Source organism: Aptenodytes patagonicus, chromosome 20 (assembly GCF_965638725.1).
Source record: "Aptenodytes patagonicus chromosome 20, bAptPat1.pri.cur, whole genome shotgun sequence".
In the NCBI taxonomy this organism is placed as follows: Eukaryota; Metazoa; Chordata; class Aves; order Sphenisciformes; family Spheniscidae; genus Aptenodytes; species Aptenodytes patagonicus.
Window position 1 is genome coordinate 5,251,549 of NC_134968.1, and position 285,563 is coordinate 5,537,111.

The 285,563-nt window shown below is 48.5% G+C and overlaps 6 protein-coding genes and 1 long non-coding RNA gene across 12 annotated transcripts in view; 4 read left to right on the forward strand and 3 right to left on the reverse strand.

Moving 5' to 3' along the window:
• Window positions 1-6,840: 6,840 nt before the first annotated feature.
• Window positions 6,841-8,997, forward strand: FZD2 (frizzled class receptor 2). Its single transcript, XM_076356813.1, has one exon. The coding sequence runs from the start codon at window positions 7,213-7,215 to the stop codon at window positions 8,884-8,886; it is 1,674 nt and encodes a 557-aa protein (XP_076212928.1). The 5' UTR covers window positions 6,841-7,212; the 3' UTR covers window positions 8,887-8,997.
• A 12,320-nt stretch (window positions 8,998-21,317) lies between these two features.
• PSMD11 (proteasome 26S subunit, non-ATPase 11) lies at window positions 21,318-43,034 on the forward strand. Its single transcript, XM_076356579.1, has 14 exons — window positions 21,318-21,441; window positions 23,568-23,669; window positions 28,865-28,989; window positions 32,645-32,716; window positions 33,079-33,136; window positions 35,041-35,235; window positions 35,722-35,866; window positions 36,125-36,185; window positions 37,842-37,904; window positions 38,530-38,655; window positions 39,216-39,251; window positions 40,435-40,486; window positions 41,303-41,445; window positions 41,578-43,034. Exons 1-13 carry the CDS (start codon window positions 21,351-21,353, stop codon window positions 41,443-41,445), a joined length of 1,269 nt encoding a protein of 422 aa, XP_076212694.1. The 5' UTR covers window positions 21,318-21,350; the 3' UTR covers window positions 41,578-43,034.
• A 3,298-nt stretch (window positions 43,035-46,332) lies between these two features.
• Window positions 46,333-47,268, forward strand: CDK5R1 (cyclin dependent kinase 5 regulatory subunit 1). Its single transcript, XM_076356695.1, has one exon. It carries the CDS (start codon window positions 46,361-46,363, stop codon window positions 47,252-47,254), a length of 894 nt encoding a protein of 297 aa, XP_076212810.1. The 5' UTR covers window positions 46,333-46,360; the 3' UTR covers window positions 47,255-47,268.
• A 1,286-nt stretch (window positions 47,269-48,554) lies between these two features.
• On the reverse strand, window positions 48,555-214,245 carry MYO1D (myosin ID). Its single transcript, XM_076356932.1, has 22 exons — window positions 214,120-214,245; window positions 174,664-174,872; window positions 173,718-173,811; window positions 172,795-172,960; window positions 171,179-171,232; window positions 170,144-170,239; window positions 168,948-169,064; window positions 167,497-167,700; window positions 166,271-166,416; window positions 166,074-166,188; window positions 165,189-165,359; window positions 160,293-160,363; window positions 158,256-158,330; window positions 156,546-156,678; window positions 146,440-146,606; window positions 141,750-141,957; window positions 125,933-126,156; window positions 124,641-124,785; window positions 123,941-124,045; window positions 114,562-114,675; window positions 109,268-109,422; window positions 48,555-51,971 (listed from the first exon to the last, which is right to left on the reverse strand). Exons 1-22 carry the CDS (start codon window positions 214,212-214,214, stop codon window positions 51,815-51,817), a joined length of 3,021 nt encoding a protein of 1,006 aa, XP_076213047.1. The 5' UTR covers window positions 214,215-214,245; the 3' UTR covers window positions 48,555-51,814.
• LOC143169516 (uncharacterized) lies at window positions 185,109-187,922 on the reverse strand. The gene is made up of 2 exons (XR_012996898.1): window positions 187,828-187,922; window positions 185,109-185,579 (listed from the first exon to the last, which is right to left on the reverse strand). It is a non-coding gene; the product is annotated as an uncharacterized LOC143169516 (long non-coding RNA).
• A 30,446-nt stretch (window positions 214,246-244,691) lies between the features above and the next one.
• Window positions 244,692-271,068, forward strand: MAP3K14 (mitogen-activated protein kinase kinase kinase 14). Of its 3 annotated transcripts, none has more exons than XM_076356683.1 (17): window positions 244,692-244,746; window positions 245,167-245,269; window positions 252,302-252,574; window positions 253,155-253,224; window positions 255,091-255,301; window positions 255,424-256,032; window positions 257,097-257,234; window positions 259,431-259,560; window positions 260,267-260,398; window positions 260,841-260,945; window positions 261,650-261,813; window positions 262,196-262,346; window positions 262,980-263,330; window positions 264,505-264,611; window positions 265,985-266,129; window positions 266,703-266,803; window positions 267,691-271,068. In XM_076356683.1, the coding sequence occupies exons 3-17, from the start codon at window positions 252,322-252,324 to the stop codon at window positions 267,853-267,855; spliced, it is 2,832 nt and encodes a 943-aa protein (XP_076212798.1). In that variant the 5' UTR covers window positions 244,692-244,746; window positions 245,167-245,269; window positions 252,302-252,321; the 3' UTR covers window positions 267,856-271,068. The 3 variants fall into 3 exon arrangements, with proteins under 3 accessions (XP_076212798.1, XP_076212800.1, XP_076212799.1); XM_076356684.1 differs by having other exon boundaries at window positions 244,722-244,750; XM_076356685.1 differs by lacking the exon at window positions 245,167-245,269 and having other exon boundaries at window positions 244,697-244,746.
• Window positions 271,069-272,333: 1,265 nt separating this feature from the next.
• Window positions 272,334-285,563, reverse strand: part of FMNL1 (formin like 1) — an 18,602-nt gene continuing 5,372 nt past the window's right edge. Inside the window, exons 2-27 of one of the 4 annotated variants that reach the window (XM_076356774.1) lie at window positions 284,456-284,539; window positions 284,118-284,201; window positions 283,969-284,042; window positions 283,231-283,314; window positions 282,834-282,974; window positions 281,847-281,972; window positions 281,503-281,611; window positions 281,188-281,264; window positions 281,009-281,102; window positions 280,591-280,665; window positions 280,096-280,206; window positions 279,840-279,989; window positions 279,646-279,747; window positions 279,295-279,532; window positions 278,764-279,072; window positions 278,525-278,646; window positions 277,820-278,022; window positions 277,260-277,494; window positions 277,090-277,158; window positions 276,860-276,940; window positions 276,019-276,148; window positions 275,748-275,911; window positions 275,384-275,485; window positions 275,031-275,129; window positions 274,725-274,848; window positions 272,334-273,950 (exon numbers count right to left, since the gene is read on the reverse strand). In XM_076356774.1, coding sequence (XP_076212889.1) covers window positions 273,847-273,950; window positions 274,725-274,848; window positions 275,031-275,129; window positions 275,384-275,485; window positions 275,748-275,911; window positions 276,019-276,148; window positions 276,860-276,940; window positions 277,090-277,158; window positions 277,260-277,494; window positions 277,820-278,022; window positions 278,525-278,646; window positions 278,764-279,072; window positions 279,295-279,532; window positions 279,646-279,747; window positions 279,840-279,989; window positions 280,096-280,206; window positions 280,591-280,665; window positions 281,009-281,102; window positions 281,188-281,264; window positions 281,503-281,611; window positions 281,847-281,972; window positions 282,834-282,974; window positions 283,231-283,314; window positions 283,969-284,042; window positions 284,118-284,201; window positions 284,456-284,533 — 3,285 coding nt within the window. In that variant the 5' untranslated portion in view covers window positions 284,534-284,539 and the 3' untranslated portion in view covers window positions 272,334-273,846. Of the gene's footprint in view, window positions 273,951-274,344; window positions 274,437-274,724; window positions 274,849-275,030; window positions 275,130-275,383; window positions 275,486-275,747; window positions 275,912-276,018; window positions 276,149-276,859; window positions 276,941-277,089; window positions 277,159-277,259; window positions 277,495-277,819; window positions 278,023-278,524; window positions 278,647-278,763; window positions 279,073-279,294; window positions 279,533-279,645; window positions 279,748-279,839; window positions 279,990-280,095; window positions 280,207-280,590; window positions 280,666-281,008; window positions 281,103-281,187; window positions 281,265-281,502; window positions 281,612-281,846; window positions 281,973-282,833; window positions 282,975-283,230; window positions 283,315-283,968; window positions 284,043-284,117; window positions 284,202-284,455; window positions 284,540-285,563 lie in introns of all 4 variants that reach the window. The other 3 variants (XM_076356773.1, XM_076356772.1, XM_076356771.1) reach the window with 3 other exon arrangements.

Here is a 285,563-nt window from a genome sequence, read left to right on the forward strand (position 1 = left end):
GTCTCTCTCCCTCTGACACCCCTGCGGCTCTTTGTGCCCCGAGGACTGCCCTGCGGCTTAGCCCCGTGGAGGGCGGGGGAGTGACAGCATGGAGTTTTAAAACTCCCTTCCAGGAGTCACCGCTGCGTTTTCAGAGGGGACTGTCCCCGGCTTGTCCTCCCGAAGCACCCAGACGGATCCAGGCGGGCAGGGTGGAGCCGGGATCCCACTGCGTGGAGCGGCCCCGTGGGCGGCTCGGTCGAAGGGACATGCGTGTCCTGCAGCCGCCCCACCCGTGGGTCCCGGGTGGGCACCCTGGGCCCTGCTCAGCGCCAGGGCCGTGCCCACGAGAGGGAGCTCCTGCTCCAACCAGGCGGGCAGTGGGACCCCCACCCACACGGTGGGACCCCCACCCACCATGGGGGCTCTGAGCCAGACGTGTCCCCACAGGGAGATGGAGCAGTTTCGAGCCGGGTGGGATAAGCCCCGGGGCAGGGCGCGTGGGTGCCTGGCACCCCCCTGGGGAGGGTGGCAGCTCCCCCAGCAGGACCCAGGCGTGCTGGTGGCTTACGCCCCTTCTCCACATGCCCCCCGCCACCCCGCTGGGTGCACAAAGCTGGTGCTCATCATCACCGATGGGTGGGGGGCACCCAGCCCTGCCTGCTTGGACTTTGGGGCGAGGGGGTGCTGAGCCGGGGAGGAGGGGTGCCCCCCACACACACCCTGGGGCTGGGTGCCCTCCTCGGTGCTGCCCGAGGCCCTTCACCCCCTGCCTCAGTTTCCCTCGGTGCTACAGGGGTGAGCGGAGCCCAGCTGTGGCAGCGGGGAGCTGGGACAGGCACTGAGCCCGCTTTGGGGGGTCAGCCCTGGGAGGGCTCAGGCTTCTCTGCCCGAGGGGAATGGTGTCCCCCAGGCCAGGGGACCCCTGACCCCGAGTGCGTACGTGTGCGGCGTGCACCTACGGGTGTGCGTGTGAGTGCGTGTGCGAGCAGGGGGAGGCCGGGAACCGGGAGTGAAGGAGGCCCCTTTCTGCGGGCCGGGAGGCGGAGGCCGGCGCTGTGGCCGCCTGGGCCCCTCTTCTCATGTAAAGCAGCTTTGTGCGGGGGCTGCGGCCCCCCGGCCCCCGCCGCTTGCTGCGGAGGCGGGAGCCGGTGGGGGCCCAGAGGGAACAGTCCCCCCTCGGCTTCTCCCCACACCGAGGGCCCATGCCTGCCGGGGACGTGTGCCCGACGGGGACCTGTGCCTGCTGGGGGACAAACCTGCCCCGCTCTGCACCCACGGTATCCCGTAGCCTGGAGGGGCTGGGCATGGGGACAGCTCAGTGTCCCCGGCAGGCATGGGGACAGTTCAGTGTCCCCATCGGGGACAGCTCTGTGTCCCCACTGGGCACGGGGACAGCTCAACATCCCTATCGGGCATGGGCTGTGCCCACTTTGGGCACAGGGGTGGCTCAGTGTCCCCGGAGGGCTGGGGACAGTGGGAGTGGCCATGAGACACCCTGGAGGCAGGAACAGGCCTCATGGTCCTGCTGCAGCCCCCCCACCCTACAGGGGGGATTTGGGTGGTGCTGAGGGACAGGCGGGCACCCAGGGGACCCTGAGGGCCACCCTGGGCCTGTGGCACGGACTCGCCTGTGTCCCCACACCCAGCGCTGACAAGGGCCGGGTATAAATAGCAGCCAGCTCTGTCACCTCCTGTCACATGCCCGGTGCTGGCAGGGTCCCCCTGCCATCAGCTGGGGGCACAGCTGTTCCCGGCACGGGGAGGGACGGCCACAGGGGCACCCCATCCCTTCCCGCCAGGCGTGCAGCAGGGCACACACACCCCCCCCCAGGGGCCACCAGGGCCATCAACCCCCACCCCATACACCGGGGACGGTCCCGGGGGCGGGGGGGACACCCAAGGGTCCAGGCTGCCCACGCGGGGCATCGCTGTCACCGCCTCAGGAGCGCAGACCCCGACCCAGCATGGGGCCCTGGGACAGAGCCGAGGTGGCCGGACCCGCCCCAGCCCATGGGGACCCATCGCCGGCGCCGGGGGCTACAAGCGGGACATTTCCGACCCCAAATCAGAGCAAAAGGGGAAACTCCCGGGCGGCTGGTGGGGTCGCAAAGCCTCCCGCCACCCCCGCCTCGCACCGCCCGCTTCCATGGGCAAAAATTGTCACCGCTCGACCTGCCGGTCCCCGGGCAGCTCTAAAAATACCGCGTCCTCCTGACAGCGACAGCTGACGCCCGAGCGGTGGATGCCTTGGGGACCCGCGGGGGGGCCGGGGCCCTGCGGAGGAGCGGGGCTGCCAGCCCTGGGTGCCCCAGCCCCCTGCCCGCCCGGGCCTCTCCGAGCCGGGACAGTCCCTCTGGCTTCCCATGCTCCGTTTCGGGGAGCCCCCAGCGTCCTGCCCAGCCAGGCCTGGCTCGCTGCCCCCTTCTCCCACCCGGATGCAGTGAGTCAGTAGCCGGCGGCACCGTGCCCGGCTGTGCCCGCTCTTGCCCAGCGGCCGCCGGCACAGAGCCTGGCCCCGGCACGCCGCGGCGGCTGTGCCTCTCGCTGTCCCCCTGGCCCTCCCCAAAGCCCCTAATCCATCTCTCGCAGCAGGAGATGCCTAAGCTGCCTTTTCATGCCGGCTCCTCCGCGCGCGAGCTCTCCGCGCTTTCAATACCGGGCGCTGGCAGGAGATGTGTCGGACAAGCTGAAGGGATCCCTCCCCTGCCAGGAAGGTCAAGGTGTGCTTAAGCCAGCTTCCCCCCCCGTGTGCCGCCCCAGCCGGCACGGGCCAGCGTCCTGCCAGCCCGGCTCGGGGTGGATTTTGTCCCCCACCGGCACTGGGTGGAGGTTGGGGAGGCACCGTGGCATCGGGGTTTCACCACCCCCGGGGGTGTCCGGGCAGTTGGACCCTCATCTCGGTGGGGGCTTGTCCCCCCGGGCTCCTCACAGCCGCTCTCGGGGTCACCCGTCGGCCCTCTCGTCCCGTCCCGGGGACCCTCCAGGTGCCGGGGTTTGGCTAACACCCTGTGCCCGGTGCCTGCTGGCGCCTCGTGGGTGCCTGCTGCAGCCACGCCGGCAGCAAGGGCTGCCCCTGGTACCCCACAGGTACCCCAGGGCTTGGCTCGCCCCCCAGCCCACCTGGCCAGTGCTTCTCATGGACCCCTCCCACCCCATGGAGCCACTGCAGACCACTAGACCAGTTTAGACCAGTACAAACCAGGCCTGAGAACAGCAGGCACTGGTTCCTGCCCTCCCTAACCCACAGGGTAGCGTGCGTGCAAACACGCGCGTGTGCCAGCAGACCTTTCACGCAAGCACCCCCCCTCCCAACACTGAGCCCCCAGCCCCGCTCCCACGTCCCCACGCTCGCCTCTCTCTCTCGCTGTGTGTGCATGTGCACACATGTGTGTGTGCACACGTGTGCCCGCTCATGCACAGGGGGGTGGGGGGGCCCCGCGGTGCCTGTGCCGGGGGCCCCGCATCCCTCTCTGTTCCCTTGGTGATGGACCCCCGTCCTCTGCTGGCACCTTGAGCCTGCCACCAGCCAGGGCTTTTGTGGCTGGTTTTAATTAGAGGCTCTTAAGTGTGAAACAAAGCCAAGGGCAGGGGCCGGGGGGGGCCCTTCCTCTGAGCTCCTGGGGGACCCCTGAGGTCCCCATCCTGCCTGGCATCGCCTGGCGCAGCCACTCCGTCCCCCGATTTCTGCTTCACCCTTCTCCGTGCCCATCCCCAAGGGATGGGGGTGGTGGGAGCTGGTGCTGCCAGAGCCCCCCCACCCCCCAAAATATTGCCCTCCCGAGCGGTGCTGGCCACCAGCCCAAGAGCAAGGCAGCGTGCGGGGCCAGTGCCAGCTATCGTGCCAGCCCCAACGTCACCCATGGGTGTACGCTGGGGCTCCTGTCCCCGGGGAGGAGGCTCAGAGAGGGGCCAGAGCTGCCTTTTCTGCCCGTGGCTGGGCTGGGAGTGCTGGGCACCGCTCGGGGTGCTGCCAGGGGTCCAAGGCCAGGACCTGGGGGCTTTCCAGCTATGTCCCCCATCCCTGGCCCTCCTGGGCGCAGGGAGGACCCCACAAGCACCCTGGCACCCCACGGCTCTGGAGGAGTCCCGGGGAGAGGGGCTTCATGGGGACCATGCCCTGCTCCAACAGGGACGCCGGAGCCACCAGCCCCTCCGGAGGTGGTGGCACCCATGGGCATCCCCTGGCAGATCCGGTGACCCCCGGACCCCGGGGTGCTGGGGGCAGGGGACTGGCAGCTCTGGGTGCCCACCAGCATCCCCCAGTGCTGTACTGGGATGAAGTGAGAGCAGCACAGTGGGTGACAGGGACGAAGGGGACCAAAGGGATTCCCTGGCCACCCTGCATGTCCCTGCGAGGGGACACCCCTGAGCAGGCAGGACCCCACCAGCTGCCTCCCTGGGGTGTCCCCTGACACCCCAGCCCACCCAGAGGTCCCTCCCGGGGCTGGCTGGCAGGTCTGCTCCAGGTTCCCCCTCCCCAGGAGGACTCGGCACCCACTCCAGATGGGACCATGTCCCTGTGTGTCCCCGGTGCCCAGAGGTCCTGGGGACCCCCTGTCGTGAGCCACCAGCACCCTGCAGCACCCAGGAGGATGGGGAGCGTGGGGACAGCCCCTGCCACCCCCTCTGGAAGTGACATCCCCCCCCCCCGGAAAGAAGCCAAAATCCAAAGCTTTTAGGAAGCCAAAATCCACGTGGCTGCGCAGACACCCCCACACCCCCTCTGTCCCCTGGCCCCAGCCCTGGACCTGGCTGGCGGGGCTGGGGCGAAGGCCACCGGGATGGGGGACACCGGGGGGGGTCACACAAGCCAGACCCTGCACCCACGGGGCCGAGGGGAGCAGCGGCCGGAGGGGCCACCCCACATCACGCCTGCAAACGGGGAGCAGGGAACGGGCCTGCAGGCAGCCGCTCGCCAGGATCCGGCCTCGGCTCCGGCCCCCGCAGCCCGGCGCCCTGCCAGGCCCTTCACCAGCAGCCTCCCTGGCCGGGGACTCGCTGGGCGGCCGCCAAGCGCCAGCCGTGCCGAGCCGCCCTCCCCGGCGCATGGCGGCCGTGGGCTTGGCACAGTCCCCAAAGGCAGCACCCCTGGGTGCCCCAACAGGGGGACGGGTGGGTGCCTGGCCGCTGGCACCCATCCCACCCCGGTTCACTCCCCGGGACCACCATCCCGGCCTCGTCCGGGGCCATGGGGACCCCTCCCTTCCATCCCCGACCCCTTTGCAAGAGCGGGGAGCTCCCAGCATCCCGCCAAACGCCGCGGTGACAACCGGCACGTCCGGGCCGGGAAAGCTGACGGGGGGGTGGGAGGGGTGGGGGGGGTGCCGGGAGCGGGTGCGCATCGTGTGTCCCGTTCCCCCCCCCACCCCCCCCGGGGCTTTGATTTCTGGAGCCCCCCCTGCCCTTCCCCCTCGGCCAGGAGCCGCGCAATGGTTTCAATTACGCTCTGAAAGGCGGTGGGGCCCTCTTTTCACGGCAGCCCGGGTTTCTCCTGCTCACAACAAAAGCTTAAGTTACAGGAAAGGGAGAGAAAGGGAGGGAGGACGGCGGAGGGGAAGGAGGCAGCCGGCAGAAAGCCCCTCGCTCCCCCAGAAAGGAGCGGGACGGGGGCGATGGGCTGCCCGCCGGGTCCCCCCTGTCTGCCCCTTCCTTGGGATGCTGCTTCGGGAAGGGCAGCCCACCCCCATCCCGCTGCCAAAATTTGAGGTGATTGCCCGCAGTTTCTTTCCCTGATGAGGGTCTCCGGTGTGTCCCAGTTCCCCCCCCGGTGTGTCCCGGTCCCCCCATAGTGTGTCCCGGATCCCTCCGGCATGTCCTGGATCCTCCCAGTGTGTCCTGGTCCCCCCCCGATGTGTCCCAGTCCCCTGGCTCCGTCCCACTGCCCCGGTTTTGGGGACAGAGGTGCCCTTTGCCACGGTTGGGGTGGGAAGTGTGGGGCCACGGTGGGGAACAGGATGCGGGATGCCCCCTGCCAGCCCCAGCTGATTTGGGGACGTCGGGGACACCCCCAGCTGTGCAGTGGCCTTGTGGGACCGCGGGGTGCCGGCTCCGGCAGCATCCCAGGGTGGCCGTGGGCACCCCACAGGGCGGTGGCACCGCCTGGGTGATACCCGGGGACTGAGGGGTGTCGGGGCTGAGGCATCCCTGTTCCCAGGAGGGGCGGCCGGGACCCGCGTGGGGTCTAATCCTGCCCTGGTGCACCCTAAAAGGGGACCTGGGGACGGCGGGGGACCCGCTGCAGCATGTCGGCGGGGGCCGTGGGTCCTAGGCTGGGGGGGTGTGGGGGGAGCAGCCCCACGGGTGGGGGGATACGGAGGGGGGGGGCAGGGGGCACGAGGTGGCGCAAGGGACACCAGCGGGGCGCAGGGGAAACCGGGGGGGTGCAGGGGACACGGCGGGGGGGGGGCGGGGACACGGGGGGCGCCGGGGACACGGGACGGGACTTTTCACCGTGGCCCCGTCCCGACCCCACGCCGCGGGGGGAGTTTTCACGGCGCGGAAAAAGTTTGCGGCGGGGGGGCCCCCCGCTCCCCGGCCCGGTGACCCCCGGGGGCGGCGGGGGGGGGGGGGGGGCGCGGGGGGGGCGGGGCCCGGGGCGGCGGGGGGCGGGGCGGCCGCGCCGTTTGAATGTGATTGGCGGGGCGGGGGGGGCGGGGCCCGGCGGGGGCGGGGCGCGGGGGGGCCGCTCCGCCCGGCGGGGACGCGGCGCTGCCCCGCACAAAGGCGGCGGGAGCGTCCGGTGCGGCCGCTCCGCTCCCCCGGCACCCCCGGGCACCCTTCCCCGGCGTTTCCCCCCACCCACCCCCCGGCCTTCCACACACACCCCCGCCCCGGCACCCCGCCAGCGCTACCGCCCGCCCGGGGCTCCGGGACCGGGAGCTGCGCCGCGGAGCACCGGGTCGGGGCGGCGGGAGCACCGGGACCGCCAAGTCCGGGCAGCGGGAGCGGCGCTGCGGAGCAACGGGAGCCGTCCCGCCGCGCACGGTAGACCGGGACACCGGGAGCCGTCCAGCCGGACACCGGGCACGCACTCTCCGGGCACCGGGAGCCTTCCAGACGGGACCTGAGCGTATCCAGTCACCGGGAGCCATCCAGGCAGCACCGGGCACGGCAGATCCGGTCACCGGGAGCCATCCAGGCAGCACCGGGCACGGCAGATCCAGACAGGAGGACCGGCCGGCCAGCTGGGCACCGGGCACGGTAAATCCGGGCGCAGCAGCTCGGGGCACCATGGGCCCCCCCAGCGTGCTGCCCGCCCTGGCCTGGCTGCTGGTGTGGCTGAGCGTGCCGGCGCCGTGCCGGAGCCAGCTGCACGGCGAGAAGGGCATCTCCATCCCCGACCACGGCTTCTGCCAACCCATCTCCATCCCGCTCTGCACCGACATCGCCTACAACCAGACCATCATGCCCAACCTGCTGGGTCACACCAACCAGGAGGACGCGGGGTTGGAGGTCCACCAGTTCTACCCCTTGGTGAAGGTCCAATGCTCGTTGGAGCTCAAGTTCTTCCTCTGTTCCATGTACGCGCCGGTCTGCACGGTGCTGGAGCAGGCCATCCCGCCGTGCCGCTCCATCTGCGAGCGGGCGCGCCAGGGCTGCGAAGCCCTCATGAATAAATTCGGTTTCCAATGGCCGGAGCGATTACGTTGCGAGAATTTCCCCCGGCACGGCGCCGAGCAGATCTGCGTGGGGCAGAACCATTCAGAAGACGGTGGTTCGCCGGCATTGCTCACCAGCGCCACGCCGTTGGCCGGCCAGGGCACCCCGGGCGCACCTCGTTACGCCACCCTCGACCACCCCTTCCACTGCCCGCGGGCGCTGAAGGTGCCCAGCTACCTCAACTACAAGTTCTTGGGCGAGAAGGACTGCGCGGCGCCCTGCGAGCCCACCCGTCCCGATGGCCACATGTTCTTCAACGAGGACGAGATCCGTTTCGCCCGTATCTGGATCCTCATCTGGTCCGTCTTGTGTTGCGCCTCCACCTTCTTCACCGTCACCACCTACCTGGTGGACATGCAGCGTTTCCGCTACCCCGAGCGACCCATCATCTTCCTCTCGGGGTGCTACACCATGGTGTCGGTGGCCTACATTGCTGGCTTCGTGCTGGAGGAGAGGGTGGTCTGCAACGAGCGTTTCCAGGAGGACGGCTACCGCACGGTGGTACAGGGCACCAAGAAGGAAGGTTGCACCATCCTCTTCATGATGCTCTACTTCTTCAGCATGGCCAGCTCGATCTGGTGGGTCATTCTTTCCCTCACCTGGTTCCTGGCCGCCGGCATGAAGTGGGGCCACGAGGCCATCGAGGCCAACTCCCAGTACTTCCACTTGGCCGCCTGGGCCGTGCCGGCCGTCAAGACCATCACCATCCTGGCCATGGGGCAGATCGACGGGGACCTGCTGAGCGGCGTCTGCTTCGTGGGCCTCAACAACATCGACCCTCTCCGGGGCTTCGTGTTGGCCCCGCTCTTCGTCTACCTCTTCATCGGTACCTCCTTCCTTCTGGCCGGCTTCGTCTCCCTCTTCCGCATCCGCACCATCATGAAACACGGAGGGACCAAAACGGAGAAGCTGGAGCGGTTGATGGTTCGCATCGGGGTCTTCAGCGTCCTCTACACCGTCCCGGCCACCATCGTCATCGCTTGCTATTTCTACGAGCAGGCTTTCCGCGAGCACTGGGAGCGCAGCTGGATCAGCCAGAACTGCAAGAGCTTGGCCATCCCCTGCCCGCTCCACTTCACCCCCCGCATGACCCCCGATTTCACCGTCTACATGATCAAGTATCTCATGACTCTCATCGTGGGCATCACCTCCGGCTTTTGGATATGGTCGGGTAAAACCCTGCACTCGTGGAGGAAGTTCTACACGCGACTCACCAACAGCAAGCAGGGCGAAACGACGGTGTGACCCCCCCCGAGCCCAGCCGCCGCCGCCCTTCAGCTTGAATTTTTTTGGGGGGTTTTATTATATATATTTTTATTTTTAGATTTATTAACGTCTAAGGGGTGTCTCTCTTTCTCTTTGATTTTTTTTTTTTGTAATTAAACCTGTAAATAGCATTTGTAAATTTAATTATATATTTCTATTTAAAACACGAAAAAGAGGAAAAAAAGGAGAAAAGGGAGGGGGGAAAAAGGATAAAAAGGAGAGGGAAAAAAGGATAAAAAGGAGAGGGAAAAAAGGAGAAAAAGGAGAGGAAAAAAAGGAGAAAAAAGAGAGGGGAAAAAGGAGAGGAAAAAACCAAAAAGGAGACAGAAAAAGGAGAAAAAGGAGGGAGAAGAAGGAGGAAAAAAGGAGGGGGGAAAGGAGAAAAAAGAGGAGGGAAAAAAAGAAAAAAGGAGAAAAAGGAGGAGAAGAAGGGAAAAGCCCTGCCGAGCCTGGGAGAGGGCTCTCGCCCTCCCTCTCCCTCTCTCCGCTCCCCGGGTTGGGTTTCCCCCTCCCCGCGGAGCCGCCGGGGCTGTTGGCCGTGGGGCCCCGGCCGGGCACGGCCGCTCCGGGCCGGGCCCTGGAAAAGGGGGGGGGGAAGAAAAAAAACCCGATAAAAATCCCAGTTTTCTCCCTCTCTTTTTGGCAACTCCCCGAGAAAGTTGATTTTTTTTTTTATTAAACCCCCCCCCCCTTTGCTCGTTCCCAAAAGATGCTGTGACGGGGCTGTCCCCCCCCCAGCCGGGGCTGGGGTCTCTGCCTGCCCCTGCCCGCGCTGCCCTGCCTGTACCTCCCCCCCGCTTGCCTGCAGATCTTTCCTCCCAAATTACGTTTTAAACAGTCCTTTGCAAATACAAACGAGTAAAGCAAAACGCTAACTTATTCCTGAGGGCTTTTTTTCCCCCAAAAAAAATCAAGAATTAAATGGGGGGCAGGGGAGGTCCCCATGGGTGCTGCTGGAGGGGCCAGGAGCAGGACCCCCCGCTTCCATCGCGCCGTGGGGATGAGCCAGCATCTCCCTCCAGCTGGAACAAAGCTCTTAGCAGGGGGAAAAAAATATCTATTTAACCCAAAAAATAAGGATTTTTCGATTTGCAGTGGGAGGGGGGCGCCTCTCCTGTGCCCCCCCGGAGGAAATAGCTCACATTTTCTATAGGATTAGGGTTTTTTGGCTGTGCGTGGCCCCCCCGATCCCGAGTCTCCGGAGAGAAGCGGGGTCCCGGCTCCGGTTCAGCTTGTCGGGATTTGGGTGATGCTGGAGATGGGATATGGGGAGTTTCAGCTGGAGGGGGGCTGGCGCGGAGCTCGGCAAGGGGAAGGGTGGATTTAATCAGCTGGATTTAATTGAAATTAAAAAAAAAAAAATAACTCTTCCCAAAATGGAGAGGGAGACCTGGCCCGGGAAGCGCTGACCCCACGGGCGCCCCAAAACCGGCTCCGGGAAGCCTCAGCGCTTCTCGTCTCCATCATCTGGGGGGATTTTTGGATCCTCTGAGTGCAAAGGAGATTTGCGGGGGGACTGAGCCATTCCCCCTGTCCCAGCAAAGCCCCGGGACGATCCCAAAACCCCCTTAAAAATCCCAATTCTCCGGCGAAGGGAAAAGCAGGAGCCGAAAGGGTTAAGGCAGCGCCTCTCCAGCACATTTTGGAAAGGAAAAACTCTTTGGATCCGGTTTAATTTTCCAGCGATGACTTGGAAGGGGGGCGAGAAGAGGGGGAAACGTATCCAGGGGTTTTTTTTTCCTCCCCTCCGTGGTTTGGAGAAGCAGTTTGGGGGACGGGCTGGGCTGGCCGGGACCCCCCCCCCGGCACCCCCCGCCTTCGGTGGCTCTCGAAATGGGAATTAAAATGGGGTTGATTTTATTGCTGCCGATGTCTTTGCCTCCCTCCCGGGGGAAAACCGCGCTGGTGATGACATTGGCAGGACGAGTCTCGGCCAAGGGGACGGGGGGACCCCCTCCCCCCCCCGGCACCCCTCAACTCCGTGCACCCAAAGGTGCCATCGCACGGGTGGGTTCACCCTTCCCATAGGGGATCCCCGGGCCGTATCCAGCCCTGGCACTGGGTCCTTTGGCCTGGGGGTGCTGCCCATCGGCTGGTTCTCGTTACCCGGGTGGAGGGTCCCTCTCCCCAAAAGGCAGATCCCACCCAAGGCCGCTTTTTTTTCCAGAGGCGAAGCGTGGATCGCCAGGGGATGGGGGGAATGTAAACTCTCCACCCAGGAATGCAGGAGCTGGGAGATGATTTTTTTTTTAAAGGCTTCAGTGTCCCGGCTTTGGAAAACAGAGCTGGGATTACAGAGGCTGCGCCCGGCGGCTGAGCTCTGTGGGTGCTGAGCACCCCATGGGTGCTGCTGGGACCCACCTGGGGGTCTGTGTCCATCCTCCCCACCCTGGCCCTGTGGGCTCCTGCGATGTCCGGAGAGGTTTGGAGCTGCAATTGGAGGAGCTGGGCCGGATCCTGCCCCGGCAGCGGCCGTACGGCTCAGCCCAGGGCCTTTCAGAGGTCTTTTGGGGGGATTTTGGAGGTTTTTGGCTCTCGGGGCCATTTGCAGCCTGAGTGGGGAAGGAGCTGGAGGGTGTCTGCAAGCAACAGTCAGTGTCTCCCCCCTCCGTCCCCTGGTCTGTCACCCCTGGGATGGGTCACCCCGGGTCAGGCTAACCCTGGGGACAGGTCACCCCAAGGATGGATCTCTGTGGGGATGGGTCACCCGGGGTCCAGCTAACGTTGGTGACAGGTCCAGGTCACCCCAGGGATGGGTCACCCCAAGGACAGGTCACCCTGGGGACAGATCACCCCAAATCCAACTAACCCCAGGGATGGGTCACCCCATGTCCAGGTAAACCTGGGGGACAGGTCACTCCCAGTCTGGCTAACCCAGAGAATGGGTCCCCCCGGATCCAGCTAACCCCAGGGGACAGGGGACAGGGGACAGGGGACAGGGACCTCCTCCCTGCACACGGCTGAGCCCCAGCCCTCCCAGGCTGCTGACTCCCATCCTCCTCTTCCTCTTTTAAGCCAAGCGAAGAGGGAGCAAACGCCGGTGGTGGGTCCCACTGTGTCCCCCCGCCTGGCCGTGGTGGGGGTCCTTTGATGTCCCCTAATGAGCCCCGCTCTGTTTTCACAGCTGCCCAACGCAGCAGAAGTCAATTAAAGTGCACCCCGGCCCCTCCCGCCCCGGCAAATGCCCGTCCTGCCCGGCCCCAGAGCACCCACAACTCATCACACCAGTGACCAGGGAGGCTCACAGGGCTTGCAGTGGTGGGGACGGGGACGGGGGTGTCCCCGGGAGGAGCAGCCATGGTCAGGTCAGCCATAGGGTGGTGGCGCTGGACTCTGTCCCAGCAAGGAGACAGCCCTGGGGGCGAAACCAGCGGAGGGAAGGGGGTGCTGGAGGAAGGAACTGGTCTCACTGGGAGAAGGACAGGTCACGGCATGTCCCCAGCACTGCCTGTCCCAGTGCTCCTGTCCCCCCAGGCCACGGTCACTCCTGCCCCCTGGCTGTCCTGTCCCCTGGACCATAGGCTCCCCATCCCCTGGCCACAAGCTCTCCTGTCCCCTGTCCCCCGGGGACCATGTCCCATGGGCAGTCCTGTCCCCATGGCCTTCAGGCTCCCCTGTCCCCCGGGCTGTCCCATCCCCTGTCCCCCAGGGGCTCCCCCCCTTTGCCCCGTGGGGACCCATCCCACCAGCTCAGCCCCGGGTGACAATTCCCTCGGGGCAGTGGGGTCCCCAGCAGTGACGTGGGGGGGTGGCAGAGGGCCGGGGAGGTGACAGGGAGCAGGGAGGTGATGAGGGACAGTTCGTGGTGACACGTCACGTGTCCCCACCGATCATTTCTGTTAGCCCTTAACGGCATGACAGGTCCCAGGGCCTCGGTGGGGACATCGCTGGCTGTCCCCAACTCGCAGGCAGCTGCCCGCTCACAGCTTGATGTGCCTTAACCTCCACGAGGACGAAGCCAGCAAGGACCCGAGGCCACAGGGACCAGCACCCTCGGGTGACATGGGCAGAGCGGGCCCCCTGGGTGCTCCCAGCCCCGTTGTCCCCCCTGGCCGCGGGCGCTGGAGTGGGATCTCGCCGAGGCCGGCAGAGCCCTGGCCAGACGCCAGCGAGGACAGGCGGCCACGCCGGCTAAATTCGGCTCCTCGCCGCGCCGCTCTTAAAGGAGACGAAGCTGCCAGAAAGCAGGATGTGCCCCCCCCTCCCCCCCCCCCCCCGGCAATTAGGGATGTCCCTAACGAGGGTTGGGTTTCCCAAGGCAGATGGAGGATCCTGTCTCCATCCCACCGCCCTGCCCTGATGATGAGGGATGGGTGGATGTGGGACCCGTCTCCAGCCCACCACCCCACCTGAACGACGTGGGACCCCGTCTCTGTGCAGGGGTCACGCCTGAAGGGTGCGGGAGTGGAGGACGTGGGGCCACCTCTCCATCCCAGCGTACTCCTGGAGAACTTGGGGTGGGTAGATGTGATGCCCTGTCTCATTCCCAGCGTCCTTCCTCGAGAACATGGGACGTGCAGATGTGGTACCCCGTCTCCATCCCAGCATCCCTCCTGGAGAACTGGGGAAGGATGGAAGTGGGATGGGTGGGCATGGTAGCCCTCTCCATCCTAGTGTACCTCCTGGAGAACATGGGATGGATGCACACGGTACCCCACCTCCCTCCCAGCGCCCCATCCGGAGAACATGGGATGGATGGACGCCATGGGACCCCTCTCCATCCTGGTGTACCTCCTGGAGAACATCCCAGCATCCCTCCTGGATGATGGGGGACGGATGGAAGTGGGATGGGTGGGCATGGTACCCCATCCCCATCCTGGCGTACCTCCTGGAGAGCTCGGGACGGGCGGCCGCGGTACCCCGGCTCCACCCCAGTATCCCTTCTGGAGGACATGGGATGGAGGGAGGCGGTTCCCCCCCCCCCCCAGCCCACAGCAGCCCCGCTCCCTGCGCCCCCTCCCTGCCCCGCCCCGCCCCCGCGGGGGCCCTGCCGTGGGGCTGCCCCACGGCCACGCGGTTCCGGCGCAGCTGGCCCGGGCGGGGGGGGGGGGGGGGGGGGGGGGGCTGGGGGGGAGGAATCCGGCCTGGCCCGGGCCGGGGGGGCGGCTCCGGAGGCGGCGTCGCCTCTGAATGCGGGGAATGTTTTTGCAGCTGGAGTCGATTAGGGGCGGGCTGCGCCGCCTGATTCATCCCAGCCCCGGGGCGCGGGGGGCGGGGGGTGCAAGGGGGGGGAGTGCGCAAGGGGGGGGGGGGAGTGCGTGTGCAAGGGGGGGTGCAAGGAGGGGAGTGTGTGTGCAAGGGGGTGGGGGAGGAGTGTGCGTGCAAGGGGGGGTGCAAGGAGGAGGGGGTGTGTGCGAGGGGGGGTGCAAGGAGGGGGTGTGTGCAAGGGGGTGGGAGGGGGGGACTGTGTGTGCAAGGGGGGGTGCAAGGAGGGTGTGTGTGTGCGAGGGGGGGTGCAAGGAGGGGGTGTGTGCGCAAGGGGGGGTGCAAGGAGGGGGTGTGTGCGCCAGGAGGGGTGCAGGGGGGATGTGCGTGGGGTGTGTGGAAGGCGAAGAGTGTGTGCAAAGGGGAGGTGTGCAAGGAGGGTGCGTGCACAAGGGAGCATGATCTGTGTGCAAAGGGGTGTGAGTGGGTGTGTGCCCACGGGAGGTGTGCAAAGGGGAGTGGGGGTGCATGGGGGTGTGCAAAGGGGGTGCGTGCTTGGGGGGGTGCAAGGGAGAGAGTGTGCAAGGAGGGTGTGGAAGAGGAGTATGTGCATGTGCACAGATGGGGTGTGCAAAGGAGAATGCATGCAAGGGGAATGTGTGTGTGCAAGGGGGGGTGTCTGCAACAGGAGTGATGCAAGGGGGAGGCACTTGAGTGTGCAAGGAGGGGTAAATAAAAGGGTGAGTGTGCGCAAAGGGAGTGCAAAGGGCAGTGTGTGTGTGCGAAGGGGACCACGTGTGTGTAAGGGGAGCTGCATGCAACGAAGAGCAAGTATGTGTGAAGGGAACACGTCAGTGCACGTGTGTGCACACAAGGGAGCATGTGTGAGCATGCAGCGGGGCAGGTGTGCAAGGAGTGTGTGTGCATGGGGTGTGTGAGTGTGCATAGGTGCGTGAGGGGAGCGTATGCCCTCGAGAAATGTGCGGGGTTGTGCACACGTGTGCAAGGAGGGGACGCACACGCCATGGGCATGTGGTTGTGAGCGGGTGTGCAAATGGGTGTGTGCAGCAGGGAAGACACGGGGGGCATGGGGAGGTTCAGCACATATAACATGGGCTGCACACGGGACGGCCACATGTGTGCAAGGCCACGTGGGGGTGCCTGGAGGTCACTGTGCCCCCTGAGCTCCCCCGCGGGGACCCACACACGTGTGCACACGCGTGTGTTGGTCAGCGTCACCGCCCGCCAGCCCCCGGGCAGTGTAACGAGCTGGCCCGTCCTCAGCCCCCCCCCACCCCCCCCGGGCGGCAGCACCCTTGTGGGCCCCCGGCTCTGACGCGGCCCAGCTGCTGCCGGCCGTGCCGCACGGCGCTGCCGAACCATTTATAGCAAATTCGGGGCCGCTGCCGAGCCGGGGGAGGGCCAGGGGGGCCCCGAGCCGTGTGCCGGGGCAGCGGTGGCACGGTGTGCCGGGGCCACGGGGACAGGGGACACCTGGCAAGCAGGGGCCCGGGGGGGGTAGTGTGGTGTGTGTGAACGGAGCAGCCGGGCACACATGCGTGTGCACACAGGGGCGTGCAGACGCACACGTGTGTGGGCACCATGCTGCATGCAGACGCCTGCCTGTCGGCGTGCACCCACGCGCCTGAACGCGTCTGGGCACACAGGGACGGGCACACGCACAGGCACGTGCATGTGCAAGCACGGACACACGCGTGCATGCACGTATGCACATGTAAGCACACACACCCCCACACTGGAGGTTCCCCCTGCGATGGAGGTTCCCCACAATGGAGGTTTCCCCCCCGTGACGTGCCCGTGGGGGACCACCAAGGAGCTCAGCTGGTGCGTCACTGGCTGGGGAGGGAACCACGGGGTGGGCGAGGGCCTGGAGATGGAGGGTGGCCTGGGACAGCGTTGGGTGGCAGAAAACCCCGGCCAGGAGGGGGGACGCGTGGGAACGGGGCTGGCAGTCACCCCGGGGCGACTGTCACTGTCACTGCACGGCCCCCGGGGTATCACCATGTCACCATTTGGGCATCCCCCCCCGCCCGTCTGAGGGTCCCCAGACACCCACGGGTGCACACGTGTGTCGTGTACGCACACGAGCATGCCCAGGCACCGTGCGCAGGTGGGGACACACATGCACACGTGTGCACACACGCATCATGCACACCACACGGCACATCCCGTGCACACACGGTACAGGTACACACCACACACCACACGTGCGTGTGCACCCAGCGCGCACACCCCCCCCATGCGTACACTTAAAAACACACACGTGTGCACACATGCCAGTTTTGGGTACACACGCGCACCCCGCGCGTTTGCACCCCCCCAGACGCATAGGAGCCCCGTCTGTGTGCACACGCAGCACGCAGAGCTGTGCACACCCAGAGCACACAGGCATGCACACCCCCCCTGCACACCACCCCCACCCACACGCAAAGCGCACGCACGTGCATGCACATGCCACACACGTGTGCACGCACATGCACGAATCCATGCATGCACACCATACCCACGCCCACACATGCACGTACGCTGCACAGGTGCGCACCTGTGCACACATGCAAATCTCACACATGTGCATGCATGCACCACACGCATGCACACACCCATGCACACACCCATGCACATGCAATACGGTGTGTGTGCATGTTGCATGCACCATGCACACGCGGATGCACACACCATGTTGCCTGTGTGCACACACCCCACACATGCACACCCCCAGCCCCACCTGTGAGCGCGCACACACCACGCACCCTCATGCGTATGTACCATGCACACTCACACAAACGCACCATGTTGCATGCGTGCGCAGGCCCTGCGCTTGTGCATGTTCCCCAGACACGCATGCAAACCCCACGCGTGTGCATGCACACCCCCCACGTATGCACACTCCCATGTTGCATGCGCACCCCCCCGTACACGCACCAACACCCCAGGCCCACATGCAACCCCCCTCTGTGCATGCACACACCACACACGCCATGCACACACCATGCACACGCCATGCACACGCCATGCACACACGTGCACCCACACCAGCACCCCTGGGCACACCCCACCTCCCTGCCCGGGGCTCCCACCCAGTGCTGCTCCTCTCGAGGCCGAATCCAGCCGTGGGCCGGGCTGCGCCGTTCCCTGCCCCACTGCTGGCAGCCAGGCCCGGAGGCAGCTCGGCCGCAGGGTCCTGCACCGGCCCGCGGCCCTGTGGGGTCGGGGACACCCCCCAGGCCTGCGCCCGCGGGGTGCCAGGGTGGGACCCCCCTCCCTGTGCTGCAGTGGGTTCTGGGGACTCCTGCTCCACCCAAACAGCTTTTCGGGTGCTCTCTGGGTGCGTGTGAGGCTGCCGGGTGCTGCCCAACCTCCTGTGCTGGTGGGTGGCTCTGCACCCCCACGGGCACCCCCCGCCCTGCCCGGCACCCCTGCAGGATTGCAGCTGTAGTGTCCGACTGTGCTGCACGAGGGTGCTGCACAGCCACGCTGCACCCCTGCGCTGCACCCGCACTGCACCCTCACACTGCACCCGCTCTGCACCCCTACAACGCACCCCGCACACTCACACCGCACCCCTGCACTGCACAGCCACGCTGCGCCCCTGCACTGCACCCACACTGCACCCTCACACTGCACCCGCTCTGCGCCCCTACAATGCACCCCGCACACTCACACCGCACCCCTGCACTGCACCCTCACACCGCACCCTTGCACTGCACCCCCGCTGCACCCCTGCACCTCACAGCCACGCTGCAGCCCCGTAAGGTGCACCCACGCTGCACACACTCACGCTGCCTTGCAGCCCTGCACCGGGCACGCGTGCTCCCCTGCACCCCCCCACGCATGCACACCCACACTGCATTCAAACGCTGCACGCGCACACATGCACATGCAAATGCGCGCACACGTGCAAGCACACAGGCATGCACGCGTGCACGCACACGTACACGCACACTCACACTCAGGCTGTGGGTGCCCCACAGGCGCCGTGGGGCTCCCTCCCTCCACGCTGGGGTGAGGCCCTGGGGGGAGAGGGAGGGAGGGAGGAAGGAGGGAGGGATGGAGGGATGGAGAAGGGAGGGATGGAGGAGAAAGGTGGGAGGGAGGGATGGAAGGAGGGATGGAGAAGGGAGGGAGGAGAGGAGGAAGGAGGGATGGAGGAGGTAGGGATGGAGGGATGGAGGAGGAAGGAGGGAGGGATGAAAGGAGAGAGGGATGGAAGGATGGAGGGGGGCATGGAAGGAGGGAGAAGGGAGGGAAGGAGGAGAGAGGGAGGGAGGCGGGGACGCAGGAGGGATGGCGGATGGACGTCAGTCAGGCTGCCCAGAGGAAGGACGGACATCGGTAGCTGAGACCCGGCGCTGTCTCTGGGACACTCTTCCCTGCTCTCCGCTGGGCAGCCGCCATGCTGGGGCAGGGACATGTGCCATCCCTGCTGGCAGGGTCCCCAGGCCAGCCCCAGCCTCATCCCTGCTCAGGGAGCACTGGCCCTTATGTTCACTCTGGTCCCTACTGACATGCAGGCAGAATGCTCTCAGTCAGCGAAGCCACACTTGGGGCAGGGGGGCGGTTAAAGGCCGTCAGGGCTGTCCCTGCCCTGTCTGGGAACCAGAGGAGCCACCACCAAGGGGACCCCCGGGGTCACCCCTCCTCGCTGCCCAGCCCGGCCCCCCAAATCTGGCTCCAATTATCCAGCCCGAGCCCGAGCAAGAGGAAACCCGGGGCTGGGGCAGCAAGGGGACAGCACCCTCAAAAAGGAGAATTGGGAGTGACTCCCCCTCTCCTGGCACCCTGTCCCCCCATCCCCGGGGGCCACCCATCAGAGGGCATCCTGAAACCCAGCGTCACCCTGAGCGGGGTTCAACCCCTGCGCTGCCGGGGCCGCCAGCTCACCGGCGCTACCTGAATTTCCCTCTGTTTCCACCCCTTTCACCCCAAGAATAGCTGATTCAGGTTGAACAAAATATTCCCTTGGCCCAAACCACCACTTTTCATTTATTATTATTATTATTATTATTATTATTATTATTATTATTATTATTATTATTATTATTGAGGCAGGGAAAGAAATCACCCTCCAGCACAGCCAAGCGCCCCGCTGGCCTTGGCCTGCCTCCTCCGGGGGTGCAGGCGGATGCACCCCGTCCCTGTCCCATGGGAGCCGGGGCAAGGGAAGGGATGGGTGGGTGGGTGGATGGATGGATGGACGGACGGATGGATGGATGGATGGACGGATGGATGGATGGATGGATGGATCGCAGGCAGCGCGGCGGCACCGTGCCTTTGCCTGCACCACCCTCTGCTGCCTGCCACCACGCACGCCTGCGCCCGCTGGGGTTCGGGGGCGAATGTGGGTTGGGGTTTTTTTGCAAACCGTGGTTCAAAACCCATTTCATGCTGTTTTTTTTTGGGGGGTGGATTAATTAAATCCGGTGTCAGGTTTAAGAGCCAGAGCGGGTTGGCTCGCCAGCTGGCTGGGATGCTGCCTGGCACACGTGGGGTTCCCCGGCCACCAACCCTGATGCTTCACCCACAGCACCCCGAGCCGGCGGCTCCACCACAGCCCCCGGCCTTTCATCCACCGAAAATCCCCGCTCCATTCCCCCTCTGAAGCCGCTGGGGCTTTTTTCCCCGAACTGCATCATCCCTCTATTTTTGAGGGTTTTTTTAAGTGGCGGTTGCGGGGACACGGGGCTGGATCCGTCCCAGAGCTGCGGGATCCGGCTGCCATCAGTGTGATAAGCTGTGCAGTGGGCCAGGTCTCAGCGCCAGCCCCGTGGTTGCGGTCCCCGCCGTCTGCTCGCCGGGCTTTCCCCACCGCAGGGAGACAGAGCCGAGGGTTGAACGGCCATGCAGACACCCACCGACCCCCCCCCCCCGAGGGGGGAACGTGGGGCCGGGTGACCCCCCACGCCGTCCCCCGGCACAGCCTGGAACCAACGGTGGCTCCGGCTCTGTCCCCTACCAAAATCCCAGACCCGTTTCCACCGATTTCATCCCTCCCCCGGCCTTTCCCAGCTTGTATTTTCATGGAAAAAAAAATAATCCCCACCTCTGCTCACTGCCGACCGGCCTCGGGCAGGGTTTGCTCCTTTCAACCCATCGAGGTGTCTCAGCCGCAGTCCCCGGTGCCTCCTAATGTCCCCGTCCCCCCCGATTGCCGTCTGGCGGGCATGAAGCCGGTGCAAAGCTCGGCTCACAAGGCAGTGGGTAAGTCACTGCTTTCGGTGCCACCTCCCCATGCCAAACCACAGCCTGTCCCCGGGGCCGTCACCTCCCGGGTAGCTCCACCGTGCTGGGATTTCCCCGGGCGCGATGGCACGCCGGGGGCCGGAGCCTCCCCGCCAGCCTGGGGGCTGGTTTTATTCCCCGTTTGATATAAAATTGAACCTTCAAGGCATTAAATCTGCTTTTCCGGTGGCGGAAAGGTGGCCGGCCTGGGGGGATGCTCGTCCCAGCTCGTTCGGGACCAAGGTGGGGACAGAAGCAGGGAGGGGGGCGGCCATGGGTGGGTGTCGGGGAGCTCGGCGGCGATTCGGGGGGGTCTGCTTTCTGCCGAGTCGAGGGCGTGAGCCCGGGTGCCCCCGCAGCCCAGCCCAACTGCACCCCGTCTGCTGGCAGCGCTCCCGGGAAGGGGAAGGGGCGGGAAGGGGAGGTGTGAACAGGGGGGAACACGCCGTCAAGGGCCTCTCCCGCCGTGTGCTGCCCGCGAGGGCCGGATCCGGCGGCGGGAGGGGGACAGCATCCTCCTCGGGCCGTGCCCGTTAGCGGTGACGTGTCCCTGCCGAGGTCTTCCTCCGTCCCCGAGGCCAGCTGGGGCGCTGGGGGGGCCGCGGGGAGGGGGATCCCCTGGGACCTGCCGGGAGGACATGGCCGTCGATGGGGTCACGCTCCAGCCCCCCTCCAGCGCTGGCCGTGGGGGGGGGCTTGGATCCACGGGTGTGGGGGGGGTCTCGGGTGGGCCAGCACCCCACGCCAGCCCCCCCCCCCCCCGCCCCCGCAGCAGGACCCTCGGGTGCCCCCCGCTCCTCCCCGCCTCCCCGCCTTTCCCGGACCACGCCCCCTTTTCCCGGGCCACGCCCCCTTCAGCAGACCACGCCCTCCTTCCCCAGCTCCCGCCCCCGTTCCTCGGGCCGCGCCCCCTTCCCCAGCCCCGCCCCGCCCCGCCCCGCCCCGCCCCCTCCCCGCGCCGGGACTACGACTCCCTTCATGCCGCGGGGCCGGAAGGGGCGTGGCCTCCGCCGGCCGCTTCCGGGCTGGCGGTGAGGAGGGAGTGAGGGAGCGGTAAGATGGCGGCGGCGGCGGTGCTGGAGTTCCAGCGCGCGCAGTCCCTGCTCTCCACCGACCGCGAGGCCTCCATCGGCATCCTCCACTCCATAGGTGAGGCGCCGCCGCCCGCCCCCGCCCCGCCGCCCGCCGCCGCCCGCCCGCCGCCGCCTCCCGCCCGCCACCGCCGCCGGCTGCTGACTCACCGTGCGAGCCGGACGGGAGCGAGGCCTGGGCCCGCTCCTCCGGCCCCGGCCCGGCCCGCTCCACCGACGCGGGTCCTCCGCCCGCACCGCGGGCCGGCGGGCCGTGCCGTGCCGCTGCCCGCCGCCGGTGAGGGCCCCGCGAGCCCGAGCGGCGGGGAGCTGCCGGGGTGAAGCGGGCGGCCGCGGCGGAGCCCCGCTCGGGGAGCCTGTCAGCGGAGCCCCGCGGCTCGGGCCGGCTTCTCCTCCCCGTTCGACGCGGAGTTCCCCCGGGTGCAGGCAGAGGTGGCGGCGTGTGAACTTGCCCGCCCTGAAGCCCGCGGAGCGGCGTGTGCCGGGGGGCTGTGGCGGGCGGCGGGGAGTCCGCCTGTACCGGCTGTTTGCTTCTGGGGTTTTTCGGTTGTGGTGTTACAGCGTCTGGGTGTTGCGCCGGTGGCGGTGGCCTGCGGCGGGTGCTCGGCGTGCCGGAGGATGAGAAAACTCTGCTGGAAGCGGTATTTCCTCTTACAACACTAAAAGACACCCGCTATTTAAATTACCTTCAAAGCGCTGCCCAGAAAGTTCTGAGGAGTCTTTGCGTGCGCTGTGTCTGGAGTTTTAACTTCTGCTTGTTTCAAGACAGATGCTGTTTGCAGTGGTTACCTTGTCGGGCCGTCCCGGACGTTTAGCAGCGCCAAGGGGATGTTGGTGCTGTACAGTGGTTCGTAGGCATGATGTGGACATCCCTCTTTATCTGGGGGTCGGGGCGTACAGGGCAGGGAGCGGGGGAGCCTTAGAAACAGGTGTATAAAAGAGTAATTCTCGATTCTCCTAACGTATGGTGATCTTTTTGAAAAGATGCTGTGACCTGCTGTCACCCCGCTGTGTCGGGCAAATAAACGTTTCCTAGTGTCCGTGTTAGACCTTGAAATTGGAATTGCTGTACGGTCTTTAAAAGTCGCTTGCCCCTCTCGGTGTTTCTCTGGTTAATTAGTAGTTGGTGTTCTCAAGCCTGTCAGCACACCTACAACTTTCAGTCCGGTCAGGCTCAGTCAGGAGTAACAGCTCACGTTGCCGGTTGGTATAAGCAGGAGCAGTCCAGAGAGTGTTGCCGTGATACTTTTCTGCTTCGGAGCAAAGTTACTTTGCTTTTGACACTGCACGTATTAAATTCTGGGGGCTGAAAGCCGCAGTCTGTGCGCAGGGGCAGCGTGGAGGATTTCGGTTCCCTCTGTAGAGCTGGGCAGTGGATTTTGGCTTTGTGTAGAAGTTGGATGAACTCACCTGTGCAGGGGATGGTGGAGATGAATATTTACGTGGCAGCAGGTGGTGGGGAAGAAAGTGTATTGTTTTGTGGATAACTTACATGAAATTGATGTTGTGTAAACACAGGTTGGGTGCTGCTGTATGTCATTTGGCCCTCCTACGTACTTCAGAGCCAGAGTTACTCACGTTGGTACACAGAGTGACGATTAGATTGTCAGACTTCAGTGTGGGAAGGAGCACTGACTCCTGCAGCAGTTGTAACACCTGATCTGCTCCTGAGCGAAGAGGGCAGACGTACCCAGCTCACCGAGCCGATGTTGTTCTTGTGCTACGTTTTGACCACGGGATCACAACTTAATACACAAAGCGGCAACATCAGAAATCCCAATACCAGAATACCTGACCCTGGAAATCCCATTAAATTTCTTTTATTTGGTTTTGTGGCTTCAGTGGGAGAAGATCTGTTGGGTGGTGGAGTGTTTTAAATAAAACCTGAACAGCTGGACAAGCTTAATAAGATTACTTCAAAACTTAAAGTATAGTCAAGTTGGAGCATGCAGTTGTATCTATCAGCTGGATTAAAGCCTTCATGAAGTATAGATGATGCGCTCTCTATAAGCTGTGTGTTTAAACTTTCTACATAATCTGCTTTCCAGATCTCACAGGCCAGGCTGAATTCACTATTGCCTGTTATAGCAGTTAACTTCTTTTGGTGCCTTTCCAGGAGCTGACTAGTAATGATTATCTTCTAACTGAAATAGCATTAAAGGTAACTTTTCCACTCTTTTCTAGTGAAACGCGATGTCCAGGAAAATGATGAAGAAGCGGTGCAAGTCAAAGAGCAGAGCATCCTGGAACTGGGGTCGCTCTTGGCCAAGACTGGGCAGGCAGAAGGTGAGCCTGAAATAAGTAACTGAGGTATCGGGTAAGGTACACTCAAATGAATCTAGCCTCCTTATTTAATGGAATAGGAGTAAAAGCAGATTTTGGCAGGAAATGTTCTCTCAGAGACAGGACAGAAACTAAAAAAACTAGATAACATAAAATATTAATCTCGTGTTATTTAGCCCAATATTCCAAAAGATTGCTGATGCATTGGATGGTTTAGTTTATGACCCTTTGACCTGTAGCCATTTTAGTACGAGTGACTAAAGTTTTGTTAAGTTGTCATGTTTGAGATGAGAAGTTCCTCTTGTTTCGTTTTTAATAATCTCAGAGCCTTGTTTCAAATTGGAAAGCTTGTCCCAAAAAGTCCTTCCTCACCAGCAGCTTCTTTCTCAATTAATTGATTTATCTGCTGAAACGTCGCATCAGAAAGTCCTTGCCCAGCTCCTCACAAGAGCAAGACTTGACAGTCCTTCTATTGTGAACGTGTGAAAGGACAGAAGTGGAGTAAAGTTCTCTATTCAATGATTTTTGAGCTGAATCTGTTCACGTCTTCTGTTTCCTGGAAAGCTCAAGGCAGTGTGTTTGTTAAGTTTGTGCTCAGCAGTTTAGTTTTGTTTCTTTCGCTGAAGAATGCTTTTGCCTTTTCTGGAGCACCTTTCACCTCAAGCATTTTAGGAGCTGATACACCACGTCCGTACAAAGAGCGTTCTGTCTGTGGCAGACAGTTGGCCATGGTATAGCCCTGATGTTTTCTAAGTGTGCACAACAATAATTCAGAATGTGAAGTGAAGCATGTGTGCTTTTAACAGTCTGAAACTGGTTGGGGAAAACAGGCCAGCAGAAGGTTTAATCAAACTGAAATTCGACTGACCTAATGTTAGAGTAGTTCATGGAAAGCGGTATGAGGTCTCGGATAGCAGCTGATCAAGGTCACAGCTTTATATTTATTCTGAAACGCACGCTTGGTGTCCTACTGTCCTGTCTTTGTCAACATCTATTTTGACTTGGCCGTTTAAGTGATCTGCCCGTGTCGATGTGTTTGAGCATTCTGGACACTGATCCCACTGTGATTTGCAATTGAACAGGGCTTGTGACAAAGTAGATTACTTGCACTTAGAGCAGTGCTAGAAACAAAGGTGCTATTCATCTCACCTAACTATAGATGTCCATGTCCGATTTCCTAGTGTGGACTGCTTTTATAGTTAGTGGAGAAAAATAAGTCCTTCCAGCACACGATTCATCTCTTCCTGCAGTAAGAATTTGGAGCAGGACAAATGAAGCCTGCTGTACAAGTGCCCGTTTCTCTAATTGAATATTAAAGGACCTCAAGTCAATTTACTCAGGTATAGGTGTCTGTGCTGTACGGGTGCCCTTTGCACTCTGATGTTTGCTTCTGTAGAGATAACTAAACGTGGCTTTGCTCCTGCACCAAGGAAGATGTGTGTGTTTGGGCTAAAAAAAGGGGAAATCGTCAGAAGAGTCTCTTCCAAGTAAATGTGTGGATGTGCTGCTGGTGTGCCCTAAGCCTGAGAGAAGAGTTGTTAGGTGCATGATGGCCTCCTTACCGCTGCAGAACTTGGAGTAGTTTTGAGTTTAAGCTGAAGTCTTACACGAGTATAAAGAACTTCAGTGTATTCTCAGAAGGGTGGCTAGCTAATAGATTCTTTTAAGGGGAGGGCTAAGTAATTGAAAATGGCAATGTTAACTCATCAAAACCAGGTTTATGAAGGAGCAAATGTGCAATGTATTTGAAATGTATTAAAGGGAACACTAAACTGCAGAGCAGCTATATTCTGAATAGCAGAAAATAAATTCGGCAACATTAAGAAGCCAGTTGTGGATGTGTAGATTGGAGTGAGATCACCAGGTTGTGCTGTCTGGAGATTTGTGATGAAGCTGGGGGATGAAAAAGGGGATACCGCAGCTTAGAGATGTGCTAGTCCTGTGGGAAAGACACTGTCGCCTTCCCTTTCTGTCTGCTTTCTAGGGTGAAGTAGGCTAGTAGGAGTGACAAGCAGTCAGGGTCAGCAGCATCTTCACCAGGTGCAACTGTTCACAAAGGTGCTAGCACCAGGCAGACACGCAGATCTTCACATCCAAGGGGAGTGAATCCAGCGCTGCTAAACCTAACGAGGAAATTACTGAGACCGTGCGGTTTCTGGCCCAAATGAAATGGATCTCGCCATTGTAGCTTTTGCTGCATGCATTTTCGTTTTAGCTAGCGGAAGTTCTTTGTCAGGTTCTAGGTGTTGCAGTGGCTCGTTGGCTACTTTCAGGTGATAACTTCCCAGAGATGAAAAGGTCTGTGAGCTGCGGCCTAGGGAAGAAATCAGCTGCAGCTTGGTGGGATTTGAAAGTTACAACTGCTGTGCTGCTGACTGGCTGAGAGTGTAAAATGAATCTGTAGTTTATTTAGAGGACTAACCTCTAGTGAGCTATGGCCTTTGTTTAAAAAATTAACTATACAAATGGCCCTCTTTATCTGCATGATAGAGATTAAGGATTGAACTGGTAAATTAATTTTTTTTTAGGGCAGTTCTAGATTATTATAGTTGGAATAACTTGGATCAGGTATTTGGGTACATGGCATGTTAGCTTGTGGAAGTACGTTCTCTGAGGATGAGCAGCAGACTTCATTTTCCAGAGCTGCCGCTCATCACTTCTCTAGAGCTGTCAATCACACCATTACCAAGCATTGCATTTACTTAAAAAAAAAAATGCTAAAAATAGTTGACAGTTACATTGGTAAGAAAGAGATATTTCTATGGGAACTTTGAGCTTGCATGTCTAAATGCGTAGTTTGCAAAATGTAGGGATATTCTAGCTGTTAACTTTGAATCTGCTTTCTAGTGAATTCTTGAGCAGCTGTTGAGCAAGTCAATGGAAGCTAAGTACTGCAGTATGTTTCATGTGATTTTTTTCCTTTCTTGTCTTCTAAAGTTCCTTTTCCATGTGGAAGAGTGTGTTGTGCACTAAAAACGTGATTCAGTTGGTCCTGAGAAGCAGCGATGCACAGTATGAAGCACCTTGTACTTCAGAGTTGATGGATCTCAGAGAGAGTCTCGCTGCCTTGATAAGACAGACTGAAAGACTGGCAAATTCTTAGTTACAGAGCTCAAAGCTAAGGATACGGTGCTGTGACCTGATGAGAAGCAGGCTTGTTCCCTGTGTTAAGTGCGGTGTTTTCAAGTGCTTGTGTTAGTTGCATCAGGGAAGAGCACAAGAACCAGTTTCTGGGCAACCCCAGCTTTAGTGCTGCTTCTCTTCCGAGCCCAACAGGGTGATCGGGAGCCCGCCTTTCTCGGCTCGCATCGAGAGGAGGGATGCTTGAGAGTAGCTCTGCGCAAAACTTGATGTGTTGGAAGCAGCTGTCTGCTGCTGTCATGGTAGTTTGTTTACTGTATGTGAAACCAAAGTGTTTGACTTTGATTAGAATGATTGGGATTTGCATCTGTGAGTGGTGTTGCAGATTGAGTGGTCCTCAGAACAAAGGCAGTGTGGGTAAAGTCATCGTCTGCCACGGGGCAGTAGGTAACAGTTTGAGTAGAAGCTGAGCGCTGATTGAAACTGTCAGTCAGCGGGGCTCAATCTTAGATATTGAAGTGGCTGTACCTCAATTCCAGAAAAACCTGCCCATTTATTCTCAGGCAGAGAGAAGGTAAAACTTTTACGAAACCTTAAGCACGCCAGTCATAGCATCTTGTGTTGCTCCCCGTACAAAGTCCGAGTGGTTCATTGTAGAAGGCGTCACGATTTGTTGCACTGCTGTTTGGAAAATAAGGCTTCTCTAAGGACTCTGAGATAAGTTTCATTTGTTCTAAAACTGTGCTTTCAGATGTGTGTCAGTACATCACCATGAGCAATTGGATTGGAACACACTGAGTTCTACTTCTTAACAGTGTAAGAAACGAGTTGTATCAGGCTTGATTATTTAAAATAAATACGTTGAAAAAGTAAAAAATATAAGGAATAATTTTTAGATATTATTAAGATGTTCTTATAACAATTCTTTTGCATTACTGCTAAATGAAATATGAAAGAAACATTGTTTTCAACTGTTTTTATTGGAATCCTCCCAAACTGAAGTGCTGCTGATGCTCCTCCGTATACTAATTGAAATAAAATTAGATTAGTCTCTTATTTTAGTTTTGATTTCGGTACCAGTTTGGTGTAGAGTATATTGAAGATTTCTGAAATACTCATTACAGGTCTTGTTTTGGTTTTTTTACTATCAAATCTTGTAAACATGGTGGTGCAAGATCTAGCTGATGTTTGGGTAAGACTTAAATTTCTGGGGCGAATAAGCTGTGATTTCAGTGTACCCACTACTTCGAGTCAGCACTGAACCCTGCGCTGGCGTGGTGCTAGTCTGCTGGAAGTATCATCTTCCCCCGACTGTAAACAGACATCACTGCGACCTGGCCCGACGGCCGTGTGCTGTTTATCGCCGGAGGAGACTTCTAACTTGTGCTGTGCAATTCCAACACCTAACTCCCTTCTGCTTCTGCAGACGCCGAGTCCTGAAATTGCTGACGTTGACTGCTGCATTCCTCTGCTCTGTAGGAATGACGTTTTTAATGTATTTCTTCATAAAGAAAGACTTTTCCTTTATGAGCTTGAGACTAGCTTTATAACTGTAAACTAGTAAGGAGACTAGTAGAAACAGAAATCTGGTTAAGTAAGGTAAGATCTAATTAGGTAATGTGGGTAGTCATGTTAAGAAATGTAATTTTTTCATCACTGGAGCGCGGGGTGTATCTGACTTTCTAGGGCTGGCTAGGTATGGCAGATTAAGACGTCAAACTGTGAGTTAATAAAAACATACTTAAACTATGAACTCCATTGCCCATTTTATAGAAAAATCTCAAAGCATTTAGCAGATGCTTACATTTTTAAAACGTGCCTGAGGCAAGTGTAGTTACAAATGGTGTTATAATTGGGCGAAGTGAAGTAACGGGAAACGTATGCTGTGCGGGTAAGACTGGAGCCCAACGGTCACCTCTGCCAGTCCCCGTGTTTACTGCGAGGCGTTCCTTCAGGTGACATTTATCGCTCTTTTCCTGTAAATGATGTTGAGAGACTGCTTATAAAATGTTTGGTGTAATAAATACTGCCGTGTATAGATGTGTCAGGTACTCCAGCTGCGGTGTAACTTTTGGCTGTGTGGTTGTATTTCATGATTTGTTTTTTCTTGTATGCAGAGCTGGGAGGACTTCTGAAGTATGTTCGACCCTTCTTGAACTCCATCAGCAAAGCAAAGGCAGCCCGCTTAGTCCGATCTCTGCTCGATCTGTTCCTTGATATGGAGGCAGCAACAGGACAGGAGGTAAGATTTGCATTTCAGCGCTAGTGCGTTCCTCAAAGGCCTGTAACACCATTATCTGACCTACTTTGCTTCACGCTGAAGAATTATTCATGTCAGGAAACATTAATTTAATGCATTTGGAGATATTCTATTAATAAAACATTAGATAACTTAATTCACTCATAACCATGCTTTCCTGCAAGCCTCATCCTGCTGCAGGTTAGGAGTAACTCTCACCCTAGGCATTTTTCTTAGATTTGCGTTGCTTGCTGTTAGATACACGGCATTAGTAGTATTTTGTAGTGCCATTAGTGTTTGCGATACGAGAGGTGAGAGGTGCTACACCTGTTCCAGGGAGCTCGGTCTAGGGGAAAGGTGGGGGCAGTGTGTGATGGCACAGAGCTAGAGGAGGGAGTGTTCAAGGTCTGTTCAGGAGTTGGTGGGATTAGATGGTGAGTATTACTTAGCATCTTTCAACTGGAGACATGAAGGTGCATTGCCTGGGGACACAGTGCGGTGGGCGTCTTACTCTACAGAGGGCTTCTGAGGTGTGAAAGTTACTCCTGAAGTGGGAGTGGAAAAAGTTTTGCAGCTACCAAGTGTAAACTACTTCCAGTGGATGAAATTCTCCACTAGAAAACCCATTTGGTCTAAGGTAGTCCCCAGTTAGGATTTAATCCATTCTCATTAGCTCCCTAGATGACAGTTTTTTCATTTTTTGTTTTTTTTTTTTCTTTTGTCCATGTGACTTGTTGGTTATTTGGGAATGGGAGAAGGTCAGGAGCAACTTGTAAGTGGCTCCTCATCACTTACATTTACAAGCGGCACTGACCTGCAGTAGTACAGGTTGTCCTGGCACACCAAAGCAGTTAGATGGAGAGGGGAGAAAGGGAGGGTCTGAGCAACAGGTTAAGGACAAAGCCCACGTAACACCGTATGCACAGCAACTGGCAAATTACAGCCTAGAAGAGGTTCTGCCATGTTGAGAGGCCAGTGGCATTCTCGTTAGCCAAATTAGCGCAGAAGTATCATCCTTTAGTCCAGGTGACCTAGCAAATGTTCTTCGTTTGCTGTTCAGTTCTTGTGGCTCACATGTCATGTTACTGTAAACAGTGATGGAAGGAATCTTTTGCCCCTCTTCTTTAACAGAAGAGATTAAGGGAAGCGGGGTGAGATGTGCAGGTGAGAAGGGAACCCCTGAAGGGTTCAGGAGAAAATGAGCGGCTTGACTTTTTCTAAAGGTAACTTGATGTAAATGATGGTATTTGGATGCAATCCCAAAAGGTGGCATTTTACGGCAGGGGAAGAACTTGGAGTAACAGCAATGGAAATATGGCCCGGTTTGTAAAAACACTCACTTTCAAGCATATTCAGAAGCCAAACCCAAAACCTTAAGGAATTATAACACCTAACCTGTGAGGTTCTTGATGCAGTAATCCTGAATACTTTCAGTGCCTCAGAAATGTTGAGAGGGACATTTGCTTCCTCGGTGTAACGTATATTAAGACAACTCCCAGGAGTCCAGTAAAGCAGTGAAATTAGAGATTTCTCCAGCTCATAATGCTCCAGCTATCGCTGTGCAATAAATTGCGACTTCATAATGGCTTTTCATAAAATGTCCCCGTTTAATAAGCAGTGACAAGGAGCCGACAAGTCCTGCAGCGTAGTACAGCTACAGAGCTGCTCCCAAAAGAGCTGTGATCCAGAGATTTTGGGAAAAGGCGTTCCTGAGCCTAGCACCTCAGGATGACTTACTGTATATTATTGGTCAGTACTAAATCTAAATCGACACCCTCTTCTAATTGGGGTGGAACATGACTGCTTTATTCATCAAAGGAATCTCAGCAGTCTTGAAAATATGAGAAGCCATTGGGTTCCTTTACTCCGCTTTGAAGCGATAGATAAAACATCCAGTGTCACTTACTGACTGGCTCCTGGCACCTAACCCTGTTGTAAATAGTGGAGGGAATCATCTCTGTTGCTTTATACTACTAAAGGACACATGTGGCTGGAAAGCTGCCCGGCGGAAAAGGACCTGGGGGTGTTGGTCGACAGCCGGCTGACCATGAGCCGGCAGTGTGCCCAGGCGGCCAAGAAGGCCAATGGCATCCTGGCCTGTATCAGAAAGAGTGTGGCCAGCAGGAGTAGGGAAGTGATCGTGCCCCTGTACTCGGCCCTGGTGAGGCCGCACCTCGAATACTGTGTTCAGTTTTGGGCCCCTCACTACAAGAAGGACGTTGAGGTGCTGGAGCGTGTCCAGAGAAGGGCAGTGAGGCTGGTGAGGGGTCTGGAGAACAAGTCTGATGAGGAGCGGCTGAGGGAACTGGGACTGTTTAGCCTGGAGAAAAGGAGGCTGAGGGGAGACCTCATCGCTCTCTACAACTCCCTGAAAGGAGGTTGTAGAGAGGGGGGTGTCGGTCTCTTCTCCCAAGTAACTGCGATAGGACCAGAGGAAACGGCCTCAAGTTGCGCCAGGGGAGGTTTAGATTGGATATTAGGAAAAATTTCTTCACCAAAAGGCTTCTCAAGCACTGGAGCAGGCTGCCCAGGGAAGTGGTGGGGTCACCGTGCCTGGAGGTATTGAAAAGATTTATAGACTTGGTGCTTAGGGACATGGTGTAGTGGTGGACTTGGCAGTGCTAGATCAACGGTTGGACTTGGTGATCTTAGAGGTCTTTTCCAACCTAAATGATTCTATGACTCTATATTTAGGCCCTAAAACACATGCACTTCATTTTCCTTTCTTTCTAGAGCAATTGAAAATACATTTTTCTCTATGGCCGAATGAAATGGTGCAAAACACGCTGGAAAGGACCTCAGAGTCTTTTAGTTCATCCCTTGCCCTAAGGCAGAATCAGTTCTCATGTACCCAGATGTTTTTATTTCAGACAAAGTCACAGCTGTTCAAGAAACGCTATTAGGATTTCAGCAGTAATTTTTACTGGTGAAACTTTGGAAACCGAATCTTTATTTTCATATTCCAGTGTGGGAGGATTGTCCCTGGTGGTCAGAAAAAGTTATTGGAAACCAAATGCATTAGAAAAGCAATCAAAGAAGGTGGTCTGTTGGGGATTTTTGGTGACGGCTAAAGCTTAAACTAAACCTTAGTTTGCCTTCTGAACTTTACTTCCTCTTGCAATACATATAATGCTGTACTATAATACTGTGAACGTTGTTACAAAGTGCAGGAAGTTAATCTAGCAAATAGAATATGAAAATATGTAGCATAATTTAGCTGTTCCATATCATTTTGTGGGACGCTTCTGTGAGTGTAAACTCTGGTGTCAACATGATGCAGCCTGAGGCTAAAGTGTGTGGTTACCAGTGAGTCCTTGTTGAAGAGAAGTCGCTTAACCTTCCACTGTTGAGCTGCAGTTCTCATCAATGGTGACCTACGCTTTACCCTGGTAATGTTAAAGGTGTCGTTCAGACAGATTTGGGGTAGGCACTAATGATGAAGGCTGCTAGCTAATCTCCAGGCTCATTTTAAAGTAAAGCTAAGTTGATGTTTAGCAATGCTGCTGTTCAGACAGGAATGACTTATGTTCTTAAACGACATCGTGGAGATTCAGGCTTTGTTGTATTTTTGTTGCTTTGTAGGAAATGATTGAACCATACTGCTGTTTTAAAGAGGGGCAGCAGAAGGCTTTACAAATTTCTTTCTGCTCCCTTTAAGGTTGACCTGTGTTTAGAGTGTATTGAATGGGCCAAATCAGAGAAGAGGACTTTCCTACGCCAGGCTCTGGAGGTACGTTACATTGCGGATCCCAAACCTGTGTAATAGCATCTTCCCTTTATCAGATTTAATAGCTTTAAAAGTAGAGTGTTGTAGTGTGTTGTCCAGACTTTTGTCCACGTGTAATGGACGGGTGATAACAATTACACTAAAGTTAGTGTCTCTCCTCGAATAGGCAGGATTTTACCCGTTGTGTTTAGATCTAGCCAATCTTTCAAATGGTAGATCTTGCAGAATTGGACCGTATGGTGTAATGAATGCAAACTAATTTAGTGAAGTCTGTGCAGATAAGAATATAAAGTTTCATTTTACAAAATAAATCCGTACTACCTTTCTCTGGCTTTCCTCACAGCAGTTCCTTTTCTGTTCTCCAGGCGAGGCTGGTCTCTCTGTACTTCGATACCAAGAGGTACCAAGAAGCACTGCAGCTAGGTAAGTCTCCCACTAGGTGGTGGTAGTAGTTCTCTGCTTTGAAATTAGTCTTGAGGCTGACAAGGGAAATGATCAACTACGTCATGTTCTTTGATAAGTTTTGTAGGACTTGGGCATTAATTTCTAGGTGCTGTACCACATCTGCCATCTTTTACTATAGCTTGGTGATAAAAGCTTTAAGGGATCTCTTTGTCCTCACCATTTGTTCATTTCAAATAATTTTGGAGGCAAAGAGGAGCTGTATCCAGTTGAAGGCCATCAGGTTTGGCTCCTGCTGGAACATACGTAGTATACTGCTGTGGTCAGAGAGGTTCAAGGGGAAAAAATGGCTTTCTTCAGTTTGCTCAAATACAGCCTCAATAAAAGCAGTATCAATACCAGAAAGCGGCAAACCTCTAAGGATGTAATTAGACAAGCTCTTGTGAAGTAGTGTAAAGGCTTTAAGAACTTGCGTCTGCACCACCTGAGATATGGTAATTAACCATGTGAACTCTCCCACTCTGCTACAAAGCAGAGTAAAGCAGGTCATCTTACACGGCCCAGCTCCCTTCGGTGCTTTACAAATGCTCGTTTTGCAAATGACTGCAGTAATGTAAGATGAGGTTTAAGCTGGCTAAAGGGTATTTGTACAGGCTGCTCTGCCAGCTCAGCGCGTGGGTATGAGCCGGGCTGAGGGATGACTGCGCTGACACGGACAGAAGTGCTCACCCGGGCAGTGGTGATGCCTCACCAGGGACCCATAACTTCTCAAACAGTGTGGTGGCAAGAGCATGTGTCATGTCCAGAGTCGCCTGGGTGACTTGTATCTGATCAGAATATCAAGTTATGTTAAGTGCTCTGATACATGGAATTCAGTATCAAGTTAAAATTAGTTTGCATACGGATATGTAATGAACTGATCAGTTTAAACCTGAGAGTCCACACTCCAAAGCTTTGCTTAATTAAGTTAATTAACGATGGTGGTACAGCTTAGGGAGTTGTGAAGGCCTGTACCTATAGGACAGCCTCTCTGAAAGCTCTATTCAGATGTCAGCGTTGTGCGCTAGCATTTCTGTGTGGCTGGCCAAGACATGGTTATGTCTGTGGCTGTGGGGAGTAGGTGCAAGCAGAGAGTCTCTACGGGATGTTTCTAGGGAGAGGCCGTTCTCTTCCACCTAGTTATGCAGTTTCAGCTGTGGTTTTCAGCTTCTAAGCACATCAAGTGAGGATGAGGTTCTCGTCTCTGCTTGCCCTAAGTTAGCTCTTTAGTTGGTAGCGGGGGGGAAAGAAGGGGAAGAGTTTCCTCTAAGGCTGGCTCTTTCTGTCCTCACAAGGCTTTAATGTGACAGTTTATCTAGGCATTTCTTAGGCTGTCCGTTCCTACCTCCTAAATTTGATCTGTAGATGTCTTGTGCTTAAAAAATTCCTTCCTCATCCCATATTCTCAGGAGTTGCTTGAAAATCCTCAGGTCTCACCCTAGGGGAACGATGCAGGAATGGGCAGTACGTCAGGTTTGCTTGGAGCTCTGAATGCGACTGGTAAATCATGCTGTCATCTGGGGAAGGGGCACCAGAGTGACCATCTGAACTGCACAACCCATCCTTGACTTTCTGCTGAGTGTCTGCTGCCCATGATGAGGTGGCAGAGATGCAGTCCACGTACCCAAGTATTCTCACTGCCCTCTTCCACCTCTAATATAGAACTGGTTCATTCTTCTCCAACTGTGGACCGACACTGACCTACTATTATTTCCTTTCCTTTCTTCCTTCTTGGAAGAACAGGTTGTGTAAGCCTAGCCTCCCTTCCTCAAAGCCAGTACTGCTGTGGGGGAAGAAGGGTGTCATCTGGAAAGGCTTGGTTTGTGAAGTCGTTGACAGCAGATGCAGAGCAGGTTACAAAGGTTCTTGTTCTTCCCCGCTGCTAGGCTCCCAGCTTCTTCGGGAATTGAAAAAGATGGACGACAAGGCATTGCTGGTGGAAGTGCAGCTGTTAGAAAGTAAGACTTACCATGCCCTGAGCAATCTGCCAAAAGCAAGAGCAGCCTTAACCTCTGCACGGACTACAGCCAACGCAATCTACTGTCCACCTAAGCTGCAAGCAGCGTTAGACATGCAGTCAGGTAAAGCTCTTCAGGAGAGGGGAAGGTCTAGGACTCATCATGATGCATCAGTTGACTGATATTTGTTCTTTCCTGAGTGAATCATAGAAAATGATGCTAGGTGGGACCTCAAGATACCTACCAGTCTGCCCAGCTGCCTCAAGGCAGGATCAGCTATAATTACATTGTTCCTGACACATGTTTTTTTCAGCCTATTTTTGAAAACCTCCAGTGGTGGAGGGTCCGTAACCTCCCTAGGCACTACAGCATTACACCATGTTAGTGTAACTGTAACGTTCCTGACCTAATTTGCAGGCACTTACCTGAAGTGCCCCGAACTTGTGTTTCTTAACATGTCCCCTTCAGAGAGGGCATGGATGTTCTTCTGCTAGAAAGAAAGGATTCCCTTTACTGAAGTACCATGTGAAGGGCAACCAAATTGTTCTGTCCTCTTCCAGTCACATTCACAATTAACTCTGATGCTTGCCTGTTTATTCCTCTCAACAGGTATTATCCATGCAGCAGAAGAGAAGGACTGGAAAACAGCCTATTCATATTTTTACGAGGCGTTTGAGGGATACGATTCAATTGACAACCCAAAAGCCATCACTGCACTGAAATACATGTTGCTGTGCAAAATCATGCTGAACATGTACGTGACAAATGGTTCTGCGAAGACCACTTCCTACATTTAAATGGGAAAGGCTCTTCCTTTATAAGACTCTAATGAAAGAACTCAAGCAGACAAGCTTTGCTGTTTGTCTTTATTTATGACTTAATCAATGCTTCTGATACAATGTTGTTTGAATTGTAGTAATTTGCTATCAATTGGGAATTTTTGAGGCACACTTAGATTTAAGTTGACGATGTTGTTCAATAAGTGCTCTCTTCCCTTCCCTCCCCTCTCTAGCCCAGAAGATGTGCAAGCATTAGTGAGTGGAAAGCTTGCTCTGCGGTATGCAGGAAGACAGGTATAGAAACTTAATCCTTTCTATCTTCCTATTACCTCTGAGAATATTGTGGTGTTGTTCTTATCAAATACTTTGGTCTTTTCATCCCAAAATACTCTTCACTTTTGAGTGTCCTGAATGAGATCCAGAACTGATTAAATTACCATAAGTAATTACCGTAAGTCAGTCAAAGGGAATACAGCAATTTTGACCACCTGAGAACCTGGCCTGCTCGCTTCATTTTCTCTGTTTTTCTCCTCCCTGCTCTCTTCATGATCTACTAAATGCCTAATGCCATAAGGTACTCATGTCTCAACCCTCGTCAACTGCTCGGCAGCCACAGATCTGATGTATTTAAATCCGAGTTATTCGTTGTTTTTACTGGTGGTGTAGCAAGTCCTGAAAATCCATTCATGGCAGTGTAGCTGAGCAGCTTGAGACCTAGATGACTGCAAGGTGGGAGCCAAGCAGCTGGGGAGTTGTTAAATCAACTGTTTATTCTAACATATTAAGCTGCCAGTCTGTGAATGCCACCCCCGTATTAAATCCAGGGATGCTTATACAAAGTACAGGGCCAAAAGCCAAGCGTGCCAGGGTCTGAGCCAGGCTTACACGCTGATGTCCTCGGTGGCTTTGGTCAGCCAGCTATTTACTTTGACGCAGCAGCTAATACTCGCCCACCTCACAGAGGACTGGGGAAGCTATTTAGTAGAGGAGGTCAGTGAGGATATGTGCGTAGAAAAGAGTCTCAAGTGGGAATTTCCCTGCATTATCCCTGCTGGATCACGAAGGGCAGCCCTGGTCCTGCTTCATCCCCTTCCCCTGAGTGACAGCTGGGTTGGAGGCTCCTTTTCAGAGCAAGAGGGCAGTCTACCATGGAGGATCCTCTCAGCTGTTCCCTGCACTGTCCTCCTGAGACAGCAGTGATCACAGGTTCCTGCAGCAGCTGTGGAATCTGAGCTTAGGGAGCAGAGAGAAAGTGGGCAGCCTCGGGGACAGCTCGGTGGGAGAGATGGTGGCAGAAGCCTGAGCCTTGTGCACCACAGCTGCCGGGCTGTCCTGCTTGTCTCGTGCACTTGTGCCTCTCACCACGTGGAAACTGTTCTTCTAGTGGTGTTACTATTCTGTTTGGTGTAAATATGGTAGTTTGGTTGTGGCTGAGTCTCCTGCTTTGTTTCAGCAGCTGCGGGGTAGACAAGAAACGTTTTCTGATGCTGTCCGTGATAGGGTATCTGTAGGACTTCTGCCGTGCTTCTGTTGCTCAGCAGAGGCAGTGTGGCATGCCGAAGGGCAGAAATACAGCTTAAGGGCTGAAAATGGCCACGTTCATTAAGCAAGTACCAAAATGTGCACTTTCCTTAAAAATTGTATCAAACTTGCTCCCAACCTGCAACCTGATAGGAACTGCAGCTGGTATTCTCAAACCTCGCAAAACTTGAGTTCTTTGTTTCTATGAAGCTGATTTCATGCTGTGTCCTGCAGCTGTTCTGCGTGTTCTCCTTACTAGCAGCTGTTCTTACTCTGCCTGTGTGGAAGTAACACTGACGTGGCTTTGTGGCAAAAGGAACATTCCCGCTTTGCTGCTTAAGCATGTTTTCAGTATACTGCACAGTTGGCATAAAAGCACTGAGAGGAGAATCCAGAAAAATAACCTACTCTCGTTTCCTTTCTCTGCAGACAGAAGCACTAAAATGTGTGGCACAGGCCAGTAAGAACCGATCGCTGGCTGATTTTGAAAAGGTGAGTCAGGAGACAGATTAAAAAATGGGGCCTGGCTGGACAAAACATTTGGAAATGCCAGTTTTGGAAAGTTGTAGGAGCTGCTACATCCCACAGCAGGAAACCATAAACACATTCATAGGAAGCAACAGTGCATCAAGCAAATACCCCACAGTAGTCAACTGGTTTGGTTTTTGGAGCGTGGGGAGTAATAGCTTGCTTGAAACTAGTTTTTTTCCCTTTTTTTGGAGAGCGAACTCAGAAGCAGTTTCCTGTACTTTTGGCGCTGTTCACTGGGATGTATATCTTCCTAACGTTTTTCCTGGCTTCAGCAAGAGCACCACAGAGATAACAGAGAGGGCTCTTGTGTCACGGAACAATCCTGTCATGCTGTCTCCTGAGTGTAAGCCAGAGATTCTGGCTTGCTAAGCTCCAGCAGTGTAAAGATGAAAGATGCTTGCTGCACGGTGCTTGAAAGGCTGTAGGCTGTCATGACCTCCCCTGGCCTTTTCGCTGAGTTACGGGATTGGATTACCCACTGATACTTTGCTGGGCAGGGAGGGAAGACTACTTCATACTCAGAGGGCCTTGAGGACAGGAGACCTGTTGCCACCTGAATTATTTGTTCCCACCGTGTCTTCCACAGGCTCTGACAGACTATAAGGTGGAGCTCAGGGACGACCCCATCATAAACACTCACTTGGCTAAGCTCTATGATAACTTATTGGAACAGAATCTGATCAGAGTCATCGAACCCTTCTCCAGAGTACAGGTAAATGTTTCCAGCAAGCACACCGACATGCTGGTACCTCTGTCCCCTGCTGTTGGTGGGCGAGGGACTTGTTCCCATACAGAGTACTCCCTACTTGGAGCCGCTCAGCACTTCCAGAGCTCAGGGTTCATCGTGTTCAGCTGAAAAATGATAAGGAGGGGGCTGAGGGGAACTTTGGAAAACCACGTTCCAGAGTCATTGCCCTTTCCACCTGTTTCACTTACGCACACTGAAAGGTGGACGTGCTTTTAACGCTGAAGGTAACAGTGTTTGGCTTTTAAGGGCTCTGACAGGGTGTGGGTAAAGCTGCAATAATCTTGGAGAAGAAATGTTACTTCATGTTTCAGAGTGAAATGGCTTTAGGTGTCTAGTCCATCTTCAGTTAAAATTGGATATGAAATCTCAAGGACATGAAGCTGCAAAGCAGAGAAAGCCATTGGAGGTTTTTAGGCCAGAGCATTTACAGGCCCTTGAGCTCTTCCTTGGAAGAGCCCCACACCTCCATGTTGCGTGTCAGAAGTACAGCTAAAGATTTACTTAACTCTTGGTCTCTCTTATAGATTGAACACATATCCAGCCTCATCAAGCTCTCAAAGGTAAGAACATCACTAGAAATCAGTGGCACGTCTTAAGAGGGCAAAGGAATTGAGGTCAAATGGCATTTGCCACTGGGAAATAAATGTAGGCTATTAAACCTGACAGGTCAGCTCCACAGCATTTACAGGCAAATGTCGCTCTTGGGATCTTAACTTTAACACAGACAGTTTCCAGGAGTCATCGGACAGGCTTCCTCTGCACTAAGACTTTGCTGTAACATCGCCTTCCTTCCCATGGGTTTTACTCCCTGTGTTAGCACTTGCTTTTTATTGGAAACAGATTTTCCTCTGCTGTAGTAGCAGCTCACGTTGTGACCAGCTCAGTCTTCCCCGTTGACCTGCATTTAATCCTTGTGAGCGTGCCCAGAGGAATCTTTCTTAGACCCGTAAGATACAGGATCTAGCTAATCACTTTGACTGAAGTTTCGTTAGGGATGCACGTGTCACGCTGACTACTGCAATAACTGCTTTACAGATAATCCCAACCAGATTAAGTTTTAGGAGAATCCACTGTAGTCCCAGCCAGTTGCATCCTGAAGTGCTTTTGTCCTGTATTGCTATTAAGGCCGGAGGTTTGGAAGTGTCCTGAGCTCGGCCTTCGTGGTCGTTGCATCATCTATCCTCCTTTCCTATCCGTGCAGTCTTTTTCTAGTCTAGCCCTTGGTGTTTAACACATACTTACTAGTTTGAGTAAAAGCTGGACTGCAGTTGTTTCTTAACTGCAGCTGTGTGTCCTCTGTCCAAAGAGCAGAAGAGGAGCTGACTCCTGCGGGGCCCTGCCTGGCACTGGGCAGGAGGTCAGCTCCCTGCTGAGTGGCTTAAATGAAGCTTGGCCAACACTTGATTAAATATTTGCTGAACCAAGCTAGAGTGCTCCAGATCCCCTAATGAGTAATGCCTGTATGGAATGACAGGTACACCGCCTTCTGTGGAACGAGAGGGCAAGGCATCCTGGTACTCTCCTCATTAAAAGCTACTGCTTAATTTCCGATGTCATCTAAAGCGTATGGTAGTATCAAAGCAGCGTGCAAGGAGAGATCTGTCCTGACATCGTGTTCAGTGATAAAATAGCTGCCGTTAAGCAGTGCTTATATCCCGCCAGGGCTGTCGAGTGTGGAGTAGTAAAATTCACATTTCTTTATATAGTTCCGGGAGACTTTTAATTTTTCTGCTTCAATTTCAGGCTGAGGTAGAAAGGAAACTGTCACAGATGATCTTGGACAAGAAATTTCATGGTGAGTCTCTGCATCCTTCAGTCTTGACCGCTTTGCTGCCCAAGGCCAGGTCGTGTGTCGGCAAGCTGTGGGTAGACTCCTCTTTATCACTGCACCTTCGAGCCTCGAGCGTCCTCCTTAGACATCCTGCTTCAGGTGGCAGACGCGCAGGTTAACAGGCACTGTGGGGGGAGCAGTGAGCAGTGGGTTTATTTGTTACTCTGTTGTCATGAAGCCTGTTCCTATTGCTCCCTCCATCTGCTTTCATTAAGCTCAAGGCTTAATTTCTCACAAATCAGAAACCACATTTAAGCCCTTACTCGCTGCGGCTGCATCCGAGGACAGTTGCGAGACCCTACTGCCAATTTAGAAAGCCCTCTTGAGCTAGCTGAGCAAGATGAATGGCTGAGACATACTGGTTAGAGAATAGCTCAGAAATTACAGAACCCAGCTGCAGTGCCCATCTGGCACCTGGAAATAGTTTAATTATGAAATGGCTTTTTTTTTTTTTTTTTGCCTTGCTCCAGTGTTGTGCTGAGCCATCCTGCTGGGCACAGGGGCCTGGAGGAGGAAGGTAGCCGTTAGGGAATGTGCATAAGCATCTCCTGGATGTCTTCTCGGGCCCCTCCCCAGGACGTGTTTTTTTTTTTTTCTGGGTAAGCTACTGCTAATGCAGTCCAGACAAAAATCAGCCAGCCAGTCCAGTACAACACACGAGCCCCTTCCAAACCCAGCGCAGCTGACCGGCCGTTTGCTGGGTAGATCCCTAAATTCCTGCTGTCTGGAAGATGTGATCTGTCGAGCGTTACACTGGTAACCGCAGCTTTGTGTCCGCAGGCATCCTTGACCAAGGCGAGGGAGTCCTGATCATCTTCGACGAACCCCCCGTAGACAAAACTTACGAAGCTGCCCTCGAGACTATTCAGAATATGAGTAAAGTAGTGGATTCGCTCTACAACAAAGCCAAGAAGCTAACATAGGTGAGTGGAGGCAGGAGCCGGAGGTCGCAGCTGCTCCGGACCTATCGCTCCTCCCAGGCCAAGGTGCAGTTTGTGTCCTTGAGGCTTGTTTTCTCTCCTCTCGATTGACGTGGCTCTGTTTTCTTTTTGCAGAGTTGAATTTGCTAGCTGTCATTTGGAGAGTGTGTGTGACAGGAGAGTGAAACCTTTGGGAAAATGTTAGGAGACTTTTTTTTTCTTTGTTCTACTTTTCGCTCGGAAAGTTTTTAAACTTCCTCATCCAGTGCATCTTGTATTCCATACGATGCGTGTTCCAGTTTCCATGTAATCTTTACTGGCCGAACTTTGTATCTGGGGGGGGAATATTGTTTAAACAAAGAGGGTATTCTAAATAAAAGGAAAAAGGCTTACACTACCTAAACATGTGCTTTCCACTTCCTGAGGGATGGCAGAGAGTTAAGCAGGGACAAAGTTTTGTTACCAATAGGTGCCCAAAACAAGTTTGTTTCATCCCTCCCTCTGCTCTGAAATCTGAGACTTACTGACGGTGTATAAGCAGCCGAGTTTATTCCATTTGTACTGAACCAAAAAAAAAAAACCCAAAATGTACAGACTGCTGGTTTATTTTCAAATCTTAAAGGCCTCGGATCCCCTCGAAAGCAGCTCCACAATGATTTTCCTGAAGGCTTTCGCACCCGAGGAACCTGCTTCAGAATTGTCATTGTGCTGCGCTAGCCCGGACCCGCCCTGCGCAGCCAAAAACCTCGAGAGGGCTGCAGCCACTGTCTAGACCATTAGGCCAGTTTCTAATAAAGGGAACAGCGCAGGTTTCCCCTGGAGGCCTGTATTGCATGCTATTGTTTTAAAATAGACTAGATTTTAAATGTTTTATCCCTCCCCCCCACCTGCATTGGTAGGAAGAACAGGTGAGCAGGCGTTCCCCCAGTCCTCGCCTCCCTGCGGGAGCCAAACCTCATCCGGCGGGGAGGCGAGCCGCTGCCCCGGGCGCCGATCAGACTGTCGTTATTTACCTCTGCTGCTTTAGTGTTTCCTTTTTTTTCTTTTTCTTTTTTCAACATCCGATGTGAGACAGCTTGGCCCTTCTGGAATAACCTAGTGCAGCGCTCGCTGGGGAGCTTCCTCGTTACTGTTCCAAAGTCATATGTGTGGGGGGTGGAGCACGGTGTATTCCAGCATGTTTCATTTTATGGTGAGGTTACTAGCTAGGTTTTAATGCCATTTGGGCAGTGTAAGCTTCTGCATCTCTGTCCTGCTAATCTTTATTTTTCCTTTCCCCTCTGCCTCTCTTTCCCTCTCCACGTTTTTCTTACGAAATTTATATTTTGTAAAAGGATTCTGTTTTATCAGGAAATATTTTGCCTTCACACTGAATCTTAGACTGGCTGATTTTTTTCTGCTTTCTGTTCGCATTTTAACCTCTCCGACATTTTATTTTATTTTTATTTTATTTTTAACTTTCCATCTCATCCAGTCAGTCGCTGTTTGGGTTTTGGCACCATCAATATCAAATGTACAAACGGTTCTTGCTAACCAACACCAGGTATATCTGATGTTCAGATGAGTTCCAATAAAATAATTTTTTTTTCAAAGATCTGTCTCCTGTCTTCAGCTGCCGAGGCAGATAACGGGCACGCTTGGTGCAGTTTCTCTCTTCGCTTAGGGAAGGGTGGATTGCAACGCAAGCTGCACGCCTGGCCGGAGCTCACGAAAGCATCGTTGGTGATGACATTTCCGAGACACGGAGTGTGAGGGACCGTGTTTTAAGTGGCATCACTACAGATTTATGGATTGTGACCTGCTCCTGGCACAGCAAGTTTGAGTTGTACCCAATGAAGTTGTTATTACCGTTGCTGTTGTTATTATGATGAAAAACGAATTACATCTGGCCTCTTGCACCTCTAGCCTTTCTTGAAAATACTCTGATCCTGTATTGGAGGGTCTCACGTTGTGTACAGCAACACCGGGCATAGCTTCCTCTTGAGGCTGGAGGGGGTTTTTAGGGTGTAATTGAACTGATACAACATCTGTGATTTCCATGGCTGAAATCCACGCACCTCGGACGCCACCTGGTCGAGGTGGTGCAGGTCTTTTGGAAAGAAGCCTGGCCTCAGGCAGAAAAATGTGAAGGGCTTAACTCCTGCTCTTACGCATGGCTTGGACTGCAGGGGAAGTGCATTTCTAGTTTTCTTAATAGGTTTTTTTTGAACTATAAATAGCTCGTAAGATCTTTCCCAAAAGCAGCTCTGGCCAGTTCGCCATAATGCCACTTAAGCAGCATTTTCCCCGGGGATGCTTGGCCGTGGACATGATTTGCTGATTTAAGTTGCTACTCGTAGGTGAACGAGGGGAAACTCAGTCACGGGAGCAGAGCTGCAGCCCGGGTGTGCAGCGGTCACGGTCGCACGCAAGGCGCTGAGGTGGGGATGGCCGCGAAGCCCTGCGTGTCCTCGTCGAGAATGGTGTCCAGCTCTGGCTGTCGTCCCTCAAAGGGGACAGAATCGGTCCTGACCCAGCAGGTGACGATGGGGGGGAGCAGACAAACCCCTGTGCCGGAGGCTGAGGAGACCCGATTGGGAGCGAGGACGATGTAGCAGGGCCGCAGTGCTGCTGGCTCGGAGGTGGCTGGGCTGCCTTGCGCGGGGCCAAGGAGGTTTAATTGCACGTTAGTCATTCAAACCGCCTGTGGAAAGCCGGGATTTTCCGAGGCGTCTGAGCGCCTGCCTTCCACCTCCAAGAGTATTAAAATTGAGGCCAAAAAAGCTCAAATGGTAGGGCTTGGTGTTAAACCTTTTTGGCTTAAACTTCAAAAGGCTTAACTTAAAAAACAGGCTTTCGCACAAAGGCGAGTTTCATGCTGCTTGGGTCCGTGTAATATTTTTAATGGACCGAGGGATTTCTCAGCAGCAGCAGGGCCAGTGGGGCTGGATGCGCACGGTCCCTTTCGGATCATTACGCAGAAAAGCCTCTAAAAGCTGTTTGTAAAGAGGATGTACGAAGAGGAGACCTTTCGACCACCCTTAAAAAAACCCGCTCCCCCACTGGGTTGGACGCACTTCGAAGGACACGCGGGTTTTTGGGTGCTTTGGGACAGGTCTGTCCTCGCAGCGTCGGTAGCACGGGGTCGGTCTGGAGCTGCCTCCGAGAGCTGCCCTTGAACCCGGATCAGGGCACGTGGGCACAGGCGGGTTTTTCAAGCCCTGCTCCGTGTTTCAAACTGCTGCGTCCCGCTGCTGAGCATCGGCTTCACAGCGCAAGCTGCTGAGAAACCCCCTGCCCTAGCGTGGGAGGGGGGAAAAAGATGGATCAGAGAATCTCCCCCTGGTTTTTACTGCACATCTGCAGCCTGAACCTGCGCGGCCGCGAGCACCCGGCCGTGCGCGGCACCAGCCCTGTTGGAAGCAGCAGCTTCAGCAGAGCTTTGCCCCAGAGTGAGATTTTCTTTACCTGCCGTGTGCTTTAAACCCCAAGTGCGGGGCGGGCTCGTCCCAGGCCACCCTGCCAAAGCGCCCGCGTGGCCCTGCCTCGGGACAGCAGTTTTGGGGACAGCCTTTTCCAGTGTCCCCCCCCCCTTGCGGGGCAGTTCTCGGTCCCCAGGCGCTGGGAGGGTGCGGTTGTGTCTGGGTGAAACGGGAGACCTTTGGGGGTTTTGAAGACTTCGGTGTCGTGGGAAGGGGACGGGGCAGCCGCGGGTCCGGGGCAGCCGCGGGTCCGGGGCAGCGGTGGCTTTCGCGCACGGAGGAGTACGAATGAGCTCGGTTTAAGTCGTTGGCCAAAGTCGTCGGAGACTTTTCCCTGTTTTATCGCCAGCAGCATCCCCTGGGGGAGGGGGCGACACCCGGGGACCGCTCCGGCCACCGTGGATGGAGCCCAGCCGCCGCCGCCGCCGCCGCCGCGCTCGGCCGGCTCCGCTACGGCCTGTGCCGCGGCGGAGCGGCCTTTGAGCGTCGCTACAGGTTGTGCGAGGCGCGGCGGGGCTCCGGCGGCCTCGCGTGGGCTTCCCCGGCTGGAGCTGCCGCCGCCGCTCCCCGGCCCCGCGGGAAAGGGGTGCCCCTACTTCAGGCGGGGGGGGGGTTGGGGGGGTGTCCGAGCAGCGTGGTCCCCCGCGGGGCCGTGGCAGCCGCTGGGCGCGGGTGCCGTCCCTCGGCCTCCCGCGGGCACGGGGGGCCGGGCGGCGTCGTGCTTAAAGCCCCTCCTGGCCTTTAAAATTCCGCAGCGGGCGGTTCCGCACGCCGGTGCCTTCGGTGCGAGCGGGACGGGACGCCCCGCGGGGCGGCGGAGGGAAGCCGGGGGCTGGCCGGGTCCGGGGTGTCGGGTCCGGCGGAGCGGGCGGAGGCGGCTTTTGGCGATTGTTTTGGTTTTTTTTTTAATTTTCCTTTGGTTTTTTTAACTTCTTCCCCGTCGGGCTGCCCGGCCCCCGGCCGAGGGCTCGGTGCGTCCACCCCGGGCCGTGCCCGAGCCGGCGGCACCGCGGGCGCCTCCTCCCGCCCTCCGCCCGGGGACCCCGGCCGGGGCCGCTCCCCGGGGCCGCGCGTGGGGCGGGGCCGGCGGGGCGGGGGCGGGGCGGCCGGCGAGGGGGCGGGGCCCGGGCAGCTAGGGGCGGGGCCGACGCCGTGCGAGGCAGCGCGGGGGGCGTCCTCCTGGGCGGCGGGGGAGGGGGGGCGGTCCCGCCCCGCCCCTTTCCCGCCGGCGCGGCGGGCGCACGTGGCGGGGCGGGGCGGGGCGGCGGGGGCGGCGGGCGCGCGCACTGCGCCGCCGGGAGCGCGCGCGGCGGCGGGGCGGGGCGGGGCGGGGCCCGGCGCTGAGCGGCGGCGGCGGCGGCGGCGGCGGAGCGGGCAGCGAGCGCGGGGCCGCGCCGGGGGCCGGGGCCGGGGCCGGGGCCGGGGCGGGCGGCGGGGCCCGCCGGTCGGCCGGCGCCATGGGCACGGTGCTGTCGCTGTCGCCGAGCTACCGGAAGGCCCCGCTGTTCGAGGAGGGGGCGGCCACGGTGGGGCACTACACGGCGGTGCAGAACAGCAAGAACGCGAAGGAGAAGGGCCTGAAGCGGCACTCGCTGATCTCGGTGCTGCCCTGGAAGCGCATCGCCGCCGTCTCCGCCAAGAAGAAGAGCTCCAAGAAGGTGCAGCCCAACGGCGGCTACCAGAGCAACGTGACCCACCTCAACAACGAGAACCTGAAGAAGTCGCTCTCCTGCGCCAACCTCGCCACCTTCGCCCCCCCGCCGCCCCCCGCCGCCGCCGCCGCCGCCCTCGCCTCGGCGCAGAAGGCGCCGCCGGCCGCGCCCGCCGCCGCCGCCGCTACCCCGCGCCGGGTCGTGGTGCAGGCGTCCACCAGCGAGCTGCTGCGCTGCCTGGGCGAGTTCCTCTGCCGCCGCTGCTACCGGCTGAAGCACCTCTCGCCCACCGACCCCGTCCTCTGGCTGCGCTCCGTGGACCGCTCGCTGCTGCTGCAGGGCTGGCAGGACCAGGGCTTCATCACGCCGGCCAACGTGGTCTTCCTCTACATGCTCTGCCGGGACGTCATCTCGGCCGAGGTGGCCAGCGACCACGAACTGCAGGCAGTGCTGCTCACCTGCCTGTACCTCTCCTACTCCTACATGGGCAACGAGATCTCCTACCCGCTCAAGCCCTTCCTGGTGGAGAGCTGTAAGGAGGCCTTCTGGGACCGCTGCCTCTCCATCATCGACCTCATGAGCCCCAAGATGCTGCAGGTCAACGCCGACCCGCACTACTTCACCCAGGTCTTCGCCGACCTCAAGAAGGAAAGCGGCGCCGAGGAGAAGGGCCGGCTGCTCATCGGCCTCGACCGGTGAGCGCCCGCCGCCCGCCCGCCCGCCCGCCCGGCCCCGCCGCCCGCCGGGGATGCTCCCGGCCCCGCCCGGACGCGCTTCGCTCGCCCCGGCCCGGCTCGGAGCCGCTTCCCGGGGGCTTTTCCAGGCGGGGAAAGGCGGGAGCTGCCGCCGCTCCGGCCCCGGGGACGGGGGGGACGGGGGGGGGGGACGGGGGGGGTGGTCCGCCGCCGGACCGGAGCGCAGACCCTCGGTCCCCCCCCCCCCCACCCCGGCCCCGGGCCGCCGCTCTCCGCCCGCCGCCCCCTCCCCGTCCTGCGGGCCCGGCGACGCTGCGGCCCCGCCGCCGGATCGATTTCAGCAAATCGTGGAGGGTGGTGGTGGTGGTGGGGGGGAACCCCCCAACCGAGCCCCCCCCCCCCCCCCCCTCCGCGGCTGGGGGAGCGGAGCGGAGCGGGGCTCCGCGGGCTGGCGGCGGGGGCGGCCCCGGCTCTTGCGGCCGCAGCCCCGGGTGCGGGGCCGGTCACCGCATCGCCGAGACAAAGACCAGGCAGGGGGGAAAGAAGGAAAGGGGAAAAAAAAAAAAGACAAAAAAGGAAAAATTGCTCTGAAGGCTTCACCGGAGGCGGCTGAACGGGGCCGATCGTGACTTACCGGCGCCGGAGCAGCCGGTAACGGGACAGAGACGCGGGCACGGCCCGGGACCCCCGGCCCTCGCCCCCCCGCCTCCTCCCTCCCCTTTATTTATTTTCTTTGAAGAGACTCGAATTTCCCGAGCGGGTCTGGGTTAAGGGAAATAACCGCTACTGTATCATGACATCAATGTGAAATGTCTTGTTCCCATCGTGCACTGATCATGAGTATTGTGTAAAGGATCTACTTGAGTGTGCAAGCAAGGAAAGAATCTACATGCTGCTATACGAATACTTTTAGAACAACAACAACAACAAAAAAACCTACTAACCTACGGGGGGGGAAAAAGGAAAACCCTTCTTTATTCTTTCATTGTTGCTTTTACAGTGGTATTGCGCATGCAAACAGGAGCAGTCTGTGTCTTCAAAAAAAAAAAAAAAAGGAAAAAAAACACATAAAAAAATAATCAAAAGAAAAACCTTAACGAGAGATGGCTGTAAAAATTACACCCATGCACAAAGACCCGACACCACCCCGATACCGCAGGCTGAGCTGGTATTCCCTTATCAGGCCTGGGGACTGATAAGTTTTTTTGGTTTGTATTTTTTTTTTTCTCCGTGTGCACAGTTCTAGTTTAGTTCTGGTCCATCGGGCGTTAAACTTGCAAACGAGAGGGGGAAATAACGTGCCATTTATTTTTTATTTTTCACTTGAAGCTCTTCATCGCTGTACATTGGACCCTGCTAACGATACATGTGTACGTACGTTTTTTTAGTGCAATCTCTTCTGTAGATCTTTGTTGACCAAATTGGTGGGTATTGTTACTTATTAATTTATATTTGTCTCATTTTGTATGTATGTGTATAGTGTGTTTGTAAGTATGTGTGGTTTATAACCTGACCGACTGTGTCATGGGGCTCAGTGTGCCTGTAATTTAATCCCCTCCCCTTATTTTTATTTATTTTTGTACTGTGCTGATTAAATAAAAATGCACTGACCATCCATTACACGGCAGCGGTTCGTGGTGGAGTCTTTTCTGCGATCCCCCGCCTCCGACGCCCCCTTCGCGGCGCTGGGAAATTGGATTTGCCCTGACAAAAGGGGGGTTTAACGCAGCCGCGGGTTTAATCGCGTTACCGGCGCCGGAGTCACCCCTTCGCCGGGGGCTGGCGGAGGCGCTGGGAGGGCGTCGCGGGGCGAGGAGGAGCACCGCACCCAGCACGTGAGAGGTGAAAAATCGGGTTATTGGGACGCCAAAACTCCACTTTCCATCTGGGCATCATGAGCATCATCTTCCCCCAGCCGCCGCGCCCGTCAGAAACTGGCACTGCCATAGTGGGATGCAACTAATTGGTTTTTTAAAATTTATTACAGTGAATTATGTAAACAAAAACCCAGGACCGTTATAGTAGGTTGTTTTTTTTTTTTTCCTGCTCTTTTACACATTAAAATATCAGCGATTAAAAAAAAAAAAAAAAGGGTTCATTGCATTATCGCCCAGGCTGAAAATCAAAATTCAATTTAGAAATAGTTAATTTATGGGAAAAACCAGGAATATATATATTTTATATATTTATATATATATATATAAAACCAGAGCAGGAACAGATAATATATTTTATAAAGACACATTTCATCACATACAATATTGCCATCTTGTAGTATTAGAAATTTCCTAAACCTGCGATTTATTGCCGTCCATCATGATTCGATACAACCATTTCGTTGGAGGGATAGTGTATAAAAGTGCTGATTAAATCTCCTGCCACTACCTTGCCTACGGGTTAGTGTTACTGGGGGGGGGGACGTTCGGACTAGTAGATACAAAAAGCGAGAAGTGCAAATAGAAAGGCACAGCAACGACAAGGCTTTTCCTTCTGGTGCTTCCCCGGGAGGACGCAAACAGGAGCTGGGGTGTCCCATGGCTTCAGCGTTGGCATTGCTCCTCCTGAGGAGCAGATGCTGGGGTTAAACGAGGAGGTGGGGGGGTCTTCGGTGGCCCCGAGCCGCCCGTGTGCGTGTGCTTGGCAAGGTCGGGAGCTGTCGCGTGGGTGGGACGTCGCCTCCAGGCTCCTGATGGCCCCAGCGGTGGTGGGTGGCTTGTGTTTGCCAGCATCTGGAAGAGCTTCTTCCCGAGGACTCGGGGCAGACCCGATGCGCAGAGCCCTCCGGCGCAGGAGCCCGCTTGTGCATCCCAGAGCGGCTTACCGGGAGCAAGCGCCGGTGGCCGGGATGCGGCGCTGGGATGCTGGCGGGGGCTGGTCCAAGGCTGGGGACCACATGAACGGGAGGGCTCCCGCATGGGGCCTCCCTGGCAAAAAGCACAGGAGGGATTAAGCTTGTCCCACTTATGTGCAGAGCTAGAGCTTCTCTACACTGGAGGTACCCCTTAACCTCGAGTCTGGGTGGCGGTGGTGGGGTACAAACGCTGCAGTGACCTGTCCCTACTCCCCGTGTCCATTGGGAAGCCTTTCATTAACAGGTCATTAGGTGAAGAGCCTCTGCCAGGCTTTCCGATTCCTAAAACGCTCAATTAAACACGTGCTCCCTGTTCGCCGGCTGGGCTGGAGACGGACGGTCCCCAAGGTGGGGTCACCACGCAGACACCCCCCCCCCCATCTAACGGGCTGGAAATCCTGACCTGACCAGCAGTGCCAGGACTCAGTACGTATAATCCCAACAGCCCCGCAACGTCACGGGGCCTCCTCCGCTCAAAAACCACAGCAGCAGCAGCAGCCTGATACACAGTGGAAATAAAAAGCTTGTTAGTATATATGGCCCTCCCGTAAACACCAAGCTCAAGGTTATCTGAGCTGGGCAGACGCGGGCGCCGCACATCGGGGAAAACGTGATGCCACCAGACAAGGCAAGGTGATGCACAACGCCCCAACATCCAACACCCGCAGCCGGGGAGACCCAGGAAAACTCTTTGAAGGGAACAGCCTGGACATTTGCAGTCGGGTTTGTGCTGCTGCCCCTCGCCTGGCGCGGATGGACGTGCCCGGAGTTAGTGTTAAATAGTGCAAAGCGAGGGAGCCGCGGCCTCAGCCCCCAGGCTCCACGTGTTTCTAGAATAACCCACCGGCAGCGGGTCCTTTTAGCCCTCCCTGAACCTCGTCGCTAGGACTAACGTGAAGCCACGTGGATTATCTAAAAAATTGAGCAAGGCCACTTGGTCCAAATGGGCACCCACTGGATTTTTAGGTGACCAGAGAGGGTAATTAAGGCAAAAGCAATGCAGGATTAAAAAAAATAAAACCTCTGCGCTGTGAATCCCACTCTCCTTTCTGCTGGTGGACCTCTCTCCAACCAAGGTGCCTCGATGGGTTAATGAACTCCAGGCAGTAAAGCAGCAAGTCTAGAGGTGCGTGTCCATGTACCATCCCAACTCCGTGCGTGCCGGCAGGGCTGGAAGAGTGTGGAGTGTCTCCCCGGCGTGGGAAGCCAGCCCTCCTTTCCAAACCTGGCTCCGGTTCCATCGGGATTTGGTCTTACAGGACCAGACTCCCTGAGCCGGGTATCTTTGGTTCCTCCGGTGGAGGCCGCATAATATTGCAAAAATGACACACAAAAAAGAAGGGAACAGTGGAGAGGGTTTAAGCAATCAATGTGGGAAAGGGAGGAAAGGGTGTAAGTACCTATAAATGCTTTTTTTGGACTAATTCAGAAGCACTTTCCTGATATTCTGGCCTGTTTTTGTAAGATGGATACAGGTCACTGGCTATTTTAAGCCTTCGTTGCATGTGGTAGTAAAACCCTCTCCTGAATTTGGGTTTGCTAAACCTCTAGCTTTAGAGATCTTTTTAGGCGCATGACGAAGTCACAGCTGAGCATCTCTAAATCAATCCCCTTGAAAAGTCCAAGGCACGGGGAGGGCGATCAAAGACCCAGTCCGCCTTTCCTCCGCTCTCTCGCTCTCTCCTGGCTCGCTGCGCCAAGCGGAGGGGGATGCTAATTCCCCGGCACGCAGAGGATGAAACCGGAACGATGCTTGGTGAAATCCGGTTGGGACTGGTTAATCTTGGTTTCCACGGAGACGGTGCATTTCCGCCCGTGCAGGCTGCACTGGACCGGGTTGGTGACGCTGACTTGCAGAGCGCGTTTCTCACTGCAAAGGCAAGAGGGAAAAGAAGAGTCAGGCAGGAGGGATGGGATGCGCCTGGCGCCGTTGCTCAGACCTCGGTGCAAGGCGGGGAGCGGTATTTTCGGGTCAGGACGCATCCTGCATCAAAGCCAAGCCTCAGCTCTAAGCCCAGCTTTCAGGCTCGGTCAAGCCCTGCTCCCGCACGTGAGGGTCTCCCACGCGGGGAGACGTGCACCCAGGGACTTCGGCATCGGGATCAGCGCCGATGGCGGAATATCGCTTCACAGGCAAAGCAAAGGCCAGGTTGCAAAAGGCCTGGGGTCTGCGCCCAGCTCGGCCACCCGCTCGCCGAATGACCTTGCGAGCGATCGCTCCCGTCTCTATATTTAGCATAATGATGATGACATCCTTTGTTCTGAGCTCAGAGATTAAAAGTACAGCATGAAATAGATAAAAGAATCACAGGTAGGGTTTGTTGGGGTTTTTTTAATTCCCTCTCCAGGCAGGCCGACCGACCGACCGACCACCCGTGCAGCCTCCTGGGGTTGGAGCGCCCTGAACGGAGGCAGCGGCTGGCTGGGCGCAGGCGCTGGGACAAAACTGTCACTGCAAACCATTCCCCAGCTTTTTAACCCTTTAACCCAGCCTTGGTGCTAAAAATGATTCTCACGAGTGAAATCAGGAGTTTCTGCCACCCAAATTAGTTTTGCCTTGGCTGTTTGGGTCACTGCCAGCGGGGGACATCAGGACAGCACGGCCAGATTGCCGTCCATCTCTGCTCCGGCCGAGACAGGGATGGCCAGCAAGGACGTCCCCCTTTGCTAAAGGCCATAAAAGCCACTATTTTATATCACAATTAACTTTCCTTGTACTGCAAGCAGAGAAATGCCCGGCTGCTCCCTTGGGCTGGGGATGGAGACAAGGTGCAGCCGCGCTGATGCACGAGCTCCAGCCACGAGGCCTTTGCACCAGCGAAGAGCGGGTGTCATGAAGCAGGAGAGTGAATTTGCAGGAGAAACGCCTGCAGCAGATCCGTCCCCCCGAGCCACCGCCAGCCTGGGGAAGCGGGAATAGATCCAGGGACGTGGCCTTTGGGAAATCCCTCCTGCGACCTCGCCCGCACTTCAAATTCCAGAATTTCCAGAATTGCTTAGTATAATATTGAGTGGTTTAAAGACTCAGTAGCATCAACTCCACCGCCCCCCTCGATGCTCTAAATACACTGAGGTCTTGCCTTGCTTTAGCCATGACAGTATTTTCACTGACACACAGCGCAAGTCCTTCCTGCAGCACTGGCTTTGTTTTTACTTCGTTAAGACTGTTCAAGGTGTGTCACATCCCATAAGCCACATTTTTAAACTGCTTCCAAATAATTAAGATGTTCGTTGCTGCCATAAAAATGAACGGGTGTTTGGTTGGAGGGGTACTGGCAGGGCGGCAGCACACAAAGCCCTCACGTTGCCCCGGGTATTTAACACTTATTTACTCTTGCCTCAGTGAGTTGAGGCTAAAATCCCTCCTTAGTTTGCTATTTTTACCGTGTCTTAGCAGAACGAGCCACATAACGCAGAGGAGCCTCTCAGAGATTCCTGCCATCATGTGCTTGGAGAGCAGGTTTAGCATCAAGTGTCTGTAACAAGGATAGAAGTGCTAACGACTTCCCTTCTCCTCTCCCACAGCCCTCATCAAATATAGACAAGAAGACAGAGGATTAATAGTCAAACTCTGTTGACCCTTTTGCACAGCAATAAGCAGCCCAAACCAGGGGAGAGGAATGTCAATAACCTGAATTTTGACCACAAGCAGGACCCATGCCTGGAAATCAGAAGGTCCTTGATGTATTTTGAGCCCCGTGGCAGTGGGACCTTCAGCAGGAAGCTAAATCTCTCTAGGTCCCAGCTCCTGCTGGAACGAGGAGAATCAACTAAACATATGTCTACGTGAGGCTACCATTGCCCTGGGATAGTGGGCTCTGGAGAAGATGCTCTGATCTTCGCTCCATGTAACATTTCCATTGAATAAGGGCTTCACTTCCCTCACCATGTTCTCCAGATCCCACCGTGACAGTACTCATTCACTCTTGATCATATGTTGCTTTTCTTCATGTGAGAAGAGGTTTCAGCCTCAAAACCTTTTGCTGAGGGAGCAGGACAGCTCTTGAATGGCATCTAAAGAGCAATCCACATAGGGATCTGCAAGTCCACACAGGCATTACAAACCCTGTCCTTGGTCTTCCTTGCTAGGCAATGCAACGCTGAACCCTGCCACCAGCTCCACGAGCAGCTCGATGTGCTGGGACCTTGAGTCTCTTGGATGCTGCTCCTGATTGTTGGTCAATCGCCAACAAGGAAGAGGTCGGAGGAAATGTCCGTTTGGTTTCCAGTCCATCAGTCAGTTTGGTTTCCAGTCCACCAGTCACATCAGCATCACACCTGTTGGTGCAGCGGCGAAAAGGGGAGATGACAGCTGCTGGCTGCTCTGGAGTAAGATCGTTTATTTATTGACTGAAAGGGAGAAAACAGCTGCCTGCATCGGCCAATAAACCGGGCTAAAAGACCTTCCAAATCTCACTGCTACAACGAGATTTTACCGACGAGCACAGCTGGGGAGATGCTTCCCCAAGTTGCTGCAGAATTTAGATCCCAAAGGAGGAGTCTGAGATGGAGACGGTCCAGCGTGATCCTGGAAGACCAACAAAGTCTTTCGTAGACAAGGGCAACACACAGTGAAAATACCCTTTGGGGATCACTGGTGCTCTGCACGACCCCGAGCAAGACACCGATGGCAGCGAAGGTGGAGACAAGTCCCACTTCCACTCAAACTTGGGCTAAAAACTGAGTTTTCACTGCATAATCCTGTCCCACCACGGTACTTTATTCTTCCACCTCTCCATCTCGATACGATGATTCAGTCAGGAAAAGGTCGTTAAGGTGAAATTAAGGTGGAAGAAAGTCTGCGCTATTAAATTTCAAGCTTGGAAACACACACCTGTTCACCATCCATGCCTTAATTCCTTAAGTATTTCAACGATTGCTACTATTTAAGGAACGTTTACGAATTTACTCATTACTTACGAATAATCTTCTGGCCTTCTGACAATTTAAAGGACCAACTGGGTTTCATATTAGAGGTGGGAGATCTTGTCATTTAAAGACTTAAGGGCAGAACTGAATGTATTTATGACTATTCCGCGGCTGAAGACACAGTCACAGCACAGAGAGCTAAGTGACATGCCCAAGGTCACAGAAAACAGTATCAGAATTAAGAGATAAACCCAAATTCTCCAACTTTCAAGATCTGTCTTTTAACCGCGGATGAGCAACCCTCCACGGCAGTCCAAATGCCAGTCTCTTCTTTCATCCTGTAGATCTACTTGATTCAAGGATCCTGCGTTGGTTCAGACCCGGTTTCTTATCAAGAGCAACGTCCAAGCTCACCCCTCCGTTCAACAGCCAACGACTGCCTGCACGTTGCGTCCTCAAAAGACAGTTGGAAAGTTTTTGCTGCCTGGAGAAGACCCTTGCCCTCGTCCTTTTGCTTTCATCCCCCTCGTACTTACTGCATCCCAGCACCCCACGGAGGTGCCGTGTCTGCCGGCGGAGAGCCCTCCTCTGCAGGTCCGACAGCGGGATGGCCGGGAGCCTCCGGAGCTGTCACTACACTGACCCTTACTACAGGCAGCGTAGGAATTTGTTCCAGCCATCAGCCTCTATTTTAGTAATTTTAGTAAACCCTTAACAGGCTTCTGAGACACTTCTGCCGTCTCTCTTGTACAGACACACGTTTGGGAGACCATCTACAAGACGTCAGAGCTCATGTAGGTACCAAGCACAGCTCTGCCCGAGACCAGCCCCGTCCGATGGCAGGTTTGGCTCTTCACCAAGCCCCGACCCAACCTGCACACCGACGGAAGTCAAGTCAATTAGGACAAAATGACGGATGCTGCCGCCGCCGGGTATCTTCTGGGAAATAAAATGACTTATTTTTAACAACGATTCCATTAGAAGAGACAGCGAGATGCAAGCGCTGGCTGAGAGTCTGCCAGCTCCCGGCATCCAGCCATGAAACTGCCTGGAAAAGCGTAAAGGCGAAAAAGGGAGCTTTCATGGGAAGGTCAGGATCAACCCCAGCGCTGCTCCAGTCCTGCCAGGGAACCACACGGTAATTTCTGTATATAATAAACACCAAGGTGTTGGTGTTTTCTGAAAACACAGATCTTTTTACATAACTGCAAACAATATTTTTGGGTGAAAACAGCCCCTCTCGACATCCTGGCGGTACAAGCCACGGCCACTGATCTCAGCTGGTTGTGCGGGCTGGGGCTTCTCTTTGCTCTTTGGATTTCACGGCTCAGTGAACTCTGCAGGACTGGGTGACTCCTCTTCCTTCATGTGCTCCAAACCACCATAGCATGCAAACTGCCTCTACCAGCTCACTTCGCTCATTTATCGACTCGCGCTCATTAGAGGAGTTAATGGCGAATAGTCGAGGCGATGGCTCTGGGTGTGAGCATGCGCGTGTGCGAAGCACCGCGAGCATCGCATGAACAGTGTCTGCGTATGCGGGAGAACCACATCACGGAGCGAGAGCATCATTAGAAATACAGCGCGAGCTGATTAGACACCCGGGTAAACGCTGGCAAAAGGGAAACCAGCAGAGAAGAGATGACTCCAAGTGAAAGCAGACTACTGGCCCATGAAATATTCGAGTTTTGACTGAGCTTTTAATCTAGGACCTCAGGGAAAACACAAGCCAAGTAGCGCATAAATGGCCACAGACATCTGTCAGCACCGTTGATAATACAGAAGCATCTATGTCGCCAATAAGCGGTGGGAAGCAAAACGGTGAAGCGAAAGAGTGGAGAAAGATCAGAGGGAGCTTCTGCAAAGACAGCGGCGTAAGACTAGAAAGTTAAATAAATGTGTTGTTAAATAAATGTTAAACGTACGAGATGCTTAAGAGCAAACACAGATGACCTGGGATGCCTTGCAAGGAGCTGTAATAGGCATGAAAATACAGCAAAGCACTCGTCGATGAGAGGTTCTTCGCCGTGAGCTCCGTCAGGAAGCACAGCGGGCTGCAGAGGCCGGGGAACACGCCATGCCCAGAGACAGCGGTACCCGACTGCGGCCTGGGGTGCTCCGGAGATGCAGCCCCATCACTCGCAGGGCTGGGAAGATGGGAGGAACAGGCAGTTTATGCAGATTTTCCAGGGTCTTTAAATGAGGTGCTGCCTGCCTATGGACGGAGCTAATGCAGTCACGGAGCCGGAAATAAGTTCTTTTTAGGAAGCAAAATTTGGGTAGAAGATGGCAAAGCTGAGTACAGTAAGTGCCTGATTTTCATGACAACAAACCAGGGGGATTTAAATGAGGCTAAGCATGCGATGCAGTGCGAAACCAGGACCCGGCAGTAATAAACCGAGATGTATTCCGGAGGGGATTTTTTTAAATGATCAAATCTTTCTAGAGTTTAGATCAAGGCCTCTTTCTGGAAAGGCAGGCATCACTGTGGACTACTTGGTTAAGGCTTCAAGAGAGCATGCAGCTGCAAACAAGATGTTAGGAAGCATTAGAGCAGGCTGGAGAATCCTGAAAAAATTGTAACACCTTATATAAGTCAGTGCTGCAGTCTCATCTGGATACCGGCTGCAGCCTTTGAGGGGGTTCAGCGATGAAAAAAAAATAAAAAGGCTCACAGATGAAGGGAGGCTGTAAAAAAGAAACCAAAAAAGCAGCAGCTATATTCTGCATGAAGAAAATACGTAAGAAGGGGAGAGAGAAACTAGAGAGGTCTAAAAAAAGGCAGCTTTCAAGGCTTTGCTTCCTAACAACAGCCAGAGAGACAAACAGTAATGTTGAGAATTTCAAGGTGGGTTAAAATAGCTTTCCAGGCAAGGCGTACTCTCGCTGCTGTGGATCGCTCCAGGCTGTGGCGCTCACTGCTACTGGGTGGCAGAGAGGTGAGAAAAAATGAGCAGGGTCTGAAATGACATTGCATGTAACATAGGTAATAAACATTTACATATCTGAGTTACAACAAGTGTCTTTTTTGGAAAAGATAAGTGTCCTCTGCATGAGGGTTTAAAGCACGCTGGCTGTGCAGGCTGCATATTTGGCAGGGGAGGGCTGGGGGGAGATATATCTCGTCTGACCACTCGTGGTTTTCTGCAACTTGCAGGACAATGATACTGGGGATATTTGGGCTCAAAGGGAAGGTTATAGTTCTCACTGTGAAAATTAACCCCACAATAGCTTAAACGGAGACAAAAATAGGAACATCGAGTTTCTCAACATGTACAAGCGCAAAATCTGCACCGAAACCCCGTGTGCATTTTCTATCACCCCGGCTGTAACCTCTCAGCTTTGCACGAGGAGCAAAGCACCGCGTCGGGCGAGCCGCTCCGTGCGCAGGACCGGCGTGGTCCACGCCGTCGTCAGCCGGCTACGGACACAAGCATCCCCTGCTTTGGGGAGCTGGGGCAAGCGCTGTCCCTGGGCAGCCACGGCATGAAGGGCATCACATGTAAATAATCCTGGGTGGATATTTCATTCCGGGGAGGGAGACGTCCTGTTGCACGTATTCAGAGCCCGTGGGCTGCCAGAGCTCTGGCACGCTTCACCTTCTCTGTTCTCCCGCTGCCTCTCGGGGGGCAGTAACATTTGAAGTGTGTGCAGCTTCAAAGCACTGTGTCCCACTTCCAGAAGAGATTTACACACTTGGAGCATAAATTTCCCTAAGACTTGGATGATTTTGGCAGCATCACCCCTGTGACTCCTCGGCACACTTCATCCTTCTTTGCTCTGCTCAGATCCCCTGCCATCAGAGGGAGAAAACACCTTTTCCCATCCAGCTCTTATTAAAACACTCTGGCTCATGTAGCTACAGGTCAAAAGCAATGATTTACTATCCTGTGTACTCGAGAAAATAATTTAACGTCCTCTTTGCCTCCTCGCACTGGCTGCTGGATTGTATTAGCACCGCCAAAGGAAATCCCCCTCCATCCAGCGGTCCCTTTTTAGTGCAGCCCTGAAGCTGCAGCTGGCAGCACTCTTCATCCCCCCTGGGTTTGGTTACCAACACCGAGAAGCTCAGGGTGAGGAGATTAACCGGGAGGCATTTTCGGGTGCAGATCACTCCTCTCTGCTCATAACTCAAGAGCAGCTGGATCAGCAGGGGATGAACACGCGTGGTAGGTAGCGTGCCGCTCGTTCAGCACGTGCTGCATTACTCACACGTGCACCGAAGGGACACGACAACATCCTAAACCACAACGAGTTTTCAACATCTGCCTTGTGAAACCCTCTCTGAGGTCTCGCACAGCGAAAGCATGAGACAAACAGGATGTTTTCTCAAACCGTTACTTGCTTTTTAGAGACACAGGGTTGTTGGTGTTGTAGACCTCTTCTGTATCAGGTGGTCTTGGCTGAGATGAGACATTAAGACGGATCAAAGCTATGGAAAAGAGAGACTATCAAGAAGTCAGACACGAATAAAGGAGATCTCAAGTCAGGATCAAAAGGCAAATTTCCATAGTCAAAGGTCAGAACAAGTCCTCCAGGCATTTTAATGCCAAGAAAGGTCAGCCGAGTTAAACGTGGCTCTGGCAGGTCCTGTATGATTTTTCAAAATTATCTGCAGTCAAGTGACACTCGATACCGTGAATTTTTTTCAGCCTTCAAAACCAGCAAATGTTTACAGCATATTTCTAATACAGTTTTGTACCTTGTGGTCTATGTTCAGGCAAATCACCTCAGAAGCTGGAAGAAGTGGCTTTTCAAAAGCAAATTTAATCTGCAAGAGAACGACCAGGCTACAAACTGCAATCCCACGTCGTTCCACTGAAAACTCAACCATGCCACTTAAAAAGTGGCTTTCACTCTTTCCTGGCTCAGACTTGCCCATGTGTCATTCTTCTCTGCAGCTCACACTGACATCTATTTACCAGCGCAAACCACAGAGCCGCTCGCCTTCGGTTTTGGGAACCGTACAGTACCACACATTACAACATCACCCTAGCGAGTTGCGTCAGCAACTCTATTTTTGCCCTTTTAATGAGAAACAACATTAGTTAATATCTGTATATTCCCGGTGAAAAGCGTTACATATGTCCAATGGCACATAGCAAGGCAAAAGCAAAGTCAGTTATTAATACTCTGGTCTGCTGGCGTCCAGCCGGTGCACCGAGATGGTTCCTTTTATTCATGTCTGAACCATAAAAGCCATTTTCCTAAGAAGACAGCAGCTGCCACAACACTGATGTGCTTCTTTCATAATGTGTCTGCGGCAGATCCAGGTATATTCCTTCCCCTCTAGCTGGGGTGTAAACCTAGTTCATTAAATGTTTGGCGCTCTCATTCTTAAAATGCATTTATTCCTACTTGAACCCAAGGTCAGGCGGTCCCAGAGCAGCGCCGGTGAGCTGCGGTTCGTTCTTCATTTATTTAGTAACTGGGGCATTTGTGCATCCATCCTCGCTAGCCAGAGAGTGCTTTCCGGAAAGCCAGCGAGCTGTAAAATATTTCTGTCTCTTCCAGCAAAACCATTTGGTTCACGTGCTCCTGGGCAAAGGAGGATCCCCAGGGTGATGGGGCAAGGGCTGCTCCTCCCCTCCCCTCTCCAGGGCTGTTCGCCTTCGTCGGGAACTTGGGGTAACAGCCAGGTTTCAAAGAAAGACCTAAGCAGCTAAAAAGCAGGTTACAAGGGGTCAGGTCCCAGCCAGCCAGCCTCACTACCCATGGGGACTGCACCCCAAAGCTCTTATTTTATGGTGGGAAAGCCCCCCAAAAGTGGTTTTGAGACACCACTTTGCAAGCACGCTGCATGGTGTACCCCGACATCCCCTTTCCTCCATCCCTGGGAAATCTGACTGGAATAAAAACTGAACATCGTTATCCCATATCACATGAAGTTCAAGAAAGGGATCAAAAACTAATCGAAGCTCCATCCTCCAGCTGAACCGGGGCAAACGCTCATCCACCCAACTCCCAAACCCCAGCCCTAACACGACCGCCGTCTCCAAGCTGAGGGCGTTGGACTTTGGGGTGGGAGAGATGCACTGTAGGCACCGAAGCTCAGCTATAAACTGTACCCCGATCTCGTTACCACACTTGGGCTATTAATCCCCTCCCTGCCCACCCCAGCACAGGCACGCCGGCTGCGAACAGCAAGGCTTGGGCAGCACCGTCCCCCTGCCCGCAGCAGGCAGGAGGCATCAGGCTCCTGTAGCCGTTGCTGATGCTCCTTGAGTTCTGCTCCTATTGAAGCTGAGAATTCATCTACACACTTCAAACAGAGAAGTCTCGGTCTTTTTTTCTCTCCTCGTGTAATCAGCATTCAATGCCTGATGTAATTTATCCCTGACGAAGCACTTGCTAAAGCTGGTCAACGGTTTTCTGGATGAAAAACGCGTGTTCACTTAAATAGGGTATTTCCCGGGAAATCTCATCAACAAAGCAGCTTTCAAAAAAAAAAAAAAAAGGCACACACAGCGCGTTAAATATTTTATTTCCTCCAGCAGGCAAAATGAAAAATTTCCAAACCCCTGAGTGGGGGCGGAGAAGGCAGCTCCCAGCCACCATGGGAGTGCCACGACAGCACCCACCTACCGGGGCTGTGCCTAAACAGATGGGTTATTGATCTAACACCCTAACAGGAGGCACCCCAACATGCCGCATGCCCAGCTCGAGTGCTCGGGACCGCAGGGAACTCTAAAATCCACATACTGCTCTTTTCCCCTCCCCTGGTTGCCATATGCAGTTTGATACCGTAGGAATTAAATCCCCTGCAAAATTCAGGGTATTTTGCATTCTCTCTACAGCTAAAATGGTAAGTTTTGCATCGTCTTCAGCACGCTGAAGATTTACAGACTGGTGATAAGCAACTGTGTGGAGGAGAGTGAAAGGATGGGGAGAGCTGGGAATGAGACACGTGGGGTTCGCGGTACCCGCTGACGTGGGAGCGCGGTGGCAGGAGGGAAGGTGCTCGCGTCGTTCCCGTCCTCTCAAACACCCGTTGAGGTTTCAGCAACTAACACGAGAAGAAACATGTCATCCGGGGCGACCCCAGCAGCACCCGCCTCTGCAAGGAGCGGAAACCAGTTCTGGCGCAGAATTATGAAACGAGCGATCTTGTTAGGTAAGAAACGATTTCTACGGCTGCGTAACATCCTCACCAACGTGGTCGGCCCTGCCTACACGCGTGGTTCCGGCGTGCTTTGCGGCTCAGTTTACATCCTACTTATTTTTGGATAAACAGAGGAATTTAGTTTCTGAGGAGGATGGTTACACAGACTATTGTCCGGCGCCGCGTGCCGCTTGCCTTCATCTACTCAAACTGACCCAGTTCTCAACATCAACAGCTTTCCCGGGGTGCAGCACCAATATATAAACTACAGCTTCTTCTGAGGTCTCCAATTAGTCATATATTCTCAGCTATTCTGAGTCCTGGCAAAGCTTTTGAGGGTCAGATCTCATCCGGCTTTCTGCTTTAGTAGGAGCATACATGGCCGCAAGACGCTGGAGCCTTACATATTTTATAAAAACCACTACGCCAAAAATATGATTCAAAGTCCCTGGCTGGAGACAGAGTAAAAGCAGAACATCGGCTCATTCACGGGATTATGCCAAGAATCCTGCATTATAAATGCACCAGCACATAAATAAAATAAGACCACTTAGGAAGATGAGTGCAGACTTGCTTGCCGTTTAGGACATCACGGACCTTGACTCCCAGGCAGGCTGAGAAGCAGCGAAAGTCTTTCCTTACAATTTGTTTTCGGCTCCAGTCCTCACCCTCACCCAGCCAGTGGGCTGAATTCACCGGACCCACGTTTGTTGGGGCGTACGCAGCCTACATTTCCAATGTCCCTCCTGAAAGGATGCTCTTGGCCTGGTGAGCAGATGCTGATAAAATTCTGCTGGCTGAATTTTTGAAGTTTTAAGGAAGGAAGAAATTCAGAAAAAAAAATACTTCAAAGGGAATCCAGCACGTTTCAGTCATCTGGGATATATTTATTCAACTACTGCAAGAATGTGAGGTACAGGGAGCTGATGGTGAGGACAATAAGTATGGTATTATTCAACTGTTTACCACTCAAATTTACAAGGGAGCAACAATTTTCCAGTATCAAACAGCGGTCGAAACAGCTGACGGGTGCATTACGTTGGAAAACGATGCCACAGTGAAGCGCTGCTGTTGCCCTATCGTTTCCCTTCGATACAGGCATAACCTATAGTCATCCCGATGGATGAGCAACTCTACCTTCCCCACTGGGGCATGCAGAGCTGTGAATTAAACAAGTGTTTTTAGAGTCTGGCAGAGGTAACAAAACGTGGGAAGCTGCCACTGAGCTTCACAGAGATCTCCTAAAATTATTATTAAAAAAATCAAAAAGTGTGCATGCTTTTGAAGTTCTCTCCTCCTTTTGTTTTTTTTTTAATCATTCTTTGGGATCGACCTGTGCGAGTGAAACCGCCAGGAAGCCAGCACAGTTAAGTGGGAGGGCAATTTGCTAAGGCGAAGCCACAAGCTTGGCTTCTGCCGGCGCCGACGGCTGCGATGCCGCCGGAGCTGCGGGAAACGAGCGGATCCGGGGGCTCGCAGCCACAAGGACGACGGTGCGAGGGCTCTTCCCACGCGCAGGGGCCGGGAAGAGAGGTTGCGTCGTCGCATCCCAACTCACGGCTCCGAAAGCTTGGGTTCAGTAACGCCTCCGCAGGGCGGCCGTGCCGAGGACCTGACTGTCATTGTCCCCAGCCGTCCTGGCTGCGCTCCCGCCCTGCAGCCCGTGAAACACTGAGCTGCTGCGCAGGCAAAGAGCTCAGCTCCATTATATTCTGCACACATCGCCGCTGAGCTCATTAAAGCCGGAGCCGGGAATTTAATGGGAGGGCTCTGACATCCCCCGGAACATCCACCGCCAGGTGCACCCGCTCGGCACCGCACCGCGGCTTCAGCACGGGCATAATTCACCCGGCTCCCTTTGAACAGCGTGTGACAGCTCGTGTGCGCGTGCAGGGAGGGGGTGATGGAGAACGACTGCTTTTAGCACTACGGCTCTCAGTCACTATAGCAACCTGGATATTCATCATCCCATCTGATGCTTCATTTCTGCCAGCCAACCAGGGGCTGATGCAGAGCAACGAGAGACGGGTTCATTTACTGCCTATGATTGCTGCTCGGTGCACCCCGGATAACCCCTGCCTAAGCTAATTCTGCATGAATTCCCCTTTCTGAGGGTTTTTTTTTTTAAAGTTGACCGGGGATGGTCCTGCTCGCCACCGCTGCAACAGCAGAAGCACTGGCGCAGAGGACTTTTCGGCAGGGTGTCACCGTGACCTACTTAGTGCAGGACGAGGTGACATCACATTAAAATGCCAGTGGCTTCCCGGTCCTCTGGACCACTCTGTCCGGTAGCAACGCTGAACTAATCTGACCCCGAAGACAGATTTCCGACAAGGAGGCGCGTACCCCTGGCTGTCGGTATAACCTTGCTCTGCCAGCATGAGAGCCGTCTCCCCTCCTCGGCTCCTCTGACCTGGAACAGCTGCGCTTAATCCTGCCTCTCCATTTCCAGATCTGATCTGAAAACCTAGATTTTTCCCCTTTCCTAATAGAAAAGAGAGAAATTAGCTAAAGCTTCAGGGGATAGAAAAATGCCGTAAAAAAAAGAGGTGTTATTGTGCTGTATTCTCCTGCAGCTTTTCCCCCAGAGAGAAGCAATGTTCCTGTTCGCCCTCCCCGTGCGAAGCAAGATTTTTATCACACAGTGCCTGATAAAAGGTCACACTTTCACGGGCGACCGGTGACAACACTAGCATTTTCCCCAATGATTCAGGCAGGCAGTATCAGGGCTCTCCAGCCCGCAACCACCAGCTCGTTCCTGAAAGCCAAACCATGAATTTTTATCAAAGGGGAGCGCAGAGGGGTGGGATGTGCTCAGGTTATCACGGCGTTATGCCAGCGAGGAAGTCGGCTCCTCCTCTCCCAGCATCCACACTGTGACATTTTAGCTGAGGAAGCTGAATCATCCTTCAATTAACGACAGGCTTTTAACCTGATGTTGAGGAGTCTCGCGGAGGTCTCCCTCCTGTTAAAAACGCCTCTCGCTGTGGCCAAAAGAAGAATCACTCGAACACAGTGATTTTTCCACCCCTCGGGTTTACGCTGTCCTCCCGCCCTGGGAGCCATTTGATGGGGAAGGACATGGCAGCAGGACGGTGTTTCCTGCGAACACATCGCCCTGCCAGGTGCCTCCCAAACCAAAGGCAGTTTAAAACACGTACCGGACCCTGCGGAACAAGGCAGGGAAGAATCATCAGGCAGAGGATGACGGACAGGAAGGGGAAGGGTAAGCAACAAGTCAAGGTGACTCAGGGCACAGACCTCTCGATTGCTCCATCATCGCATTCAGGTTTTAGCTTTTTAACCAACTGCTACTTCCCACTTATTTCCTGGGGCAAGAGCACACCCAGGGCCTTTCGGAGGAGCCCGAAGAGACAAAGCAAGTATGCAGGGCTTACAAAGGGATTTTAAATACGAGGGATGCTCAGAAGGTCAGAGGGAAGCTTAGGAGCAGATCGTACCAAGGTTGGCGCTACTGAAAACAACCACTGAGAAGAGGCTGGGGTCTCAGGAACGAGAACCCCGATCACAGAGTGACTCGGTGCAGTTGGTTTCGGCTGCCAACATCCCCATGGGCTATCAGCAGAGTCCCAGAGGCAGACGGTATTTTAGGGATGATGTTTGAACAGGTTTACAACCGTTCTCAGGACGTCAGGGGCTGACGCACCTCGTCTACACCAAACCTCCCCAGCAACGCTATTTTTTTTGAAGTCTTGAGAAAATTTGGCCTCTGTTTCCCAGCACAGGATGGCCAAAAGATAGGGGTGGTTGGTCATTAACCCAGAGGAGAGTTTGGATTACAGAAAAGAGAAGACAAGAGCGATAACTGCCGCAGGCAATCATGAGGTGGACAAATTAAGGAGGAAGCGGGGGGTTTCAGAAACGTCCGGAAGGAAGAAAGAGGATGGTTGGACTGTGCAGGGTTGTGAGCAGCCTCCGTTCCCATAACGTAGGGAAAAGTTGCTTCTACTGCCTCAAAAACTTCGTCGCATAAAATTGTCCATGCGGGAAAGCCCAGCTAGAACCAGTACTGACATCACCTCTGTATCAGCGTTACAGCATCCCAATGAAACACTTTGGGTCTAATAAAATTTCAGGCATGACGAAAGTCATTACTGTTCCCGTCGAAAGCATCGGAGTGAATGAGGTTTGAAGACATTAAGCCTGGGGAGAACAAACGATGAGGCAGATTTTGTAAGATTTTCCTTCCATCACAAAACTTAAAAGTCATGAAACAAAGTCCCTCCAGTAGCGCACAGCACCACGCAGGTATTTAAAAAGAGGAATTTAATTCTGGACCTCTAATGTCCACTCCAAGGACCAAGAGCAGCCAGATTAGCCTAAAACAATGTGACAGCCGACCTGCCAGGAGCTCGGTGTCAGCCACAGGCACTCCCTGGAAAAAAGAACCGAGCTGAAAAATCTCACCCTATGACTAATGATTATGGGCAGCCTATTTCTCTGCATTTCAAGCCAGATGATTCCTAAGAGCACCAAACTTTCGCTATGTTTCCTTAACATTATGGATTCATGATGCCCTGCAAGGCATCAAGGATGCTTCTTAGAACCGGGACTTAGGCTATACTGGGAAATCAATTTTTTATGTGATAGCAAAACGACGGGCAGGATTTTAAGTGGGTCTTGTGTATTCAGAGCGGTTGGGCAGCCAATTTGGTTTTTATTATTTCAGGAGCATTTGCTGAGATGTTCCAGAGTGGTCTCGGTATCACTTCTGCAAAGTAAAGGGCTCTGAAGCTGCAATCGCAGAATAAAAATGCTGGCACTTCTGCTTCCCTTTGTTCTCTCGTCTTTATTCACTGATACATTAGCACAACTCACATAGGCAGGAAAAAAGGCAACGTGCTGTGAAGAGAGACAACTATGTCTTATTTAAATACCTGACCTATTTCTGCTTTTCCTTTGCCTAACTTATTCAACAAGAAGTTTGGATTTGCAGAAATAGCTGAAATAACTGTGTCGGATCATGTGAAAAATGCTCTTCCTTGTGGCAAAGCCAACATGAAAAACAGGTGCATAAACAAAAAGATTTTTGCTTATAGAAATTAAAAGTTTGGAGGGGAAATGCACATTGCCAGGCTGATTCCCACTGTATTCAGCATTTGCATTGTCATTGCAACAACATATAATTTTCATTTCAGGGTATTACGTGACTCCACTGGAGGACACCACCTATGTAAACACAACGTGGCCGTATACATTCAAACGTTTATCATCAGCTACCCAACCTGGAAACACAGCAAATCCCTACTGCCTGAAATTCAACTTCTTGCTCAGTAGGCAGGGTGACCTCATTTTGGGAATCAAGAGTCTATATCAATATCCCTGCCCTATTAGACGGGCTTTTAAATGATCTCAGGAGCACATCACCCAGCTTTCGGCAAGGCGAGGCCCAGGGAAGGTGCAAGAGATGATTCAGACCGAACGGAGAGGAACGCCGGGGAGGGACGGCGGAGGGCTGAGTGACTGCTCGTGACCCGCCAGCGAGGCCGTCGGTGCCCTCCATCTCCATGGAATAAAAACGGGTCTGTTCCCGAGCAGGCTTAGGATGCAAGCTTTAGAGCGCAGCCACGTTACTAGGCACAGTAAAATGCTTTTAATTACTGTCTGGCACGGTTTGCATTCTCAGCTGCAGAAGAATCGATCCTTCTTCCTATCTTTCCTTGCAGCGGAGGATACAGTTTTTACTTAAATGCTATTTCTGTTGATGAGCCTCTTTCCTTCCCACCCCCGACCTGCCGCTTCACGTAGATGGGAAGTAACGCCAAAGGCTGTAATTACTGGCAGTCACAGGCAGCACCACTGCAGCGGCTCCAACAACGTTGCCATTATACCAAACAACTCGTGAGCCTCCGTGCCTTCGGATTCATCCCTCTCCTTCGCAAACACCCCACAGGGATTCCGCGATGCACTGCCACGGTTGCAGGAAAACGGACCTGGTGACCTACAGGGTCTTATGCTCCTACAGAAATTTCTCCAAATACAGGCAAGTCTGGCAAAACGGAGTTATTCTAAGAATGAGACACGGCATCATATATCCTCAGGTTTCCAGTCTAACAGGGATACTAATCACTTCACAGGGCTGTGGCAAGGATGAATAACTACAATCCCCGAGCCATGTCGAATGCTATTTGGAGGTATCAAACGGTGGTAGGCTTACCATTATCATATCCATCTTTTAGTGGGCAGAATTATCAATATTTTATGCTTCTATATTTCAGAGTCTGTGCTAGGAGAAATCAGCAGATTTACACATGGCACTGAGAAATTTGCTACATCAACCAAATGCCTGCAAAGCTAAAGCCATTAACAAATCAAATATCTACGGCTCAAGCATTCAGTATTAATTTATTTTGCTGCAGTCATTCCAGCTGAGCAAAATATCTTCCCCCACCCCAGTTTCTAATCAGCTTCCATCCTCCTCTGGGTTTACCAGAGTTAAATCTTTCACATTGCTCTCAGTGATAAATCGAAAAATTGAGCTGCGAATGGGGAAAAATGAGTTGCAAAGCAAATGCTTCCACTAGTAATAGATTAACTCTTTGTTCCAAGGCTATCGCATCACTTCAAGAGGCTTCCTATATGTTTTCTGAAGAGCCACTGCAGTGACAAGATAAGATGCCACCACTGTGAAATAATCTCTGGGAAAAGAATCATTCCTGGAGTCTCGAAGGGTATGTCCGCAGGTGCACTGAGCTGTAGAGCTCAATGGTAGCGCTACCAAAATGGCACATTAATCCCTCATCTCAAGACATAACTTGCAAGAGGCCTATCTCACGCTCATCTTAACACTTTCAAATACTTTCCGCTAACATCACAAACAAGGAATATTCTTCAATCTAATTTAAAAACTGCACCTGAGGATCTTGGGTTTTTTGCAACGTAATTTTTTGTTTGCGAGTGACAGAGGTAGCTGATGAGGGGTTTCAGTAAATAAGATAAAACCAATCTTTTTGCAAAACAGATCTGTTCTGAGTCTCACGATTCTCCCTTCCTGTCTGCAGTGGAGTGAACTGGTCTTCTTCCCCTTCACACTCCCAGAGCTTCTCTTTTCTAGCTCCAACAGCTCTAGACGCAGAACATACCAATAGGAAAACAGTTGACAACATCCAGGACATCCGTTAATACAACAGCTAGAAATAAGGAGACGACGGCAGAATGATACGGCAGTCAGATCTCTTAATACACGAGCACGCGGTCACTGGACCACAGAGCTTGGAAACGTGTTCTACACAAAACTAAAAACCCCACATGAAAAGCCAGAGGATCAAAAGGAGTGAGCGTAGGTGCGACCCCTCGGGAGAAAAGTGCTAATGCTCTCCCTGATCTCGCCTGTCCTGGCGCAGATCCTGCTCTTATCAAGGCGATGCACTGAACTATGTCCGTATTACGCCAAGAGTTCTGTATTAAGCAATGTTCTGTACTGCTGGGTGAACTTCCAGAGCTTTTGCAGTGCAAGAGATTAGGTTAGACGATTAGGAGAGTCTGCCTGACCTTGAGATCAATGAAAGCACTCCTTAAGTCATGCAAGTTTCTCTGGGGCTAAAATCCTGCCACGGACACCGAGAGCCAACAGGCTTATTCAGATCACTGAGAAACAGAGGTCACAGCAAGCTGTGGCAGCTACTGCTGCCAAGTTCGGTGCAGCATCGCATGACAGCCAGCACGAGCTACTTAGTGAGCCAGTCCGCAAAAAAACCTACCTGAAAATAACCTGGCAGCTTACAAATCTACTTCTGTGCTTTCGTGAGGCACTGCCTCGGCAGCCCTGCTTATACGCGGTGAGGTCAAGCTTGTGGCGTACTATTAGCATGCCCCGGTCCTGATGCTGAAAGGAGATAAAGACTCTTTTTAGACCAGCATTTCCCAAAGGTGATGATTGACTCTCTTCTGGGTGTATGCATCTTCACATGACACTTACATTCAGGGAAGAGCTAGCTACCTTTAAATTGCTGCACATAATTATCTCTGAATTCCTGCAGCACAAGCGGAGAACAGCTGGAATTACTGGCTCCATGTGTAAACACTTGTGACCAGGAGAAAGCAAGCTGCTGACAGGTAATTAAGTGCTCCTTAGCTAGTGTAAACACTTAGGTCACTAACTGGAGCGGCTTTTTACTCTTTTGCTCTCTCGGTCCCTCTGACAAGGAACTGAGCTGCTGCCAGCAAAAAGTCAGCACAATTAAAGTTTATTAATCTGCAGTTCTGTACTCAAAAATAAAACCTTTGCGATGATTTTTCATACCTTCCTTGACCTCTGAGCTCTCTGAAACCGTGACCCACATGTGCTGTTGCAAGGATGAGAGGCGAGGTTCAGTCCTTGGAGAAGACACGGTGATACAGGAGCAGGACCAAAGCCTCAGGACCCCAGCGAGCGTTACCTGGGAATGATTTGGTTCCTGTCGAGCGAGGCTGCAGCCAGCACTTGTCAGCCCGCAAGTATCGCCACAACTTTCAAAGCTGCATTTTTTGATACGTTACTTAAATTAAAACCAAGTTCTGATTTTGACTTTATAAAGACGGTCTTCCCTGTGCACTCAGGCAAAAGCTCCCCAGACTGAAGAGTCCTGCAAATACGATGCAATCCAGCGCCCTCACTTTTCTGAAGATACTTCTATTAAACCCAAGCAGGGGGCATATTAACTCGCCCGACAAGCACAATGTCCCGTGACACCAAATCAATCCAACTGTAACGAGTACTTCAATACTCTCGTGCCGAGCAGACAAGTCATACATCCAAACGCTTACAATTATTAGGATCAAGCGCTTGAAAACAGAGGTGTGAAGTGAGAGGAAGGAAAGGCTTACCCTGCGGATTTTGCTCTGCTCCTTGGGTAACCACTGGCTAATTATCACATTTTCCCTCACACAGACAAACTGTATGACTGAACCCTAAACACTCTCGATCTGCTCAGAGATAACTTCCACTTGAGATAAAGGAGCAAGTGGTAACAGGAGATGATTAACAGCCTAACATGGAAAGTTAACTGGCGACAGCATGGCCAACGACTTACAAACCATTCTCCGGAGTCCGCTGGAGTAGGAGCCCAGCAGTCCAACGCTAGTCAGAACAGCTGTTAACAACAGCGTAACAAAGGACATTGAAGAGGCGTATTAAATTTCAAAGGCATTCTGGATGAAACTGGGCTGGGCAGCACGAGCGGCAGGGCTCCTGTCCCCATCTCTGCCAAAGCCCCCTTCTGCAATCTCCTTAGATATAAGCACGCTAGCCGCTTGCCTGCGTGATAAAAGATATAAGGCATTCAAAGAAATGATCAGAGGAAAGAGAAGTTAACTTACTGGTTGACTTACACCCTTTCTACTCCCCAAAGACAAGTTTGACAACCAGGCACATAGCTTCCTCCCAGCCCTCCGTAAAAATATACACCAACAGAAGGCAGGACTAGAAAACAATTTGTTCAAAGCCATGAACAAACAAACAAAAAAACCCCTTTGCATACACTATAAATTTAAAAGGAGCCAGTTGCTTTTTGGAACTGAAAAAATCCTGAAGCAGATAGGATATTACTGTGGAACGGCTGTCTTTAATTTGCAGCCCGGGACAGGAGAGCACCCGAAGCTGTCGCACAGCACTTGGTTTTATACAGACCACAAATTTCGCTTTAGTTCCCACTGTTGTTTAACAGAATCTCAGAGGTATAGTAAGGAGGCAATTAGTTTGTGTTGGCCTATTAGTTGTTATTTGCACTGCCGAAAGCATCCATGTGCTCTTGCTATTACAGTGAGAGCCATCTTTAAATGCTCTCTCTTGGTCTGCTGCAAAACCCGCAACCTGCCCGACTGATCCAGCGTTCCCAGCTGAGTTTGAGAGGAGAACTGGAGCCTCCCGTGCTGCAGGCGTTTACCTGGGGGGGAGCTGGACAAGCTGCAGAGCAGCTTGCGTCCCCTCTCCGCCGGCACCCAGCTGCTCTGCATCCTCTTTCGCAGAGGAAACCGCAACCCAAACCCAGCCTCACTACAGACTCGCGCGGCCACAGGCTCGGAGCTGGCTCACATCTTTGAAGAATTACACGATTTGGGAATGTTTCTCTACAGGGGGAGCACTATAGATGTGTGACATTAACACCTGCTACCGCTGCTGACTGTATCTGTTTTTTTCTTTCCAGGTTTATTTGACAAGGAAAAGCCAAAAGGCAAGTGTTGGGCTGCAGTTTGGCCATGAGCAGAATGACAACTTCGAAAGGGATTTTCCAAAAATTCCACTTCAGCTTCTATATGCAAAGGTCAGAGCAGGAAGGAAAAACCCTACGGTGATCCAGGACTTGTGATGAATCTGAAACCCTCAACAGCACAATCCTGCTAGTATCTGTCTGTGCTACCCTGCTCTCTCAGGGCAGCAAGAAAGCCCGAGATGTCTCTCCAGCTTTTTTCATGCATTTTTCATTCACTGGCTACAGGTTATTTTTCCAGCTCTGGAGGATGAGCGGTTCCTGCAGCCCGTCAACACTGTTCAGCTGTCCAGAAGAGCCATTATCGACAAGACTGAGCCAGTCACCCGAGGCTGAATGTGCACATTTACCCCCCTGCGCTCCCAGCTTCTGGCTGACCCAGAAAGCGAGAGGTGCTCCAGCTAGGTCTGCTCCCAGCGGACCCCAGCTCAGCCCCGCACCGTCTGCTCTTCCAGCGCTGGCCCCCGAAAAACAGGCTCGCAGAATAATTCAGGCTGGAGGGGATCGCTGAAGGTCACCTGCTCCAAGCCCCCATCCCAACTGGGGTCAACTTGAAAATTAGATCCAATTTCGGACCAGGCAGCAAGCAAATCCTATTATAGCCCATGGCTCGAGGATGCTGCTCCGGGCCAGCTGCCCCTTGAACTGCTATGGCCAGCCCTGGCTGAAGGCATCAGAAGAGGACAACTTGTGAAAAGCCATTGTTGTCTACTAGCTGCCACGTCACCACCTTTAAGGACAAGGAGATGTTGATCCTAATACAGATGAATTTAAGATTTTCCTAGAGGCTTCCAGACGCAGGACTGCTAGACATGGACAGCCTGCAAGCTCCACAAATGTTGGAGCCAGGATGGGACAGAAAATCTTTAGGAGGAATTCCCCACATCACCTGGGATGGAGGCACAGCCAGCTGCGAAGGGGCGCACGTCCCGTATCCCCAGACCTGTGACAAAATAAAAAGCAGCAGACCGGGAAAATGGAAATGGTTGATGGATTTACTGCTGTGACAAGGCAGCCGCCGCGTTGCTCTCCAGAGGCTCATGTGCCAGTGCTCATCCCTGATGCCCTGAGCATCTTCTGAACCAAGAACGTCACCGAAGGAGGCAGGGGCAGGGTACGGCCATGAGGGACATCCAACTGGTGTCAAACCTGAGGGCAGAGCCTTCAGCTCCAGGAGGACTGGAGGATTGCCGGCATCTCCTCCCTGTGAAACTCTAGCCTTGGGGCTGATGGCTACAGTGGAGATTCCTTCCTTTACTTCATGCCTTTATCTCTTCTCCTCATCTGCAGGATCCAAAGGAGATGAAAAACAAAGAGGATGAGCTGTCTGCTGCCTGGTTGCACAAGGACACAGACAAAAGGGAGAAGAGGGTGCTGTGCTATTTAAAGCTGCCTCCTCCTCGATTCCTAGGGGTGGAATTTTACCTCTGGAGTGTTGATTGCTTTGTAGGAGGGATTTAAAGACTACTTATACAAAAATGATCATTAAAACCTAAATTAAACCTATGCCTAGTCAATACTTTCCATTTCAATTGTTCTCAAAATCCAGAATAATGCATCCAATTTGCCATAGAGATTTACTGCTGTTTTTCTACCGTTTTACTAAAACAAAATCAAAGTGCTGTTTTTTAAAATTGTATGTAGAAAGCCCCTTTGACAAGCTTACAGCACGATTCCTTAACTCCACAGAATCTAAAGTGACTTCAGATTAAAAGAATTTTGAAGTACTGTGATTAGTTTGATTACTAAATCAACACCTTGCTTTAGTAAAATCACTGGCAGCTCGCAAAGTATTAACCCGAACAATTAACAAGTGTTGGCAGTTTTCAAGTTATATTTACAAACTGAGCTCAGACTAGAACAAATACAGCTGAAATCCTACCTTCTCTAATTCTTTTAACCTTTCTGGTTTTACTTTGGAAAAATAGAAAATGCTCAAAATAAGCAGCATACACTCTCAAGGTTAATGCTAATTACCTGGGCCAAAATGCCTTTGGTAAATCAAGAGTCCAGAAAAAACATCTTCCAACAAACTTCCATTTTTTTACGGCAAAGATGGCTTTTAAAACCCCAAAACAGACTATTCCAGCCCATCTGCCCTTGTGCCACTACACATGAGAAATTAAATGAACACTTGGATGCCGCGATTTGAAAACTGGGGGCATAAGCCACAGCAGGGGAAACAGCACGCTGGAAATTAAGAAGGCTTTAGCAAAGCACGTGCTGGTTCAGCGCTTGCTCTGGTTAAATTTGATGAGTTGCTGGGTTTTGATAATGTGAAGGCAATACAGCAATACAGCTCCTTATATAATCTTAAGCATAAACAGATTTCGTGAATAAGCGTTTTCAAGTCATAAATGGGCTTCTTGTTAATAAAATGTCAAGTAATAAGTTGCTGTAGCGATGGTGATTGATGGCCAATGCTGCCTCTGGCTACAGCAAGAGAGCGTGTGTGTGCAGCTACGCAGCGCTTGCTGTGTGTCAGCTTTTTTCTTTGCACAGTTTCTACCCACCTGGTTTGCAAGGAAACCACAGAATTAAGGGGGATGCTTTGCACTTGGATCTAGGAGAGCTTCACCCAGCCACGGGCGCTCACCACAAACCCCCACCTGAGATACCAGGAGGGATGCTGCAACCCTCTGCCTCGCCGGTGCTCCCAAGGATGCGTCCCTGTGGCTTCCCGGGCGGCTGTAAAATTTAACTGCTCCACTTGTTTCCTCCTGAATTGCTGGAAAACTCATCCGTGCTGCCAGGCAGCCGGGGGAGCTGCGGGAGGGCTGTCAGCACGCCGGCGGCTCTGCTGTGTGAGCGAAGCAAGGAGGCTGTTGGCTTGCACTGCCGCTCGGTTCAGCTGCGCCCTCTGATCAAAAGTGTGCAAACCGAAGGGGGCTGGCAAAGGGGCAACACCTAGAAGCCAAATGAACCTTCCCCGGGTGACAAAAGCCTTGGCCAGACAGCCGCTGCAGGCAGGTGAGAGCAGGCAGGCTCACACTCGGCACTGTTGCCTTTGACGGCTGCCGGAGTTGTTTAACCCAAGCGCCAAGCTACGCTCGTAACCAAAATCTGTTTTGAAAAGCGATAAAGCGGAGCCGGCTATGTGGTTTAACAGCAGCTTGATTTAGCTCAAGTAGCTTCTTTACCAAGCAAAAATGAAACCAGGCACAAAGCCAAGCAAGTGCCTCTGCACGGCTCTGAGGCTGCTCAGGTGCATCTGTTTTCACGCCCGTTCAAGGTGAGTGCAGCACCACGCTCACGTAAAGATGTTTTTTAAATAAAAAAAGAGCGAACGTGGTTCGTGGACAGCATGAGAAAGGAGCAGTGGATAGCAAAAAGCTAGGAGTGCGGTGGGAAGGTGGGGAGGAGGGCGAGGGCGGACAGGGTGCAGGGAGAGGAGCGACGGGGCGGGGGTCAGGCACACCATGGGGCTACTGCCCCATGTTCTCCACCCCTGCCATTCTGATGAGTGTTGGTCAGCCGATGGACGCCAGCACGGAGTAACTTGCCCTCTGCTCATGCTCAGATCATTTGAAACCACTCACATAGCACCAGAGAATAAACAAAGAACAATTTTCTCCCTGTCCTCCAAAGACGACCTGAAGCTCCATCAACCTCCTGCTTCCACCCTGTGCTCCTGCCTCTCCTTCTGCAGTGACAGCTCTTCTCCGCCGGCTCCATTTTTAAAGGCAAACCAGAGGGCTTTTGTAACGCAGCATCGTTGGGTTTTATCCCAGACAAATAGTGCTCTTCTCTTTCTTGCAGGCCAAAGCTACCTCCTGACGCCATCCCACCCGGCACTGCCAAGAGCGTGAACTTGCACCCGAGCGCTGCAGCCAAGTCGTCAGTGCCTTTGCACGCTGGTTGTGTGCCCGGTTTTCTTGCCAGCCCTGACCAAGTGACAAAAGGCATTCGAGACAGAGCGCCAATACCGTACAGGCATTTTGAAAGCTACAGATCTGCTAAAGAGCAGATTAATAAGACAAATATTTGAAAATAAGGATAGTACAGTTTAAGGACAAGTGGAGATTTTTGGTACCCAAATGCTGGTAAATTCTCTTTTCATAGGAGATTTGCTGTCCCTGGCAATGTGCACCAGCCAGTTTATTGTCATCATCTGGGCCAGGACTCCTCTTTGTGCGCAGCAGCGGCTGGCACAAAAACCCCATTGTTGGTGACTACAGCACTCATGTAAGTAACACCAGTACTGCTTTGCTCACCCTGCCTAGGCCTTCCAGCTTTTTCCCCACAATATTCCTTCCCATCAAGATTGCAGATCATCAGAGAATTGATAGGGCCAAATTTGGACGCCAGTCCAAATTCAGATGAATAAACCTTTCCTAGATCTCCATCAAGGGTGTTGGACATTTGATATTTCTGGAGGAAATTCCATGTTTCTGACTGATCTCTTGAAAAGCTTTTCCACTTCTGTGCGGCACTTGCCAGCTAGGAAGGCAGTGAGCACAGCCCGGCCCAGCACAATGGGAGTTTTTTTTGCTGGTTTTATATCTCCATGCCAAGATCGTTGCAGAGAGCTGGTGGTGGAGCAAGCAGAAGAAGGTGGCTCCTCCTAAGACCCTTGTAAATGCTCCGTAGCTTCACCAACGGCAGCAGTTAATTGCTGTCAAAGGAAGAAGGGTCTTCAGCTGAAAGGAGAGCACGGATTGCCAAGGTTATCACAGCAGATTATCACGACGGAGAGCAAGGGAGCCACAAACATGACAAAATATGCAAACATGACAAATATGCATACTGCTGGAGGCCCGATAGCGGTGGTCTCCTGGGACCTACAGGACTGGAGGCTTCCCAGTGCCCAGCCTCCCCTCTCCTGCCCCTTGGTCTGTTCCAGAGTCAGGCCACCTCAAAGACCTTTCCTTTGTCACCATCTCTCGACATGCTAGTAGGTAGATCTTATCTGAATGACCTGAAAAGATCCTTCTGAGTTTTTGCCCCAAGGTTCAGCAGGGAGATTATCACCACCTCAGGGCTGGCTGGCATCCCCGTCCCCTTCTCCGGGGGAACATCAGCAGCACAGCACCTGGGTCAGACTGTGATACCGGACCGTTTTGAGGCCAGAAGACTGAGAAGTGAAACAAGAATGTCTCATTTCAGACATGACCAAGGCTGCTCCTCTGATTTCAAGACTTTGTGTCAAAGGCCCTAAAGAAACTGCGCCAAATATAAATATATGATATGACAGACACGGGGAGAAATGTTTTTGTCTAGTATTCATAGATAACAATCAACCCAAGTCTGAAACTGATCTTCTACAAACTGATAGATTGACCTTATCAAGTGCTAACCGTAGTCTGGTTTTCTGCATTTTAAATCATTCTTGTAGCTCTTTTGTGAAAACATTACCAGCATGTCATTTTCTACATTTAACTATGGACAGGAGAAGCGAGTACCACCACAATGTCTCATTACTGTGAGTAAATACTCTGCTTTAGCAATCATCCCTCTCATAAATATACAGAATTTCCTTGGTCATATTGTCAGGGGACCTTTTTTTGCATCCTTAAGTTACCGGAGCACAATGCTATGAAGGTGGATTGCTGGTTTGAGAGATCACAGATCTAAATGACGTGCCACCGTTTTTCTTTGAAGATTATCAGGGACTTCCCAAATCACGCATCTTCACAGAATTATCTCTCTCTAAAGGTATCAGAGTGGATACTGCGTTTAACTTCTTCCAGTTTTCTTGGCAGCATCACTCTGGTTTTATCCTTGTGCGCAGCACAATGTTTCAAGGAGACGGGGTGCAAGTTCTACTCGTTATCCTTCTGCCGTCCTGGAGAGGACTTCAGGATTGCCTCCAGAGAGCCCCGAGAGATTCCCTCTTGACTTCACAAGCTCTGACTTGAGCAGGTTTAGAGTTTCCAAAGAAATCAGCCTTGGAATGAGTCAGGAACTGTTGCGCTGGTTTCTAAAGGCATTATCTGTGCTTTAGCTTTTGAAGAAGCAAAAGCTTCAGCAGAGGACATTCACTGAGGCCAGCTAAGCTGAAAGTGTTTTGCTTGAAAGACGGGAAGTTCTTGTTTCCCAGTCCGTGACCTTGGTGCCCGCACTCTCTGAATCACCTCACCCACCTTCCTCAATACCCAAACCTCAACGCCAGCCCGAGCTGCGAGACGCGAGTAGCGTGCTTGAACCCGATGGCTGCAGCGAGCAACGCGCGCCAGGGTACCATAACCTGGGGGAAGGACCTCCAGCGGTCTTCACCGTCTCAGCATGGGTCTTTTCCATGCAGACTGGGAGCAGATTTTCCCTGCAGATACCACCTGAAAGACAGCTGTAAAACGCTTCCGATGATGGGGCAGCCGCAACTTCTCTGTGCCTGGGACCCTGCGATGGGGAGAGGCATTCAGCTGCTTTCTCCTGCCGCTGATTCACAGCTTTGCTGGCTATGGGGCCGCCTCCGTATTTGCTTCTGATAAAAAGAAGTCGATGCCTCCAAAGAAAAGAATTTAGCTGAAAATTGAAATTGTGAAAGCTCCGTCCTGAAGCAGCCCAGGAGTCCATGGTTGTAACTCTGGGGGCAAAGGGCTCTGGAGAGGTTTTTCCAACACATGGCTTCACAGCCAAGTCTGCAGCAAAAACTTCTCCAACCCCAGCCATTTCTCAAGTGGCCCTAACACATTTCTGTTTTCAGGGTCGGGATGCTGAAGGAATAACTCACAGTGGAAACACCAGAAGTCTAATATCAGAGTATTAACATTTGTTTGAAAAGAGCAGCAGCGACAGGAACAAAAAGCCCCCAAACCTCATGCCATTCACGGCCAGCTGGGTTTTTTTTTTTTCTTTTCACTCCTAATTTGCTGGGAAGTTTCTGTACCACAAAAGCTGCACTGATTGCGCTGTCAGGAACAGCTCGCCGAGCTCACGGCTCTACCTGGAAGTCTTGCTGTATTTCAATTTATATTACCCCAAAGATACCACTTAGCTACCTAAGAATGTACGAATCATAGAATCATAGAATCATTGAGGTTGGAAAAGACCTCTAAGATCATCGAGTCCAACCGTCAACCCAACACCACCATGTCCACTAAACCATGTCCCTAAGACACTGGAGAGAAGAAACCATTTCCTCGACACGCCTTTCCTAATGCTGGGGGATTATAAAGGGGGACTCTACGTTATCCCATCTTTTTGTTCGATGCTGCCAATTAATATTTATCATATTAATGCAGAGAACCTATATGCCATATTATGCCTCAGTTCAAACAACCGGCTCAAATTCCAGGAGCCAAGGTTGTTCTATCAGTGTCGACCACGTCGGCCGCAGCTCCCTGTGGGATTACCCTGAGGATATCGGTGATCATCCACGTGGGTTTACATTTCACAAGGGAAGAGGAAAAGAAAACATCAGACCTTGATCCATGCCACGTGGCAAAGCCAACACTGCCAAATCAAACTCAACGGGGGTATCCTGCACGTACTTTTGTGTACACATGAAACAGCCTATTTTTTTTTCCAGCAGAAATTTAAAAACAACAATATGAAATAAATTTTCAGTCTTTTCTTACCTGTCTAACTGGTATCGGCTCTGAGCACCGCACCTCCCCAACTCCTACATGTAGTGTTTTGGGGAAGGGGGGAGTGTGAACAGACTTCCTCTGGGAAGTTCAGGATCCTGTTTTGACCAGCTGACCTTCGGTTTGCATCAACAAATGGACATTCAGTCATTTTTACACATTCATGCAAGATACTGCTAAGCAAATGCCTAAATACCCAAGGTAAAATAATCTACTGCGTGTTCTTAAGCTCTACTCTACTTAAAACAGACCCTGGCAGGCAACCAAACAGATTTTGGCCACTGATCTCTCAAAACCTTCATTTTGGGGGTTTACTCAAAGGGGTCATTTTGCTCTGAAACGTGACGGGATGACTCCTGGAGCTCTTCATGCACAGGCTCATCCCACGCTGAACGTCTCGGGAAAGTCATGGGCAGTACTGCTGTAACGTGGGTCGACGGGGCAGAGCTGGGAGGCAGACAAAGCCCAGAGCCACGCCAGGAAGGATGCTCCAAACCAGCCGGAGCACACAGGTGCAGTCCTACCAAAAGCCTCTTCTGAAAAAAAATAATAATAATAAAAAAATAATTCCAAAGCCGGGCACGACAACACCGCAAAGAGATCACAGTGATGGGGGATAACTCGAGCACTGTCCGAAAGAGGAGGAAAAAAATAAAAAAAGAGAATTTGGCATAACCTCAGGCAGCACAAGAAACTGCTGGCGAAGTACCTTCCACCAAGAGATGTTCCCTGGCACTGGCCTACCCGAAAGGCTACCGGGGCTCTTTATTCAGGCAGCCCAGTCCGACCAGCACTACCTGTACTGTGCCTCACCACACCGACACGTGACGTGCTCAGACTTGCAACTGCAAGTGTTTCGGAGAGGAATTATGATGCATCCGAAGTGCACCACTTCACTTCTGACAAACACGCCACCTGCTTTCATCTCAGCACGTAGTTTTACTCGCAGGTCAAATCAAACACGCTAAGTTAATTGCAGGGACAGAGAAAATCACCTAGGAAAAACATAATATTTTGCCAGGTCTGAAAAGCATAGGCGCATCTGGCATCAGATGGGAAAATAATGCAGGCAGACGTGGTAACACGAACAGGAGGAAAAAAAATGACAGGACAATAAAAACGTAATATGGACTGTTTAAAAATAGATTTCAATTTATATCTGAGCAGCAATTTCCCCTTAGTAGACTAAGAAATGTTAGCTGAACGCAAACGGGGACACAGAGCTCGCATTTATTTCTTGAGTGAAACCTTCAATGAAGACGTAATATGAGGCCAGGCAGAGAACGCTCTGCCTTTCCACAACAAGAATATTACACAGAACGAGACGCAACGGAAGCAACCGGGAAGTAAAACATTTCCACCTCAAAGCTTATAATACAAGAGGAAAAGAGAAATACTCTTATACTGCAACCTGCTGGTCCCACTGCTGTTAGATGCCGCAACTCTGCCGGGTACGAGCCCACCCCACGGGGACCCGTTCCTAAAGCTCCCCGACGCTCAAGAAGCGGGCACACGCAAACACGCCGAGGGGAAAAGTTGTGAATTAAATTCTTTTTAGTCTTAGGCCCCAGATCGAAATCTGAAGTGAAATAAGTCAATTAAATAGACCTCAAAGTATTTACCCTGTCTTAGACTAAATCAGTGTTTTAATAAAGGGTTTGTATGCCAAGAGTTTAATAGCTGCAGCAAAAAATATCTAAAATGTACAAGATGATATATGTTCTTGTAGGAGCCTTACAAAATCCAACCCACCTTCTAATAATAAACTGTTTCAGGCTTTCATTTTCTAAATGGTATGTGTACTTTGGAGAGAGGTTTTCTTGAACCTGCCGCATAATGAAAGATTTCAATAAATCTTGTCAAACCAGACAAACAGAACTAAATTTTAATTTTGCTTTTAAATTGTAGCTGAGTGCTCCAGCAAATGTATTTTTTCTGTAATTGCCACATAACTAAGGCGGAGGAGTTTGCTTATTTTTAACAAGATAGTGTTATTGTCTCCATGTGTTAAAACATTTAGTTGTCTACAAGAATTTAGCCTTTATATATGCAGAAATAGATTTGTCTCCCCTGCTCTAGCTCTGGCCAGTAAGGGAGAGAAAATAGTGCAGGAGGAAGGGAGAGAAATATTACAATAATTGGAAAGGACACTTTAACCCTACAGTAAGGCTCAGTGTGGAAAATTACTCCATACTTTATCATATCATATGGCGCTGCACAGACTTACAGCCATGGCTAAAGCTTGGCTGCAGTCTGAGAAGCAAGACGACTTTTGTTTTTAAATCACACACTGCAAAAGAAACAACTGAATTCGTGGTACTTGTGAGAAATAGGCTTTTTGGTGCTATTTCCCCATTTCTGTACGGTCTGAAGAGCCTCCATCAACTCACCGCAGCCGCATACGATGAGGGGGAGTTTTCAGAGCGCTGAGTAATTTTCATGTTAAGGGTTTCTATCCAGCACGTCGTACTGAAGCACACAGTGCTAAAAATGAGAGAAAATGCCCTCCCTTCCAGCCCACGAGGACGCAGGCGGGTTACCTCCACCGCCCTCCTCCTCCTCCCCATCCCCGCTCCGGGACGCCCGAGTGTGGCTTCTGCGCGGAGAAAGGGGCAGCGGCGACCCCACGGCCCCTCCGCCGCCGACCAGGGGCTTCGTGAGCCCCGCCGCCGCCGAGCCGTTTTCATATAATTATTATTATTTTTGAGGATTTGGTGATGAACTCATTAAATCACCAACACGGTATGACAGCGAGTGGCTGAGATGCTGCTGCTGTAGCCATGGTAACCGTCCCTCGCTCAGGGGACCTCGCTGGCCCCATAATTACCGTCACCCCCAATCAAGCGCGGGCAGCCCGTGCCGCCGTGTGCTGTCCGGCGGTCGGCGTACAAAGGATCGCCATTTTCCCCCTCCTCTTCGCCGGGGGAGCCCCTGCGCACATCTGTACTGCCAGCCCCGGCTTTCCCCCGGTCCCGTCCCCCTTCCCATCCCTTCCTCGCTGGCTCTGCTCCAGCCGTTTCCTAGAAAGGCTGAAACAAAAGATGCTCTGGCTGCGTCGCAAAGAGATCCTTGCAAGGCATCGCTTTCCCTCGGCCTTGCCCCCGCGGCGCTGTGTGGGTGATGCCGGGGGGCTGCTCCCCTCCTGGGGTGGGCCAAGGCGATGGGGATCGCTCCCAAGGCAGGCAGCAGCCGTCCGATCCACTACTTGGAGAAAAATATTCCTTGCCAAGGTTTAACCGGCAGGGAGAGAAGTCCTGTGTTTGCAGAGTTAATAAAGCTGATCAAAATATTCTACAATATTGAGTTTTTAAAAAAAACCACAAACAAACCACAGCTTGAATTTGTATTTACACTTAAGGGCACCTTAATTCACACTCATCTAAATTAAACTGAGCACAGCGAGGACTGCAGCGGAATGCATTGGACATACCAACACTTCCCTGCAGACAGGTAGAAAGGACAAATGCCGTAATGCTTATGCTAAAGAGGAGATGGAGTCAGGCAGACTGCAGGCAGGACAGGCAGACTGCAGGCAGGACAGGCAGACTGCAGGCAGGACAGGCAGCAGCTCCTTACCCAGCGTCTGCACAGCCCAGCTTCTGTCTCTATGCTGAGCCGAGTCAAGGCTGCAAAAGATGATTCAATCCAAAATATTAAGAGCAAATCCCATATGTACGTTCTGATAACCGGTCCATTACAAGTACAAGATATAACTAATATTATGCCATTTTACAGATAAAGATCCTTGCCAGTTAAGATTATTAATAGCGTTCAAGTAAATGCTAGCACCTTGTTGACTGGATCAGAAGAGTTTATGATAGTATCCTCTCCAGTGTTGGGATCAGTTAAGTTACTGCTGCCATATGAGGAGGAAGCAAAACATTTGCATAAAGCTAAAAATTTTATACTTTAATGTGCAAGGATATGAAACTGCAGCACGCCCCCACCGTCACCTTCCTTACCAAGGAAACGTCCTCTCTCTGCTGTATCGTTTCTATTTGTGCTCTAAATCACCATGCCTGAGTCATGGGAGAACAGAACAGCCCCTCTTTGCAAAAATATATTTTCTCAACACATGCAGTTACAGGATGTGCTCGACTCCAGCTCCCTGAACATTTTTAATGATGCTAAAAAAGAATAATTAAGTCAGGAGTCGCAATTAAGATGCCCTCAATCATAATTCTTACTTTCAGTCAGACTTTGACCTCTAATTCCTACTCTCTCGAGCTCAACTGACAACACGCAGCAAAACCAAATACAGGATGTGGACGCTGTCAGCAGCTCGAAATGAAAACACCCCACCAGAAGTTCATCATACGTTTCTCTTTAGAAGTGAATTTTAAAATTTGACATGGCACAGCTTTAACGTGCTACTTTCCGCATGCTGGTGAAAGCCCTTTCCAAGCCAAACACGGGAGCTGAAAGGCAGCCTGTCAGCAAGGGCAGCGTGTCTCACGCTGACAAGCAGCCTCGGCTCCCTGGCTTTTTCTGCATACAGCATTTTTGGCACTCCTTCGCTAAACACTCCCGGGGCCAACCCTGCAGCACAGCACTGCTTACAGCCTGTGCACAAACGCTGCAGGGCAGTTTGCTGGAGGATGCTGCCGCTTGCTGCTGTCCTGAAACTCCCCGATATATTTGCGCCTCTCTCCCCGTTCCTGGCAGAGGACGCTCTTCAAATGAGTATTTATACACCTTGAAAGCAAATGATTGATTCTTGGGTCAGGTCTGTACTATCGCGCATGTTATTCCAGCAACAGATGGAGAGAGCGTCCCTTTTCTGTTCCAAAGGCCTATGGCCATCATCCGCACGATGCGATAGCAGCAGTCGAGAGCAGCTCCTTTTTCTAGCCTTATTTGTCCACCAGCAGGGCTCCGATGCCGCTTCCCTGATCCTGTTCTTCCAGACAAAAGCAGCATCTTGTGTGAGCCCCAGTTCAGGATCTCGCTCAGTGGCGTGAAAGCCGAAGCTGTCAATTACAATCACTTCTGATTTAGCTGTCCTACCGAGCAGCTTTCCCGAGCCGCTGCTCCTCTGTCGACTCTGCTGCTGACTCTTTTCCAGGCCTGCTGAAGCACCCAAGGATTTTAGGACATTACAGCCTCTCTCCATATCCATGTTGTTTCCCCAGACAAAGGGTTTTCCACTAATTTTGGGTCTCCTCCCTCCCCCACCTCCTCGTTCTCATACAGTTTCTAGCCTCATCTGAAGACACGTTATACGAAAGAAAAAGACTAAATTTAGCTTGTAAGGCCACCATAGTTTTTTTCTACGTTTATCGCTGCTGTATTTAATTGTCTGCATCACAAGGATGAAAGACGGATGAAGTGGGAAATTTAGGAGGTAGCAAACAAGTGCCAATATAATTTGACGGCTGACTTTCTGCTCGCTGCTTTATGCTCATTAACCCAATTCCTTTGAACTCAAGCAGGAGATGCAATAACACATCATTGGCAATCAACCTCCCAGGGATGCCAAAAGGGATAAAAGTCCCGGGTGAGTTGGAGAGAGACGAGCCGATGATGTTGGAATTTCCCAGCCTATACGCGGGCGAGTGAAACAAAACTTCAGGAGCGCTGACCCCACGTCGGTCTGCTGGAGAGGCTGCCGACACGGGGAACCTTGCATGAACCCTGCGTTCCAGGCACCTCCCTTTGCATCTCCTCCTCTTTCCTTAGAAAAGGGCTTGTGAATTTAATTAACAGATTTATTGATATTCTGTATTATTACCTACAATATAGGGTAAGACCAACAACATTTTAGGGTAAGATCAACAACATTTAAAGGTATTTTCTGAATAATTTAAGAAATGGCCCTACTGCTCCACATCTCAGAGCAAGCACCACAAGCCACAGCCAGGCACGATGCACCGTAATTGTGAATAAAATTCTTCCCTGTAACGTTGTCCTCGTGCCCATCCGGCATGAACCGGGTAACAGAGAGGAATAGGAACCCAAGCTGATGATAAAGTTGCCCTGCACCTTAGGAAAAGAAACGGAATCAGACACTGGTCTTCAAGCCCAAGACAGGCAAGCATCACTTGGTATGACCTCCTACTGGGTCGCAGGACAAAAGCTGGTTGTGGCTCACTCGATACGATAAATGGCCACTGTCTTGGGGGTGCCAGTGAGATGGGGGCACGAAGGGAGAATGTGGCTGGATAAAGCCTTTTGCCTTTCAACTACGCTGCAGAAAAAAACCTCTTTATTTCCCTTTTTGAAATTCACGACTTGGAAAAAGCAGCAGACGCTGCTATGCATAATCACACGTACATACCTGTAGTCTGAAAACAACCCAATCTCTCCCTAGTCATTGCTACCATCAACAGTGACAACACCCGCTGACACCGGCCAGCAAAAGGTGTTTCAGCTGACACAGCTGAAGCAATCGAACTCATGAGCAGTGAGGATGCCTCAGAAGCTGGAGAAAGGGCAGCTCCACATCAGGGATCTAATTTGCTTCTTTCCTCACCTTCATTTCATCACCTACCACCTCTTCCTTGGCTTGTTACCTTTGTTTAAAAATTTATACAGCCCCTGCTTAAACATTCTGGTGTGCTTCGCCTATGGGAGTCTGTGAAGACGTGACTTGGGACTTTATGCATATTTAGGGATATTCCAGCTGGGCAAGTACCTTGAAAAAGCAGTTCCGAGTCTGTTGGAAATGAAACAAGGAGGATGACAGAGCTTCAGATGAAACAAGGAAAACAAAGCCCATTAACCCTCTTTCAACAGTGTCTGGGTACAGCACGGCACACCTCAAATGAGATGCGGCGAGTGCATCATCCCAAGCTAAGCTACGGCTGAAGATCCTTCGCTAACTGGCTACACAGGGAAACCCACCTGCATTCACAACCTGCCTAGTCACAAAGGAACTCCATTTTCATTAAACCTATTTAGCTAACCCAGTGCAAACCCTGTGGAGGCATTCAGTTCAGTAAGGCCTAGACTAAATACAAGCCTTCCCAGGAATAGCTGTCAGCAAGAGGTGGGAAGATGCACAAAGGGACTGCTGCGGTGCTGAAAAAATACATTTTATATAGACACAGCTGTACTGGCACAGCTTTTTTGGCATGGAGGAGTGGAATGTGATGTTCAAGATAGTTGTCCGCATAAATAAAGGGCACAAAGCCTTTGGAGAGCTGGATGCTGTCCCCTTCAAAGCAAGTCCCTTCCACTCCACAAAGCTTCAACCCTTCATCCCCCCCCGACATTTATACCTGCTAAGTCATTTGAAATCCCAGGCTGGATGCCCAGGTCCCCAAGTCCGGTCAGATCACTGCTCTGAGAGATGGAGATAAGCGTGCTGTGAGTGATGGTCTGTTCGAAGGAGAGAGAAAATCATGCAGCAGCCCAAGACCTAGTAGGCAGAAATTCAGTTTGACCCATCGCAATTCACCACGAGCTTGCCCTGGGAAGGGCAGGGGTACGACGGATCTCAGAGCACACGCGGGCAGCTACAATGAGGTTGGCGAAGGCTCAAACTGGAAGCAGGACTTTGTAGCAGAGATTCGCACCGAGGGCTGCTTGGGAGGGGAGCTGACCTTTTATAAGTGCAGAGGAAAGTCAAGAACTTTCCCCTGGAAGTTTATAGTTAAAAATAAGTTCTTGGTAAAAAAAACAAAAAGCTGTTGTATATTTAAGCTTTTCCTTCCCAAATTCCCCTCCACTGACATTTGATATTTGCGTGGCTTGGGAGTGAAAGAGGAAATGTAATTTTGTCTTTTGAAAAAGAAGGTGCATTTCAGCCTGGTTACCTTTGCTGGTACAATCACGCTGCCTGTCCATCTGTCTGTCCCCACTCTGCCCCCAAGCCTCTCAGAGAGAAGACTAATAAATAAACAAAGTGAAAAATTAACCGCCAGAGATATCCAAATAAATACTTCACTGATGGAAAGGCAAGTCAAACTCAGCTCTTCCATGTCCTTTTTGCTGGCTGCTGTCAAGCAAGCACATGTATTTCTCCGCACTGGCCACGTAATGTGCCGTCTCTTGCCTGGGAGGTTGCCGTGGGAGGACAAGTAGAGGGAGGAGGAATCAGCTGTTACGCCAACAGTGGTGGTATTTAGAAGAAAAGGACCCAATCCTTAGGCAACCTGGTTTTATCTGTTCCACTGCTGGGAGCGATGGATACCTCCGTTAAAAAGCACACCCTCCATAAGTAAAAAACGAATGCAATGTTAACCTGTAACGTGCATTTTTCAGGCTTACGTCTTAATCCCTTCTCTCCTTATTATTCATAAACCACCTCTGACCCAGGACTGAAGATGCTTTTGTTCTGGGTTAATAAGCTTTAAAGTTAGAAGTGAATTCATTTCCAAGCATCCAACGCTCCCTGCATGAGCAGACCCCGACAGCTGAGCACCCCGGCGCAGGTGCTCCACGACTTGGCTCACTCGGGTATCTACTGGGGTTTTGTGTATCCCCGTTTGGGGGGGCTGTCCCAGAGCAGTTCAGTGACCTCCCCAGCAGCAACGACAAAGCAAAGCACGGGCTATGACAGGTTAAAGTGCACAAACTGTGCAAGCGCGGTAAATGATCTTGGGTTTTGCCGCCGAAACTCTTGCACCTGGGCTAGGCTAAATGCAAGTGGTCAGACCCTGGCACCAGCTGTGCAACATACACAAATGCTTTAGATTCCTCCTTAGGACAAAGTCCTAACAGATGATTCACACATAGGAAGAAAAACACTGGCTGAACTCTGCATGGACAGAGGATCACTGAACTTCTTACAGATTTCCTTCCAATCAAGTTTGCATTGAGCTAAATTTGGTTGAATTCTTTAACCAAACCCAAAGGAAGTTGGCTTATCAGGGAACAATCTCCTGCAAATAGAGCATCCCTTAGAAGCTAAGTTTACAGGCAGACAGCTTTTCTCTCTTTTACTAAGTCTTTAGAAAAAACCCAACCACACCAAACCCAAAAACTAGGTCAGCGTTGGCCATCCTGCCATTTCACACTCTATATTTAGCTATAACTACTAGCATACAACAAAGAGGATACATTGCTATTAGCTATAGAAGATGTGTGATCATAACTGACATGTGACTTGCATGAACAGTCTACCCTACATGACGAATCCAGAGTCCCGGGGAGTTTATAAAGACTGAGCCATCAGCACTAACCTCCTCTTGTTCAGATAACATTCACTAGTTTTGCTATTTTTCTCAGCATAAATACAAACAAAACACGCCTCTAATCCCGTGGACAAGATAAATGGTTCACATGTGAGTTCAGCAGCAAAACTCCCATTAACTCTTGGGAGCACACGCACCCACATTTACGGCTACCTGGCTCTGAAGATGAAACATTGGAGGCTTACAAGAATACCTGGCATTTTAACATCTTTAAAGCCACGCATTGGCTCCATCCCCTGTGCTCCCTCTAGCACACATTAGCGTGGTACAGTATTGCACATCTGCAGAGGGTTGAGTTAAGAGCAGCAAAGTCATTGAGAGAAGAGATTTGCTTGGTGGTTGTAACATGCTGATGGCCGGGTGGAAGGATGAGAAGCAGCTCAGGCCTGGCAGTCACAGCTAAAAGAGGTGGTAACAGAGTTTTGGGTGTAACCTCGAAGTCATTAATCATACCAGGTACCTCAAATTTCATAAACACAAAAGCACTTCCGTTTTATTTAAGGTAAATATGTGGCAACAGCCTAGACAGGAGTAACAGTGATGACCCTGCCTTGTTCACCTCATTATCTGCATCAAGGCTTCTCACATCTTGCACCCCACCAACACCGCTCGTAGGCAGTGATGGCAGCAGCTCCCGGCTCCGTCTCAGACTGGGCAGAGCCACAGAAAACACACACCTCTCCCTTTTCCTCTTGCGTGTCCCATGGCTCCCTAAACCAGCGTTTAAACAAGTCCTGCCACTCCCCGTGCACGCACACCGGGGCACCCGACGCCTCGTGCCCTTCAATCTCCACCTCACCCTGCCTCGCTTCCCCCGCGGGTCCTGCAGGCCCCAGCACACAGACGCTGCTGGCAGTCCAGAGAGGCAGATTCTCCTGCCGAGCTGCCACCACCAGCAGCACTCCTTTTCAGCTCAGCATGCACACAAGAAAAGCAAAGTTGAAGCCCCCAGCACCGAGAGGAGTCATCAACACTAACCATTCACCGTGCAATTACTCAGCTACTCAACCTCCAGCTGCAGTAGGTATCTTCACACCAGTGGGACATCCTTGTTATTCACTGTCAAGCACGACGTGACATATCCCCAACATCTACTGTTGTACACGTACAAATGTGTACATGAGTACAGTGTGGAGTTAAGCTGGGCACTTAAGTCCCACTTTAGTCACACTGAGGTACCAGGACTGGACTAGTCTAAGCTTTCTTTAAAGCATACTCCCTCCAATTTGCTTTTTCTGTCCTGTTCTGAGCTCATCCGCATGTGTCCTGTTCCTTTGTCTTGTCATTTATGGTTTCTCCTGGCCAATTTGCAAGATACAGTACCAGTGGAACTGTAGGAGAGACACAAGAGGACTATCAACATTCAAAAGTCTTTACGTAAATCCCTATTATAAAGCAAATTAATTCCAGTCTGAGCCAAACTCAACCCAGACCAGCAGCTGGGCAAACACATATGCCTCCAAACTGCAAGCGTACAACTAAAGCAAATATAAGTAGCTGATGAGCCCTTTGGGAAGTGGCATCCATAGCCTGCTTGCCCCAAAGTAACATCAGTTAAAACTGGTGGAGACATCTTCTGGTCAGAGTTGATGATGGATGGTGGAATTAAGGTCCTAAACACAGGCTTCTAGTGCCATTTCAGAGACCCTGGGCTACGCCCCCTTACCTCCAGCTGCCACTGCAGAAAGGCACAAGTTTCCTTTAGGTCCTGTGTCCCGCCTACCAGCCCTGTGCAGATTCCTGACATACCACAAGACATTTAAAAATGGCACTGAACACCTCTGCTCAGGCAAATTAATTCCACTCCCGTCTACTAGTTCAGTCTCCTTCAAAGCCCCACTTCACGCCTGAGTCGAGACACACCAGCACGCGCCTATGGTGGGGATGCACCTTATGTTGACTAACTCTGGAAACCATCAGATCCTCTCCTGTATCACCCTCAAGCTGACACGCTCAGCGAGGCGAAAGAGAACACGTGCTGGCTGCTGATGTCACAAATTTATGAGTGTTTTACTCATCCATTTTACCCTCTTCAAAAGTTCCTGGGAGGAAGCGTCACTGCTTGGATTTGCTAACACCGAGCCCCCCCAGCGCCTGCGTGTCTATCTCACATGTAGCTGAAAAGTTTGCAGCAGCCCAGGGTCACTGGGTTCAGGCACCAAAATATCTTTCCTTTCCCCTTTTCTACATTTAAAAAAAAAAAAAAAAAAAAAAGAAAAAAAAGGATCCGTTCAGCAGATGCTGCGATGTCCCGCACATGGCTGGAGGGCACCCCAAAAGCATCTTTTATGCTTCCATTAAAACCATCAAGCAAGATGCTCTACGAGTAGAGGAACGACTACAGCCTGCTTTCCTAAAAAATAAAAACCCAACAAAACATGCCTCGCACTCCTTACACCACTGCCTTGTCCCTCAGCACCCTTCCCTCGCACCCAGCTTCGCATTTCCATGCTGTGATACTTCTTTTTCTTGGTGGGTTGACGAAGCAGCAAGGCAGCAACCCCCCACCGGGACGGAGGACGGCCGAATTCCCCCGCCTTTGGCTGCGCAGAGATTTTAGAGTTTCTCTCTCTAATCAAAATGAGTGATTTTCATGAAACTTAGAATGATCTTTGCTACCTCTCTCCCTCACTGTCAAATCTGAGGATACAGCAGCCACATAAAACCATGTTTCCCTGGGAAACCAAGCTAAAAATAGCCAGCCTGGCTGGCTGGGGAGACTGGCCTGGAGATTTTGAAACTGCAGTTCGGACGAGACGGCACTGGGGGTTAAGTATCTGCGTTACCGACCCTGAATGCTAAAGATCCCAGTGTAAAACGTTGCTGTCCCCTGCCTAACACGCGGTCACCGGTGGCGAAAGCTGACCGTCCTCCCCAGCGCGGGGAGGAGCTCAGCCTTCCCAGCCAGCAGCCTCTCTGCAACCCCAAAGCGGCAGGTGGACTCCGATCTGCAAACCCAAGCTGGGAGACGTAGCCTGGTTTGGAACCATCTTCAGCCTGGGCTCAGCTTCCAGCATGGGTGCAGCGCGGAGGTGATGGCTGGAACCAATCTGGTCACGAGCTGGCGCAGCTCAGCGGTGCGGGAGCGCAGTCACCGACAGCTCGGTGGGGGTATCCGTCCCCGAGGTGCCGAGGTGGTGTTCAGCCGAGGTCCCGCAGGATCCACAGCTCAGCTGTCGTAACTCTCCTCCGATCCGCACCTCCACACCGAGATGAGCAGAGGAACGAACTCGTGCTCCAGGGGCTGGGGTGGACTGAGGGGGTAGAAGAGTACGGACGGGGGTTTTATTTTATTGCTTTTGGCTGTTCTCTACCTGTACATCAATGAAACATCTTATACCATCAAAGCGATCTACGCAAACACAAATATAACCTATTTCTGCTAGGAGGAACAGTCCCCCTGAGGCCTGACTGCAAATCAGTCATTTCTGGAAGGGAGCTCGTTCGGCGAGCGGTCCCAGCAGGGCACGGCGTAAGGGTGGAGCCATCTCTATAAATCTTCCCTTAGCCTGCCCCACGAGACCGCCTAGAAGATACCAGGATGGGGTGACGGGGAAGGAAGAACGCCTTCCCCTTCTCCAATATCAGCTCATCTTCTGAGTTCACACAAGGAAAAGCAAGAAGGGGGAAGGAAAAAAAAAAATCCTTTGTGCATTTAATTTAGAATCTAATTACTTTGTATAAATTAGTTAGCTGGCTTCCACCTAAGATTTAACATGTAATAGCCTATGAATCACGTCTCTGTTACAGGATATATTGTGCCATTTATATGTAAAAATGCTTTATGCAAGGCACCCTGTGGACTAGAGATATTAATTTATACCACAGGCTCTGGAAGATTAAGTGAAATTAAAGAAGATAAGGAGATAAGACACTACTGCCGATCAATGCTCCTTAACGAGGAACACACTCTACGTGCATTTTAAGGTGAAATCAGCCATCAGAGTATACACAGCCATAAGATCAGTTGGTATACGTTAATAGATTAATTAATATACATTATCAGATGGTATACATTAAAACCCCACTGGCTGTAACAAAGACTCTCCGGTCAACAGCACTGGAGCTGTTTTCCTTCCGCCTGCTTTGCCGGCTGCTTGCTCTGTATGCTTTTAAATACTCCGTTTAATCTGCCCAGATTAACTCCTGTGGACACAGACCCAGGCAGACAATATTCCTCACTGTAATCTTGATTTTCTTCCTTCCAGCGAGCCACATTTTGTGGCAAGAACTTTTCTGGCAGCTCTTCCAGTCAACCCCTATTTATTTCCTGCCGGTTTGCGAGCGCCACAGGGAAGAGCGATGAGGACTACCACACCATGCTCTTCGTGCCTGAAAACAGGCACATGCACCCCAATTTCCCTAGCGAGGCAGCGACACCCACTCCAAAGGCTTCTAACTCACTTTATAAAGAGCAGTCATCACGCATGAGTTATTCCACCCCAAGGACAGGGCACAACAGCCACGGGCAGCGGCTGACTAAGGAGTCGCAGCAGGAGATGAGGTTCCTCCTCCTGAATCAGCAGTCTGCAACTCCAACAGCACAAAACTGTTTTCATGTTTATGCTCCGTCCTGACCAGCTCCTCCTCATTACTTAAAAGAGAACAAAATATTACTTACAGTCTAATTTTAAGCTAGCGCCCTGGAGCCAGAAACTGAATTAATTTCCATAGATACTGAGTGGTTTTACCAGTATAGCAGAGCTAATTACCTCTTCTCCCCCATCTTCATAATTACTGTCACCTCCTGTAGGGACAACACAGAAGCAATGTCCTACCCTACGAATGCAGCACACAGCAGTAACCCAGAACTGTCTGGGAGAAGATGGTAAATGCTCCCTTAGCATCTCACATACGCCAGACAGCACATGAAAATAACCCCTAATGCAGAAGTGTTTGGTGAGAAAACAAGCATTATCTCGACTGCAAGAAGTTTAATTTATTACATACACCTAAAGACAATAGGGCTTAGCTCCAATAACACCAAGTTATTAGGCGCCAAGAAACACAGAAGCCACCCAGTGGTAATTCTTTTCATGTTGTGTTTTTATACACCTGCTTAGAAATTCTCTTTTGATTAGCAATAAGGGAATTCAGGCTGGCATGAAAACACGGCATGCTTTATGCGACTGAAGTTATAAAACCAGAAGGATTCTTGAGTCACTAGAAATGAACACTTCAGGTGTCATCCCTCATACACGTGTTTCAGCGGATGTCTATGCCATCTTGTTGATATTCTTTGTAAAGGTAGGATCAATTTATGCATACCACGTACGCATTCAGTCACGAGCATCCCAAATAGACAGTTTAATCACAGTATCCACATAGACACGTGTGTGTGCCCGTGTAACTACGTTCCTTCTGTCTGACAGCACTGGTCCGATGCAGGGGTGAGCAAACAGGAACACCCAAGCCTTCCTCTAAACGAATCTGTAAAGAGAAAAACTATGAAGAAGAAAACTTGAGAGGTGCCATGTGCACGATGCTGATGACTTTCTACCCTGGACTGCAAACCCATTTACAATAACCCTACAAAAATATACCAGAGTAGGTATAAAGCATTTGTTAGATAATCACCTCTGTTGGATCATTTTCACCAGAAAAAAAAATGATGCTCAACACAGGCCTTTGACAACACAGCTCAGACTCTCCAGGATAGAGCTAGAAGCCTAATTTTCCTCAAAAATTTAAAAAAAAAAAAAAAAAAGATTAAGGCATCCCATGATTTAATGGCATCTCTTCAAACAGCAGCACTGCCTGCAATCAGAACACAAAGGCTTCTGAGCAGGGAGACCAAAAAGGGGAATAATACATCACAAGTGGTGGTGGTGGGGGGAGTCTAAATGATGCAATAAAAAAATAAAAGATGTCTTTTCAGAAACTACCGTAAAACAAATGAGGGGCCACCTTTTGCATTCATTATGATTCTGCTAGCAACTCCTTGGAGACTGCAAGCCAGCCAGCATTTTAGCGCACACACTAAATGAGGATGAGGAAAGAGGATTTTAAGTAGGTCATCAGTAAATATGATCATGATGGATCTTTTTTTTGTTGTTTTTGTTTGCTGTCAGCCACTGGAGTCCTTATTTGAGAGAAATGCCAGAGAAGAAAAGAATTCATGCAACAGCAGCAAGGTGGGCAGCATATCCAGAGGAAAATGCGTGTTACCTTTCTGAACCCAGCCTTGTACCTCTGACATGGGCAAGTCTTCTGAGATGAGCTCGCCCACAGAGCTGCACGCACATCACCACCACCGCTCGCCAAGCAGAGCTGCTGCCTGGTCTCTGAGTATGGAAACGGGAATTTAGAGGTAGCTGCTGCTAGGGAATACGGGGAAAAGGTGGTGATTTTATGCCAAGGGGGTTTAACGGAATCAGAGCATTATCCTGTTTCCTTTCTGATTTCTTTTCCCACCTCTCAGGTTTCTTGTGCTGAGGAAATCAACCTCAAAGCACTCCTCCCTGCCCCAGTCCCCTCCCTGCCCAGGGAGCTGCTTCTGTAGTGTGTTTGGAGGGGAAAAAAAGGAAAAAAAAAGAAAAAAAGACACAATTTTTGGGAAGAAAATCAAACTGTCCCTTTGTCCCACGAGCTCTGGGGAAGCACTGTGTGTTTGCATAAAGATGGGACAGAGGAGAGATGGGAAAGGGAGAGGGAGGATGCCCATGCAGTAGCTGCCTCCTCTCGGATGCCGCCGCCGTGCTGGGAAGCCAAGGCCAGCAGGGCAAACGGAGGGACATGCCGAGGCCAGAAGAGCTTCACCACGTGGATAGAGGCCCAAACTGCAGCGGCCACTCACACCCCAGAAGGAGGACGACAACCCACCAAGCAAAGCCGCATCATCTGCCATTTTCTGACTTTTCACCGCAGAGCGGCCTGTGGTGCTCTCACACCGAGGTCCAAGTGCAGTACACACTGGATCCAAGACGCTGCCGTGTTGGGCACGGGATCCCACTGGCTTCAAAGCAAGACCACCACTGCAAGCTGCTCGGGTCCGATGTTTGTGTGGCTCCTTCCCCTCCGGCATGCGAATACCGCGCTCTGCCAGCCTGCACAGGCTGACTGGCACCAACATGGTTCATCTGGAGAGGGAGCTTTGAGAGGGGAGAAAGGGGAAAATAAAGGGGACAAAGATATTCCCAAATATTCCACAAAAATTGGATTGTGGTTGCATGAGCAGGAAGAAGGGACTAGCTTGGGTTCGTTGTCAGATGCACAGGAGTAATGCTATTTCAAACCCAAGTTTATATCCTATTCAATTCTGCCTTTGAAAAAACAAACTAGCACATTGCTTCCAAACCCTGGCTGCTGAGCAGTCTGAGAGCAGGCAGCGTGCCGGTTTTCTCAAGGTCCTCAGGGATCTAAGCAGAGACGGACATTTTAGAAAATGATGCTCCCAGAAAGTTTCAGCATTTCAGGAGTTTTCTGTTCCTGGAGGAATATCTGGCTGTTCCCCATGCCCAGCGCGTACATGGAGCTCCTTCTACCGCAACTTTCCTCATGGGTGGGAAAAAAAAAAAAAAGGCCAATGACAACAGACAAGCTCATACACCTTCGAGGCAGAGGGCAACGTCGGATGTTATCTGAAGGTGGAAGCAGCAGGCGCTATCTGGGCTTTTCCTAACTCCCATTTTGTATCATACGGCTTGCGCTTACCTCTCAGCGCTGCAGCTAAATGAAATCCTTGAAGGAAACTAGCTGTAATGAAAGAGCATAAGCTACCCCCTCATCATCTGCTCAACCTCTCCCCTTGCCTAGACAAGTAACAAACCCATCACATGAAGCGCCTTTTGCCAACTATTTATCAAACCAGCGAGCGTCGCTTGAAGAAAATGGTTCATTGTTTTTCTCTCGGTAATAGCTGTTGGCTGAACACCGCAGAGATGCCGAAGGCATCTATAATTGCAGACACTCCTACGTGAACTCCCAAGAAAAGACAGGTTGCTCTAGCGTGCCCGAAGGACACCGTGGAGCTGCCTCAGAGCTGCTGGAGAGCCAGCTACAGCGCGATTAGGCTCGAGCTGGGTGGCAGGGTAAGTGCCAGAGCCACTGGCTGAAGCATTAAAGAAAAGGACTGTTATGGCAGATCCTCCTTGCGACAGTTCAAATACCACTGTTCAGGTTTGAGCTCATTTAATCCCTCCAAAGAAAAGCAGCATTTGTGCTGCGAGTCACCTACCGTCTCTCCCCACACACACATCTCCGAGTACGCAATGTCCTGCCTCAAAAACCCTGGGTTTTAAGGCAAACCAGCACGTCGCTTTGATCATTTCCAGACTTTACAGCCCTAAATGTGACCTGCCCCATTAGCCTGGTACCAGCAGCACTTTCTGAGGCCAGATTCTTTAAGGTGACGTTTTTCTAACGTGGAATTTATTTTTTTTTAAAGTGTCTCGAAGCGATAACACAGCTCATAGCGCAGCGTGGCGCAGAAATCGGGAACACCACAGTTCCCGTCAGTGTTATTCTTTGGAGCCTGTGATACACAAAGGCATGATCCAGCCATCACATCTGGCGGGGAGAGAAGCCTGAACTCCAGCTGGCTCCACTGAACGGAGATTTATCCCGGACACACGAACTCCTCGGGATGCCGCATACTCTGAAGATGCAAATCGAACCGTACGCATTTATACACAGCACACGCATGACTCTACTGGAAGTTGATGGAGAGCAGTAGAAAGCCACGGTAATGCCCGCTGCTGAAGGAGAAACCCTCGAGGCAGTCCTAAACCTCACACCGCTCTCTGCAGGGCGTCAAAAATAGCACCTCAAAAAGGAAGAAATTCTCCTTTCTAAGAGATAAAACGGGAAGGGACTTTGCTCAGAGCCTGTCCTTAGCAGTGCCGTATTACAGAAACTCTGTATTACCGAGGGAGAAGCCATCGGGGGCATGACCTGGTCTCCTGGTGGACGCCACTTGTTCCCAGACACAGCTGATGCTGGGGATACCTGGAAATGGCCCGTCCTAGCATGGCAGTTCCAACAGCAGGTTACAAACCATCCCCGACACGGGTTACCTCTGGCAGAGCGGGTCGCAGGACACGAGAGCCCTCGGAGCCGCGCTGCGGATAAATGCGAGAGGGGACAGGTCGCAGAGGAGCGGGACGGGACCGGCCGTCGGTCTTTCCGTGCGCGAGGCTGGACACATCAGCAGGGTTACGTATGTCGGAGGCTCCAGCGCAAGTGCTGGGTAAGAGATGTAAATTGAGGCATCCACACCAGCACTCTCCTCTTTTTTTTCCCTCACTTAATTTAGCATTAAAACACCCTATTTGGATAATAAATTATTACACGTAACTACCAAGCTACAGGCAGGAGCAAATGGTTTCAGCCCGATTTTACAAACAAAGCAGATTTACAGGGAAATTTGCCTCGGATCATTCTCAACGCGTCTGTTTTGAGAAAGGGGAAAAAAGCAATGTTTAAGCAATAGCAAATCAAAATTGATTTAGGGATCTGAAGGACTGAAATGAAGCCAACATATTAAAACTAACCACAAAAATTATCAGCACTACACTTATGCAAATCTTTTTCATATTACATAAAAAAAACCAACACAGCTTTATTCAGGAATTTGGCACGCTAAAGGGGAAAGAGGAGAGCCATGGACAAAACATGCGAGCACTTATTTCACTCAGATATTAGGGTAACAAACATAGCAGCAGGATTACAAGCTGGCAAAGGAGAATTTATAAGGAGAGCAATACACCAGGCTCAATATATTAAGTAGATACACTTCAATTTTTATACTGTGAACTTGATTCCGCAGACTGGCTTTTCTTTTTCCAGCCTGTTTTTTAGCACGAGCTTTAAAACTTGCGCTCAGACATTAAGTTCTGCATCTGTTGTAAAAAGACAAAATAAAAGCTATAAAGTCTGTCAAGAAATAAAAGGTTTGGTTTTTGGTTTGGTTTTTTTTTTTTTTTTGCAAAGTCAGGTTAGTCCAGCCACATTTAAATACTAATTTATTTGACTTTGGCTTCAGAAGGAATTGTTGGGACCCAATATTTTTACCAAATATTTAGCCTCTGTTTAAGTTCCTTAGCCATTTCCAAAAACGTCAAGCACCAAGCTAGGGGTCTTTACCACATCCAGATTTTATCAGACACTTTCCAGAAAAAACCAAACCAAACCTACCCTCTAAGCATAAAATTTTAGCTATGCGCAAAAGTCACTAATTACTTTTGAAAGAGCAGTCTTGGAAACATCAAGTGCCTTTTTGAGAACAATTCAAATATTGAGTTCACAAGATGAAATGAACTGGGCAAGAGACAAATGGAAGGAAAGCAAGCTTAAAAGACAAATTTTTGGCTCTGCTGAAGGTTCTATAAAGTAGAAAACCAGAAGGAAAGTTTTGTTAATGTGTACTTTTACGATACTTTGTTTTACGTAAGAATGTGAAAAGTAGCAGAAGTATTTCTGATGAGGCTTATCAAATACCCAAAGACTTCAAGAGAAAAATGCGTATTTTTCCCCATTGTTTCACACATAAACCTAGTGAGCCTATTTGTTTTACTGAGTTTTTATCTCTTTAAAAATATTAAAGCCTTAAAAATAATTGTTGTCCTCATCTTTACAAAAACACCTTTTTTGCTATGTAGCAGCTCTCTGCAAAATTAAACGTGCGCAGTTAAAAGGCAAAGCTGTTCAGAAGCTTGGACCCGGATCGGGGCCCACGAGCTGACGAGCAGCAGCCACTAAGCACCTTTAATCAGAAATAATGAGACTCAAGGTAGGAAAACCACCCTGGGAGTGACTCACTATAAACAAATGGGGAATGCGTCAACTTACGCTAATATTTAAGCATCTATGAGACATTTTTAATCTCCGAAGGTTTGTAACCAGTAGCTCCTGGGTGCTGACAACCCCGACCAGCGCCGCTGGCAGCAGCATCCCACACTGCAGGGAGGGAAACAGGTTACACATTTGGGCCAAGATCTGACAGTCTGTGGAAGAGCAGGCACTAAACACACCCGAATTTGAACATGTTTGAAGTTATGTTGACACCGAAAATGTATCTGCATCCGTTTTGAGTCCAAACCTGCATTTTTTAAAACATGCTGGTACAGTTATGGCGGACCACGGACTACGAGGGGAGCGTAAAAGATTACCTCTCTCTAGCAGCTTGTTTTCAAACGTAATATCCCTTCGCTTAAGCACATGAGGCAGATGGCATGAATTACAACCCCCTCCCCAAATTAAAACAGAAATATCAAAGTTTTATATGCCTGAGAGTTGCGAAGCGGGGAGGTTCCCAGCACACAGACCGGTGGATGCCAGGACAGCTGCTCGGGGCAGATGGGTCCTTTGACAGCTTGATAATACTGACTTGCTGGTGAAACTAAGCCCTGGTAAGGCCAGCCAACGTGGGGCCATCTGTTTACTGGAGAGGAAAGGCTCTTGGAACAGCAGGTAGCCAATGCTTTGGTTGAGAATTAAACCAACAGCAAGATCATCAGTATTTACAACCTTTACTTGGGCGACCACATACGTACAGCTGGCAGCGTAAGTCTGCCGCGTCAGAGCGCTCCTGCAGCACCGCGCTGGGTTTCAGGACGCAGTTTGGGGTTTTTGTACTACGGTTCGTACCTCGGAAGGCTCTTTGGAAGGCGCTTTCTGCTTATGTCAGTTTGTTAACAGTGGGCAAGGCGACGGTTCGTGTCAAACTTCTACGGTCTTGAACGAATGCCAAGAGCTGTAGCTCAAGGCTGGGAATAATAATACAGTCAGAAAGGTGTGATAATGAATACCCTGAATATAGCAGATAGCCCATAAGAAACAGTTTTGTAAGATGAAACATTCCCATTCACCTATTCCCGCAACAATACCTTCTCTGGGGAAAATCCACAGTACGCAGCATCAAAAGGGAAGCTCGACTGGGAAGGCTGGCGCGGTAGCTGGGGAATGCAGAAGCTCCGTATCGCTGCACCACAATGGCTGCTCAGGTGTGATTTCTTTAACTGTTTTTATATGCTGATCATAAATTTCTCAAGGACAGGCGGGAGCCAGACAGAGCCTCATAAAAGGGCATAGAAAATGTGAAGTGCTCTAAGATATTAAAATGTTCATACTCACAACTACGATGGCTTTTGTAACACCTAGAGAGGAGGAGGAGGAGGATGGGTTTGAATTTTCTATTCTAGGACACTGCAAAACGCGTATCACAGCTTCTGACAGTCTAAATGCTATTTTTTCTCCTAGACCACAAGTAATCCTTCCAGTTTCTCACTGCTGCTACAGACTGTCCAAGAACGCAAAGGATTCACCTGTTTCAGCCCAGTAGATCCACCAGCTGGAGATCAGGAATGAACTGGGCAACTCAAATAACACTTTGCAAAAGGCTAATCAGACAGAACGTCATTTGTTAGTAACACATCACGCTGGTGTGATGGGCTGGAGAGGACCCCGGCGTCACTGGAGAGCTATTTTCACAGGAATAACAGTTACTGTGGAATCCTGATTCTAAATTTCCAAAGTAATCAACGATTTTTTAAGTGCCCTGAATAAGACTTCTCAAATGCAAAACAATTCCAGAAAACCCCAAGCAAGTTCGCCATCAGAAAAGTCAATCTCCTTCAAAGCACATCAAGCTCCAGTAACTTCTCACTTCTACCAAGCTCTCCATCCCAGGAGGACCCTGAAGATTTGCATGGAGCTTTAGGATCTAGGTGCTGCTTACAGAACGGAAAGCATCAAAGTTACACGGAGATGCTGGTATAAAGTAACTTGAAGGTGTTTCAGCCACAGCAGAGTCCTCTTTCCAGTGGGTTTTAGACAGAATTCGTGCTGACAATGGTAGTAGGACACGGGCAGGCTAGGGAAGGAAAAACTGACCAATAAACCTCTTCGTACTCAAAGGAAGGCCATAAAAGACAATAAATTGCTACTATTCGCATTATCAGACAGAAGAATTGACTTTTAGATGTAGAGGGCAAGTACTCGAATGAAGGATTCACAATTTTGCTGCAAAAATTAAACTCCTCCTCTTGAAAGCCCAGGCCCCTCTCTAGAGCTCATTTTATTCTCAATATTACAAATTCAGGACTGCGGGAGACAAAGTTTTTTTTCCCATGCCAGGAACATATTGAGAAGTGTAACAAAAAGCTACTTTTCCACTGGAAGGTGAGATGGGGAAGGCTTCCCTGGCCAGGGAGTTCAGGACCCACAGACAGTGAACGAACTCTGCCGCAGCAGCAGCGTCGGGAAGATGAGTTTTAAGAAAGGACACGATCCTCTTCCGAGTTCCTTAATGAGTTCCCTTCTAGCAGGACAAGTGTTTGGAAAACCTCAGTCGCATCAACTGCTGAAGAAACGTTTTCCAAAATATAAAAGAGAAAAGAGGGTGTGCTTCATCGGGGTGCTGGCACTCCTCCTGTTCATGCCCTGGAGTCACCGAAAGCAACAAATCTTTAATCCATGCAACGTATTTGCCAAAGGAAAACTGTCATTTCTTAATCCAAGCTACGACTGTGAGGTTGACAAACCTACACAGGAATTACCAGAAATGATTATAAACATCATAAATAAGCCAAAGGTAAATCTTAGCTAAATCCTAGAAAATTTTTTTAAGTCACTAAGACAAGCTAAGAGAATTAAGCCAATTTTTCCAGTTTATGTATTTTTTTAAATTTATTTTGTATAAGGAAACTATTTTTCCTTTTGCCACTGCCCTTCCGGAGGGTCGAGTACCTGGTGCTTAAAAGCTGACAGCTACCTGTGGGTTAGGGCTCCCCCCTGCCAACACAGGAGAATTTTACTAAAAATTCATTATGAATAGAAACCCTGTATAAAAACAAAGCTCAAGCACTGAAAGAAACGTTAGGGAAGAGTCTGATATGAATAAAGTCTGGTCCTTTGTCAGGCTCCAGCCGCCGCTAACAATGGTGTCAGCCACTGGCACGGCTGAATCAGAACTAAACACGGGTTAGTTGGCAGTGGTGACAAAGGACAAGTCGTATTAAATAGCAATTTAGAAGCGGTTTGTTTCCAGCCCGCTTTTCCGAAGTGGCGCTCAACTCCTTTTGATCTCCTCTAGCCTACGAGAAATCACGGCATCGATGGAAACTTCCAATTAAAGAGTACTCATCACCGGCCCGGCTGCCGGCGCGGCTGACACCCGTTGTCAGTTAACGGATAATTTTCATAGCGTTCACAAAGCTTAAGTGACAGATTAATTTGATACCAGCGGTTGTAACACCCTGCCTTTGTGCGGAGCCCTTCTGCCTCATGAGATGGTTATTTCCTTGGAGTAAGGTCGCTTTGCGAGCAGCACACCACCACACTCGTGTTTTCAAATGCCAGTTTGGGCTCCTCTTTCTCTCTTTGTCCCAAAAACCCAAGAGTATGAGTCCCCACCGTCTCCTCCAGATTGCCGCTGACTACAGAGAAGATGCTTCTGTTTTAACTCGCGTGTAAATCTATTAGTCTCAGCAGTTAATCAAGGTTTCTACAAGAGAAAGGTAAACAGCTTTAAAAGAAAGGAACAATTTTAAACTGATTAAAATCAGTGCCGTTTTGTTATGAAAGAGCATCCTTATGACAAATTGAACTGTTTTTAACCTCTTGCATGATACCTGGGCCTGAGCTGGAAGGTCCGTTTCTTCCTATCACTGGAAAAAACTCAAATAAAAAATATTAAATCGATTTTAACCAAACTGGGCTCTCCTACTTAATGGCCTGTGTTCCAGACCGTGCTCATAACTGAGCTGAGGATTTTCTCCTAAACAAGAAAAATAAAATCATGTTGAATCTCCTCTGTCTTTTTTTACGGACAGCGTCAAAAATGTGTAAAAAGCCTGTCCTCACCCTTGCACAACAGATTGGAAATGTGTAGTTACAGAGTGTTTCTTTCCATCTATCTGACAAACATCTCGGCATTCACACTAGTAACAAAAATCACCCAGCAGGCAGCACTCTCGGAGCTTAACCTTAAACACCACTATTTAGATAATGGCGAATTTTAAAATCTTTCACTTTTAAACGTATTTGCAGGAAACTTTGTTTGCCACAACATGAACTGTTGCAAAGAGCAAAAAACCAGAAAACACATTTGTGAGTTTTTCTATTTGTACCAAATGTATTTAATCTCCCCAAATTGCCTGCAATTCCCGTTAGGTTTTATTCTGACACTCGATTTATGTCGTTCAGGGGGATTAGGGGCATACTGCTCTCATCCAAAGTTTTAAGCAATTCTAGTGCAACTAGTATTTATGGCTAAAGCTTTGAATACCAGGAAAGCAGTCAGAAGTGCACTTCCCCCCCCCCCCCCCCCCCAAAGCAAGGCTTTTCTGAATGCCCTAACGCAGGGCTAAGACGAGCGGTCTCCCCTAGGCTGGGCATGCCACAGCCCCAAGCTCAGCTTTGGTCTCTCCTCCGTCCATACCAAGGGGCGAGCTGCCTCCGCGCCCCCAGCGCACTGCAACGCCGCTGCTCCCCCTTCCAGGCTCCCTGGGTCTGCTTAGGCTGTGAGCTCTTTGGACCAGGATCTGTTTGTTTATGGTATTTGGCACAATAAAGCTTTAATCCCAGATATATCCCCTACGTGTCACCGCACTGCTGACGGCAGGCGAAGAAAGGTGCGTTTTGTAAAGATGCACTTCTCCATGCAAATCTTGCTTAATAAGGAAGCCTGGGCAAACTGTGCACCTTACACCAAACGTGTTTCTATTTCTGATTGTTTTGAAGGCTGATGGTACATTTCTGCCCCAATTTTTTTACATATATGTATATATACGTATATACATATAATTTCCACATTTTTACATATATACCTATATAAATATATACATAGATTTCCAATTTTTACATATATGCGTATATAAATATGTGTATATACATACATTTTCCCCAATTTTATACCTATGTATGTATAAATGATACATACACACTCACCCTCCTTACATACAGATGATACATGTGCACGTGACACTACGTCCGATAACCAAACCTCTCCGCTTCCACAATCAAATAAATTGCTGCCATCTCAGCTAATGTAATGAAATGCACAGATGGAGCAAAATTACAATACTTAAGGCATGTAAAAGGGAAAGCTGAGGAACGTAATCTTCCTAAAGACACCTTCGTGCCAAGCCAGAGAGCGCCCTGCGTGGAATAAGAACAGGGTAACAGGCTTTAATGGAGCCTACAGCCCATCATATTAATTTGAGATCCATTTTTATGAATTACTGCTTGGACAATAGCGTAGCAGTGCCAATGCAACTGGCTCTAAGGCACGCCAGTTTAAGAACCCAGAACTAAAGAAAATTAATCCAGTGCGCACTAATGATTAAAATTGGCTGACAGGTCTCAAAGCGCAATGGAAAATACAAAATTATCCTTAGGCAAGTGATTTTCTGCTGGAGTTCTGCAGAGATTGCTTTTTACTGTTCTTTTAACTCCCCCTTCCCTTCAGCAATCCTGGAAGAAAACCAGCGACTGCGGTTGCAGACAATACGGCGATTAGGGGAACAGAAAGCACCGAAGAGAGCAGGCCACTGATACACGTTGATCTGAACGGCGTGGGTCAGTTAGACAGAAAATACCGCGTAACACAGACAAGAAAAATAAATTCTTTCAGTTAGGGTGTGCTGCAGAACGGAACACAGTGCTTGGAAACAAAGGATGGGTCTCGGTCATCTTTGGCGATGACATCTGAGCTGCCTTTACCATCCACGGTGTTTAGATCACGACACTTCCACAGTGCAGGGAGGACCAGACACAGGGGGTGACACACGCAGCGTGAGAGCCACAAGAGGATCAGAGTAAAAGCAATTAGTGCTTTGGAAACTGGCCAGGATCAGGTCTTCTCTGGTGAAGTACAGCTCTGAAGTACATCCAGAAAGAGTCCTCAATACACTCGACTGATCAGTTGAGACACCGTCTAGAGGCTTAAGGACCATGAAGCAATGTGGGTGTAAAAGATGGAAAGGATAAAAGGATAAGTCCTTTCCTGACTGATAATCCTCCCCTTTTACGTCCACCCTCACTCCTCCAAGAGCTCCTCAGGTCCCTTTCTCCTGAGCATGGGCTCCAACACTTGACGGGACGCTGTGGCCACATCCGCAGCTTCCGAGAGCTGTGTCCCCTGCGCTGTAAGCAGGAGCTTTGGCAAACCAACGACGAGAGCCACGTGCTACCCTCGTCACTTCAGAGCACCTTTTCTTCCTGCCAAGCAGCGTAAGAGCGCCCCATGATCCAAAATTCATACGCTTGCTCCTACAAGGGACTACCCAACACACGGAGCTGCTAGAGGATTTCTCCAGCGATTTCATGCACTCCGCTTAACCACAGCTCTTCTCACCTGGCAGGCACAAGGGCTCTGAGACAGCCACAGCTGGAGGACAGCAAGGAAAACACCCAGGCGAACTCAAGTTCATGGACATAGCGTTCTGCAGGCAGGCATGAACTTACCGTGGCCATTACATCAGCATCTCAGCCGGCTTTCCCATCATTTCTGTTGGGAATTCAGTTACCTAAATAATTGCATTGTTAAAAAAATATAATCTAGCTGACATATTAGAAGTATGACTCAAACACCCGTTAACTCGACTATATTCAATTCACTCTCTTAACCAGCAGAGTTGCTACTCCAAAATTTTATAGCTCATAGAAGCATCATGTTAGTTTTATGCTACATAAATACTAATTTGTGACCACAACCTGAAAGTAAGAAAAATCATACTAGGAATAATTTTAAAAAGATGCAGTTTCAGGTAGATTTTCATGGGCAAAGGGAAAAGATGTGAACTCAGGCAATAGCTTCCCAAATTTGAAGCCTTTATGCCTAAGAACAGGGACGGCGTAACTTCTCCGAGAGCAGCTGCCAGAATACAGCATCTAAAGACATTAGCTCTAAACTTTATGCCTCAACTATTTTTTGCTGAGAATTTCCAAAAATTCCCAACACGTGATGTGTCAGCATTGAAGTTCCCAGTTTAAAGAGCTTGGAAAAATAATAAAACCTGAAACAAAGCATCTGAATTCGGAAGTTTAGGCATCCTCAGCATAGATGTCACCACCAGCCTCCCCCTCATCTTTCCTACACACTAATACAGAATGACACAGAATTTTCCCACGATTTTGTTACACAAGTGGTTAAAGTACCATTACCTACTGCGCTACACATAACCAAGGGCAGCTGTGCAACCTTACCCTTGCTAAAACCTCATAACAGGGGTTTCAGAACTGGTATCGAGATGGCTGGAAATTACTTTGTGTGTTCAGAGAGGACCTTATTCAGACCCCCCAAGGAAGCTGCTCCCCGCATCCCAGGTGGAGCAGAGCTCTGAAGTCCCATTAGAGGGTCACGCGGCGATTGAACTTTCAGGCTCAAGATTTTACTGCTGGATCCACTTTCTTTTCACAGCAACCGCCTCCTGACAGGCACGACAGAGAAACCTGACACTTGACTTTCAGCTAATCCCGTTTAATGAGGAATTCCCAAAGTGCCTCTCAAGCGAGGGGTCAGCTAATCCCACTCACTGACAGGATTTTTTTTACTCTTAGAAGATGGGAAGTGGCTGAAAACAAGAATATTTCCTTTTATTTTGATTTACAGATACTGCTTTCAAGAGGGAAACCATGATATTTGCATATTTGGAAAATTAAATGTGAGCTGTTCCTGTACATTACTGTTAAACCAGTAACTTTTATTAGATGTTGGAGAAAAAGGGGCTTTTAGACCAACTCTCCCATTTAACCAGCTGTGCTGAGAGTTGTCATTCGAAGCAGTAAAAAAATTCTAATATTGTATTAAGTGAAGATTAAACAGCATATAAAAGTATTGAACTGCCATTCTACTACAGACAGTGATTAGATAAAACCTTATTCTTTTTAAAGATAAAAATGTCATTGTTAAATCAGTATAAGAAATTGAAAATCAATAGTTTACACCCTTATACGAAAGGTGCAATAATTGAGGCTGACGGCCACACAACATACTTTCTTAAAATGAAGAACACGTGCCTCATACTGAGCTATACTGGATACGTGATGAAAAGGCTGGGTACTTCGTAGTAACGTCGAGCAAAAGGAACAGCAAACCAGGGCAGCCTGAACCCTGAACAGACAGGATCTGGAGTGTAATCAACGGTTTCACAGCTCTTCCCAACATTAGAGACTTGTTAAGGCACTGAGGAGCATCAGGTATCTGAAGAAGATGTCACCTGTGTTCGGAACACGCCAGACATGAAAGAACTCCAGCTGCTTCACAGGATTCCCGAAATGAAGTGTGTTGCTTTACAATACCCGTATCTCCTGAGCCTTCAAGGGTAGCTACCTTTGAAATTAAACTGTATTTAGGCAAAAGCAAAAACAGAGAATGTCTTCTGTTGCTTTTCAGCACTGAATTTCCCAAAACAAGTTATGCCGATGCTGAGAATTCATTTCAAATGAACTTAGCACCTACCTCCAGCAGTGGTGAGTAGCAGCTAAACCAGCATGCTCTTCTTGAATTCATGAAAAAAATTACCCAGGGACCGAATGTAACCTAAATTCACTCTCATTGTCCTGCCACTTGTAGCTCTGTAAGAATATTTACCTATAAAGACTCCTCTTTATGGGTCATAAATAGAGCGTAATATTGTGAATGGCAAAAGCCAACGCTGAATGTGATGCTGAACAACATCAATCTTCATGAGCATCTGTTCTGGAGGAGTAAGGGAACAACTCTGAAGGTCTGTTCACTCCACATACCATTTCTCTACAGAGTTACTTTTATGTGATTGCCTGCAATGCAGTCACTGCTGTGATGCTCGTCTGGACAGTCCCAAACCTGCTCGATGGTATAACGGTGATTATTGCTAGTTCAGCTGTAGCTACAAGAAGCTCAATGCAAGATAACCACTTAAGTGTTCAGTCCACCAATAAAACAGCTTTTTCACATTGATTTACAAGAGAGAGAATTTTCAGGATACAGAGATGACATTTTACAGCTCAAGCAATAAATCATCTACTGATATTGGGGGCAAGGGGAGCAAGTTGGGAAAGGAATAGCTGTACCTTCATTTTACGTGTTACGAGTTTGACTGTAAGAAGCATTCAGGAGACATTGTGACACACTCAAAATGCATCTTCAGTGATATTTGTCCCCAAACACCCATACTCTAACAAACACATCCAGGGAAGGCAGAAGGGGCAAGCAAAGTGTTGTAGCTAAAAAGCATGTCCCAAAAATGCAAGGAAAAAAAATGTTGCTCTGGTATCCTAGTAATAATGGTGAAGTAACACAGACAAAGCTCAAGACTGGCATCAAAATGACTTCAGGGGAAGTTTCTGATTTGGCACACTAGACTGAATTTTCAACAAAGTCCATCCCCAACACTGACCTCTTGAAGTGACTTGCCAGGACTCCCACCAGCTCTCCAATCCTGCTGTCGTTAGAGGGCTCTTTACTGAAGAGACAGACAATGAGATCCTTGTTGTCTTTTGTGTGGAAGACCACGAGCTGGTCCTTGCCATTGGAGACACTCAGTCCTATCAACTGTGAAGAGAAAGCAAGAACAACGTTATGTACGTTGATATATCTTTGCTACCCGCCAGGCTAGTTCTTTCCTCTCCAGGACGCCACGCTCGCTCTCAACATCTACCTCTACCAGAGAGCTCAGGGCAATGGCAGTGCGCAGGTCCTCACAGCTGCTGAAAAAGTCAAGGTGAAACAACGGGGTTTCTGTGGAAGTCAACAGTCTCAAAGGTGCGAGGAAATTTTACCGTCTGGACTTGGGTTCACTCTGAGCAACTCTTGCTAGAAGCACCGCTCTCCCATGTTACTGTAGTACCCTTCTGCCTATCCAGTACCACGGGCCACCCACCGAGAGCGCACCAGGCGGATTTCTAACAGCCGAAGCTTGCTTTCCCAAAAATCTCACACTGGATGACACCACATCGCTCAGTGGCAGAGCCACGAGCCTGCTTTTTTTTCTCTTCAAAGGAAACCAACAGTAATCATGAGTCTGGCCAACAACCATCTTCAAATTCACATACGCAGCGCCGGGAACGCAATGATACGCAGATAACATAAGAATGAAGTTTTTTACTGAAAGCTTAAACATCTTGATGAATAATATAAGTTGCAAACCCCCACAAAGCCGTGATGATTCCAGTATTTAGACATGGATTAAGGTCTTGCTGTTCTGACAAAATAAAAAGGTGTGGGGTTTTGGTTTGGGTTTTGGGGGGTTTTTTTGGTCTGTTAAGTAACTGCTACTCGGCACATTAAAAGCTTTGTCCTCATCATCTCACAAAGCAAAAGCAGGAAATTTTTAGGAGTGGCAATCTGGGTACACAGGCTATTCAGATGAATATCAGAAAAAGCAAAAAATGAATCTGTGCTGTGGAAACAAAATGTAAGGATGGCAAAAGAAACATCAAGAGGCAAGTACATTTAACAAACCAGTGCTGAAAAAAAAATTTTAAAAAAGAGAGAGAGAGAGAGAGAGAGAGAAAGGCAAAAGAATGATGGGTACAGAGAGAGAATACAGCAGACCTTCCCTGTCCACTACAGGACTACATGACTCCTTTGAGTCATCCAGAGATTTGCAGAGAGAAGCCACATTCTCCTAAAAGTGAGAGGCACCGATATACCATTTTGTGGAAATGAAAGTCTCATTATTCCCTTCTTAAAGAAAAAAGCCTTCTGTGTAGCCCCACTGCCTGCGTTGGAAAGGATATTAGCACAAATCGAGCTGGAGACTACTCACTCCTTTCAGAAGCATGAATCATATTCAGAAACAGTCTGGATCCGTATGTTTGCTTTAGCAGTCACAACGTATTATTTCCAAGAAACCTGTTCCAGCTCTGGATGTCTAACACATACCAGACAGCAGCATCGTCCCAGAAAAGCACGCCACAACCAACACACAGCAGTGCGGTGTATGCCCTATTTTCTGGATAAAACACTACACAAGTTTAGAATCACTCCTATTTTGTTGGCTTATTATCACAGCACAACAGTCTGTCTGCACTACCGCAACTGCCGATATTTTAAACACTGAGCAGAGACCTCCTGCTACCAGTTGCATATACCCAACGCAGGTGGAGTTTATTCTCTGCCGTTCACGCTATTTTGAGGTTATGAAATACTTTAAAAACCAGCTACACTTCATGCACAGACATTAACAGCTGCCTGGGTTTACAGCGTCCCTTAAAATTAATTTGCATGCTTAAATAACATCCTGTGAGCACAATAGCACCACAGGGACTACTGCCATCAAGGTTTTAAATGTGCACCAAGTGTGAAAGATGAACAAGTCGAAATATCTGGATTTGAAAAGCCTATTTAAACATTAATTATTCAACAGAACCATGTTAGAAGTCCAAGAGCCCTTCAAAATTTTCCTATTGCACTCCTCCCCATAAAACTACCTGAATGAATAAATATAACACACAAAAAAATAATTTTAGAGAAGGTGCTTATCTCAGTATTTACAAACACTAGTATTAGCTCTGCTTGAAGATCAGGAAAAGATTCTCAGCATCCACAGAACATCCTTTACTGTATTCACCACTGTACTGGGAAAGGTAGTTGCAAGATCCTTTCTGCTGCTCAGTCGCCTTTGAATTCCTTTCTGCCAGTATCTGTTTATTTTCTCTCCAGGTAAGAACAAAAAGATAATTGTATATTGGTACTTCTGAGGCAACTGCCAGAACGCTTGCACACAGAAAATCCCCCAAAGTATCATCTCAATCTGCAAAACAGTCAGGGTTGAAAGGAAAGTTACTGCTTTGTCATCATTTGCACAAAATTACAGATTCCTCGCACAGGACACAAAAACACAGAATGCAGAGCCTGGGACCCGAGCAGGCACGCCTTACGGGCTATGCTTAAACCATTTACATGCAAACACAGTTAAAGGAGACGGGGAACGGTAGCGCGATTTCTTCAGCTGGAAACAAGTTTATGGTCGTAACAGACATCAGCTGACTGTCTCCAATGAGATTACCATGGAAACACCATCCCTACGGATGTTGCCATGTTGATAGGGTGCTTTTGAAATGCCGATGGCGAGCAGCACAGCTAACAGGCAGACCAATTTCAGCTGGGTTCACCTTTACGTACCTGAAGGGCAATCCGCCTTCAGCAGTGAACACGCACCTTTCTAGTTGGACATATTCGATACACCGATATACATCAGGACTGGTGTGATTATTATCCATTTGCTTCTCAAAAACATTCTTATCAGTTCAAACAATTGTTCTTTCCCCGAAAGGGAAGGGATATCTGTACCACCTCCCTGTACACTGTAAGAGGATTTCCACACAAGAAGGGATCGGGCATGCAGAAAAACGGGACATGCAAGTCAGCTCAAGAGACAACGCATATTCAGATCATTAAGTAACAAAACATAAAACATAACTACAGAAAGGAAAAAACAACTGCATTACAGCATTAGCCATTTGCTGGAGTTCAATTTAAGAAATCCTGGCAAAAGTACAAATATTTCGTGTACTGTACATGAACCAAATACATTTCCAAACTCTCTCCTCCTTTCCCCTCCTCCTGCGGCACAGAGAGGGTCAGCAGTAAATCAACAGGATCAGTGAGCATGCCCTAGCACCACGATGCAATCCCCGTGTGTACGTGCAGATTTTCTACTGTCTCCCAGGACCACAGTGCAGGAGAAACAGGTAAAAGGAGAGGCCGTGGCCAACAGAGCAGAAATTTATCACCACAGCATTTACCAAAGATGGCTTTCATCAAATTTCCACTCTGGAATATTATTCTGACACCTGTAGGAGTCAGTGAAGGGTCTTTTGGACCCGTCCCTCCTGTGCAAAGTATTCCAGGACCACTTCACAGTTGCTCAGGTCAAGGAAACCGTTCAGTCAAGAAGCCTTGTGGTAGGTTGCTAAAGGGAGTAATTGCAGATCTACAAAGAAAACTGATTTATATCTACAGAAATTCAAGTATTCTAAGAGCAAGGGGCCTATATGCACAGACCATTAACTGTTTTGCTGCCAGAGGAAATGCAAAGCAGACAGCCAACATACAGCCTGTGCTACAGCACTCCGTATGAACGGATACTCTATTTTAGACAGCCGTGTTTCGTGAAAAAACAATAATTGCTAACATTTCTAGGTAACAGATATTCTACAGGCAACCTACAAATTGTATCCGACTTGCTTGCCTCCTTTAATTTTTAAGGCATTAAGGATTTCAGAGGAAAATGTTCAGACTACCAACACACTGACCTGGTCTCATGCTGTTACATGAATGAACAAGCTCCACCTTTAAACCCACCAGACACCCAGGTAAAGCAGACCTTTTTCTAAAGCTGTGATAAATACAGATTTACCTGCAATTGCTAACGTAGTAAGTGAATTGCAGTGGCCTAGCCATTTTGTATAAGGTAAGAGTGCAGAAAACTAATAGTGAGAAATTGTGATAGACAAAATTCCACCTTGTCTGCCTGAGTTCACCTTGAGACTTCACAAAAAACCACCCGTCTAGGAGAAACGCTCTGCTTAGTCTCTGTGTATTTGAACAAGTTGGTTTGCACAAGCAGGAGTCAGCCATTTAGCAGCGTAATCTGCTGACAATTTTATTTTGCACAATTAAGAGATAATGTCAGTAGAACAGAACATCAACTGAGGAGGATGACCTGCAGCTGCTAACTCCCTGGCAGTAACGGCTTTTCAAAACAAGAGACACTGCCATGGAGACATCGCTTTGCTACAGCAAATACTCTTATTAGGACAAGCAAACAAGGCAGACGAGCACGTTGCTCCACACACACGCTGCGGTGGGTGGTCGGTGCACAGCTTAGGCGGATGACCAGCAAGGACGTTAGACGAGGAGCTATCAAACCAACAGTATGGATGCAGCCTGAGCTAATCATTCACTCCACATTTGCAGATTAGATTTTACCGTTACCCTAATCCCATCTCTGCTCTTTTAGCAATATGGGGCTGCCAGATTTATTATTTCTCCAAATGCAAACGTCCCAACAAATTTGTGTACGACATTTCCAAGCAACCCAGCCAGGTTCTGTACGTTTAAGATAACCATAGCAGTGTTACCTCTGGCTGAGGGAAACAAACAAGCAGTTGAATCCACACTCCAGGATGCAGAAGAGCTAAGAGGTTTTCCCCCATCCCCATTCCTACCAGTGATAATCTGCTGCTTTGGCACTGGCAGCTAAACTCTGCTACCCAAAAAGCCAGATACCTCACTATAATTCCTCACTAATTTAGCTTTGATAAGATTTACATTAAACATGAACAAATATAAAAAAAAAAAATTCAAACACGACACAAAGGATCAAACAAACCCCCAGAGACACAGAAACTGTGTCATAAGCTGCTGTGAAATGCTAACCCCCTTACGGGGCCAAGATCTTGTGGCGCACAGCAAATGAAAAACAAAATAGAAGAACGAGCAGAAGAGAGTTTGATAAGCAGTTTGGGTTTTAGGTTTTATTTTATGCACTGAAATTAAAAGCTAACATGATGCATCAGTGTTGTAGATAACTGTACTATAACTGTTTTAAAGACATTAAATATATTAAAAATTGTAAACCAAGGTCTTTTTCCATTTTATGGATATGAAAATGGAGCTAGACAGTAGATGCACTGCCTGTGACTAAGAGAACCCGAGATGAGATTCCCCCGTCCTTGTACTTACATTATAGAGCGGGATGGTCTTCATCACTTTGTACTGCTTCATAGGGTCCATCTTATAAAGGTGTCGATCAGTAATGAAGATTGCTCTGTCCTCCACCTTATTAAAGCGATTGACCTGTAAAGAAGCAAATTTTCAGTGCCACTAATCACTGCAAGAACATGCAGAATAAAACTTTGCAGCAGCAAATATGCAAAACTCACACAGCTCTTAAACAGGTTTTCTCCACGGATCTTGAAACGGTGAAAAGGGAAGATGGACCCCGTAATCCCATTTTACAAATAGAGAAACGCAGAGTCTCGGAGAAGCAACATTCCCAGAGTTATCCAGCAGGGCTGGGGCAACCTGGGAGAGTCCACGGCCTCAATCAAATAAAGGACAGATGCTTTCCCCTAGCAACATTCAACCTGCATCCCTGTCCACTGGCAGACACCAAGCCCAAGGCGGATGGCTGTTGTTCCTACATTATATATATGCCTTTGTCACCCCAAAAGCATGATTCAGAATACCTGCCTCGCAGAGCCAAACAGGGTGCCACCAGGGTCTGTGACAGTCCAGACCTGAGGCATTTGAAAGCAGATGCTTTGGCCCATCCTAAATTTGAGCGGGTCCCATTTCCCTCTTTTAAAACGTCTGTATCTTGGACGTAGCTAAGCAACTTGCCCAAGAAGTGGAAAACCTGGACAACCACCCTTCCGCTGCCCATTAGCGGATGTGTTAGCTGAGTATGGGCACGCTCCACCGGTTTTGCTGAAGTTGTGCCACTCTGCAAGAAGGAAGAAGAGACTGAATGGGCCAGACGGAGCCCGGGAGAGCCAAGCCTGTACGCCGGGACCTAGGCAACCAGCTGGTGGGAGGAAGGCAAGGTCATTTCTTGGCAAGCAGAAGATCCAAGCTGGAGTGCCCTCAGGCTGCAAGGAGTATTGAACACCACCCTCTCCATTCCTAAACAAGAAAGGCAGAGCAAGAGCACGACCAGTCTGGTCTAAAGGCTCACTGCCATTGAGAACAATGTCCTGTTGGCCCTTCCAGGAGGTCCTAACCCCATACCCCGAGCCAGCTCTGGCGCTCATCAGCCCTATCAATTCACTAACCTGACAAAAATCTGCCCTTTTTGTGAACTTAGCGCGGGAAGGGCACAACGAGCATCAGAGCCAGGGCAAGGGAAAGAGGGTGAGGCTCTGGGTAGTGATAAACAGGGGAAGAAAACAGGACGGCTCTGTTCAGCAGCAGCAAGCTGTGAGATCAGTTCAGCTGTGCCAGACCCATACTGCAAGTACAGCAGATTTTTCTATAGAGGTGGACATCGCTCAACCCATATTTTAACTTGACTGTGTTCTGTTAAGGACATGGTATTCAGGGCAAGGATGTCTAAAGATCACTGGTGGGCTCAAGCTCCTCAAAAGAAATTCTTTAAGCAGGAGCTTGCTGTCCAACTACGCTGTCTAGGGCCATTCTGGGAACACGTTGAGCAGAGCTACAGCATCCAGCAGACTTCTAGACCAAACAAGACAGCACCCAGAGGCATCTGCGCACCTCTGAGGCTAACTGACCACTGAGTGAGATTTTGTTTGGTTTGGTTTTTGTTAAATGCTTGTACCATTCTCCGGTTATTTTGAATCTGGACTCCAGTCTCCTGACTCCCACTCCGCTCCTATAAGATACTACTAAGAAAATCATAGTGCACTTCAAACAACTTTAATACTGGCTTCCAAAAAGAGGCAAAGGTGTTTTAATCTTCAAATGACTGTACCCTCTGACAAAGGTAGGGTACAGAGGAGATGGAGCTAGACTTCTCGGAGAAGTACGGCGAAAGGACAAGAGGCAATGGGCAGAAGATGCAGCAGCAGAAAGTCCAACTGGACGTAAGGGGAAAAAATCTCCCCCGGAGGGTGGCAACCCTGGGACAGGGCTCAGAGAGGCCGTGTAACCTTCATCCTCGGGGATTTTCAAAACTCAGCGGACTGGGAGTGTGAGCAACCTCATCTAACTCTGAAGTTAGCCCTGCTCAGAGCAGGAGGTTGGACCACAGACCTCCAGAGGTCCCTTTCCCACCTAAACCATTCTGTGATTTCATCAGCCCATAACGCTACCAAGAAAACAGACTTCACAGTATCTGAAAAATTCTGACAGTTTCTAGTAGTTCAGCAAACACAGCTTAGTGTCGCCATTGGGAAACATTAATATCTTAATATCTTAATGTTGCCACGGGGCTCTACAGTTGTAAATTTAAGACCAATTACAGATACGTGCTATAATTCAGTGAGGAACCATTAGTTGCCTGCTGAGGCAAACCACTATATTATCATCTGAAATCTCACTGGCAGTCAACAGCAGCAGAGGTTATCTGTATATGTATGTCCCAACCCTCACGGAATAATCTTAGGTGTACTCAAGGAATTGGTTCACTTGAATTTGAACTCAAAATACTATCCACCTGGGATATCGTTTGCATAACCAGGCACTCAGTGTATGGGGAAAATAAGCCCTGTCTTGTAGTGTACTTAATGTTTTTTGTGTGGATCAACCCTAAAACTTTTTTTGTTTTTTTTTAAAATACCAATTATACGTAACAGTTCTGATAAGGTAAAAATTAACTCTTGGAAGACGGCAATATATGAACCCCTCAGCAAGTACAGTTGAAAACAGCCAAGTGCATAGCCCCACATCCCAGTGTTTCGTTGCAGTTCATGCATCCAGTTTCTGTGTAGTAAGAGAAATGGGAGAACAGATTATTTAAGCACCAGCCAATGATGCAAAGTAACAGACATGGCCCAGCAGCAAGCCATGTACAGTGGTCATATAATTATGTAATTTCTCTTAATTCTAGGTATTCTGGCATTCTGAATTCATGACTATTTTTGGCCACCAAAGAGATCTCCAGCAACAGCATCCTTCCAGTACCTGACAAATTAAATCACCAAAACTGCTCTCAAATGCCACATAAGCACCTCTCAAAAATTATTGTAAGAATATGCAATTGTTTATTAAAAATGTACTCATTCAAAGGATGCAAGATACTAAATGTTGTACCTTCGCAGTAACATCTGATCTGGGGAAGATCCAGGAACACTGAAGATAATAAGTCACTATTCCACACCTTATGGAATTAGTGTGATTGTTTACAAAAAGAGAAGTGGGAGGATCATGTTATGGCAGGAAACAAAATTATATTCTCTCCAGAGAAGTGTTTTATATCCTGGGATCATGCCTTTATTCATATCTCCTTTCTAAACACAGATCATTTAAACTCTCCCCATCCCACCGCAACTCATCACAAATATTCTTCTAGGCTGCCGGTAATGTTAGGCTCCAGCAAATGGGGTTTTCACAGAGGAAACACGCGTCTCACTAACATTACAATTAATTTGTCCAAGAAATACTACACCAAAGGAGAACATCTGACGCCACCTAGACTTTCAGATGCCCCAAGGAGCTGGGTACTAAATAGTCACCAGGCAAGATGCAAAGTTTTGTCAAAAGCAAGTGAGAAAGTAGGACACAAAGTAGAAAGTATTTTTCACTAAGGCAAAACTGGAGTCATCGGTCTATCGCAGTCACAGAGATATTTATTAATCAACTGAGAAGGGTAGACGAGGGTGAGACATGATGAGGCGTATGAACATAAATAGGATTTTCCTAGGTGAAGTCAGGAGACAACTGGAGAACCTAAATATTCTCAGTCAACAGGCAGCAGAGTGGCAAAGTTCAGAGCAGATAAAGGCAAAAAATGCAAATTGGAGAGCTATATGACAGCTTTAAATTAACAGCACCAACTCAGAAAAAGTAACTGAAGATGATTTTAGACAGCTCTGGATAGATCTTGGCACAAACATGCGAGGCAGCTGAAAACAAGCAAGGCGTTAGCATGCAGGAAAGACTAGCATGGGGAATAATGTCCTGGGTGCCACGGTCGCACTTGGAATAGTGCGTGAAGCACTGGGACGGTGAACGTGGAGACTATAATGGTTCAGAGAAGGTAAAGAAAACGACTGAGGGCCTGGAAAATCTCACAGGAAGAGCTGCTGAATAACTGGGATTATTTTAGGAAGCAGATGAATGGGAGAAAGAAAATAAAGGCTAAGAACACTGAATGGCCCAGAGAAAGTAGGTTAGGAGTGTCTGGTGCTACACCTTGAGTTGTTTGAGCAGAGCAGCACAGGCTCCTCAAACCGTATTTTGGCTGTGCAGCTTACAGCACACCACGCTCCGTGTCTTGGGAGTTTAAGCAAAGGTTTCTCCAGTCTGTTAGGCTGTGATCTGCCCCACACAGACCTCAGGTCTGATGCTGTGTGGCCACGGTTCCCAAACATGTCTTTTTGATTTATTTTAATTTTTTTTAAAGAGTCTGACACCACCACCTGTTCGCTGCCACGATCCTGCTTGTTGCTCCCACCTCAACGTCCTCCCTGCTGTCTGTGCCTGCCTCCAGCACGGAGCCCACGGTGACGGACGGAGCAGACCTCACCGAGCTGTGCAACCAGAGCCACCCCACCGCAGAAGGTCCTGCAGCTGCTGCCCAGAAAGCAGGGATGGGAAGCATGCCCAGCTTTTGCAAGGCAATATAATATCGTAGTAGTTCTACAAGCATGTTTTGAATTCCACTTCTTTCTTGTGGTTACCCACTGTTTTCAGTGTTCACACCGAACAATACATTCAGCTGAGCGGCTAAAGAGATGTACTGAAGGGGAAGTTCAGCAGTTTATCTTACGTGAGAAGCAAATTCTCGCTGCCCTGGAACTCATGTCCTTTTCAGCTCTTTCCAAGCAATCACTTTGCTTCAGTTCAGGTGCCTCATGCATCTATGGCATATTTATGTAAATAATACATGCTGTGTTTTTAGAAGCGAACTGCCACATTGGGAAGCGTGCACAGAAGAGATTCAGAGAAATGCCAGCACCGTTGCAAATGCCACTATTCTTTTGATTTTGTAGGAGTAGAGATAGGCCTTATGGTCTCAGATACAGCTTATACCCTCCCGGAGAACAGCCCTCCCTGGCATTGTGTTCTCTGCACCTTCTGGGCATTTTTTATTTATATCTTTGTTGATCCAAATGTGAATCGGTCTTAATTTAGCTTCTTGACTAGCTTATGGGGAAAAATGAAAGTCTAGCCTATAGCAGAAAAACCTCCATATGAGCTTTTCAGGTCTCTGCCAGGGGCCTCTAGACACCGCAGGGCACCGGGCTTTGGAAGAGACGGTCCTCTCAAGGGAGCCTGGTGCCACAAATGACAAGGGAGAAAGTGGGAAGAAAAGCCTTATTCTAAAAAAAAAGAGAAACCGTTGTTTCCTAGGTGATACAACAAAATCTAGTGGTATGCATGAAATATGCATTCGGTTTCCCAAGGAAAAAACTTGAAAATGTCCTTTGAAAAAATGAAGAGCACCACAATGCTCAGAAAAGATGTATTTTTCCATAGGCAGAAATGACCTGCTTCTACCTATACCTACTGTGAGAAAGCAAGCGCATGCACCTCCCATCAGCGAGACTTCAAAGTCTCTTCACAGACCTATAAAAAGAGCTATAAAAGCTTCGGTCCAAACAGATTCACCCGTTATTATTCATCTCAAGCTGTTGAAATTAAGACCCCACGCACTCAAGCTAAAGAAAACTTCACCAGCAGTTATCAATACTTCAAGAGCAGTTCCCTGGCGGGCGAGAGCTGGTATTACTCCACTAGAACAATGTCAATCGTCAGCTAAAAAAAAAATCTGTCTCAAAGAATTTAACAGTTAGCAAATATCTTACAGGTCATAAGATATGTTCTATACATAAACATTTTTAAACACATGAACTCCAGGCTTAACTTGTGTCTATTCAAGTTGCCCAGTACTTATCCTTTTAATTTATTTTCTTTCCAAGGAAAGAAGTGTATCAGACTGCAATTATCTGAAAATTTTGAAGAGCAGACACCTCACATTCCTGTTGACAGTCAAGAACTACTGCACACGTGGCGTGATGGTTCGGCACCTTACTGACCCCCGCAAAGAAAGTCTGATGCTGCTCCAGAAATAAAACATTCACCTCAAGTCACCAAAGCGCACTCTCGTTACCAGTAACACCTTTCTGTCTAAGGGACCAGCGGTAACAGCACATTTTTTGCTCAAGAACCTTCAAATAAGCTCAATCATGAAAATATACCACGAATGAAGTTGAGCAACCTTATTCTGGGGACTGATGCTTTGTTGCAGAATATTATTTAAGGGAAGCAATGAAATCACCTGAAAATTAATTACATTTTCATTTCTGTAACTCACTCTTCAGTCCCCTGCTAAAGCATTGTGTGAGCCAAATTTCAGCTGAGAATCAAACAGCAACAGCCGATTTGCAAATCCGCAACAAACCAGGTTCAGCATAAGAAATCTGACGAACTTCCCTGCACTGAAAGTCGCTCCCTTTCAAATGCTCTGGCCACCAAGGCAGCCTGGATGTGCTAACGCCAAGTGCCACACTTGTGCAAACAACGTTTGCTATGACGTGGGGAAGTTAAAGAAGGATAATGCTATAAGGAAAAAAAAATCATTTTATTTATTTATTAAAAAAGAAAAGGGAAGAATGTAGCATCAGAAGAAATTCCCCCCACCCCACAGCACTGAAAGCTGCTCCTCAGACTGCTGTTACTTTTTGGGTAAGAGGCAGAATACTACAGCTTGTATTTTTGACAAGAGAAACACCTTTGTTTTAAAAAGACAGCTTAGGATATAAATTGTTTTGTGTGAAGAGTAAAAGAAGGCTAACGCTGTTTTCAGGGTAAAGACTGTGTTCTTGCAGTCAAAACACAGAGTTGCTTACAGGCTCTACAACAGTTTTCACTGTTGCTTAGTCTGCAAATCCGACGTTCAAATTTAAGGCATAATAGATTACCTAAAGAAGTGCATTGGTTGGAAAGTGAAATGGTAAATCCTGAAATGTCAAATATTTGCCTTGTTAGCTTTCAAAGTTCAGGATTGTTCATCGTCTCTCCTTTGTTCACTTCAGGCTTGCCTGGACATTTCTTGTCCATACAAGAAGGAAGACAAACGGTTCACTCAAAAAGATATTGCATCCAAGCGTGGATTCGAAAGGGGTCATTTGCTTTTGAGTTTAAACATGGAGATGTACTGAAATCGCCGGGCTTACACACAGCATTAAAGATCCTACAAAGTTGCAGCCTTGTCCTCAACAGCAATGCTGAGATGATTTTGTCCGTTTGTCAGAGGAGAGGTGCTCCTCTTTGCTGCTTTAAGGCCACCATTTTCCTAAAGGAGATGCTGTATTTTCACTAAATTTAGCTGTATTTTTTCTGTCTAACACAGGTCCTTAAGAACGAAGACCAGAAAAAATCTCAAAGACTCGGGCACAGCCGGGTTGTGGATGAGCAGCAGTTCCCCCGTGCCGGCTGACCCATCACCCATGGCTTCGTGCGCATTTCGCTGTTGGCAGCCGCAGGTCAGCTTGCCTTACCTTAGCCCCGCTCTCTCTGCACGTACATATTCTACTGCCGTGCTCATGCGTGCGCTTCCTTTACTGATGATTTCAAAAGCCATGCAAAGGTATCCCTAACTAAGCAGGCAAGCAGAGGATTAAGCCTGACCTCTCTGATAGAAGAAAGCGACCAACAATTTAACCTTTAGAAAGATCAAAAAAGTTACAAGATAATTTAAAAACCACAAGAGTGCAAGTCTATAACCTCGCAGTCTCTGCAGTATTTTTTAATTTCAGCTGAGCTACTTCTTTTTTTAAGCACCCATGGTAAGCTAAAGCTTTCTTCACCTCTGAAAGCACTGAAAGTAAACTTTCAGGCTCAGGAAGAAATCCACTTTATGACAGGTAACACCTATTCCAGCTCCAGAGAGCTTTTATTATTGAAGTGCTGGGACACCAATGCAACAAACCCCAGCAGAAAGTGGATTTTTCCAACAAGTAAACACAGTAACAGGCTGCATAGACACAAGGCCTGTTCATACGCTCAAGAATTTCTTCATACACCATAAACAAAAAAGACCTGCTCAGACACTTGCCTAAAGGCAGGAGCTCTGTGCGTGCAATTACTGAAGAGAATGAGGTATGGATCTGCGCTTCAGAAATCTGCCTTCCCCTGTGCTTGCACAGGAGATTGTCCTTCAAAGCTGAATCAGGAGCAAGCGAGAGAAACATAAGGACTTAAAAGCTTAAAAGTGAGCAAAATTAAACTCCCACACTGGGTATACGTATAATATATACCCTCCGCACCCCCAGTAAATTCCCCGCACTGTCATTCCATTCCCATTCAAAACAACAATTCCTACAATCACATCTTTAAGAACTGAATATTGTATTTTTACAATAATTCCAGTTTAGCTAGAAACAGCAACGATTCGGAACTAGTTCATTAAATGAATTAGAAGAGGAATTATTTTGTTTTCAGCCTAAAGTGAAAAAAGCCAGGGGGAAATTCTCCTGGATCTCCCTGTCCCTAACGCAGCTTCCAGCCAAACTGCTGCAAGATTGTAAAGAGGAGGCTTGGATCCAGGCTCACCCGATCCTCCTTTAGTCCTAACGATATAAACCAATATTCACTCAAACCACTCATTCAACCAGCGAACCACACTCTTAAAGCCAACACGTTAAAAGTAGTGGAATACTCCACTGAAATATTTTTGTTTGGAAAGCAGTAAGAGATTTCTATTTTTATATATACAAATCACTGTTGAATAACTAATATAACTCACTGCCACTAGCAAAGAAGTTTTGTTATAAAGTGAGATTTTTATGCTGCAAAATGAATTCTGTTGTTACTGTTAAATACAATATTTGCAGAACCATAAACAATAATCACGCACGTGCTCCACTTCTGGCAAGTGGAGACCAACTGCAATAGCACATTTTTAGAAATAAACAGAATATACAGCTTCTTAAAAACACTTGAATGTCAGCAGCCCCGGCCTGCCATTGAAATTGCTTTTGTCTGTTGGCTTTGTAAAATTCAAAATATCCTCTCCTGACAGACATTTAAAACCAGCATCATTTAGATCATTATGAACTACTCATAAAAAATTATGCAAGTATATTTTTCTAATTAGTTTTTTAAGCCTTCCAACCAATTTAACAAAAAACCCCATTCGGCTATGAAAAAAGTCCGACCCAAACCAGTTACACAGAATCAAGTGAATTTATTCACGCCTCCGACATGAAGAGGCCACAGAAGCCACCCAAGCCAAGCACCCTTTGGTGCAATAGGTTCAGAGTTACGTACCCATCAAAAAACCACTGACACCGAAACAGGACGGCTTTGAACTGCCATCTGTTAAGGCATCTCCAGGATTACCTCCTTCGCCCTTGGCTTCCCAAGATTTCACCTCGACCGCAGGAAGTTTCCCCACCCGGCCCATGTGTCTGCAGACCACGCAGATGCCAGTTACCTTGCGGACGTGACAGGAGAAGAGAACGTTCATGTACTTGTCTTTCCGTTTCAGCTCATTGGCGACAGGGATGAAAGAGCCCGTGGTCTGAGGGTTATCTGGCTTCTGAAAGAGCAAAGACAGGCACGTAACTCTTCTTGCTTACTGAAGAAAGTAATTGCATTACGTCACGGCGGGCCAGAGAGGACTGCAGCTGCACCACCTCCTCCGATGGCTTCCTCCAGTCTCTGCCTCGTTGAAGAGCGGCAGAGCATCCGGAGTTTTATATGCTTTCTGAAAAAAAGCCTTAACAAAACAAAATGCTTAAAGGAACGACGGAGTCAAGGGAAGCAATGCAACTTGCCTAGAGAGAATTTCTTTGTTCTTTTCCATTTTATGCTATTTCTTAACATCCCATTATATCTAGAATTTTAGTTTTACATCGACTTCTTTCCTAGCTTTGGCCATTTGAAGAGCCAGCTGATGGCATTACTCATTATCTTTTAATGCTGCTTGTCATGCTCAAGCTAGGCTTAGTATTCAGAAAAATCACTCCTAGGTGCAGTAGAAGTCAAAGACTCTGAAACGACATAAACCCATTTACAGAGGAAATTTCAAAGTACTTCTCCCTCCCAAGAAACTAATAGTCACTTTTTCAAATTTCCACCCTTTTAGCATCCTAAGCCCCAGCCATTGCATTGATCACTTCACTTGTACTCACCAGTGCGATGTAATTCCCCTCCCACGCTCTCTGTAGGCCAATATCAGCTCTGTGACCCTTCAGCACTTCCATGGCAGCAACCTTGGCCCTCAGTTGAGGTAGGACTTCTGGTGGGACACTCCGGATGAGTTCACCTGCTCTCCACCTGCCGCAAAACGCCTGAATCAGCTCCACAGTCTGTACCACGCACTATGAGGACTACTTCTGCCAGATCAGCACAACAAGGACACCCCTAGACTACAAATGTCAGGGGAAAAAGAAGTCCTTCCGTTGCACTCATAAAGCTGGAAACGTCAGTCATCATTTTAAAGTTACATATCATCTCTGACTCCTAACAAGTTTGGTTGGTATACTCCCCATCCCATACCCAAAAGTCAACTACTGGCACATCTGTTTGCAATAAAATTTTTGCAAGCCCATTTTTTGGCTCATTTACAACATCATTCTCCTTTAATAGCTGAATTTGGCCCTACAATTGAAACCTAGCCAGCTGGAACATGAAACAGGGTAGGGTAGCCCATCCATTACTCCACACCACACTCCAGCCTTCAGCAGCAGCACCAGGTCTCCAGGGTTAATGCTATGAAAAGTCTTTTAGCAGCTAAAAATCTGTAGTTACAATAACTGAGCTTATTCAGAAAGCAGGAGACTCTACCCAGATAGGTTGTGGATGGCTTTCAAGAGACAGCTGGGGAAAAAACCAAGGCTGACTTGATCTGGATCTGGTGCTAATCCTCCTTCAAGTAGATGGCTGGGCTGGAGATCTCTAGAGGCCCTATCCAGCCAACATTTCTCTTGTTCAGTGACTTTCAGAAGTCATCATTTTTCAAATTGGAATCGTAACTTCTTTGCCTACAACTTACCAGAGAAAAAGTCACTAGCTTTTAGATATGAGGAGGTTGTAATAAAGGTATAAAATACCTCTTCTGCACATAGAATACGGGTAGGTAGTAGAACATTGCTTATTCTATTGCAGAAAAGTACTGACTTCCTGTAAGAAGTCTTGACGAAGTCGAAAAGATTCCTTTTCTCTCCCCCCCCATCTAAGAGCAGCTGCTCTTTTCTTTTGAAACCAACCAGAAAGGGGCCAAGGAAGGAAATACAATGTCCATCCTGACTAAGTCTTTGAAACAGAATAATTATTTGCCTGGTGAAGGGTACCAAAAGCCGCTGACTCTTCATCTATGACGTCCAGTTAATGTTCTTCAGTCACTTTTCCAACTTTTATGGAACAAGCAGTAGCTGTTCACTCCTCTAGCTTAGACTGAAAAGACAAGAGTTTTTCTTTGTACCTGTGGTAAATGGTCTGGAGTGCCTCTTCAAATCGGCGCAGCACTTTCGGCGGCGTGGGCCATTGCACATGCTTGCCATAATCCTTCATTAGCCTCACATTGTGAAAGCGTCGGGACACCTCATGGATGTAGGCCTTCACTTTGTAGCGGCGGTAATACTTGAGTATCGTGAGGGCAGCCTTTGTCCTCTTATAGCGAAGGCGAGCCAAAGTGCCCCTCCAAACCTAAGAGTCAATGGAGAAGACAGTTTTAGCAATAAAAAGCAGGGTATTTTTTTTCTTTCTGTACTCCCTCTATACTGCTCAAACCCATAAATATATTAGTTTTATTTTAAAGGAAGTGACTTCTCTGTGCCAATAAAATCCAATTAAAACATCACTGAAAAACCACTGTGTTTACCAGCGTATCGAGAAACAATTTTAATACTAATTAAAAAAAAATCGCTTTGAAAATAGCTTGGCGAATATCTATTCAGGCCATGTGCTGAAAAGCAAGCAAATATGCCATACAAACGATATCCTCCCAACTTGCCGGACGGGAGGCCAGCTCCGCCAGCACCACTGCGAGTCTTAACTGTGCCCGGGGAGCACCACAGGCAGGAAACACGCCATGTTCTGGACTTCTCCTTCCGACACCCCGTGCAAAGAGGCACTCTGGGACCTAGTGCAGGAAGACTGCTTGCCGTGCTGACGTGACTGTACGGTGCTACCAACTCCTAACGTGAAGACCCCATGCACGACGAAGCATGGCGGCGCTCAGCCAGGCTGGGCAGGTTGTGCTGCTTCCATCCTGTAACCAGAGAAACGCGCGTTCACCTGAGCGCTCTCAAGCTGACACGCACGTCCCTGAGGGATTCGACAACAGCTGTACTTTCCCTCTAACATAATCCGCCAAGATGAAGATTGTATTTTTGTTTCCTTGTAGAATTAAACTGGAAGGATAATGAGTCTCCTGCATACGAAGAGTGCTTCACTGCTCGCTACGGGCCCTGCTGGAGAGTTTATTTCCCTCTTGAGAAACATCCCATAGCACCACTGATGCATATCAAGCCTTCTATTTACAGAGGAATTAATTAATTACCTGAGGCAATTTCCAACATGATATTCACTTTATGAAGCTGATGTCAAAGGTTCTCTTGACAGCTTTACTGATAATCCTGATATGTGGCTGAAAAAAACTATATGTAGCAAGCAGTACAGCAGATGTGAGGGGCTGCTCTCCTCTATACACTCAAAATTCAAAGAGGAAATAGAGATTTTGGGTCCCAAATGCCTCAAAAGCAGAGGAGACTCTTCTTTCAACCTCTGTCCGAGTAACCCCTCCTCATTCTCCCTTGGCCTCACTGTCCTTGCATGGGATACCTCCCGTTCACAACAGACACGATCCATGTAGCGCCGGCAGAGCCTGGGAGTTGCTTGAGCACCCACCGCTTCACTGGTGCGTTTGATGCTCCATAAAGCACATTTGTGTTCTAGCACGCCAGAACAGAGTCAAGACCCTACACAATGCTGCTCAAACATCTGATGGTAAGGCTGAGCCAATCCATCCCTCAACTTGTGTTTTAGCGTGTCAAACCGACTGTAAGCCTACAACCTCCAACACTTTATTCCAAGATAGAAACCAGTCCTCGAAATAGTACGAAATCACCCTACACCCCACCCCATTCCGTGGAACATTTAGCATGGTGAAGACCAAACTGCAGCTGCTAAGTCCCATACGGCTGAGAAGCAGATGGAGCCCAGCTCACTCCTACACTGTACGTTGTATATTGTTGGTAGGAAGAGGAGGAGGGGAATGATCCTGGACAGCAAAGTAAGAAAACGAAGCACAGCAAGCAACTAGGGGAACAACTCAACACATGCACGGTGACCGAAGGCAACGTGCTCCTTATCAGACCCCAGCCCCTGCCAGGAGCCACCCTCCTAAGGAGGGTGTGGGAATAGAGACTATTTCAGCGGTCGACGGGAAGAGCCGGGGAAGCGAGGCAGGACACGGGACAGCAACAGGAAAGGTAAGAGCAGGAAGCCCAAAAAGCAGTCGCTGTAACCGCGGCAGAAAATCAGCACTGCTGTACTGACCTGACAAACAAAGCCGGCAGGAAGAGAAAGCGCGAGTTAAACGGTGAACAGTGGACTGGTACGGAAAATCTCAACGCTGCATGCATATAAAATAATATAAAACGCTTTCCTTATTTATTCTTTGAAATCATTAGACAGATTGAGGGAAAGCAGCACCCTCTGCATCACATATGCTGTTCTTAATGATCCCTTTCAGTGCACTCAATTGTAATTGTTGTTTTAGTTCTATATAGCCTGCATATCACCAAGAGATACAAGAACGTTGCTGTATAAGGGGCACCAGAGCCCCTGAGAAGCTCAGGGCTTCCTGAAGCCACAAGCTAAAACCAACTTGCACAGGGCCTGGATTTCACCCAAAGTGTGCAAGGCTGATTTAAACCTAGCATTTCTATGTCTGAGGGCATATCAGATTCAGAAACTGTATGAATTTGACAGAATCAGCAACTAGGATGAAATACTTGAGCATCTAAAGAGTACTGAAGTAATTTTCGCCCCTTTATAAAGAAAAGTGAAGAAGACTTGGATTGCTTGAGACATTTAAACATAGACTGAAGTGTCACAAAATGTACCTGCGAGGAATGCATGGACAGTAAACAAGATAAACTGGGTAAAAACCTACTGCCAACTTCTCGTTTTTTAATTCAATAAGAATAGAAATGAGGAACAAAGGGTTCCAGGTCGCAGCTGAACAACCTTCTGAACATTACAAAGGATCTCAACAAAAGAACGTGCACGGTAAATTTGTATAAGCTGCTAAAAACTTTGTAGAGCTTCACTTCTGTCAGTTTTTCCCAAAAACATTTTGAATTGTTTTTAGATACAGAACAAGGTCTTGATTTTGCTTCCTTGTGCTTGAAGTAGGCATGCTCTTGAGGAAAGTCTCTTGCTGGGGTTATTTTTTACACCAGTCAGACATCTGTGGAACAAAGGCGCTGTAACAGATTGCCCCGATGTTGTATCAGCTGCATCGCTGCAGAAATTGGCTTCACAGCAAGAAGTGTCACAATTACTACAAACACTAGCCTTCCAAATCCAATTATCCAGCCAAGGCATGCCCCCTGGCTACACACAAGCAGTAAACTATTAATGAAAAGCATGTCCTCAAATCAAGTTGTCATAACTGGATAACCTCACTCCTAGTAAGGACCTTCCTAACAGCCACAACGGCAGCTCCTCCCAAACGTAAGGAGAAAGCCAAAGATGGGAAGAAACTTCTCCCAGGGAATGGGGTACAAATATCTTTAAAATTAATTGTTTTTCTGGGTCGATGTTTTTCTTTTCAACCAGAGGGCTCATTTCTGCTTAAAGCAGTCCACCAGTGATGTTGAACTGCCAAGGCAAGCTGACTGCCCGATGGTCTAGCAGTCTCTTCCAGAAACACGGGACAGTTCAAACCTACAAATAAGAGGAGGCTGTCAAAGCAACAAACTGCTCGTTCAGCAGCTACCTTGTGTACTCTGCATTGTGTAGCTGTGAGCAACGGGTCAGAACCACACACAAGACAAACGAGGATGCTGGAGTGTTTCCTGCCAACACACTCCTTTCTCAGACTTGGACATTGGAGAGCACTACCTCTCTCAATGCACCTTTCCAATTCGTCCCCCCACATCCAGTTCGTAACTCAAGAACACTAAGCACTGTAAAATGAAATAAAAAAAATCAGATTTCCAGAGCTAAGTTTATCATAGCATTTAACAGATTCTCATGTTGCAAAAGCTACTTTTCTGTTCTATGCTGGAGGACAATGGTAGAGCCGTGGCCAAATATGGGAGACCAGCGTACCAAAAACCCAGCAGAAGGAAGATCTGTGCATCCAGGATTCTCCTTCTTTCTTTTGGCCCTCTGTACCCAAGATGTTGTCCAAGCCATTTTCATATATATTTCAGAAAGGATTCAAGAGCTCACATGCATCACCTTTCTGAAATTCGACAACCAGTGAGCAGCTTTCTGCTTGAACTTAAATCAAAGCTACACACCAGCAAGCTGGTAGTTTCAGCACTTGCATTTAGCAAATCTTGCAAGGACAGGGTAAACAAGCCTGAGAATCGCAGTGCCCCGTATCATTCCTCCTACAGGCAAGAATAAAATGATACTTCCTTTGCCACCCTTCTGGGGCTTTCACTTCTGGTTAACGTGGCTTCCCATAGAAATGAGACTAAAGAGAACCCTGTCGCCATCTGACCTCTTGAGATTGCCCCAATATCTTAATCTCCAGCCAGCTTCAACCAAATCTGACAGAGGAACAGAAGACTCAAAGAGGCAAGTCCATACATCTTTCAGGAAAAATCAACAGCAGGGTAGAGAGCGTCTCAAATTGGAGTGACATTGCTGGAAACGCCTCAGAATGAACTCAAGAGCCATCTGCCTTCTTTGATGTCCAGATCCCAACCAGCACAGGCGAAGCTCCTACCCAGGCAGAGCCACATGAGACTGCGTGCCAAGCCAAACAGGTAGAGGATACCAGAAGGATCTGGCAGTATTTCTGGGAGATGAGAAGGTGGAGGTGTGTGCAGGACACAAGGGAAGGACTGGAGGATACGATGAGGAAGACTGGGGAGTACTGGCAGTGAAGTGGGCACAAGAAGAAAACCGACTGCCGTCACTGTGGGGTGCCAGCAGCGTAGGACAAACCCAGAGGAAGCCAGGCTCACAGAAAAGCTTGTTTGATGACAATTTTCAAAGTGACACACTGAAGAGCAGACTCCAAAGCAATCGATTTTGTCATCAATTAGTGCAGTGCCTAGTGACCAAGCAAGAGCAAGAGACATCATGCAGGCCACGCTATGGAATAGATTGTCCTCTACAAGAAGAGCTGCCCAAGGAGACAAGGCAGGGCAGGGTATAGGAAAGGGAATAACCAGCAACGTGTGTTGACTCCACAAGGTGTGTACGCAGGGAAGGGGACCATGAGCAAATTAAGGACTCAAGAGCAGAGACTAATAACTATGGTTATGCTGAAAATGGAAAGAAAAGGAGTTTTTAGGCTTTGAAAAAAAACCCAAACAAACAACAAAACAAACAAACAACGTTCCCCCCATCCAGTCCCCACCCATGGTCTCTCCTCATCTCTTTCAATACCTCTCCCTTCTCCTCTATGCTTTGTCCTCCTTAAAGGTCAGGTGAAGAAAAATTAAGAGGGCAAGTGAAATTATGACTAAAGGGCTAGGAGGATGGACAGAGAGAAAGGAAAAGGTTGGAAAACAAAGTCTGGACAACACAAGAAATTCAGTCAACACTCCTGAACGTTAGAAGGCGTATATATTTCTATGGTTGCTTCCAGTGAAAAGAGTTCCTTGCTGTTTCCTTTACCACAGTCCCTTTTACTCCTCCAGTTACGGCCAGCGAGGTGGAAGCGACCACTGGGACCACGAAGAGCTCCAGACCAAGAGAGATCCTCCTGCACGGCAATCCCATCGGTGGTCCCCCTCCTCCCAGCGTGGCAGCTGCTTTGGCAGCTTCTGAAACTGGGACTCGCACAAAAAGAAATAGAGCATTCATCCAAACCAAGAGTCATATCTTATCTTACGGGAAGTACTGAAATCTTTTCTGAAGTATGTTTAATTTACGTGTTTTTTGATTAAAATTTAATAAATTAAAATTCAAATGAATGGAAAAGGAGATACGCACGTGCCTTTAGAATCAGCTTAAAAACCTCAGTGAGCTTCTGGCAAAGTTTCTAAGATTAAAGAAACCTAACGCAGATCAAGTCCATTATCTTAGCAGAATATAAACCCTATATACCAATCTACACATTACAGGCTTGTTTGCAGACTGCAGTCTGCTTCCAAGCTCAGAAATTTCCCATTAAAAAAGGGGGGGGGGGGAAAAAAAGGAAGAAAGAAAGGAAGGAAAACAATCAAATGGGCCCTGCAGAGCACAGGGAAAACCAGCAGGCCAGACAGGGTGGGCCCAGAATGCCGAGATCACCTCCCTTCCATGGAAAAAGGGATAATCTAGATTTGACCTAGATACTGCAATCTCTATGAATGTAGAAGAAAACCCACACAGCACGCAATCTAAACATATGAGCAAGCAAACAAATGCCCAGAATTCAGCAACCAAACTGAGCTCGTCTAAATTAAACACCGGTGTTATATTTTAGAGCAGTTCTGCAACTAACTAAACCTTGGAAAACTATTTCATGCTTGCTGTAACACAGCACACCTCCTCCCCCTGGCCCTCCTTCACACTAGCCTGAACTGTTTCGTGATCAATATTTCATGCTGCCCTAGCACAAGCTGCCCTCCAGGCACCCAAACTGAAAAGAATAAAACAAAACCGAGCTAGAAATTCACACAGGCGTGAACCTTCCTGCACAGCTTTAAAGGATCTCAAACAGGAAAGGTTATTAAATATTTAAGTCAATAGTGCAGCGCAGAAGCTACATGCAGTTATGCCACAGGGTCCTCTGAGGCACTGCAGTTTGAATAAATGCTCAAATCTGAAGCAAGCTTTAATTATACTATACCTGATTGCTTCTGAAAGGGGTCATCTCCTTGCAGAGCACAGATATGATGGAGTGGCTCATATTCACACGCAGCACCCACCGGGTGCTTGCACACACCACAATTTGTGATCTGCGTTTTCCCAATTCAAGTAAATTCAGATCCCATAGAAGGTTTGAGGCAAACGGTTTTAAATCAAAGCCTTCCGTTCTAATAGATCACATTACAGAGCATATAAACAGCGAGTGGGAAGAGCTGCTTAATTTACTAAATGCTATTTTCTCTTTTCACATGAGTCAGCTGAACAATGTTCATTCTATCATTCTGCTTAATAGAAACAATATTCCACGAGCTAGGAAAGAGAGAAGGGTCCCACTCGGAGATCAATTAGATTGTACTAACAAGACCATGTCCAAGAACAAACATAAAAATTATCAAAGGAATGGTGGCTATAAGCAAGTCGCACACGTGAGACTCGCGCACGTACACACGACGCGCTGGATGCAGAGCCCTAACAGAGCCGGTCTGGGTTTCTCCTGCAGCTCCTTCTGCAGCTCAGCAACGGCTGCAGCAAATGTCGTGCTGCTGCACCCATCTTCCTTCGAGGCCCAGCCTGAGCTACTGCTGCTGCAGTTCAGCCTGAAAGCCTCAAGGAAGCTCTTTGCCATCCTACTCACAAGGAGTTGCCAGGTCGATTTGGTGCCCTTAGCAGTGCCCTATTGGCAGTGCCCCACTGTCCTGACAAAGGGCATCCTATCACTCCACCCTGGTTGCACTCTCCAGAATTTCCTGCCTCTGGCAGTGACCAGGGAAGGAAGATGCTGGGAGAAAGGAGATAAGTTTATATGAACAGATGAAGAGGACTGCCAAAGCTCCTGGATGAAGGAAGCAGAGAAGTTTGCAATCACCAGAATAAGGCTGCTGCCATTAGAAGAAGGCGGGAACCTTCTCTCGTCCCATGAAAATTCAAGGTAGAGTTTTTCTTGCTGAAGATATCAAAATACAGGTCATTTCATGATCTTCAATGTTTTATTGCTGGTAAAGACTGCAAGGACAACCAGAAGCACAGAACAATCTCCAAACATGGAGAAGTTAAATAAGCTAGGACACTTCTCTGTGGGAAAAGAGGGCCGAGAGGGGATGTGACAGACGTTCACAGAGTCCTGAGCAAAGTCCTGCCTTGTTGGTACAGGAATGAGTGGGTATCAAGTGAAGCTGGCAGATACAAGGACCCAAACAAAGCAAGATGTCTCCATGCAGTGGTTAGCTGAGCTTGCCAAAGGCAGCTACAAAACACAAAAGCTGGTGGCACACATTTGAGGACAAGTTCAGGGAAGAGAAACCCAGCAGGTGTTATTGAATAAAAGAACCCCCATGCCCAGCTTAGGTCATCCCAAGTCCAAATGTCTGAAGGGACTGGGAAAGTATCAAGGAGAGGCATGATGCACACTTGCCCTGCTGCTGTCCTCCCGAGGCACCTCTTGGAGACATGACTCTGGTCCCGACGGACCTTCAGTCTGATGCGGCACAGCAGCTGCTACAGTTTAAAACCCACATCTGTTTAGTGAAGCGGCTGAGGATTAAGCTCCATCTACATTTATGAAGTTGTGATAGCAATGTTCTGCCTTTCTAGAACAAAGAGCAGATACAGGGAAAATAGAGCCATGGAAAGACCTAGAAAACGCTACTTACCTTTGTCTAAAGGACACAAATACCAATAAAACATGCATTTCTACCAGGGAGGACAGTTTTAATCATGGTGGGGAAAAAAATCCAGAAATATTACAGCAAACACAGATCGATCACTATAGGCTTATTTTTGCCCCAAAGCTGCATAACCAATGTGAGTAGCTCGCTACCCATCCCCACGAAAGAGTGGCAAACCCCCTCAAAGGGACTGTGGTTTATACTGCAGTGTCCTGTTGGGAAAGAAGATATGCACAGAAATTGTCTGTGCATCTCTACCTTATCATAGGCACAGTTCACGTGATCCTGGTATTTTTACTATCATGTTAAATTAAGATCTTTTCCAAGTTAAGGTTGCTGAATGCTATTCGTGCTTGCTTTACTTTACACCACACTGGCAGTATTTCTACAGTTCAAACAAGGCTTAAAGACATCTCGAGGCACAGCAGATCAGCACCTTCTTAAAAATGAAAAGCTCAGGCACAACAAAAAATAATTCCCTTCCATGAAAACAACAAGGAAGCATCAGTAGCAATGGTTGCAGAATCTGGTCTTCCCAATTTGTCTGTGATACACATGAATGAGCATGAACGCCCCCCAAAACCGTGACAGGACAGAGTTAGAATCTGAAATACTCAATTTACAAGATCAGAACTACAAAAAGTTTGCTTAACAAACAAGGGACCGCAGAGATGTTTGCCAAAAGAAGCCTGTTCAAGAGGGGGGAAAGAAGCCACATTTGAGACTGGGATTTCCAGAGGGACACAGGGACGCAGCATTCCTCAATTCCTCTGATCCACCAGGGAAAGCAATTTAGACTCTTTTTAAAGTCCTTCCGACATGTTCTGCAAACTGAAACCAAGTAGAGCAAAACCTGAACAGGCAGGACGGAGCGAGCAGTGGCCAGCATTAACACCTAACTGCGGGCTCTGCAGCTGGCTTTGCAGTCGTCACTTACGAGAACTTACAAGCAGCGCTGCAAAAAGCCCAAGCCCAGGACAAAGCGTTTACAGAATCGGGCAGTTACCTGCTCTGCCGCTGGGCGTTTTGCTTCTGACTGGGCTTACTGAAGTCGTTCATGCACTCACCACAGCACAAACATACTCTCTGTGATGCTGGCAACAGGCTTGGGGAAGAGTTTGGGTGGGGTTTTTTTTTGTTATCGTTTTTCCCCACACACATGGGAGTTAACAAACCAAGTTTTAAGGTGACTCTAACAGCCATGAAGCTCAAGGTCTCAAAGCTGGAACACGAGAGTCCTGGAACAGGCAGCTGCCCTGCTATCCATATGTTGCTGGACCATATTTTTAAATATTGATGCACATACACAGTATCCTCTCTCCTCCTCCCTTACTCAAGAATAAATGGGTATTTACATTTATTTAGATTAGAGCATGTTTTCACAGCATTTCCTGGAGGAGGAAAAAGATAATAAGCAAGTATCCAGGTGCCCCACTGCATCTGCTTCCGAAAGGGTAGGATCCAATTCTCCCCTTTTTGCTTTCCCCCACGGGCATGTCCCTGACTCTCCTTTTTACCAGCATGAATGTTCATCTGAAGGAAGGTGAGCTGGTTGTGGAGCTAAACTGGCAGAAAATAGCCTCTTCTCTTTTTTTTTTTTGGTAGGAGGTGGGATTTTTTTTGTTGTTTTGGTATTTTTTGGGGGTGGGGCTGGGGGGTTTTTTTGAGTTTGAGACGCCTCAATGCATTCACTGGAAGCAGACAAGTGATGCTACTAGCGCAAGGGAGGCAAGCAGCATGGGAGAAGCAGCCGGATCAGTCCGCTGAGAGATCAGCTTGGCCATACTGGCAAGGGGCACTGTCAACACAGCGGATACATCCAGTTCTTCATTTTGCCTGGTCCTTCACAGCACCCACGTACTGCGCCTTTGGAAGGAGCTACAGCATCTCCTTTCACAGCTTCTCCCTGCCAAAGCCTCTCAAGATCAAAGCCTCCGTTCACGGTACAAATCCACATGTAATTATATACCTATTTCCACTTATATTCAAAACTTCACAAAACACATTCCCTCAAGATGGTAAATGCCTTGAGTCCGGATGGCAAACGCATTGCATCACCCTTTATTTGGGTCACTGACCCAAAGCCCTCATCTGATTACTACTGCCCATCCATAATCTGACATGAAAACGCCGCCTTTGTCAGAGTGAAAGCTTCCCTTTGTGGTTAATGCCTCCCACCGCACCATGCTTCAAGGGCTCATGGGGATGGAGAAGAAAGGGAAGGTGAAACATTAAATATGACAAGTCAGCCACGGTTCTTTTTCTGCTCTTCCCCGCCGGGGTTCGGGGAACGTTGCCATGGTGATTGCAGCTGCGGGGCTGTGAGCGACAGCTCTCCCGAGAGCAGCCTCTGCAAACCCCAGCGCCCGCGGCGAACGCAGGCACGCTGCCGGAGGATGGACGGGCACGGAGAGGCCGCTCGGCCGTGCCATGAGGATGCGTTAGGATACCCACAGCAGGCACCGGGGCCAGCGCTGCCTCCTTCCAGCTGCACTGACCTCCTGGGCTTAGAGGGCTTCTGTGCACAAGGATTTTTGTCCGAGGAGGTGCTGGGCTGCAACGCAAGGACAATTCTTGCTTCCTCTGCATTAGGCAGTAAAGATTTAGTGAAGCAATTACCATATGCAGCTGTACTGGTCTGATAAAATTACACTGAAATAGTGCACTAAATTATATTGACAAGATACATCGTCTTTGCATACCGCACGTGCCGGCTGGCTGGGCTTTTTTTCTTGAACAAAGCGTTATTCTGCAAAGCTAATGAGTATGTGGGAATGTTTCCAAGGGCAGAAAAAGCAATGGAGTTTAATGGCAGCTTTTTTTAATTTTATTTTTTAGTTTTATTATTAACATTAGAGCTGCTCCATTTGCATTCATGAAGACAATCATATAGATGGCAAGACCACAGGTATAGTAAATAAGCTCGAATGCACCACATAAAAAGCAGTGATGTTCTCAGCTGGTGCTTCTAAAATGACCATTCGATTTGACTCCGACAGCGATGTCTCCATTGCCATATGGGTTTTCTAATACCGGACAGCTCTCACTTGCTAAATTCTCCTGGAGCCAGCAAGTTGCCACGGTTAAATCACATCACATCTGCTTACTGACTTGGTTCAGTCTGAAGTAAAATCACAGCCTGGAATCCCACTAACATTTTATTAGAGAAGAAAAAGGAGCGTTGAAGATAAAGCTACAGGAGAAGACATCCAGGAGACATGGAACAAAAGAAAGTAAAATCACCTCTTAAACTGGAAGTCAGTTTTAATTCAATTTAACTAAACTTATATGAAGCAAATTCTTATCGTTGCTAAACAAAGGAACCAGCATTATTTTACGGCTTACAGGCTACTCACATGACGAAGCCCTTAGGATAATTAATGAATCTCTTTTTGAAAGTCTTGTGATTTGCATGAGAGCAATACACCACATAATATATATCATTAGAAATGAAGATGTACATTTAAAACTACTAAGAAACAGAACTGCTATATGCATTATATGCAGATCCTTCTTTCATTTAAAAGCATTCCTGTGCAAAGAAGAATGTTATTGGACCCCAGCCTGTGATCAGCTGCTTTTAAGGCTACGCCTTACATTTTCCCTCAGTTTTTATCACACAAGTGCCTATTGTCACAACACCACATTTTATCTCCAGTTGTCTTTTCCTTTTCCTAAATTCAAATTTGAGGAATTCCAATGCAACAGAAGGCTCAATTATTTTTTTAAAGCAAGTTAATCTCTCTCTTTCCTTTTAGATATAATCTTGTGCCTCTCAGAAGTATCACAGTTTGCCTTACTCGGCCTTTGATTCTTACAGGCAAAACTAAAGTAAGGAAAATGCAGCAAGAACTACATTTTCGTGTGAGTTCTTCATGAACAGTTGAAAGCAAGTTGAGAACAGAAATTAAGATACAGGCAAAATTGCCTTGATGTTTTCAGAGTATAGTGAAGGCCTCTTCAGATCCTTACTCTGATTTCATTTTTTATTGTGCTGATTGTTCCTTTTTCAGCACTGCCAGTCTCCAACTGCCCCACCTACTGGCAGCAGTGATCTGATAGAGCAGACAATGAGATCTAACAGTAAAACAAGAGAAATACAGAAAACGGAAGAAAAATTCAAGCATTTTCCAGAGGGATTTAACACTGTACAAGGTATCCAATTACATACCTACAGACATCAACCCAACACCTGCTCTTTCGTTAACGAGCCGTTCAGTAAGCGTTTAGATTCATTAGTGTTTCTTGTCTTGAGTTGCAAGTTCCAGGACTCTAAAGAGCTCCTCTCCATCACTTTGCAAGCATTTTAGAGCCTGGTTGAAGAACATCCAGTACGTATAAACAGAGATACAGGTGAACCGCAGCGGGGCTAAGCTACAGAAAAAGAGCTCTGGCCATCCAGTTTTCTTCAAAGTCTTCAGTACTTTGAGCACTTGAGAAGGAGCTTGTCTTTTCCCCACAAATCTTTTATTAGGTGAATTAGAATCTCACGAGATTTCTCAGGGAGGAATAACAAAAAGATGACTCCACCTGTCCTGTTTTCAATACTTTGTGCAGAAGAGAAAGACATCTCGATGTAGACTTATATTAGTCCCTCTCCACTCCAGGGAGAGGAGAAAAAAGGGAAGGGAGGTTTGTGAAGCCATAGGGCAACGTGCACCGGGAATTTAACTTTTGTCACTTTTGCTGATTGTCGCAATAAAAGAAGCCCCAAAAGCACTATAGTTATTCTATATATAATCCAGCATGCCTGATGCCACACAAAACCATTACAGCAAAATCCCTTACAGAGCCAGAGAGTTGATCCATTATTCCTAACCATGTACTTACCTTCTAGAGGCAAAAAATCTTTAGCCCTGCTCTCTTCCAAGGTTGTTGAGCCCAGTCCAGATCACAGCCCAGACTATATAATTCTGAAGTTTCCACCTAAAGGAAAGGCCAGCAAACTCACAAGAACTGACATGTTGCTGTCAACATTGTGCCTCACACTGTTCGGTGGATTTTATCTGAAGGAGGAGCTCCAGTGCCCACTTTGCAGTGAGAAATCATCTGTTTCCACAGCACAGACAGGCTGGGTCTTTTAAATTATTCTCCAGTAACCGCACCTTTCAATTGCAAAAAAGGTCACCTCTCAATTCCTCAGACATTTAACATGAAAACTGGGGTCACCTGGGAGCAAGGCGTCCCCCCTGCAGCATTATTCAACAAGGAACTCATTAGCTTGCCTCATACCACTATGGGAAGAAAGAGAGACTCCAGATGAATGGCATGACCCAGCGAACTCACTGAATGCACCAAGTAAGACCAACGTGCTTAGAAAAGAGGCTGCAGACAGGGGAACTGCTCCCGAGAAACCAGAGCGAGCACGGTGGAAGTGCAACTAATAATCCAGCAAAACGTTAACAGAGGTGTATGAGGGGGGCCCCACAGATCAGCCCCGTTTCACTCCAAAAGAATAAGCCAGAATACGCTTTTGGAAAAGTATGCTGCCATTTCCAGGGAAGAGACCTGGAAGAAGATGACGAGTAGTCCAAGAAAGCTGCTGTGAAGCTCATCAGCAGGGCAAGCAGAACACTGCTAAAAAAAAAAAAAAGGAAAGAAAACGCTGAACCACAAAGCTCAGAAACAGGCAGGTCCTGCACCCTTTAGGCAGCCTGAGCTCTGCATTTCCAGAAAAAACCAATCACATATATATACACAAAACTTACAAAATTCCTTACTAAAGATAAACCATGCAATCCGGCACAACAAATACCAACAGAGATGCAACCCTGGACTTGACACTTTCTCCTTCCATACTGGTCAAACTGTTTTGCTTTCCAGAAAGGGAACCAGATCACACACATTGTAAACACAAGAAATGTGAGTGTTTCACAAACCTATTCAAGCTTGCAGTGGATAACTTTTCCTTCAGGGTCTTACTCTTCACCAGAAGTGATTCAGTCCATCAGGTTTAGAAAGTTTGTACAAACTTATGTTAACTGCATAGCTTTAGAGCAGGCTTTTTCTCTGTGAAGTTTTTATACCCATCTGTCAGCAGTTTCTATTTCTGACGGGCAAAAAGGGTTTCAGAAGTTCTGTTGTTTCCCGAGTTCCAAGAATGACAAAGGAAAAATGCGTTTTAAGAAAAACATTTCCAAAAATCTTGAACTAGTCAACAATCCCTGTCAGTTAGGACAAAGTCAGTTCCACCATTTCTGCAGCTGTGAAAGTCAGAAGCTGTTGCTCTTTGCTAGACAGATCACACTCATACAGAACACAGTTTTCAGCAAGTACTAAAACCAGCTCTTGTATTTTTTCCCCTCCGGTGTATGTTGCTTTTGAGGTTACAAACCCAGCTTCTACTGTGTTGCTCTGGCCCCAGAAAGCACCTAAATGATTTAGGAGCTAGCCAAGTCACAACAAACTCCCGTGGCTTAGAAGAGTACCTTCGTAAGCGAAGTCTGAGAATGTGTTTGCCCTGAAGTCACAGAATGTAAAATTATTTATCCTAAGGGTAAAACCAGAAAGATCTCGAGCCCAAACCCCACGTACAGAGAGGAAAGACAAGCACACAGGTCCTGTTGCACAGTGTCTTACACGTCTCGCCCTTTGTAATGCTAAGGGCCTTCTATTTTCTGTTCTGTAGACTGCCTTTCCCTCTGTCACCCTTTCACCCAAGCTGCTGGGGCAGTGTTTTCCAGAGCCTCTGCAGCAGTGTTTGCCCTTGTTCCTGTGCTGTAACTCTCCTAAGGCTTGCGCCTGCAAACCCCAATACTGCATGTTATAGCAGGTTCTTACGGGAAGCGATTGCCGCTAGTGTGCAAATCACCCCCTCTTTCTGTACCCCTCGGCTGTATTTTTTGGTTTACCTTAGGGGACTCAATAATATGGATGCTCAGAGCTTAATAAACCAATATGCACGAGCATCTGCCCCTGATCCTTGTACGCTCCAGTCAGCACTAACAGTATCATAAGAAAAAACAATAGGGATTTCGCTCAGGTCCTGATAAAAACTCAGTAATTAATGGAATGGTATGATGAGAGAGATCACGTGCTGCACCAGAAAGGACGCTCTGGGAGGATGCTCATTTGGGGATCCTCTCCCTTCTCTTCCTAGCTGGCCACTGTGGAGAGTCTTCCCTGTCCCTTTTCTCAATCTGTCTTCCCCCCTCCCTCCTTTCCCTGCACCCCCAAGAGTTTTACCATTAGAGTTGACGTATGCCATCAGCTACGGATCCACTAATAAAAACTTTTATGCATGTAAGCCTGTCTCAACATCCATTGTGAATCACTCATCCATTCATCCATAAAAGTTCCTCTAAGTTTCTACGTAGCCTACTTCCACTGAGTAAAGAGCAAGTTTTTTAAACAGTATCCCATAAACTTAAAGGTCCTACAGCTCACGGTACCTCACACCACATCAAGACTTCAATGCAGCTACAGAGAGCACTACTGAAAGAGCTTTAAAAAAAAATAAGCAGTAATCAAACTGCAGTATTCTAGAATTTGTGCGGGCTTGTCACTTTTGCAAGTGAGCCTGAAAAGACAGCAAAGGTGTTTTAAGGAACTTGAACTGAGGTTTTAATGCAGTAAACTCAGCTTTACCTTCTGTAGGAAGAGGACAATCCTCACAAGCATCTTGGCATGCAGTCCCTCCAAGGTGAACAGAGTTCGAGGCGTGCGGATGAAAATCTTGGTCTTGCCATAAGCAACATCGTGCTGAAATCCATGACACTCTATGAGCTTCTTCACAGCATCTTTGTCTGAAGGGAGGTCATGGTTTGGCCAAGTGAATTCCGAGATCATCTTGTACCTGGAATTACACGGTACAATTTACAAATGTAAACTTGTCATCTAGATTCTCAAGAAGGCCAACCTTCAACGCATTTTAGAAATAATTATGATCTAAATTCTAATAAAACTGATTATAATTTTATAGAGAAAAGCCTCAAGACATCCTGTGTAGGAATCATGATCCTCAAAATCCAAGGAAAATTAATATGAGAGGCATGATTTTGTGAGACACTGAAAAAAAAAACATCGTGAGAAGCTTACTTCATCAACACCGAACTGATGCAACGTGACAAACTTCACCACTGTTTTCCTGCAGATTTGGCAGTTCCATTATTCACACTTTCAGCATTCAATTTTAATTTTTTTTGCGAGGAAGAAAAGCTTTGGTTTGCTCACATTCTGCATAAGAAGCCAATTGCAATCAATTTTTTAGTCAGAAAACCTAGATTTAAAAATTCTGCAAATAATGTTCTTGTTCATCATTTTGGCAGCCATTTCTAACAAATTTTATTATTTACCAAAGCAGCAGATAGTTGACTGCCACAGTTTGTGCAAACACCACTACTGCCTGTAATCATTGTTCAATCATTCCCTCCCATCCTTACTCTCCAGACTCCTTTTGACACCGAGAGAGAGAATGCAGATTGGAACTAAGACAACTACAAATCAAACACGAAAATAACTGCATCAGACTCTGCTCTCTGTAAGATTTACCATCCTTGCAAAGTGCTGATTAGGTGAATAGACGTTTGCAAAAAGCAACAATGAATTTTCTGCATAAGATTTATGGACATAATCAAAAATGTAATAGACTTTTTCACTGTGATAGTACCTGCATTCATGTTCTAAATAAAACAAGCATGCAGCAATCTTAACCACTTCTCTATTTAAAAGCCCACAATCCAAGTCAAGCATCAATCTCAATGTTTTAGACATTCAGAATTTTCAGCTACTATTAAATGGATGCAGCAGTAAACCTTTTTACTGGGGAGTGGGTGCACTGCAGGAGTCACAAAACAGACTAAAATGAGCCTGAATGGAAATACATCACACTGTGGCTTTCATTCATGAAATTAGCCTTTCTGAATAAGCTGTCGAAGAGGGGAAAAAAATGGAGGTGTGCACAGCGTCTAAGCAGGGAACACCATCAGTGTGAGGGTTACAGCACGCAGACTAGGGATCTTACCGATAAACAAAACAGATATATTAAAAAAACCCTCTTCAGACTCACAAAACATTTTGCATTTATACTTGGCTGGCAAAAGCATTCCTTCTCTCAAATACACATACACACAGGACATAAATATTTTACACTGGTTTCTCTTTCCTATTCTCATCAGGAAAATGTTCCTGCAATAATTAATTCACTGGGAAAATCTTCCACCTCAAGACATTTGCATCAGGGGGGTGGGGGGGGAAGACAACCAGAGAGGCAGTGCAAACCCACGCGTTATTAGACAGGCCTGCTGCGCCGATGGGGCCAGAAAAAAAGGGGTAAGATGTCAGAGAACTGAAAACCTGCCCAAAAGATGTTAAATTCTCTTCCTCCTTTACAACAAAAAACAGGGCTATGGTATTTAAGACATCCCGAGGCAAACTGACCACCTGCCTCCTAGCCCACAGGTGGTGGGACCGGCGGTGGAATATCGTGGCATCCTTTTGTTCCTCCCATGGCACGTGCAGTGCAATGCCACGAACTCCTTCCCCGCAGCAGACAGCACGATGTGGATGCCACAGCAAGTCAAAATCCCAACCTCGCTGCTAATTATAGTGAGGCAGAACCCAAAATAAATCTGCTCACTGACACCACAACCCTTCCCCTCTCCTGCCTGAAGATCTCGACAGCTTTCAAGGTGACTTATACATTAAACATCCATTTCTACACCACCTTTGTTTCTCCTTCTTCTTCTCCGTACTTAGCTGTAGAAACACCCGGCACACGTGAGGTTGCTACTAGAGCTTACAATTCTCAGTACAGCTCTCCTAAGAACCAAGATTTTTGCGAGCCACTGAATTATGAAGCTTTAATGAAAAATATCAGGTCTGCACGTGAAGCAGGGCGATACTCTCCTCTTACCACCGTGCGGTTCGCAGCTATCTCGGTGTCGTTTACACGCTATGTTTAACATTGCCTGGAAATAGGCATGTGGATGCCTTCATGGTGAAAGTGTTGGATTACGCTCACACGCAGCCGTGCCTGCAGATGCCTCGCAGGCGCCGCGCTTCCCCCTGCCCCGCACACATACCCCTTTCTGAAATCCAACCAGCTTTTTTTTGATAGTAAGTTGTATATTAAAACAAAATAATGCATCACGTCTATTTAAGATCCACGGCCCTGACATGCGTTTCACACAACTGGAAGTTGTAGTTACCAAGTGAATGCACAACATCTCTTGGTCCAACAAAAAAAATATTTAGATCTTACTTTCTACAAATTGGTAAGGGCAGACTGGTTTGCACAGAGCTCAAATTAAAGTCCTCTTCATCTCAAGGAAAGCTTGAAAAGGACATTTATTAATGGTCTTAACTGGGCTTCACTTCACTTCCTACTGGTAGATAGGAGATATCAACTACCTTACAGTATTTTAGGGCTAAATAGCAACAAACTCTTTTCCTACAGAAAGGAAAGTTATTTTTTTATAGGTTTTTATATACACACGTACACACATATATATAAAAAAGGCATGCATGCACTCATATATTTTTATATATATGTATGTATGTATGTATGTATCTCTTATCTATATATATATATCTATCTCGATATGTATCTCCTGTCCCCTCTAAGAGGAATCAACAAAACAAAATACAGCTATCTGTTTTGGGCTCAGAAAATCTGAAAGCTTCAGGGCCCTGTAAGGGAGTTAAACATCTGTTTGTGGGACTGAACTTTTGTACTATCTTTTGCAAATGTAAGCAAACAGATGGCAAAGTTACGTCCCAACATCGCCTCTCGCTGAGTTACTCTAGATCTATCTTAAAATGTGTCCCACATGCACTGCAAGAGTCCAGAGCCGAAGGGCCTGGAGTCTCCTCCATGTTCCCAGTCCCCCAATAAGCCTGTTTAATATAAAGGAACAGAAATCCCTTGTGATCCCTGTTCAAAAACCACTCAAAAAAAGTGCGGCTTGTACCACAAATCATATCCCCCAGCCCCTGTAAGAGGGTATGTCTCACCCAAAGACAAGGAACAAAGAATTTTGGAAAAAATAAAAACAATATCCAGGCCAGAAGAATTTTTGTTTTTTAATTTAGAAAAGTCAGTGCAGACCGGACTCGGAGCAATACCGCGATATGCAAATACAGTGTCTGATACTGTACACTGTCGATGTTTAATCCCACTCCAGGGTCCGGCAGAACAAATGTTACAATAGCCCGAAAGCTGTACCAGTTGCCATGTGCTAATTTGGTTTAGTGGCTGTAAACACCACTTCTGGCCTTAAGGTTACTGGAGCTCATCAAACATTCGTTACAAACAAAGCAGCTGTTTATATTAATAGTAATTACACAAATCTTAAGAGTAAATTGTAATGAATTCCACATGTGAGGGCGAAAGCACGCTCTAACCACTGCATAATGTTTAAGAAAACTGATACACAGCACTGTAGGCTGTATTTAGCAAGCCAGACCCTTTCATTCCACTTCAGGTATCACGAAATATCCAGACAAATCTCCACTGTGAACAGCCAAAGATCTTTCAACAGCACTTCGTTTCTAATGCATGACATCCCACCTGCTTGAATAGTTTAATTTTTTTATACCCTCACGGCCTTTATCTCACCTGATTCAATAACAGAAGTAAAAATCAATTCATTATTTCATCAGCCAGAGGTTGAATTCTTAGTACCCATGCTAATTTACCGAAGCCTTAAGACAAATTTCAATCTAAAACATTTCATTTGTCACAAGTCTGGGAGGAATTAAGAGGGCAAGAAGTATCAAAAACACGTTTTAATGGGGTCATGTTACTGTCCCTTTTTCAGACTTCAGTTTTAAAGTCTGGAGGTTTCCTGCTGCACACGTATAATGTCACTGTGTGCCATCAAGCACTTCCCAAGACACACAATGTCTGTCTGTCTCTCTTGCTGCAACAATTAGACAATGTTCAGAGAGAAAACAGAATTTAATTAGCTCTGGTTTTAGGGTTATGCTCTGGGGAAGAACCTCATTACACATTCCTGCTGCAGAGAGTAATACAGCAAATGAATTTTAGCAGAAAAGAAGTTGAGCCTGAGTGCCACACAGGCACCTCTAAACACATCTGCTGCCACAAAATGAGAGCAACCAGAGTCCGTGTTCGACTCATGTTTTATCACACCCAACAGCAGATATTAAACCAAACACACCACCACCCATATGCTCAAGAGGGAGGATCAGAAGCCCAGAGGACTTAAGAGTTACTCTTCACTCAAGGGGAGACAGCCAAAGCACACACCTCATTCCAACGTCCGAGTTGTCCTGCGAAGAGCTGAACTGAGTCACGTGCCAGCACCCTCCTTACCTGTGAAGAAACTTCTCGTATGTTTGGCGGTAGGCAAAGCCTGCTCGGCGGACTCTCACGTTCTCCAAAAGGCCAAGGTATTCAACCTGATGCCTGCAACGCTCCTCGTCAAAAAGCTGTGGTGACTTCTTATCGTTGGGCTTAATGCAACGGACATAATAGGGTTCCTAAGGGGACAAATCAAACCACGTTTTACTCAGAAAGAAAAAAGTCTATGCAGACACAACTGTTTCCTCATGAAAACACTGAGACGTCAGTCCACCCCAGCCATCTGAATGAGGTTTGGTTGCTTAGCAGGAATTACGAGGTTAGAACAGAAATGACAAGAGTGGCACATAACACGTTCCTCCCCTTAGCACACCGCAGTGACATCTGTTACGGGATCAACGTGTTACTCATTCGAGTTCGACTGGCCTTTGCTATACATCAGAACCAGTTCCACATCCCCCTTCCCTACAGACTTTGACAATAGCAAAGCCAGCCTTCATCAAAGATAGAACAAACAATGTAATTCATTGCCCTGATTGTCGGATATGGCTTTTCCAGTATCAACATCGAAAAGCAGCACGGATTGCTCCATAATATTTCAACTATGCTGAATCAAGTCCTCTAAAGCCTGTAACAACATGCTGTCACTGAACACTACCCTGTGCAGGACAAAACCCAGCTCCCTTCCATCCCAGTTCAACACCACAAGCACCAAACCCTCCACAGGACAAACACAAGCCACCACCACGCGAGTTCCTCTTTCTGCACCACCTCGGACTTGCAGGCGGCAGAGAACGTTGAACGGGGACCGGTGGCTTTACTCCACCCGGGGGGTCCCGTCCCGCGCCGGCTGGGCTGACCCTGGATGGTCAGGTGAGAGTCCCACAGGGTCGCACACCTTTCACTGCCAGCCAGCCTGACCCGTGAGATAAGCCCCACATAGAGTCCTGCTAGACTGTTTTGATGTTTACTTTTATTTTTATGAGATGAAAGGCAACTTTCATTTAGGCCAACATGGTCTATAACTAGCACCAGCTTGTAAGGGGTGGCTGTAAGTCTTTTAAACTTACATACTTTCATCACACTGGGTTTTAAAGTCCATTCGTTTCTTTCTCTTCATTGTTAGCCCTTGCTATCCCACTTCTAACTTTATTGGTGGGGGGAAAAGCAATTAATAAGCGTCATAAAGGCCCACCTTAGTTTTTCAAGGTAAAACTGTATTCTTATAACATTAATATATATTATTTTTTAAGTAGCCCTTGCAAAAGGAGTGCCATATTCCGCAGGCTGGCAGAGCCTACTGCCCACCAAGTCTCATCACTATCCAAGGAGAGAACTCAAAAGAGGATCCCAGTCAGCTCAGAAGGTCACAGTATGTCCAGAGACTTGCTTCAGAGGACGTGTCAAAGATGCACCTAAACTGGAGCATTTAAAAATTCAGTTCACAGCAATGATAACATTATGATAAAGGGAGATAAGCAGCCTGTCTGAAATCTTAACATTAGAAGATGTCAACTTTCATAATCACAACTGATAATTAAGAATGAGATTTCAGCAATTTTCCCCTGGACTAGATGAAACAGGTGGCTGTGAAACCATCTGTAAAACTGCTCTGAGTAACCAGAGGCTCCTTCTCAAAAGGGAAACCCCAAGGGTTCTCCAAAGGAGTCTGTTCTGTTCCAGTACTACCGGACGGTTTCAACAGTGATTTGAACGAAGGAGTACAATGTGGGTACTAAATCTGCAGGCAATATACAGTTTCAGAGTGCAAGAACCCACCATGTTACCAAATGGGAGGAGTGATCTGGAAAAAAAAAAAGGGGTGGTGGTGGTGGTGTAATTTAGTGAGGACAAATGCAAAGTTCCGCATTTAGGCAGAAATAGTTGTATAATAAAAGAATGAAAAACTGATTTGACACTAGTGCTAAAAAAAGATCTAGGACTTCTAGCTGAACATGAGTCAAGTTCAAGTTTTTCTAAGGAAGTGGCATAGGAACAGGAAAACTGTAAGACAAAAAAAACCAACAGATTTCTACTTATCTGAACATCACATTCAGTTTGGGGCACTGCAGTTCAAGTGGGATGCAAAGGGTGGCGAGTCAGTTCAGGGAAGAACAAGACAGACCAAAAATCCAGAAAATGTGACTCAAAGGCAATATGGTTTTAGTCTAGAAGGACTAAGGAACCACATAACCATCCTGATGTTAATGTATTTAAAGGGTAGATATGAAGAAAAGTAAATATTCAGTTTTAGGACAAAAGTACTGGCATCAGGAAAACAAGGAATGGGAGCAGAATGCCTGCAGAAAGGAGGGGAACCTCCATCACTGGAGAGGAAAAGCCTGAACAAGCATCTGCAAAGAGAAGATAGAGGCAGAGGTGTCCTCAAACAGGAGACGAATTAGGTGCATTCCCAAGGTCCCCTTTAGCCCTATTTTCTATGATTTGTCTATGATTTAGCCCTATTTTCTGTGATTTTAGGTCACTTACCTAATCTCAGGATAATATGAAAGGCCCAAAATTGCTATTTTCCCTTCAGTAACATTGAAGAAACAGGATCATCCTTGACTATCCTGGCTAGTCCTGACATAACCTGGAGGTATGCAGCACCAACGACAGGCACACGGAGCTTCCACTCACTAATGAGTACGAATAGGCTGAATATGAGTAATGAACAGGCTAAGATATGCAGGCCTTGGAAAAGCAGACTCGTATCCTAGAAACTGATACGAGCCACTGGATCTTCTGGGGAAGGTGTTGGACTGGAACGTTTCCCTGCTTTCTTAAGCACGCCATCGGTAGCATCAGGCTGTGCTGTTCTCCTGGAGGGCTATCCTTGGGGTAGGAATATACAGCACCGAGGAGAGCGAGCAAAATCTAAGCCAACCACCCATACAAGACCCTCCACGCAGCCACCCAGGAGTGCATAAGTAGGTATGGGGAGTGTGTGGGTAAACAGAAGGATGAGTGGGCAACTTCCATGATGTTCTTACATCATCTCCCTTCTCCCCTAGTGACTTCATCTCTCCCCACAAAGTGCATCAGGGGTAGCTCTTTCACGGTCTTGCTTGGCTCCTTTCCTTACCAGGGAGACCGAGGTAAAGCTGCACGCAGTGGAGAAAACTGCCCCGCTTCCAAATAACCGGCTGAGCCCCCGGCTAAGGCAGTGCTCTCTTCATCCTGCTCTTCTTTTCATATCCTCAGAAGGCGGTGGGCTCAAAAAAGGAAGGAACACTGAGGACACAGCTTCCCCGGGACACCAGGAAGCCAAGCAACAGCTCTGTTCTGTGTGAGGTCTTCTACCGAGGTCACCACCACACTGAACACTTTCTTCTGCCACGGTAATTCAACACAACACATACCTATTCTACTTGTTCTCCTTTCCTTAGGGAGAGAATGGTGAAATATGATGTGCTGGTACAATTTAAAGAGTTTTAAGAGATTTATATATTAACTTTTTTTGCTTTTTCCTGAAAATTATCTTTGCACTGAAGGTAAGAAGGTTTACAGGGGTCTCTATTCACTCGACAGTCTCCTACCAGCTCTCAGAACTTGCAATCTGCGTGGGTGATGATTTTCCCTTCAGTTGCAGAGCTTGGCTGTGCCATGGGAACGTAGCTGTCACCAGCGCTCTTCACGCTCTCTCAGACATTGTGTGTCAAACTATGAAGGTAGAAGCAGCCCTTTCTGAACTTCAAATCAGTGTTGAAGTAGGTTTGACATGGTCATGGCAGCTATAACTGATGAGGAGTAGGAGTTTGCTGGACCCGACGCCTGCAATTTATAAGCTCTGTATTGTAATCTCTCAGTTGTAGGGCAAGAAACAAAGGCCAGGTCATTCATCTGCTAGAGCAAGTCTCCTATATGACTGGAAATAAGCTATTTAGGGAAAATGCAGGATATCGAGATAACTCCCTGAATTACACCTGAACTTAGAAGCTGTGAAAGAGTCTGCGGTTGTGAAGGTGAATGGTCTGCAGTTCTCCCCATCCCCTCTTGCTAATATTCAGCTTGGGCCGCTTCTCCATCCACACGTTAGTCACCCTTAACGACAGACCTATCCCAGGGTTAGCAACAGTCACTGACATCAGAACGATGCCGGACCATGCCAGATCTGCCCTCAATATCGTTGTGTTGCATCTGATGTCAAGATGAATAGAAATCCTTTGATGAGGTTGATATCACAAATATTCCACATTCGATCCACACAACTGCAACATCTTGAGAACACAGGAACCAAATTAAAGAAGTCATTAGGAGCATGACGTCAAGCAAGTGCATCCCACCCCTCTGCCTCAAGGGAAATGGTGTCGCTTGTTCGTTACTGACATTACAGTTCACAGCTATTCATTATTGCTAATACATAAACTCCCCTCACCACTGCAAAGCTGCCCGCTTGGGTTGTCATACATGTCTTTGCCATTCAAAAATGCAACAAACCTCAATGCAAAAAATCAGTGACTTCAAGTCCAGCACAAAGAGGAGTGACTGTATCTGCATTTGATATCAAAGGCAGAAGTCAAGACGCTGCTTTCCTTTTGGAAAACAGAAATAGGAAGTTGCTGCACAGACAGGAGATCATCTATCAGTGCAATTACAGTGTAATTAAAGCCTCTCAGCAACGACAGCTACTAGGGTAAATTCCAAAGTAGATTATTCCACACTTACAATCCCACCAGCCTCAGCTCTTCAGGGGGATAATTATGCAGCTCCCATTATTGCACCATGAGGCTGTCAAGCCTAGGAGCTGCATTTTATAAATGGAAGAACTGAAATACAGAGACACAAAGGCCCCAGTTCTGAAAGCTGTTCAGATGCCTAATTGCAACCGATTTTTTTTCTTTTTTTTTAAATCAAGCTGAGCAATTTTTAGATTTTTAAGTGTTAAAAAGAAAACAAACCAGTTTAAAGTCATTGCACCCTAAACAAACTCCTCCTTGAGAGATTTCTTTTCCACAGTTTATAGCTCGTTAGATGAGAGAAGGGATAGGACACAGGACTGACAAATTTGTGCTGAATATATCCAATCAGTCACAGCGATGACACTATAAGTCACTAGAAATGAAGCCTGTCAACCTGGATAGGAGAGGAGAGGTATGGAAGAAAGAAGAGTCAGACAAAAGGAGTTACAGAGAAGGAGGGGGAAAAAAAGAAAAGAAGGAAAAAGAGATGCATGTCCAGAGAGAGTTCCTAGAGAAGCTCATTATTTACAGCCGTGTCAGCCAAAGGACTTCCCGTGTCAGTATTTAAAAGAAAAGCCACCCAAAGTAATCCATCACAGAAAGACCAAATCCTCAAGAGAACAGCATGGGCAGTAAAACATGCTTGAGAAATGTTACATGGCAACTCTGTAAAGCTAGTTTTTGTTTTGGTTGGTTTGTTTTTGGAAAAAAAAAAAAAAAAAGGCACTTTTTTCTACCTACCAGAGGCTTCTGCCCAAAAGACTCTCAGTTAAGTCTGGAGGATTACAGTATTATTGAGATACCAGTACTAATAAGGGCCACTTCAACTCAGCATCCTCCAAAAACATATTTCCTGAGCCTTCATACTTGTATGGACAAGCTGAAGTTAAAACCGTATTTGTGAACAGCTCCTGAAGTGTTAACAACACTTTTATGCTGCTCACCCTAATGGAAGCATCTGACACCCTAATAACCACAGCACCTGCCCCTTCCTCTCAGGAACCGCAGAGCTCTGCTTTATCACCGAATTCCAGATTTAAACCAGAATACCAACAAAACAGAATTTTAAAGATGGTTATTTTAAATACTGGAAAAGTTAAATAACCAACTAATGCTGTAGGTACTCTATTCACAGGCTTTGAGCTTTGTTTCTGATATTAGTATTATTCTTGCCCACCAAATTAGCGTTTTTGGAGACTATTCCCCCAAATGACAGGTTTAAAGATACTGTTGATACTGCCAAAAAACCTGCAGTTTTTTGGGAAGGCCAAATGAGTATCAATGAAGAAGAGCTCTCGGACTGCCATTCTGTTCAAGGACTGTAGAAACAGAGCACATAAATACGGTTTAAAGCAGTTTACGGAGAAACATTAAAGAAGCAAGAACAGCCCAGGTGGAATGGGAGGCCAGGATGAGAAAAGCAGCACTGACTGCATTTATATACTGGGCACACTCTGAGAACGTTAATAAATCACCAGCTCAAACTACAACAAAAATCAAGCCTATCTTCATCTTGGTGTTTTGAGAAACAGCTGAGAAAAACATGAACTGATATTACCTCTCCCTATGGAACCTTATTCCTCTGACATCCGTAGACCACAGCAGCTAACACCACTTGTGCAATGCTGTTTTCAGAGAGCTGTTTTCATCAGCTGTTACCACAGGCTTCCCAAAAAGAGTCCTGCAGGGTCCAAACCGCAGTCAGACACGTAGAGGTTGTCATTGTTGATCCCCAGAAGTGCAACTCCGGTCCCAAGTTAAGCACGGGAAAAATGAGTAACACAACCCAAGGGAAGAATTACAGTACCCGTAACTGCAATGAGTGGTGGCCCCAAAAGAGACAGTGGTTTTACCAGCCCAGGAACAGCAACTGTTCACCAGCTCTCCAGGCCCCAGCAGAAGTCAGAGAGCCGAGACCAGTATCCAAACTGGCAATGACTCAGAGGCAGAGTATCCCATTTATTTGTGCATAACCAGTATCTAACAAAGCATAGCTTGAATGCCCAGTTATTAGCTTGCTAGTAACATGCACGTATTATTAACTGCCCGAAAAGTCACCTCAAAGAGATCCTCAGGGCACAATGGCCAACCAGAAGCACTATCTCTCTGCAGTCTGTTTTACTGTTTGAAGTACACAATGATTGTGTTCAGGACCCTTATCTAAGCTACCTCTCCTTTCTAGGACACACCAAGATTTAGACCCTTTAAAGTAACATAAGCTTGACTTCAGGATGGGTGTCACCAAATTTTGGGGGTTTTTAAGATGTATAACAGCCAGGCCCTCCACTAAAAATAGCTAAAGCTCAACTACATAACGTAGTTTGCAAGCTTAAGTACCTACAAACACTGTTCTGCAAGGAGCATTGGCCTTGTAAACTTTTAAACAGCAGGCTCCAAAGTGCGAATTTCACCCCCTTCGTTCCAGCCCTCCATCATGCTAAAGGCTGGCCATAAAACACTGCACAACCAAGACAGCCCTTGGCTCCTTCCCGCTCGGCCTTGTTAAGTCCTGACAAACACGGCTGTTTAATGAGAGCCTTCCCTTTAATGCGATCCATAACTCTCTGGGAAATACAATGCTCTAAGACAATTTTCTCCATTGCTGTTCAAGAGAAAATCAGGAAAAACCCAACATCTTCAATACAAGTTTCTCAATGAAAATTTAGGGAAGGTAAAGAACAGGAAAGGTGTGTACTGCGACACACATAGGAAATTCCTAGTGAATTCACGAGCTATCCTGAATACAGCCTATCCTTGGAAAAGGTTGACATTTGTGATAGAGATACTGATGATAAATGGACTGAAACTAACTCATTTCACACAAGCCAGCCAGCCTTCGGTGATGAATTTTGGTACCTACTGACTCAAGATGGATAACATGTGATTTAAACTCTGTCTCCCGCGGTGAGTTGCAGGAATTGTTCAAACCACCACAGTGCACGGCATTCTCTTGACTATTCTATTTTTACAAATACCAGGTGGCCTGGAATAATTTTTCCGATAAACAAGCAAATGAAGTTTTTCCATGAGCGCTTGCCGAACCTCCCCACCAACAGCTCCCTGCTATCCCCCCTTGATAACAGCCCACCAAAAACCCCCAGCAGTTTTTGTCTGTATTGCTTGAAAAACTTCACTGCAGTGCATCAGGTTCCTTACTCATTCGGCTAGGCAAGAGATAACGTGACTGCTCTGTATGACAGAGACCTGCATTAACAAGTGGCATCAACCAGAATCTTTTTCCTTCCCCAACCACTCATTTTCACAACACACGGAGAAACGTTTCTGGGTTCTTGAGATCTCTATGCCCAAATTTAGGTTAGGGCTAGCCAACAAATTATTTGGGGGACTGACAGATCAGGTAAATCTTGACTCCTTCGAAAGTCTGACTAAAGCCTGCCCATGTCCCTTCCATCAGGGTCACAGCCACATTCTCCAGCCCCAACAGCTCACGATTTGCCATCCAGGAAAGCTCCTCTCTGGCTGCACAGGCAGCGGGGTAGGACCCTTCTCAACTTCTACTAATGGTCCCTGCCTACAGCAAGACCTGGCCTTCGGCTGGGCTAACAAGGGCATCCTCTTAGCAGCCCTTAGTCACACACCTACTGGGGAGAACTGCGGGGCTTCATTCCTCAGTCAGAAAGCTCAGCTAGCACCTCAAGTCAGCTTTGGTCAGGCTTGCACACCCTCCTGCAGATTTACTGCTGAAGATTAAATCCACTCCAGAACTAGAACTCAAAAATATAAAGCAAGCGTGTTTTCATCTAGTTCTGGAAAACATGAAGCAATATACTATTTCTTGTAATATTCCCAGTGCGGGTAGTTCTCTCTTCCCGTGCACAGCCAGTACTGTATGACCATGCCCTGACCAATACAGCACCTATGAAGACTTTGTTACTCGTGTGGCTGCCACCCCAAGAAAAAATTCAAATAGTGCTCTGCTCTTCACGGGGTCTTCTTATTAGAACAAGGATCATCTTTCTACAAAGCTTTTCCTAGCCTCACCACATCTGCGTGCACATTTAGGGAAGTGATCGTGCCCCTGTACTCGGCCCTGGTGAGGCCGCACCTCGAATACTGTGTTCAGCTTTGGGCCCCTCACTACAAGAAGGACGTTGAGGTGCTGGAGCGTGTCCAGAGAAGGGCAACGAGGCTGGTGAGGGGTCTGGAGAACAAGTCTGATGAGGAGCGGCTGAGGGAACTGGGGTTGTTCAGTCTGGAGAAAAGGAGGCTGAGGGGAGACCTCATCGCTCTCTACAACCCCCTGAAAGGAGGTTGTAGCGAGGTGGGGGTCGGTCTCTTCTCCCAAGTAACAAGCGATAGGACGAGAAGAAATGGCCTCAAGTTGCGCCAGGGGAGGTTTAGATTGGATATTAGGAAAAATTTCTTTACTGAAAGCATGGTTAAACATTGGAACAGGCTGCCCAGGGAAGTGGTGGAGTCCCCATCCCTGGAGGTATTTAAAAGACGAGTAGATGAGGCACTTAGGGACATGGTTTAGTGGGTGGTGGTGTTGGGTTGACGGTTGGACTCGATGATCTTAGAGGTCTTTTCCAACCTCAATGATTCTATGATTCTCCCTCCAGATCCTGGGCCACTAACATTTCCTTTGCTACCACAACTCCCGAGAAGATAGTCAGAACACATTGCCCTTTATTGCTTAATTATTCTAAATGTTAACATGTACCACTACTCTGGGCTCACTGTTCACCTCTTGTGGACCGCATACCCCTTCCACAACACTACCAAAATGCCAGGAGTTCAGCAAGGTCACCCGGCATCAGTAACACCCAAATATTTCTTAGGGATCTCTGCTCGCATGAGGGATCATGCTGCTCACCTCATCCTCCCACTTGGCTGCACCGTGTTCAAACAGCCCCTTTCCCAGTTCATTCCCTTACCTACATTTCTTCACACAAAGTGGTGCTTGCCAAAGCAATACCTTCTACTATAAAACGTAATTATTTAGTAAAATAAAAGGTTTCACTTCTCACCCTCTGACAAAGTAAAGAGGAGGAAAGAAGCATATCACACAGGTCTGCCTGTATTTTCACAGAAGTCACTTGGCATTGAAAGCCAGAAAGAGAGAATCTCTCCACTGTGAAACTACATCCTCTGGGCCCTCTGCCAAAAGAGCTTTGTTAAAGATGATTATTTGTTTGATATAACAATTATTACCTAAGAGAGACTGGCTTTCCTACAAGTGAAAGATACACTGGTCACAGAGGAAACAAAAATCCACCTTCTTAATGCAGGCATGGCAGCTAACTCTCCTATGAGATCTTCACAGCTGCCCATTGCCACAACCAATGCTCATCTGCCATTGATCAGCTCGGCCTTCTGACTGATTGCAGTGATAGGAAGGTGCCAGTCTCTCCACGGAGAAGCTACACCCTACTAATCAGAAGTTGGAGTCGATTCTGAAACAGAAATATTTACCTTTGATGCCAGGTTGTCCACTAGTGCAATCATGGAGTTCTTAAAAAGAGTAGCAGCTGTCAGAGGTCTCTTGGTTACCTCAGTGATGCTCAGTTTACCTTCAGGCCACATCATCTTCAACACAGGGTTAGAGCTAAAAGACAGTCTCTTTAATTGCACAGTCTAACAGCTCTTCCACTAAACTCAAAATTCAACAGCTTGCTTCTGTCCAGATCTACTGGTGTTTTCAGCTCAAAATGTATCAGCCAAACCAATATGACATTCCTGGGCAAAATATATCTTGCTCTTGAGCAATATACGGTTCAAGCTTACAGTCGAATATTCTGGAAAAACGACAAGCGCATTCTCCTCTTCAGATAAAGATGCGCAGTAATGGGATAGTAAAAATCCTGCAGAAGTGATCTATCAAAAGCAGAGTCTGCCTTACTGACACAAACATAAAGAATTTAATTAAAACAGAAAAGAGTAAGACCATAGCCCACAACATCCTCCCTTGAAACTTGCTATCTGATTTCAAGCTGTATTTCTGCAGCATTCTTGATATACAAAATAAACTTACACATTTTAGTCTATATTTTCTTGAAGGGTTGAAGGTGAGGTAAAATGGCCATGATGGATGGCCAGAGCTCCGGAACAGACAAAAGCTGAAAGCAGTTACAGCAATCTAATAGCCAATCTATCACACGCTTTAACATGCCGTAAGTGGTCTTTGTGAACAGTCTTTACCAGAGACTTAACAAAAAACAGAGGCTAAATTTAATAAAACCTCCGTACAGCAAACATTTTGCAGGTTTTTGGTTAACGTGAAGTCTTGAAAACACAAACAGCAAGACTGTTCAAGGGAGTATACTGCGTAAACATATCAGGACTGTAAACTAAGTTAATAGTTGTACTAGCTTTTAAACCAGGTAAACAGAGTTGTCCATGCAGCTGCAGGCTATTTTATGCTGACTTCTACCTCTGAGCAAAGTCTCTGAAAGATTGAGACAGGCCACAGTTACAAAAGAATTAGAACATGTTTAATGCCAGCCATCAAGGAAAACAGCTTTCTGCGGCACTTATATAGGCACACACATTTTGATAGGATTTCAAATTTGCTTGTCAAAGGCAACTTTTACTTGCTTAATTAGTATTTATAACATGTGAGAACATGGTTTAAACTTTTCATGTCATTGCACATACGAAAAGGATTCAAATCTGTTTGCCCACTTTTCCCCCCTCACCCCTATACTGTCTTTCAAATCAGGGATTTCTAGCTGGGGCCAACGATATCTGTTGTTGACCAAACGCTACTCAGTATCTTCAGCATTGATTAAAGAGAGATCAGTAATGGTACATTCGCAACTGGTCCAAAAACCTGGTTAATGACAGATCAAGCAGCACAGGCAATCTCTGCACAGCTATCTTGATTGCACAATGAGTTGGGTTCAAACAAACAGACTAAATTTAGTTAAATTAAAGGTTATATCAGAACAAAACCACCATATACAGAATCAGGACTTTATCCTGAAAAGTCAAACTAACAGCCTTCGGGTCGCAGTAGATATACAAAGATCAAATCTCAAAGCAATGTGTTTATTCACAATGTGCACTGCACACACAGTAAAGATGGCATCAGTGAAAACGTTAGTCTCTTCTAGCATCCACTCTATAAAAAAGGATTCTGACAAATCAGATTAAAATTCACCTCATTAATACTTTTATTCCTACCTGTTGTACATGAGGCGCTTGAAGTCTTGAAATAAAGTGTCCTTGTTTTTGTCAATAAATCCAGTGACTGAGTAACTAAAAAGAAAGGAAAACAGAGTTAATTGCAAAGAAGCAAAGTCCTTCTCTGAGCTGCTGGTATCAGTGTGGAATCAGCATCCTTGCGCTCCTACAGACACAGCAGATGCTGTGATCCAGCTCTGTTTCCCAACCTATCGCTAATTTGCTGCATGAGCACTGTGTGAGACTTAGATCCTTCTGCCCAGCTTTCCACCTCCAGCGCAGGAACAACATACATCTAGTTTTGGAAAGCTGTTTGAACTACGCAGGTGAAAAGCATGACGGCTGAGACTCCTAGCAGGACTTGAGCAAGTTGTAGATGGCCCAAATTCCAGAGCTACACTCATGACGTCTGCCTCCAAATTCAGAGCATGCGTTTGTGTTAAATCCTACAGAAATTAAGTTTTCTTTTTCAGTACGTCTAGCCTGTCCCTCTCTTGGTGTCAAGGAAGATTCTCTAGTGGGAGAGTGCCTGAAATCAAGAGCAGCCTATAACCAGTGACTAGAGAACTCTCTTGGAAATCAACACGCACACATACACATTTTGGACTCTTTCCTTCCTCTATTCCCACAGAAATACCACCCCGAAAGATTATCGTTTCAGAGTTTCATCTCTTCTCCATGACTCAAGAAAGACAGCACTCTGTCCTCAGAGAAAAGGTCCAAAATCTCCCCATTCAGTGACTCCCACTCAGTTGCTTCCTGAGCTTCAGATCCCCTGCCAGGAAGCCTGCACCTAAACTGCAGGCACCGGGATCCAGAGCCCCACAACATTCAAACCCCTGCATGGAGCCACCCCCAAATCTTACTGCTCTGCATAACACAGTTCAGGCTCAAATATTATCTGCAAATATTTCCAAATTTCCGTTTTCTTTTACAAAATTTTTCAGCCACTGGCAGTGCAGAAGATTCAACCACTAATATGGCACCTTGTATTTTCTCCTCCTTGGCAAAATGCTTTGAAATTTCTTTACTGAAAGCGTGGTTAAACATTGGAACAGGCTGCCCAGGGAAGTGGTGGAGTCCCCATCCCTGGAAGTACTTAAAAGACGAGTAGATGAGGCGCTTAGGGACATGGTTTAGTGGGCATGGTGGTGTTGGGTTGACGGTTGGACTCGATGATCTTAGAGGTCTTTTCCAACCTCAGTGATTCTATGATTCTAAGAAATCAGGGATGTCTATCAGCAATCGCTCAGCAAAGACTCCAGAACAAAATCTAGCTGCGCTGAACGGGCTCCAGTATGATCACACTGGTTACCCTTCTAACTTAAAGGTAAATTTAATCCCAGGGTAAAAGAAATCCTAAATTATTTCCTCATTAACTCCCTTGAGGTTCTGCTGGCACGGGGAGTTACACAAATCCCAAACCATTAAATCACCCCAGTGATATTCCAGGCAACAGCTTTCCCAGTGAACAGTTTCTAACATATGGGCATCTTTCACTTCTACTTAATCTTCCTTCATATTACTGTCACATACTGTAGACATTTTTGTAGGCTTCAGGTACAGAACACTTTGCAACCTGAACGGGGAAGGCTCCTTGCACTGATACTTATTTCAGTTTAACACTACCCTGTATTTTGAGTCTGCTCAAACTGATTTGAGAATTTAAAGCCAGAGTTATATAATCATACTAAACAGATGTCTAAACCAGGTTTTATTAGCTCACTATAGCTTTCTTGCATAAACAGTGCTGGCTTTTTTTTTTCCTATCCTTTTTTTTCCCTGAAGCACTGCTCTGCCCTCACCCCCTCTCCCCGTATTCTCCTTTTGTTTCAATTCCAAGTACAAAATCATATTCTGTATAGCAAGTAACCAGCTTAAGATTTAATTGATAAACAACTGCTGCACTCTGTAATTCTGTATGACAGCTATTCTGGTTCATAACAGAAGCAGCATTAAATCAGACTATTGTACTACCTGAAAGCTGGCTAAAAGACAAAAATAGAAGGTGCAACTTTAATTCTGAAAGAAACTTACATCACATCTCCGGCGTAGTGCTTGATTCGAAAGTCTCTGTCAAACTCCAGCGTTTTGTCAGTTGCACAAAGCTAAAATAAATTGACATACATTAAAACATCACCTGTGGACTTTCAAGTTTCATGGAAAAGCAATACGCATTGGAAGTAGAAATGGAAACTACAGTTATTCCACTTTATATATGCATGTGTAGATGTGAAATCCAGTTATAACACCGCTTTATAGTATTTTTTCATGGATGCATTATAAGAACATATATTTGTACAAAATCAAGTTGCAAGAGCCTATAGTTTTACTAAAAAATGGATACTACCTCAAAACCACCATTAAGCAAAAAGAACATTTGTGCATGTAGAGAAACATTGCACCTAAGAGTTAATTGATGACTTTTTTTTTTAAAGTCTTCCTTTATTTTTTTTCCATTGCAATATCCCTCCTCAGCAAAGAGATGAAGCAATCAAAATACGACAGTTACAATAGCAATGCCTGTTCTGTCCCAAATCGCTCTAGATCATCTAAGACCCCTCAAACAGCGACCACCCCTGCAGATCCACCCAGGGTGGGCACAGCTCCGACCCTCTGCTCTCAGCTCAGACTTCCCATTACATTCCTTCACTACAACGAAGATGCCAAGTGCCCACGTGGCAGCCGTTCAGTAGCACTGACCATAATACACTCGTCCCTTCAGGAATAACAGAAGCCAAAAAATCCATCAGGCTCAGCTTAATTAAAAAAGATGAACAAGATAAAAACGAGGACTTTTGTTTAAGCCAAAAGGGGCAGGCAGATGAATTAAGTCCTTGCAGGAAGCAAGGGCACCATTTAAAAACACCGAGGGCTATGAGCAAATATCTACTATCCACAAAAAGTCTTGGGAAAATGAAAGAGGAAATTAGCATGGTTAAACTGCAGGGCAGGAGAGATTATCAGAAGCAGGAAGATATCCTCCAAAAAACTTTACCTGTGTCCAAGAGGAGAAAATAGATTGGCTCAAACTGACAGAACAGTTGGAAATAAAATAAAATAAAATATATATTAAAAAAAAAAAAAATCACAAGAGGAAACCAAAAAGTTTGAGTAAGAAGGTGCACAGAAGGTTACGAAGGTATAAGAAGTCCAGCACAGCAGGAGCAGGAAGCCTCGCTCTGCGGAGCTGATGGATGACCAAGGTGTAGAAGGAACCCAGAGAAAATGAAGAAATGAGGCAATACCAGGAAAACAAAGTAATTTTTCTTTTTGCAGCTGTGTTTGCCAGCAAGGGGCTATGGAGGATGTAATGCCTCTTTTCGCTGAAAAAACATACATCTCAAACCAACATGTCGATAGAAGAGGTACAAGACAAGCAAAAACATAATGAAATGAAGCAACTGTTGCTACCAGACGGGCCACAGTTGGCTGCACAAGCTTCTCGCTTAAAACTCGTCCAGTACTGGAGAGACTGGAAGGTGGCTTAACATGATGCGAGGGGTTTTTTTAAGGAGTGATTCTCTCTGAACTGTGTGTCTACTGTGCCAATCAGTTGAAATTATTAAAAAAAAGAACAGCAAGCGTATGGATACCGTTGATAGTCTGCTTGGATTTCTATGAGCCTTTTCACAAGGTTCCTCACTAGCAACTCAAAGAATTTAAGCTGCTATGAAAGATAAGAGAAAGGGTCCTCACACAGATAACTGCTGGAAAGATGGGAAACAGGAGTCCTGCGGGGGCCCGTGCTGAGGTCTACACTGTTAACATCATCTTAAATGAGCTATGATCTGACGGTAATAGGAAGGTGATCAGGCTTGTTGGTGGTACTTAATTATTCAGGGAAGTAAAGACAGTGGCTGGCTGTGAAGAACTGCAGGAAGACGTGAGAGGCTAAAGGAACGGCAAGGAGCAGCAAATGAAATTCAACATAAATACAGTGACACACACAGAGAAAAGCCAAAGTTCATAGAAAATGATGGGCCCCAAACTGTCCATTCCCAACCCAACAAGTATCTTAGCCACCCTCCATCTCAAAAAGGACACAGGAGAACTGGAAGAGGCTTGATGAAGGGCAAAAATGATCAACAGTATGGACTGACTGCTACAGGAGGAACGAACTAAGCCTCTTCGGGTTAAGAAAGAAATGCCAGGAGACGATGGCAAACGTCATGGACATGATATACCGGAAGACACAGTGAACCGTGTTTTGCTGTTCAAGAACTAGGAGGCACCAGATGTAACCTAAAAGGGAAAAGGGAGAAGGGAGGAAAACAGGAAGGAGGGAGCTCTTCACGTGAGTATCTAAGCTGTGGAATTCTTTGCCAATTTAAAAAAAAAGAAAAAAAACTATTAAGGACACCAGCCCTGATTCAAGAGGTTCCTGGACTGCAGATCACTGGAGACCGGGAGCATACCAAATTATCATTACACATTTGTCCCATATTCTTTTGTCACTTAGACCTTCACTATTGCCTAGTGTCTTGGAAGATACTACGTCAGGTGGACTAGAACGGACCTTCTCATACTCTTCCCTTCACAATCAGTTTGTCGAGATTGACACTAATGAGAACTTTCCACTATTTGAAGATTTAGGAATTCACAGACTATCACTGCACTTGATCTTTCGAAAGTATAAGATCAATTGAAAAAAATCAGAACTTAAAGAGGTTGAGAAAATGAACCTGTGATGTTGAGAAGTGCTATCAGAATAGTTAGCGTGTCTACAGATCTAGATTAGCATTAGACAATTCAGAGAAGGACGACCCATGCTCTAGGAACATAAAATTTTGCCACAAATACTCATAGCGGAAGTATCTGCCAGTATTTTTCCTGGCTTGTTTGGCTTTCACCAGGACAACCAAGCAGACAGCAGCAGATCAGACATGCAGTACACAAACTAGGACACTACTATTTAGGGCACAGCAGCCCCTTAGAGCTTATCCACATGGAGCCAGTGTGCAACATGCTCTACAGAGGAGCAGTGAAGCATTAACTCAGGCTGAAAGATGGGAGCTGTTCCCATAACATAGCACACATGCTTTAACTCTTTAGGAACGGCTTCCATTTATGCTGAACTTCATAGTATCGGGATAGAACTACTGCAGTCTACAAAAGCAAATTATGAAATGACATCAAGTCCTTTGTTTTAATTCAAGCTAGAAGAGGCTGGCTTAGAAAGCTCAGGTTTCCTACAGCAGTTTTAGATGGGACTGAGGAAGGTATCTTAGATACTGGTAAAGGACATCTGCAAAGACGTGAGAAAGAGAAAAAAATAATTATGATGCTGAGAGTTTTATGGGTCAATTTTTTTTCAAGGCTAATTGATTTAAACTAGAAATTAGCAAGCCAGGAAGATACAACATTATTTATAGCAGTATTCCTTGTTTCCCTCCTAGTCTGTGCAAACAGTTTTCTCACAATGCCACCCCCTACTGAGGAATGCTGCAACTGGCAATATTTTCTTTTAATGTTTCCTGTGCTGTGAAGGGAATCCTGAAGGTAAGGACTCCAACAGATTTTTTTTCTTTTTAAATTTTCATTTTATTGCTTCCCATATACTTTATGAAATTCAGTCCTCTTCCCCCCTGTATCAAATTACTACCTGCTCTCTCTGCGATGGAACCACACCACCTTAGCAGACCCAGGACCAAGGACAGAACAGAAGCTGAACTCCTTTCTCTACCAGCTTACATCTATTGACTAGACAGCTCCAGAAACTGGACCACTTCCCACACTACCCCACTGCAGAGGATTTAAGACTCCATCCCCCCAGGCTTCACTATTCACAGTCATTAGTACTACTAAAGGAAGCAATTTGCATTAAAATGTAGAAACCCAGACCAGGCTTCATGAAAATACTCGTTTTCAGGTGAGTTTACTCAGAACATGCTATGCCTAACTCATCTACTGCTTAAGCAGGTAAGATCTAGGTTAACAGGGAAAGCCTGTTCCCCCTCCCTCAGCTAGGATGCACGTGGCAGATGAGGTGGCAGGTATGCTGCAGCTAAAGGGCACTTAAGGAAAGCCACATCTGGGAGGAAAAAGTGGTTATTTTATTTTCATCCTAGCCTCTACCCAAACAAGCCACATCCAGATCCATTGTTTATACTCGGCCTCCCTGGAGGCAGCCTTTAGCACATATCTTGTACAGCCACGCTAATTTTATATTTCTGACCTACATAAAATATTGTACTGGGGTGGGAGGGAGAAGGGGGGAACCAGCATTCTGAACGATGTATTTCAAACAACGTTTCTGAGTAAAGAGACATCAATAAATTAAAGGCCCTTATCTGATTACTCGGTGTGAAAGATTCTCAAATTAATCAGGCTGGTGACCATGTTTTCAATATGCTGCCAAGTGAGGAATAAATAAAGCCTTTTAATTCGTACATTGTACCAAAACCAAAGCAAGTCAAGGGGCCTGGATGATCACAGGTACAATCTGAGATGAACATGCTTTGTAGCCAATGACGATTAAAAAAAAACCCCAAAAAACACCACAGTGCTGTAATAAAGCAGAAGTGTGAATAATTTCACTGTCACTATGTATTAGAGCAGCCTGGGAAGAACGTCACGTGGGTTGAAACTGCGCGTCGATTGGTTACAAATGACATCATGATATGTCAAAGGCACGAGCTCACGCTTCTGTTATGCGCGGAATAAACCCAATCTCACATTGGACATACTGTAGCTCCCTCTGCCGGATACCGGGCTGCCCCAGGCGCGACCTAAACCCAGACCAGACGGCCTGTTCCGTAGTTAGGAGCTGCTGCTGCCGCTCTCAGGCATTTCATTTCACACTCGATGGTAACGACTCCAACCCCAGCCACCCTTCAAGTCTTTTTCCTTATTCTGTTACGCCTAAAAAGAATAGAAAAGGTATCACACAGGCCAGGAAGCAAGTTTTGAGGATAGAGAGGAATACGTTACCTTCCTGCTGGAGAAATGCGCGTGCTTCCCTAGCTTGTTATTAAGAGCCTCGAGGAACATCTCATCTGTAACCTTTCCAACATTCATGCAGGCATCGTCCAGAATGGCAATGATCCCTTTGTGCTGCTGTTCTACCAGGTCGACGATGACCTGGTTGTTGAAGTAATCGATCTGTAAAAAACAAAAAATGGGTATATTTGTGACTTTGGCTAGTGAAAGAGGAGTACCAGCGTTGGCCACTGATGAACAGTACCACGCGCCTGGCAGAGAGAATGGGGCCCACCATTCACAGGAGAAGCAATCAGTTTTCAATACGTTGATCGCTAACTCAAAATTAAGCAGGCTACTCTGCTACCACTACACAGCAGAGAAGGTGATCTTTCAAACACCTCACATAAATCTCGAGAACTCTGCTAAAAATCAACTGCCACACAATGCACTTTAAAATGTCTTTTAAAATTCATCTGTGCTTAGTCACCACAGTGAAAACTGCGCATCATGTCTTCAGCGTTACGAAAGGAATTTGAACAGGAGAACTCAAGATTTTCATACTTTAATATCTACAACTAGACAAAATACATAAGCTCTCAGAACAGAAACACACAGTGATGTGCGTGGCATCAGAGATGCCACAATATGTTTTAACTCAGACCTGGAGGCACTTATTTTCCCAAACCATGGCAAACATAGAAATGTCATGAGATAAATGGTTAGCTTCTTCCACAGCCTGATTTCCAGACAGCAAGTCTGACAGTACAGCTGGCATGGACACAGATGTCCTATCGACTTCGACAGGAGCGTACATGTGGAGCAACTTTAGATCTGGGACTTCTGCTGGTATACCGACCTCAAACCGACCGCTCTCTCCCCTGCCAAATCACTCACATGCTTCCAGGGAATTCCCTCTCGCTGGTACTCTTCCTGCTCCTGCTTTAGAACAAGCTGAATAAAGAGCTGCTGTAGCTTTTCATTGCAGTAATTAATGCAAAATTGCTCAAAACTGCAAAAACGTAAGAAAAAAAGGTAATGAGTTTTCTGGGACAGGAGAAGACAAAGCAATGTGCTTTAACAACGTGGCTCACCTGTTATTGTCAAATATTTCAAAGCCATAGATATCCAGGACGCCAATGACAGTGTTTTTCCCATGTATTGTAGTGTCATAGTTCTTCACTTCAATCACATCATTGATGTGTGTCACAATCCAACAAAAGAGGCGCTCGTATATAGCCTGCCAGGAAACAAATACCGAGGAATTTTGCCTGCGTCTGTCTCAGTTCTTTCTGGTAAATGCAACACATGGTGCTACAAAGCAAATATTCTATGAAAATATTTTTTTTTCTTTCTTCCAAAACCCATTTACATGGTCTAAATCCTAGTGAGGTCACTAGGTATAGCGGTTCCCCCAGTTTGATTCCAGTTTGCTTTTCAGCTGCCTAATAACTTCCATACCTGAGAATTATTTAACAATATTGAACAGCAAGTGAGAGTTCAGTTACAGAAACCTAACAACTGAACACAATGGCAGTAAAATACTCCTATTCACCTCTCAAAAAGAAAATGTTCTGTAGGCAGAGCTATCTTCGAAGTCTACATGTTCAAAATGTACTGCGAAGCTGTGCAAACATATAATCTTAGGAAAAAAATTCAAGTTAATAATCAAAGATCTTCATAACTTCATCTGTTCTTCCCTTGTCATTTGATTTCTTAGCAAAGGAAGGACAACTGTCACTCCTTCGGTCATCAGTATCCACCTTTCCAAAAAAAAGATAGCACTTGCGGTTTCCAACCTAGGTTCTGGATATTACTGTTCCACTCTCTACCCTTTGAATTTAACTGCTAATGAAATAAAAAACTCCATTTCCCAAAATATTCACCCCTGTACAATGTATTCCTTTTGCAGATGCCAGCAAGGCAGGCTTGCAGCTCCCTCCCCTCTTCCATGTGCCGCAAGCACTGCTGGTTGTGGTGCATGCTGTGTCACAGCCAGGGAAGGGTAGGGATGGCGCTGCTCTGCAGTCCCCCTATAGAACACAGGAGCGCATACGTTCAGAAATAAATCTGCATGAAGTACAGACTTCCTGTGTCTCAGCAAGCACTACGCTTATTGATCCACCCAGGAATCCTACTGGGACCTGGGCATTGAAAAACGTGCAGTTCTGAAGGCAATTCAATGTTGAATGCCTTCCTCAGGCATCACCATTCTTTGCCGCACCAAGTACAACTCAACCAAAAGGCAAAAGCAAAAGAAACGCGTCTGAGTTACTGTCACACACAAAACTGGATGCAGAGAAAGGTAATTTAAACTCACTTTTGCAAAGGCATCTCTGCCATAGGTGGCTTCTTGTTCCGTATGTTGTTTGTCAATGACATCCCGACCTGTAGCTACAGTTCGAAACAAAAGAGCCTTCTCTACCATGTCAGATTTTGTTGACAGCAAGTCTGCGATGATCGACACAACCTTGCCATTTTCTATTACAGGCGTATCACCATCCACAGAAAACTTCAAGTTCCCCTGCAATAAGTAGCAAGAAACTAGATTTCTCAATCTGTCTTTTATTAATATGAATCAGTACACCCCACGTTCATCCATATGCCACCTGCTATTCAAGTCAGTAAATCTCCTAACACATTAGAAGGGTGGGCCTTGCGTATCCATGTACCCACAAAGCTCCAACATCAGTGGAAGCAGCAAAGCCTGACTCAAAGAAAAGCATTCCTGCTCAGTGTTCAGCTCAGCTTTTGGAAAAAAATTACATCAAACACTTCCAGAGGTTTAATCAACCACTGTCTCAAGATTCAGAGTCTAGCGATGGGAAATTCCATGAAGTACACAAATGCTGGATGTAGCATTTCATCGCCACAAAAACGCTAGGCTGCAGTTCTTACTGTAATGCTGTCGCCCACAAAGGTAATGTGAATATTCTGGGGAAGCTGACAAGTCAGCACTGCTAATAGCACTGGACTGGCAGCGCACGACCGCAACAGCTTTGTCACTGAGCATCTGCAGTGCCAGGATTAAGAAGCAATACCGCTGCATTATTTGCAGGAGTGGTCTCACACCCTATCTGCATGGCCTAACTCTGCCTCCATTCCCTTCCCCAGCACTGGGGCACAACTACTCCAAGGAGGAGAAAAAAAACTGGAAAAAAGCTACTGTTTTCTCTGCTGCCTTCCTCCTGCCCACCTGCGGTGCCTCTCCCCTCAAGGAAACATAAGATCCGAGGTACAAGGACACTGTGCAGGGGAGTGTGGGTCCCAGGAGAATACGGGTGAAGGAAGGATTTCCTTAGCATCAGAATACAGAGAATTAAGAGGTCTCCTGTATCTGGCTGTGCTCAAGCCTCCACCATGAAGTGAAGTACCATCCCTCCAGTGAAATCACAGTGGTGATGGTGAGCGTGAGGGTAAAAGGGGACAAAAGGATAGCGAGGCGAGAGCTCCCTACCCCTTCACTGCCAAACCCAAATAATTCCTTCAGTTCCTTTTCAGAACATTAACGGCTCCTGGTACTTCATGGTATGTCTGTTTTGGGATCTTGAATATGCAGGAATAAATGTGATCTTCCATGATTACTGCAGTGTCCTATTTCATCAAGGAATTTCACTCGCCACTGGACGTTGTAAACTGTATACACTTTTCCAGCCAACAGATCTTGCAACTGCCTCTGCAGCAAGAAAACTAGAGCTGCTGGAAGTACAAGTATACTGCTTGACCCCTCCTGAAGAACAGCCTACTCATATCTGCGGGCAGAGAGCTTACCAAGTGAAGAATGGTTGCCACAATTTTGTAGACAGTCTGAATCTCCTCTTGCTTGAAGCCTATCACTTTCATGGCATCAGCTACTGCTTTAAACTCTGCACCATCATTGATGGAACACTGAGGGGAAAGAGATGTTTGGGACATGAGGGGCTTAATGGAAGTCAACTGTGAGAAAGCAAAGATTTTGCAAGCCCATGGGAAACAGATACGTACTTTGTATTTTTCAGATGCAAGACTCTGTCATGAGATTTCTCAACTTATTCTAACGCCATACAGTATGCTTGTACGCTGAACCCCGCATTGGACACACATGTTGTACTAGTGGCAATGAGATACAGAAATCCATCACGGCACGATTAAATAGCTCAGTACTTTCCCAATGGAATTTATTGTGAAAGAGTAGAAGCAACTCATAAAAAAATCAGAACAACAGCTACAAGTAGTGCAGTCACAGACCCTCTGAGTAGAAGCTGCAGAGCACCAGCAGTAAATTTCTGGCCACCATCTTTCTCAAGATGAGTCTCTGCCTGCCTCCCCTCCCGATCACCTGGGTTTGTTTTCACTGCAGATTTCTAGAGAAACTGATAAAGGCGTCTGAGAAGGTCTGTGGGTTTGTTTGCCAAAGAGCATCTCAAGAAAGCAATTAGGAAATCAGGGAGCCTTTTGTCTGGACCCTGCTTCAGAGGGACAACACGAGGGACAACTCCAGACGTATTTAAAGTGTTCAGGATCTTGTTGTCCTAAAAACTTCATGGGTTTGTTCACCTTCTTTCCTGCTCAGAGGCCCCCTTGAGGATAAGTCGGATATGAAGAATGAATGCTTCAGTAACTTAAATGCTCCTACTGTAAAAAAATGAGTCCTTATGGCTTTTTGGTCCAGAAAGCAGCTTCAGTTACCCATTAGGAAGCATGAAAAGTCTGTCACTGGTAACGGGTCAAATATCTATGCCTGCTTTCATTAAGAAAGGTGATGTCTCTCCTACGACATTTGATTGTTTTTTATAAGCAGACACAAACGTAGTAGGCACAAGTACACATATGTTTGTCTTCTAGGGCCAGAAACTCCATTAGAAATAGCACATTGGTGTCACCTTTCCATATTCATCCCGTAAATATTGGTCTCAGCTTCTGCTAGCTTAAGTACTTCAAGAAGCATTTACAATTTTAAGACAAGTTACCTCTAACAACACCCTCACCTTTATCTGTGCTCCAGGACAGATATAGCTGTATGCAGATGCATCCTTCTGAAGATGTAGAGAACGTAACATCTGGTCAGAACCCCCCTGGAGGAGCTGTACAAAGAGTATTTTAAGAAACGGTGAATGAAAAGAATAAAATCCTTCCTTCTTCTGTTTTTTATTCATCTGCTTGACAAGCAAAATCATAAAAACATTAAATTACTGCTACAGAAGAATCAGCTAGAGTATCTGGAGTCAAACATGCAAAATACACAGTCTGCACCGTTGCAGGGCTCTGACCACCAGAAAGACGTTACCTAAATGACTGTCCTTTTGAGTGACACAACTGTTTAGAAAACAAGCCTGAACCTCTTCACAGACCAGACATGTTTATATCTGTGACACGCCACAGATGTGTCCTGGCAAGCACATTTACCTTCTCTGCTATACACAGAGACTTTCCAATACGGAAATGACACGTTCATGAGAAAGGTGCTAACATGCCATCATGGAGTACTGAACAAGTGGGGGGAAAAAAAACAAAACAAAACCACCTACGTTTCCCTCACCACAAAACTGAGAATAAAGGTTATGCTACTAAGCCGACCATTTCCCCCAAAGGATGCACAAGGGAACAACCACACAACATGGAAGACATTAAAAAGAACCCAAAGGAAAAAAAGAAAGTCAGCTTGGTGTCATAAAATTACTTCCACATGGACTAAAGGCCTCAAGAGAAAATAGAGGGATTAGACTTATTACAAATAAAACAGTGAGTCAAAGTCCAATATTCTACCATATTTGTTTAGTTAGCCTCCTTTTAAGTTTACAAATGTGTTAATATGGGACTGGAGGATAGAAAAAAATAAATCTTCCCATGCTCCTTCCCCAGACCAGGCCTCTTCAAAGAGCTAAAGAACCTAAGATCACCCAAGACGCAACAACAAGGGAACACTTTGCAAAACACACGAGAGGGTGAAAGCATTAAATATTTTGCCTACCATGTCTGGGAAACTTGAGAAAAGTCATTTGTTTGAGCAACCGAATACAAACCTGGTAAAAAGAATGAAAGCTTCGTTCTCCCGGCTGTTGCACAATCACACGAGACTGTGGGGAAACAAAACACAAAGATAGGTATTTCTGGATGCGGACGGCCTGCTTCCCCAGCACCTCCCCTTAGACACCGACGCGTCGGTTCGCCACTGCTAGGACACCTCCAAACTAATCTTATCTTACAGTAAGTCTGTTATGAACATTATTAGCTAGAGGCGACCATGGGGTTTGAAGTCTATAATCAAAAAGACCAGCTTGTGTAACAGCTGCAACGTCCTACTCCCAACCAGGAATCCCACGTGGCAACTACAGAATTGCTTTCATGGAAGAGTCAAATAAAACACGATTTTAGTTTGAGTTATTTAATTGCTGGAAATGAAAACAGGACCGTATGACTACGAAAAAATGATCCACAGGCCACAGTTAGGGCCGTTCGGTAACCACTTCTACAACCCCAGGACAGGCTGACCAACAGCACCCAGCCGCTGCACGGGAGAACGCTCCGCTCTAACACAAGGGCATTGTTTTAGGGAGCAAGCGACAGCTCCATCGTCAGAGTGCTCATTCCAAATCAGCGTAAAACAGCACCAAAAAAAAAAAATTGTTAAAAGCAGCAGAAATTCAGTCAACAAGCAACATATCCTTGTTTTACGCTACAAGTTTGAACTATGGAGAGTGACAGACGTGTTCCTGCTGCAGTGCAAAGTCACTGTCTGTTAACTGCTTGTGTTTGGGCCAGAACCTCAACTGCTTTCAAAATGGAAACAAATTTAACTTGGTAGAAGTCAAGAATATGAAATAAATGATCAGGATTTAAGTCACTGCAGCTGCAGCCCCACCCCTTTTTTGCATGAAAGTATCACATGTTAAATGTTTGGTTTTGTTGCTTTGTTTTTTAAAATAAAGTGTTTATTCTGAAAATAGACTTCAGGGAAATAATGGGAAAAGTAAAAAAACACAAACAAAAAAGCACGTTAGCTGATGTGGTCAAACATATAAATTAAAGCCAGACATGTGTCTCACACATAACGAGAACTGTTAATAGATCAAGCCCAGTTTCCCTACAGTTTTACATATTCCAATGTTTTCAGCCACCACTTAATGACATGAAAAAAATAATTATGCTTAGGATCACTTGGAATATATAAAACCAAAGCTACTAAAAGATCACACAAGGCTGTGGGATTATTCCACAATAACACTTCTCACGCATACCATTGCTACTTACGGACCTAGATATCTTCTCCTTTTATTCACCAGTGAGATCTCAATGCAGGAACTTACAAAGAAGGAGCGCTGCAGACGTTAAATTAATCTCAGCTTTTATTCTGTATACAAAGTACATACACCTATATGCTGATAAGCTTTTGAGGAACACTAGTCCCTTATGTGGCGAGCTCTGAAAGCAGCGTCGTTAAATTAACAGGGCAGTGCCAGTGCTTCAGCAGCATTTCAGTTACTTATACTCACTTTTGAAGAAAAATTAAGCCCTAGATTTAACGAGATTCTATGCCCTCATAACGTCACATTTGAAAGGAAAACTTTCTAATGGCAAAGCGCGTATTACAAAAGTAACTACACAAAAGCCTCTAACCCTAAAAGCGAGCGTGGCTTACCTTTTCTAGTAAGTAATTATTGATATGCCCACCTATTGGGTCTCCTTTAAAATCAAAGTTGATATCCATATATTTTCCAAACCTGCTGGAATTGTCATTACGGTTTGTTTTGGCGTTGCCAAAGGCCTCTAACACACAGTTGGATTTCAGCAGGATGTTCTTCACTCTGTAGTACAGACAAATGGAAAAGAGAACAGGTTAAGTCCAGACTTATATACTCAAACCATGGAATTTTTTTTTCGCAGGTGTTTCTCGAGAAGAATTTAGTAACAGCAGAGATGCTCTTTGATGACATGTTTGGGCAGATGTGTATGACATTAGCAATCCCATGGGAAATCAGCTGGGAGCTTTCGGTAACGTTCCTTACAGCCGAACAAATGGGAACCAAAGACCAGGTCCTCCCACAAAAATAGCGTCAAAAATTCAGTTCCTTTATATATGTAAGTTTTGAAATCAATTTCTTGAACTCTTTTGCAAGTAATTTTCAAAATCTTTGTCGGGGTAGCTACTAAGTCTGTTCCAGCAGAAAGCCACATTCTTTGCTCAAAAACTTTCACTCTAAGGCTGACAGGCACATTTTTGCAATTCAGGAGTATGCAAGCCTGAAAGGTCACGGAATATGCTCCTTGCACTCAACATGCTATTCTAACGTACACATATTTCAGGCAATTTGCCACAGGACACATGATTTCTAGACACTGTTTTTATTTTGAAAGTTTGAAGGCTTGAGTTTTTCCTATGTGAATTTAGCAATCAATATTGCAAAATTCCAGAGTAAGAGAGTATCTGAAGAAGTTAGGTAAATGCTGTAAAATCAGCATGCAATTAGTACAAGAGACCATCTAATAACATGGTGCTACACAGTCCACAGAGAGAGATCCAGAAACAACACGATTTCACTTATTTTTCTGCAAAGCCCTCACCTTTCCACCTCTGCTCTCTGACCGGGGTTGGTAATGGCTGCTATGTACTGCATAATGTATTTACTGGCCTCGGTTTTCCCAGCCCCACTTTCACCTGCAGGCATAAATACAAAGATGACACAACAGATCAAAAAAAGCAAAGCAAATCACTGAGCAGTATATCTTAATTCTAACCCGACAGTGTTCGGGTTTTTCATTATTGTTTTTTTAAAGCAATCTTATTTGTGTGCACTTTGACCATTTTCTAAATATAGCCACAGCCCTGCCGGGCTGTTGCTGCTAGGCTGACTTAGAAGCAGTTATGATGTAAGACTTCACAGGTCGGTAAAAGGCCTGGCACCCCGAGGATCAAAAGGAATATTGTTAGAGGAGAAAGACTGGCATGCAGAGGCTTGGCTAGCAGCAGTGCCGGGAACTGCAATACAAGAGGCTACTGTTCCGCACACCATCTCGGGTCTCTCGCTTTTCAGAGCTGCTAAAGCACGGGAACATCAAGGAAACGAAGTGCCAGGATCCAGATAGCGACTGTTCATGGTACAAGCCCTGCTCCCACTGTCAGAGCCACGACAAGCAATCAGTCCAGCCGTCGAAACAGAGAACAAAACATCGGCCAGTCATCCAAGGGACAAAAATCAGCAGTTCTCTAAAGAGAGACAGGAACCCTGTTCTCACTGATCCGCATTCACACAGGCAGAGCAAGCAGAGGACTCGTGTTCAAGTTATCACTTTGCATGCACAGATTAAGCTAATGACTGACACCAGCTCTTGAATTAGATAAGAAATAATTGTTAAGGTCTCCACACACAGATTCAAATGCAAATAAGCAGTTCTAAGATTAATGAAGTTTTCTTTTATAAAATGCTGTCATTAGCCAAATCATTATTCTTCTGCCTAGAACTTCACAAAGATCAAGTGTTCATCACGATGAAAAGCTCTTTCAGCTTACCTGATATTACAATACAGGTGTCTTTTGATCGCCTCTTCATTGCTTTGTAAGCAGCGTCAGCAATTGCAAAGAGGTGAGGAGGCCTCTCGTATAATTCCCTTCCTTTGTACTGCTCAATCATGTCACGCCCGTAGATGTTCAAGTTTTTGTAAGGATTCATGGAAACAACCACCTCGCCAATAAACGTATAAATCCGTCCTTTTTCAAACCTACCCAGGATGAGACAAAAGGGAGAAAGGGAATTAGTCAAACGTAGAGATTCAGAATATGTCTTCCAAGCAAGTTGCCCTTTTCATCAGGTGAACTCTTCAATCCATCATCGTACTGAAAAATTATACTAAAACATTGGCTACGGACATTATCTGACCAGCGTGGCCCAGATGGCGTGTTAGCATATTGCGTAGAGACTGATGTTACAAGGACTAAGAGCTAGGGCTAGCTTTGAATCCTTCCACCTACAAAGGAAATTTCTACTGCTATTTCACTTACAGATGCATGACCAAGCAGATTACTGAGGTACAATCACTGACTATATTTCTGAGTATAGCAAACTTTTGCTTTGCCGATGCAATCAAGCCAGCCTTCTGCATATTCAGGTATTTCTGTTGCCATTAACATGCTGCCAGAAACAAATGTTTCTAAGAAATTCTTTAGCAGGATTTAAGTTAATATAATTTACTGTTTCTACAACTGACAATAAGTAAACATGAGTGTGTGATGAGTTTATAGTCTGCTTCATAAAGGGGATTTAAAGGCAAATTCTTTTTTCACATTCTACAGTTGTCCGTAGCCCAGCTCAGGCCAGAGAAGCAGAAGTTTTGAAGCCACTCACTTAGAGGTCTAATCACATTTGCAAGAAAGCAAACAGAGGTACAAGCCAAGAAGCAAATTACAGCCTTTCAGCTCTAGCAATTAGCTTCCACTCCATCCTTTTCGCTAGAAGGCACTTTGATACCGTCACTGCTGCCAAACCAGAAGTGAAAGCTTTTCAAGAACGTGTGAAAACAACCCTAAACTACACCTTTCCTAAACCCGACCTGGTCCTTAGTATTCCTTCTGCAAACAAGACAGAAAATAACTTGACGTTTGTTTAAAAAAAAAAAAAAGAAAAAAGTGTTTAAGTTAGAAGATGCTTCCAAAGAAATTCACATTTTATCGAAAGTTATCTAACAGAAGAGTGCAAAAGGAATTTCGGATTAACAGCTGAAGAATTCATACAGCATTTGCTTCTCAGGAGGAGAAAGGATGACAGCAGATTTAGAGATCAACATGTGAACTATGGCATTTCTACCATTAAATACCTGTCCGCACCCTGTATTTAAACCTTACAACATTAGATGGCACCATAACACCTCTATAGAGTACAAGGATCTTCCTAACTCTTGATGGACTACAGCACAAATTCTAGCATTACTTTATTGAATTTATTACCACCCCCATGTGGTGACAGGCTTGACATCTTCTATTGTTCATTTGAGAATTTTCTGCACTTCTTGGCAGTGTTAGTTTTTAGCAGGTGTAAAAAAACTCAAGAAATATAATCTAGCAACCAGCATTCCACTTTCTAAAAGTGATTTTGTCTCTAATTCCAGCTTCCTCCAGAAATACTTCCCTAAAAAGACTCAAGAATTGCAAAACACCTTTTTGTTCCTGCGTTCAGTTTTAACTGAAGGTAGTCCTGATATGCATTTCCCAAAACATTGGTGAGCTTAAAATGCAAAGATATTTTATATTTTAGAGATACATGCTGTTTGAAAGCTACCAAAAATGTTTTAGAAAAGATAAGGCCATGATAATTAGCAATGCCAACCGCAGCTCAGCAGCTAACTATCGCCACAAAAATGATGGGTGATGCACAGGCAACAACACTAAGCAACTGGCACGCGAGTCTGGGATGACATACAGAATCACAGCCTAATTCTTAAGACAGCCTTAGGTACACAGGAAGCCTCACACGCTCAGTCCTTGACATTTGCCATCCCTTAATTTTAGTTCTTTGAAGTACAAAGCAGCTGGGAATCGTGGTATTTGGAAGATACCAAACAGGCAGAAGACACACGTGGGCGCAAAGACATGGATACCAGGCCGCTCGTCTCCTGCCCTCTCAGGAGCACGTGAGGGGCTCTACATATACATAGGAGAGCTTAAGAAAAACCGAACACACACAACACTGTTTCTACTATGGAGATCAAATCACACTGGGACATACATATATATGTAATGGAAACCATTACAAGAACATCCAAATCAGCAGAATCCTTCCCATCTTTTTGGAGATGGGCCATGCAAAAAAGGCAAGCTGCCCAGTGGGGAACATACAGACTGCTCTCCAAAAGTCGCTGCACAGCAGGCACATAACCACCGCTGAAGGCACTATGACTAATAAAAATAAAGATAGAGCAGTTTCTGGATGAGGTTTTAAGCCCCACCGTACTGCCAGACGCATGGCCGCAGGGCTCACGGTCGGCACAGAGAGGTTAAGGGGGTTTGTTTTAGCCGCTGAGAAGAAAGGAGAAAAAACGGACATCCCTACTGAAGCGTGGTGCCCAGTCACCATCAGAGTACCCAATACTCTGACCTCCTCCTTAAGTAATGAATTATGTAAACTTCCAGTAGCAGAGCACAGTTTAAGTTTCCTCCCTCGACAGTTCAGTGTCCCCGCCTGCCTCGTAAGCAGAACCTACAGATTTGCCTCTGCCAGCCTGCCCCGCCGCCGGCCGCCCCGAGCACACCGCTCCGGAGAGCCCCCTCGACCGGGGCACAGCTCGGCTTTGGAGGCGTCCCAGCTGTGACACTGACACATACAGCAGTTTGCCACACTGCCTGCTTGCTTCCCCGACAGCTCCGGGCTTAGACAACAGATCTCACATTTGGCCTCCAAGTCAAGTTTTAAGAGGTTTTACTAGATTCTGACGAGTTGTGTCTTCAATCTCTGTGACAAAAGGCAGATGGAGACGAGGGAGAAGGGTCCATCTCCGGGCTTGACAAAGGGGCATCTCTCAAGCTTGGCTTTAAGGATACGGAGTTTATGAACAACTGACATCCCCGTTTACCTCTCTGTTCGTTTTTCTTTACTTCTTAGCATCGGAGTTAAAATTCCAGAGCTGTGCTTCGATGTTCCTAAAAAGAGCCGTTGCTCCTCACCCCTCCTTGCTGATAAAGCCTCTTTTCATCAGACAGCGCAGCTCAGCACAGCAGCAGGCCAAGAACAGCAGTGGCTGTTTTCCTAGCTGCATTGCTTCGGTGTGAGAGTCTTGATTTTCCTTGCCCAAGAAGAGCTCATGAAAACTTAAGAAAACAACCAACGACAGCAGTCCAAACTGGGAGGTACAAGTTGTGTTAAATTCGCTATTTTTCTGCAAGACAAGGTCGCAAAACCAGACGATGAAGCTATCCGGTGCTTTTCGGAAAGGCTCATCAATCGGGGCATGCGCTCCATCAAGGGAAAGCTCATCAACACAGAGGATGGTGTAATCATTTCAGTACCGAGCGTATAACACGTAGGAGTGGGTTTTTATTAAAAGCAATCTACAGCACACTTGATAAAAGGAACCCCTGTACCTGCTCCTGGGGGTCGACACCCCCACGGTCAAACCTCCATTTGTACCACGAAAATCACATAATCTTGTGCTGCAACTTTGAGGAGAAAAGGCTTCCCCGTAGCGATGCTATTTGAATAATTTCTGTATCGCTGTCTTCTGAATTTTCCACTTACTACTTTGGCATCTGAAATCTAGTTCAGCAGCCAAAAAGAAAGTCACAGTATTTAATCCTTGTGTGTTATTTTGATGAAGAACATCAGCTCTTTCATGAGAAGTTTTTATACTAGTTTTTATTACCTTGTTAAAACATGGATTGATAGTGAGAAAATATAAACCAGTAGGTCACAGAATATAAATCACTTCAAGGGATAGAAATGATTGTCTAGAAAAGACGACTGCCAAGTCTTTGTTTTGTAGTTTTTATTTTTAGGGAGTTGGAAAAAAAAATACATCCTCAAGTCCAGACCTCCTATGTTCATATCCAATTGCCACTGGAAAATACACTGCAGAAATCAGAAAACTGAAGCAGAAGTCTTCGCCACCAGAGAGCACTCACATTTAGGATTTCTCCCACCTGACAAACTCTCCAGTCAAAAATAAAACTGTTCTTACCGAGGAAATGATGCAACTTCAAATGCACTCAGTACAAATAAAGAAAAGAGTTAGCTGGCAAGACTTGGAACCCATACTCCAAAACAACATCTGCAGAACGCAGACCGTTAAACAAAGGCACCCTACCATGCAATCTCCACTCCAAATGCTGCAATTCAAATTATAAAGGGAATTTCTAATTAATCATTTACACGGGTAACTCCTCTGTACTGAAAGATAAACAGAAACTTGTCGGGACCACAGACAGCGGGCAGCACTCTGCAGGCTTATCGCTATTTCTAGAATTCAGCACACTTTCTGAGATAACCTGTGCCAGCTACCAGGGGATCAGTTTGCAGTGAGATCACAGGCTGGGCTTCGCTGGGGTGTGAAACGGCTCCTCAGAAACTCATTTTGCCAGTCTTTCCCTCCATCTGTCTAGTATCTGAGGAGCAGAGCAATTGCTGGAAAAATCTTGTCAAGTCACCCGTCGTCTCATTTTCTGTTACTTTTAAGAGAGCTGAAGCGTAGCTATTGGTATTTTGGATCATTTTCTCCTGGGAAAAGACCTTCTCTCTCATCTGGAACTACTCCTTTCTCACCATTGATCACAGATTGACATCACATTCTGTTTTACATGCACGCAGACACACTAAAGCCTTCCCACGTTAGCGGGCGCTCAGTGAACCTCCTTGGTCCCACCTTCCTGCTCCCTGATGCTACACAGATGCTCCAGAAACAGAACGTCTCCACGACAAGAAGTCACAACACAGCCATCAACTGAAGAGGGACTTTCAGATTAACTGTACAGCAGTGGCTTAAAGTAAAGGAAGCGTTAACAAAAAAGGCAAAAGCAAATAATTCAGGACAGATACAGGAGTGCTACAGATGCATCAGCCTGCGCTAGATAGTCAACAGCTGTCCTAGTACCACTGAAGGTTAAAAGAATAAAAGCTGATGGTTTCAAACGACTATCCATTTCCAACTTACTCATTAACTCCAAAGCACAAATCAAACTGAAATATTTAGTATGAGCATACTTTTTTCCTTCCTTCCTCCTTTGTGCACGGGAAGAATGATCTAGCAGCTGCACACCTCTGGCATGCAGAAGAGGGACAATTCCTTTTCCTGCTGCAAACACCCCGTGTGATTTGGGTTATTCCCCCAAAGGGGGTCACAGTTCTTAGTTCTCACCAAATACAGACATTAAAAATCCATTACTGCAGGCGTTGACTCCATTCTCGTTGCAAACCCGCATGAAAACATCAATTAAAACTCATGTTCATGAAGAGACGTACACGGATAGTAAAGGATGGGCCTTTGGGATGTTTTCACTAAGGAAGGGAATTTGAGTAGACTTGTGGCAGTGAAATTGTATTTACCTGTCTTTAAATGCAAGAATGTATAGCCAGCTGCACTGACACAAAGGAACAACTATTCTTCTCGTGCTTTGGGAAGATGACTTTGCTTAAGCACACTTCACCCTGTGTGTGTCAGACAATTGTGCCTTTTATATGTGACACCACGTCTCTCTACTGAGTATTCGGTGCTACTTAAAGACTTTATTTTAGGTAAATCTCGAAATAAACTCAGCTGTCAAGCAGGAAAGAATGACTTTCAAGTCTTTCAGTAAATTGCTCATAAACTGTATTATAGCAAATCATCCTCATCACAAGACAACTCAGATAAACAGGATTTGCGCTGGCAGAAGCATAGCTAAAATATTCTTGCTGCTCTTGGAAAAACAGACCAAAAAACTGTCCAGTCAGTATTACCTCCCTGCGCTAGGAAAACAATCCAAGCCTGTCACGATTCTGAATATGCACATCTACAACATTTTGATCCATCCTGAGCGCCAGAAAAACTGGAATTTAAGTTCATTTAACGTGCAGGTGAAATTTTTGCTTGCAGTTGTCCTGCATGGAGTCAGTTTTCAGATGTTGCCAATTTAACAAAATAGGAAATGCCATTCAGCGCGCGTTCTGCACCACTCCTTTCCTGTACCGAGGGAGCAGAAAGGGCAGGGTGAGGAATACTTCATTCATCTGCAATTTTCACAGTCAGCTTTGGAAATAAGGTTAAAAGAGTCCTTTGTAATGATGTAATTTTTTTCAAAAGAAAATAGTAAACTACGAGTGACTGGTGCCGTATCTTCCCCAACAAACCAACATTCAAGCAAACTGACTGTAATTTGACAAGGCTGATTCAGCTCCAACGCAGCTGACCCTTGAGTCATCTATACGGCTTTGCAAACCCACTAGGTAAGGTCAGGGGAAAGGCAAATGGAAGATGGATGCTAATCTAGCTCTAATGAACACTGAATAAAGGCTAAAAGTATGACATGTAGCTGGCTAGCTAGAAACTGGAATAGTATTAAAATCCCTCTCCTTAAACATGAAGTTAAAGTACTAACCTTGCACTGAAAAAATGCCAAGCCACTAAACATAGGAGTCACTGAACTTTCATTTCTATTTGCGTCAGACAGACCGAGCTGTCTCTCCTACGGCAGAGAAGCACTGCGTACTCTTTCTGCATTTCTAGAAGCATAGCAGAAGGCGCAAGCAGACTTGAAATAGATAATGAGACAAAAGGAAGTGCTTTGAAAAGTTTCTAGCGACGACATAATGCTTTGTGGTTTTATTCCAATCCACACATGAGAAAGTTGCTATCAAGCACAGGTAGAAGAAAGAAGCTTGCTCCTGATTTCTCTGCGTTGAGCAGTAAAACACACTCCCACTTTCTATGTGAAAAATCCACAGTAAAATCCTAATGCAGTAATCACATTACTCTGCTTTGAGCAGGAAACGGCCTTGAACGACCTCCTGAGGCTGAATTATCCTACGATCCTATAGCTAACCAGGAAAGAGTAGAACAGGCTTGGGATACAAACGAACAAGAGACTGCCATCTACCCATAATCTCTAACTTTTTAATCTGTCAAATAAAAGCACATAATCTATAAAGGGATAGTAAAAGAAAAAGAAAGTTCAAAAGTCAGGTAGGTTCTTCTATCTGCTCCCATCTCACGTGAAGTCAGCTGGAGCACGTGTGCAGAAGAGCCTAGAGCTTGTCTTGTAAGAGAACTGACTTAAATGTGTAAGACTCATAAAACTACTGAGGACTAGGAAAGGTGGAAGCAATCACTATAAATACATCGGTAGATGAATATCATCTTGTGAAGCAGCCAGAAGAACTAATTAAAGAAAAAACTACAAAGGCCCATACAAAAAAAAAAAAAAAAAAAAAAGGGAATGGACTTACCCTGGCCCATGTAGGCTCGCTGTCAAGGGAGCAAAGTCCTGGACGAGCATTTCAATAGAGGCAGAAAGGACTAGAGAGCCCTGCTGGATATTGCAGAACTTATTTTATATATATGTTTAGAAGATTTGGCTTCCTGCACTGACCAGCAACTGACTTCATGATCCATTACGTTCCTTCCACTCTGATGTTACAGCATTCAGGTACTTCAAAAAAGACGCTTTACCTTCATTCACCTCCTCCCCTTTCCAAACCCCGCGTCCATATTAACTGTAACCTGCCACACCATGATTATCTCAGCCTTCAATTTTGGGAATTCAGCTTTGTCCATCGGATTATACACCACTGTGTTAAAGGGTATGCCACCTTCAAATGTATCAGTGGACAAAACTGCAGCACAAAAGGCAAAAACCAGACCGATGACTGGTGGTTGGACAGATCTGCATCACGCGGAAGATACCGTCCGATGTCATCTCTCTGGTTCAGTGGTGCATGCATTCTGCAATGGTTGGTTTGTCTAAATAGCGTCCTGGCAAGGACTAGCTTACACTTCTGAATAGCAACCTTTCTGTCAAGGGATGCTGAAGGAACTATAAAATCCTGCAACCCAACAGAAAGATCAAGAAATACGCAGAAAAACAAAGACCATGACTGATACCCTGTTACTTCCTCCTAACTTCTCCAGTAACTTCAGGAAACAAAAGCCATTCCCGTCGCTGCTGCTGACCCTGATATAGCGGCGTCCTTGTTTAAACCAACATAACCTGAAGCCACATCAGCAACTGTACTGATGATGACTTTCAACCTTATTTTCTAAGCCATCTCTTTCTTATACTATACCACCTTCCTAATTTTCTGTACACACTGCACAATTAACAGAACTTTGTACTGACGTCTGACTACACCTCTATTTATTCCACAAGCCTAGGTGCCAAGGTACCATCACAGTATTTCACAGGTTTTCTTGTAGGTGCTTGGAGACTCCTTTTGCAGTCGGCTGGCCGTGAGACACTGATGTTCAGACGCTTCATTGTTCTGCTGTAAAGGAATATTCTGCATTTGTTAAGCTCGTGCCCAGTGCCGATCTGTGAATGCTGCTGGAGTCTCCTGAATACAGCATTGTTTTGATACAGGGCTCAAAAAACCCCAAGAATCATCTTGCAGTATTAAGATATAGTACACCATCTGCAAGCACTCCAAAAGGCTTGCTTAGTCCTTTGGTAACATTAGATCTAAAATAAAATTAGATGCCTTATTTATACTAACACAGGCCACGCAAATCATGCAAAAATAATAATGCAAAATATGCAAATAATGCACAAATATGACTTATGTTTCTGCATAATTAGGGTTTCTTTTAGAGTTGTTACAGTGATCTGCACCATCTCACCTAAACACAAACATTGAGTCCTTGTTCTGTCCTTAAACAGAACTGTTTGTTTTCTGGCCATGAAACCAGGCAGACTTCTTTAGGCATTTATGTGTTTTACAGCATATTGTGACCTAACACAGCTCTTGTGGTTTTGGCTCGTAAACTGCCCTAGCAGCACATCAGATTCCCAACTAAGGGCTTCGGCAGACAAACTGCTGAGTCTCAAAGCAGCAGATGAAGACATTCCACCTACAGCTGCCCATCCAGTTCCTTTGCCAAAGATTCCCTTCTGCCACGTCTGCTGAAGGGACAGTGATGGACAGCCGTGATCTCAGCCACCCCACATTCAGATTATCACTAACACCATTCCCTGTGGGACAGACACCAACAACTTCAGCCAGCTAACGTAAAGAGCGAGCCACAAGCAATGGAGGGGAAAACTAAATTTGCAAATCACAAAGCAAATACGTTTCACCACAAAATGTCCATTAACTATTCAGGCTGAAAGAAAGGACTTTTTGTCGTGCTTCCTTGAAAGCATGTCTGGTCAGGAAAAGCTTCCCACTTCTTGGTCATAGATTTGGCTCAGGTTTGTTGTTGGATTTTTTTCTTGTATTTTCTGATTTGTATTGGAAAAACTTCATGTCACCTAACAGCAATCTGAACCAGAATTGCAGTGAAATCCCCTCTTCATCTTTCAGTTTCTCCCCCATCAGCAAGAATCGAGCAGCAGGTGCCCTGGAAGACAAACCCTCAAGCCCTCTAGAAATGAGATTAAGTATGCATATCAGTGCTGAAAAGGCCTAATAAATAAACAAGGTTTGTTCTTCCAATTAAAGAGCAACTAATATTTTACAGAAAGTTTGGTTTAGAAATAAAAGGGTTTTTTTACTACAACCAAGCGTAGTGTGACTGACCTGGCAGATTCAACGTCAGGATCTTCTTCCCCCTCTCACTGAAGGGGCAGCTTCAAAAAGGGAAGAAGAGAAAGAAGGATACGGGAACTCTTCAAACATCCTTGTGGATATGGAAGCGCAGGGTAGGATAGGCAAGATAAGCAAATGAATTTGCACAACAGTTTTAAGCACTTCACTTCACATTCTTTGAATGGAAAAACATCTGAGCAGTAGGAGAGTTGTTATTTATGCATTCGTCATCCATTGCAAAAGGAGTGATTTTCTAAATGCCAACTGTACAATGATAATGCAGGGGGAACATTAGCAATATGGAAAAGGACTTAAATGGTTTGATTATTAAAACAGATTACTTGATTTACATGCTGCTTGTTCCATTGTTTTAAATTATCACCGGAAAGATTGTGTTCATTTACTTCCTTTAGATTTTACGTATTTTTTTCTGTCAAGATAGCTCCCACTCAGAAGCTGAAAGACTACTCAAATAATATTGTGAGACAGCACAAATACCACTCAGAATTAATACGCAGATAACCTGTAAAATATCTACAACTCATCTTCCACAAGCCAAGATGACTTTGCCCACACCATCACATTTTTAATTCTAGGTCAGTGGAATTCAGAGCTAGTGAAATGATTTAAAACAGGATCTTTTAAGACGACGTATGAGCCCAAGAATTCAGGCAGGCTCCTACTTCTGTAAAGTATCATTTGTTAGGTAACGAGCATTAGTTAATGACAATCACCGAAAGTCAGAGCAATGCTACACTGTTTATCAAAAAGTTTAATAACGAAGTTTTCAGTCACTATTTATTTACTGAAAGCACAATTTTAGCCTAGAGTGGTGGTCAAGTGCGTACTCTCAGCTTTGGCAGATCTAATTACACACTCAAAACCAGCAGCACAGAGTAAACCTGCACCACTGTTTATTTCCAGGATTACCACATTCATTTTTGACACGTGTAACAAAGCAGTTGGCCCAGTTTAAAGCAGGGCGTTAGATGAAATGACCTCCACAGGTCCCTTCTAAACAACATTGCTCCACGGCTATGACATACATGTTGCAGCTTCAAATAACAGCCGACAGTAATTGTTATTTCCAATAATAATCTTTTTTTTTTCCAGAAATCAGTTTAATTAACAGTTCAGAGCTATGACACATCCTCCTCCAAATGCAGCTATGTTTCTCTTTTCCTCCTGTGAGCAATCAGCTGCTAAGCCCTTGCCGAACAGCAACATTCTGCAATGAAATACAAAGAAATACACTTTGAATCAAGAAGTTTGGCAGTCACAAACTGTCAATCTCTTTAAATCTTTTAAAAATATATACAAAATCATCTATTAGATGGACAAATTCTTTTCTATATTATTTTTCCTACTGTTTTAAGTTAAGAGGTTTGTATTATCCTTCCCACATTCATCCGATTGTCTCTTCTGCAGCAGGGATATCTCATCAATACTTGTACAGTTGGAATAACAGAGATCGTACTAAATTACTAATAACTAGAAACTTAGAAACGTTCACATATCAGCTCCCCAGCACTCTTAGCGATCGTCTTCCAGCAGGCAACAAATGAGGGAAACGGATCCATTGCCAGTTTTCTAAGGACTTCTGAAAACAACGGAGTGCTTCAAGTTTCTCAAAATACTTTGCTTTCTTATTTGGAAAGCATTAGCAATCCATACATTTAGGCATCTACCAGCAATCCAGGAATACAACTGTCAACCATTATATATCAGTCCACACGCATCATGACTTCAGTTCTGTAAAACCCACATAAAACGCACGCTTATCTGATGAGAAGCAGCGGCAAAGCCGACATCCTCACCCCAAAGTGGCCTTTTGTTATCTAATGAGATTCTGTTCAGATCTGGCTCAAGCATAACACTGTTTTCCACTCCTATTAATGAAAGAATTTAAACCCACAACACACACAACCCCTATTACTTGCATTTTAAATATTTAATATATTGTGATGCAACAGTCACTACTACCTTACTCTGTGTGTACATAGGGCATACACACTGAGTATAGTATTTTCATTAAGGTTTCTATTTACATAAGGCTCCTCCTTGCAAATATTGGACACACTCTTCTTGGCCTGCTTCTAACTGAATCTGATTAATAAAGTAATCACTTATACAGTCCAGTAAGAAAACGCATCTATAGCTTTGGGATACAATGAAATGGTTTGATGGACTTGCAGATAAGGACAGGATTCAAGTGTTTCATTCACATCACTTTCATGCAGTGCCAACAAAATTACTACAAATCCTGGTTTTGTCAAAAGGAGAGTGGAATGTATTTATGAAATGACTTTTTTCCTCCTAAATATATTCAAGAGAGACTTACAGGAACAGAAATAAAGCTTAGTTATTTCCTGTTCACATCTTTGTCCTTTGAGAAAGAGAACAAAGGAATTTGACACTTCATATCTACACTCATCTTGAGCACCCATTCTTCGGCCTTTTAACTAGAGTACAGACTTGCATTAACGGTTAAGGAAATACTCCTACATACAGAAAAATCACAAGCTTCGATAAGTTGCTGCTACGTTGCACAGGTCATTAATGCTGATAAGCAAATGCCAGGAAATAAGGACAGTCATTAATACTATATCTTCACTTCTCTCAAAGCACCAGGTCAGAGAAGATAAGAAACAGCTAATTATTTTTTCTACTTCTCTCTCATGCAAGCAAGCTTCGTCTTTTCAAGCTACTTGCTTGCGTAGTGAAAAACTGTCTCAGTCCTAAAAGAATTACAGTTCAGCAGTGAAAATGCCAACAGTTCTAGGAAACGGGCCACGCAAAAACCCTTCTGAACTGCCCAGTAACTTGATACAAGAAAAATCCTTTCCTTAGTCCAAATCTGTTGATGTCACCTCAAGCAAAACAGACCAGGGATCCAGAACAGTTTAACACCATTTGAAACGTCAGTTCACCCTGAAAATATCTCATCTGGGCTGCAGCTCATCCGATTCTGGAGAAGAGAACAATAGATACCCACTAGCCAAAGCAGTGTGCCAGGACCAAGGACTCCTGCTCTGCAAACACTAAGTGGAAGCCCTAAAACACAGGAGCAATATGTTAAAACAAACAAACCAACCTGTGCAACCAGCCAGCAATGGTAACTCATGATTTCCCCTCTACTACATAGCGCTGCTTTACCAGTGTTATTCCTTAAATTCTTTCTCTTTCCCCTTTTTTCAGTGGGGATAGTGGGGAGCGAGGAGAGGCGGGGAGGGAAGGAAGGCTGGAGGGAGAGGAGATAACAGAAAAAGTGTAATTCCATCAGCTCAGGTTTGAGGGTTTGTTTCCACTTAGTTTAAACAAGTCAAACTATTTACTGTCCTTCCGCAAACCACTAGTAACTCTTCGTCACAATAACCATCTCCATTTCTTCTAATTTTTCCTATTTTAAATACAGAGAAACAAAAATGTTTGTAGTTACTAAAACAAAAGCTTGCTAATATTTTATGAAGTCATACCAACATTTCCTTGTCTTTCCTGACTGCATCTCCTCCCACAGCATCCTTGAGCCTCATGAATGTTTTCTAGAAGCACGCTGAACTGGTGGCTGGTATCACGCAGAGCATGTAGTGTCCTCTAATCCTCCTCTGCTGCCGATCCATGACCTTGCAATTTACAGCACATTACTCATCTGTAAATGAATGGCTCGGTGTTTTGTATTATTGGATTTCATCCATGAGGCGATCCAGCCATCTTCAGGAGGAGCACCACCTCCCCCATTCGTGCCATCACTAACGTTATGAATCTTGCTTTTACACAAAGGCGACCTCAGCAATATCTGTATCATCTTTGTGATCCGCTGCGGGGAGATTCTTGTTCCACAGGCCAGTTGATGCAAAGCAGCTCACAACCACAGTGTCCTTGCTAGCTCCTTGTCAAGCAGACGTTTCGCCAGCCACGCTGCCTAGCACCTGCAGCAGTCCTGGAGGAGGGATCTTTCCCAACAGAGAAAGTATGTTGCACATACACTCCCAGAGCTCTCCAGCAGACCACATTCTGCACCACACACCATGGCTGCTCCCACAGGGCACCTTAACATAGGCCAGGTTACATTTTTTTAATTTGAGTAGCCCTGCAGGACAAAGCCAGCTTGCCAAACCCATGCAGAGAGCAGCGCTGCATTTTCAGCCTGCCAGCCCTGCATCTGGGTTAACCAGCACACTGCCACAAGCCTTCCACTAGATACCTACATTCAGGCAGGTGAAATTTTGGGGTTGATTCATCAACTGCATTGACGAGGTTTCCACTGACTATATAAAGAGATCTTAACATCACTAGGTCCTGTGTGGTGTCCACATTGCCTAAGTGGGGTTCACCTCCTGGTAGGAGGTCTCTGCAGCTTCTTCCCTGGGGTCCCTGGTCTGAGAATATGGTGGCAAAAGGCAAAAGCCAGCTCTGCGTAGAGCCACCTCAGCTCTGCAGCTTTGCTGGCTGGAGCTCCACGGGGTGAGACAACAGCGATACGACTCCCCAGCCCAAAAGCAGCACGGGCGCATTCTCCCAGCACCACGCCTAGGCTGCTGTGCTCTGCCAGGATGGAGCTGCTTCTGAATGGGGCTCACATACACCTTTATCAATGCTGTGGTTAATTTGCAACCAGATCATCCACTCCAGGGCAACTGAGGATTAAATGTACAGGAAATAAAACAGGTATTACTAAAACTAAACATTAACTTACTGCTGCTTGACTATCTTGTTTTTAAGCCCCCCATCCCCCTCATTAAGTAGGGAAAGAAGATGGTGCTAACACCCAGGCGACACTGACGATGTAAAGCACCATTTCAGTTTCAAACAGTGTAACAGTATACACAACATAAAACATCACCTCCACAAACTAGGCAGACTTGCAGAAATTCGGGATTCTTTTTGATCATTTATTGCCGGCCTCCTTACTTACTGGTCACCCCCACCCAAACAAGGGCAGTATTCATATTCCTGTTTTAACTGGGTTGGTTCAGAGTGCTGTGCTCCTGAAGTCCCTTCCTTCATCATCTGCTTTAACTCTGTTTCCAAAGAGATCTCAAAGGAGAATACATAACTAAGCTCCATTGGTATGAGCAAGGTGAAACTGCACTGACTGCGTAACACACTTCTTCCTTCAAAGGTTCGTAAACAGACGGTCCTTTCTTCTTGTTAACAGCAGCCTCTGTAGAGTAAACTAACACAATCATACGATACCATGGGCTTCATGATACACTGACCAACTGTTAATACACAAACTAACATACATCACGCACCATATGGCATGTCAAAAACTGCAGAGAAGTGTGCGACTGCTTATTTAAACACCGGTTCTTGCTGCACTTCTCAGTTTCTCCACAGCGTTGATTGCTTTGTAAATGTGTAATTTTAACGCAAAGGCTAAGAAGATGGGCACGTTTGATGTTTTCATCACATGCTAATCAGATATAAGCAGTATATAACAAAACAAAGGTATCAGAAGGTAGTCTTTTAAACGCTTCTAAACTATACCACCACATTGGCCAAGCAGCGGTACCCATTTTCAAATTACAGCGTGTTGGATGCCAATTACTTCAACACCACTGCAATTATTGAGGCTGTTATATTCATAGTTTGATCAGAAATAGCAGTGTGCTGTGCAGCCGAGCATTATTTGACAGGTTTTGCAACTATTCAAGTGACGCAGAGAAAAAAATCAAAAATTCACAAGGGACCAATTCCTCATGTTCAAACTGAAAGGACTGTCAAAATACCTAAACAGATTAAAGAACCGTAGGGACAGGCAGCGGACCTGCCTGCAAAAGGTGTGCCCAGGTCAAGGACCTCCTGCAGCAGGTGGCTGAGCTGCAGAGGCGGTGAGAAGACTGTGTAACATCAGGGAGGCAGAGAAGGAGCTAGAGAGCTGGTTCCAAGCCCAGTCTGCAGCGGACCCACAGCCCACAGCCAAACAGCCAAAACCTCCCCCACCGGCACACACAGAAGGGAGCGGGGGGCCAATAATGCAGAAGAATGGACGGTTGCAAGGACAAGGACCAGCAGGAGGAAGAGACTTCCCCCGAAGCCTGAGGTGCCCTTGCAGAACCACTTCACCGCTCTGCAGGCCGAAGAGGAAACTCCTGTCGCACCAGGAGAAGCGCTGGAGCTGAGTAATGCAGCCCAATCTGCCCCCTTATAACAACCAGCGCCACGAAGAAAAGGCGACGGGTGACAGTAGCAGGCGACTCTCTTCTGAGAGGTGCGGAGGCACCCATTTGCCGACCGGACGAACTCTCTGGAGAGGTGTGCTGCTTACCGGGGGCTTGTATCAGGGATGTCACTGAGAGGCTACTGAGCCTCCTACAGGCCACTGACTATTATCCGCTGCTGCTGTTTCACGTGGGCACCAGTGACCCAGCCAGGAGCAGTCTGAGGACTATCAGGAAGGACTACAGAGCCCTGGGAGCGGCGGTAAGGGACTCGGGAGCACAGGTAGTTTTTTCATCAATCCTGCCGGTCAAAGGGAGGGGGTTTGAAAGGGCCAGTCCAATCTGGCGAGTCAACAAATGGTTACGGGACTGGTGCCAGAGCCAGGGGTTCGGCTACTTAGACCATGGGACTCACTTTGAGAAACCTGGTCTACTGGGGGCTGACGGGGTCCATCTGTCAGAGAAGGGGAAGAGTATCTTCGGTCATAGGCTTGCCAAGCTGGTGAAGAGGGCTTTAAACTAGAGATGCCGGGGGAGGGGAACCTCAATCCATCCCACTCCTACCAGTTTGATGCCAGGGCCAGCAATAGATGCCCAGAGCCTGGAGAAGGAACACAGGTCAGCAGGAGAGCGCCTGAAGAGCAGCACAAAGGAACTCCAGCCAGCAAGACAGCTTCATCCGGGGCCCAACTTCAATGCCTCTGTGCAAACACACATAGCGTGGGGAATAAACAAGAGGAGTTAGAGACGTGCACACGCCTGCAGGGCTATGACCTTATTGGCATCACGGAGACGTCATGGGATGGCTCTGATGATTGGAGTGTTGGGATGGAGGGATACAGGCTCTTTAGGAAGGACAGGCAGGGGAGATGAGGAGGGGGTGTCGCCCTCTATGTCAATGACCAGCTGGAGTGCATGGAGCTCTGCCTGGGGATGGATGAGGACTGACCGAGAGCTTGTGGGTCAGGAATAAGGGAAGACAGGGACAGGTGACATTACAGTGGGGGTCTGCTACGGGCCACCTGACCAGGAAGACTAAGAGGATGTGGACACACACAGACCTGTTGGAGCGGGTCCAGTATCAATACAGGCTGGGGGATGAAGGCATTGAGAGCAGCCCTGCCGAGAAGGACTTGGGGGTACTGGTGGGTGAAAAGCCGGACACGAGCCGGCAATGTGTGCTCGCAGCCCAGAAGGCCAATCGTATCATGGGCTGCATCCAAAGAAGTGTGGCCAGCAGGTCGAGGGAGGGGATTCTGCCCCTCTACTCTGCTCTGGTGAGACGCTACCTGGAGTCCTGCATCCAGCTCTGGAGCCCTCAGTATAAGACACGAAGCTGTTGGAGCGGGTCCAGAGGAGGGTCACAAAAATGATCAGGGGGATGGAACACCTCTGCTATGAAGAAAGGCCGAGAGAGTTGGGGTTGTTCAGCCTGGAGAAGAGAAGGCTTCGGGGAGACCTTCTTGCAGCCTGTCAGTACTTAAAGGGGGCTGATAAAAAAGATGGGGACAGACTTTTTAGCAGGGCCTGTTGCGACAGGACAAGGGGGAATGGCTTTAAACTAAAAGAGGGGAGATTTAGACTAGATGTAAGGAAGAAATTTTTTTACCATGAGGGTGGTGAATCACTGGCCCAGGTTGCCCAGAGAGGTGGTGGATGCCCCATCCCTGGAAACATTCCAGGTCAGGTTGGACGGGGCTCTGAGCAACCTGACCTAGTTGAAGATGTCCCTGCCCATGGCAGGGGGGTTGGACTAGATGACCTTTAGAGGTCCCTTCCAACCCAAACTATTCTATGATTCTATTAAATCAATGGTATCAACCCAGTAACCTACATTAGCAGATTGCAACCCTTTACAAGCCATTGCTCATTTATAATAGCACCTTTATTGCCGCTTCATGAACCCTGGAATTGGTCTATGGCCCTTTTATTTTCCTCTCTCTCCGTCACATTGTACCCAACCTTAATTTAAAAAAAAAAAGAGGGAAAATTGTTAGACACCGCTGTCTTCACACAACAACTGCAAGCAACGAAAAGAGAAGTCCAGCTAGGCATGGATTTTTAGCCATGGTCAGCCAAAAGTCAGGTAGGTGGTCTGCGTTGGCGTTCCCATCATTAAATCCCCCCAGGAAGTTCACAGGTTCACAAGGAGCATTGGTGGAATGAGATAACCCCAAGCGTAGTCAGACTTGGGCTCAGAACAGCAGAGCAAGCAGTTGTTTGTATACATTACATTAATCGGTAACTAACCCCATTCGGCCAGCACACGCAGATCTATAGCAGAAAGGGCAATTCAGGAGCAAAATGAGCTGCAGCGTGAGCAAAGACAGTTTATTAACTGTGACCACGGAACTAGCCAGACAAGCAAGCAGGATTTCTGGCAGCACCACTTACTCTAGGATCAAGGTATTATTTCAGCTATTGACAGATTATTCAGTGAGGCATCCAAACAAAAGTCTGTTTCAAATAAAAAAGTCTGCCATTATAGAAGGACACATGCTGCCAGGCACTCCCAGGCAGAACTGCAATTACAGGCATTGCCTCCTTCACAGCTGGCACTCACAATCTATAATCATAATAAAAAGTAGGACATTAAAAGAACAAGCATCGTGTATAGATCCGAAGGAAACAAATACAATAAAAATAGCTGTAAACTAGTTCCAGTGACCTGTGGACCACAAAACCCTCCAGCAGAAAGACCTGTACCTTCCTCCATAGCAAAATAATTCTGTGCCAGGCTGGTACCTTCACCAAAAGGAACATAACTTTGAAAATCAACCCCTCAGCCAGTTTGTCCAAGGCTTGTGCAGCTGGTCTGTCAGCAACTCATTGACTTGGTTCATTCCTTTAGTGCCTGATAAACCCATAGTAAATACATGACAAGTATTTTGACCATATAATACTAATCTGACTTTTCCCAAGATGACAGTTAATGTCACCTCGCAGACAGAGTACCATAAAAGCTTTAAACAGGAAAAACACTTTCAGCAAGTTAATTCCTCCACCGCTGATAACATTCCCTGCTTTGTCTTAGGGCTGAGAAGCTCGGTGAAACTTTCACACAGGTATCAAACAAGAATGCCGGACTGTTCTTGGGACAGAGGGATCTTAGTGCCAGAGCATTCTCCATGATTGCTCCTGCCACGCTCTCCTGGGCCAGGGAGAGAAGGCGCACAGACAGAGCAGGAGGGGTTGGGTGAGATGAGCTGCCTCTTACACAGACACCCACAGCTGCAAAGAGAGCAGCAACTGAGCCCCAGGACCACCTTCAATCCCTGTTCACCGATATGGACATGAACGCTGGAGAGCTCAGAGGACACCAAAGTTTATATTCAACGCAGTAGTGAAACATCAGCTGCACAGTTCGTACAAATCATAAAATGACTTAAGAGGAGGAAAAGGAAGTAAGTTTCCAAAACAGGATTAGACGCTAATGTGAAACTCCAAGATGCACTGACAAGCACAGGCAAAAGCCTCAGCTGCTCCTGATACAATCTAGTTCTCGTCAAGCTTTGCTTTCCCAGAATTTGAATGTGCAAGGAAGGGGTCAAGAATGACCCAATGAGGAGCTGCTCTCCAGAACCTTCCCTGGTGCGGCACTAAGGCAGTTTCTCCAAAACTTAAAACATGTCCAGGATCTTGAGAAATCCTGCGTCTCCAGCATACTTCAGGGAACACAGAACATTTTCAGCACCAGACCTTTTCTCTTCCCTCCTGCTGCAGCTGAGCAGGACATGAGCAGGGCACTAGCACTTAGCAGTCACCTGTCGCTGTGCTCGGTACATCCCCACTCTGCCTCACGGTCCCTCTCACCCAAGAGCTGCTTCTGCTGCCGTCTCTGCTGTCCCCTCTCTGAAAGCAGACCAGTTTATAGCATTTTCTGTGTGAAGTTTTGGGGGACACAGAAGGCGGCAATTTACTTTAAGCAAACAAACATTCAAAATGCTGATTCTATCTAAGCCTCTCCCCCCCCCCAAATCAAATAATTTAAGGATTCCCTAAATGGAAATGCAACTCACATAAGGCTTAAAGGTCATCTCAAAGGAAAACTGTATGCAACAAAAAATGGCCTGTCGATTCCATGCACATTATTCCAGACTGCCTTGTCTCCATTTAGGGCAAAGACAAAAAAAAAGGAAAATTAAGTAGCTGGTCAAAGGGAATTTAAGGAGGTTCTTAACAATTATTTTCAATATCGGGGAAAAGGATTTAAAGGCACCTCAGCTGTGGCTACTAAGCCAGCAGTACTAGACCTCACGTCTTGATCCTCTGAACACATCCTTGGTGGCAGGCTTGACCACATCTCATCCTGGGTGAAGCCATACGAAATACTCCTCTTGGGCTGCACCACTGCTCAGCGGAGTCCACACTGACTGCGTGGCACCTCTTGGAGTTTTTCCACAAGAACGAGACACACGGGAGTTGCACGCTGCAGCCTCAAAGCACTTTGGATAACATGAAAACAGAAGGCTTTTCTGACTGTTTTCTCGCTTTCCTGACTGTTGGCACTCAGGATCGTCACTGATCAGCAAGATAACTGAAGGGAAATGAGACACAGCTATTGGGATATAGTAAATAAGGAAAGTGTGCCTTTATAAACATACCTCACCTGTGTCTTATTCCTCTATGCACTGACACTTTGAATGTTGCTGCCACAACAGAGACCACATCAAGCTTTAAACTGTTTCCTTGTTAAAATCACTACTTTTATGCCAGATAATTATGTCTTACATAATATGGCCTCTGTCCAAACTAACAAAAGCTTTCTGAAGAAATCAACATGCATGCCTTAAATTAGAGTTGCTTTAAGATTTTCAGTAAACAAACTCTTTACCAATACCATACCAATCTCTCAGCTATTTCAGACGTATGATATGCCTTTATACCTTATTAAAAAAAAACAAGTAAAAGCATCTGCCAGCTGGTTCTTTGCACTAGGAACTACAACTATCATGTGCGGCCGTAAAATGTGACTTTGAAAATTATGTATAGATAGGCCTACACGTTTAGTATTTTTAAGTTCTTTTGATAACCTGCATTTATTATAAAAAGCAAATCACAATCCTTTCACAAATATCCTTCCCTTGAACTACTCAAAAAAGTATCTTAGAGTCAACATCAACTCGGCACAAGATGAGTGAGGAGCTTAAGCACACACAAGCCAAAAGGAAACCAAACTACTAAGGAAAATGGAATTACATCCTGCCAGACTAACAACTTGTCTGTTTGCAGAAAGATTGACTGTATGAAATATATGCTATTATTTTATTTTTTTTACAAGGAAAACACTTACTCTAACACACAGTCTTCAGTGGCTGTTCCCTGTCCACTGACTATGTTTACTTTCAGTACAGCATCGGTAAGAAAACAGCATACACATCACCACTTCTGCTGGTTAAAGAAAGAATTAAAAACACGGGACAACGCCATAACCAAACATAGTGCTGCCGCTGTGACTGCAGGTTGCATACATCTTGCATCTCGGGCAATGACAATGTTATATAAACATTCAACAGTCATTTTTAGTCCTCCTACCCAACCATTACAATCTGAGAGAGAGAGGCTGAAAGTTTTCTAGAGCATATAAAACTTCGGTTCAGGTAAGTGCTTTCTGCCCTGAACAGAGCCTCAGTAAAATAAACAAACTTCCATGAAATTTATGGATGCACTAACAATAACTCTTGTTGGCCAACAAGGACAGATTAAAAAAGAGAAATGCCAGCAACCTACTCCTGAAGTCAAAACTAAATTCCTGTTCAAAATAAAATACAACAGTAGAGCTGCTGAGATTCGGAGCTTTTCAATCAAAACTAATTCATGTCTCAAATGTTGCTAGAATTATCACAGTAATGAATTCTCCCTTATCACTCGCTTCTCAAGGATCTTTTAAATGTGTGTTACTCTCTCACTAAATCTGAAAAGCTTAATCTTAATCCAGAACACTACTAAAGAAATCTCTCTGATAAACCCAGTTACTTTTTCACTTTCAGAAAGATTATTACAAGAATATTCAAAAAATTCAGTCTGGCAGCCTGACACATCACTTTATCCCGCACAGTCCCACAGAAGATATTCAGAGTTGTCTGCAATGCCAGTTCATATGCCTTGGAAAGACAAACTTTAGAATAAAGCTATAGCTGTCACCATGTCAATTCAGAAGGATATTGTATTCCTTATCCGTAAGTATGTGCATTGCATTCTCTGAACAAAGAAGCAATGGTACTTGCGATGTTTAGTGAGGGTCTGACAGAATATCATTCCACATTCTCACATGGATGGCAAACATGTTAGAAAGATATCTGTAAAAAGGAGATTTCAGTACTGAAGCTCTCGCTCCGGCAAAAGTTTGAGACAGGAGACAGCATGAGAAAATGTTATGGCAGATAAAATGTGATTCTAACTCTTCAGAGTAACACTCCACTACATGGCAGCAATGACTTTCTCAATCTCCACCTGCCAAAATAAATTTACTGCCATTTAAGGTTGTTAAAATTTTTCCCCGATTAATCATTGCTTCACTGCAACATCTGTCCAAGATGACTGTTTTGCTAAAGCTGGTTAGCCCACTGCAGTACATTATGCAACCGCAGGCCATGCCGACGCTCTGGCGTAACGTTAGTCTGTGCCAGCCACGAAGGGAAGAGCAGCAAAAGGAGTGGGAGCTTTCAAGGGTGGAGTATATCTAATAATCACAGGGCTGAAAAGCACCATCCCTCCCAGTGACACAACCAACCTGAATCCAGTGAAGCTGGACCACCACTGAGCAGACAGGGTCCTGCTAAAAACACTTCCCTATCCGAAGAGTTATTCCCATTTTGACAGAAGGAATTTAAATTGAGAAGAATGAACCCGTTTAGGTTTCCTACAGGTCACCCTGTTGTTGAAGCCCCGAGGGAGCACTAAAGCATTGATAACAATCTCCTTTTAGGAAGTAACATCTGTAAATATTAGGAAGTAATTCTGTAAATTATGGAACCCCAGAAGAAGCATCCTAACAAGGCTAATTTCATCCTGGAAATACATAGCTCACGCTTTTATTTAGGCCCTAGTGATTAGCTTCACTCATTTAATCCGTAAGTGGAGACAACTGCCTCCCATTTAACCTTCTCATTAATTTCAAAGTCAATTCTTCTTTAAACACCTGTCTGATACACACACAGCAAAGACGACTGCTCCTGGCTCCAAACAAACTGTTTATAAACGACAAGACAGGCCAGAAGACAAAGATGTTAACAACAAAATGCTGGGAAATGGAAAAGAATGGGAAAGAGTCTCTTGAGCAGACAAAAAACCTGATACTACAAATCTTTTTAACGTCTTCTATTCCAGTTGTGTGTTCAAGTTCATCACACCAGTATTTGAGAATTGCCACACAAGACCCAACTGCAGACGCTGCTACTGGTGATGAATTTTCCGGCAGGAAGGTCTTGCTTTGGATAAGGCACTAGGAACTTTTACCTTCCTTTTGGATGTTTCAGCAGACGATGCTCTGAGAAGAGATCACAATGCTAGTAGCTGGGGTACTGTTTTCTGTACCTGATCAGACCAGTTGCTTGCTCTCTGGGGAATCTGCACAGCACAGTTTCCAGATCAAAAGTGTTTTCCCCCCAGTTCTCTCATGCCCCATCCCGTCAGCTCCGAGATCTGCACAGCCCCTGAAAAATGCAACTACGCAGCAGTTCACCAATACAAAAACAGGTCCTTGCTGCAGCTGTAGTTTTGCAACAGCGAAACTATCATTGAAATGGAGATTACCCAGGGACTATCTAGGAAATTAAAAACTGGGACTGGTGTGGCTCACACTAAATCACCACCAGCGCTCCCACAGGCTGCTGCAAGCAGGAGTCTGAGGTCTACAGAAACCAGCCACGACGTAGAGTCAATGGCAGGAATAACACGTTATTGCTTCCTGAAAGATGACCTTGGGCAATTTCCACTCCCAGTTATAAAATCAAGGCAGTTGGGAGGGCAGGGTAGCAGCAAAAACATTAATGGAGACACACTCCAACTTCACCTGGGGTTTTTGTTTGTCTTTAGGTGGACAAATGGGGGATGAAAAAGCAAGCTTGCAGATAAAGGCTACCAGTTTAGTGACTATTGGACAAAATATTAAGTAGCCTAAATAACACACATTGTAATGGCATGCCCTATTTTCGCTATATGTGGATCTGGCAAATATGAGTCATCTTTGGAGGAAATCCCAAACTGCTCTCCTAGCACAGTCATATCTGTAGATAGAAAAGAAGGAACTAAGTCCATAACAAAAAAAAGCCACCTTCACGTTAACACTGGTGTTGGCCAAATTTGTCAGGGAATTGCCAGCTGGACAATTTTAAAGCAAATGTCGATTAAGATCACAGGATGGTTATATTTGGAATAAGAGGAACAATCTCATATACTATCTTCGCAAGTATGATCTAATAAATAAGTTTTCATGAGATCCCAAAATACACTTGGTAAGAAAGCAAGACAAACCGAGACAAGTAGATGCTATCTACTTAATAGGAAGGTGATTTATTATTACTATTTCAACAACTTCTCTATGATGTAATTCAAGGCAAATCTAGCAAGAAAAATCCAAGCCACATGGAGAATGGCTAGTTACACTGCAAATGTGAAATCCAAAAGCAAAAGAGTGACAAACACTGCAGTGGGATCCAGAAGCACCAGAGAATGATTAATAGTGTGTATAATTACAGAACGTAACAGCAAAGCACAGACTTACACCAGGGTAACAAGAGCGATGCTTCTGTGGCTTCCAGAGGGTCAAGTGCTGGCTAAACAGCAAGGCCCTTAAGAATATTTCTGAAGACTGACATGTAAGGTAACTATGCCAGAAAGAAAAACTTAACACAAATACACTCGGAAAAGAGCATTTCAGCTGACATCCTCTATGAGCTCTCTGACGGGACAGGCTGGAGCCGGGAGAGTCAGTGAGCAGACGGTGGGAATCAAGTGCTGAGGAAAGGGTAAGGGAGGAAGGAGCTCTGTCACCCCCAGTAAGCAGCAGTCCCAGGACCCCCAGCATCACCTTGTGCAACCGGTTCCCACCCTGGAAGGCTCTTGAGGATCGTGAACAGAAAAGCAATGGATCCTTTTTCCAGCCAAATCAGTTCCCAGGCATCAGCACCTGAAAGCACCTAAGGGCCAGGACATCACATCTCTAAAGTTCCTGTGAAAGTGAACTCTGACATCACCTGCTCCACAAAATCCTTCTGTTGCCAATACCTTCTCTGTGTTCACTCAGAAGTTCTGTGAGACTGAAGACTAATCCACTCTGAGTGAAAATGTAATTTCAAAGGCAAAATCCTTGGTGCGAAAACTCTATGGCAGGACAAGTTAATCCAAGTTAATACTGGACAGCCCAAGGGGTTGATGGCAGTGACAGCAGCACTGGGCAGGGAGGTAAACACAAGGCAAGATTACAGACTGAGAAATAATATTCACCACTGGCACCTGTGATTTATTTCATGGGTCTCATGATAACTATTGTTTTTTTTTTTTTTAAATACATCCTCCTAGAGTAAATGAATACAACTGTCTTCACTCGTTTTAAGAGAGGTTTTTAGCTTTCATCACTGTAAAGAGAAGTTTGAAAGCAACCACAGCATATCCCAAAGGCTTAAATGTCAGAAAGCAGAAAACAATCTGTGAATGGTTGAGTTTGTCAGTGCTGCTCACTCACCCCTTACACACACACAGTGAGTGTCCTTACTGATAGATAAGTACATGATATGGAATAGGATGTTTTTTCATGTTATCTCCTCCCCACATTAAAAAAAAGGGGACTATTTGGCACTCATAGCACTGGAGTGTACAAAGAGTACCAAAACCCAGGTCGAACCTACAAAGGAATTGCTGTCTTCAGTGACAGGAATTTTTAGTTTGCAAAATATCCATTGCACTCTATTACTCAGAGAATGATAAAATGAGAGAGTATCAAAGGCTCCCACTATCCATGTGGACACCCAGTGATGACCAGATGGGTGGGCACAATTGTGCAATTTTCCTACATGCTGTTACACAGCAAATTACTTGGGATCTGGCCATTAGTGCTATCAGCTTCTACATCAAATGCCTCATTAAGATAAACAGAGGCTGCTCATTTATCTTAAACTGTTTTGGGCTAAGACAAGCCAATACATCTACATATGAAAGGTTAGGGGGTTAGGGGTTTTTTTCCCCCCCCTGAAAGCTTTCCCAGATGGGTTATGGGGCTTACCACGCTCATCAAGAATTTGGCACTTAAGGTGAAAAATACTTTGGCAATGCACAAAGCATGTGAAAGTGGTGTGGGAATTACTATTAGAACAAGATTTCTGACATACAACCGACGTACATGTATTGAAGAGCCTTCAAAAAGGCAGCAGAAGTGTCTTGACAAAAATAACCCACAATACTGATCCTGACTACTTAAATGTTTGAGCTCTCCAAAGTCTTCCCACATCCCTACTACAACATAAACCAGACCTACTGACCAAACCAGTCTTTCTGTAAGAACCTGTTAATTTGTTCCATCCTGCAATTTATTTTGCTTTAATACTGTACATTAGTAAATGTAACCCTAGCAATTTTTTCCTTTAATTTAGTCAAGGCGCTACAAAATGTCTTCAAAATTCACTAAGTTTACTGTATTTAACTTCTGTTGAATTTTTCTAGATACCAGGACAAAACAGGAAAGGCAGAAGGTTAAAATATCGTATCAGATGGAGTTTAACATTTTAAAAGATTGTGACCCAATTCAACAGCTTCCCTGAGTCAACTACAATGTTTGCTACACAATACGTTTTTACTGCTCCCAAGCTAGTTTGTACAATAAAACAAGTGAAATTACTCTGATGCGTCTATCTGTACAGGTCTACTCACTAACTTTAGTAAACAGCCTCTTAGCAAAGCAGCTGAATTGCCAGTTACGAATCAACTATGGAAAAAAACTCCCGGGAGGAGACCAAGATCGACTAAAGAGTTTTCTCCCCAAATTCAGTAGCAACAAATCTGGACTGGCCTCTAAAGTTAATCATGGCCTATGGTGTGTCACCAAAGCCCCAAAACAACGTCATCACCTCAGAGGAGTCATGGAAACAGTGAAGATCTATCTGCTCTAAGCCAGCTGCTTCAATTGTTCCTTTGTACAGCGAGCAGCAGGTGCCACCTTGGCTCCTCGATGAGAGGATCAAAGATCCAGAAACCCAACAGAAAAGCAGGAACAAAAATAATCAAGGCATTCTTTAAGTAAATGAAAACGTTGAGATTTACATTGCTACTTGTTTCCTATATGATGGGGGATGATACACATAGCATCTTTTAAGAAGATGAGTGTCCACCATCACACTTTCCTGGCTTTTGTACTTCTACCTACCAGCTGGAAGTCTAGCACTCCTCTGCTTCTCAGGGCAGGAGCACTCAGCATCCAAACCCCACAACACCCATCGGGGTGACTGACTGGCACCGGCCACCCCTCCACTACCCACAGGAATGGAGTGACAGTACCTAAAAAGAAGGCAGGCAGCCAAAATGTTTTGGTTAAAAACAAGACTCATTTTGACAGTACGCAGCCCCCCTTTAAGTCTCCAAAAATGTAAGCCCTTAATGGAAAACATGTTTTCTATCAACTGATTGGAAAAATTAAGCAAAATATCCCCAATTATTTCAAAATTGTTCAACTTGCCTTCAGTTTCCTACCAAGCCCAGCTTGTATAGTTTTATACCATGCTTAAACTGGTTTACACGTATCTACTTTTTATTGGCTTTTCCTCAAAGGGGTTTAAGTTCAGTATAACGAATAAAGATTCGCAGAATTAGCTGCCAGAGACTGGAGATGTCTAACTTAGGAATGTCTGCATCCTTGAAAGCCAGGATGCACTACGGCCCAAAAAACAAGTTAAGAACAAAGACAAGATTTCTATTGTTTGTTTTGCTAGAGACATAAATGCTACATTTAGTAGGAAAAAAAGGGAAATGAATATCCTCACTTTTATATACCGATGCCTGCAGGCATAAACAAATGTCCTTAGTGTTCTCTTCACCTAAAAGAGGTCAGTACACAAACCACACCACGCAAAGTTACTTTCTTACTGCGACACAGATGAAACTCAAAAAAGGAAACACTATTATCAAGAAGCATTGTCCACAAAGTTATACATCTAACCCTTGGTCTTATTTTAGAAAGTCTCCCTGGTAATTTGCCTGTGCTTTTGAAAAGCAAGTAATATGTTTTGAATTATAAAAGGTTACAGGGACATTTTTGTGGTAAATTTGGACTTTCATTTGCAAAAAAAACCCCTCAGCGCTACAGAAATCCTTTCGGAAATAACATTTTTTTGTCATTGCTAAGCACTTTTCAACAAAGTTTAAGAGCTACTGTTCCAAGGAGCTGTTTACATCCAGCTCTAAAAGAATACTGGGGTACTTATGTCCCTGCAAGCAAAAGGAAAAGCAGCACGACGTCTTTCTGATATTTTGAGAAGCAAACAAAAGAGAGTATTCTCCACAGTATGCAGGGGCAACAATTTTTCTAAGCAAGTTCACTTAAAGACTCCCGGTGCTCAGGGTCTGGTATTCTGGGATTTTTCTGGAGGCCTAAATTGTACTTAGAGCTTTTTGAGTCTTCTTTCATTCGTTCCCCTGGTCTTTACACCCAGGATCAAGGAGGAACAAAATGCCAAATAAGTTGGTATTAAGAAGAAGTGGAAGGCACTACTTCTAGCCTTGGAAGTTTATAAACTTGATATCCAGTTGCTTTATAAACAGTACATGGGAAGAGAGGCCTTCAAACAACGGTAGCTGGATTTTTCCTTTGAAGGTGAAACTTACATTATCATTCATACCTGTAAACAAAATAACCTATTTAGTTGAAGTTTAGCAATATGAATAAAAGCAAAAGTTTTACTGTAAACATCTGAAAGATGTCTAGCCACATGAAGGCTTCATTGTGCTCTTGATAACCGTGATGTAAAGGCTTTTACAACCACCGGAGTTTTTGCAGGCCGACACGCCAGATTTTACCACCTCAATATACCATAGAAGAGCAGCTCTCCCGAAAGAAAGCCGTGCTGTTCATACAGTGGGAGAAGGGAATTTTTTGGTTTAGTTTTTCTTCACTATTCATCGTGAGACAGCCTTTGCTGCCATCCAGCAAGCTGTTAAAATATGGGTTCTCATTACCCTTGGCTGTTTTGCTTCCTGGACAGAACGATGTAGTAAATTGCCCGAGCCCGCTTTAGTTTCCCTACTGCGAGTTCGTCCTGCGCACCATAAATAAAGCCCAGTACAATGAGGAAGGCACTGACCAGTCTGATGCTTATAATGGAAGCCAGATATTAAAAGGGAACCTTTTCAGAAAGTTTCAGCTGGTGCCCCAAAGTATAATTCATTTGAGGGGTAGCAACGTACACCTGCTCTACATCAGAACAAGACTGAAAACCTTTTCATCAGGATCCCCATAATAAGAAGACTTATTCAAAGGTCGTCAGAAGTTCCAGTGAAACACTGCTTAAGTTGGCTTGATCTAAATAAAGCATGCAAGATTGTATGTGTACAGGGGCAAGCACAAAAATACAAACTTAAAACATTATGTTTGGAGATGGAGTTAGACACACTACCCTAAACTAAACCTCCACCTCTTGCAGCCCATCATATCCCACATATTGCCACAAATCTTCTCCAATTTTTATTTCCCAGGAAGATGCAGCAAGCCTCCAGGCTTCCTAAATTAAGTTACATCAACCTTAAATGTGAACAGATCATGATACTATAAGCAAATTATTCTCTATCTGAACAACCTCAGATAGGATAGCGTTGGGCCAGGCTCTGTCCAAACCCAAGAGCACATGAACTCCCCCAGGCATGGATCCAGTATGGAACCAGGAAACTACTTGAACAGATCAACACGATAATCAGCAGTTAGAGCATACCAAACCTCCTACCATGACAAAGTTTGTGTAGGCTTCATAAATTAGACATTTAAGGAGGAGGCAGTGTCTTTGTTGACATTTATATGGCGTTTCTTCCATGCCAAAAGGAGCAACTGAGGGAAAAGTTCACGAATGCTTGTCAGAAAGTTCTCAGACAGACATGTTAACAGATCAGTGCTGTGGGAGAAACTGATAAACATTGGAAGGAGATAAGCTGTGTTTCTGAGGTCAAACAGGAAAGAGGCAAAGAGATAGGTAAAGCAGATAAAACAGAAAGCAAAAACAATCTCTGTAGCTACCCTTTGAACAAAGGTATGTGGGAAAGGGGGCTTTGCCAAGGCGTAAGGCAAGAAGGGAGCACAGTAACCAGTGCGAAGGTGACTCTAGGCAAGAGATTTAGCTCTGCGTATAGCTCAGACTTGAGGAGGAAAGGGGAAACAACAAGATTTGACTTCGAATGCAAAGGCCTAGAAAGGCCTGAGTCAGATGGTGCAGGCAGAACAAGTGAATCTCTGTCCAGAAGAGCTCACTTGCTCTAGCCCAAGATAACTGCAACTGACTCACTGGGCAAGGCTGAAAAGATCCCACCGAGATCAGAGAAGACATCTCCGCCATTGGGAGAGCTGAAGGCACGTGAACAGCCACTTCAGCAAGGGGGAAACTTGGGCAGAGGTGTCCATCCGTATGAAGAAGGTACTGAAGGCAAGAGGAGAGAGAGAAGTCACCAAGGATGACCAAGAGGATACTGCAATTATAAAAATACAGCCAGGAAGTCAGCAAGAGGAGAAAGGAAGGGTCTGGTGGGACAACACTCCTCGGAGGGACAGTGAGAGTCAACAACTGACACCCCAGAGTACAGAAAGAAACATCCAAGGATGAGAAATGACAGCATGGCAGGTAAGTGGCTGTCTAGGGACCACGTAACTGGTTTAATGCCGTATTTTCACCCAACGGTACATTTTTCTGGAAAGAATGCTCTGGATCAGACCAGCCCAACAGTCACACACTAACTGGTCTCTGAAGTTTCACATATCTCAAGGCTGGCAGGTCAAAGCTGGCAAATGGCAGCAACAGGGCAGGCTGCTGCCAACTTCTAAACCAAGAAGGGATGGCTAGCAACATCACAGCAACCATGACACGTGTGCTGCAAAATGCTTCAGCAGACAGGTAGGGCAGAACACAGTAGTGGTGATAGTCACAAATATTCCAACACTGTTCAGGGAGAAAATTCAAAGTTTGCACAGATAAATACTTTGAAATTGGGGGGGTGGGGCAGAATAGAAAGTACCATCACCACCAAGAGTTAAAGCAAGAACAGACTCGTTATGCCCCAGCACTAGTCACGCTTCTACTGATGAGCCTGAGAAGTAGAGCACTGCAAGACCATCTATGATGACAGGGTGGGTCCTCCGGCTTATCAGTAACAACTCTTTTATTTAAAAGGTCTTTACATGATACTCCCCTCCTCCTACCTCAGCTTCTCATTGCTGGGCTCTGGCAGTGTGTTACCTGTTGTCTATCTAAACCACTACTCACAAACAGAACCTGTCTGTTGTCCTGTGTCAGCTTGCAGGAGCTGGGCCCCGCGCAGGCCAGGTGAGAAGAACGCTAGCTGAAACAAATCCCAGGAACGAGAAAAACCTCATTCCTAGCGAAAGATAGAGGTTATCTGGGGAACAGTTTAATGGTTGAGATTTGAAGAAAAGTCTTTTCAACACATTAAATCTATCTAATGCCCCTTTTTCACTCCCAAAGACAGAACAGTCTCATATCCAACCTGTTCTCTTAGCATTTGAAAGCACCACAATGAAAACTGACTACCCCTCCTGGTCTCTTTAACAGAGACAGAAACATCAGTACATGATAGCAGTAGTGTGAGCCGAGATCTCATCGGATCTAACCAAAAAGCCCTGAAAGGAACAGAAATCTTCTTCTAGAAATTGTATTTCTGCCTCTGAGAACTGGAAATGAGCATTTGCTACAAAGGGACACACAGCTCCCTTACTTAACACTTATAAGCAACAGGCAAACCCGTGTTCAGACATCTGCTTTCTTCTCCCCTCTCTCAGAATTTCTTCATTCCATAAAAAGATGAAATCATGACCCAGGGACTGAGAAAGAAGAGTGATGATGTAACAGCCAAATATCTAGTGAGATCTGCATCTATAAAAGGAATTCGAGTAAGTATGAGTAAAGGTGAGATGTTCAGGTAGTGTAAAAGCTTGCTCAGCCCGAAAGGAATGCAAGGGTTGGTGGAGCGGTAGATCAGTGAAACCCTCTAAAGAGGTAGATTTTTGAATCTAGGACTCTCGACTAAAGGAGACCACGAGACTCATTGGAAATATTAGCTAATATTTACTATAAGGATTTGGCCGATCTTAAAGCCAATCTTTAGCTAGTGAAATTCAGAAGGTGATGATAACCTCAGTTAGGATGATGCAGGTTATACAAGCCATCTCAAATGTGTAGTAGTCAAAAACAAGAACAGGGTTCTACTTTACAGTATCACAGACAGATGGACTGCCCACTCTGAGGATCTTCAGGACCCATATATTACTTCATCAGACTCTACAAAATAATTGCAGAGAAGAGGCAAGGATGAAAGCAAAAAGGCTGTTGAGGAATTCCTAAATTAGCAGCTGACTTTTTGTAGATATCCTTTGTGTAAATAGCAGAAAAAATTTATTAAAAAAAGATGCAATAAGGAATGTCTCCTATTGAGCTAATTCACAATAGTTCTGGTTACAAGACTGATTCGGTAGGGCTTTTTCTTCACACCTGATGCCATGTGACATGAATGTCCCTCCCCAGCTTGCTGCTAGCTACCTACCTACAATTAAATTTTGTATCTGTGCTCTGACAAGTACCATGAACACAGCTCAGCATCAGCTGGCAAGCCAGGACCAGCAGGTCTGGTGCATACCATTACCAGCGTAAGAATTTAAAACTGTAAGGTACCATGAAAGACTAATCTCATTCATAAATCTGACCTCGTATATTATTTAACACCCATATGTTAAAATTATTAAACACTACCTCACCCACACTGCTATAAAAAGACTACTGTAAAATTTCACTCTGAGAAAAGAAGGTATTCATAAGTCAGGGGAGGACAGACGTGCAAAAGAAGATTCAGTGAAACTATATAAATTCAGCACATATGGAGGCAAAACAAATTCCACGCGGGACATCATCTCATTCAATGCTTTGTTCATATGAACGCTGTCAGGAAACACAGAGCCCACCTGTAGCAGCTATCGGTTTCCATAAGCTGAATGGTAAGTCCCTGCAGAAATCAGAAATCTGGCCTTGATCCTCCCTTTTGCTACTTGTGTAGTTAGGATTTGCTTTTTAAGTGAGATCGATGGCCTTTTCCATCTACAAAGATCAAGCTGGACCCTGTCCAAGCTCGTAAGTCAAATTTTGATGGACTAAGGGGAATTTTCATTCCATTCATTCCGAATTCTGACACAAGACAGTTCTCTGCAAGCCGAGCAATTCTGAAGAAGCCAAGAAGAGCTGACGAGACTTAACTGCTGACCATCCGAGCAGCAGTGAGGAGCGTCCTGCAGCACCCGCGGTGGCAGGCACCCCTCTCCGGGAAGAAAGTAGACTCTTCCCAGCAGCTTTTTAATTCAACACCACACGAACAATTCAAATATTCATATCTATCTAAAATGAGGAAATTAAAGTGGCTTAAAGGCATGAAAAGCTTGTTCATTAAGCATGAATATTTCATTACCAAAAGCACGAATGAAACCAAGCATTCACATATTTCATCTGCCAGGATTAAAGCTACTTTACTACCGAGTGTGAAGCCAAACCTCTCCCACCACAACTTCAACCAAAAATATGAATGTTTAAGATGGTGCTCGAAAGATAAGAAAGCCAGTGTAAAAACCGTCAATACAATACAGACAGCACCCCTTCGCTTCAACATTTTAAGTAAGATCAAGTCAACGGAACAGCAGAAAGGGTGCTACACAGATAAAGAATCAAATGCTATCAGTGATCCACATCCCTGCCGAGGAAGAATTGTTCCTAATGTATTTATGGGTACTCCGATTCTCTGAAGTCGGGAACGTATTAATGTGTTCGGTCAACTCCAGAGCTTGTGCATGTTTTGCCAGACCTGTTGAGGACACATAAAAGGAAAATAACCCAGTCTCCAGATCTAGAGGACACTAAATTGCAGAACATGAGTTTGGCCTTTCAGAACTGCAAAGATGAGGGAACATCTGTGTATTTACACAAAAAAATGCCCTTTAATATCACCTACTGAGAGGGGCTCCTAACAACTGCATCATAGCTTCTTTTCAGGTCACTCGGGCAATTACGAAGTCTATACATTTTCAGCATCATCTTCAGCTTCTTGTATCCAAAACTGCCTCCACAGGAGAGTGCTGTAAATCCAAGAGGCTAACAGCTATTCACACCAGAGTCGTTCAAAAGACAAAACAGATTGTTTTTAAGACTGACAGATACTACGGACTCAACCCACTACACCATCTGGAAGAAAAAGATGTCTTTTTTTTGAAAGAGGCCTGAAACGTATAGCCTGCACACAACTGTCTCAACAAAACCCTTTCAAGATACAAACCCTTCAGCATTTGAAGCCCAATTCCCTGTTTCAGTTTGCTACAACCTTTTTATAGGACAACAGCCTACGCCTCACCCTTGCCTGCACAGCAAACACTTGCCTCAGCAGCAAACACTGACAGAAAATTCTCAGAGGAGAACCAGATTTTCTTTACAGATTCTTGATACCAAAAATATTATTAATCATAACAAATATTATCTGCCTTTCAAAAGTATCTGCAATAAATACAAATTTAGGACTGTTGCCTTAATTTAGGATAGCTTTGAAAATGCTGGGGTTTGCACTGTAAGACAGAGTTGAGAAACAGCAGAAAAAACACTTTTGCATATTTTTAAATAAATGCAGAGCTGTGTTTTTATTAAGTGTTGCTTTAAGGGGTCAAAAAACGCAATGTGTGCAGGGAGACAACTACAAGGACTATTAAACTGTAGTTCTTTGCACCACATCCTCAGGCTCAGGCAGGCTGGGATGACCAGGAACTACCTGAGCAGCAAGTACAGCCTTCCACATCAGGTTTCATGCTGGAACTAGTTAAAAAAAAGAGAAAACCAACCCAAAATTCATTTTACAATCATTACACCTTACCATGTGCTTTCACAGTCTTCCTTTCATGCATCCTTGAATTCTTTAATAACCACGACAAAAATCTATTATGTTCCCAGGAGGGGATTTGCACAATGCTTATGAAAAATGAGCAACTCACTAGAAATCAGGTAAAGATGAGTCAAGCAGCACCTGCTCATGAATTAGATGTGAGAACAGAAAGACCCTGAGCACACAGCTCATATGGGACTACCCCGAACGCTACCCTGCTGCTGCAATATATAATTGTCTACTTTCTTCCTGCATTTCAATGCAGCTTTCCACTTACAGCCCTCGGCTGCGATTCAGAGGCGTTGGGTGTACCCACAGTGGGGCCCCCACCTCATCTCACCGCCGGGCACGGTGGGGATCACATCTTACTCTCCTGCAAAGCATTTGAGACCTTGTAAGGAGAAGCTAGACTGAAGTTATTCCTGAAGTTATCACTAAGACTGCAGAACAGATAATTCAAGAAATCAAGCTACCTCTTTGCATGCCATTAGATACCATTTTTAAAGCTCTGAGTTTTGATTTGTTTATCAAGATAAATGCTAGTTGTACAGGATAGTACAATGAGTGGTCTTTGCAGGATAATACAAGGAATCATATATAAAACAGAATAGTTCATACCTGTGAAAAATAACCTTATTGCCCTCTTCCTTACAATGAAGTGAATTAAAAATGGTAACTTTTATCACTTGAAACTTTCATTATGGCGTGATGAAAAATGAGATGATGTACAGTTCTGTGTTTCTCTTACTCAAAAGTTCACATCCCAAGTTTCACCTACGCCACAATTTCTGCAAAACGTTAGCAAGTCCTGCGAGACCGCTGCTCCCTTTCCGCAAGCACCATCTTGCTCCACCTGCTGTGGAATAGTCACAGTCATGTTAAGTCAAAACCACCCATGGAAATGAAAGTGCTTTAACAAGTCCAGAGCAGGGCGTTCTCCCTTAGATTACAGCGGGTAACACTCGGAGTACAGCTAAATACTAGCCCTTGAATGCCAGCGAGAGGACCTGAGAGCTGTTTGACGTTAAAAAGATTCCCTGTTTTAAGGAGTCTTTCAATTAATCTTATGTCCTCTGATAGGGATTGAAATGCCAACTGCTACTGCAGTAATCAACCTGCCCACAAAGGTCAACGGGGAACTGATCAAAGGCAATGCCTGACTATCTGCTGAAGTGCAAACTGCTCAAATACGGCTGTTTATAATAATTCATACTTATGAGCACTCAAGGAACAATTATCTGCTAAAGCTTTGGAGGTTTCCTATAAAGAAACAAAGCTAGCTACTGAGTCCACACTAACTGTTCCAATACTCCTGCCTTTTTTTTTTTTTTAAAATTATTCTGATGACTAAGAATCACAACCAGACACTGGTACGAGCCCACTCAGAACTAAGGAATTCAAGGACCGGATGACTTTTATTTACAATTAATGCGTAACATGCAGTGACTGCTTGTCTGTCCACATGAAATGGCCAGTTTATTAAGTAGTTGTAAGAAATGGCCATGAAAATCTACTAACACTATGATATCCTTGCTGAATCACTACACGAACCTACAAACAATGGGCACGAAGCATAGGGAATGAGAAATGAGGTAGTAAATTCACATTGCATCCATCCACCTACCCAGGCGGGTACTTACATCAACAAACAAATCAGCCACACTAATCCAGGCCATGTCAACACCACTAAATTCAAATATTAAAGTAATAAAAAGTGCAACTGCACCATTTCTCTTTTTCCCACTAGAGACATCCTTGGGGAAATAACCTTGCATGCACCGAAACTGGTATGATTTCAGTTCCACCCACATCTGGGCTCACTTGGGAACTAAATCCAGCACAACCCATCTTGGGTCAGCCAGTGACCCCGAACAAAAATAGCTCTGGCAGAAAGCTGGATTTATGGAATAGGGTGGAGCCCATCCAAGTGTAAACCAAACAAACCCGCCACTTGAAGTTAATGACAGAGAAGCAACAATTTCTCCATTCTGTTCAGCACGTAACGAGCACAAAGGCGACTCATGCCATCTACGCAACGTGACAAAACACAACATGACATAATCAACCCTTGAACAGGTCAGAATTTCGGGTGTAATTTGGGTCTGACACAATTTAAAATGTATCAGTAGCAAGTGTTAATTACCATCTCCAAAGCGGTAAAAATAAGAGAAGCAAATGTCGTTTGAGAATTGTAGTAACACCAGCAGCGAAGCTGGGTCAGCAGGCCAGGGCCACAGCCCTACCAGCAGCGTCAGTCAAGGCTTAGCAGAGTTTAACAATTTTACCGAACAGCCACACTTTTGGTAAATTCAGATTAGCTGTCCCAAATGTCCCAGTGCCGACAAGCTTAAAGTCAGGGGATGATAGCACCAAGGTTAGAAAATTAACAGTATTAGTTTTTTTTAACAAAAGATTATTCTGCCCACAGCACAGACACCAGACAGCCTTGAAGTGCAGGCAGATCTGCCTGCAAACTGCAGATTACGGCCAAAGTAACGCACGCGTTCTCGTGCAAAAGAAACCGGAGTTTGAATTGGTGTCACAAGGAAAAGCCTGGTTTTGAGTACCAGTGACCAAGGTATTGGGAGTTAAAGGGACACCTGATGATGTATTAGATACAGCAGGGACGTCCAGACAACATCCTTAGGCACGATCAGCACACAACAGGACAGAAAGAAAAATCAAACTACACATCTATTGTAAGGATCCAGAATTGCTAGCTTGTTCTACTCATCGTCTTTCACGTAAAATTAGCAAAGTCTACCAGTGCAAGCCACCTCTCGATTAATTTGATTCCTAAACACAACGAACATGCTACATTGATTTTTAAGTTATTTAACAATCCGTTTCCAATACTTCGTTTAGATTTCCAGTACACATTAACCAAAGAATAAAAACCCCAAGAACAAACTGTTACATACAAGTTTCCTGCTAATTACAATGACTTTGTTTGTAAGCCCTTTGTAAAACAATTAGAGTGTCATGGCGTGCACAAACGAGAAACGAATTTAAGCTTTTAGAGGCACTGCAAAATTTATTTAAACCTGACATTTCCTCATGTTCAAAGCTCAACTGTTCACATTATGTTTTTCATAGTACTTAAACACAAATGCCCTCCTTACCCAAATAGAAATCCAAAGTATAAAATAAAAAATAATATAAAATATGCTGGTTGTTATTATAACTCACACTGCCAGGATCTGAGCCCTGACCTTGCAGCACCACAGAAGACGGGTACACCCTGGTAGCCCGTTGTGTAGCACAAAGATTCCCAAGCACTCAATGGCTGATGCAGCCAGACCTCAAATCTACAGATTTCATCCAGAGGAGAATCACAATTGCCTGAAAGAGCTTAATTTTCTCCTTCCTCAGTAGTTTTATGCCAGCTGAGGAAGCTTAGCCACCTTCTCTTCCCTCGGCTATTGCCAGAGCCACTCTCAGGTGCATCCAACAACTGCACGAGCCTGACAAGTTATTGATTTCAACCAGAATGCAAGCAGCAGGAGAGGAATGGTCTTTAAAGCCTGAGCAACACTTGGGGGGGGAGCAGCCAATAAGTCACATTTTTATCCCAAAGACTCCCCTTTGGTAATTATCAAATCCTTGCACAAGCAGGGGCATAAGGGTTTATCAGGAAGAGCCCACATGAATCTTTTATAACGGAAAGTGAAAGACAGCTGCAGACTTAGGGTCCCCACCGGCTGTCCTCTCTATCAGCGCTGCTCAGGATTTACTTGTACTTCACAGAGAAAGCAGGGATGAAAATGCAGATCTTCCCAAAGCCCATCACGTCTAGAAGGGAAATAAAACCATAAAGATCATGAAACGTTAACGCAGCAAGTCTGCGCTGGTGAACGGCTGTAATGCTCCTGTGGGGCTGGAGCAACCTTGGACTTGGGGGACTTTTATTGCTGTTTTTTTTCCATCTCAACTTTGCACGCACATCAGCATAGGCGAGATACCTGTTAGAGGGGAGGCGCATGAGGTGGAGACTGAAGCCGATGAGGTCTGATGAGCGGGAGAAGAGGGAAGTTTTCCAAAGGGGTGACAGAAAGCCCCCCACCCAAAAGCAGGGCTCGGTGCTCCCTGCCTGCACCCTGGGCACCCTCATACTCCCCTGGCTCTCCCAAATATCCCCATTTCACAGAAAATTCCCCTGTTTTGTGGTGGATTTGCTCCACTGGGGAGCTCGGTCACCTCACAGCAGGGCGAGCAGGCAGGGGCCAGGGCAAGGCAGGCTGAGGGGGCCGCTGCCCGCGACACCTCCCTCAGCGCCGGGCCGGTTCAGCTCACTAAACCGGCACAGCGCACCCCCCCTCCCCACAGCCGATAGCCACACCGAGAAGGGGGGGGGGGGGGGGGCGGGTCGGGGGGAGAAGCGGGAGGACGAGGCCCCACAACCCCTCACACACCCTGAGGCGGCGAGGCGGGGTTCCACCGCCCTTCCCGCTCCTCGCACCGGCCCGTTCCCCCGCCGCCCCCCGCCCCAGCGCTCACCGCAGACGGAGGTTGGCCATGAACTCGGGCATGGTGACGGCGTCCATCAGCACGAAGTCCGCCTTGCCGAACTCCAGGCTCTCCTGCTCCGCCATGGCGGCGACGGCGACGGTTGGGCTCGCGCTGCCCCGCCGCTCCCCGGAGCGGGGGGGGGGGGGGGGGGGGGGGGGGCCGGGTGCCCGCCTCGCGCCCGCCGGGCCCCGCCTCACCGCAGGTGAGGCGGGGCCCGGCGGGCGCGAGGCGGGCACCGGGCGGCGCCCCCTGCCGGCCCACGGAGAGGCCACAGCCACCCCCCCGCCCACCGCCGCCGGCCCCGCCCACCGCCGCCGGCCCCGCCCACCGCCCAGCGCGGGAGGGAGCGAGAGCGCCCTCTGCCGGAGAGAGACGCGTACTGCACCGGGGGCCCCCCCCACCCCCCGGGACGGGGGGGCCGCATCCTGCACCCGAGGGACCCCCGTCCCCTCGTCCGCCAGCACGGGGGGCGCTCCAGGGGAAGCACAGCACGGAGGGGCCGCATCCTGCACCCAGAGGACACACACACCCCCCCCCCCCAGGACGAGGGGCTGCAGGGCCGCATCCTGCACCTGGGGGGAAGCCTCCACGCCAGGGTGCTGCGGGGGGGGGGGGTAGGTCCTTGAGCCGGGGGAGCCCTCCTTTCCCCAGCCCTGTCTGCTGCAGGGTTGTAAACTGCACCCAGAGGAGCCCCAGGGTGCTGCGGGGTCACATCCTGCACCTGGGAAGACACCCCCCCACACACCTCAGGGTGCTACAGGGGGGAGCCACAGCCTCGGGGTGCTACAAGGCCACATCCTGCACCCCATGGCATCTCCATCCCAGGGCGCTGCGGGGGAGGGCTGGATCCTGCACCAAGGGGGACGCCTTCCCCAGCCACCAACCCACCCCAGGGTGCACCCGAGGAACCCCCACCCTCCCCACAGCGTCCTGCAGGCCTGCACGGAAGGACACCCACCCCCACCCCGTATCCTGCAGGGCCAGATGCTGCACCCAAGCACCCCCACACAAACACCCTGCAGGGTGGGGTGCTGCACCCCAGGGAACCCCCCCGCACACACACACACAGACACTCATCCCCCTCAGGACGGGGCCACATCCTGCACCCATTGGCCCCCTTTTGCTGTACCCCAATGCCTTGCACCGCAGAACATGGTCCTGCACCCAGAGACCCCCCACCATAGGGTGCCACCAGGCAAGGCCAGATCCTGCACCCAGCGGAACCCCCACTCCAGGATCCCAGTAGGCAGCACCAGATCCTGCAAACCAGGGGACACCCACCCACCCACCCCAGGATCCCATAGGGCATGGCCAGATCAGGCACCTGGCAACCCCCCACCCCAGGACCCCATCGGGCAGATCCTGCACCCAGGGGAACCCCCACCCCAAAGTGCAGGGCCAGATCCTGCACCCAGGGGAACCCCCCACCCTGGGATCCCAGTGGACAGGGCTAGATCCTGCAAACCAGGGGACACCCAGCCACCCCAGGACCCCACCATGCAGGGCCAGATCCTGCCCCCAGCACCCCTGGGTGCCCTCCCAGACCCTGCTCACTGGCACTTACAGAACCCCCAAAACCCCCCAGATAAATGCAGAATAAAACCACGCAAAAAATCCCACAGGAACAGCTGGGCGCCCCGAGGTCTGGTACCACCGCAGAACCAGCGGGTTTCTGGTTAATTAGAATTAATTAATTAATCTAATTCAGGCTAATTAGATTAATGACACTAATTAGGGCAACAAGGGCAGGGGGAGACCTGGGAGCAGGCACAGCCTCACCCGAAAGAGCATTTTGGGTGAGTACTGCTGGTTTGGGTGTAGGAGCTGGGGGGTGCGGGTGTGAGGCGGCGTGGTGGCCATGCCTGTCCTTGTCCCCATCCCTCTCCCCCTCCCCGCAGCCCGGTGGGTCCCATGGGCTGCAGCCCCCAGCTGAAAGCGATGAGCCCCCCCGGTTATAGGCAGCGGCTCCTGCCTGCTCCTGGGGGAGGACGGGGCTGGGGGAGCTCTTGGAGGTGAGCAGAAGTACCCCAGGGTACCCTATTTGTGCTCTGCTTTTCTGGTGTGTTCGGCTCCATGGGAGGATGTTTTCTGGTTTTGTTTTATGCAACATGCTGAATGTTTTTTGTTATTGCAAGTGCCTAATTTGCATATGCTAATGAAATGCCTGCAAATGCCCTGGGAAACGCAGGGTAAGGTGGAGGTGCCCGGTGTGAAGGCAGCGTCCTGCTGCTGGGGCTCGTGCTCTGCTCTCCCCCAGCAGAGAGGTGTCAGGGCTGCAGCAAGCGCGTGCTAAACCAGCGTTGTGCGTGGGCAGCAGCAGCGATGGGTCCTGGCCCCCCCGCCCTCCCGAGGAAGAAGGCAGCGGCTGGGCGCGCCTGGCAAAGCCTCCTCTGCATCCGTCCCCACAGGCAGAAGAAGAAGGTGGCTTATTCCACCTACATCCACAAGCTCCTAAACCAGGTATGTCCTGACTGGGCTTGGGTGTAACCACCTGCTTTCCAAGTTCAGCTTGGTCATCTGCGTATCCAAGCCTGGGTGCTCATGTGTTAGCTGAATCTGGAAGCTTTTGACTTAAAATGAAGGTGTGGTGGATGGGGCTGGGGGAGCTTTGCCTGACCTGTGCCTGCAGGCAGCTCCTCGAGCCATGCCACCTCACGGGTGGCTGTGCTGATGTTCTGATGGTTGCTCTCCCTGCAGACGTGGTCCACTGGAGCCTCCTGCCTCGTGGCTGCCACCCTTGCCTGGCTGGGCAGCCCCCGGCTGCTCAGGGACGTGGCGCTGGAAGCCGCCCGGCTCTCGCGCTGCGGCAGAAGAAGCCACCTAGGCCACCGGGAAGTCCTGCTGGCCATGAAGCTGGTGCTGCTGCGTGAACTCTCCAAGCCTCCTCCAGGATCCTCAAGCTGTGAGCCGCTACTGAAGGGACGTGGCAAGATGGGACAGTCTTAGGCGTATTTTAATGTGGTTTTGGTAAATAAAGTATTTATTAGCATTGTTTAACGGAGCCTCTTACCTGGGCTGGCAGCTGCCAGCACTGAGAGCAGCAGCTGGGCTGGGACCACCGTGGGTCTGGTGACCTGCGTGCCCCAGGAAGGGGTGCAGGAGGGAGGGTGCTCGCACGCACCCACCTCGATAAATATTTGCGGAGCAGCCCTGTCGGCGGGTGAATGGTCCCCGGAGGTCCAAAGGGCGCTGCCCGGCCAGAGAAGCCTCTTTGTTCCGACAGCCCAGGCTGCCTGGGGGCTGTTGGGCAGCTGGACACTGCTTTGCACCAGATTTGGCCGAGAAAGGGGAGAGGAGGAAAGGTGGTCGTTATTCCAACTCCTGGGGAAATGTCAAGCTTGGAGAGCAGCAGCATCCCCTGGAGACGCTGCGTTAGGTGGTGGCACTGAGTGAGTTGTTTCCAGGCTCTCCAGGTAGCCCTTTCACATGCCGGTCCCCCCATGCACAGGGATGTCTCCAGGTTCTCCACCTCCTGCCCGCAGCTTCAAATCCAGCCATGGGGATGGCTGGGGTGCCTGGCAGTGCCCGGCCACCCACATTCCCGGGTAGGGGTTCTCAGTCCCAGCTAAGTGCCACCAGCTCCTGGCAGTACTGGAACAATCTCCCTGCATCAGCCTTTCCAGCTGTTGAGGCTGGAGGGGGCAGAAGGCTGGAAAAGGGACGGATCCTTCCAGAGGGATCTGGCCCTCGTCACCTCGTGATGCTGGCATGAGCTGAAGGTTGTTAAATGCCTTTGCAGTGGGAGGTGCTGACAGGTCTGTCTGCCTCTGAGCCACCACCTGCGGCTGCCTCGGCTGGTGGGCCACCATCAGCATCTGGGGGGGCTTGCTGGACCATGTGGTGGCAGACACGGTAGCGGGTGTCACTGGTGTAAAGCAGCTCATGGTTGTGGCTGATGGTAGCTCTGGCTGTGTCCCCAAGCTGCTCCTGTTTGCTCTCTCCATGCTCCTGTGTGTATCTAGAGCTGTGTAGCATGGTGGACTGTCACCTACCGATGGCCTTTGGCTGCTGCCATAGTAAATATCAGGATAATGGTTGCCTTCAAGGGCAAGTCCTGCCCAAGAACTGAGGGTTCAGGAGCTGCTACCCTGGAGAAGGTTGAGTTTTGATGCCCCAAATGCTGTCTCTGCTGCATGTGATGCACTGCCTCATCGTCATCCCTACGCTGAGAGGCTTCAGCTTGCCCCAACCCTTGTTCTAGCAGCCCTGATTCTTTTGGTTGAATATGGTTTGCTCCAATTCATGGATCTGGGGTCAACTCCTATAGGAAAGTCCTAGCTCTTGTAGAAGGAAGAGCTGCAGGCGACCTTGAGAAAACACCCAGGCTGTCCCACAGCCCCAGGTGATGCTGACTTGACCTACAGCATTCCTGGCCAAGGTCTATTCAATCTGCCCCAAAAGCTCAACGGAGGAGGAGGGTTCCACACTCTTGTGATACCATCTGGCTCAGAGCTTCGTCATCCCCTGTCAGTGTTTCTCTTGTATTACAGGGAGGAAAAATTGAGCTGAATGTTCACTTACTGCTTCTTGTCCCTGCAGGCAGCCCAAACCACTTGCTCTCTTTCTTCTCTCCTGCTGTATTTATGTATCTGGGGCCCTGGCTGCTGCTGAAGAGTTTCTGGTGCCTTGCAGACTGCAGTCAGTGTCATGTTGACACATGGAGCTGCTCTTCTGCAGCACTGCTGTTTAACTTTTTTTAACCCCTCCAGTAATTGTGCAGATGATCACTCCTGCCTAGAAGTAAAACTGAGCCTAGAGCCGTTGCCAGCTCTCTAAAAGAAAGCAGCTGGAGCAGAGGAGCTGCTAGGAGAAATCACCAGGGGAGGTTCTTGGCCGGGGCAGGTCAGGAGAGCAGATGTTATCAACGTTGTCTTTTCCTGCCTGAAAGCCTATAGCTCACCTGGGCTCCAGAGAGCCAAAATGTGACCCAGTGTGAATACACCCGAGGCCAAAGCGGCTCAGCTGCTCTACCTCTGTGGGGACTTCGTGCAAGAGGTGGATTGAAGATAGGCACCAACTGGAAATTATTGCAATACTCCAATCGCCCTTGGAAATTTTTCAGATGTGCTACCGGCACCTCTGGCTGTTGCATTAAGGTCAGTGTTCGCCACAGCGGTGCTCAAATCCCTGTGCAAATCCCTGCTCAAATTGCTTTGTCCTTGGAGCAAATGTCCTTCCAAACCTCCTCCCAAGCAAAGACTCTCCTGTGTGGAGCTGTGCTCCAGCGTGATCTGGGAGCAGATATAATTACTAGAGTCTTGAGCAGCTAGAGCTAACGATTCATCGCCCAGGCCCCTAGTTTCCACCACCTTTGCTGTTTACTGCTTGGGTGCCCTGCTCATCTCATTTCTTTTTGGCCCCAATCTATAGAAACTTGGACCCCTCTCCAGCAAAGTCATTCACACCGATGCAGCTACGCTGCCCCCTGATGCAGATACAGCTACAAGATGCTGATGTCAAGGCAGCTTCATCCTGGGGGGAGCCTGAGCCGCACGAGGAGCTCTGCACCGGGATGGTGTCTGCAGTGCGGCTCTGCATCTAGCACTTGATCTTACTCAGCCTCACCACTGACTTAGTGGATCCTCAGCTCTTCAGGAACCATGCTTCAGCCTCTTTATTTTCCCCTTATTTTCCATCTCTTTTTCTCCTTACAGTCCTCCCTGCTTTTGGAATTGAGAGTTCTTGCATTAGAAATAGGGACCTGAAGCACAAGGTGAATCAAGTGACTTCCCAAAAAATCTTCTAGAGGGTCCAGTTTGGGGGAAGAGGGAAACGTGCTCCACTGATCCGGTGGCAGCAGCAGTTTCTCATGTATGGGCAGCCCCTGGCACACGTTCACCCCCAAGCACGGGCACGGTCCCCCTGTACCAGACCCCAGCAGCTACACATAAAAGTCCATATTTGTTATTTCTTCCCCAATTGCACTCTCTGTTCTCAATTTCAACTTCCTCCCTCCAACATATTAATGGGGAAACATCCGGATGTGAAGCCTTGATTCAAAAATCGAAAGCAATGATTTATTCCTAGCAGGAAAGTGCCCCGTTGAGGCTGCACGCAGCACGTGGACACCCTTTAAAAATCCTCTCTGTCATCCCAAAAAGCAGCTTTGGTGGAAGGAGGAGGATGAACCCCCAAGTAACTGCGCCTGAAAGGGCTTTTCAGGATGGTTTTTTTGATAGTGCCTTCTATTTTTTTTTTTTTTAAACTATGTTGGTGATAGAAACCTAGACAGACTGAAGAAATGGAAGGGTTAAACACAAGAGGTGCTTTTTTCAGTCTGTAGATCCAAAATTAACAGAGAAAGACTTCTGTCCTTCAAGAGCTCTGAAGGAGGACCACGGCTCTCACGGTTCGCTGCTCTAAAGGATGGACTCGTGCCTTTGCTCAGGATTGCGGCGACCTTTCCAAAAACAAGATCTGAAACCAACCCAAGTCTCTCATCTGCAAAACACAGCTGTGGGTTTTACAGCTCCGGCTGGAGACTTTTAAGTAGACAATCCTAAATTCGGCAGCAAACAGCTTATGAAAAACAAGCAGTGGGGCTGCTTCGCACTCCAGCGTAGCACAGTGTGAAAGGACGGGGAAAAGCTGTTAAAAGTTGTTTCCTCTTGTCCCACGTTCAAGGAGGGACGAGCATGCTTCCCCTCGCCGGGGTGCTGCAAGACGATGAACTGAAAATCGGCTTCGGAGCACATCCCTGTGCCTGAGCAGGAAACCTGCCAGGGAATCGAAGCCACCTGATGGTTTGCCTTTAGATATTCGGTTGCGTTTAAGCTCATCACAGAAAAAAAGTGGGGCAGGATTGGGGCTGTGGTTTCTTTGGGCTCCGGGAGCTGGAGCAAGTCGGTGTGGGAGGTGCGTGTCGGTCGTGTGCCTGCTCCAGGCACCGGCAAAGAGCCGTGCCGTGGCCGGCAGGTTGCTGGGGACAGCGATAGGGATGTGGCTTGATGCCACTCTGCCCGTGCAAAAGAGACGGGAGCCAGGAGCGGCCAGGGCACCCAGGTCCCCCATCCCTGCGGTGCCCAGATGAGGGGTCGTGGGGGCTCCAGCATCCCTGCCTGCCCCCGCTTGCTTGGATCCACCCAAACCCGGCTGGCTTGGCTACCAGCGGGGGTGAGCTCGGGCTGTGCAGCTCTGCCCAGCGCAGGGACGTGCGCTTCTCGTGCACGTGATGGCAGCCAGCGTGTATCTGAGTTCAGCCAGGACGTCAGCCTTAAAGTTCACCCAGGTGGGTCTGGACACATCAAAATCGCATCTCTGGAGCACACTGGAGACTAGGCAGAGACTTCCCTGCAACCTGCCTTCTCCCTGAGATGGAAGGGTGGAACTGAGGACAAAACAGGTCGTTTAAATACAGGGATTTCTCTGAAAGATGTTCTCCGAGGCCTTAACTAATCATCTGCCTGGTCTCCCTTTAAAAGCATGAGTTTTGCTTTTGATAAATTATATTGACACTTCATTTCTTCTTTCTTAGTTTCCTCTGACATTTCTTCTTCTATTTCATTAGTCGGGTCACCTTCCTCCTTTCTACAATTTCACTGCTGGTAAGTGGCTACCATGGGCCTCCCCAGCATTAACCATTTGTGAGTGGGTAACGTATGCCGTTCCCTCTTCTCTATTTTTTCAAAAAGGGAAGTAGAAAAGAAAATTACACGTCACATCAGAATTTCCAGTCTATCACATACACAATAACGTTATGGTCTCTAGCCAACGAGGAGGATGTTAAACTGTAAACAAAACTAAATATTGAGTTCCTAGGCTTTTTGTAATTATGTAAAGTGGATACTGTGTTTTCTTTTATGGAGTTTTCCAGGAAACATGAAGACAGAAATGAGACTTCTCAAGTCTCTAATGTGACTGTTGCACAAATACGTAGCCATTTATACTGGGAGAATATTATTCATACAGATGTTTATTAACATCCCCTTTCAGGATAGAGTGCAACAGAGCAAGAGGTCCTGTATAAGAAAGCAGATAGAGTCGAGTCCATAACGTCTTTACTTCTAGTAAGGGGAAATCTTTCCCAAACCTGTTCCTGAGAATCCTCTTGAGGATGTTTTTCTTCCTGGGAGGAGAGGGTGGAGGAGCCGGAGGACCCGGAGGCAGCATGACGGGTTATGGCACTGCCTTCTCCCTCAGCGGAATCCAAACGTTTTTATTTCCTCCTTCCTGGAGAGGAAGGAACTTGCCCTATGGCAAAAGCTTCGCTATAAGCCACTTCGCATCTACATATGTGCTTGTGATTTCCCAAGCCGATGAGAGGTGGGAATCCAGCCAAAACCACCAGACTCTGAACGGAAGGGAAACATCTTGAGATGTTCACCAGATACGACTGCAGCAGATTTTGCACCAGCTTGGAGAAAAATGTCATCCCTCCTCGCCTGGAGATGCGGTGCTGAGCCTGAACTAGCCCTTACAAGCACAAAAGTGATGGAACCCCAGGCTGACCACCGAAACCCCGAGCTCCTGTACTCTGGCTTCACGGCACAGTGTTGGGCGGGTTAGTTATCCTGTTACCCCATTGCATGACATCCAAATGGTTTTCATTAAAACTCTTAAAAAAAAAAAAAAAAAGGAAGCTTTTTGGAGTCTGGAGATCTTTGACAAAGCTCAGCCGGCTCCATGATCCCTCTGCGATGTTCCCAGGGCAGTTCTCCATCCTTCCCCCGCCCCACCACGGGCCTGCGGCAGCACGGCGCAGCACCGCTTCCCCTGCAGCAAGGCAGCTGGATTTTCATGTTGATGGGAGTGAGCACCTCATCCAAAAATCCACTCTTGGAGAGGAGGATCTGGTTCAAGGCTGACTGCAGTTAAGCGACTGCCTGAAACTGCGAGGCTGTTGAAAACAGAAGTAGAGAAGCAGAGAAAACAGAGCTGGAGGGGTGCCTTGATGAATTGTCTAATCCCCCTGTTCCAACGGAGGATAAGCGCAACTTAAACCCTTCCTGATGGATGTTTGTCTAATCTGTGATTTTTCTTTTTTTTCCCCCTGCAACTTCCACTAATGGAGACTTGACGTCAGGCAATCTGTTCTGGCACGTTGCTCTATTTACATTTAGTCAGTCCCCAAATGTCTGACTAAAGCTCTCTTACTGCAACTTCATCCCATGATTTCTCATCCTCTCCAGGCAGACACAGAGAAGAGTTTATTCCCTTCCTCTTCGTGGCAGCCTTTTATTTATTGGAGGACTGTGATCACAGCAGTGCAGGAAACGCAGCTGCCGAAAGAGAGTCTGGAGGTCAGCTAGTCCACAGCTGTCTCATCTTCCCCCAGGCTTCGCTTCTCTGGGCCAAACAACCCAACTCTTTCATTCTTCCCTCATAGTTCATATTTTCTGGACTTCCGCTAATCCTTGCTGCTAGTAAAAAAGGGAAGGTTTTTCAGGACCAGCCGTAGTAAGGAAGGAGCAAGTTCCCCCGTCCTTGGAGGTCAGGAAACCCTGCCGGGTTACACGGCGTGAGCTGTGGTTTGTTTAGTGGATTCGCTGTGGGATCTGCCGAGGGATTGCAAACTCACCTGTCATCGTGTGAGCATTGCAGGAGTGCGGGGCTGGGAGAGAAGCCAGCAGTACGGCAAGCAGAGGCAGCAAAGCAGGAGTTTTGGAAGGACCAACCGCCTTTGTCCAGTCTTCAGAAACCAAAAGGGTTGCACCAAATAAATATCCAGCTCCATCAGAATTTCTCCTCCCTACTGATGTGACCTAAAAGATCCTGAACTTGGTTGCTTTCATTAAAATAGGTGATATATTGGGTCTTCTCTATCCATCAGCTCTCCCGCTTCCTGCAGATGTCTCGAGCGATAAAACAGAGCACCGTCACCCGCAGCAGCAGCCGCTTTCCCTGCCCTCCTCTTTGCAAAGGGAGAAGGTGCCCAGACCACACCGTGGTTCCCTGATTTGGGGCTGCTCATCCTGAGCCTAAGAAAAAGCAGCTCCTAATTTACCTATCGAAAAAGGCTTTGAAGGCTAGTTACGATCTCCCTACATTGCTTTCTTCCTGGAAGTTACTCTAGTCTAGTCTATGCTATGCTATTCTAAGTTAACCCAGCTGCAATGGGACAGTTTCCAAGTGGGAATTCTAGCTTAAGGGGCAGGTTTCCACATTTCTAAGATGCAGCGAAATGCCTAGGAAGATCCCTCATAGATACCTGGGCTCCCAATGCCAAAAGAATGTCAAAAATCTGCATAGGTACTTCCCTTTATCTCAAAATCTTTAAAATCCCTGTATCTTAAAAAAACTGGCACAGTGACTTCAGCTGCATGGTATCAGCATAATTCAATATGACAATCATCCATTCGTCATCAAACATCTTGCCATTCTAGCAAAAGGACTCCTGAGGGCACTAAAAATGTCATTAAAAAATTTGTTGCAACTGTTAACAAGCTTCCTCCCAGCTACTGCAAGCGCAGCAGCCGCCAGCCTGGAGCTCTCCTGGCTATGGGAGAATAGTCCCAAAAATGAATCAAACATGGCCAAGCGCAGCAGAGTCTGCCAGCCATGACCTTCAGTTCCCTCTGTGCTCCAGTTCCTGGGAAAGCTATGAATGGCTGTGTGGAAGAACCAAAAAAAACCCCCCAAAAATCAAGGACTAGAGCTGGGTGTAGCTTAGCAGAGCTTCAAAAGAAATACAACAGCCAAAGACAGGTCCTGGATGTGCACCTCCGTGGTTTCCAACTAGGTCGGCATGAAAGAGTTTTCCCCGGACCCTGGAGCTCCGGACTTGTCTGACTTTACTTCTAGCTACCAGAACTTGTGATCAGCAAATCTGTGATGTGCTCGGACAGAGGAGAGTTTCGTGGATTTAAAGAAGTGAAATGATTGAGGGCACGTTGTTAGCCCAAGTCACAGCGAGCCCCTTTGCAAGGGAGCTGGGCTGAGGCTCCCCAGGCCCACCTGCCCAGGTACCTCCTTGATGTCTCTGTGTGCATGAGTGAGGCAGCCAGAGCTTGCTGTCATGAGATAAAGCAAGGCCATAAAGTGTGGTACAGAAAGGATGCAAGGATGGTGAGTTTGATCTAGAAGAACCCAAGGGCCAGAGGGAAAGCAAAAGAGAAAAGAGATGTTGAACTGCATGAAGTTCCTGCCAGCCCATTTCTCCAAGTCCCTCTGGATGGCAGCACGACCCTCCGGTGTATCAGCCACTAGCCCAGTTTTGTCTCATCGGTAAACACTGTGCCCCATCATCCAGATCATTAATGAAGATATTTTCTCTGCAGGAAGCTCTAGGGAAGAGCAGGGGGCAAATGTTTAAGGTAGTAGAAGTCAAGAAGAGGGTACAGGGTTGCTGTGCTCCAAAAAAAGCCAGAACCATCTGAGTGGTCAGTGAATGAGTCTTACCATCGCTCAGGCAGCGACTCCTACAGTCTCCCCACCACGACTCCCACTTCTCTTTGGGGTTACAGGGTTGGGAACTGTTGAGCTGTGCTGCCAGGACAGGCAAGATGGGCAGCTGGTGCCGCACTGCCCTCGGTCCTGCTACAGGCGTCTGCTTCCTAGTGTCCCCATCCCTGTTGACTGCCTTCTACTCGGGGACCTGCTCTTGTCCCACAACCATGCTCTGATCAGAGCAAGGCCACCCCAAGTGCTTAGGAATATAAAATATTCCCAATATAAAACGCACAGTAAGAGTTTCTCCCCACACTTCTTTCTTCCTCCTGTCTCCTTTCTCCCAGTACCAGTCCAACCACCACGCAGCAGCGACCAGAAAAGGCCCAGACCCCTCCACTGCTCCCCAGCGCTCTGGTCTCTCCTCCTGACACTCCTCCCATATTCAGGGAGTTCCCGGGGAGCATGTCGCGTGGTTGGCAGCCTTCATCCTCACTAAAAGAGTCAGGAGAAGCTTAGGCTTCCTCGGCACCAGCTCTCTCTGCCACGCCGTGATGCCTGCAGGGATATAAATCACGGAGAGCTGAACTCGGACTTTTCGAGGGGGTAACGCGCAGGAGCCGAGCTGCTGAACATGTCCTGGCCTGACCCAGGTCCTCGGCTTGGCCACCCCGCCCCGACGCCAGCACCCAGCCGGGGCCGGGGTCGCGCTGTCCCACCGGGCTGAGGACAAGCACTAGATGGAGCCACTCAATCGGGAAACCGGGCTCTGCTCCTGCCAGCGGCGTCCCCCTCCAGCCCCCGCGCACCCAGCCCGGCCCCCAGCAGGGGGGCTGCAGGCTGGGACGGGCCCGGGAATGAGGGCATCTGGGGATGGGGATGCCAGGGACCGTGCTTGGATCCGCGCGACGCGGCAGCCGGAGGCTGGAGGTTGTAAATGAGGCCGGTGCCACCTCCATCACTTAGGGAGCTGGATGCGAACGAAGAGAAAGTGTTTAAGAGGGTCGTATGTAAGTTTGCGTAGCTCAGAAGAACAAATGAAGGCCATATAGAATGGAATGGAATGGAATGGAATGGAATGGAAAGGAATAGAATAGAAAGGAATAGAATAGAATAGAATAGAATAGAATAGAATAGAATAGAATAGAATAGAATAGAATAATTTCAGGTGGAAGGGATCTACAATAATCATCTAGTCCCACTGCCTGACCACTTCAGGGCTGACCAAAAGTTAAAGCGCGTTATTAAGGGCACTGTCCAGATGCCTCTTAAACACTGACAGACTTGGGGCACCGACCACCTCTCCAGGAAGCCTGTTCCAGGGTTTGAACACTCTCTCGATAAAGAAATGCTTCCTAATGTCCAGTCTGAACCTCCCCAGACGCAGCTTTTAACCATTCCCAGGTGTCCTGTCCCTGGATCCCAGGGAGAAGAGACCAGCATCTCCCTCTCCACATCCCCTCCTCAGGAAGCTGGAGAGAGCAATGAGGTCGCCCCTCAGCCTCCTTCTCTCCAAACGAGACAAACCCAAAGTCCTGAGCCGCTCCTCAGAGGACGCGCCTTCCAGCCCTCCTCTGGACACCTTCGAGGACCTTCACATCCTTCTTAAATTGCGGGGCCCAGAGCTGCACACAGTTCCTGTGTATGGGATGGGGGGTTACTGTGTGAATGTGACGTAGGACGGGGAAATTGGGATCTAGAAGGTGGGATGAGGGACCACAGGCTGCCTGGGAGCTCGCGTCAGCAGGTTGGGGAATCTGGAGCGGGACTGGGATCCCGCACCCGTGGTGCTACCCACGGCTCAGGAAAGACTTGATCTCTGGCAGTTCCCATGAGGGAACAGAAGTTTGACACTGGAGGGTTCTTCCGTCTGGCAGAGAAAAGAAAAATGCAAGCCAGCGCTGTTGGCCGACCGAGGCATATTGAGACTGGAAACACAGCACACGTTTTTAACAGGGGAGGTAATTAATTGTTGGAGCCACTCATTAAGGTATTGGCAGGCTCAGTCACTGAGAGTCTGAAATAGGGTTGCACACCTTTTCTAGAAAATGTTTTTCTTCAAACATGAGTTAATTCAGGGCTGTCCTGCATCACCCAGATGTCTTCTTCAGAGTCACTCCTTCTGGGTTTAAACACTGGGTTTAAGGGTGGCCTTTGGTGTCCGGGAGTCACAGCTGAACGTGATGCTCCTGCAGGCGTTATGCCTGAAAGCACAGTGTCCTCCAGCGATGACACGTGGACAAATGCGTTGCACAGGTCTTTACTCCGTCCCGAAGGGGGGGAGTCCTCTTGTGCTCTCACTTAGTCCCGCTGTGGTGCAAGCATGCACGATCCTCACCGAGAGACAGCAGAGGCATCCATTAAAGTCTTCTCTTGTAGCATTCGCCTGATGCTATGTAAGCGTGAGCTGTTCCCAATACCACGGCAGTAACTCTTGGCCATGGCCACTCAGGCCTGGATTAGACCCTAGATCATATATCAATTTCTATCGTGCTCTTTTCTTGTTTTTGACACCTGGCACCACACAGATGCTGTCTTTACGCTGGCCATCGTGTGGGACTGTGCCCAACCGCGTGGTTGGACAGGTCTGGCAACAGCCGTCTCCATCCCCAGTAAATGGGCAAGTAATCCCTTTACCGCTCCTTGGTCAGAAAGGTGGGAAAAAACAAATATACCTGATTCAGGGATGACTTTTTGCTGCGGATGCATTACCCCTGCCCAGGGTGTTTCCAGTTAATGGCTTATTTGTGACTGTGAACATCAAAACTGCCACTCAGCAAGGTGAACTGCGGCTCCCCTCTCCAACACCGAGGGTCAGTGCCAAGAGGCTGCACCTTGCCAAGTGTTTACAGTAATCCTTGGCAGGTACCCAGGGTTTCAACAAAGACATCTGCTAATCCTCAGAACTGAGCTTTCAGGAAAGAGGAGCTTGAAGGTTTCAGGAAACCTGGCTCCCAGCCGGGCTCTGCAAGTTGCAAACTTGCCTGTCCCGGCTGGGGAAGCACACCTGAGTCTCCCGAGACTGGGATTTGTCTCAGACAACAGTTCCCAGTAGGTTTCCTCACTTGGATTAGTTATTCTGCAGCGTTTGTGGCCTCTGTCCTTGTTTCCGCAGCCTCCTCGCTGTGCACGGATCAAAGGGGATCCTTGTGAGATGTCCACGTGGGACCTGAGTCAGGCCAGGCACTCAGTGCCCGAGCAGAGCTGCTCTCCACCCCCTGCACTTCCCTCCCCTTAATCACGAGGCTGCAGGAAAATGGGACAAGGAACGGCAGTGCTGGCGAGAATATGGGCGTGGGAGAAAGCCTCGTCCTGCGGCACTGTATGCCTCGTATTGCCGTAGGAGCCAGGTGCTACGTGCTATATGGTGCATGGGGTTAAGCAAGCTGAGATGTCCTTGCATCCCCTTGTCTTAACACAGTAAACCAGGCAGCTGCATCCACTCTGCTCCGATTCCAACTCCCTCTTTGGAAACATGCATCAATACTTTCATGGCTCCGAGAGAAATAAGCCAATTTCCCAGGAGACGGGCTCAAAATCTAAAGACAGATCACAAGTTTTAAGTGTTTTCCTTCTCCGAAGGCTGCAGTCTGCCTTCCTGCAGGGTGCTTCAGAGGTCCCATCTCCTGTGGCAGGAGTCCTGCTTGAACACAACCTCCTTGGAGAGCGGATAAAGCCTTTCCTCCTGAATCCCAGCTGGCTCTTGCACAGCTTCTCTCCCTCTCCTGGAGAGAGGCTCCTTTCAGTTTCAGGGCTGGGAAATCACATGCTTGATGGCTTCAACATGATGTAATTGTTTTTGGAAGAGACCTGGGCGCTGGTTGGGTTTGCTTGTTTTTCAGGCACACACCGATGCTGGGAAGGGGCAGGCAGCGTGACCGTGACCAGCCTGGCATCCCCTCCTGGCACGGCCGGCAGAGCCGGGTGACCCTGCTGCACCGGTGAAAACATGCAAGTGCTGATTTTCAGCATTAATAATTCCTGCAGAGAGGAAACCGCCGAGGGTGGCTGGTGTGTGCAGTGATGCTGGAGAATGCCTCAGTGTGGGGTGACCTTTCAGTCTCCTCCTGTGCGCTTGTCTCCAACAGTGGGAGTTACCACGGGGGCTGATAAGCACCAGTCCAGAGACAACATCCAGTTCAGAAAGTCCCAAAGCTGCAGATCGCTGGAAACCAGGAGGGTTTTCTGGGAAAGGACTTGTCCTTGGGCTCCTTCCCATGTACCCTGTTAGCTACTTAGGGTTCTCCCCCCGGCACAGCAGTACCAGAGGTTACACAGAGAGCGGCTGTAGCAAACCCATCCTTCAACTCCAGAAGGTACTGCTGGAGAGTCCTCGCTCTGACACCAGTTGGTGACAAGGTGCTTTGCCAGATGGATCTTTGATCTGCCTCATTAATGGAACATTTTATTTTTGACAGCCAAGAACATGAATTGGGGCGCAACCTCCCATCCATCTCTGCCCGCAGTTCCCCAGGGTTATTGCATGGTTTGTCTTCACCTGCTTGAGATGTAAAGTGGCAGCACGGGGACGGATGGCCTGGCCAGCCATCTGCCATCGTTCACCCCCTCTCTGCCCCAGCCTGGAGCCATTGCAGTGTCCAGAAACTCAATATCCAGGCCACAAAATGAACCCTGCAATAGCTGAATTAACCCTGCCTGCTCCAGCAGACCTATGGTTGAGAGCTGGCGTGAGCACAGCTCAGAAGCTCGTCTGACTTTCCGGCACCATCCTGCCCAAAGCTTCCTTATGCTTTCCCTGAAAGGTAAATCCTCTACAGTTGTCTGAGAAAAATTTGAGGCAACGTTGGAACAAGTCCTTGTGCCACGTGCATGCAGGCTGGGACAGATGCAGCCTACGTAATTCAAGTGTCAGGCTCCCCGGCTGGCTCATGGACTGAAGGACTCCAGGTGAGTGATGCTGCATTTGTGGTGGGTAAGAGAATACATCCCGCTGGCTGTCGCTCGTTTGCACGTGCATGGTGGACTCCACACTCTTAACTGGATAAATACAGAGCAGATAACAGAGGTGCCGTTCCCAAAGCCCAGGAGCAGAGGGATCAGTCCTAAAAGTGGGATCGCTGCCAAAAGTGATCTTCGGATTTTTTAAAACAGCTTATGCAGCCCTTTGGTGAAACAGGCAGAGAAACGCTGCTTTCTGCTCGAGGAATGGGGGAGTATATGTGTGGATCCAGGTGATGCAGCCCTGTCCTGGCTGGCAGCACAGGCTCCTTTATCCAGAAGTCTGAGAATGCACGTGGCAGTGGGGGAGAATGAGTGTCCTGTGGGTAGGAGGGGATGAAAGATGCTTTATATTCTCCTTAGACCTGTTTTTCTTCTCAGACATTGGTTTCTTTTTCTTCAGAAGTGACTTTTTAAAGTTACCTTCACAGGGTAGAAGCTGCTTTCTATCTAATACGAGAGTTGTTGCTCTTATCTATAATAATTCTTTGATCGGTTAAGACATGTCTAAGCCTGCGTATATGGAGAACAGAATTAGGCTCCCATCTAAACTTGGCAATGCAACAACTTTTCCCTGTGATGTCTGTTGCAAGAGCATCTTGGGATCCTGTCCATGAATAGGGCTCTTTTCGCATCTGGTGTTATATGAGCCAAAACAAAGAGTTTGTCTCTGAGTCAAATCATTTACAGTGTAAGATGACACAAGGCAGGGATAGGATATAACGATTAGTTTCTCTTTTGCTGCAATTCCATGTTGTGGCAAGACCCATTTATTTTAAAGCAGGAATTACTGCAAGAGACGGTCAAGCCTGCGGCTTAGACCAACACTTGATTTGATTTCAGGACTTCGCTGATGGAGAACTGTTAAAGTGGTTCCAACGAGCCTTTCCTGCTCTTCATGCTAGCCTGAATTTGCCTCCTTTCTCCTCCTGGCTGTTGGCACTTGTTATTCTTTTATTTATTAAAATAAATACCCTCTAACATCAGAATCTTCACTGGAGACTGTGATCGAGTCACTCCTTAACCTTCCCTTAGTTAAACAAACTCAATATAGCGTTGCTTTAGTCTGTTAGGGGGGTTTGTCCCACCTCCAATCATTCTCGTAAGTCTTTTTGAACCCTTCCCAATTTGTCTTTTGCACTGGCAGCACGAGACCTGCACCCTCATCCCAATAACCCTGCGACCAGGTCTGGGTAGGTCCCTTGCGATTATATTCAAGGGTGGGGCTCAAGCTGTTTTAAGGATCTGGCAGTAACAGAAGTTCATTACCGAACATACCCTGGCCTCTTTCTTGGTCCTGAGTCCATCTGCAAGAACAACCTCCCTTTCTACATCCAAACAGTGTAGGGACAGCAAGACGAGGAGGGAGCTCGGGCCACGTGCATGCCGCTGGCCGGAAAGCCCTTGTTGACTCCATTTCCTTTTCCTCCAAAACTTCCTTCTGATTTGATCACAGAAAAGTATACATCTGGCAGAAAAGGACCAGCTCCATCAGCCAGACCCCAGCAGGAGTTTCTGTTCCCCTCCTTGCCTGCACAGTAGGATTTTGCACCCAGTAGATGCATCGCATCAAACACTGCAAAAGGACTGGAGGGAAGATTTGAAGTTATGGTGACCTCCACAAAGGTTCCCTAAAGCTCAGCTTGAATCTTCGTAAGTCCAGCTTATAACAGGAACGAATCGAATACAAATGCTGTTCCCACACTTTGCCTGGAGAATTGCATGGATAAATCCTGGGCACTTTCACTGAGATTGAGGGAATTTAATCTAGCAGTACTACTTCACTCCTCCGCGCTACAGACCAGCAATGTTTCCTGTGAGGGCTTCACCCTCTTTTCAAATGTTGGTCTTGGAAAAAGGAGTCCCAAAGAAAACTGTGTGGCAATAACAAATGTCTGGGACTACTCGAAGGCTTCTGATTTGTAACAGTCTGAGCTGACTCATTTCTCAATTTATTAAGTGACCAACAAATTCAGACAGCTTCAAGATGACAGATGGCCCTATGGGGAACCATCTTTATGACAAAAGAACCCCCTGGGGAGGAGAGGTTAGTCTAATCAAAAGGACATGGGTTTGGGACAACAGAAAGTGTGGGAATGGGTTGGTTTAGCCCTAGAGCTAATACTATGTCCTCTGAAGGGTGTGAATTTTTGTTTGTCTGGAGATCCAGCAGACTCACCACGGGGTTTCTTGTTGTGTTTTTCAAACCCATTACTGTTTTGTTCCTCTTGCTACTGGATTTCTCGAGTGAATAGCACGCCCCATGAACACGAGCACCTCGGCTTTGCAAAACCCAGCGACAGACAGTAATGTGCGACTTCATCTGTGTATGTGCGCCGTGGGAAACCAACAACTGCTACTTTGGTTAAAGTCTAGAGGCTGGGTGTTTGGTGTGGGCTGGAATGCTGTAGCTTTAACCCTTTAGGCTGTTCTCCACAGGCATGACCAGCCCCGAGCTTCTTCTGGAAAAAACGACAGGTCGTGGAACCACCTCCCTGGTGCAATCTTGCAGCAAGCACATTTTGATCTCACCACCAACTCTAACCTGCATTATTAACATCAACAAAAGAACCGTTAGGCTCATGTTGAGCAGTGCTCCAAAGAGCAAGTGGAGGAACTTAAAAGGTTTGCAAAGGCTGAGACATTGCACCCACCTCACAGGTATTGATCGTGCTGAAACGTGCCCAGGCTATGCCATAGAATCGTAGAATAGTTTGGGTTGGAAGGGACCTTTAAAGGTCACTGTATTGGGTTTGCGTGGCAAGGTTTTGGTAGCGGGGGGGCTACAGGGGTGGCTTCTGTGAGAAGATGCCAGAAGCTTCCCCTATATCTGATAGAGCCAATGCCAGCCGGCTCCAAGATGGACCTGCTCCTGGCCAAGGCCGAGCCCATCAGCGATGGTGGTAGCGCCCCTGGGATAACATATTTAAGAATGAAAGAAGAAACCGACCTGCACAATTGCACCCGAAGAGAGGAGTGAGAATACGTGAGAGAAACAGCTCTGCAGACACCAAGGCCAGTGAAGAAGGAGGGGGAGGAGGTGCTCCAGGCACTGGAGCAGAGATTCCCCTGCAGCCCGTGGTGAAGACCATGGTGAGGCAGGCTGTCCCCCTGCAGCCCATGGAGGTCCACGGTGGAGCAGATATCCACCTGCAGCCCGTGGAGGACCCCACCCCGGAGCAGGTGGATGCCCGAAGGAGGCTGGGACCCCGCGGGAAGCCCGTGCTGGAGCAGGCTCCTGGCAGGACGTGTGGACCCATGGAGAGAGGAGCCCACGCTGGAGCAGGTTTGCTGGCAGGACTGGTGACCCCGTGGGGGACCCAGGCTGGAGCAGTCTGTTCCTGAAGGACTGCACCCCGTGGAAGGGACCCACGCTGGAGCAGTTTGTGAAGAACTGCAGCCCGTGGGAAGGACCCACGTTGGAGAAGTTCGTGGAGGACTGTCTCCTGTGGGAGGGACCCCACGCTGGAGCAGGGGAGGAGTGTGAGGAGTTCCCCCCCTGAGGGGGAAGGAGCGGCAGAGACAACGTGTGATGAACTGACCACAACCCCTATTCCCCGTCCCCCTCCGCCACTGGGGGGGAGGAGGTAGAGAAATCGGGAGTAAAGTTAAGCCCGGGAAGAAGGGGGTGGGGGGAAGGTGTTTTAAGATTTAGTTTTTATTTTCTCATTATCCTACTCTGATTTGATTGGTAATAAATTAAACTAATTTCCCCAAGTCGAGTCTGGTTTGCCCATGACGGTAATTGCTGAGTGATCTCCCTGTCCTTATCTCGACCCACGAGCCTTTCGTTATATTTTCTCTCCCCTATCCAGCTGAGGAGGGGAGTGATAGAGCGGCTTTGGTGGGCACCTGGCGCCCAGCCAGGGTCAACCCACACCAGTCATCTAGTCCAACCCCCCTGCAACGAGCAGGGGCATCTTCAACTCGATCAGGTTGCTCAAAGCCCTGTCCAACCTGACATTGAAAGTTTCCAGGGAGATATATGGGATATATGGGAGAGAGTCACTTGTAGAGGGAGAAGCTCTGGCTCCTGCTGAAGCTGGGAGCATGCGAGGTGGCAAATTGCCTGGCTCCAGCATAGCAGAGCTACCTCTGCTGCTCTGGGACGCACGGTGCCAGGCGAAACGGTGCTGGACAGCCTGATCCGCAGGGGACGAGCGAGCCAGACCACAGCCTGTGCTGCCTCCCTCCCCGGGCAGAGGCAGCAAGGCTGCGCTGCAGACCTTTGAGCGACTGGCCTCAACGCAGGAGCACGAGGCGTTGGGGTGTCACAGCTCTCACTGTGCTCTGCTGCTGCCCCACGCACGGCTGGAAGGCTGTGGGATCTCAGGTGTGGGGCAGGCGGTCCTGGAGGAGGAAGCACGGCGGAGATGGCTTGATGTTGCCTTTGCCATTCAGCTGGTATGAATTCTCTTTTTATCTAGTGGATGGATCATACCTGAAGACAAAATCTCTGTCCCACAGCATGCTTTAAGGGCTTTTGTTATTTTGCAACAGATTAATACATAATTAACTTTAAAGCATTGCATGCATTTTTCTGTTAAGATTAATACCAAATGTCTGATTGAATTTTTAACCCATTTCCATTTATAGTTTTTTTACAGTCTGGTTTAATTTGATTAGAAATTCCAGTCCTTGACACTTTTGATTTCTCATAATTAATTTCATAAGCAAAGACTGAGCCAGCTGCTTTTACTGGAGCACTACTGCTTTAAGAAAGAAAGCGTGGGATCTGCGTAAAGACCTACTTGGTGTTGTGCCCCTGCTCCATCCTGTCATCTGCCCAATGAGGATTCTGCCCAATTGTGGCTACCAGAATTTCCAAGGCTGGAGCGAAGAGCAGAGGCAAGAGGCACTGCCCGTTTCCTCCTGCGGGTACACTGAAGAAATCCCATTTACTGGCACAGAAGCTAAAGGATCCTCACAGAGAGCAAAACCACAGGCCCTGCATTTATCAGCACAGATAAATGGTGCCTGTACGCTCTCGGTTTATTTTGTAAAGGGCACTTTCTGCGTTAGGAAAGCAAAGATACCCTGGGTGCTGTTTTTTGCATGTTTTGCCAGGTCCTAATATTAGCTGCGGTTCGCCTGCCTACAATAAAGCCTGATTGATCTGTCTGTAAATATTTAGGAAGTGACCCCCCCCATCTAGCTGTCAAGCCTGCTGAAAGAAATCTTTCTCCTTTTTAGGTATTTTGTTTCAGGAGGAGGAATGTCTTCTTCTTGTACGGTCTTGTAGATGAGATGACTTTGGACATGCCTGTACCTTGTTTCAGGCCCAGCTCTGGGCCCCGGTTGTTCACTCTGCAGTTGTGCCTGCTCGCCCCTGGGGACAAGCCATGCAGAGGGAACCCTGTCCGTACTTCTCTCCAGCTCTCTTCACACATGACAGCAGGGACGAGGACCATGCCAAGCTCGGCTCCCTCCACCAACATCATCCTTCTCCTGGAAAGTTAAAAATGAAAGGCATCACAAAGAGGGAGTTAAAGCTCCGAGGTTTGTGAAGGTTATCTTATCTTATGGGCAGGGTTTTCACTGGGAAACAAAGGGCTGAATGGGTGGGTGGATGGATGGCAGTAAGACTTTGAAAGTAGGAGATCAGCAGAGTTGTGGGGAGAGCACGGATGCCAACGGAGGTGGCACTGGACTGAGGAGCTGGGTGGGAGGCTGGGGACTTCAGGAGAGGGAGAGGATACCCAGAGTAAAAACTGAATAAAGCACTGGAGATGAGATGTCTGTAGCTGGACTGTGGCTGACTGCCTTTGCTTTTCTGTTTTTCTCTTTCTCGGTAGCCCTTCCCACCACATATGAGAAACAGGAGAAAATATGTGAATATTTCTAACATTTTATCATATTTCCAATCTAAGAAAATTAGTAACTCGCATTAGAATTGCACGTAGTCATTTTTGTTAATTTGTGCTAGAGCAGTGCTGAAAGCAGCTAGCGCAGTTCCCAGGATGGGTGGCAGAGGTGTTTGGGCAGGATGACCAGCCGGGAGCAGTACAAGAACCTGGGTGGGGGACCGGGATGTAGCAGCCGAGTAAAGAAATCTGCTAAAAGGATACAGAGCGTGGCAGCTCCCCGCCACTGCTGCAGCTCCTGGTAGGGCTGGGAGGAGGTGTGAACATGGAGCTGTGCCGACCTTCTCGCAAGGCAGGGGGACGGCCGCTTTGCAGAAATGAGGTGGAAGTGCAACACAGCAGGCAGCAGCTGCTGGTTTTTAATTCAGACCATCTGAATGCCTGTAAGAGGAGAGAGCTTTATCGACTGCTCGGGATTTCTGAAGGTTCAAGCGGAGGACAGGGGCTGGGATGAAAGGGGACATTCCAGAAGGGAGGCTGCACAACAGCAGCTGCCAACAGCTGAGTCTCTTCGAGGGCTCCCTGTCCCAACGCTCTCAGGATTTCCTCTCTGCTCTTGTACCACATCGCTGGATCTGTTCCTGTCGCAGGCAGCATGTCCACGCTACCCACCGTTAGTCGGTGTGACGGCTCTGAACATTTCAGCCTCGCAGGAAGCTGGAGCAGGTCTTCCCGACATAGTGAGAGACTGTACAGAGGCAGGGGGAATCCTGACTGCCTCGCAGACACAGACCTCAGGATGTTTTGTAACAAGATTCCAAATCATGGCATTCAACAGTGATTGCAGAGCTGAAATGCCTGAAGCAGAAGTTTGGGGCCAGGCCCATGCTATTTGTCCATTTGAGAGTTTGTTCCAAAGCCCACATCTGTAGTGTTGGGAGCAGAAGTGCTTCCAAGCCCCTGGACCCAGAGCGAGCCCTTCTTCACCAAGGCAGGACCTGCGGGTGATGGCTGTGTTCAGCCTGCCAGGGAAATAAACCGCTGTGCACGATGAGAGAAGAGGGACGGTGTCCTCTAGTCACGGCACCTGAAGACACCGCACACTGCGGCACACACCCGCCCTGCCCGCTAGAGACAGCCGGGGTCTGATGCCAGATTCACCTGACCGCGCTGCCCTCCTCTGCCTCCCTCAGTCCCTCAGCTGAGGCTCTACTCCAGGTAACACACCAACCCTACACACCCTGACCCTTAGTAAAGGGCATAATTTACTCAGCTTCATTTGGCTTCATTGCCCAGCAGAGATCAGTCCCAGTATGCTGACAAAATCTTGTCTGAGATGTAGGAGTACAGACGCGATGCTGTGCACCTTCCTACCCTCCCTATGTACTGAGGAGAGAGGGCAATGCACACAAAAATGGTCATTTATAGACTTGCAATTTGGGGAGGAGGAATCTTTGAAGCCCGAGTAAGCCAATCAGTTTTTGTCCACATCCTATGGACTTTAAAAATTGCTAACTAGATTAACTCTTGCAAATGAATGTGCTATTACCCAGACTGCCCTGTGTCTGCACGCGTTCTGCCGTGGAAAGAGCAAGCCAGCAGATAAACTGGAATAAACCCAACACTTTCAAATGTGAGGAGCACTGCGAAGAAGTGCTGCAACGCTGCAGTGAAAGGTAAGCCACCAGGTCGCTTGGCTGAAACGTAAAGCCAAATTCTTTTTGCCAGGCGTCATGCTTGCAACAAGCCGCGTATTATTTTGGAATGACCTGCACACCACAGCTCGGAAACCCAGCAAGTCAACGTGGCTTTTGCATTCTGGCTGCCACTTCTTAGCTTGGGAGCGTGTAACATTAACTGCCAGGGATCTAAAAATAATTACTAATGTTTTATCAGCATTGTGTCACATAGTGAAATTACAGTGAGATGTGACAAGACCGGCTATCTAAGAACACAGTCCTCTTTATACACAAAGCAAAACCTGCAGAGCGAATATCAACTTTGGCTCCTCCTTCTGCTGAAATACTTCAGTCCTGATCTCATGTTAGCTGCTAGGGACAGGCGTCTCCATTAACTTCTCGGTTACTGATCTCTTCACATCAGTGAAGACAAAGTCCCTCTAGAAGCTAATTCGAAAATCCAGCACAACTTCTCCCCCCAAAAAATACTGGGTATGTAGCTCTAAGTGCTAATGAATAAAAGTTGTAGCTGGGATATATTTTTGACGAATGGCTACAACGAGTTGAACTACAGCCTGCTCCCTCGGAGGAAGCTGTTGCTCATTTTGGGTTAGGGAGTTACCAATTAAAGCAAGGAGTATTCAATCAAAGCAGTAGTGTCAACCTCTCAACTTCTTAGAATTCATGAGCTTGATGTCTCCAAACTATATATAAAGAATTTCTTTTAAAAAAAGCAACATCTGAATTTTTCATTTACAGCTTAACTCTCAGAGCTGGGGCTTAAATAAAAATCCTACATGGATATTGTAATATTCTGACAAAGATTTTGTGCTTATTTTCTAATATGTCCTTTAGTATCTGAGATGCTGTAAGGTTTATGTGAGTGGCATCTCTGCTTCTGCTGCAATCTGTGACTCTTTAGGGAGTGATTTTTAGGGAGCTGAGTTTGGAAACCTTTTAAGCCCCCTCCCAAAAAGGAGTCATCACTACAAGAGCAGTCCTGTAATCTACAAGAAAAAGAACACTCAAATTTCCTTGACCTGAGCTGTCAAGACCCAAAAATCAGAGGCTGCTTTTAATAATCTCGGCTTTATCTTTCCAGTGCTCATTTCCTCTTTTTATACGCTAGCGCTGGTGCCTCTGCGGAAGAATCTGATGAAGATTCAGCTTCATGAAAGTTGGTTGGTGAAGTGCTGAAATCCTCAGATGACCTCCACAGCAGCGAGGCAAAATCAATGTTTACTCGATACTCCTAACCATAAATGAGCATATGATAGCTAGCCCTAGCCCTGCTCCGTACGCACCCGACTCAGATCGAGAGCTCATTCTGAACAGGACACACAGCTGTTGAAATGCCGACATGTGTTTCCTGATGATAGACCAGAGCCAAAAGCAGAACTTGTTCAGAAAGACAAGCGATTTGATCATATTTTGGCAAAGATAAGAGGAAGCTGTACAGAAGCATATTCCCTGCAGGGGCCAAACTCCGATTAATTGGAACTGCTTGGTATTCAAAAGAGCTGATGAAAAACTTTTGCAAGCCGTTGAGGCTGTTTCTTATTTTTCACTGGCACAAGCTGTGAATATGCCATTCAATTGAAAGGAATCACATCAGCCTTGTGTAACCGCGGTCAGAATCAGACCCATTCTACAAAGGCCTAAATTTGTTTGTTTCCTATCTCCCACCCCAGTGAGATAACAAAACCGGACTATTTCCAATGTTAGGATTAATTTCTGTGGACCTCTTCTGCATAGTCTTTTAACACCAGCGAAACAGTCACGTGCCAACATTATACAAGTAAGGGCTTTTAAAATCTTGGGCTCCATTTCCCTCAGAGGTACGGCTGCAGCCGTACTGCTTTGCTAACCTTGCTCAAGTTCAAGTCTGGCTGTAATACACAGCTTGCTTGAAGTTATGTTATGCAAGAGAATGAGGTAAGATGACCCATAAATTTTTAAATCTACCACTCTAGGTGTCTTCAACTCTTTCTCAGTAAGAAAGGGATATTACAAACCTACTCCCACTGAAATATATATATAGAGAGAGGATATTTATATATTTATACAGGATATTTATAAAACATCAGCACCTGAGCACTTCAGTGCACCCTGCAAAGACAGAGCCTACTGTTTTAAGTTTCTAGTATATATACACAACATACTCAACGTGTAAAGAATGAGAGAAAAGCAGTATCATCTGTTTTAACATGGACTGAAACTAAGGAGCTAAGGAATTTGTCAGGGATCATAAATCAGTAGCAGAATCGGAAATTAAAGCAAACTACCTTAAGTACTTCTTTTGCTTTGGGCAGGAAAGTGCTCTGAGATCTGTCGATAAGAGTGCGTATAAAGCACTGTTATTCCTAAGGCAACATCTTTAGCTGCATGATACCCAAAGAGCTTGAAGAAGTGAGTTTTTCCGTACTAAGTGCAATAATTCTCGGTGCAATTCTACTCCCGTTTACTCTACAGCAACCCGCACCAGCTGGCAGGCTCCAGCATGAGTCTATCCCACAGAAGAGGTGGGTTTCTTGCCTTGTGTTTACTCAAAGACAGCTCAAGGGTTAAGGCCCGGAGTATGCAAGTTACAAAGCATGCTGTGTCTCATGTGTGGGAGTAAATGTCATATCCCACTGCACAGGGTATTTATAGAACAGCACTATTTGGGAAGCGAAACTTTGTAATGGTGAAGTTTTCAACCAGTTGCTTCAGGTTTAAGTTCTGAAGAATGAAACAGCCGAGAACCCCGTTTTACACTTTCTGGCTCTAGTTGGCTCTGAATGTTACAGCGAAACAAGCAGGGTCTGAGTCCGGTTACCTTGGGTTTAAAAGCTCCAGTCTCCACACTAAGGAGCATTTCTGCAGCTGACACATCAATCCCGTGTCCCCGCCGGAGGACAGAGCGCTGCTTTGTCATCGTTACCCACACTACCTGGTGGAGGAGCTCTTCCCATGCACGAGGTACACCGCAGTCCCCGTAGGGTCACCCTCAGACAGGCGTGCAGGTCCTGGGGGATGCTGTTCTTCTGGCAATCCGGCTGGCAGAGCACCCCCAAACCCCCGAGTTACTCCACACAGGCTCTCCAGCGTAGCTGCCCATGGCCAGACACCAAACTTCAACACAAACTGAAGTAGGTGACCCTCTTTTCAAGGGGAGACCTTGAACCAAGAACAGCAACTCTGGGAAAGCCAGCAGTAACATAAGGCAGCAGTGACTCCCACACCTCCGTGCGGCAAGCTCAGCAGTGCACGCAAGGGCTGGCCCTAGGTTTCCAGAAAAGGGACGAGGATGAGAGAGCACGGACTGTAGCCGCATAAAGCTGGGGGTGGCGGGGGGAGGTAAAGTGGTCAGAATTCTCCTTTGTTACAATGGTGACGTGCCACAGGGGCTGAAGCTGGGTTGGTGGGATGAGGCTGAAGATCAGCCAAGGTGGTATGAGCTGTCCCCATCGCCAGATCCGGACTGAAGCTCACACCGCCAAAGGCCCGCCTGGTTCAAATTCTTATACAGCTCCCTACTCGTAACATGCTGCTCTTGGCTCACACACACGCAGCGAGCACCAAACATGGAATAACAGACTGAAAACTCCAAGCTAAAAGCTTTTTTTGATCAGTGGTCCCAGAGTAGATCACCGTAATCAAGCCAGGCGGGAACAAAAGGCCATTTGTGAAACTAACTGTGCTCTCTGAGCTGTAGCTATAATCACAGCACATATTCCAAGAAGTAGGTCTTGACATTATTGGGTCACCCAAAGGAAGGACTACGCATATTTTGCGCCAATTATTAATGCAGCTATTTGTGTTAACTCTCCAAATTGAGTAACCGATACACCCTGTGCAATTTACATAAATAGGAACACAGTTATATTTGCATTCGCTCCATTTGCACTCGCGCTGATAACTACTTGTGGGTTTTATTGCCACAACAGAAACCGGAGCTTGGCTGTACATGCCCCTGTAACTACAGAGAAGGGGCAGCCAGTGCCCGTCTCCCAGCCTTGCCTTCACCAGCCGGGCTGCTTCTGCGTCGGTGGGTCGGACACGCTGTGTTCTCACCCTCCTCCGAACACGCTTTTTCTGCTGGAGAGGTGTCAGCAGTACTCTGACAGATCAGTACACGCTCACGTTACTTCCAACTGATGGACTCCTCACATCTTTGAGCTATTACTGTACGCCATGAATACTGCTTGCTTACTGGAGCAGTCATTATTACATTATTTACACTTTGTTCGTGCTTTCAAGACATTCTTTACAGCTTCAAGAGTGACAAACTCTTGTTTGTGAGTGACAAATCAATGGCCATTGATTCATTTCACATAACTTAACCACAAAAGACAAGCAGAGTATTCTGGATGTCAGCGTTGAGCCTGGGCTTGTAACAAGTTCCACGTGTGCTTCTCAAACTCTCAGTCCCGTATACCTCCTGTCCGCGCTCTTCAGACAATTACAGAATGTAACTTCAATGGAAAGTGTGGCTTGTTCAAAACCCACAAAATGAGTATTAAGGTCCATTATATTTTGTCAAAAGCTTTGCCTCATCTTCTTTCCACTGTGATAAAAATGTCAAGGTCATAAATACCTCTAAACGCAACATTATGATCACCTCAACTACTCTGGCAAAAATAACCTAACAGACTCCCTCAGATTTTTAAAGGCAGAACTGTTGTCAAATTATTTCAACTTCTGAAAAGCATTGCCTCGTAAAAATTTCTCTAATTGTTCTTCATCTCGACCAGCAGACATCCCACATTCTTTAAGCGACCGTAAGATAGGAAGAAAGGTTGAAAAAGATGTGACCAGTCATTAGCACAACTCTTCGCAACTCCTTCCTCACTTGAGTTTTTCCTACTGCTTGAATGCAAGGATGATTCTTTACTCAGGGGACGTTAGAGATCAGGTGGATCTCAGGTTCTGTGACCGTAGCACGTGCTGCCTAAGTGTAGGAGCACACAAAACACGAACCCATCCCTAAAGCTCAATTCTCTCCATACACCCCACTCAGAGTTGACCACACCTCAGTTGCTCCAGGAAGGGCTGAAAACCACCTGTAACTACTGGCTACCTCCTTGCGAGAGCTGACCTGATGATAGCAACCCCACTCCCAGCATTTGCTATTTCCACTTTAATCAAATTTCCAGAAGTATTGGAGTAACCTGCAGAATAGCCTATTGACTATAACATACCATGTATGAGAGTGACCTACTGTGACAGGTTCATTTAACTCTGGTTTTGTACTACAATTGGGCAACAGGGGATCATTCTGCAACACGGTATAGCTCTATTCTCTTAGGAAAGAGCTCTCAGGACAGAAAAGTTCTCTCCAAACTACATGAAGAGTCTGAATGAAAGAGGCACCTGTATGGAGCCAGGCTATACTGAAGGTGAGGGATATGGGATCTTGCTACCGCAAATTTCAAGACTGCTCAGAGCACCATCATGGTGGTTGTCATACACAGACTCTTTCCCACAACCGAGTCATCCTCCTGCACGGGGCAAAGCATGTCACATGAAGAGTCCAAATCCAGAGGGACTAAGCAAGTATATCAGAGTCCTTTCTTGAGACCTCTGAAATTATTTATTTTCCGTGGCCACCACCTCTCTGAGGCAAAGACCAGGAGTTACCCAAACTGACCCCTTCCTTTAGTGTCAAAGCAAAGAGTAATGCTACTTGGGCAAATTAGAATCTGAAGAATCAACTGTCACTTACTGAGGAGCATCAGAGACCAAATGGGGGGAAAAAACCTATCAAAGTTATCACAAACTTACACTACTCAAAAATATTATCTCCACAGCAGCACTGAAACCTTCCAATCACCTCCATAGCAACTGGGGATGAAGGCTCATCCTCATCTCTCCCATGGCCTTGATGCAGCTCTGACATCAGATGCAGACATCCCTTCTTGCAGCCTTTCTCTTAGCATTTAACTGGTGAAAGGTAACAGAGTCTTAGGACAGGGAAAGAAAAAAAGTCAGTCGAAATCCTCAGCTTCTTGAGGCAAAAGCAGTTTAATTTATAAGTCAAGTAAGCCTCAAAAGAAGCAGCTTACAGACATAACGCTTTACACCAGCGCCCTTCCTGAGGCACACCACCACAGAGCGGCGGCTACCGAGGCGGTCGGCAGCCACATACGAACCCAGCGGCCCGGCCAGCGCCGCTTCGGCCCGTTTCCCGCCTCCCTTCCCGAGGCGGCGGGGACCCGAGAGCAGAGGCGACGCTTGCGGAGGCGGCCAGCAGCGCTGCCGGCCAGGCGGCCCGGCGTGGGCGGCGGAGCGAAGGGCCGAGGCACCGGGCGCGAAGCCGAACTCAACCAACGGGAGGGACGATCGTGAGGAGACCGGCGGCCGTTTGGCGGCCCCTCGGCGCGCTCGCGCCCCGTTCCCCCCTCCCCCGCGCCTGCGCACTGGGCGCCTCCGCGCCGCTGCCCTCGCGGCGCCCCTCCGGCCGCACGCGCATGCGCGGCGCGGCGGCGGCGCCCGGAGGAAGCGGGGGGGGGGGAGGCGGGAAACGCTTGGCAGGAAGCTCCGCCCGCTTCTGGGAAACCCGGGCCGCCCCCGGCCGCTCGCCGCTCGTCCCCGGCCTTTCCCGGCCCGCCGGGGCCGCGCCGCGCCCGGAGAGCCGGCGGGGCGGGGCCGGGCGGTGGTTGGGCGCGGACGGCCGGCGGGGCGGGGCGCGTGCGGCGGCCGTGGGCGGGAGCGGGGCGTCGTCACGCGGCGGGGCGGGGCGGCGATTGGCTGCGCGGCGGCGGGGGGGCGGGGCCAGCGCTGGCCGCCGCCTGTCAGTGAGCGGGGCGCCGCTGAGGAGGCCTGAGGGGCCGCGCCGCGCCGTGTCGCGCCGCCGGGCCGGAGCGGTAGGTGCGGCCGCTCGGGGGGGCGCGGAGCGGGGCTGCGCCCGGCTACCGCCGCGGGGCCGGGATCCGGGGGGCGGCGTTCGGTCCGGGAACCGTGGAGCGCGTCTGTCCGGTGGGGCCTGACGGAGTCCGCTGCCGGCCGGCGCCGCCGCCGCCGCTTCCGCGGCCGTCTCCGGGAGGAGGGTGTGAGGGAGCCCCCCGCTCGCTGCCCGGCCCCGGCGGGAGGGGAGCCCGCCCCGCAGCCGGTGTCCGCCGCGGGAAGGGCCCTGGCCGCCCGGGAGTACCGGGGGGCTTTGAGCGGTACCTGCCGGTTAACGGGCTCCTCCTGGGACCCGCTGCAGCCGCCCTCCCTCGCCTGCACACGCTGCCCACGTCTCCACGGGGCACTGAGACCCTCTCTGTGGTGTTTTTTTTTTAAAGCCTGGATGTCACTTTTCCGCTCGGAAGCTCCTCTCCTCGGCTCCTGAGCTCCCCGGTTCCCTGCCAGCCGCGCCTGTCCCGGAGTGCCCGCCGGAGGGAAGAGGTGAAGCCGCAGACTTTGCCGTGTTCATTGGGTGTTGCTAGGTGCCGCTTTCCAAAGCGATCCCTGGCCCTGGAGAGGGGAGGAGGAGGCAGGCCTGAGATCAGCTAATCAAAATATACAACTGAATAAGATCTGAAGTTCAGTTAAACTGCCTGTCGGCTCGCCTCTTGCAGTTAGCCGTGGCACTTCTCTTTGACGTGACGTTTTTCTTTTTTTTTTTTTTCTGGCAGAAGGTTAAAATGCTTCTTTGCTGATTAATAAGTTGCTGCTGTGGTTGATCTCCGATGCTTCCTGTCTACTTTAATCGGTTACATTAGAAACATGTGTTCAGTGCTTTGCACATGTAAGAAGCAGCTATCTGAAACTAGCATCCATAAACAACGTCTAAATTTCTTTTTCAACTGGCTTTCTGAACTCTTTTATGAGTAATAACTTGCACCTTCTTTGCTGTGACATTAGTGATAAGAATAATCGAATTGGGCTTTGAAATATGTGTCTGTAGTGTGCTGCTTTATTGCATTTTAACTAAGTTAAAATCTGCTATTGGCACAGCCACTAGATTCCTTTGGAATGAGTCATTTGCTATTAACTATTAAATTTTAACTGCTATAAGAGAGTGAATCTTTGTATAGCATGCTGTGAAGGAGTATAACTAACAAACAAACATGTAACAACCAAAAATCCTGAAGGATTTGTGGGACCTGATCCAACATCACTGGAGTTAATGAACTTTGCCACGGTCTGTCCTGAATCTTATTTCAGGGTTAAATGTGAGAAGGCAGAGCTGAGCTTTTGTTGTAACAGTAATGTGGTGCCTAATTATTGCTCTGGCTGCTAAGAGGATGGAGGCAAATGTGACCATCCTGTCTCTTTAACTTTCCTTCTGCAACTTTTGCAGTTTGCTGGCAAGTGTCAGTCAAACCTGCCAGTGGAGACAGAGAGAGAGGTCTGGAAGACAGAAAAATCTCCAATTTCCAAGAAGAGTGGCTGGCTTGGAGTAAAAGAGACCTGAGTTAGGAAAGGGTCTGGAGATGCTGGGGAAGGGAGACCAAGAGGATGCATGGGGGGACCAGAAGGAGGCCTTATGAGGGCTAGACATGTGGGACTTTAATCTGTAGGCAACTGGGCTTTGCTCGTCACAGTTTAGTGACATCAGGGCCCTGGGTCCTGAAGAATATGGACCTCATCTTGTCTAAAAGGCAGTTCTCTTCTGCAGTTAATATGGGAGTTTGTCTCATGGGTGATTGCTCAGGATGGGCAGTTAGAAACTACTCTGGTCAGTTCGTGTTTCTACTTTATAGCATAAAATCATCATAACTGAATTTGCAGGACCAATCATAAATTAAGATTACATAGAAATGCTTCTATCTATACTAAATTTAACTAAACTTTTGTTTTGGCCTAGCGCTTCAGCCTTACTGCTTTATGTAGCCTTACATGGCATTTTATAAATGTGATTGATTGAAAATTTCAAGCTGCAAAGCAATGTATAGTAATAACTGGTGAAAACTCAGTCCTGCCTGCTTGGGCAGAATTGAGTTTAATGCGTGTTTGTGGTTATTGTTGAAGTTGTCCATTTAGGTGCTTTATTATATCATCTTCTTATAATTTAGGAAATAGCTTCACTCCACAAGTGGGTCTTAAAAATCAGGATGTCATTAAGCAGTGTCCTGAAAGCCTGCGTGGGAACAGCTAAGCCAGGCCGGGAAGCAAAACCTTGTCAGGTTGAAGATTGTTCTGATGCTTTCTGTTATACTTGTTTGCCAAGCAGTTTGGAAAAATTAGCCGCTTCTTTGGATGAACGGGGTTGCAGTGATGTTTATAAACTCTGGGCAAATGGTGTTGTTCATATCTTTGTTCAGCAACATGAAAAGAATTGTTAAGGGGTGCGTTGTACTCAACCTTGTACTTGAGGAAATGAAGATAGATAGGTGTGTTTAGATACTGTTAGAAATTCTGCTGATGGTTAAACCCAGTCAAATATTTTCCTACAGACTTTGTAACCAAACTGTTGCAATATACTAATGTCTGGCAACTAAAAAGACACTTGAAGCTCGTTATCCTGATGTTTACAGTAAGCAATACAAATGGCTGAAACAGGATTTTGAAGTATTTACTATCAAACCACTTTAAAGAATATGTTTACATATTTATTATCATTTGTAACATAACTTACTCCTGAACACAAGGCTGATAGTGAAACCCTTCAAACAGGCAGTTCCGTGGTGGTTTAGGTAGAAGGTTAGCTTTACCTGGTGATCTTCAGGTAAACCTGCGTGCAGCAGTACTTGACAATACGTGAGAGACCGAGAGGAACCAGACAAGATTGTACAGGATCCCCTTCTACAGACGAATGGGTAACACTGGTTAAGGAAGAGGAGGTGAAGGCTGTGAGCATCCTGGAATAGCAACTGCTGATCTGACTCACCAGTATTTTAATCAGTCAGGCATTCTATTTATTTTTGCTTTGGAACTCTTAGATATGCAAGGCAAGACTTTTTTTTCTCCTAAACCTGTTAACTTAAAATGGCATTAAGTGTGCTTTAAGGTAGGGGAGTGTGTTGAGTGCTACAACTTTTTTTTTAAGTCTCTTCTGACACAAATCGAAACTTCTCCTTGCTGACAGCACTGAGCTTGTTTAAATAACCACCCCGGGCCCATGCTACAATAATATGCCTTAAACTGACACGGCCGAAAACGGAACTGTCTTAATTTCAGTTCCATCTGAAACGTGGGCAGGCAAGGAAGCTCATCGATAGCATCCAAGCAGAGAAAGACAACGGTGAGGAGGCAGGGACAAGGGGAAGTGGTGCCTGGGGTTTGAAAGGGCTGTACATGTATATCTACTCCTTGGGCCCCAAACCAGATCTTTAGTGTGATTCATTTTTTTAATAAGTGTAATCTTTTTTTTTTTCTTTGGTGAAACGTGTGGTTTTTGATAAGGTTTGATGACTTTGTATGATGATTTTGTAGCTAATACTGTGGACAGGTTCTTTTGGCTGCAGACCTGGCACTTTCTCAAATACCTACCAACAGCTGTTAGGACTGGAAGGTCCCCGAAAGGTGTATGTTCTTCTTTTCGTTTGACATTCCCTGATCTAGTGATGCATAAATTCCTGGCTCTTCCCAGCTGTTGCTTTGTTGTAGTGGTCAGCAAAGCAACGTTGCTAAAATGCTAGTTGTGTTGTTTTAATAAACCAGTAGCAGCTACAAAAGAGAAGGCTAACCTAAGTTAATGCATTGTTCATAAAACTCTTCTCAATAAGGAAGTGGGAAACCTCACTGAGACAACATGATTTTTTTTCTTTTTTTTTTTTCCTTCAAACTAAATGTCAATGTGAAACTGCTGCTCAACATTCGCACTCAGGCTAGGAGAAGAAATCTGCATACTTTGAAGCTAGCTTATGAAGCCTTATGTATATTTTAAAGCTCTTTCCCAAGTCTTTTTTTAACCAAATCTATGGGCTACTCCACAAAATGTTAACTGAAATTCTCCAAAAAGCCATTGGCAAGGGAGATTTGACCCAGGCAGACAAAGCAGGACCCCATATTATGGTATGCTGCAGAGTGTTTTAGAGCTGGAGAGGTATTTGCATTACTTTTTTCCAGCTATGAGTCTCTCTTTCTATATAGATGGTAACTTCATGAAACACAGAAATGTTCTTTTAAGGTCCCTGCTACAAATAGCTTCCAGTTGAGAAGGAAGAGCTGAAGAGGGTGAACAGGGACTTGTTTAGGTGGAGGGAGGAGGTTTTAAAGGAGCAGAAAGCACATGGTTATTTCTTATATTAATAATGTTTGAGTGTCTCCTTAATTCTGACTCCCTACAAGTCTCAGATGACCTTATCCAGTATATTAGCTTCTCACAGGAGCACAGACGTTTTTTGAGGGAGGAGTTGCCACTGCCGTCGGACCAGTGCCTCCACAGCACAACTGATACTGTGTTTGGCTTTCATTCTGTAAAAATGCACTTTCTTTTTTACAGCAGTGAGAACTAACATTAGTTAACCAGAGGTGAGTGCAAAACCTTAGTGAAGATAAGGAGATAGTCTTTAACGCTGCTAGCAAAAGCCCGTTGTGGGTTAGGGGTGTAGTATTCACTTTTATCTACTGCATCATTAACCCGACTTCCCCTTTCTTCCTTGACAATAACGAGCCCGTACACACGTCTACAGAAGGAAGAAAGTCAGGGATATTGAAATCAAGAATTACAGTTGAATCTAAGTGACTTGGATGAGGGAGAGGAGGTTTTGAAAACCAGAGAAGCACTTTGGGGTATGAAACAACCACCCTCCAGCTCAATAACTTGAAGCTCCTCATGTTGCACGTACGTAACTTATGTCTGTACAGGAAGCTGTGCTCATCTTGGAGCGGCGGCAAGTAAATAGGCAGCTGAAACCGCAGCTCCAGCATGTCTCGTGGGTAAATCCTGTTCTTGGTGCTCTTGCCGTGGAACCTCAGGTACCCATTTACTGCTCCCAAGACCCCCTTTTATCTAGAGCTTCCCTGAGAAGGGTTGTGCGTGGGGCCTGGGCCTGAGAGACTGAGTGCCTACGTCCGAATTAATGGGGCTTATGAATGCTTTGTGCCTCTCTGGATTGCCGCCCCCTCCAAGTGCACAGAGATGAGTCTAGCCTGTTCAGTTCTGAATATGTAGCTTCAAGAGAAGTTATGCTTCACAAATTATTTAAAAGTTCTGATTTTATTTTCTCTTTAATCACAACTTCTGTCAACTATGCTTGTTGTAGGTACCATAAAAATAGTTGGGTTTTTGATTCTTATAAAGACCTGAAAGTTGTGCAGCAACAGTTAAACTGGGCTGGGCTTGCAGCTTCTGTGCCTACACAGCCTTGTAGACCTGAGTCACACATTAAACTGTCTGAGCACCGGCGGCTGCTGTGTTAGAGGACATTGCTTACAATAGCTACCTCTTATTTTTTTTTTTTTTAGTCGGCAAGGGAGGTATGTGCTTTGTTGACTTTAATCTCAGTAATATTTCCTTGTTATTCTTTTCTATTTCAGAGGGCGACAAGGACTTGCAATTTTGCTTCTCCCCTCCCTCTGTTGGCTTTTAACTAGGCTGAGGATTGACTTGTAGAATTACGTAGTTTTTGGCGATGGGGATGGGTTTGCGCTGCAGACCTTGAAAGTCCTTGAAGGTGAGGGGAGGGCAAGGAGAGACAGAGTTAATGCAAATCAGGAGAGAGTGAGTATAAAAATAGCTCTGAAGTTGTCAGTTTGGTCACTGGTGGCTTGGGTTAGTCATCTGGCAGGCTCTCTTTCTGCTGCTCCAAGGGATTATTTTACAGCACTGAGATTTGACATAATTTCTGTAGAGGAGAGGGAGCGGGACGGGCGTAATGAGTGGGATACTGTCATCAGCACTTCTTTTGCACAGCAGCTGTTCTCTGTTTAGCCGCTGAATGTGGTCATTGTTGACTTTCCTTGTATACCTGCCAGGTTGTTAGGTGACTCATTTACACATCACACCAAGGTTCATGCACTTGGCTCCCTAACGGCTCCCTTCCCCTTTCTTTGGTGGCCCTTTAGGCACGGAGCACCCACTAGTTTTGTCATTTTCCTGAGTGATCTGTGTTGCCAGGAGCCTGTTAGAGTAAATGTCCTGTTACCCCAGGCAGCTGTTCAGGGCGGGTGGAAAGGAGACAAGAGGAAAAGAAAATCCTTGGTGCAGATTTAAACTGATGAGCCTCAAAGATGTGCTCCTGTAATAGTTTTGAGATCTTGTTTTTGCTGGCCTCTGTTCAAATGTCCCTCCTCCTTGTCTTATATTGGGTTCGTGGTACTTAAGAACTGTACATGTTTGCTAAGGTTTCTGAATTTTCATGGGCTGTTTAATGATGGAAATGTTAATTTTAAGATGTTGCACTTGAGCTGTGAGAGGACTGGCACGAGGAAGTGACCTCTACAGTTAAGGGGCAATAGAGCATATTCTGGTTTAAAAGAAAACAACTGTGTTAACTTTTCCGGAATCCAAGGTGAGGGGATCAGGGGCTAAACCAAAGCCATTATTTCCTGTGGACTTGTGTTCAGTGTGGTTGTAGGGAAGCCCTAACTCTCCACGTTTGTGACTTCCACCCCACAATATATCCCTGTCCTGTCCTGCAGTGCCTTGCTTCCATGCTTCTTTATACTTCTCCCTTTCCACCCCTGGCTCCCTTCCACCTTCCTCTGCGCTGCCAATTGGCCAAGATTTGGCATGTGCTGGGACTTGTTTGGAGCTACATTTACGCTAACTGGTCAGCTAGCAGCCCGTGCTGATTGACTCGCCAGCTGCTGCCAAGCGGAGGGTATCGTCTGTTCCAGCACCATCACTGTCTTCTATCCAACACCAACTTGCATTAATCCGATACACCATAAGACCTCTACTTTTGTGGGGCTTGACCAAGTATTTCAAAAGTTATTGGTGATTAAGGGAAAGGAAGGGGAGTGAGGGAGGAGCTATGAATGGGCAGGCTGATTGTCTAGCCTTGTTTCATTGGAAGGAAAAATGAGAAATGGATTTGAGGGTGACTGAGTACAAGGAAGAAAGCAATTAGCAGGATTCTATGGCCATTTTATGTGGTGTGAGAGCACAATGTAATTTCTCCTAGGTGCACTCTAGGAGAAAGTCTCTCGTGTCTTCTTCTTTATTCTTTTTTTTGGGTGAATATTCTTCCTGTTTAGTGATACGTTTCCTCTTCTATATGGTTTCACTGTTTGTATTTAAGCTAAAGGAATATACCAAGAAATAAATTTCCCTTTGAAACCTGTGTGGTCTCATATTTTTAGTACTTAGAATAATGTTGATTATTCAGTTCTTCAGTGGTACAAGTCAGGGATGGAGACCTGGCAGTCTTGGGTTCTTTTTCAGCTCTGTGCTCAGAGGTTGGGTAGGACCTTGATTTGGTTTAAATTATTTAGTAATCTGATACCTTCAGCAGCCTCCTGTTTCTCATGAACTTGAAGCTGCTTCTGCCTGTGAAGTTAAGTATTTTGACAAGTGTTTTGCTTTGTTTTTTTTTTCTTATTCAGTGACTCTCTGAACCTGTGAAATGGCAGTGATGGGAATTACATGCCAAGGAGCTCCTGATCCAGCCGTCAAGCACAAGAAGGAGCTCACAGCTACCAAGGGGCTGAATGAGACAGTTAGTGAAAAGCAGAGCAGTGTTTGCAAAGTAGAAGATTCAAAGAAGGTCATCTTTCACAGTCAGTGGAAAATCCTGAATGATGTAATCACCAAAGGAACAGCAAAAGAAGAAACAGAAGGAGGCTGTGCATCAATTTCTATTATTGCCCAAGCAGAATGTAAGTAGCAGAGCAGTCTGCTCTTCATTGAGAAAAAGGAATGTGTAACGCGCTATGAGATTTCACTCACTTTGCACTCCTGGAGAGCTGAGCTGAAATCTATTTGTAATCCCAAGTGGGGTGGAGTTAGTGACACATCCCAGTCTCTATTTAGGAAGCTCATGAAATCTCCTAATAATGTGTCAGCATCCACTGAATAAAGCATAAATAACAGAACAGCATGTGGCCATTGCACTTAGCTGCTTTGACTATAAATCTGTGTCCTGCTGGGTCATCTGTTCTTGGCTGACTTCTGAAAGATGTTTTAAAAGAGGGGGGGAAAAGAGGAAAAAAACCAAAACAAAATAAAGCTGTCAGGTGGGAAAGAGCTGGGGGATCAGGAGATAGCAGTGCTGGGAAGCTGTCTAATGCTGGGGGAGGAAGAATGTAGTGTGGATGATGTGGCACAACTGTGTGGTGATTTGTCTGGATCACTGCTTGGTTTAGCAAGTTGGTAGAGTTGTTTCTCAGTCCAGTTGTTACCAGGATAGACTTTGCCTGATATTGAAGACATGTGATGATCCTGTTTTCTTTCACACAGGTGAAAACAGTCAGGAGTTCAGCCCCACTTTATCAGAGAGATCCTTTATTGCTCATAGTAAGCGTTACAGGTGAGAGACCCCTTAACATGAATACCCACCTTCACTGTTATGTGTGCTGACTTGTTCCAAATCACCCTGGCTCTGTGTGCTTGCGATAACTTTTCCAAAAGCACTCCTGTTTGAATTAGCTTTTCTGTCTGAGGTTCGGGAAGAGTGTGTCTCTCCCCAAACATCTTCCTCAAAACCTTTTTGTGTTAGAAGAAAATAGAAGTTTAAGCACAAACCACTCAAAACACCTTGCATTGTCTTATTGTCAATGCCTGCTGATTGTCTTCTGCCTCTATTCCTGGGTTGTCTAATTTGTTTTGGAATGACTGAGTCATTTTTTGAGGTTCATGAGCTTGAGGTAGAAGGATCCAAGGGAAAGTTTTCAGTCTTTTTTAACTGAACTGTCCTGATGCTTTTGAAACCATGTTACACCATCCCCTTTGAAAAGCTGTGGGAAACTTAGGCTGCTGTTAGTAGTCCTGAGAAAAAAGAACTACTTTGTTTCTGGGGAGGTTAAACAAAAGGGGATGAGAGAAGAACCTTTACTTAATGAGAGCATCAGCAACAGAAATAGAGTTGTGAAGAGAAGCTGAAAGTGGCAAAGGGGGAGTAACAGTTGCAATTGAAAATGGAGGCCTGGGACTTGCTTTTCTGAAGTCATCTGGGAGTGAGCCACTTTTCCTTCATGAAGAATATGTGCCCTACTGGGGCACATACTGGAGCTTTATTAAGCACTGGAGCTTTATTAAGCAGCTCCAGTGCTCTCTGAAGTGGGTGTCTGGGATATAGACTTAGGTGCCGCCTGTTTTCTGGCGGCTTTCAGACGCTGAATCTGGCCTTGGGTGGCATATGGTTTGACGTTGCCCACTGACTTTGACATTGTCCCATGAACCAACCGAAGAAATGCAGAGTGAACCATTTCTTGAGGGCTTTATGTAGAATGCACACCAGCTAATTGTTCAGGTTCAAGGCAATGTGGTAATGCCATCACCTAGAACGCTACTTATTGGATCTTTTAGCACTCAGTGGTGCACTGAAACAGCAGGAAAAGGTGGAGAGAGCAATGCTGGCTGTGAACTGCATTGCTCTTCAGTAAAGGCAGATGATATACTGCATGGATCAACAGAACAATTGTGATTTCTTCATTTGAAGATCAAATATCCTGTTTTCTCTTACAACTTGATTAAAAAAAATCTAACTACTATGATTGGTATTGAATAACTGCACGCAAATGTTCCTCTGAGAGTTGCAGCTATCTGTACAGACCCCCAGTTGGTGTGCTGGCCAGTGCTGTTTTGTATATATATGCATTCCTAGAAATCGTATTGATTGAGCTCTACATGCCAGAACACTTTGGCTTTTTGAAGCTATTTTATTTGAGTGTGCTTAGTCATCCCTTTTCTTTGGTGCAAAGTCTATTTTTCTTTCAAATAGAGCAGACGTTTATATTATGAGCACTTTTATGAATTTTAACAATTTTTTTAAATAGATTGCATTTATACATAATCTCTGTGTTCACTATAAATCATAGACACAAACTGTCTCAAAGCAACCTGGAGACATCCAGTACTTTTTCCCTCTACTTTGCCATCTAGTCCTGCTGTTCCTTGCAGAATTTGCAAATACTGGGAGACTTAATGCTTTGCTTCCCCCACGCACCCCCCACATTTCTTTCTCACAATGCCAGATATACTACTGTGCCTTGATATTGAAGTTACAAATGCTACATATTAGAAAGCAAGAAGTTATGTTATCATTCTCTATTCTTTAAATCTCAGAAGGCAGAATTGCTTATTCTCATTCTTGTTCTGCTGGTCATAATTGTTAACTGGAGGTGTGCTTTCACCGTCAGATCTAAGAGACTTCATGCATTTTGGTTTCCAATAGCCGGTCAGACAGCCTCGATCAAATCCCTAACAATGTGGCCCATGCAACGGAGGGGAAGATGGCGCCTACCTGTTGGAGAGGGAGGCATCGTGGTAAGACGAAAAAGAAACGTCACAAGAAAAGATCCAAGCTGAAAATACAAACAGTGGCTGCTGGCAGGCGAGGTCCCAGAACTCCAGAACAGGAGAGCTGCACTCCAATTCCCGTCCAGGTGAGAATCCGTAAACCTTCCTTGGTTTAGGAGTCCTGCAAACTCCTAACAATTCTTGGTTGAATTTTGGGTGGCTATATTGAGGTTCCTGATCAGCTGTTTTGTTTTGTTTTATTTTCTAGGAGGATGAATTGCATCAAAATACTCTTTACAGAAACAATTTTTGGGTTTCAGAACTTAACAAGGACTTGGTCTATGATCCACTGCCATTTGAGAAACCTGAGAAAGTTCTGTCCACGGGCAAACTCCATTCACCAAGAAGCCAATACAAAACAGAACTGCACAAGTTGATAAGCCCTATTCAGTGCCTTAATCATGTTTGGAAACGGCACTATCAGAGGGACAGTGTTCCACAGCCTGAAACTCTCCATCCTTTTCCTTACAACATAATACCCCCTCATTTCCCACATCTGGACAGTCCGCTCCATGCCATGAAACGTAATGCTCTGGAGACATACTTCCATGGTGATCTCAACTATCAAGACAGTGAGCATCACTTACCTGGCCTGAACTTAGAATATAGTTTCCCCAAATGTGTCAACCAGTCCATGAAAACCAGTTTGGACAAGATTTCTGTGGAAGAATACTTGGTAGATGCCTTGAAGGGGAGCGTGAGTCTCGGTGAACCACAAAATTTAGCCAGCCTAGCCAAGACGTGGAGAGGAGGTGGTCTGGACCCAAAGGAACAATTTCATGAAGCAGATGAAAATGAAGGCGTGCTACTTAATGAGGTGATCTTCTGACCCTACACACTAGTGTCGTGGAAGGCAGAGTTTCTCCTGGGCTTCAGAAGAGAGAGAATCTGCATCCATGTGCTAGCTTCTGTAACAAGGCTGCATTTTCTGAATGGTTGAAATATGGGTGAAGACTGCCAGTTAAAGATGCGGTTTTGTTTTTTGAAGGATATGAAGCCCTGTCTTAGAGTGGTGGCTCTAACTTGTTCACTCATTCACAAAATATGCATGCTTGTCTATGAGAAGTGTTTCTGTGCTTAGTCAGTCTTCAAACATGTCTTCTCTGTTTGTCTGTGAAAGAACCCAGTCCATTCATGTGAACAGGCTCCAATATTTTATTGGCTATAGATAACCTACACGGTGACACAGACAGAAACCAGGGACATGTAGATCGTGAAGGTGCAAAAAGCATGTCTGCTGCCTCTGGTAGGAACCCAGCAACTCGCCCGTTGTCCCTTGCCAAATGCAGGGCTTGGGCATAGCAGATGCATGTAAATGTTAGAGGCATGATTCATTTCTTCTGAATTCAGTTCTCTCTTGCCACCTTAAACTCCTCTTAGAGTACTCTTCACTGGAATCAGTGTGACCCTGTCAGTATTGTCGGTGGCGTTCAGGGTGTCACTTACCTGCCTGAACATGTTTACACTGGGACCTAAGGCACAATCTCAGTCTACTGACTATAAAAAAGGTTTAGCTCACACATAGACGTCTACATTTAGTCATGTGAATCTTGTTTTGTTTGTAGGATTTAGCTTCGTAGTTATGTCCTGCACATGAAGGGAATAGTTTGGAGCTCCAAAGCTATCCAAATACTGGTGGCCTTCCTTTACAACAATGGGGTGCACTCATTTAGATCAAACAGAGCCCACAGAAATCAAGTAGGTCCTCCCGTATCGTTTCATCTCAAGCCTGTGACAGAAGTAATTTTGTACAGGGATTTTGAGAGGTGCGGTGGTATCTATCATTGTGCTTTTTCTGAAAATGTTGGTCTCTGTCTGTGGAGCTCAACAATTAAGTGTTTCTTTCCTTGCTTCATCTTGTTTTCTGATTTTAACTTCCAGAAACTAAAGCCAGTGGATTATGAGTACCGAGAAGAGGTTCATTGGACCAAGTGTCATGGTTCTTTGGGCATTGGCTCTTTTGGAGAAGTATACAAAGTAGAGGACAAACAGACGGGATTTCAGTGTGCTGCCAAAAAGGTAATTATGTGTGAGAAAGGGGGGGGGGGGGGGGGGGGCAGTCCTGACACAAGAAGGCGTACGGAGAAAAAGTCTTCTCCTTCCAGCTACCAGTAGGTACCTTACTGTACAGTCACAGTGAAATGCTGCTGTGGTTATGTCCAAGGGAAAACTTCAAGGTGATGGCATGGAGAGAAGAAGCAGACAGACAACCTGTATGTGCACAGGGCGTCAAGCTTAGCAGCCAGAAATAGGTTCATTTGGCCTTCAAAGCGTGCTAGAAGGGATCTTGATTTTTGTGCTGAGACAGGCCGAAAGAGTAGAGATTTCAGAAAGATTGTGTGTCCCTAGTGACTGCGGGGGAGAAGCAGCTGTGTGAGTTGTCTGCTTATCTAACTATTCTCATGTTAAAACACGTCTAGTGTACATGGTGACATGGCATGTGTTTGTTGAAAAAGGAATAAAGTAGGAAAAAAATAAGGCAGTCAGGAAGCACTCAAAACGGAGAGAGCTTTTGTCTGTTCAGTGAGTGTCATATGCAATACTGGCGCATTGTAATGAGGTGATTCTGTTACAGGTGCGGCAAAGGATATGTGTTTTTCCAGAAGTTGGCATAATCCATTGTACACCAAGATATGCCCTTGTCATACCATGTATGAAGTGTGTGGAATATAACTTGAATCAGGGTATTGATTTGTAGGCAGCCGTGGGGGGGCCTCAGAGGTGAAGGTAGAGTGATAATGCAAGTAGATGATGAGAATGTAAACTATTTTGTTTGAACTTAACACTTGAATAGTTTAATCACCTCTGTGAACTGATGTTTCTCACGTTACTCCAATAGAAAACTTCAAAAAGTGCGTGGGAAGCATTTGTCTTGAGTACAAAAATAATATTATATGCAAAAAGAATTGGAACTTGCGTTTTTCAATTTAAAACGTTTGCTTTTTCTTGTTTACATTGGTCTCAACTTGATTCATTGCCTGTGGAAAGATTTAAGTGGCAAGACTAAGCCAGCTTGTTCAGTTTTTTAGCCATTTCATTTGTCAGCTGTATAGAGGCAAACATATTTAAAGCATGTAGAAAATTATTTCCTATTCTGCGTCCTCACATTTTAGATGTGGAATTCTGTGGCAACATGACCAGCTTGTTTTCTGACAGTATGTAACTACTTAAATTTATTATCCATTTTGCAAATAGACAGTCTTAGGAGAAATAGTTGTTACTAGTGGGGTATGTTTTCATGCAGGAGGAGTGGTTGTGCTGAAAAGGAAGACATGAGAGTAGGAGAAGCTGAAGTCTTTCAAAATGTCAATTTTTTTTTTTCCCTAATTACTGGAGCATTTCAAAGGATAGTTCTGTAGATCAGAAATACATCTTGTCAGACCAAACTCTTAAACCAGTGAGTTCTAATGTGCAAGTTGAACACTTAACTATGATGTGTTTCGTTTTACATCAGTAACCGTCTTCAATTACTGCTGTCTGCCTGAGTTAGAAGGGGACTACCTGACCTTCTTTCACCATACTTGGTGTTGTAAGCACCTGCTCTCCAAATTTTTGAGATTAAAGAAAACTAGCTATAGCTGGACTGCTGACAGTGAAGAAACATGATACATCCTTTTCCCACTAGAATCTTAATGACTCATGTTTTCCTTCTGGTCTTTAGCAAATTCTTGTTTTATTTTGTTTGGCTGAACTTAGTGAATAGAGTTTTTCTTTAACCATTTTTCTGTGCAGGCTGAGTACCACCTAAAAAGGTGATAGTGTAGATCGCTGCTTGTGGCCATATTTCATATTCCCTCCTTTTTTGGGGGAGTTTTATTTTTGCCAAGTACTGCACCATCCTTAATTTTTTTCCCTTTTTCATGAAAGCAGAATGCTTAAGTTGTCAGTATTATCTTTTTAACTGAGACAGAAATTACCTTCCTCCTGAAGATTACCAGTACTCAGCTATAAGCTGGAGGTATTGCAACCTGGCATCTTTTTTGATAAATCTTCACTTTACTCGGACACTGAGGATGTAGGGACTCTCATCCTTGTTCATGAATCGTTCTGAGTGTTCCCACTTATTGCTGTACCCACTGATTTTTGTTAACAAAGGTCATCCTTGTGCCTCTGCTGTTAAACAGTGTAGGACACTCTGACCCGAGCACCAGAGAGGGACGATTCTGTCAGGGTTCGTCATAAAATTTGTTCAGTGCTTCTTCTTTGTTTCTCTAGGTACAAGTTGAACACTTCCGTGCAGAGGAGTTAACGACATGTGCTGCGATAACAAGTCCTAAAGTTGTCCCCTTGTACGGAGCTGTGAAGGAAGGACCTTGGGTGACCATCTTCATGAAGCTGATGGAGGGTGAGAAAGGAACAACAATGGAAGCACCATTGTAACTGTTGAATGCGGTGGACATTGATCTCCTCTTCCTCCTGCCCCAATTTTAAATCTGTTAATTCTTTGATGTATCCAGAGTGTTCCTAGCGTTAATTCCTGAGTGGGTTGGGATAGGTATGTGTAACCCCTGCTGGTGTGTAGCAATGGTCTTTCTGTGGGGGGAATAATTTCCAGTCCTGCCTCACTTGAGTTCAAGATGTGAAAATTCTCATTAAGACACACAGCTGATGCTGGTTTTTGCGTTCATGTTTATTTGCACGGCACCATGTAAAGCATATTGGCTGCAACAGGGGATACTGTATAAGCAAACCTAGATGCTTCTGTTGCCTGATGCTCTTTTTCTAGCCAGGACCATGGAAAACACAGCTTGTGAAGAATTGGCTGGTGATCAGTAGCACCTAGAAATGTCTGATCTCATCACAGAGTAGTTGCTTTTAATATAAAGCAACACCGTTAAACTGACACTAAGCAAAAGGCTTCATGAAAGAGGCCAGTTTCTGTGGGCAGTAAGAACTCTGGGAATAAACAGAAGGAACAGACCCATGTGTGGAAGATAAGGGCTGTCAGACCTGGCAGTTCTCATTTCTTCGTCAGAAACAACGAGAAACGCTGATGATGCTGGGAAGAATTTAAAGATAAGCTAACATGGGCTCTCTGGGTTCCTTTCTAGGTGGCTCACTAGGTCAGCTAATTAAACAGAGTGGCTGCCTGCCAGAGGACAGAGCCCTCAGTTATTTGGGCCAGGCATTAGAGGGCTTGGAGTATCTTCACGCTCAAAACATTCTCCATGGAGATGTAAAAGGTAGGATGGTACTAAAGGTACCTTGTTCTTCCCTTTTTCTTACAAGAGGCAAACTGCTTGGAGATTAAGTTCCTGAGTGGCAAAAGGTTAGTTACTAGATTTTCAGCTCTACATTTGAGATTAGAGCTTAACTTGGTTCTAAACAGCTGGGCATATCATATTTGTCACCTCTTTCTTTCTGTCATCCGATGGGTCTGACAGGCTGTTTGCCCAGGCTGCCCCACCACTGGGGCAGAGGAATCTCCAGGGCAGATAATTGGTAGCTTATAAGTAGAAATAACTATAGTTGTGTACTTGCTTAAGCCAATGACACTCCATAGGAGTAATAGACCTTGGTTTGGACTCGGAAGACTGTAGTTCTGTGGGCTTTTGACTTTTTTTTTTCTATCTCAGTGACCACAATACAAAGAAGACTGACTAATTAAAAACTTCTCATTGACAGCGGAAAATGTGCTCTTGTCTGATGATGGAAGCAGGGCTCTTCTGTGTGACTTTGGTCACTCTGCTCACCTTCATCCAGATGGCCTGGGAAAGTGCTTGGTCACAGGTAAGGATTTTCTGCTGCGATTCTAAAGAATTGCCCTACTGACTCATTCTTTCTTTTTGAACATTTACATATGGCTAATTTGCAAGCAACTGTATTTTCCAGACTTAACGTTGCTCATAGTGTTGCATTTATTGATATTACTGTGATGTATCCCACTGACAGCTAAAATGAACTTAAGGTTGGAAGGTGTTCCTTATCTCCCAGTCTAGAAGGCTGTTGTATTTTTTGTAAGATTATGTCAGCATACTACATTCAGTGTTTTGTCCCTGCAAGAAACCACATCGAAACTTAAAAATCTAACTCTGACTTGTCATGTAACCTCACTAAACAGCTGGGGAAGAATCCTGACCTCTGCCAAAGCAAAATTCCTCGCTGACTTTTGGACAGTTAAATTTTATAGTGCTTCTTAATGCAGCTGTGGAAAGAGAAGGATATGTTTTCTAATGCTGAGCTCACCAATGGAGCCAATGTTTTGCCTCCCAAATTTGCTGGGAAGGGGAGCTTAACACCTATTCTGTGTATAAGGGATGAGACTGATACGGAGACGTAGCCTTTGAACAGCTTATAAGAGCACACAATGCTGCTTTTTGGGTTAAGGTGACTTGTTTCTCACTTTAACTGAAAAGACAAGGAGGCTTCCCAGCAGTTGCACTGAAGCAATTGTCTAGTTTACATGCAGTGAGTTTTCATTTGAATGGTTTTAGGGAACTATGTGCCTGGCACGGAAACTCATATGGCTCCAGAGGTGGTCATGGGAAAGCGCTGTGACTCCAAAGTGGATGTCTGGAGCAGTTGCTGTATGATGCTGCACATGCTTAATGGGTGCCACCCTTGGACCCAGTACTACAATCACCCACTCTGTCTAAAGGTAAGTGAACCAGCGTATCTCCAGTAAATGGTACGTAAGCCTGCAAAATCTCATTATACCTAGCTAGAGAGCAGTCATTTCAGGAAAGCTGGCTGAGAGCCAGCTGGGCATTTACGATGATGCCAGCCTTGCTTTGGAAGCTGATCATTTCTTACGCCTCTTAGACTGCTGTGTATTACATGTGCTAGGGCTGTTTCTTTCGTATCCTGCTCATGACTTGGGTGTGACTTTTTAGCCATTCAGCTGTAATAAAATTACTGCTCAGGTCTCTCATTTAATGCTGTAATTTCAGTTGGAAATGCTCTCAGGGTGGGAAGAACCTTTCTGAAATCAAGTGAAGCCTCTCTGGTCTAACCTCTTTCACTTCCTGTTTGTTACACAGATAGCTAAAGAGCCACCTCCTCTGAGGGAAATTCCACCTTCCTGCAACCCTCTCACTGCTGAGATTATTAAAATGGGTCTGGAGAAAGAGCCTGTTCAGAGAGCATCTGCGTCTGAACTGAAAACTAAGACCAGTGTCGCACTTGAAGAAGGTAGAAATGTCCTGTATTTAAAGCTTCTTATCCACACTGGTAAAGTGGCCAGTCGCTACTTATGTCAGAGTGGCCCTATGGGAAATATCAGTATGTTTTACTGTTCAGTATATCATTTGCACAGGCTTCAGCATTGATGTATATTTTTGGGCTGATAGCTGTTGCCCACAGCCAGGCGTTTCTCGCCCAAATAAATTAAAATTTCCTGTGTGCTGTCACATGCTCTTTCTTCCTTCTCTGCTTGAAGCAGACTATGTTGTGCTTTATGTGGGTTTATTAAGGTGTGTGCTGTGGCTGGGCTCATATTAAGCTGAAGTATCAACTGCATCTCGTGAGCTAGAGCCTGGTATGCAGCAAAGCTGAAAGCAGAGGTTTATTGCATCCTGAACTGTAACTCATACTTGTGGTCCAGTCTTGCCTCTAAGACTATCCATAATTTATTTCAACTTAATCCTGCTGAAAGGTTCTGTAATGGAGCAAGAATTTGTAGAGGTGATCTGGTTTTGTCTTTTTGAAGAAGCTGGGCATTTTACAGCAAGATACAGTTCAGAAACTCTTATTGTGAAGGAAAACTTTTACCTCTTTTTTTTTTTTCTTTATTTGATAATGTTTGTATGCTTTTTGTTTTTATAGTGGGAGGTGTGACAAGCCCCTGGAAAGGTGAATACAGAGAGCCTAGACATTTATCTTTGAACAAAGAAAACAATCCACAGACATTCCTGTCCCCCACAGTGAGCCCAGTTTCTGAGGCTGGTTCTGACCCAAAACTGGCAGTCAAAGTTTCTTGTGTGAGCCCAGTCCTACCACCACCATCTCTGGAGCAAACAGATGAGGTCGAGGGAACCCCTTGGAACGTGTGCAAGGAATCATCTGAGACCTGGGATCCTCCACCTCTCTCCTCGACTCCTCTCCCCCTGAAGAGCTGCAGCCATGTGGAGAGAGCAACAACCATTTCAGAACAAGAGCTTCAGCAGCTGGAAATAGGTAAGCGATGTGCTATGTAGGGAATTCAGCTTTTTGCTTGCGAGCATGATAAAAATACAGCTGCTTTCTTTTGGCTTCTTGACAGTTATTTCTGGTTTTTGAGCTTGGATGTCATTTTGTTCATAGTTCCTCTCTCGTTACACAGATTGCTCAGCCTTCCTTGAAATTACCAAAACTAGTAGTTCTTAACCAATTAAATATGCCACAAAGGTAGTGGTCAGGATTTCCTTCCACTCTCTGAACAGTGGAGCGAACTTCTGTGAGAGGTGCAGGAACCTCTCAGAAAACAGCCAGTTTCAGACTTGTGTGTATGTGCACCATATAAATAGTGTCCGCAGTTCCAACTGCATCTGAAATTTTAGGTTTTCAAACATAATTCTTTTGATAAAGGGATAAGCCTATTGGATGGGAGATGTCAAACGAAGCAGTATAGTTAAAAATCAGTCTGCAACTGTTTTGTTCTGGGCATTGGAAAACCTATAGCCACCAGCCAATGAATTTGATTACCAGCAGCAATCCAGAATTTGAAAACCAGCAGTAAGTTCAGTGTGAAAATCAGTGAAGTAATAGTCTAGTTCCATTGCCCCAGTACAACTCAACCTTTCACTTTTTTATCCCATATTTTCTAGTCTTTGTAAATGAATTGAAAACTTCAAAGCTAGGAAAAAAGTGTCTTGAAATGTGACTGTTGTCACGGAACTGAGGAATGGCATTTTAGGGGTTGCTGAGGGTCAGCTTTCTTCTCAAATGGCTTTGGATCTTCAGCAGCCTTGTAAGGTCTGGATACTATCAGTGCAAGTTACTGCAAGAGTTGAGTACGTAAGTTTGACCTTTCCCTGGGTATAATGTGGATGGATCTAGAGTGAAGGCTGATAGGTGACATAATAGGCAAGAACTGGGAAATTCTGGGTGCTAGTCCCGTCTCTGGCATTTTGCATGTCATTGCACAATTCATCTGTCCTTTCTGGCTCAGTTTCCCTATTTTCACAGTGGTGGCTGTAGCTGCTACTTAGCAGAGGAATTGTGTGTTGTGTGTTTTGCGGACACTAATATCAATGTTCATTAGATAATGCTGAAGAAGCTTTGGGTATTAATTGCAGTAACTGTGATTAGAGCAGGGAGGCGTGAAAGGAAACACTGGAAACGTCTTCCTTCTCTTTCCTTTTGCTTGCAGAACTGTTTTTGAACAGCCTTTCACAGCCTTACTCGCTGGAAGAGCAAGAACAAATGCTTTCATGTCTCAGCATCGACAGCCCGTTCGTGTCAGATGCTAGTGAGAAGGTGGGTATAAATGGATGCTAGCCGTGTTATTGTGGGTGGGGGGGGTGGCAGGGTAACCACCTCTGGGAAACTGGAAGCTGTGACCAATGGACACCTGGAGTTTCTCCCGTTTGTTGCTGCTTTTTGACACACGGTTTGCTGGAGAGTACCTTGGGAAGAAATCTTTATTCTTGGACAGTGGGGTATTTAGGATTGTAGTGGTTCTTCAGTTTACTGTCCAGCATGGATCCCTTTCCTCCAGTTGCTCTCCTGTGCTGTGTACTCACAGTAAGCATCAAGTGTGTGGATATGGAAAATCTCAGCGGCCTTGACCCTCTCTGTGCAGAAGAAAGGAACTGCAGAAGCAGTGATGAGCGTAGGAGCTGTACCAAGTTGGACCAAATGGCTGTGGTCTTCTTCCTGGCAATGGCCACTAAAGGGATGTTTAGGGAAAGACCAGAAGAATAGGGCAGAAGAACAGAGATCCTGCTCTTGGATATTCATTCCCAGCCTATGGATCTGTTCTCCATGAACTTCTTTTAACCCATTCATACTAATGACTTACGTAGTCCAAGTTACTTAAATACTAAGTTTAATTAATTTTGTTTGCTCTATCTCTGGTGTTCATAAGCTAGGGAATACCAGTGAGAAACACTGAATAAGCCTTGTTGAACCAGGGAAGGACGTAAGCCCTTCAATCATTGTTTTCAAAGACATAGAGTCCAAAATTGTGTAGCCTGCCATCTACAGGAGTCATTTCTGACTGTGAGCATCTTTTGTTTCCTATTTCTGTTCCTCTTCTCAGCCTTTGAATGCTTTTTGAGGAGGATCGAGCAGAGTTCTGTACAGTAGTTCAGCTGTTGACACAGCATGGTGTGCAGCGTGGGATGTGACTCTGCTTTTTTTTCCCCCCCTAGTATCTAACCCTAACATTTAATTTGATTTTTGACTGGTACTTGCCACTATGCTGATGTTGTCAGATTGACCTTCTATGACTCTAAGACAGTGTAGACTTTTCCAAGCAGTACAACAAGGTAGGGTCTGTAGTTGTTTATGTACAGTTAACTGTTTTTCCTGGGTGTTACTTGTCACTTACCGACATTAGAATTTTATCTCAATAAAGATTCTCCTGTCACTAAGTATGATAAACCCCTTTTTTTCCTCATCCAGCTCTTCAGCTGATTATTGATTTGACTATTGATAATAACTTACTATGTCTGCAAATTGTTGCATTGCTATTCCCCTTTTCTAGGTGGCAGGTGAATGTTGAATAACTCAAGGCCCAGCCTAGATCCCTGTGGATTAATACTTTTTTTGTCCTGAGAAGAAATGTTTATCTCATGCAAGCTCATTTTCTTTAGGAGCCTTTGACACACTTGTGCTTGCTTCTGCAGAACTCCATGAAGGCTTCTCATAGCTTGAGGGACACTATGAGCTCTGGGATTCATTCCTGGAACAGCCAGACAGATGGACAGAGCTTCAGTTGGAACAACCTGCTGAACCGCAGTCGGCACACAGACACTCCCAGCTATTTCAACGGTGAGCCTGAATTTCTAAAGCTTGGATAGATGGTCAGGTATGATTTTTCTCAGTATCTAGAGGGTCTGGGATATGGAGTCTCGGAGTTCTTCTTATCCTTCAGTTACTGTGTCAGCACAGACCCTCCTAAAAGCATACGGGTTGTCAAGAGGCCAAGTCTGCCCCAGCCATAGATGGGTGGAAGGCACTCAACTCTGTGCAGCCAAGTAAAAGCCAGAGAAGTTCTTGAATGCACAGAGTCTGGTTCATCTTTGTATGCCTTCCCTTGTGCAACTGCCATGTGCAAGAATATATGCTTTATAACCATAAATGTCTACAAAGTAATTTTGAGGGCATGTTGTGCAAATCAATGCATCTCTTCAGCTGCTTTCTTGCTAAATCCAGCTCTGCTCTGTGAGTCATTGTTGTCTTCAGCAAGCCTCCATGCTCAGCAAAAGACCTACAGAAATTAAATGCTTAATGACAAAACCGAGTTCTTCTGATGTATGTGCCTTGCTAGTCAATGTTTCTGTGTTGGACTGTGAAATCATTATGCCTACAGCAGAAGTTAATGACTTCTCTTGCGCATTTCAGGAGTGAAAATCCAGATCCAGTTGCTAAGTGGAGAAAATTTACACATCAGGGATTTCCACAGGACAAAGGTGGGAGACATTGCCACTGGGATAAGCAGCCAGGTGAGACACAAAGCTGGGAGTTAAGTACAGCATTCTGACTGAGGAGCAATTTCTTCCATAGTGCAGCCTCATAATGCCTTAAAACCAGTGACCCAGAAGTCCATTCAAGGATCCTAATGACACGTTTAGTAATATAACTTCAGTGCTGCTGCTGTAAGTGTGATACCAGAAGATGTTTTCTGAATCATAAGCCATTGCTAATTGTCATAGGGACCATAGGGATCTCCATCTTAGAAAGTACCTGTGCTGCAGCATAAAAATTCTTCTCCTCAACTATAAAGATAAATTCTTTCCTCTGTCCCTAAAGAAGAACCACTATATGACTTTTTCATCAAGAGCAGTAATATCAGCTAAAGGAAATGGGCTGTGTTTGGCTGTGATGCTTCTAACTTGTTAGGTTGGAGGATATTGGCAGACTCCAGTGAACCTCACTGTGGGCCTCTTTGGCAGTCCCTGAAAGAAACTCCTGAGTGTTTGTGGGACTGTGACTCATCTGAGTGTAAAATGTGGTGATCATCTCTAAACAAAGAGGTTGCAGAAGTCCAGAAAATGTTTTAGTGGTGTTGGTTATCTTTGGCATACTTTGTTCTCTTGGACGTAACACTAGCCTGCGGAGGAATTCACAGTGCCCAAACATAGGCAGTCCAGGAACCACCAGCAATGGTCAAAAACTCGGGTGAGGCAATTCGGCAGCCGGGTGAATGCTACCTAGTTCAGTTTCTGAGATACTTTCTTACAAGAGAAGGTTAGGGTGTTCCTGCCAAGCACAAGCCTCTCTCCAGGAGCTTTTCTTGGGTTGGGAAGCTATTTGCTAGGTTTGATAGAGGGATATTATGTTCTGAAAGAGACTTGAAGTGCCACTCAGATCTGTTTGTTCTCCTTCACAGATACCAGTCCCTGCTTTCAGTCTGGTTACTAAAGAAGGCCAACCAGTTCACTACGACATGGAGGTCCCCGACTCTGGTATTGAGCTGCAGTGCACCCTTGCCCCTGACTGCAGCGTCAGCTGGACATGGCGAGTCAAACACGGTCAACTGGAGAACAGGCCATGAAGCCGTTCCTGTTTTGGAGGTTTTTACCTTGTTGCAAGAAGGAATTGCAAAAGCTTCCAACCACCCCTGCCATGGAGCACCAAGTGCAGTTGCTGGTGTTTTGTGCTGAAGTAGGATAGCGGTTCAGCAGCTCGCTGCTCTCGGGCCTCACTTCTGTTGTCTGTTCTGATCCAGTTCCAAGACATGTCCTGAGCTTAGATGTTCCCCAGAACAGTGGGAATTACTTGTTTTGGGTGTGAGTGTTAGGTTGAGCTTGAGAATGGTGGGTGGAAATTCCTGCTTTTCAGAGGAATGCGATTGTGCTTTTCAGGAGAATAGGGGGTTGGATGAGAACTACTGTTGCTCAGCCTCCGAGGTGAAGCGGGTAGTTGCTGGGCTTGCCCAAAGGAGGAGGTTGGGTATCTTCAGTGCAGCTGTGGTTGTTTGCGCCGAGGGGAGCTGGCTAACTTCCTTCTAGCTGGAGGAAAAACTTAATGTTTCTGTAGGCTTTGGGTAGCATCATCTCTACCTCAAGCCTTTTGCATGGGGAAAGTCGACAGCAGTAACTAGCTGGGTTCTTGGTTTCACCTCCCACCCTTCCCCGCAGACGCTTCCTTCTTGAATCAGAAAAGAACTTTGTTCCCAGAAAGAGCTTTACTTGCAGCTCTCATCTTCAGGTCTCCTCCCCGACTTAGGAGCTGGTGCTCTCTCTCTGATATTGCTGCCAACGTTGTCTGGCAGGTAGGACAGGAGGAGGGTATTCCCTGGTGGGCAGGGTGAAGGGGTTGTGTTCCTCCATCCTGTTTCCACCGCTGACTCTGGACTTCATGTGAACTGTCCCGTCCAGGCAGCTCCCCCTGGAGGGGGAAGGACCGGCGGCTCAGTCAGCTCAGACAAGGTCTGAATTTTGCTGCAGTGTTTATAAAATCTCACTCCCAGCTATCAATCCAGCCGGCCGCTCGGCCCCTCCGCTGGAGATCAGTGCTCCAGTTCTGCGTGGTGTGTTAGCTCAGACTGTCTTCACCAGCACTTACAGATTGGCACGAGGATTCGTACTGCTCCCCTTATGTCAAAATGTGTTAAAGGAGTGGGATGGGCAGCTGGGCCCTAATGCCTTAAGCTTTGAGCTTTTTTTTACTGATTTGTGAATTGTTTGGAGTATACTGAAACTGCGTGGGTCAAATTCAGACGGGCAGGTGTTGTCAGCCCTTCTATAACCCAGAACAAAACCAGAGGGAAGTGTAAGCTATGAGTGTACTTGTTCAGGACTGCTCGAAGTCCTTGCACATCTGGAAATCAGGGTCGCTTGACAACGTGCTGTGGCTCTTCCAGTGTGCTGTAACTACAGTGGCCTCTGAGCAGGGGCTATCTACATCCAGGCTGAGTAAAGAAACAGCTCCAAAAAAGCAAGGTAGGCCCTGCCAGATCTGTGCTGGTTCTGAGAGACACAATGGGGCAGGAATGTTGGCAGTTTTCTCAAGTGAAGTTCACTTAGAAAATAGCTGGGAAAAGATATGCTCTGGGCCTCCCTTTTTGAGGACCAATGCTCCTTAAGCAACTGATACTCTTTCCCTTTGGTCTCCCAGAACATCGGCTGGTTTTGATACACTAGGCAGTGACATCCCTAATCAGAAAACTAAAGTAGTGATGCAATAAAAAAGTGGAATTCTTGAAGAAAAATGAAACCTGTCACAGCTATGGATATAGTTTTTATAGCACTTTTTGTTCTAAAGCACTTAATACGTTGTCCAAAACAGATACCTAATTATATCTGAAATGCCACATTAAGAGTCTTTTTAGTAAACAATTAACACATTACGCACATCTCTTCCAGGAAGGAGTGGGGGGAGTGGGTAGGTTGGCTCGATTTCTTTTTTTTTCAGATGCCATAAACTACTAAGAATTGTAGGCTCTGGAGCAGGAGGGATCAAAATGCCTCTCCAGGGTTCCCAGGAGCTCCCAAGCACGTGTTCGGTGCAGCAACCAAACTCCCCACTCCTGGCACCCTTCCTAGGCTTCCTCTGAGGGGGGGAGGAGAAAAACCTGTTAGTTGTTTCTAAGAAGAGTCAGTTGGTGATGTGTCAATATGACACATCACTGTTGGTGATGTGTCAATACGAAAGCATGGTCTGTTCCCTTCCCAAAGGCTGCATCTCGTGGCTTGCACTGTTGTCTGCAAAATGCTTCGATGTATGGGTGTACAGTTTTGTACATTGGTGTTAGACTCAAGTTCTGCCGAGCAGCAGGGCAGGATGCAGCAGCCCTCTGTTTACAGGACTTCTGAGCTTTACACTTCATCTATAGCATTAACATTAATCTCAGGCCACCTACACGAATGGGTGAAAGGCAGTAAACCCTTGCGAACCCAGAATGTCTTTGTTGGGTAGATGGAGATGTCCATGTTCTCCTGTACTCTCACACCAGCATTAGCCAGTATCTCCATCCTGTTCCTTTTGTCCAAAACCTTCAGTCCTATTTTGCTGCCACCTCAAGTGAGAAAGTGAGGCTGCAGATTTCTACCTAACAAATCTGTTACGTGACAGCCGGCCAGACAAGCGGGCTGAGGTGTCAGCAGTCCCTGCCAGATGGGAAAGACGCTTCGGCAAATACCACAAACCACTGGTGCTTTCCTACTGTCCTGAAATGTGGTTCTGCTCTCAGGAGTATCTCCAGGGTTTTCATGTTTTTGCTACCTACCAGCTTGGGATCTCCTTGACTCTCCTCTGCTGCCAGGACAGTTTCCTCTTAATTTGGCTGGTCATTATTGCTGTAACAGGCATAAAAAGTCCAGCTTCCAGATGAAGGCTGGCTGTGCAATACTGACAGAAGAAAAAGTCAGGAAAGCTTTTTGTTATCCATGTTAAAATTTGGCTGAAACTGTGTGTAATAACATAACTAGTCTTTAGGACAGAGCTCCAGTTCAGGGTAGGGAGGACAAATAGCAGTAGGAGTGATAAACACAGATGGCTCTTGTCATGTAGCTCCTTCCTAAAGTCTGGAAAAATCACTGTTGGCAAAGCAGTGTGAAGCTGATAATCTCTTTGGGATGGGCAGTACTGGCGTGGGTGAAGACGATGGAATGACTAGCTTGTACTGAATGAATGACACTTTATAAAACTGTGATTTCTTGAAATTAATATTTTGACCTGCATTTTCACAGGGAAAAAAATAAAGCTGGAAAAAAAGATTCTTCGTTCTCATTGCTAGTGGTTTGATACGTTGTCCCAGAGAACAAGACAATGATGCTGAATAAGACGTTTTTCAAGAAGGGGAGCCTGGTCTGATTAAACTCTGCTACGTGTTACCCTAGTTTTTGGGGGATGCAGGGAGAAGTCATTTCTGGGTATGAAGAGGCAGCAATAACTTTGATGGATCTGAGCACAGGATTTGCTAAATATACTGGCATCTCTCTCTATTTCCAAGTAGATGGTCCTTTTTCCTCCTCCTGTCCCATTGCAGGCAGGGGGATTCGCTGTACTGAGAGCTGCTGAGCCTTCCCCTCGATAGTGGAGAAGTAGGTCTGGGATCCAGAGGTACCGGGTTAGGCAGGCAGAGCTCTGGAGGTTCGCCCACACCTTTCAGCAAGTGCTTCTGCCGGCTGTTGGTGCAGGAGCTGTTTGTCTCCACTTAGGTGGTGCGTTTCTGTTAAATCAGCGCAGTGGACTGGAGGTGTGCTGGTGGCATTGCCAGTGAGCGAGTGAGGTCAGGTGTCTTGAAACATAAACCCCAAATTGAAGTGGGGGGGGGCGTTGCTATCACATACCTGTGTTTGTACTGTGAACACAGAAGTCAGATCAGTTGTCCCCAGAGTGAGGTGGGTGTTTTGTCGCTAGACTTCCCTGGAAAGATACAGATAGCTTAGGGAAGCACTAGACCACCTCTTGTCTCTGAGGACAGCCCAACTGAGAAGCAGCGTAAAATAGCTTGTGTTGGGCCTTTGCCCTGGACCTTTGTGCTGGACTTAGCCTCTCCCTGAGCCGTCTGCTCCTCCACGCTGTGGATGGCAGAAGCCGTGGCCTCCTCGCCCAGGTAGCCCAGCAGAGATGGGTACGTGTCTGTGCAGGTGCCTGGGGTCTGGTAGCCTTCTCCTCAGGGACACTTGTGTGGTAAGAAGGGGGACTGCCCCTTGGAAGAGCCACAAGTCCTGGCTTTTCCCTTCTGTTGTCCTGTGGCACTCTTATTCCTCATGTTCTTACCCACTAGATCACGTCTGCCTAGAGGCTGCCAGTCCTGGAAGGAGCCGCAGGGCTGACCGGAGCCTTGAAGTTTCCCTACCGCCAGCTGCAGTCATGGGCAAGTCAGAAATACATCTTCCACTTAAAAATGTTCAAAGGAGCATGGCCACCGGTCCTGGCAGCAGTTCCTTACACAGGAGGTCACGCGTTGTCAGCAGAGCAACGAGCAGCAGCTCGCGCATCCCTCCATCCATCCCGCCCTCCCTCCCTCCATCGCAGCATCGCCCCCCCTGCAAAGCTTCACCCCTTCTCACAGACAAGTGCTTTATCCTTAGAGTCATTTTATTACCAGTTCTGCTTTAGATTAAACAGGCCTTCAGTATATAAAAATAATGTATACAAATTAGCAGTTAATGTTTTACATTTCTGGCTTAAAGGCATTTATAAGTTACACGTTCATTTCCCTTCCCTCCCCTTTGAGCCGGGATACTTTGATACTGAGCCGGTTGGCGCTTGGCATCTTAATTACAGCAGGAAGCAGTCGCTGCTCTGGCTTACAGCGAGGACTCAGCCCGGCCTAAAAGCTGGGGCTAGCGAGAATGTACACGGCAGCCACGCGTCCTCGCAGCAGGGTGAGCAGGGGCCGTTTAACGAAGTAAATGCATTAACAGGTTAATTGCGACAGTGCATGGTTCGGATTTACTCATCAGCAGCAGGGCAGGGGAGGAATCAGGTCCAGTGCTTTATTTGGAGGCTTGTGCAGCTCTCTGGCCTCTTTCTCCTGCGTGATTTCAGCCGTGACCCTGCAGCGTTTTGGGATCGTGGTGTTTGCTGCAGGGGCTGGAGGCTGCCTAGCGCCTGCTGCATGTTGCATCCTGCAACTGCCGGCTAACGGGGAGCAGCCTCGTGCTCCCCGAGGGCTGATGGTCACTGTTGCCTCTGAGAGGCTCCAGCCCCGACAGCAGAGGCGGATGTCAGGGATGCAGGAGGGCAGAGCTAGGTACCACCCAGCAGAGACTTGAGGACAGTAAATCCTTGCCCCTGCTGCTGATTGTCGTAGCTACGGAACCTCCCCTGCAGCGAGGATCAGCCCAGTGCTGCTCACCGCAGCCTTGGGATCCTGGTGAGACCCTGTACATGGGTGTCCCAGTCTCTGCTCCCATAGCACAGAGAAATTTTAAGGAAGACATATAAAATCACTGTAAAATAGCACCCCTGCCAGCTCCTGGGGTACGGGAAGTGCCCAGGGCGGGATCTTTGCAGCAGGCTCCTCGCTGGAGAGGAGGCACAGCCCGTGCCTGCTCGGCTCTGCAGCAGAGGAGAACACGGGTCTCAAAGGGCTGGGGGAGACGGGGGAGATGTGCAGGGACGGCTGCGTCCCCGGCTCACAACCCTCCTCCCCTCCTGCAGCGGGAAATCAAAGGCACCAGCAAGCTGAAGAGTGGGGCACGCCAGTGCCCAGGGCTGACCCTGAGACAGGCGTGCAATGGAGCAGCTCTGGGGTAGGGATGGAGCAGCCCCTCTCTTCCTTCCAGGACAAGTTGGGGCCCTTTCTGTGCTCCCCCCTCCCTGCCCATACCCAGGAGGGTCCCCCAGCCCTGCCAGCCTGGAGGAGAGGAGCTCAGAGGCATCGCTAAGCAAGCGCCGGGGGATCCCTGCACTGGACCCAAGGGCATGCAGGGTGGGAGCTGGCACGCTAAGCGGCTGGAGCAACTAGGAGCGGGCACTGTCCCTCCGCCCCGCGTCGTCCCGGGCTGGCAGGTTGATGTCCTGCAGTCCCATCTGCGTCGGGAGGATGGTTCTGCCCCGGTCCTGGCGGCTGCAGGGACGGCGCTGGTCACAGCGAGATGTCCGGCGTCGCCTGCAGGTTCTGCCCCGCAGCTCGTTTCTTGGCACTGCCGCGGCCCTTGTCTCCACGCCGGTAAGGGTTGTTCCGCAGATCTGCACCGGGAGAAAGTGCAGAGGCTGGCTGAGCTCCACCTGCCCACCCCAGCAAAGGCTGGGACCCAGTCACCCACCACCACCCAGGAGTCACCCTTTTGGGGTTACGAGGATGCTCGGGAGAAGCCCGGCCTGCTGCACGCAGAGACAGGCACAGCAGCTACGAACAACCAGCCTGTGGGACCCCCTCCCTCGGCTCTTTCGGTGCCCAGCACCGTACCGTGGGGCTGGGGCTGATGCCGTGGTGCCCCTGGAGTTGGCTTTCAGCATGGGGCGGAGGCCAGCCAGTCTGCCACGCAGCCAGAGGTGACGATGGGCCGAGAAACCCAGGAGGGTGGCAAAGTCTGGCAGCCCCCGCCTGTGCTGTGCCCGAGCCTGGCTGCCCCCACATTACCTACAGAGGACTCTCCTCGTTGAAGCTCATGTCGCAGAAGAGCCGGGACGAGCGCTTGCCCGTCCGGGCCGTGAAAGGAACAGTTTTCAGAGCTGAGCAGAGCAATCCAGAGAGACAGCGAGGAGGAGGAGAGAGGAGGAAGAAGCAGAAGAGGGGGAAGAGCTATGAGACAGGGCAGAGAGCGCTTGGCAGCTTTGCCGCGTGGGATGGGAAGGTGCTACAGGTGGGTTTGGTCCCCACGATGGGGCTTGGTGGCCCTCCAGCTCCAGGCTGTGACAGCCCCCTGCAGCCCCCCATCACCGAGGGTCTCCCCGCTGGCACGGAGCGCTGGGTCTGCTGCAGGGGGGATGCCCGGCTGCTCACCTGAAATAATCTCTCACCTGAAATAATATCCTCGATGGCCCCGTCTTTTCCTTCATAGATGAGCGGCTCCTTCACCATCTGCTTCTTCTTCAGCTCGGCGATCATGTCCATCTGCTGCCGCTTGGCTTTCTGGATGGGCAACTGCGGTTGGGGACAGCGCGGGGTGAACGGCGTGGCCTCCCACCGCACCCCAAAGATGCTTTCCATCTTCGACCCCCGCCCAGCTCTCCCCCACCAGGACCTGCTTTGCCCTTCCCCACCATGCAGCCCGCTCGGGGCTGGAGCGGAGCTGCCCCACCAGGACAGAGGGACATGTGGGGCACCTTCACCTCGGGCTGGTCCTCGCTGCCGGGGGGGCTGGATTCTGCCTCTTTGGCCGCGGCTTCTTGTTTCTTCCACAGCTCAATGTCCTGCTCTGCTTTCTTGGGAGAGGCGCAGGGAGGGTGTGCTGAGCCTGGGGTGTCCTGCCGCGGGACCACAGTCCTCCCTTCCTCCCCTCGGCAGCCCCCGGCTCACCCCAACCCAGCTCCAGCATCTCCGACCGCCCCAAAGGGCAGCACCGAGCCCCAGGGTCTCTCTGTCCCACGAGCCTCCAGCCTCGCGTGTGGCTTTTTCTGGTTACCCCAAAATGGGGTCAGACCCCCCCAGAAACAGGGCACCCCCCATCCCCTCCTACCTTGTAGGCTCTGATGAAGCGCAGGAACATGGGGAAGAAGGTGGTGGGGGGACTGGTCTTGGGGTTCTCCCCAAAGTACTCCACGGCTGACTCGTATGCCTCCTGTGGGCAGAGACACCCCAATAGGGGGGGCTGGGGCCAGACAGCAGCGCCCCATCACCCACCACCTCCTTCCAGCCTCTCCCACCTCGCCATCCCCCTCCGTATTCCCCCTGGCTCCCAGCTCTCCTGCTGGAGCCATGTCCCAACCAGGAGCCTCTCCCATGGGGCAGAGGTGTGAGCAGAGGGCACCCTGGGGTGTCCCCATGTAGGAATGGGGGGACCCAATCCTGCCCCACGACCCCGCGCTACCCCCAGCACCCACCTTGGCGGTTTTGCTGTCAGCCTGCAGCTTCTCCATCACCTCCAAGTTGACCTTGAGGAAGTCCTTGAGCACGGGGCTGTCGTCCTGCCGCATGAACTCCTTGCGGGTCAGCTCCATCCCCTGCTGCAGGCTCCGCACGTCCTGCAACACGCTGTCCAGGGAGACTGCGGGGAGGGCGAGCAGCACCGGGGTCAGGGCAGGCTCGGAGAGCCCCTGCGCAGGGGCTGCAGCCTGCCGCGACCCCCCCCAGCCCGGTTCCTGCGGGTGCTACCTGTGCCCGCCTTGTCGAGGAAGTGCAGCTCGGTGTGGAAGCCGGTCAGCTCAGGGTACTTCTCCATGATCACCCGCACCAGGTAATGCAGCAGCGTTTGCTTGCGGTCTGTCGACTTCATCTCCAGGAGCTGGGAGAGAGCGGCGTCAGCCCCAACCCGCATCCCACCACCCCACCTCACCCCTGCTCAGAGCAGGCTCTGGTGGCCCTCCAACCCCACGACTGGTTCCCATCTTCCTCCAACCCCACGACTGGTTCCCATCTTCCTGCGTCCCCACGACTGGTTCCCATCTTCCTCCAACCCCACGACTGGTTCCCATCTTCCTGCGTCCCCACGACTGGTTCCCATCTTCCTCCAACCCCACGACTGGTTCCCATCTTCCTGCGTCCCCACGACTGGTTCCCATCTTCCTCCAACCCCACGACTGGTTCCCATCTTCCTGCGTCCCCACGACTGGTTCCCATCTTCCTCCAACCCCACGACTGGTTCCCATCTTCCTGCGTCCCCACGACTGGTCCTTGCATCCCTCCGTCTTCCCATATCTGGTCTCTGCATCCTTCCAACCCCACGGCTAGTTCTTCTGTATCTCCATCCCTTTAGCTCCTCCCCATGCCTCTCCAACCCTATAGATGGTCTCTTCATCCCTCCATCCCCACAGCTGAATCCCGTGGCCCTCCATCCCTACAGCTGGTCCTTGCATCCTTCCATCCCCACAGCAGATTCCCATGTCCCTCCATCTCTACAGCTGGTCCCTGTGTCCCTCCATCCCTGAGGCTGGTCCCTGGGCAGTGACGGTGGCCCCGTGCACCAGCACACCGGGCAGCCCCGTGCCGACCCTACCGCGTCGAGGCTCTGCAGCCGGAAGCCGTAGGCTGCCCCGCGCTTGCTGCTGTTCATGTAGTTCCCGAAGGCCAGGACGATCTGCGGAGACACAATGGCTCGGGGACACAACCCGGCACGGATGGGGCACCCCGAAGTACAGTGCCTACATGCACCCTGGCAGCACCCTGCGTGCACCCGTCCCAGCCCGACGTCCCCCCATCAGGGCCACCACACCCCGAACTCCTCACCTCAAGGATGTTGCGCAGTTTGCTGGAGGACTTGAGGGACATGGAGGCGGCGATGATGGCGTTGAGTTGCTGTGGGTGGGAGGAGAAGCGTGTGAGTCTCGCCGCAGGATGCCACCCCCCTTGCAGCCCCCCCACCCACAGCCACCCCGTGCCCCCACCCCGACACCCACCGGCATGAGCAGCTGGGCCGTGTCATTGAAGTTGCCCAGGAAGATCATGACATTCATGCGCTCAGCCAGGCGCGGGATCTTGCTGAAGCGGATCATGAACTGGTCCTCGTCCGAGAGCTCCTCTGGCGCCTGCTGCTCCCGCTCGAACTTCCCGATGAGCATCCGCTCATACTCAGTGGGCAGGAAACGCAGCAGCAGCTCCAGAAAGTCGAGGCTCAGGGCTTGCTGGTCATACCTGCGGGTGGTGGGAAACCCCCAGCACAGTCAGACCCTGCAGCAGGTCCCTCAAACCCCCGTCACCCCTGTCTGGTTCCCATCTTCCCTCCATCCCCACAGCTGGTCCCCACATCCCTCCAGCTCTCCGTATCTGGTCCCTGCCTCCCTCCATCCCCATGACAGGTTCCCATCTTCCCTCCAACCCCATGGCTGATCCCTGCATCCCTCCATCCCCATAGCTGGTGCCATCACTCCTCCTACCGCAGCACACCCCACACCATCCCGACCCCTCGGTGTAGCTGGGCTTGCGCCCGACCTTCTCCCGTCAAGGAGGGGACACTCACGTCTCGATGGCTGTGCAGATGTCCTGGATGCTGCGGCCGCCCTTGCGGAGGGTGATAGCCAGGTTCTTGGCTCGGTTGGACTCCATGAGGGTGACCTTGCTGGGAGCCTTCTGCGTGGCCTTCACCTTGAGGGCACTGATGTCCAAGCCGGGGCCCTGCGCCTTGGTCTTGAAGTGCTCCTCAAAGTCACTCATGTCCAGCTCCTGCAGGGAGACAGGGCTGAGGGCACAGCGGGAAGGTGATGCAGGACATCTGGGACGAGGACAGGGCCAGAGGACCGGGACAAAGGGGAGAGGAGTGAGAGGATGAAGATGGAGCAAGGGGATGAGGTCAAGTTGAAGGGATGAGGATGGAGCAAGGGGACAAGGACAGGGACAGGACAAGGGGACAGGGAGGGGGTAAGGAGGGGATGAGGGGACCAGAGGATGAAGATGAGGAAGGAGACATGGACAGGATGTGAGGATGAGGATGGAGCAAGTGGACAAGGACGGGGTGACAGGAGAAGGATGGCAGATCCCATGTTGTCCCTCTCCATGGCGCCAAGGAGCTGCTCCAACCTCCAGCTCCTCCAGCAGCCATGTGACACCATGGATGGGTGCAAGGTGGGCACGGAGGCAACCTCAGCGTGGGTGCAGCATGGACTGGGGCACTGGCCCAGCTGAGCACCCCGAGCCTGGACCCCCCTGGACCCCGCCATGTCCTCACCTGCAGCACCTTCTCGTCGTTGAGCTCGGTGAAGACGGTGCCATCGATCTGGCTCGGCTTCAGTGCCACCCAGTTGAAGATGGGCATGCGAAACTTGGTCTGGATCGGCTTCTTCACCTTCACTGCAGGGTGATGGGGAGGGGGGACACGTTACAGGGTGGGGGAGTCCCAAACCCCCCCTCCGGGTGCCCCTAGCCCTTGCCTAGGGGACATCCCCACCATCCCTGGGCCACACTCACCTGAACCGCCGGCAGCGTGGGGGGCACCTGGCCCGGCTGGGAGCTCCCCACTGAGGGGTGGGGGTGGTGGAGGGGGAGGGACGGGGCCCTCCAGCCCCCCTGGGGGCGGTGGGGGTGGTGGTGGCACTTGGGCGCCCGGGAGTGGAGGGGCTGGGGGGGGGCCGGTGCCTGCAGGCAGTGGGGGTGCGGGGGGAAGCGGGGGGCCAGGCTCAGCCCCCGGCAGAGGTGGGGGGGGTGGAGGGGGCGGGGGCAGGGGGGCGGCGGCGGGTGCTGGTGGGGGAGACAGGGCAGGAGCCGGAGCCGGAGCATCTGCAATGGAAAGAAGACGTGGGTGAGATGGTGGCACAGCAGGGCATGGTGCCACCACCACGTTCCCTCTGCCACCCAGTGACTCTGCGTCCCTGGGCACATCCCTGTGCCCCTGCCTCAGTTTCTCTGCCCAGAGACACGCTGCCACCCCTCCTCTGTGCCAGTGTCCCCACTGGGAAGGGGACATCACGGGCTGCCACCATCCCCCCACACCCGTAGTACCTGTGCCGGTGCCGGTGCCAGTGGTGGTGGCGGTGGCCTCTCCGGTAACCACGGGGGCTGCTGGGGTTTCTATGACAACGGGGACAATTTCGATGGCGACGTCTCCGTCGGGCCCACGCAGGATCTGCACCAACCCCTTCTCCTCCAGCTCCGCCAGCCGCCGCTCCAGCGCCAGCCGGTAGCACTCCTGGGGCTGCGGGGCCGGCGGGCTGGGTGGCCGCGGTGGGCTCAGCTGCTCCTGCAGTGGTGACAAGCCCCGGCACATCACTGGTGTCCCACTGCACCCCTTAAACGCCGGTCCCCCCGGCACCCATCCCTTCCTCCAGCGTCGTAGCACCCATGGGTGCTCACCCGCAGCGCCTCCAGCTCCCGCCGCGCCTGGCTCAGCTGCTTCTCCAGCTCCGCTATCTTGGCCATGGAGTCGTTCTCCGCATCCTGCAGCTTCTCCGTCAACTGCGGGGGACAAGGCGACGTCGCTCAGCCCCATCCCCGTCCCTCCCTCGGGGCTTGCGTCAGCAGCTCCTGCCCACGCGCCCACGTCCCACCTGGCTGACGTGCTCCTGCAGCTCCTCCATGTGCTCCAGCACAGCCGTCTTGGTCTCCGAGTCCTCCAGCATGGCCCCCACGTCGAAGACGTTGTCCAGATAGGCTTGGATCTGCACCTGCAGCTTGTCGCTCTCGGTGAGACGGAGGCTCTGCCATGGGACAGCCGGTGGCACCGTCATGGCCGGTGGCAGCCCCCCAGCACCCACCCACCTCCGGCATCAGGGCTCAGCACCGGGGCGGTGCAGGATCACCCACCTCCAGGTAGTGGTCCAGCCCCAGGTGGGTGAACTCGTACTGCAGGAAGACGCGGAAGTTCATATTCTCCACAGAGTGCACCACGATGTTGATGAACTGCATGCAGGCCACCTGCGGGACGGGCACAGGCTCAGCGCGGCCACTGGCACGGCACGGTGGCCCGGTAGTCCTTGGGGACACAGTGCCCCGGGGATTGCGCAGTTGATCAGTTGCCCTCAGGGACATGGTGCCCCTGGGGGATGCGTGGTGGTTTCACAGCCCTGGGGACATGGGGACCTGGGGAAGGACCAGCAGCTCAGCAGCTCTTGGGGACATGATGCCCTGGGGACAGCACGGTGGCTCAGCAGCCCCTGGGGACACGATTTCCTGGGGGACAGCACGGTGGCCCAGCAGCCCTTGGGGACACAATGCCCTGGGGACAGCACGGTGGCTCAGCAGCCCTTGGGGACACGATGCCTTGGGGACAGCAGAGCACCAGCCCTGCCAGCCACTCACCATGAAGTCAATGTTGGTGTCCTCGTTTCGGAAATACTCCATCAGCTTCTCGAAGCGGTTCTTCTCTCCGCAGACCTGGGGTGGGAGCAGGGGCCTGAGGGCCAGGAGGGACACGGCCAGGGTGGGCACCCAGGGGGGTAGCGGGGCAGGAGGCACCCGCTGGTGACACTGTCCCAGCCCTGCCGGGTGCTGCCTAGCACCTGGTCCAGTTGGGACGTGGCCATGGGGACACGTGCTGGCATGGGGACATCAAGCCCAATGGCCGGAGCATCCCCAAGCAAGTCATGGGATGGGCATTTTTAGGATGGAGGATGCCCTAATGATGCAGGACTCTGCTTCACATAGGGAAACTGAGGCATGAACCCAGCCGGAGCACGGGTGTCAGCGTGGGGACCACGTGTCCCTGCTGGGGACTCACCTCCTTGAAGTTGTCGAAGGCAGCCAGGATGATGTCGTGGCCACCTCGGACCAGGCAGACGGCGGCCAGCAGCTCCAGCACCAGCGCCTTGGTCCTGCGGAGACACGGGGCACGAGGGGGTCAGGGCCATGGGGCGGGCAAGGGGACGGAGGGACAGGAGGACGGGGGACGGGTCCTACCTGGCGTTCTTGTTGTTGAGGCTCAGGGTGATCTCATTGACGCAGGCTGGGTGGTTCATTACCAGGCTGAAGCCAGACTTGGGGGGAAAAGGAGCATTAATGGGGTCATGCACCCTCCTGTCCCCACCCGAGGGATGCTCCAGGACCTTGGGACATCCCCGTGCCACGTCCCCACCAGACATGAGGTTGATTGAGGACATCTGAGCAAGGGGATGGAGAACGGGTCCCACCCCACCCAAACCCAGACCCCGAAGACAGCCCCGCAGGCTTTTGGGGAGCCCCAGGTGGGTCCCCGAGGACGCTGCCCTCTCCCACCTGGTAGTTCATGATGGCACGGAGACACATGATGCAGACATGGACGTCGTCCTTCTGGCTGACGAGGCGGGAGTTCCTCAGTGCCTTCCTGCTGTGCGAGGGGTTCAGCCTGGGCAGGCGAGAGGGCAGCTGAGCGGGGGCCGGGGGGGGCGGTCGGGGAGTGCAGCGCAAGCAGGGAGGGGGCAGCGGGAACGGGGGGACACCAGGGGACCCGGGCAGTTCCATCCCCATCAGAGAGACCCCCATGTCCATGCCCATCTACAAGCCCTTGGGCTGGTGGGGTGATGGGGGCTGGGATGGAGGTCGGGTGCCCCTCGTGCGCACGAGTGGTCTCGGAGGCTCACCGGGGCGGGTAGGAGCTGCCGGGTGACCTGGGGCTACTGTCCCCATCGCTGCCTGGGGCGCTGCAGGGGACGCTGGGGTGGACGTGGCGGAGGAGGGTGTGGATGTGCTGGTTCGAGAGGCAGCAGCTGGAGGCGCGTTAGAGCCTGCAGGACAGGAGGGAGGGAGAAACGGGGCTCCCGCGTGGCCCCTGGGACACCCCGGCTTGGGGACACGGGTGGGGGACAAGGGCTGGGACCCCCTGTGGGTGTCACATCACTCCTGACCTGTCCCTGGGGTTGGGGGAACACCCCGGCTCCTCCAGAGCTGCTGGCAGGCGGCGAGGGACCCCCGCGGTCCCCGAGGTGCCACGTTACAGCTCCCAGGGTGACCGTGGTGGGGTGTCCCCTGGGTTCCCCCCTGCCCGCTGGGGATGCCCCGCAGGCACCGTCCCCAACACTGGTGACTGGCAGCGGGGTCCTGCCGGGGTGTCCCTGTCCCACCAGCGCCCCGGCCCCATCACCTACCGTCAGCGCGTCCCCCGGCAGCGTGCAAGAGAAGAGCGGGGTTAGAAGGGGGCTGCGGGGGCGAGAGGCACCAAGCGAGAGCCACCGGCCACCGGGACCGGCTGCGGGGGCGCAGGCCCGTTCCTCTGCCCTGGTTTTAAACCAGGGAGGTGCGATTTGCTCCCCCAAAATCTCAAGCACCTCCAATTTTTGTTTATTCATGGGTTTTACCCAGAGCATCCCACAACGGTCGCGGCACCGGGCTGTGGGGGACTCATCCAGCCCAGCTCCCGGCAGGGTTTATCCCTTGTGCAACACATGGGGACATGGCTTTGTCCCCCCCCAGACCAGCACTGGGGACCCATTTTTAGGACCAGGCCTGCGTCTCCCTGCCCCTCTCTGAGCACAGCGCGGCCAGGGGTGCAGCGAGGCAGAGAGCGGGGGGACACGGCGCGGGGACAGGGGGGACATGGGAGACATGGGGGACACAGGACCACGTGTTACCTGACGGTGAGGTGCCGTGTTTTGGAGGAGCCCTGGGTGGGGGATGAGGAGTTGCTTTTGCTCAGGTCCTCCAGCGACCGGTCCAGGACCTTGCCCTTGTCGGAGCCTGGGCTGCCGTTCTCGGTGCTCTCCATGTCGTACCTGGAGGCCCATGGGGACGCAGGGACGGGTGAGATGTGGCACCCCGATACGGGCAGGCACCCCCCTGGGGTCCCCAGGGCTGGGGACGTGGGCACAGAGGTGTTGGGGATGCTCTGTTCAACCCCAGCCATGGAGCATCCTTAGCTCCATCACTCCGATGATGGGGAAGAGCATCCCCAGGGACCCCCCCAGCCCCTCCGAGTCCCAGGGGAGGGTGATCCCGGCCTTGGGGAAGGGACACCCGGTGGGGACGTACGTGACGGAGCACTGGGCGAAGGCGAGGTACTCCAGCAGCACGTCCAGCCCCTTGTTCTCCTCGTTGAGGAACTCCTGGACCCAGCTGGGGGGTGCAGGGGGTTAGTGGGCTTCGCCAGCCCTCCTCATCCTCCCTTCTCTCCCCCCCAGAACCTCAGTGGAGCCACCCCCTGGTCAGAGGTCCCCAGCGAGGGTGGGACATGCTGGCATGTCATGGTGGCACCATGAGCTGGCACCTCTCCGAGGCAGGTGGGTGCCATGGTGACCCCTGCTCCTGATGCCCGGGGGACACAGCTCGAGGGCTCCGCTGCCACCACTGCCACCGCTGGCACCGCTGCCACTACTGCCACCACGACAGACAGCCCGGCCCTGGGTGGCAGGACCACGGACTCCCACGGCTCAGCACCCACCACACCGCAAGGGGCCAGGGCACCCAGGGTGGGGACCAGGGTCCATCCTGGCACCCAGGGGGTACCAGAGAGCCAAAATGGGGTTCAGGTCTTACAGCACCCATGGCACGGCCGGCTGCTTCAGCCACCCCGTCCTCCCATCAGAGCCACCCCGTCCTCCCATCAGAGCCACCCCAGAGGGGCAGGATGAGGCCACCAGCCTCCACATCCTTCTGTCACCCCCACAGCCAGAAGCCACTGGCACACCAGTCCCTGTGCCAGCAATGCTGGGGACAGCAGCAGCAGCAGCCGGGTGACAACGAGGACACCCCCCGGTCCCCCTTCCTTACCCGATGTAGTTGGTCCTCAAGGAAATCTCCAGCTCCCGGAGCACCTGCGTCGACTCCTGCACTCGCCTCTTGAACTGGGGGACGGGGAGAACCGTTGGCACCGTCCCTGACCCGGCATGGGGACAAGGGGTGGAAGGGGGAGCCCTCACCTTCCTGCTTACGCCACCCGTGTCCAAGTAGCTCTTCAGCTTCTGGATGTAGGCGGACGGTGGGTTTTTCACCTGGAAACGCTCCTACGAGCCCCGGAGAGAGGCTGAAACCAGGCCACCCACCCGCGGCACGGGGACGTGCCACCGTCCCCGCGGCAGCCACCATGTCCCCGCCCCCGCCCCCGCGCTGCATCAGTGTTTAATCAGGTTAATAAGGCGCTGTATCGCTAACGGAGATGGATGTCAGCGCTCAGCACATGCTGAGTTGATGCCCAACACCGCGAGTGGCACTTGGGGACAGGGATGGCACCGGGGACACCGTGACGCCCAGACCTCACCTGGTCGCAGATGAGCTCCCACTTCTTCTCGTTGTCGTACTGGTTGAGCAGCTTCATCTTGTCCGGGGGCAGGTTCATGGAGTTCTGCGGGGTGATGGGTGTCAGGGCTGGGGGTCACCCCCAAAAACAGCCCCCGGGGCTGTAGCACCCGCTGCTCGTCCAGCACTGGGTGTCCTTGCTCAGCGGTGGGATGATGGGGACACCAGTGGGAGGATGGGGACACCACCATTCCCAGGATGTTAGCATCCCACCAGCGATGGACCCATCAGCCATGTCCCCACCTGGGGGTCCCCGAGGCGGAGGGCAGGGGGTGTTAGTGGAGGACAGGAGGAAAAACTGGACCCGTCCATCCATGTCATGAGTGCACAGTGCTCCCGGCCTCAGCCAGCCCAGTCCCAGCAGAGCCACTTAGGGTGAGGGATGGGGACACAGGCTGGTGACACAGCTGAGGAACCCAGGAGTCTGGGCTCTGCTTGAGGGTGACGGTCACCTCCAAGTCCCCCCACCGCGGGCGCGTGACGAGCCTGGCTGGTGAAATCAATGTTTCTTTAGAGACATGATGTCAGGGCAGGGTCTGGCATGTTACCACGTCCCTCCGTGCCACCGTTGCACAACCCCGGCCCCCGCTGCCCCCCCGGGGCCACCCCGGCAGGACGTGACGTGGTTTCCGCTCTCCGAACGGCACGAGGCAGCTGCCGAAACTGCTCCGCACCACGGCCGGGGGTTCTGGGAGGCCCCGGGTGCAGCTCCTGCCTTTGGGGTGCTCGGGGACACAGCGGGTCCCTGAGGGACAGCATGGGGTGACCAGCAAAGCCTTTAATGGGGCACCCACTGTGGCCTGGGCCATGCTGGGAGCTCAGCTCGGGTCGTGGCCTATTTATTTTCCCAAAAGACCCATTTCTTGGTGATCTGGCCCCCAGGGAAAAGCAGGAACTGAGGCTGCTGCTGGCCCGGAGAGCCCGGGCAAGCTGGCACAATGGCACGTGGAGGCGATGCACAGCCCCAGGTCACCCTTAACCTCCAGTTTTGGGGTCCCCTGATGGCTGGGGATGGAGATGTGGGGTTGCATGCACCCCTGGGACACCCACGTCCCTGGGAAAAAGGCATC

What these genes read in the sequence shown, in the direction of transcription:
- FZD2 (XM_076356813.1), top strand. Translation starts at nt 7,213, where the DNA reads ATGGGCCCCCCCAGCGTGCTGCCCGCCCTGGCCTGGCTGCTGGTGTGG.
- PSMD11 (XM_076356579.1), top strand. Translation starts at nt 21,351, where the DNA reads ATGGCGGCGGCGGCGGTGCTGGAGTTCCAGCGCGCGCAGTCCCTGCTC. An exon ending in CAAGACTGGGCAGGCAGAAG is followed by an intron (nt 23,670 to 28,864) that starts GTGAGCCTGAAA and finishes TCTTGTATGCAG; the next exon opens with AGCTGGGAGGACTTCTGAAG. An exon ending in TCCTACGCCAGGCTCTGGAG is followed by an intron (nt 32,717 to 33,078) that starts GTACGTTACATT and finishes TCTGTTCTCCAG; the next exon opens with GCGAGGCTGGTCTCTCTGTA.
- CDK5R1 (XM_076356695.1), top strand. Translation starts at nt 46,361, where the DNA reads ATGGGCACGGTGCTGTCGCTGTCGCCGAGCTACCGGAAGGCCCCGCTG.
- MYO1D (XM_076356932.1), bottom strand. Translation starts at nt 214,214, where the DNA reads ATGGCGGAGCAGGAGAGCCTGGAGTTCGGCAAGGCGGACTTCGTGCTG. An exon ending in CGCATTTCTCCAGCAGGAAG is followed by an intron (nt 160,364 to 165,188) that starts GTAACGTATTCC and finishes AATTTATTTTAG; the next exon opens with CTTTGTGCAACTGACAAAAC. An exon ending in CACTACGCCGGAGATGTGAT is followed by an intron (nt 158,331 to 160,292) that starts GTAAGTTTCTTT and finishes CTTTCTTTTTAG; the next exon opens with TTACTCAGTCACTGGATTTA.
- MAP3K14 (XM_076356683.1), top strand. Translation starts at nt 252,322, where the DNA reads ATGGCAGTGATGGGAATTACATGCCAAGGAGCTCCTGATCCAGCCGTC. An exon ending in GCACTCCAATTCCCGTCCAG is followed by an intron (nt 255,302 to 255,423) that starts GTGAGAATCCGT and finishes TTTATTTTCTAG; the next exon opens with GAGGATGAATTGCATCAAAA. An exon ending in CACTCCCAGCTATTTCAACG is followed by an intron (nt 266,130 to 266,702) that starts GTGAGCCTGAAT and finishes TGCGCATTTCAG; the next exon opens with GAGTGAAAATCCAGATCCAG.